The sequence below is a fragment of the Manis javanica genome, chromosome 8 (assembly GCF_040802235.1).
Source record: "Manis javanica isolate MJ-LG chromosome 8, MJ_LKY, whole genome shotgun sequence".
Taxonomy (NCBI): domain Eukaryota; kingdom Metazoa; phylum Chordata; class Mammalia; order Pholidota; family Manidae; genus Manis; species Manis javanica.
This window is the reverse complement of record NC_133163.1, coordinates 38,692,366-38,980,723: the sequence shown is the minus strand read 5'-3', so window position 1 is coordinate 38,980,723 and position 288,358 is coordinate 38,692,366. Positions and strand designations below refer to the sequence as shown.

The 288,358-nt window shown below is 42.0% G+C and overlaps 2 protein-coding genes across 4 annotated transcripts; one reads left to right on the top strand and one right to left on the bottom strand.

Moving 5' to 3' along the window:
- Positions 1 to 31,625: 31,625 nt before the first annotated feature.
- Positions 31,626 to 35,241, bottom strand: TMEM30B (transmembrane protein 30B). Its single transcript, XM_017642355.3, has one exon. It carries the CDS (start codon positions 34,922 to 34,924, stop codon positions 33,863 to 33,865), a length of 1,062 nt encoding a protein of 353 aa, XP_017497844.3. The 5' UTR covers positions 34,925 to 35,241; the 3' UTR covers positions 31,626 to 33,862.
- A 23,928-nt stretch (positions 35,242 to 59,169) lies between these two features.
- On the top strand, positions 59,170 to 264,043 carry PRKCH (protein kinase C eta). 3 transcript variants are annotated; one of them, XM_037006698.2, is made up of 14 exons: positions 59,175 to 60,514; positions 120,062 to 120,125; positions 165,883 to 166,033; positions 168,422 to 168,456; positions 171,606 to 171,694; positions 173,132 to 173,261; positions 175,451 to 175,578; positions 178,454 to 178,594; positions 178,778 to 178,951; positions 200,831 to 200,985; positions 240,840 to 240,978; positions 241,612 to 241,800; positions 260,902 to 261,045; positions 262,438 to 264,043. In XM_037006698.2, the coding sequence occupies exons 1-14, from the start codon at positions 60,152 to 60,154 to the stop codon at positions 262,582 to 262,584; spliced, it is 2,049 nt and encodes a 682-aa protein (XP_036862593.1). In that variant the 5' UTR covers positions 59,175 to 60,151; the 3' UTR covers positions 262,585 to 264,043. The 3 variants fall into 3 exon arrangements, with proteins under 3 accessions (XP_073098390.1, XP_036862593.1, XP_036862582.1); XM_037006687.2 differs by having other exon boundaries at positions 59,177 to 60,514; positions 178,451 to 178,594; XM_073242289.1 differs by lacking the exons at positions 260,902 to 261,045; positions 262,438 to 264,043 and adding an exon at positions 243,963 to 244,211 and having other exon boundaries at positions 59,170 to 60,514; positions 178,451 to 178,594.
- Positions 264,044 to 288,358: the final 24,315 nt, after the last annotated feature.

Here is a 288,358-nt window from a genome sequence, read left to right as displayed (position 1 = left end):
GGTACCAGCTATGTCAGTACTTTTGCTCATATCATTCGAGACCCAAGAGATTGTTTTCTGGGTGTTCTGTCCCCAATCGTTGACCTGCCTGCTTCTTACTGGTTATTTTGGGAAGCCACTCAGGAGTAAGACCTCCAGGCCAAGATGCAGACATGCTGCCCTCACCAACCCTCCTCCAGCACAGCACCCACACATCACACTGAAGTGTCCATCTCCTCACCAGCACTGGGGGCATGCAGAGATGACGCCCTGCTCATGAACTCATCCTCCCAATGCAGTACCTGGCAAGAGTTGCCATTAGAAAATATTTGCTAAACTAAGTGATGACTTGCCAAGAAGAAAGTGCCCTCATCCCAAAGCAAAGTTCCCTACGGCATTAGAGACTTTTTAACTCCACAGGAACACAACCTATAGAGGAAGGTTATCTGTGGCTTAGTAGATCTCTCTCGTATGTTCTATGTCCACCCTAGCCCATTGTGAATTGATTTAAATAAAAAGCCAAATAATTTTGAAAGCTGATTGATTAAAGGATGTTTCTGTAGAATGACTGGAAGGGACAGAAAGGTAAACCATACTGCCTCTGACTTTGGGAGGCCTTAAAATACTCAATGAAGAAGTAAAGATAGGCAGTGACATGAAGACAATAGTAGAGATCATTTACAAGTACCAGCATTGGTTTTCTGACTTCAGTGTTCCAGCGGGCCTTCCTTTTCTCTAATTCTAAAATGTCTTTCAAATACAGGCTACTTCATCAATTGCTTAGAGGAATGACATAGTCATTCAGTGTGATTTCACAATTGTGCAGCCACAGAACTAATCTGTAAAGTTAGGGGATCTGTTTCAAAGAATTGGGAATGCCAAATGCATAGGTCAAACATACCTCGGTTCTCAACAGCTATATCTGTTGACAACATTATTTATCACCTAAAACTAATAGCCTATAGATGTCTTTATCTTCTTGGTGTTCTCTAGCACTTCTGGAGTGGGGGGTTAGACCACATCTAGAGGGCAATTTCATCCATTCAACTGGAGCTCACCCACCTGGAGTTACCGGAAAACTTGCATTTTACATTCAGCATGTTACCTCAACCATCAAAATAATATGGAGTTGGTTTATTTTTTGGGAAAGTATTTGCTGTAAACAAGAAAATTACCAGTCAGAAAAAGTATGTTAATGAGAGAGAACACAGCAGTGTAAACAAATTAAAAATATTGTCTTGCGCCATGCAACCTACGGAAGTGCAAATGGAGGGCTGGTATCGTTGCCTAATAGCTCTCAAACTACATGGTAGTTTACGATGCCATAAGCACTGGCACCATCTGGGGGTGGGGGGAGTCTAAACACAAAAGGCCCATTTGGTCAAAAGGAGCAAGGACATACTTTAGAAAGTCTGGCTCCTTTTGACAAGTAGTCAATGGGGGGAATCAACATTGATGCTGAATTATTCAATAAAGCCCCTTTATATACACCACCACCACCACTACCACAATTGCAATGTCATATTTTCTCTTTTTTTTTCTTTTTTTTTTTTTTTTGAGAGGGCATCTCTCATATTTATTGATCAAATGGTTGTTAACAACAATAAAATTCAGTAGAGGGGGGTCAATGCTCAATGTACAATCATTAATCCATCTCAAGCCTAATTCTCGTCAGTCTCCAATCTTCTGAAGCATAACGAACAAGTTCTTACATGGTGAACGAATTCTTACGGAGTGAATAAATTCTTACATGGTGAACAGTACAAGGGCATTCATCACAGAAACTTTCGGTTTTGATCATGCAATATGACCTATAAACCATCAGGTCAAATATGAATATTCATTTGATTTTTGTACTTGATTTATATGTTGATCCCACATTTCTCCTATTATTATTATTATTTTTATTTTTAATAAAATGCTGAAGTGGTAGGTAGATGCAAGATAAAGGTAGAAAACATAGTTTAGTGCTGTAAGAAGGCAAATATAGATGATCAGATGATCAGGTGTGTGCCTATGGACTAAGTATTAATCCAGGCTAGACAAGGGCAGCAAGACATCCACGGATGCAGAAGATTTCTCTCAAAGCAGGGGGGGTGAGGTTCTGAGCCTCACCTCTGTTGATCCCCAAATTCTCACCTGATGGCCCCCCTGCGACTGTGCCTGTCTTAGGTTGTTCCTCCCTTGAGGAATCTTACCCGTCTCTGGCTAACCAGTCATCTTCCGGGGCCATACAGGGAAATGTAAAGTTGGTAAGTGAGAGAGAAGCCATATTGTTTGCAAAGGTTAGCTTTTTACTTCTTTGCAGATTTATGCCCTGTGGCTTCTATGCCCAGCACTTGTCTCGAGGTATCTTTACCACCTGGAGGAATTATGATACTCGGTAAATTCGATATGAGGCACGAATTCTATTTAAGGTTTGTAATTAGGAAGGAAGAAGAAAAGCTATAGATGTAGCATATGAAGGAAACTTGGGAGGATTGATTATTTCTTTGACATATCTTCTTGTATAGTACCTTAAGTATGTATAGGTTTTAAACTACTAACTAATTTGCACACACATATTAACATAATAGGAATACGGTGACATAAACAAAGCAAATCTATAATTACCAGCCATCTCCAGTGAAGCCAAGAAAACCATTTAGGCACCCTAGGCATTTGTGAAAATTTATCTATGATATGATGGATATTGTCCAACTGTACTTGAACCATCAGACAAATTAAAGCAGCCCATTTCTGGGATCTGTTCACATCCCATATGTTCTTTTAACCATAGATAGTCTATAGTCATGAGATTTTGGGGTGCTACAACTTGCACCCCTCCCAACTCCTGGTTGAGTTCCAACAGTACAGATCCGGTCAAATTCGTTGTCTCACTGTATGCACATGCCAGCCTAGACATCTCCCTCCTCCTTCTTATGGCAAGTCCAGGAGACGGTGGGCTGGATGCAGCCACAACCGCAGCATCGTCCGGATCCCTGTGGAGGCTTTTTGATGATCATCCCCCGGCACCATATTTTCTCTTTTCTTTTCCTCCAAGAATGTGAAGTTGTAATTAATTGAATTCAATGGCCCAATTTATACAAGCAATAGTCAATTAGAAATTCCAGCATTTCAGCAGTATTTTTAATTGTATATTGTTTAGTCTAATTCTGATAAACCACTCATAAAGCCATCTAGCCCCACATATGTCTTCAGCAGAAGAGGCATCAACAGCAGCTGTGTCTCCTCCACGCAGCTGCTTCTCTGATAATTCCTGCTCAGACACAGGACCCTTTGCTTGAAGTAGGTGCTAGAGTCTGGGAGCAGAGGGAGCAGTCACCCACCCCAAAGCAAGTCCCAAAGTGGAGAAAACGTCTGCTCGGTAATTCTGAAGGTAGAATGTTGACATAATAATTGTGAAGATGGTGATAAAAAGGTATTGAGGTTACCACGGAATCCTGCAAACACTGTACTTGGTACCTACTCAAATGAGTTGTCCACACAAGATCCTGCACACAGATGTCTGTAGCTGCTTTATTCATAATTGCCTGAAGCAGTGAAGATGTCCCTCAGTAGGTGGATGGATAAATAAGCAGTGGTAAATCCAGACAAGGGAATATTACTTAGCACTAAAAAGAAATGAGCTATCAGGCCAAGAAAAGATAGAGAGAAAACCTCAGTGCACATTACCAAGTGAAAAAAGCTAATTTGAAAAGGCTACATACATACTCTATGATTCCAACTATGTGACAATCTGGAAAAGGCAAAACTATGGAGACAGTAAAAAGGTCAGTGATTGTCAGGGGACAGGGAGAAGAGAGGGGTGAATAGGCAGAACACAGAGAATTTTTAGGGCAGTGAAACTATTCTGTATGAAACCTGTCATTAAATATTTGTCAAAACCCACAGGATGTACAACACCAAGAGTGAACCTTAATGTAAACTATGCACTTTGGGTGATTATGATGTGTCAGTGTAGGTTCACTGACAGAAGCAGAAGTCCAGCTCTGGTGGGGGTGTTGCCAGTGGTGGAAGCTGTGTGGGGGGTGGGGAGGCTTGGGGAGGAAGGGGCATGAGAACTCTGTACTTCCTGTTCAACTGTGCTGTGAACCTAAAACTGTTTGAAAAAATAAGGTTATTTTTAAATCTAGATTATTAAAAAGAAAAAGATACAGAGGAAGCAGAATAAAAGTGAGTTCCTCCAAATATTTTATTTCAGTATCAGTGTTTAGCCCCTGCCAGGCTTAGAGCAATTGGTCATTCGTACCAAGGTTTGAGTGAACCCTGAGGCCTGGCTGAACCCTGATGAAATATCTGGCTGAGAATGGCCTGGACAGATGGAAATACATGCAGCTCAACTCCCCTTTCCCTATTTGCCCAGCTTGATAATGACACAAAGAAAAGAGACACACTCTGTGCTTTGACTTAACAGCTAGAAAGGAACCAAACTAAAAATCTTGCAAAAGAAACCGACCAATTTATCAGATAAATTGCTAAGTTTAGAGCACAGACTTGAAGCCAACTGTTCTTGCACTAAGTGGTTATTGAAGTTTCCATTTCCCCCGTATTGCAATCCCACCTCCCAAACCACAGGTTCTTTTCTCCTCAAGCTCTCGGGCCTGATGCCCTTGCCCATATTTTTTCATTGCTGTGTCAGAATAAAGCCCCTGGTAGGGAATGTAAACAAGCCAGAGAACCTTGAAGGCATATGGCGGGCAAGAGTGACCCCTGCTGGATGAACGAACCAGCACGACCCTGGACTAACAAAATGGTTCAAGTAATGCTTCTGGAGGAGGAGAGAAATGTTTTGATTTTTAATCACCCTTTTAACTTTATTAAACCAAACCCGTAAGACTTCTAACTTTTTATGTTTCTAGAAACAAACTCTGCTGACTGTTTGCCACTTCTACAATGCGTTGATACTTACGTTAAGTGATCTTTTAAGAGCTCCGTGTATTCTGCGCATGCGCATGGGTTCTAAAAGCAGCTTAACTGCCTAATAGCTGAACTGTTTCTTTTCTGTCTAATTGCCTGCCAGAGCTCCAAGTTATTTGTGCACAGTCAGGAATGCATCTGCTTCATGATCAGTAGTAATTCTGATCAACCTGAAAGCATATGCTGGGCTTCAAGACTGATTTTTCAGAACCACCTGGGGGAAAAAAGGATGTGTTTGTGTTTGAGATAGGTCAATGGGTCAAAAAAATTCAGACACAACTTGACTCATCTTGCCAAACGTTTTCCCTTGGCTGCAGTGGAATTTGAATATTTTCAGAATCCTTAGGTCCTTAATTTGTGGAGGGGAGGGGAGGAGCGGGACTGCTTTGTAAAAAGATTCAGTTTCCTTGGACATAGCATGTATGCTGATGCATTAAAATATGCTCTGCTTTGCAGTGTCTTCTTTACACACTGTTTTGGGGGCATGAAGAAGACAGAGTTTTGTGGCTCAGTTCCCTGACTCTCACGTCAAAGTGCTTCATTTCCCTGGTTTCTAATCTGACTCTGCCGCCTCCTTGTTAGGACACTTCGGACAAGTTTTCTAAGCTTCCTGAGCCTCAAATTCTTCTTCTGTAAAATGGGGTTGCTCATAGTGACCACTTTAAAGGGTTATTGGGAGGATTCCTTGAGATAAATGTATGCTCAGCGCTTAGACAGTAATTGGCCCACAGTAAAATGTTCAGTGAATACAGGTTATAATTATTGAAAGTAAGCTGTAACCCTGGACACAAACAGGCTCCTTCTTCCCTCCCTTCCTTCCCTCCTTCCCTCTTCATTCAAGAAGTATTTATGGAATCTCTACTATGTGCAAAACTCTTAGGCTAGACACTGAAGAGCATAACCAGAAAAAGATACTTTTCCTTCCCTCAGGCAGTTTTCGGTCTCTCTGATGTTTTATCAGCTGGATGTAGGTTAGTGATTCTAAAATCTGTTTCCTAACATCCCAGAATAATCCCAATTAGCTTTAGATGAAACTGTCTAATCTTAGAGGTGAAAACACAAAAATCACGATTAAAAGAAAACATTAAAAATTGAAATCGACATGCCAATTTTTTGAGAGGGAAGTCACTGAAGGTAGGCAAGCCTTTAATTCTGGGCAAGAATAAAAAGGAGTCGATTTTGAGGTTTCTCTGGCTGTATGAACATCTCTATGGAAGAACAGGGCTGGAAACCTCCAGGGAATTCTAAGCCACTTTTCTAGAGGAAACGTGGTCTTTGTGGTGTCGAGAGGCACCCAGCCCATCACCAGAGCAGTATGGCCCCCTCCTTCACCAGCTCTGTACCCTGCGTGTGCCCGGAGAGATGCTGATGACTAAGACCCATCCCCGCCCCCCAGAGGTGCGCTGTCCATAGGGGGCGTGGGAGAAGCGTCGAGTTCCTCCAGCTCTTGAGATTTGACCGGCTCCCCCTTCACTCCCAGATGGGTCCGACTAGAGCCATGGAAGCCTTTCTCACTTTACTGACTGGGATTAAAATTAAGAGTTGAAGACCCAGAGCAGAGCCAAATCAGTTCCTCTCAAACAATTTAGCCAACTGGTTTAGCCAAACCAATTTCTCAACGTCCTGTACCTCTGGGCAGAACTAAGGGTGAATCTTTCTCTTCAGTAAGAGACTGTGGACGTCTAGCAGTAGAGAGGTTAACTGAAAGAGTTTGGGTTATTTATATGCCACGTAAATACCCAACTGGCCCTGGCCTTTATATTTGGCCACGTCTCCACAGGGATTATGGATGAACCTGACACGCTTGGGACTCCTGGGGGAGAGGTCTTGGGAGTTGGGAATACATACTTTTGAAGTTTTCTGTCAGCTTCCACCTATTCTTTATGCCAAATCCAAATAAGCACACTTGTCTTCCTTACAAGGGTTTGACTGTGATGAGGCAATTTTGCCTTTTCTCCCTAGAGATCTTTATCTCAAAAAAAGAAAAAAAGAGAGACTGTCTTATAAGAGGCAAGTCCAAATGCAGATGAAAATTACAATACTACTTAGCATTCCCACCCTACCTTTCATCTACAGAGCTCAAACATCTACATACCTCAAAACACCCTTGTGAGGTAAGTAAGGGTATTATCTTCATAATATATAAATACTGGCTGTTTCATGAAAGCAGCCACTTAAAAGGGACATTCTAAAGGATCAGTTTCAAAAACAACCTTCTCACCTGGTGTAGGCTTAGTCCTTTTGGGGAATGCATTTGTGAGTGCCAAATTTGCTAAAAACATGATATCCTAGAGTGAGCATATCCACACTTTTAAAATGATTTCTTTAGTTTTCGACAGTCTTACCTATTTTGAGGAAATTTTTCATGTTCAAAAAAATACTAACCGTGGCATATTCAATCTAAATGATGTCAGTCTCTACACATAAAAGAATTCCGAAGTGTCCTACCGCATAAGGTTTAATGGTGAGAATTTGAGATCCTATTTCAAGTGCACGTGGATTTGAAGGGGTGGTGATAATTTCAGGGTTTTGTAATGTTTCTATCATCTTACATTTTGAATGTATTGCAAACCATAGTTCCATGACTTGTCAAAATGGGTACCGGCCAGAACTTCCAGATGAGAGACACTGACAGCCGGTAAAAACTGGCCAGGAGCAAATTAAATTGGCTCCCATGCCCCACTTTCCTCTCTTCATGAGATTCACGCTCAATGTTTCCTACCAAAAGGTGGTCTATTTTTATTTTGTATCCTTTCCGTCCTCGGTCTCCTTTGGCAAATAGAGTAGCATTCCGTTTCCCAGTTGCCAGTGAAGCTGGGCCTGATCAGCTGCTCTCAGAGGCAGTTTCAGTCTCCCGCAGCGCCCTGCCATCCAGCCTACTTTGGTTCCCTCTGTGTTTGCTCTTCCCAGTGACGAGGCTCGTCCCTGTGAAGGTGGACCAGCTTTTTGATCCTGGAAAGTTAGTTCTTTAGGTTCATAGAAATTATGATTTTCTATGTCTTTACATTTGCTCCACATCAGGAACTATGCATCTGGGAAGTACTCTGTAAACATTAATTCAGGGTTTTACTTTGTTCTGTTGAAATGGAAAAATGTCCCCAGACTCTGAGTAACACCTTTGTTTATAGTCTTGGTTGGGTAAATCCTCTACACTAAAATTTTATATATATCGCTCTGAATTTTCTGTTTGTTGATCCTAATAAGTGAATTGTTCCACTAAAACCATGTAAGTAACTATGTACCACTGAATTGTGCAATATTGACCCACTAAGCCCATCTGGTTGCCTCTGTCAATGGCTTCACTCAGCAGCCTCAAGAGAGAAAACCTGGTTTTGGTCTCATAACTTTGGTTGAGCTGATGGTCTCCAATCTCCAAAGTGGGATAAACCAGATTCCTTCACTGTGTTTATCTTGGCCCGCCATGTCTCTTTATGGAGAAAATGGTCCAAATAAAGTGCTTCCTCTGTGTATTTTGACAGGAAACACTACTAATATGCTTTCCTTTTGTTGTGTGCCTTGCTCTTTTCTCCCAGTGTTGTTTAAATATTTTCAGTACAATGACATATTTATTAATCCACTACTCTCTGCATGGGGCATGAAATGATTGGTCCCTCTGTAAAGCCCTCTTAGAAAAGGTGGTTTCTCCAGTGAGAGTTAATAATATTACCACTATTCATGTAAAAAATGCTGAGACAATCTCTTAAAAATGGAACACATTTATCTAAAACAGCTGGTAAAGAAAGCACACAGGCCCAGCCAGAGGCGGTGAGGCCAGAGGTCAGGGTTAACACTGATCTCGGTGGAACTTTGAAGCTGACATTTTACAGATTATATGTGTCTCAGTGCACAGTGGGCATGGCATATAAATTGGACTTAGAGGCCCCTATTTGTTCTCTGCATTTTTATGAGCCCACAGAGCTCTTCTTTGAAGCAGCATACATAGAAAATAAAAACTCATTTTAATGTTGTAGAACTATTTACAATAAATCACATTTACATCCTGGCTTTTCCTAAGTATAAGAGCTCTCTTCTCTCTCTCTCACTCACACACACACACATACACTCACACTCTTAGAGTCCATTTTCCAAACTGGGTAGCTTATTTTTTATCTTTACATATTGTAAACTGTGTTTTCCTCTTTCTCCTTGCTTTGACTTAGGAATCTGATTGTAGATGCAGCTATATTTAGTGCCACAAGGACAGCTTTTGTAAGTCATGTGAGGTGATTCAGCCAGAATGAGCCACTCTTTACCCCCAGGAAAATCCCCTGATACCATAAAATGCTTGCTATAGCATGGCCCTTCAGCGCTAGAAGAAAGCATCTGATTTCAAAGAGATTGAGTTCCACTCTGGAACTAATTATATCATTCGTTTCATGGATTTTTTAAGTTGCTAGGTGTTTTAACTGGGGAAGGCTGGCGACCCAGAGAGAAACATGTACTGGCGGAGTCTGCCGTGGGCACTTTAGCCACCTAATTAATTTTCAATAAAAGCTCACAATAGTTAATTTGCTCTAGACCCAATGTAAATCAAATGGAGACAAATAGGTTAAAATTAGAAATGTGTGATGGAAACCATGTTTATGGTCAAAATTACCTTTCACCCTGGAAATAGCACAGATTGACAGAGAAAGAAAATGAGACCACACAGGCTTTTGTTCAAATTGATTCTTAAGTGAATTCAAGATTTGATGAAGGAGAAGTCTGGACACTCCCTTCCCCCCAAGAAAGTTCCAAGATCAATGAAATAATGTTACTTTATAAAAAGTATAGTTTAGAAAATGTACCTGAAATGTCACAGAATTAAGACATTGTTCCCATTATACCAAGTTACCTGGCGCACTCTCATTTTTTCCCAGGCTTAATGCAGTAGAGGCTATAACAGTAAAAACACTATAAAGTTGTTAACGTTCCTGGTCTCAGTTGGCAGACGTGCCTACCCAGCACGGCATTCCTTTAGCTCCTACGTTTCAAAACACTTATTTTAACATCAAACGAACATTTTTGCTTTTATGAGAACACAGACATAGATTTCTTATGATTTTATAATGATGCTTCAGGCCTCCAATTAAAATACCTAGACAATATAGATATCTTTGGCCCAGTCCATTGGACAAATATTATTATTAAGCTTCTCTCCAGGATTTTATATTTCAAAAATATTTGGTGGGCTTTAATCATTTCAGATTGCCCTAACTTTGCCCATTTTCTCCATGCCTCTCTGTTACTCCCCAGGCAGCCATTCCTTTTTAACCCACAAATGACTCAGGTGATGCAAGGTGAAATAAGCTCATTTTTGTAACACCTTAGAATAGTCTCAGCTTTTTCCTTGTTCTTTGGTGAGCATGGCCATTTAAACCACCCTGAATTCTATTTTTAGTTCACTTTTGCCCAGTTCATGAAGTAAATTCCCTCTTTTCCACTCAGTCTGGATTTTCTTACTGCCCTGAAGGAATGATGTCACTGTAATGTTTTCTAATGCACTACAAAGGCCATGATGGATTGGAAGCGGCTGGCTTCTTCTGAGCAGGAGTCCATTATCCTGTCACCGTGTTCCTTTCCTGTAACTTAATTTTTATTGTAACAAATGACTAAGTACCAAAAAATGGAATGATGTGATGGGCCAATCTAAAGTGGCCTGACCAGTGGTGAGTGCAACCAGTGACAACGGCTATGGCTGCCTCCCGGGAAAGCTCTCTCTGATGGAATCCACTCTCCAAACTGAAGTTATCAAAACCGTTTTCTAATATTTATAGAAGATCTTCATTCACACTGACTAATGATACTAATATAAACAAAGTGCTTTGCAAAAGGTATGTGAATAAGAATGCAGGTGACGGAGAATCAGACCTAACTCCACAGGAAATACATGGAGATTCGTTAAACTGAAATGAATGCAGGGTCCTACCTCCCATTGAAGATGCCTATTTAGTTGGCTAGGCTTGGGGCCTAGGAATATGCATTTAAACATACATCTCTGCTTAATTCTGTTGAGAGTCTTGTAGGTTATATTGTGAGAAACACTTGCCCAGAACTTCTTGTCAATGTCTCTTTTCAATAAATGTCTACTGCACACTTGACCCTTATTTCATAACAAGGCACCTTTTCTTTTTTTTTCTTGGATATCTAAGATAGTTCTCTCAAATCATAGCTCCAATTTGAAAATGATCTTTTCACAGATGGCCCATTTTCCCTTCATTTGTTTTACAGATTATCATCAACATGTCTGGAAAACTAAAATCATCCCTATGTTACCAATGATAAGAAAATATTAATCTGGAATCTATAAATCCCTGGAAATCCAATCAATTTGGTATATAAGTGAGTACAGCCCTTTTAAATTTTGGGACAAATTTAGTAATGTTGGCCTCGTTAATATGAAATTTCCACATCAAATAATGGTTGAAATGTCTAAACAGCACAAGTGATTACACATCTAAATAGTACAACTGATATCAAGATTATAGCTTTATAGATGATTAACGTTTATAATCATAATCTTATTTCAAACTTCTTAAATATTAGAATCTTATCTGATATTTACATTTTACTGTGTAGCATAATTGGATTGTCCCAGGAGCACTGAAACTTCTTTCCTAAGAAATATTTAGGGACAATGATAGAACCATTGGGGTTTGCCTTTGGTGGTAAAAATGATATCTATTTTTGAGGCAGGGTGAAACTCGATGAATTCTGGGAGACTGTGGAATCTTAGCATCAGTTCATCTATCTATTAAGCATTTATTTGAGGACCCATCAAGAAAAATTAGAAATAGCATATGTTTATTGTAGCCTGAGGCTAACAGATTTGTGAAATATTCCAGATTCATCTAAACGTACACATACGCATGGATTCTCACAGTGAAATTCTCCAGTCATTAAACTCCCAATAGGAGTGATTTCAGTAAAAATCACAGTTAACTTTATCAATCTATATAATTTATAAGAACAAAGGGGCTGACTTAAAAGACTTGAGCATCTCTTAGTTAAAAAGGCTGAATGAGAATGGGAGATTGTTGGGGAAAGAAGCAAAATAAAAGGTTTCTGAGTAAAAGCACAAATCCTTAATCCATTAATTGCCACAGAATAATGATAACCTTTTTGGATAATCATTACTGACAGTTACAAAATAATGGAAGACATAGTCTAGAAATATTAAATATTCTACCCATACCTACACAACTGCTGGTAGTAAGACAAGATGTCCTTTAAACGATCTCCACGTATTTCATTTTAATCATAAACCATGAGGTGTTAAAGGAGTTAATGAGGTCTTAAGTCATTGTCAACTAATTATCTTTAAGTTGTTGTCATCACATTCTAATTGGCATGCTTCTTCCCATGCCACCACTGGGGTGCACAGTCCTCGAGTAGCTGGTGAAAAACCAAGACAAAAACAAACCCCCAAATCGAATGGCTCACCTAACTGCTGCTTCACTTGTTAACCTAAACCAGTGCGGTCACCAACACACACCATGTGCATGCATACAAACACACGTATTTGCATGAGAAAAGCTCTCAGGAACTTTCATCTTTTTAAAAGGGCAAAGGGAAAAATCAATAAAGTGGCAGCCTGTCCAGCAGTTGGAGATGGTTGAAGCCGCCTGGGTGGTGAGCCATATGAAAAACAGATGTAAGCTCTTTGGGGCTGGGGCACATCTTCTCTTTACAGCCAAATCAACCAGCCAATGGAAGATAGTTAATGTCCCTGCCATCGGTCACCCACTCCCTCCCCAAAAAGATAATTCAGTCTGTCTGTTGAAGTCAAGAGCAGAAAGGGGCATCCACCCAGCTGGGGAACCTATGATTTAGCCTCACACTTCACCCAAGCAATATTCTTAAAAATGTTTCATTTCATGATCTGAATCAGCAGGGAAGTGCTTACTTGCTGTTCTGATTTTGTACATTGTACCATCAGACAAGTCTAAATTCATCTGTTGCCACTTATATCTTAAAAAAATTTTTTTTTCTTGTCCTGTGAATCCTTTTGTAGTTGACAGAAGGCATGGACCTAACACAAACAGGTCATTGTTGGTGTGGTTACTTAATCAGCTTTTGATGGAATTAATTACAAACTTAAGAATTTAGAATAATTCAACTGCTTTGGAAAGCTAGCAGTTTCTCAAGAAGATAAGAAGGCATCTACCCTACAACTCAGCTACTCCACTCCTAAGAGAAATCAAAAGATATGTCTACAAAAATAATGATACAAGAAGGTTCGTAACAGCATTACTCATAACACCTCCAAATTGGAAACAACCTGTATGTTCATCAACAGGAGCAGAGAGAATCAATTGCATTATGTCCATACAACAGAATACTATTTAGCCATAAAAAATAATGAACTACAGATACACAACAATATGGACTATCTAAAAACATTAGGTTGATCAAAAGAAACTGAATATGGAAGAGTAAATACTGTATGATTTATTTTTATTCAGTCAATGCAAGGGCAAGACTGATCTACAAAAACAGAAGTCATAAGTAAAACAGAGGTTGCCTGTAGCAGGAAGGTAATTGACTGGAAAGGGTCACAAAGGAACTTTTAGAGGGTGATGGAACTAGTCTATAGCTTATTTTGAATGACAGTTATGTTTGTGAATACAATGAAAAAACACATTGAACTTAACACCTAGGATCTGTACCTGCTATTGTATATAAATTTTACCTCAAGGTTTTTTAAATTGAAAAGCTAAGGATTTTGGAAGTACAGATGATGCAACAGGAAAAAATAAATGGATGAGGAAATCAGGAAATAGGTAAAATGAAAGGAAATTGATGATGCTGGGGGAAGGTAAACTCATTGAAGATGAGGATGTATATGGATATATGTAGAAATACCAAGCCGACTGCTTAAAATTTTGAGTGCTTTCTAAGGGCTAATCACTTTATTATGTATTATCTCATTTAATTGCCTCTTCTTTTTTGAGCCTCTACTGCACAGAATTGGATTAGTCATGTTCCTTGGTTCACAACCTTGTCATTACTGGTTCATGCATGGCTACTTTTATTTTGTTAGTTAGTTATTCATAATAGGCACCTGGCAATCCTACCAGCCAAACACAAGCTAGAACCTGATGATACCCTGTCACTTAGCTCTGTGATTTCTCCTTCCCCCAACTCAAAGTAATCATCATCCTGAACCTTATGTTTATCATCCTAACATCCCTTTTCTTCTTTTTACATACCATTTTATTGATATGTGAATTCTTAAACATATAGATTTACATGTTACTTAGTGTTAATTTTATGAAAAATTACAAAATCTTTTGGGATTTGCTTTTTCTTGATATTATGTTGCTAATATTATCTACATCCTTATATGTCTCTGCACCATGTAATCTTTATTACAACTCTATGAAATAGGTATAACTATCCACAGTTATTGAAGATAAAGTTGGGCCTCAGAGAAGTTAACTAACATGCCCAAGAACACACAGCTAGGAAGTGGTAGAGGCAAGATTCAACGCTGAAGCTTTTATCCAATATGCTACACTGCCTTCTCCATTCTATATTGCCTGTTATCTATAGCATATTTCTGTTTACCCTTATCCATAGCTTCAGCTATACATTTGTACATATAAACACAAATGTCAGCAGGGAACCCAGAATCAGTCAAGACCAATAATTAATGGGTCCTTATACTCTGGCAGAGAAATGTAAACATACTCATATGACTGTAAGAGTTTTAGTCCTTAAAGTACAGAACATACAAGCAGGTACTGTCTTAGGAAAAGTGTCTGGAGATACAGCGGCGTGTGTGTGCATGGACACACACGTGCCTATGTGCTTTCTGGAATGTGTCTTAGACCAACATCCTTATTTAATTTCATATATTAAAAGGGCAAATGCATAGGCATTGTTTAACCAAGTCCTTGCTCTGCACCTTATAACTGTATACCAGAGGCCATGGAAACTGGATCACTCTCTCAGGATGCCATTATAGCCAAGCAGAATCTCATTAAAAATCAATTCCTCAGGTCCATAAAGCCAGTTTATTTTATCTTCCTGGAGTGCCTGCTGCTAGCAGTTACACAGTTCCATTGTGTGGCAGTCTTGTCTGTTAAGAACATTGCACAAAACAGCTATTTAAAGATTTTCCATTTTTATGTAAGCTTTATAATTTTGCAGTAGTTTACAGGGTTTACTTCTCAAGCTCAGGGTATCTTGTTACATGTGTTAAAAGTAGGATTGCCAGTCCTAGGGTCCCACTAATTAATTATTTGCCTTTATAAACTAGATGTTGTCTGATGTGAATGTGCAGATTTAATTGGGTAGTAGGGGCTCCAGAGCTAAGAAAGCCTGATTTGCCCAGTTTCTGCAATTTCTCATCCATTGCTGCTTTCGGACTGTTGAGTTGTACCTGTGGCCTTCACTGGTAATAACCGGAAAATCAGGCAGGGAATTTGTTCTTTGCAGTGACTTTAATTCAAGTATCTCTAAACATCCTAGAAATCAACAGTATTGGCCAAATTTTATAAATGGGGAGTTGAAAGCACATAGAGATTTAGTGACCTGTACAGGTCACACCCTGAATGAGCAACAGAGGTGGAAGAAATTGGAGAGGCTGCTCTGGCCCCATCTGGAATCTTTTAACTCTCTTGACCCCCTTGAGCGGGTTTAGGAACTGGCTGATTTCAAAGATCAGTGAACTTTTTGGAAGAGTGCTTGGCAGTGAAACATAGAGGCTTGGATTCCTTAGATTTTAGCTGTTCCATGATGCAAGGTCAGTTTGAATTTTATGAGTCTGTGTCATTAGTGAGGAGAATAAGGAGGGACAGGGAAGGATGGGTTAGGCTGGGGTTGGAGAAAGAGAAAGGGCAAGATCACCACAGAATCCCAGTACAGCTTCTCCCCACACACTGGGGACTAAATAAGCATATCGTTGAAAAGAAGGTTACCAGTTGACATTGGAAGGAAGCAAGTCCAAAAGAAACCTCAATATAATCTAAAACAATTTTAGTGGAAAATAACAGGATTCCTATCTTATGAACTCTTGCAATTTTGATAGTTGCATTTCTTTCCCAGAAGCCATCATTGTGGCACCATTCTCCAAGATGCCTTATGTGGAACCCTATGTCTGCAGGATGGCCACTGGTGTTTGAACAAAAAAGAAGTACTTGTTCAGATATGTTTGCATAGTTTCATGACAATTGATCTTCTACCTACAGATTCATAAGCAAATTAACATGTTAGAGGCTCTGAAAAGTCCTGCAGGGAAGAAATCTTATTTCACTTGTTTGACCGTGGACTTTTCCCACACTACAGTGAAACAACTACATATAGAAACTCATGAAAATAAAAGTAATCTACAGAAGACATTTCAGGGAAATGACCAGTCCTTCAACCTTAAAACAAAAAGTTAGTCCTATGCCCAGACCTTTATACAAAATTTCCATCTAAATCCCAAGTCACAAATTCTGTCACTGGAAAGGAATACAATGGTTAAGTCCAACAGCTTTGTTTTATGAAGGAAAAGGCACAGAATATTAGTTTATCCAAGTCATGCTCAGAGAAAATGACAATATCCATGACATCCATCTCCCAGGCCAGTGATTATCTATGTTACTAGTTTGTTCCTCAAAGCACCTGTAATCCTCCCCCACCCCAAATCATCTGTGAATTTAGAATAATTTTAATCTGGACTTGAAAACACAAAACTGAAATGTTGGTATATCAGTGTTCTATGCTAATGTTTGCATACGGTGAGACTAGGCTAGGAGAATAGGATCAAGAGAGCTCCAAGAACTTGAAAAGGGGTGCCCCAGAATGGGTGAAGAGTTTTAAAGACTACTAAAGTTTTAGAAAAATTACAGACCCAGAGAGCATGCAGTGCTGGACAGACCCTGAAGCTGCATAAAGCAAGCAGGTGGGAAAGTTTTCAAACTCAAGGAAATTTTGAGGGTGCAGAGAAGGTGGAGTTCATTGCAGGGAAATGCTATAAGGAAAATTGTTTGCAAGTCTCCAGAGACAGTGGCTTGACTCAGCACTAAAATGGATCCAGAGTGAAGGCAGATGGGAGTGGACCTTCCAAAGGGCCAGAAGAGGAATTGTCTCATAAAAATATATAACAAAAAGTCTTTATACATCCGAGTCATCTGTAAACCTGCTGATTCCCATATTTGTGTACATTTTATACCCCCAAACTGGTGTGATATTCTGTGTATATACAAAAAAAAAATCTGACTCTGTGAGCTTTGGTGAAATGAAGCCCACAGAGGGAGGGAAGGAGGTGGGAAAGGGTGGTAGAGAACAAGAAACACAATTTTTGAAGGAAAAATAAAAACCTGATTCCCTGGGTGGGGTGGTAGAGGGTGGGGTAGAAGAAGTGAGTCTTTAAAAGCTAAGTCTAAACTGGCGTGGGAGGATTTTATTTGGAACGTCTCCCTTGGCAATGTTTTATCACAGTATGGTTTCCATTCTTGGCCAGGGAAAGATTTGAGGTGGAATGGAATTGGCTCAGTTTTAGATCTGACAAGATAGTCACAATAATGGAAGACATCTTTTCCCTGTAACTTTGAAAAACATGAAAGCAGATATTGGCTCTGAGTATGTCTGATGGTCCAACTTTATTTCCTGTCAACAGAAATAACTCTGATTTATATTTGGTCATCAACCTCACACACTCAACACATACAACTCATACTGAGAGAGCACAGAGAGGTGTAATGTACAGAGCTGTGATGTATGCCTATCCAGCAGAGCTTCCTGGTCCAAAGGAGACCTCAGGGACTGGGAAAGACTCATCAGTATTCTCACTCTTCTGACACTCTACCCGCCCTGTGCATCCTTCCAATGAGGCATATTATTACATGGGCTTCAGATGAGCTACACGTTAACTTTGATCTCTGAGCCCTTCACCTACGCAATTCGTGATTCAGAAGGTTGGTTGGCCTGTATCCAGTAATTATAGTGAGATGCTGAGGGCTGAGGGGCTGATCTATGCTGGCAGTTGGCACATTGTTTTATAGTTCTAATATCTGGGTATTTCAGAGGAGTGAGAGAATTTTTAAAATGTAATTTCCTCCTCAAAATTTATCAGTGGTGCAGACATGGAATGAATATGCCTTTTCAGTTCCTGCCATTCAGTTAATGTCATCTGGTTTTGAATTCAGAGCGTTCTTCTCACAGCGTTTTATACACTGAATTTAAGGTGCCATCACTCATAACATGTACCATTATTTTATGTGTACTACTAAGAAAAAAAGCCAGTTAAAATAGGACCAATATTGCTTACATTAAAATTTTTATATTTTATTCTTATTAAAATAATTGCTTTAGACCTATTTGGGTAGATTTTTATTATGTATCCCACTTGTGCAGTCATAGAAAGGAAAATATATGGAAAATAAATTGGCTGAAGTTCTCCTAAAACTTCTTCATATTCAGAGTCCAACTCTTCCAAATCCCTCTAGAGACAGAACTTTCAGCATCTATGTTATTGTACACAATGCAGTGTTTTGCCCCAAACTGTGACAATGCAGCACAATGACAGCTACATCATGACTGTCGCCTGGCTGACAGTGAGCCCAAGTGATAGCAGGTGAACCATGCCCTGGATAGTGAGAAGCCAGGAATTTGAAGCACATGCCAGTTTTAGAAATGTTAAAATGTGAGGTGCATCTTAGAATGGAAGACATATAATAGGTTTCAGTGTTAAGGCATGATAGAGATCTACATATGCAAAACTTTAAAAGAGGCTACCAAAATTTCTATTTCTTAGGTTCAATAATAACTCAGAAAAGTATGCAAAGTTTAGAATCCTCTACACCTGAGTTACAGTCACAGTATAAACAATTCGTAGGCTCCTAAGTGAGCAGACTTTTTTTGCTTTTAGAGAGCCTAGAGACTTCCTGAAAGATGTGGCTATTGACAAGGTTTATCTGTCAGTCTATTAAGCCTGTGAGGGAATTGTTTATATAGTTCCTGGGAAAGGTGCCTGCCAATATTTATCACCCTTTCTTTTAAAAAACCTCACAATTTCTAATATATAGCCTAATATTATAATATTCATGCCTCTTGGCCAAAGTTATTTGGCAAAAAGAATAGTAGTAGTCTTTTTCATTTGGGGGGTCTAAACTTACAATAAAGTAGATGACATACTTTCCCGACATTAGTGTCAAGAATTTCTCTTTTATGACATAGTTCTAAAATAAACACAGGTTTTTAAGAGAAAAAAATTTTAAGTTGGTAGTCACCACTAGACTTATATTTGAAGAAAATATTCTATATTACTTGAATAAAAATTAAGATAAAATGCCAATTTCTTTTTCAATAGATTACTTGGAATGCATTAAAACTCAGAATTCTTATTGAAATGTACGAGTACCCACATTTTATTTTATTTGTTATCAGGAACTTAATTTTTGAAATTAATATTGCACGCGAGCATACACAGTCACATAAAAGAAGGTATTTTTTCTTTCCCACTTTAATTAATCCCAGAGGCAGTTAAACGCTGGTGATTCTGTCTCCGTCCGGCGGAGGGCAGTAATGCGCGTCATTAGAAGCAGGATTCCCATTTCGCCCTGGACAGGCGTCCACCTGAGAAATCGCGCACCAAGTCCTGTGTCTCTGGAGTCGGACTCCGGTCACAGTCTTTGGCAGGATTAGCAAGGCCACGATGAGGTGACTTCAGGGGGCCAGGTAGCAGAGTTGAAGGCTCCTCTTCCCAGTCTGTGGAACGTCCTCCCCCAGCCCTGGGGTATGCAAGGCAGGAAGAACGGGAGGCTTTAGGACATACAAAGGGTCTGGGACTCAGCCCCACTGCCTGGCTGCTTGAGTTCACTTTTGGCAACAAATTTAAGGGAATGTGGTTAAAACACGACGCATTCCCTTCTCTCCCAAGATTTCTGCACTTAGATTGCATATCCTCCTGTTTTCTGCTTTGTTAAAAGACAGTGAGAAGATGTGGAGGGTTTGGTCCTGTAGGGCTGTCTTTGAATCCGAAATTGCCTCCCCATCCCACCACTGCTAGGAGCTTTGTTTCCTTCACACAGACTTTGGACAAACTGGGAATGTCAGACCTATCAGCATTCCCAGGGGACAGACTGCAGGCACACTTCTTTTCCTTTAAACTTACTATTAAAATGGAGGGCTTTAGGGACTAGTCCATCTAATGTCGTTTTTATTATTCAATTTATTTAAAACTATTTTAGAAATTGAGGTACATACATTAAATGCACAAATGTAAGGGTATAGCTTGATGCATTTTGATGTGTGTATATATCACATAACCATCATCCAGATCAAAGTATCAAACATTCTCATTGATTTTTCCCCCTTACCTATTTCACCTATTTCATTTTTATTACTCAGTTTAAAGAAAATGTTAAATTTTGCCCAAGTTCCTTAATGAGGTAATAAATGCTTAAGAATGATTTACTCTAACCTTGTATATTGAATCGATAGAAGCACTGCAAATACCACAGAAAGCAATGGAATCAGAAGTTGTCATGAAAGTATAGCCCAAGAACCCCTAACACAGCTTTTCATCAGCACAGGGTAAATTGTCCAGGCTGCCATTATTTTTGTCAATACTATACTATATGTACAATTTCAGAAATAGGAGCAAAATGAACACCACTCTGTTGACCTCCTGGCTTAGGAAATAGAACATAGGATTACCTTTAATGCCCCTATTTGCCTCTGCTCACTTTCATTCACCTCCTTCTCTCTTAGGGCTAATCAGTCTCCTAAATTGTAGTCATTTCTGTGCTTTTCTTCATAGTATGAGTAGCTCTCTTCCATTGGTTTATTGTCTGTCCCTGCACGAAAATTGTCTAAATTACTGAATTTTTAGTCAATCTTCCTTTCTGGTGAGTCAAGTGGTATTCCCCTTCCACCTCCCACTCCCCAAACCACTGTTCTTCATTTTCATGGGTGTCATGACTATTCTTGTTCCTTCAGAAGATTAGTGTTAATATTCATAATTAATTATTATTAACACAAAAATGAAAAGAAAGTGGACTAGGAGAAATTGAGTGTCTTAGCCTGCAGCATCTTTGGGGAGCTGGTTTGAATCCTGGCTCTCCATTAATTTCTGTGCTGCCTTAGGCTAGTTACTTAACCTCTCTGAGCTTAAGTGTCCTCATCTGTGACATGCAGAAAATATTATGCATATTTCATAGGATGGTTGTGAGCGTTACAATGCGATAATATAGGTAAAGTGCTTAGAACATTACCTGGAAAGCATCTCTACTGACTTTGAATAGCTAGGGAGCTTCTGAAGTCACACTGACCTTAGCAAGAATCCTAGCTGTCTTCCACCATCTCTGTAGCCTTGAACCCCTTTTTTATTTTTCCAAACCTCTGTGTTGCATTTGGCAGGTAGGGATAATCTTAGGGTTGTTGTAAAGATTGAATGAGAACACCAAGGGAAATCGCTTAGCATGTTGCCTGGCACATTGCACCTGCTTAACAATTTCATTGAAATGTTTTAACTAGACTTCATTTATTATTTCCTTCTTTTTAATTTTGGTATAATTAATCTACAATTACATGAGGAACATTATGTTTACTAGACTCCCCCCCATCACCAAGTCCTCCCCACAAGCCCCCTTACAGTCACTGTCCATCAGCGTAGTAAGATGCTGTAGAATCACTACTTGTCTTCTCTCTGTGTTGCACAGCCCTCCCCACGCGTCCCCTCCCATTATACATGCTATTTGTAATGCCCCCTTTCTTTCCCCCCTTTATCCCTACCTTCCCACCCATCCTCCCCAGTCCCTTTCCCTTTGGTAACTGTTAGTCCATTCTTGGGTTCTGTGTTTCTGCTGTTGTTTTGTTCCTTCAGTTTTTTCTTTGTTCTTCTTATACTCCACATAAGAGTGAAATCATTTGGTATTTGTCTTTCTTTGCCTGGCTCATTTCACTGAGCATAATACCCTCTAGCTCCATCCATGTTGTTGCAAATGGTAGTATTTGTTTTCTTCTTATGGCTGAATAATATTCCATTGTGTATATGTACCACATCTTCTTTATCCATTCATCTACTGATGGACACTTAGGTTGCTTCCATTTCTTGGCTATTCTAAATAGTAGTGCAATAAACATAGGGGTGAATATGTCTTTTTCAAACTGGGCTGCTGCATTCTTAGGGTAAATTCATAGGAGTGGAATTCCTGGGTCAAATGGTATTTCTATTTTGACCTTTTTGAGGAACATCTATACTGATTTCCACAATGGTTAAACTAGTTTACATTCCCACCAGCAGTGTAGGAGGGCTCCTGTATCTCCACAACCTCACCAACATTTCTTGTTGTTTGTCTTTTGGATGGTGGTGATTCTTACTGGTATGAAGTGATATCTCATTGTGGTTTTAATTTTCATTTCTCTGATGACTAGCGATGTGCAGCATCTTTTTATGTGTCTGTTGGCCATCTGAATTCATCTTTGGAGAACTGTCTGTTCAGCTCCTCTGTCCATTTTTTAATTGGATTTTTTGCTTTTTGTTTGTTGAGGTGCGTGAACTCTTTATATATTTTGGATGTCAACCCTTTATTGGATCTGTCATTTATGAATATATTCTCCCATATTGTAGGATGCCTTTTTGTTCTCTTGGTGGTGTCCTTTGCTGTATAGAAGCTTTTCAGCTTGATATAGTCCTACTTATTCATTTTTCCTTTTGTTTCCCTTGCCCAGGAGATATGTTCATGAAGAAGTCACTCATGTATCTGTCCAAGAGATTTTTACCTATGTTTTTTTCTAGGAGTTTTATAATTTCATGACTTACATTCAGGTCTTTGATCCTTTTTGAATTTAACTTTGTGTATTGGGTTAGACAATGATCCAGTTTCATTCTCTTACATGTAGCTGTCTAGTTTTGCCAACACCAGCTGTTGAAAAGGCTGTCATTTCCCCATTGTATGTCTATGGCTCCTTTATCATATATTAATTGACTGTATATGTTTGGGTTAATATCTGGACTCTCTATTCTGTTCCACTGGTCTGTGGCTCTGTTCTTGTACCAGTACCAAATTGTGTTGATTACTGGGGCTTTGTAGTACAGCTTGAAGTTGGGAAGCCAGATGCCCCCTGCTTTATTCTTCCTTCTCAGGATTGCGTTGGCTATTCAGGGTCTTTTGTGGTTCCATATGAATTTTAGAACTGTTTGTTCCAGTTCACTGAAGAATGCTGTTGGTAATTTGATAGGCATTGCATTGAATCTGTAGATTGCTTTAGGCAGGATGGCCATTTTGACAATATTAATTCTTCCAGGCCAAGAGCATGGAATGAGTTTCCATTTGTTAGTGTCCTCTTTAATTTCTCTTAAGAGTGTCTTGTAGTTTTCAGGGTATAGGTCTTTCACTTCCTTGGTTAGGTTTATTCCTAGGTATTTTATTCTTTTTGATGCAATTGTGAATGGAATTGTTTTCCTGATTTCTCTTTCTGTTAGTTCATCATTAGTGTATAGGAAAGCAACAGATTTCTGTGTATTAATTTTGTATCCTGCAACTTTGCTGAATTCAGATATTAGTTCTAGTAGTTTTGGAATGGAGTCTTTAGGAATTTTTATGTACAATATCATGTCATCTGGAAATAGTGGCAGTTTGACTTCATCTTTACCAGTCTGGATGCCTTGTATTTCTTTGTTTTGTCTGATTGCTGTGGCTAGGACCTCCAGTACTATGTTGAATAACAGTGGGGAGAGTGGGCATCCCTGTCTTGTTCTGATCTTAGAGGAAAAGCTTTCAGCTTCTCGCTGTTAAGTATGATGTTGTCTGTGGGTTTGTCATATATGGCCTTTATTATGTTTGCCCTGTATACCCATTTCGTTGAGAGTTTTTATCATGAATGGATGTTGTATTTTGTTGAATGCTTTTTCAGCATCTAAGGAAATGATCATGTGGTTTTTGTCCTTCTTTTTGTTGATGTGGTGGATGATGTTGATGGATTTTCAAATGTTGTACCATCCTTGCATCCCTGAGATGAATCCCACTTGATCATGGTGTATGATCCTCTTGATGTATTTTTGAATTCGGTTTGCTAATATTTTGTTGAGTATTTTTGCATCTACATTGATCAGGGATATTGGTCTGTAATTTTCTTTTTTGGTGGGATCTTTGCCTGGTTTTGGTATTAGAGTGATGCTGGCTTCATAGAATGAGTTTGGAAGTATTCCTTCCTCTCTATTTTTTGGAAAACTTTAAGGAGAGTGGCTATTATGTCTTCTCTATATGTCTGATAAAATTCAGTGGTGAATCCATCTGACCCAGGGGTTATGTTCTTCGGTAGTGCTTTTATTACTGATTCAATTTCTTTGCTGGATTTTGGTCTGTTTATATTTTCTGTTTCTTCCTTGGTCAGTCTTGGAAGGTTGTATTTTTCTAGGAAGTTGTCCATTTCTTCTAGGTTTTGCAGCTTGTTAGCATATAGATTTTCGTAGTACTCTAATAATTTTTTGTATTTCTGTGGGGTCCGTCGTGATTTTTCCTTTCTCATTTCTGATTCTGTTGATGTGTGTAGATTCTCTTTTTCTCTTAATAAGTCTTGCCAGGGGTTTGTCTATTTTTATTTTTACAAAGTACCAGCTCTTGACTTCATTGATCTTTTTCTATTATTTTATTTTTCTCAATTTTATTTATTTCTTCCTTGATCTTTATTATGTCCCTCCTTCTGCTGACTTTGGGCCTCATTTGTTCTTCTTTTTCCAGTTTCAATAATTGTGACTTTACACTATTCATTTGGGAATGTTCTTCCTTCTTAGATAGGCCTGGATTGCTATATACTTTCCTCTTAAGACTGCTTTCGCTGCATCCCACAGAAGTTGGGGCTTTATGCTCTCGGTGTCATTTATCTCCATATATTGCTTGATCTCTGTTTTAATTTGGTCATTGATACATTGATTATTTAGGAGCATGTTGTTAAGCCTCCATGTGTTTATGAGCCTTTTTCTTTTCTTTGTACAATTTATTTCTAGTTTTATACCTTTGTGGTCTGAGAGGTTGGTTGGTAGAATTTCAATCTTTTTGAATTTACTGAGGCTCTTTTTGTGGCCTAGTATGTGGTCTATTCTGGAAAATGTTCCATGTGCACTTGAGAAGAATGTGTATTCTGCTGCTTTTGGGTGTAGAGTTCTGTAGATGTCTGTTAAGTCCATGTGTTCTAGTGTGTTGTTCAGTGCCTCTGTGTCCTTACTTATTTTCTGTCTGGTGGATCTGTCCTTTGGAGTGAGTGGTGTGTTGAAGTCTCCTAAAATGAATGCATTGCATTCTATTTCCTTCTTTAATTCCGTTAGAATTTGTTTCACATATGTTGGTGCTCCTGTATTGGGTGCATATATATTTATAATGGTTATATCCTCTTGTTGGGCTGACACCTTTATCATTATGTAATGTCCTTCTTTATCTCTTGTTACTTTCTTTGTTTTGAAATCTATTTTGTCTGATACCAGTACTGCAACACCTGCTTTTTTCTCCCTATTGTTTGCATGAGATATCTTTTTCCATATCTTGACTTTTAGTCTCTTTATGTCTTTGGGTTTGAGGTGAGTCTCTTGTAAGCAGCATATAGATGGGTCTTGATTTTTTATCCCTCCTGTTACTTTGTGTCTTTTGATTGTTACATTCAGTCCACTTACATTTAGGATGATTATTGAAAGATATGTACTTATTGCCATTGCAGGCTTTAGATTTGTGGTTACCAAAGGTTCAAGGTTAGCTTCTTTACTATCTAACTGTCTAACTTAACTCGCTTATTAAACTATTATAAGCACAGTCTGATGATTCTTTATTTCTCTCTTTTCTTATTCCTCCTCCTCCATTCTTTATATGTTAGGTGTTTTATTCTGTGTTCTTTTGTGTTCCCTTTGACTGCTTTTGTGAGTAGTAGTTGATTTTATTTTTTGCCTTTAGTTGGTATTTGATTGGTCTGCTCTCTTTGCTGTGATTTTATTTTCTCTGTTGACATCTATTTAGTCTTAAGAGTGTTTCCATCTAGAGCATTCCCTCTAAAATACCCTGTAGAGGTGGTTTGTGGGAGGCAAATTCCCTCATCTTTTGCTTCTCTGGGAATTGTTTAATCCCTCCTTCATATTTAAATGATAATCATGCTGGATATAGTATTCTTGGTTCAAGGCCCTTCTGTTTCATTGCATTAAATGTATCATGCCATTCTCTTCTGGCCTGTAAGGTTTCTGCTGAGGAGTCTGATAGCCTGATGGGTTTTCCTTTGTAGGTGACCTTTTTTCTCTCTCTGGCTGCCTTTAATACTCTGTCCTTGTCCTTGATCTTTGCAATTTTAATTACTATGTGTCTTGGTGTTGTCCTCCTTGGGTCCCTTCTGTTGGGAGTTCTGTGGGCTTCCATGGTCTGAGTGACTATTTCCTCCCCCAGTTTGGGGACGTTTTCAGCAATTATTTCTTCAAATACACTTTCTAATTCTTTTTCTCTTTCTTCTTCTACTGGTACCCCTATAATGCAGATATTGTTCTGTTTGGATTGGTCACACAGTTTTCTTAATGTTGTTTCATTCCTGGAGATCCTTTTATCTCTCTCTGCCTCAGCTTCTCTGTGTTCCTGTTTTCTGATTTCTATTCCATTAATGGCCTCTTTCACCTCATCCAGTCTGCTCTTAAGTCCTTCCAGAGATTGTTTTATTTCTGTATTCTTCCTTCCAACTTTATCCTTTAACTCTTGCATATTTCTCTGTAGATCCATCAGCATGGTTATGACCTTTATTTTGAATTCTTTTTCTGGGAGATTTGTCAAGTCTATCTTCCCAGGTCCTCTCTTGGGGGTTGTCTGGGTAATTCTGGACTGGACCAAATTCTTCTGCCTTTTCATGGTGATAGAGGTAGCTGCAGGCAGGTAGTGCATGTCAGCTGGGAGAACAAAGTCCTTTCCTGATTGCTGGTCACCTTGCCCTTCTCTGCTGCCTGTGTCAGTTACCCACAGTCCTGGAGCAGCCTCTGGGTTAATCCCCTAAGCTTCTGTGGGCGGGGTCTCCATCAGGGTAGCTCAGAGCCCTGCAGGGAGTGGCAGGTGGGCCGGGTGGGCTCTCTTGCGAGAGCGGCGCCCCCGCTGGGCAGCTGTGCACTGGCGGTGGCCTTTGAGTCTGGCCTGTGCAGCTGTGCGCTGGGAGGAGATGCTGGGTGGCTGATGGGTGCATGGCTGTTCCCAGGCCTCCTGGCTGCTGCAGGCTTGCGCCGGCCACTGCTGGGCTGCTTGGCCATAGACTTCATTTTAAAAGTGAATTACACCTTCATGCTAAAAACTCTCTGTACCCCCACTTCTGAGCATCTACAAAACATTTGCCTGGAAGTTACTGTTAGGGCATGCTGCTAGTGAAGGGACTGCAAATAGTGAAGGGGCTTGTCAGACCATCTCTTATGCTCTTAAACAGCTTTTCTTTGTTATTATCTTTTTTTTTGAGGTGTGGGCAGCAGAGGAGGAGAAACCATTCCTGATTCAGGGCCAAACTCACCTTCCTAGGCCCTCTCTCTGGTTCTACAGCGTGCTTTCCTGGCTTAGAGATGAAAATGCCAAGCTGCCTCTTAACTTGTTTTCCAGAATCAGAGGAAAGTTTATAATAACGAAATTTTATAGCTCCTGCCCAGCAACATATATTACTTTAAAAAATAAAAATAACCTTCCCTTATGCATTATTCTTTTACATGTACAATTCTCCTGATGTATTGCAGTAATATTCCATGGTTTGCTATGACTTGGAGGTTTATGGCCCTTCTGTGGCAGATCAGACTAAACATAATTCATTCGTAGCTACTTAGTGCTCAGGGAAATAAACCCCTAAACTTAAATAACTATGGTGTGACCTCTGTAAAATATTATTTATGCTTTTAAACTACTATTATGTAGATATCAAGATATGCCAAATGTTATAAGCCAAACACCAGCCAGCAAATGGGACAACTACTATTCCATTTATTTTTGCTTTCCTTTCTGGATATTTCTCTACAAATGCTATTTTCATTTAAATTGATTCTGGGGTAATTACCTGGCAGGGGGAAGCAATGTTCATTTATACTTTATTACAGAATATTACAGTAAGTAAAAAATTCTCAAAGCACCATAAAAATGTAAACATTTCACTAACTTACTGCAGTTTAATAAGAAAGACATTGATTATGTTTGGTATAAAATAACTGTCCTTGTTGTTAATGGATGAATGTACTGTCCTTGTTGTTAATGGATGAATGTACCCTGTTTGTATTCATTTCTGCAAATTAGTTTATGGAGGGAACCTGATTGCACATGTAAGGTTTGCAAATGGGAAAGCTAAGCTTAGCAAGTTTATGCCGGTGAGAATATATGTGCATTCCCAGTGCTTCTCATTCTAAGATTTTCAAATGTTTAGGGTGTCATCTCCACATCTCATTTGTTTCCTCAATTATTTTCTCTGCATTCAACTATATTGTATGAAATAATATGTTCAGTGGTAGTAAAGTAATGGAATTACTGGTTTCTTAATAATTCAACATATCTTTGAGGACCCACTGTGTACTGGTCAGTCAACTTGGCACTGGCAGTAATAAAGATGAATGAGAAAAACATTCTCAGCCCTCAAAGTACTAACAGTCTGGATGTGGAGATAGGTAAGCAAATAGTGGACTTCTGGCCATGCAGCAAGCACTCTGAGAGAGGAATAAACACAAAGGGAAGACTAGGCTAAGGACAGGGAGTGGAGGAGGCCAGGAGGGCTTGTGGAGGACTTCACAGAGGACAGATGACACAGACACTGAGCAGCATAGTCTTGAATGGGCAGATCTGGATGGTCAGGTGGAGGAGCAAAACTAGCACAAAGACATGAGGGGATGTTGAGTTCAGGCTTCTTCAAATCATTCAGTGTGGCTGGAATTTGGTGGGACCTTGGAGGAAAAGGGGATAAATATTTAGAATGAGGCTGACCATGAAGGTCTTGTAGATCCTGCTGAGGAACTTACACTTCCTCCTGTGGGCTGTGCATAGACACAAGAGATGAGATTATAAACTGAGGGTAGTGTGATGAGATTTGTGCTTTGGCTTGTTCATTGCGGCTAGGATGTGGGGAATAAACTGGAGCTCATTAGCAGTCTCCCCCGACTTCCAAATGAGAAACGACTAAGACATTTTGGGCAGTGACCAAGAGAGGCCCGACTGAATGTGTGCTTGGGATATAGAAGCAACAGGATCTCATAACCATTCAGATGTGCAAAGGAACAAGGGATGAGTCAAGGAGGCAGCTCAGCATTTGGCTTGAGTGATTGACAGGCATGCAGGAGTCATTTTCTGCTCCTGGTCTGTTCTTGGAAGAAAGGGTTTGGAGAAGAGGCCAATGAGTTTAGTGCTGACTACCTGGAGCTTATACTATGTGTACAGCACTGAGGTATGTCCCAGAGACAACGGAATTGTGAGCTTGCAGAGAAGTTAGGGTTGAAGATAGAGATTAGGCCATATATATATGTGATGTTCAATAATGTTTGAAAAGATTCATGAAAGTGAGTATGTGAGCTAATTTGCTCCTCTAGGTGAAATTTGAAATACCATAACTTAGTTAATTGCAAATTATGTTAATAAAACAGAAAAGTCTTAACCCCTAAATCCCTTTAGGAAAAAACTAAAATGTATTTTACATTCTATCACTTATGATGAATAGGACATGTTGCCTCTTCCATTTTGAATTCCTTACCCAAAATGGGAAATGTCTTTTACTTATTAAAATCATAACAGGAATTAATTCTTCCTTTGAAAATACTTAAGTGGTCCATTTAAAAGACTATCATTGCCTCATCCAGAAGTTATGCTTTTGTGTAAATTTAGAGGGTTCTGAAAAAAAAACTGAGCAAAATAGAAAGGAATATATTTCTACCTTGTCAGTCTTGATGACTTTCTAAAAGCTCATGCATTTTGGAGGATAAAATGAGACCACATAGTGTTAAGCACCTTGGACTTTCAGAACAAAGGCCTTTTAGAAGAACAAAGTATCATTATTAATGACACATCATTTACAGTTTTCATCAGTAATGTAAGGTTTCAGCCACTTTAATGGGAACTTAGTTAAGAGCTTGATGTAGAGGGCAAGGCTATTAGCAAAGGTTCTTGACAGTAATACCTTTTGCTTCTAAGGAAAAAGATAAATCACACTCAAACTGATCAAAAAGACAAGCTGAGGGGTTCAGAAGGAGGTGAACTACCACTTACTGGATTTCTCAAAGGCCTTGTCATCTGTGAGTCTGCTGGTGAACTCCCCACTCTGCGGTGGGCTCCCTTCGCTGCCAGCTCCCTCCCTGCCTTCTGGACATGTTCCTGACCCAGAAAAATGTCTTGTGCTCCAAACCTCGTCTTTCCCTTTTACCCCATCTCTTCTTTCTCTCTGTACCCCCAAGCAATCTCTGCTGGGGTCCACCACCTCAGGATTTTTCTCTGGCCTCTGGGGTGAGCACCACTAGTGGTGGGAATCATAACGCCAGGTAACAAACCAGTGGGGAAGTATTTTTTCCTGAATACATGTTGTCTTATCAGAGCAATTATCGAGGAGGGCTGTGTTCATAGTCAATGATGTTAGCATTTTTGCAAATTCTTTATTACAAAATGCTTCTCTCCTGTAAGATCTCTTCAGGACCTTAATGTGTTTCAGTCAGATTCACCAAGGCCTTTTTAATGATGCTTTTTAAATGACATAGTTTTTGTTGAAAGGGAATTAAGAGAAATTCCTTCCTCTTTTTTCCTGGGGAAAAAAATTGAAGTTAAAAAAAAAATTGTCATCTTAAGGCAGCAAAGTCTTAGCTACAAAAATAAAATAAAATAAAATAAAAAATCTGGGATGCAAAGAAATGCCCGAAAATAATAAAAAAGGGAATTTACAGTATTATCCGTGACTGATGACTTATATCCAAGGGTGTATAAGGAACTGATTGCATTGCAACTACCAATAACTGAGAACTTACTCAAGAGTTGTTGAGATCTCCAATAACAGAAAGAGAGCAGCAGCCTTAAAGGGAGGCAGACAGGTTGTGATTATACATTTAGTGCTACTTGTTACTAGCAGAAATCCCAGACTATTGTTCTGTCTCCAATCTTTGAGGATTGCAAAGACAATAAATTGTTTGTTTAGCTGATTTGATTCTGGAGATACCTGGAAAGCCTTTCTTGTCATATTATTTCTGTTTTGGAAGTTCCCACTGACTATATTAGTTTCTTTTGTTTGTGATTTATTTTACAAGGTAGATCAAAGCACATTTCCTGCCCAACTGTTGAGGTTTTCTCTTTTCTCATTTTCAGCTCTAGCTAGGAAGCATTTACTGGACAACATGGGAATTCAAACCCGGTAGAGTCTTGAGATACCAAATAAAATGCTACAGCACAGGGATCATCACAGGAAAATGTTTTACATCTTTGTTTTTAAAGTTTCTGATGCTTTGTAGTTCAAAATACCTGGCAAATAATTGCAATTTGGAATTTCAGTAAAATTCTGCCATGGAAGAGACTGGTATGATAACATTCTTTAATAACTTTTAATACTAAATATATTTTTTAATTGACCACATTTTATCAAATTCAAATGATAGTTGAAGATCGTCTAATTCATAGTACATGTTGATGGTAAGTTGAAGTTCTGTTTTAGGAAGTTCACACTAAAAGATTGAGTTCATTATGAGCCTTATTCTGACAGATGATTTTCTTGTTGCAATAGAAGTCTGCTGATAACAAGTGAGCAAAGTGGTTGGTACTGTTTGCGCCTTTAAGACCATAGTTCAAAAGAATTAAACAAACATGATAACAAAGTTAAGACAAACATAACCTTTATTCTCTTTCAAAAACCCGGAGAATAGAGTTGGAACCATATCCATTGATTTAATCAGAATACCTTAAATTTTATAACACTGGACTGAATATTATAAAAATGATAGCAAAACACGTAGTTGCTTTCAACTACATGGTAAAAAAAATGCGGTAAATCCCCTTATCCAACACAAAGAAGGGCTAGGCTAGTAAACTGCCTGATTAAACACTCTTAATAAATAAAAATTACTCTACACACATATAATATTTTCATTGCCTAAAATCACAGTATGTTAACTGACAGTACAATTGTGTCACATCCAGGAGTGAGGAAGCCAACACACTGGAATGACTAACTTTTTTTGGTTTACTTAAATAGTGGGACACATAACTGTTAAATCACAATTGTTCCAGAAGAACTGAGACAGATGTCAGTAAAAATGCATGCTGTCTGTTGATTATTCATTTCCAAAGCACTAAAGTAAAATGTTGATTATTCAATACATTTCAATATTTCTTTGACTACTAAAAAAAACATACTTAAAGGTCTTTCACTGCCTTACTGGCACCAGCAAAAACAGTAGTAACTGGAAAGTAGCTGTAATAGGAGCAAGCACTGGACAATTCTGACAGAATACCGAACAGCTGTTTGCTTTGAGCAAATAAACTGGTTAAGTGATATCACTAAAGGTTTTTTTCTTTTTAAGTTCTTTTGCCATGAAAGGACGTCTTACTGTGTAAGAATCTCTTGGGATGGTGCCTCCTAACGGATTTACACCTTTGACAAGCATGTTCTCCCCTATCCCTCCATGCCTTTATACGGGTTATCTTGGGCTTCACTTTTTACTCTAACCTACTTCTCCCACCAAAATTTTCAAATTTTTAAAAAATTGTTTCTTAGAATAATTTTACACATATTAGGATGATTTTAGGGTAGTAAGAGTTTAACATTATCTCAAAAGTTCAAATAATACTTAAAATTCTAGTTTACATATGACTATATTCCTTAGTGTTCATTTGAAACAAATATGCGTCATTTGAGAACATAAATTAAAAAGTTTTTTCTTAGACCTGAGGGAAAAGGTAGGAATGAAGGAAGCCTTTTTCTCTCTAAGCATAAAAAATAATTTAGATGACAAAAAGGATGGAGTCAGCAGTCAGGAGACACAGATAGGACTTTGGGGAAATCACTTTCCCTCTAAGATCCCTTCTAGCTATCTGACTGTAAGGCCAAAACTTTCCCTCTGAGCTGTACAAACTGACCTGACATTTTCAAGTTTCTACACAGTACCTGGCAACCTGTGTTTTTTTTCCCTCTTATCCTGGAGTATTAAACGAACTGATACAAACTGTGCCCTGCAAATACATATGCCAGCTAGTTTTCTAGAAATAGCAAGGTTTTATTCATTCATTCCACATTATGGAAAGTTTCCTATGTTCAAGGCAAACTGCTGGACCAAACCTGCAACATTATGATTGGTACTGTCCCTGGGAACAAATATCTGCCTGAAAAGCTGGACTCATATGACTGCTTCAGGCCCAACCTCGGACACAGGAAACAGTTTCAGTATTCTGATTACTCCCTGGTTCAGGGCAGTGATTCTCAAATTTAAGGGAATACAGGAGAAACCTCCAGAAGGGCTTGTTAAACACAGCTTAAGGGGTCTCACCCCAGTCTTACTGTGTCAGAATCTCTAGGGTATGGTGCCTCCTAATCTATTCACACCTTTAACAAGTATGTTCTCCCCTATCCCTCCATGCCTTTGTATGGGTTATCTGTGGGCTTCAGTCTTTGCCCCAACCCACTATCCCCAAAAAGAAAAGGGAACCACCATACTATAGTGGTAAAAGCTCTGAAGTCAGAGTCAGGGACCAATGAGTAGCCGCCTGATCTTGAAAGTCATTCAACATCTCTAGGTCTCAGTCTCTTCATCAGATAGTTTTGAATAAGAGTCTCTACCTCCCTTTTGCTCTCAAATGCTACTTTCAAAACCTCACATCAACTTGGTAAATCGTAAAGGGGATGGAAGAAAATTTGCAAGGATGTTTCACTCTGCAAACACCCCAGCGAGAGTCTGGTAGACCCCAACTGGGTGTAATTCCTCTCTCTGGTCTCATCCAGAAGGGGAGGAAAAATGAGGCGAGGCTGGAACTGGATGAGGGGCAAAAGGGAGAAGACAAAAAAGCAGCTTGCAGGAGAGTTTCTGCAAGCGGCAAGAATGGTGCTTTGAAAGCAGGAGTCACTCCTCGTCCTCGTCCTCGTCGTTCTGGTCCTGGTAGCGAATGTAGACGACCAACATGACAAAGCCCGTGAGGATGCAAAGGGAGCCGACGACCAGGTAGGCGATGCCCAGGAAGGGGTTCTTGCCGCCCATCCACGAGATGCTGCTTAAAATGATGCTTTTGTGGCCGCCGAAGGCACGCACCGGGTAGTTGTAGGTGATGTTGACGCGGTAGGCGCCCCGCGGCAGGCCGGCCGAGTAGTTGCCATAGCGGATGCGCGCGTACAGCTTGCGGAAGGTGGGCAGCGCCGCCGTGCGCATCCACACCACGAAGTCCTGGTTGACGAAGCCGGTGTTGTTGGGGTCTGGGCTGAGCTCGTAGACCGGCCGGTGCCAGTTGGGCGGGGGCGCGGTGCCGTGGAAGGCCAGCGCCAGGCTGCCGTTCACTGGCGGAGGGTTGCGGAACTTGACGTGGTAGTCGGTCCACCAGGCGATGCCGGTGCGGTCGAGCGGCACCTCGATGTAGGGCCCGCCAGCCCGGCGCTGGTGCCACAGCGAGAAGGAGTCGTTGAAGAGGCTGTTGGCGATGGCGCCGCAGGGCGCGATGGGCAGGCCGGCCGCGTTGCGCTGGTAGGGGGCGCACTCGTTGGCCGGGTGGCGCAGCGCGCTCGGCAGCCCGCTCAGCTGCGCATCGTCGCGGGACACGCCGTAGCGCCGGTTGTTCTGGTAGAAGTTGGTCAGCTCGTAGTAGAGGTACACGGGGCCCTGGAAGAGCTCGGGCAGCGAGAAGTACCAGGCGCACGAGCAGCTGGGCGGCGACGCGCGGCCCTCCTCGACCGCGGCGCACACCGAGCAGTTGCCGGTGCCCGGGCTGCCGGTGTAGTCGTACTCGATCTCCTTGATGCCGTTGGAGGAGTAGAAGAGGCCCAGGCCGAGGCCGATGAAGGCCAGGCCCACGCAGAAGAAGAGCGGCAGCGTGATGCCGGCTGACAGCAGCGGCTGCCAGGCGGGGAGGCGCTGCTGCGTGAACGCGGTGTTGTCGGGCTGGTGCGCGCCCCGGACCGTGGCGCTCCAGGTCATGGCGGCCGCGCCGGGACGGGCGCACCGACGACGGAGAGTCGCTCAGGTCCCTCTGCGCGGGGCGAGCCCGGGGACCCCTCCCGGGACAGATTTCAGCCGCCTCAGGTGAGTTTTTGCCCCGGCCCCACCTCTGGCCCCCGCCCAGGTGAGTCTTAGTTCCAGGGTCTTCGCGCAGGGACCAGACCCCTCAGTTCCGCCTCGGCCCAGGTGATCTGGGCCGGCTCCGCCCCTGCGGGTCACCGGGAGCCGCGCCCCGCCTGCCCGGAGGTGTGCCGGGCTGGCGTCCTTTCCCCACCTGGCGGGCTCGCGTTTCCTCCGGACGCCAGCTCCTCCTCCCCGAGGTGAGTGGCGGCCCCAGGCGGCCTCTGAGCGGCCCGCCCCTCACTCAGGTAGCCCTTCCCTTTGCTGTACAAGTTTCTAGAGTGCCTGGGCCAGTCATTCCGAAATCACAGAAGCTGCCACGTACAGCACAAAATTCCACAGAGGGATTGCTCCGTGGGCCCTGGAGACTTGAAGATTTCAGATTATTACTGTTTTCTGGCGAGTGGGGGAAAGTGACTACAGACTCTCTTGTCTATTTGCGATCAATTATGGGCCCGCTTTAAGTCAGTTTACGGTCACAATTTGTAAGCCCAGAGGATTACACTGTGGTAAATCTGTTACTGATTCAATACCTGCATCCAAATTCTAGCATAATTTTTTAAAGGGAAATTAATTTCTGGCCAGCTGCCCCAATCTGGCTGTATAACTAAGAAAGGGGAGCATTCCCCTAAAAATAAAATGACTCTGAAAGAAGAATAAAAAACTGCAAGAGATTCAGAGCCTATAAATATCTCTCTAGCTGGTGGAGAACCCACACAAGAAGAAAAATGCACTGGACTACATGTGATTTCTTTTTCTTTTCAGATTATTTACCTGACTGGAGAAAGGCTTTATTCAAGGTCTCGAAAGTCCCTAGCTGCTACCCACAGTCAAGCATCTGGGAAATGTTTGTCCTAAGAGGTTGTACAACAAGGATTCATAGAACTTACGTAAAGAGAACCCAAATTATCTCTCAACATTGTTTGGGATTCTGGATCTTTTTTTTTTTTTTTTATCTAGGTTGGTATAATCAACACAAAAGGATACTGGGCCATTTCAGCTTTGTGCTAAATCTTCCTAGTTATTGAGGTGTTCCTGCCTCTCCTCTAGTTCATAAAATGCAGGTAAGTTAAATACTTTCCATATTACATATCTGCACCTAAAAAATATATTGCATTCAGGAGTTACTCAAAACCCACTGAAACTTGGAAAGTTAAAATACTTACTAAATCAAACAACAGGAATTTTTGTTAGCATCTTCAGAGTGTTCAGCCCTGTGCCGAGCAATGTAGAAGACAGAAAGAATTAGACTAAAAAGAACCCTTCAACACAAGGCATTTGCAGTCTGATAGGGGACATATTACTTAGGAATAAGAAAGAATCAAAATAGCCAATAGACAGCATATAATCAAGCCCCAAACTATACAAGAATGATACTAAAATTAAAAACTAGTATTTCAATAATGACAAATTGGTTCTATCTTATTGAATGGAATCATTGCAAGTTGGAAACTTTAGCCCTTAGAGAATACCATGGGAGACCCAGATGACTTGAATTCCACTTCTCATTTCTAATCATACCCCAAAAGAGGAAATGCCAACACTGTCAAAATTTCCTGTTGTTTGATCCAGTCTCCACTACACCTTTTTACAGTAAGATAAAATAATAAATGGTTTTCTGTATCACTAAGGTTGAGCTCCACTCACACCTCTATCATTGAATCATCAGTCAATTTGATTATAAAGTCCACAAAATTAGCCTCTGGGAAGGAATTTCCTTTTCAAAAGTTAATATAGTAGCTCCTAAGTCTTAACAACTGCCATGGCACCACTCTGCTAAAAGTGTGAACCCTTCTGGTGAGCTGAGAACCTTTCCATCTCTCCCCTCCCTGGATGACCTGAGGTACATCAGTTTATTTGTTCTGCGAACTAAGGTAACACCAGAGTGTTCCGGAAGCCATAAGAAGAGAATATTTCAAGACAGGAAATGGTCAACAGGGTGATACACAGCTGAGGGTTCAAGTGAGATAAGAAATGATGAGGAGCCATTGGATTTGACTTCTGTGGGAACAATTGGGGTGTTGGGATGGGAAAAGCCAAGCTATATCAGGTGAGGGAAAGGGATAGGATAACTTTTTGTAGGGATATGTGAGGGAGGAGAAAGGCAAGTGCTATCACTTAGAAGGGTATGTATCCTAAAGGGAAGGTTTCTTTATAGTTGGCTGACAAGTGTTTATTCAGAGGGAAAAAGATAATAGTACAGTCAAGGTTGGAGACAGGTGACAAATTCAAGGAAGGTACAAAGCGGGCAGGCAGGAGACACAGGGTCTAGCAAACGGGTCTAACTGCGTCTCTGAAACTAGAGGGCAGAGAGTAAGGAGGGATGCAGATTGCAACTGGTCCTTGGGCTCAGCTCAGGGAGAGAAAGTTCTCATTTGATAATTTCTGTGCAGTAAAAGGTAAGGTTGTCTCCACAGGGAAGAGGACGAGGAGAGGGAATTGCCCAGGGACCCCTGAAGGGATATTAGGTGGCTTTGTCTAGGGGAGTCCTGCAACCCGAGCTGAGAGATGGCAAATAACTGAACATGTCCAGTGGGTGGGGGTTTTCAAGGCAGGTGAATTGGAAAGATAAAGGTTCAAGATACTGTGGTTCTGATGGAGGGGGTGGCTCAAGTGATAGGCCTTGTATTTAAGCTGAATGGCAAAGAAAATTAAGCTGGTAGATCACAAAAATGTAGGAACCAGTAGACTGGCAGTCCAAATGCTGTTAATGAGCAGGTGGCATTAAAGCTGGGAGGGAAAAAACACTGGTATAAGATGGGATGTTAAAGATTTTGGAGGTAGAGAAGTGCTGACATCTGTGCATATGTCATATTTCCTCTACCAGCTCATAGACTCTGAGAGGTCAAGGACTGATTGACATCATTGTGTCCATTCTGAGTTCATTGTGTAGCAGGAGTTCTCACCTCATGTCTTTCCTTTGGTCATACTTAAAGGACATGTAAACTCTTCTCAGTACCAATAAAGAAACAAATTTATTCTAAATAATTCTTTATTGCATCTCTTTATTATAAAGATAAGTCAAAGTGGAAAAAAAGGCATTCTAATCCCAATACTCCTAAAATCACTTCACTTTTCCATTTTATCTTGTGGGTTTTATCCATATATTTAATTTCTAATTGGTTGTACTTTTATAGAAATACAGTTACTATTGTTCTACTTGTTAAGTACCTCCTTTCAGAATGAAATAAATAAAATTTTTTTGTGGTCTTCATAGATATTTAATGGTTCTAAAATTCACTGGTTTTCCATATTCTATTATTGGATTACTATCTACAATGATGTAGATATTTCCAGTTTTTTTGGTATTTCATAGAATATACTAATGGACATTTTATTGCATACAACCATTTATGCTGTCTCCCTAGGATAAATTTCTAAAAAGATAGGGGCTTAAAAGTCAAATTATCTAGATTCTTTGACATTGCTACAACGATGTGTACTTTGCTATGATCACCAAAACTTTGTCAACAAAATCAATTGTTATCCACAGAATATATTTAGTCTATGCTAATAAATTAGCAGATACTAGGAGAAGCAGTCTAGGATAGGGCAAAGAATGCCACTTGACATTGAGGAAGTCCAAGTTCTAGTCAGGAAATAACCATGTGGCTTTTGGGTCGACTTTTTTTAACTACTCTGGTCTCCTGATTGCTTGTCTGTATGAGTGTGTTTACGAAAATGAGTGAAGATCCCAATGCAAAGATTTCTGTTCCTAGGCATCTCAGAGGTGTGCCTTACCCTGACTTATTGAATAAATGGTTTGAATGTTTGGAGTACCTGCTGTGGATCAGTCACTCTGTAAGCACTTTATATACACCATCTCATCTAATTCGCACAACAAACTTAGGCAGTAGGTACTATTATGCCCAATGAGCTGATGCAGAACTAAGACTTAGGCTAAGGAAATGGGAGGCTGGCCAAGTTCTTATACAGGTAAGTGGAAGATCAGAGTCAAAGGTCTGCTTAATTCCAACTGCATTTTCAGTCACACTAGAATGCCTGGGCATACTTAGCTCTTCAAAGAATCTAAAAGACTTCAACCTTGAACTTATTTTTAGTGTTTCAAGTCTTCTCTTATATCCCAAAGACGAGAATTTTGTTCCAGTTATGCAAAGTTCTAGAACATCTGAGTTGCCTTTTTGTGTGTGTGTGTAACAAAAGCTGCTGTTTTAAAGTCAGCTTTTGTTTAGCATGCCTATTTCTCTTGCTAAAGTAAAAATAATGGCCCTTGAACTTATTTTTAGTGTTTCAAGTCTTCTCTTATATCCCAAAGATGAGAATTTTGTTCCAGTTATGCAAAGTTCTAGAACATCTGAGTTGCCTTTTTGTGTGTGTGTGTAACAAAAGCTGCTGTTTTAAAGTCAGCTTTTGTTTAGCATGCCTATTTCTCTTGCTAAAGTAAAAATAATGGCACTTGTCTAGCTGTACTAAGTTTTTGCATTTATTTCATTTAATTGATGACTATTTATCTTACCATCGTAGAGCCAGGGTTTTTAATTGGTGCTCCCTTACATAAGTTTATACTGCTTAGGATTGTTGCCTATTACTCTGCCCATGGGGCAGCTTTTATTTAAAAGGAATCAAATTAAATTGCTTCATAAAATTACAGCATGTGCTCAGAAAAGTTTAAAAAAAATTCACTGTGCCCAGACTTCATTTTTCATTAAGAGCTGTATTCCCCAGACTTCCTGTTACAAAAATTATGGGGTGGTACCCCCTAGTGGAAGATACAGAGAAATTTCAGTTAACTAGTACTAAAAGCACTGGAGGTGCAAAAGACAGACAGCAAGGCCCTCTGCTCTTTGCTTCTGTGTGTTCGTTCTTTTGTCACTAACTTACTATAAAATAGTGGGGGTCAACTGTGAGCAGAGTTGGGTGAGTTGAGCTGCAGGTTGGGAGCAAAAGAAAAATGGGACTCAGCTAGGTCTTAAGTGGCATTGACATTGGGTATGTATGGGATGGCTGCATTAAGAGACAGTGGCTGAGCTAGCAAGGATGGGCCTGCACTTGAACTGCATGGCTGGAGTTTGGTTGTAGAGGTGGTGTTTGTTGAGTTGGCAAGAGAAAGACCCAAGATCTAAAGATGACAAGTTGGGTGAAAGAACTGAGAGGGGGTGGGAAGAAGAGCTCTGTAACTGAAAATAGTTACATCGAAACTGAAATGGACTATCCAGTGTGAAAGATGAGAAGGGCTATATCCCAGTGTGAGGTCTGGACGAGGTAGGGGACAGCAACGCAGAGCAGTGTCTATGGAACTGGCAGATCTGTTGAACCTAGAGGCCACCCTCTGCCATCCTCCTGTCCCCAAGTGAGTGAAACTCACTCGTTTGGGGATGGCCTCTCTGAAGACTGGAATATACACGATGGCTTTCTTTTTCACACAGTAACAGTATCTATTTGAAACTTTAGGAATTCCTCACTTATGTATCAGGAGCAAACAGTTAAACGTTTACTAATTTCAAAAAGTTATCAGTTTGTGAAATGGAATAAAATAAATGTCTGTTGACAGGCACAGTCGCAGGGGGGCCATCAGGTGAAAAATTGGGGATCAACAGAGGTGAGGCTTAGAACCTCACCCCCCCTGTTTTGAGAGAAATCTTCTGCATCCGTGGATGTTTTGTTGGCCTTGTCTAGCTTGGATTAATACTTAGCCTATAGGCACATACCTGATCATCTACATTTGCTTTCTTACATCACTAAACTATGTTTTCTACCTTTATCTTGCATCTACCTACCATTTCAGCATTTTATTAAAAAAATAATCATAATAATAATAAGGGAGAAATGTGGGATTCACATATAAATCAAGTATAAAAATCAAATGAATATTCATATTTGACCTGATTGTTTATAGTTCATAATGCGAGATCAAAACTGAAAGTTTCTGTGATGACTGACCTTGCACTGTTCACAATGTAAGAACTTATTCACAATGTAAGAATTTGTTCACCATGTAAGAACTTGTTCGTTGTGCTTCAGAAGATCGGAGACTGATGAGAATTCGACTTGGGGTAGATTAATGATTGTGCATTGAGTCCCCTGTACAGAATTTTATTGTTGTTAACTGTTAACCATTTGATCAATAAATATGAGACATGCTCTCTCAAAAAAATAAAAAATAATAAATAAATAAATAAATAATTAAATAAATAAATGTCTGTTGCACATGAGGGCAAAGCTATATGTTCTAACATCCATGAACTGGGGAGGAAGGGCTGACATCTTAGGAAAATTGAGGTGCCTAACAAAGATGTCTTCAAATGCTCTTCCCTGCTAGATAGTGTCAATAACCTGAACAAACTTTTAATTCCATTCTCCAGATCACTGATTCAAATGTTTGGATACCTTGCCTCAGCGTCCTGGGAACCTGTCCTTGTCATGCATATTGACCAATATTGACTTGTTAATATTCAATCTAGAGACTGTATATCCACGGAGGGTTGTAAGGGCCCCTGACCTTTCTGTCTGAATAGTAAATTTGAATTTGTGGTAGTTGTGTTTAAAACTTTAGTTTTCTTTCCGTAGGAAGAGTGCTGTGAGGAAGCCTGCGTTGTGTCAAATTCTAAGCCAGAGTTTGGGAATCTAAAGGAGCCCAAGACCTTGTATGATACTCTCATCAGTGATTCTCAAACTGCTCAAGTAGCAAAACCTTTGGGGAGGCAGAATGTTTAAAAATACGCATTCCCTGGAGCCTGCCTCTTGCCACTAAACCACAATCTCCGGAGGCTGGCACCTAGGAAGCTTACTCAGAGCTTATCTGAGGATTGCCCTGCTTTGGGAGAAGCCAACCTGCTCCTTAAAATCCATCTGAGGAATATTCTCCTTGATATTGGGATTTCTGTGACACAAGGAACAGAAACATACTCAAGCCAGCTTTAGTAAAGGAGTGACTCTCATTTAGAGGTGAGGAATGTTGCAGAAGGAAGGAACTGAAAAAGTCTATGTGGTTCTCACAGGAGTAGAATTCGTCATGCAGCGTCCGGCCCCACCGCCCTGCGGCATTATTTCCTGTGGCCACTTCTCTCTGCGCTTTGGCAGGGCTCTTGATTTGCTCCTCCAATTCCTGCGCTTTGCATGGCTTTCAGTGGCTGCAGATCTGACTTGGGCACCGGTGCCGAATCACCTTACGGCTCCTCCTGACTCTGGCAGTCATTCTTTAGTTCAAAAGAGACCCCAGCTTGGGTCAGGGGTCCAGGCCTGTTCTGATCTATTGTGGCAGGGGTGGGGGAAGGTCCCACAACACACACGTGGCTGCCTATGTCACCTCTTCAGTACAAGCTGAAGTGACTCTTCTAAAGGAGGGGGTGTAGTTTTGCTAAGCAATCAAAGGGTCTTGGTCATACCTTTGTAACTTCCCCTCCTTTGGGCTTCGCTGGAACTCTTCTTATAACAAGGAATTCCAATTTTGTGAGGTCCATTTCTTGTCCAGTTCTACGTATCCCACAGCTTCTTTGGTAACGACCATCATATATTCTAAGCTCATTTTCTGGAGTAACACAGAATAAACTTACTCCTTGCTCTTTAACAACTCCAAAGATGGCTATCGTAGTCACCTCAAGTTCTCTATGTCCAGACCACACGTGGTTAGTTCCCTGACCTAGTTCTCTGTGTATCTAGACTCTCATCATTCTGGACTCTTTCCTTTGCACATGGCTTAAGTTGTTGGTTGTTCTTATTAAAGAATTTGCTTACTTATATACATTAATGCTTTTTGAAGGATTGAGAGTGGCTTTAAAATATGCAATAGAAGAGCATACAAAAATTACTTCAAAGCAAAAGAATGAAGGCAAAGGGAATACGTTTTGTAAAATAAGCTGGGGCTGAGTGAGAAGTTGGTTCATGAAGCATCTGCCACGGAATCCTGTGGCTTACTTAGGGTAGTCTGAAGTCTTGCTTCTTGAGCTTAGGGGTCAGTCCAAAGAGGGAAGGATAAATCAATGAATCTGTGAAAGAAAAATAAACTGTTTTATTTCAGAAGAATTTAAATGATTTCTAGTGCAAAGAATAGGAAACATTTTCTCCTTAGGGGTTCTCCCAGAGAAGATGCTATGAAACCAAGTAAACAACATTCCTAACAATATATTTGCAGTAAATACTGCAGTCATTTCCTAGGACTGTTACTTATAACATCTGCAAGAATGAGAGAGGATGGTGCTTGGTGAAAGCACAATCTGTGAAGCCATTCTAGGGAGGCTCTGTGATCCAGCTGGGGTGTGCCACCCTGTGGTTCTCTGCCCCAGTGACTGTGGATGGGTGTTAGAGGATCTAGCATTGGTTTTCAAGCTTTGCTCTGGGGGTCCCATCAGTGCTGGGACTTCGAGCTCTCCAGCCCTTCCTTGCTTCCCATTCTCTGACTCTGGGCTTCTAGAAAGACTTGGTTTGAACAAAGATTCTATGGTTAAAAAAAGAAGTTTGAAAACTACTGATATAGAAGAATGGATGCACTGCCATCCTTCAGATAATCTTCCATAAATATTGCTTATTTCCCAAAGTTTTCAACAGTCAAGGAGCAACAGTGAGTTCTAAGACTAAACACCCTGTAAATTCCTAGAGCACAGAGCTTCCATGTTGCCAGTTCAACTCAGAGCCATATGTTTTAATAAGCAAGCAAGCTAGGGAGAGATTGACAACTTCTTATTAAATCTGAGGTACCTACCAGGGACATATGGTGGCCAGAAGGCCACTGCATGTTCACTTGGAGGTGGGCTAAGAAAGGACCGTCTGTTGGTGCTCAGATTCTCCATAAGAAATAATTCGGTGTTTGCTCTAATAAGACGATACACAAGTACAGCCTCAATGATTTTAGCCTGGAAGAAATGTAAACCTCTTATAACCAAATACCCATTTTATCTATAAGCAAATATCAGTAAATAACTCATAGAACATCTAGCTTTTTATACTAAGAAAGGTATATATAAATTAAAAAATTTAACATATATTAATTAAAGAAGTTGATGGTTTGGGAGTTAGAGCAACTGCCTGTTCTTTGTGAGTATGATAGGACAAGCAGTCTATTAATACCCTTCTGGTTCTCGATACTAAAATCATAGCATTGATGTACCAGAGGAAACCCAATGCTCCCATCCTTGTAACTGGAGTAAACACCGAATCAGATCCATTGATGGACTATTGTTCCTGACTTTGAAATGCTGTGGTATTAAGTGCAGGTTCCCTGTAAGCCTGTGGCTCCCGGTGGGAATGGGCCTGGGGTATCAATGCTGAGCTAGTGTGTCTCAGCCTATAACTGATTTCAGTTCTCAGAGTCAAAGATTATGGAAAGATCCATGGAAGTGGCAGACACTGTTAGGTTTTCCTTATCAGATTGGACCAAAAGGTTGACAAAAGGTTCAATAAAGATCAGTGGTGGACTAGCTGTGCATATAGCTCACTTTGTATAGAATATTGGCCCAGGAGTCCCAGAACTCACAATTCGTCAAGGAGGAAAATGACATGCATTTTGGATAGACCACCTAGTAAATTAGGAGAGTAAATGATAGCCTTTAGAAAAACGTGATAGACTAAAATCCCATTAAAATACCACCAATTGTAACTTCCCCATCTATTCACAAAACCATGTGCTAACTCAACCCCCTACCCCCTTGTTTAAGATGTCTGTGGGAATAGTGTATATGTATGAGGATTTCTATGTATTACTGTTGAAGACAATTGAAGAATGAAATTGAGAAGCTGTAAAATTAATCAAATGTAAACTAATCTTTATTAATTTCCCAAGATTGCAACAAAATCTGTTGGGGCAAAACCCTAAAATGTCTGACTGACCAGAGCTCCATGGACTGATAGAACCCCACCTTCTGAGGGTCTGGCAGCTGGTGCCAAAAGCAGAAGCATCTGACTACCCACAGGCGCTTTTGACCTCATCTCAAATGACCATGGCATGGACAGCACCCCAGAGGCCAGAAGCCTGGCAGGCTGGGGAGCAAGGACAGCAGTGAGACTGGTCCCAGGCTTCCCCAGAAGCAGGAGAAAGACTGCTCCCCCACCCTCATTATGCCCTCCCTCACACTTTCATGCAACCCACTCGGGCTGTCGTTACATTGGTTTGGGAAATGACAGGAGACCCTAACACTGGAATGGCAGAGCTTCTCCTGCCCAGCTTGTACAAACATCCATCATTCACCAAGGAGACCAGATCTCTTGGTCCTCAAAATGGCTGGAGGTCTTTATTTAGCAAATAAATTAACTAAAATCAGAGCTCTCTTTTAGGAGTGATCTGTGGGTGATCAATCTTCTCCAAGAGGTTTATTTAGCTTGATTTTTAAAATGTGCTAAATGATAGGAGAGAATCTTGTTAGGTCCCAGGGTCTGACCTGTCTACACACTTAGAGCAGTGAGCCTCTGCCCATGAACTGCGAAAAGTTGGCCTATCAGGCAGGAGCCAGAGGCAAGCGTAAGACTTCTCTCCGGAACATCTTATCAGGGAACCTGGCTCAGAACCTGCCTATCAACAGAGAGGATGGCCAAACTCTCCTGAGGTAGTGATATGTTCTTATTGAGTTTTACATTTCACATGTTCCTAGGTGGCCATTTACAATTCTCATCAATTATGTTGTGTCACTGATCTTGCTAAACTTTGTTTGATTGTCAATGCCTGACTGAGATGGTTGGATCAGTCAATCTGCCTGCCTTGTCTTCACCCCCATTCAGAGTCCTTCTGCTCTCTGCTCCCAGAAATATGGATTTTGACAGAGACACTAGATGGATATTGTTTGAAATTTTATGTTTGCTATTAAGTTCTATATCAATTTAGGGTTAAAATTCCCATTTATTAAGATGATTTACTTTCTGATTCTTTAAATCTAGTACATCAGCCATCTCTCCCAGTTTTGTGTCATCCAACTATTTGATCACCATACCCCTTCATCAAAGGCACTAATAAAAATGTGAAGTATTTGACTAAATGTTGATTTGTTGATGAGTTGGTGGATTTATTTGATGGAATATAAAGCGAGCATTCAATGTCTTGTTGCAGATCTGTTTATTGTCATGGAAAGATATCCATAGTGCAAAAAAATCATTGACTATCATGTTTTTGGTTCTATTGTGAAAATACGTGTGGGTGTGTGCATAAATGTGGAAAAGGGCTGGAAAGAGATGCACCAATAAAGCCAGTGTTTATTTGGGTGGCCAAGCTACTAATAATTTTTCATTTTCTGTTTAATGCTTGGATGTATCATCTGAAAAATAACTTAATGAGCATGGATTCTTTTATAACTAGAGGAAACAACAAAGAATTTTATATTAAAAAAAATAAAAATAAATAAGGAGAAAGATCAAAGAGAATCTATGGCGTATCTCTAAAGATTCTTCTCAAGGTCTGATAAAGTGACTCTCAGACTGTTATACTGAACAAAATTATTGGAAGAGATTTTTAAAAACATCTCCCTTGGGAGAATCACCAGATGATTCTTTAGTTGCCAGTCTCTGCACCAGCCAGAGGACAAAGTCCCTTAATTAGCTATGAACACATCAAACTTCTCTGCCTCTTATTATCTGTAGGGTCTCAGGTAACTAACCTAAGCTTCAAAAAAATATTTGTTTCTGAGCTTCAGAATGGGATGTTAACATCTATCTTGAAGGATGATGGTGAGGCTTAAATGGAGTAATGCATGTAAGACACTGAATCCAGGGCCTGGCACAGAATAAAGCCCAGTAAATGATGTGTTAGTCTCCAGAGCATCTAGGTCATGGTTCTCAACCTTACACACAAGTCATTCCTTATCACACCTCTCACCTCTTCTTCCTTTCCAACACAATTTAGGATCTTATCTGAGAAGAAAGCAAAGAAAGTAATGGCTTAGTATTGAAGTTGCTGCCAGTTTGCAAAAATCACCATTTTTTATGATCTCCATTTAAAGTAATAAACCCTTGATAAATAAATTATGTCTTAATCCTTTTGTTTAAATCTTTTGCTTCCTTTTTGTGGGTTTTGCATTACTGAAATGCCTCTTGCATTCTGGTATGCCTGCAAGAAATATTTGTAATTGTGCATAAAGCATGTGATCTTCATTCCCCAAAGGACTTAAAAGCAGGTGGAAAAGCCTAACCAGTAAAATATCAGTTTTGCACATTATAAGATTTTAGTGGAATTTCTGTCATTTTAATAGCCTGCTTGATAAGGAAAGACTGAAGCAACATAAATTTTTTAAATCCCTTTTTCAATTAGAGCAGGATATTTTAAAAGCCATTATTATGGAAAGTTATCAGTTTCTATAGCATATAGTTCAAACCACCTCAGAACGGCTGCAGTCAAAGAGATCCGGTCTTGAAGAGGCCACTGAGCTGGCCGGGAATATTAGTGTAATTATAAATCTGGTCCTTTTCCTTCCTCTTTGCATTATTGTTGGTGGCCATTAGATGGCACTGTGCATTTCAATTACGAAAAGCGTGTGAGGTTCTAATGCTGGGCTGTGCAGAAGGAAGTAATATTCATTAGATAACATTGTCGTTTTCTTGTTGCAGTGAGGGTAGAAACATTTTATTTTTCACATGAAAGTTTCCAGTAATATAATTTATTCAATAGAAATCTAGAACATAATCCCAGAGTCCCATATGAAACTTCCCTTGCATGAAGAAAATGTTCCTTTCTATGTGATACGAGAATAAAGTCACTCAGATTTCGGTGTGGGGCTCCTGAGTCAAATGAGATAAATAATATAGCTCCTTCACCTCCCCTCAGAGCATGTGCTGCTGATTTTCAAATGATGTTGATGAACTTGTACTAGTGCAGCCCTATTCTTTCACTTGGAGATCTTCATCACTAGAAGGCATTTGCTTACAAATAGGATGCACATCTATTTACAGATTATCTGAAGGGCTAGACAGCTCTGGACAAGAATTAAATTAATTGTCTTTCTTAGAATTGATAGATCAATCCCAGGAGCTAGCTTTATGGCTTTCATCATTCACTAGCCAATGGAAGATGATGTCAGTGTAGTTTCATCGCCAGACTTCACCTCCTGCATCCGCAGCTCCAGCTCTGCCAACAGTCTCCTTGTTCCCTCATCTCCTGCTTCCCTCCTGCTGTCTGCCCCGTCACTCCGGAGCCCCACCGAGGCCTCCTGGCCTCAGCTCACACAACGCTCCCCCGAAGGCTCACCTTACCCAGGATTTCAGGGACGTTTCTGGTGGTGATGTTTCCTAGTCTCTCTCTTCAGCCCATGTGTCCTCTTCTTCCACTTGGATATCTTCAGGCACTTTTCAACTTAAAACAACAACTTTTTAACAACTGTAAAAAACCTCGTCTGAAATAGCACTCACCAGGCCCACCTCCATACCTCCATCCGGACGGTTGCCCATGCAGAGTATCTGAGAGTCAGGCATCACCTTTCCTTGCTCCCCTTTCCACAGCCAAAATGATGCCATGCCTGCCAGTCCCTAACATTCACTCTGCCACTTTCCTGGGCACAGGTTGGATCGCCTCTCATTTGGATGGTGATCAGTTAACCTTCCCCTCATTTTGGTTCCTTTCAACCCATTTTTTACATTATAGCCAGAGTGACCCTTGTGGACATCATCATGTCTAGCTACCCCTTGAAATCCTCAATAGTCTCTCTTCTTTCTCAAGACAGATCCAAACTCCTGAACATGAACATAAGGCCCCAGGCCCTTCCTCTTTTTCTGGTTTTCTCTCCTCTGCCTCAGACTTTATACTCTGTCCTTAGATACATCTTTCAGCAAATCAAATAGTGGGTGTTTTCTCCAGCCTCCAGCCTCCAGCCTCCAGCCTCTGCACACTGCCCCCTCTATTTGAAGTTCTTCTCTCTCCACCCTGTCACCTGGGTAATTCCTACTGGTATAGCTTAGATGTCACTGCCTATGGGAAGGGACCTCTCCCCACTGTTTCTCCAAATAAGATGGCTCCCCTGCTTACCACAGCACTTATCACACTATGGGTAATGTCTGTTAATCTGTCTACCCCTCAGACTGTAAAACACAAGTTTATCTTACCTTCCATCATATCTTCACCATCTAGCACACTGCTTAACACATAGTAGGTGCTCAATAAATATCTTTTGAATGAATGAATGAAGACCTGGTCATTTCTATTCATTCTTTATACCTCAGGTCAGTTGTCTTCCTCCCAATGTGATAGTAGTTGTAGAAGGAACAGATTTTTCTGCTTCTAAGATCATGCAGCAAATTAAGACAAAATAAGGTTTTCATCTGATTTGGGGGGTTAGGCCTGGTTTTGTTTTTATGGCTATTGCCTTCAATTTTAGTTTTTAGTTTTTAAAAAATGTTACTTAAAAGTATGTTACTTAAAACTCTAAGGTTTGAAAACCTCAAACATTTGCTTGGTGAAAATTAGTCATGCAATAATTTAAGGGTGTTAAGCCCCATAATGTTTGAATGAGGATGTGAGCATTTTGGATGTGCGTAAAGAATGTGTGTGTGTCCTGACTCCTGTTTCCCTCCTCTTACCACACTCTATGTACTCACTTCCTTCAGAGGAAGAGGTGGTTTATTTCTTATGTTCATAGTGATACAGAATATTTCTTGAGCAGTACTATGTATTAAACACTGTTGTAAACATTTTACATACCATTAACTCATTTAATCCTCAAAGTAAACATCAAGTGTTATCATTCCTATTTTAGAGAGAAGACTGAGGCACAGAGAGGTTTAATAACTTGCTCAGGGATGAGCAGAGGAGCCAGGATTTGGACCCAGGCAGTTTTGCTCCATATCTTGACCTCTTATTTACTCTTATTATGGAGAAAGCTAGACAGTGAAATACACTTTTTATTAATTTGAAGATCCTAGCAGCCACTTAATAAAACATTGTTATGTGAACCTCTTTCAACTTGTAGATATTTGTTAGTAAAAGGGCCCTTTGACACCAAAACCTCCGTTCTCTTCTGCCTCAGTCTGCAGCATTCCTGCCCCAAACCTCTGCCTTTCCGGTTTCCAATCCTACTTTTCCTCTCATCTACTGTGACACCTTTTCTGAGACAAGCAAAGCCTTGCTACTGAGGGCCTCCTTTCTTACTTTGCTTAATCTTGTATCTTTAACTGCTAAGTTATTTTTCCTTCCATCCTACTGATGCTAATATAGAGACTTGTTAAGTTTTACAAGATCTCTTGCTAAACATTATTTATTGCATATAATCATACACCGCAAGTCTTGTTCTTAGAAGTTCATGTGTTACTGAGTACACCCCACCTAACCTAAAATCAGACTTGAGCTCTGCAATCACAACACAGCTACAGAAGTTAACAAACTGCATTGTTTGATATCACAAAGTATGATCATGATGTATACATTATTAGAAAAGTTATATGCAAATAAATGTTTCAAAGAATAAATAACATTTTTCACGTGTGTTTGGGTGTGGTGTGTACACCTGTGTGTTTGGGTGTGGTGTGTACACCTTAATAAAGCACTAATGCAAAAAAATCACTTTTTTAATTTAAAGATCTTTGTTTCATTTCTATGCCAGACACTGTTCTTGATAATTGTTATGGATTCTTAATCTAATCCCAATAATTGTTGGTTTTTTGAAGCTCATTTAAATTATTATAATTAATATTTCTGAATCACAGTGATTAATAACATCTGTAAGGCTCATTACAGTGTTTATTAGACATTGAAAAGACATTTTTAAAGAGTTTAAAACATAATTTGGGTAAATAAAGTGTATTCTAATATCCTTCTATTTTAAGAAGTGGGATACAGTAAAATTGTAAGATAGTGAAATGTTCTATACAAACCTTGCTGTTCACTGGTACAAAATTTCTGAATTTTCTTACAAACAACAAAAATAACTTTTTTTCACTGGTTATAATTTAACTAGTGCATCAAAGGAAAATGTGAGGCAAAAATTCTCCTGACATTGCATTTCTAAGAAAACTGATATAAATCATTGATTGCACCATAATTTACATGTTTTCCTTTATTGTTTATTGAAACATATCAAAGCAATATGTGGCACTGCTATTTATATGAACTGATTAGAGATAAGGCATGTTGAGTTAGTGGTTTATAGAGACTAGAACCTGCCTTGGGGAGCTTTAGCACCATATTCTGAAGACCCAGGGAATATGTAACAAACTACCTGGAAAATATTCTACTCTGGCTCCTCATCTGTAAAAGGTTTCATCCAGAGTTCTCTTCTAGATCAAAGGGCCTGTCCTTTTTGTGTTCTTTCTTTTACTTTCTGACCTATCTTAATACATGCTTTATTTTTGTCTTTCATTTTAAAACACTTATTCCATACATTTATTGTCACCTCAAAGTAATGACAGCCATAATTCTATGTGGTTAGAACAATCATCAGATAATTATAAGTGGGAACAAAAAACAAACATGTTACTCAGTGCCAGGTAATTTTAAAACTTAAAAAAACAACAATTAACCCATAAATATAATGCACTGAGTCTCTGATTGCTATTACAAAAATGAACCCAAACTAAGAGAAATAGCTTGTGCATTTACATGGAAATATACACTCTGGAATGATATCACTGCCTGCCATCAGCTATCTCAAACTGAGTCCAAGTTTTTAAAGTCATTTCCTAACTAATGTTAACAAGCACAGGTGTTTCCTGATTTCAGTTGTTCGAAACTAAAAAAAAATGAGTAAGTCAGGGAAATGTGTAAAATTCCTTTGCTGGCTTCCTTCTCCTGTATCAAGCCCAGGTTTCATCTTTGTGCTCTATGTAGTTTTGATATTTCCACACCCATTTAGCCCATGAGATAATTTTCTCCCTTTCTACTTGTTACACTTACCAGATCTCTTGTTTTCTTATTACTGGTCTTAATTTTTCAAGTTTATTTGCATCTTTAGAATCTCAGTTTGAATGATTATATTTGAACTAAGAGAATGTGCCAGCTATTTATCTCTGATGTGAATGGTCTCTGTGGCTAGCAGGGTTGAGCCCCTGCATGACTGTGGAGCAGTGCCTGGTCTTGAGCACCAGTTCCTCACCCCTGAGAGGCACATGGAATTGAATGTGAGGCAGCAAGAATGGTAACGGGGAGGGAAGGAGAATTAAGCAGCAGGGTGAGACAGAACTGATAACATTCATGTAACACTGGAGGACTTTGCAATGTGCTTTAAAGTCAGTTTTTCATTTAGTTCTGTGCAATTGTGTGACTTGTCTGAGGTCATCTAACAATTTTGGAAGTTGCAAACCTAAGTCTTCGAATGCTATTGCCTCTTACTCCCAGGGTTCTTAAACTTACATACAGAAGAATCACCTGGGCTTGTTAATCTTTGTAAAAAATGCCAATTCTTGGGTCATCCAACTCCCCACTCCACTGCAAAGGTCATGGCCAGATTGTCTGAATTGCCCTGCTCTCGCTTGTTAGCTTTTAGGGCCAAAATCATGTTGACTGCATAGTGGGACTTCATTAAATTAGTATTGAAAATAAATAATATCTTGATTTACCACAAAGTATTTTCTTAGCTTGCTCTTCTAGTATCTAGAAAAAACATTTGTTAACTTTCTGTATTCAAAACAAATGCCTCATTTCAGAGTTCTAAAAAAGGGAGAAGGTGAAGGAATTTGAGGGAGTTTAATGTAGGAATATATCTTGACAGTTTTGTGGAAAGTTCCATTTTTGTCCCTGCATGAGAAAGATGTCTGGAGATGACATGAGAATTTTACCATTTCATTACCAGGAGGAGTTCAGGGACAAAAGGTCTTTTTTTATTCCTCCTTATTATGTCCTATATACAGGGGCCAAACTGCTTTTTCATTTCCAAGAACAATAAAAACTCAAGTTTCACCAGAAAGACAACAGGAAATGATTACAATTTGAAAGGGTTAAAATCAACCTTATCTATGATTTGGTGCAGTTTTTAAATCTTAGCTAAAAGGGCTTTTAATGAGCTTCTACAAATTTCATTATAGAAAAATCACATAGTACGTAAATGAAAAGAAGAAAAGCCACCCTTAATAATAAACATTTATAAAGTTGCTTACTATGTGCCAAGCACTGTTTCAAGTGCTTTGCAAATAATAACTTCTATAAGGCTCACAGTAACCCTCCTTACAGATGAGGAAACGGAGGCACAGTAAGGGCAGGTAGAACCTACAGTCATGCAGCTAGAGGAGATAGGATTCAGGTGGAGGCACTTTCACTCCAGAGTCCCTTTTTTCAACCTCTGTATGAGCTGGACTTCGCACTGTAGTCTGTGATCTGTGATAACCACTGTTCACATTTGGGGGTTACCCCACCAAATTTGCACATGAGACAATGTACATTGTGCACATTTTATACCAAATAGGATCCTGCTATTAGATCCAAAAATTACTGTTTGATTAATTGGCTCTTTTCACTAACAATATATTGTGAAAATCTATAATGGCTATCATAATAAATAGTTATGACTACATCTTGGTAAAATATTCTGTTGAATATCAAGCTCTCCACCTTCTCCCCCCGACCCTGTACACAGCTTTGAAAAAACATAACCAAGAAGGCCTGAGTGATCTTATTACTAAAATCACTGAATTGGCAAAAACCATTTTGTGTTTTAAATTGTACCACTATAGAACTACTCAATTCAAAGGCTGAACGACTTTACAAATGACCTAAAGGCAATTCCAGAGGACTTTGATCTGTCTGAGTATGATGTCCAGTGACCAGAATGGAATTAATGATTAGATTGTCACTGAATGAACCAGAGAATGCCATCAACAAGACATGGACAAACCTGGTAAAGGGTGAGAAAAAAACACAGTTAGAGCAAAATAATCATTTTCTTCTTACATGTTTCTTAGACAAGCCATAAAATCTAATAACTTGGTTCCTACTTGTAGCTAATAACCACCTGGCTTGTTGATGGACTAGAACAAAATGAGAAAAGTTAATGGAACAAACTGACCATTAGCTGTATTAATAATAGGTTTAGAGATAATTATTATTATTTTAAATCATATTCACTTGCTTCTATTACTAATGCTTTTATTTAAGTATAGTTGATATACAATCTTATATTGGTTTTAAGTATACAATATTCATGAATGCTTTTTAAAAATACTTAAATATTAAGAAAATATTAAAAATGAGTTGTAAGGTCTACATTCAGAATTTTTAATTATTTTAGTTTGAAAAGACTTTTTTCTTCATTTGGTGACATGCTACTTTATGGAGTTATCAAAAGTGGTTACAGAGAAATGTTTGAGGTGACTAAATGCAATTAGTCTTGGCTCCCCTAAATTATGTATCTCTTTTATTGTATGCTGTAAATGAGACACCGAATAGATCTTTTTTTTTCCATGAAATTGTAACGCAGGCTAAGGACATTTATGAATCTGTTTATTAATAGAATGCCTGTAAGGTTTTCCAGGGTTCCATGCTACTAAGAAAGGCACTTAGGTAATGTGAAAGATTTCATTTGAAAATATTCTGATATGAGTAGATTCAAGAAGGTGAGTTATGTCAAAAAGCAAAACAGCCATTGGAAAGTTTTGTGTTTGTTCTCTTCACACATAAAATATTTAAATTCACCAGATTTTCCTGTTTGAAAACAATGGCAGAAATGTTTTACAGAGTCATTGCTCTTGATCACCAGCTATGTCTGGGCAACTGTCAGTACAAAGTGTGACCAACTTGGCTGCTTTTTATGGGGGTATTACTTTCATGATTGTTCCTCGTTCTGATCTCAATCCCTAGAATCTGTCTTACTTAAGTGGAATTTTGAGGCAAGCAGTAATTTATGGCCCTTCTTTTGAGGAAGCTCTACCTGTCTACTCTCTCTACCTTTTGAGGGCTTTTCCCCTTCAGACTTCCTTTCCCTCATTCCTTCTCTCATGGTGAGTTGTTGATCCACTGACAACATTGGCTGGTGTGTCAGCAACCTTTACCTCACTGCAGACCTCAATCCTCTGATCACATCCCATAATCTCCCACCCTCCTTTGTCTCTTGTTTCTTCCTCTAAGTCATTGAAGATCTTCCCTTTATCCTGAAGTTCAGGAACTTCACAATAATACGTCTAGGCATGAGTCTCTTTTTACTCATTCGGCCTAATATACTGTGTTCTTTTCAAAATGAAGCTAGTGTTTTCCTTCCCTTCTGAGAAATGTTGTCACGTTTGTGAAATACCTTTTCCTGTTCTTTTTGGAGCACCTGTGAGTAGGACATGGTGGCCCCACTTATCTATATGTACTTTGCCTATTTAGAAATGGATAAGAAACAGTACTGCGCTAATTTCTGCCCTGCATACCACTCCTTCCTGCTGCTGAGAATCTCGATCTTCCTCCTTGTCCTCCATGTACAGCACTAGATTTCAATTCTACTGTGCATAGAACCACTCTAGGATGAGGCTTAGGCAGTCATTTAAAAAAATGGGTCAAATCTCAGCTCTTCTATGTAGTAACTATGTGATCCAATTCATTGAGCCTTTCTGCCCATAGGTTTCCTTATTCGTAAAATAGAGATAGCAACACTTATCTCACGGTTGTCATGAGGATTGAATGCAATAATATTTATCAAGTGCCTTGTTACAATACTGGTGCGTGGCAGCCAGGGTAACAGCTGAAATGTACCATGTGCTTGGCAATGTATCAAATGGTTTATGTGAATTATTTTATCTTTAGAGACCTTTTAGATAAGTATGTTTATTATTTACTTGCAGTCGAAGAATTGTTTTCATATCCCTGTATTGCACTTAATCTTTGTCTTTTGGTATACCTATTTTATGTACTCAAAGTATATTTATATTTCTTACTTAGATTTTTTAATATTACTTACCATCCTTTTTTTCATGTTATTTATTATATGTCATTTTAATAACTGCCTACTATTCCCCTGAGTTGCAATTTTGTAATCTACTTTGCCATTTCACTATTTCTGGAGTTCTTCAGGCAAATAACTGATTTCTTACTTTGAGTCTTTTGACATACGTTGTCAAACTGTCCTCCAAGGCTGTGCTGTTTCACAGTAACATGGGATAGCTTTTGACTTGGCTGTGTTATTCTCTAAATTCTCTAATTCTATTTCAAAGTAGATTGGGGGTTGTGTGAAATGTTCCTTAAGAAATTAGAAAAATGGCAGTGCTTCAGGCTGTCAATCAGTCGATCAAAAAAGCATTTAGATAATGTACTAGGAATTCTATGTGGAGAAGTCTAAAGTTACAGTGTGACTAAGACAAGAAACAGTAATAGCAGTAAGGGAAAAAAAGCAAACCTTTAGTCTATAAAAGGACCTATAATACAGATTTTTAAAGCAGTCAATAAAGATATGCAAGTTGCCATATTGCATTACCTACAAGCCATCAGTGAGCTATGTGGGATGCATAGAAGGGAGTTTTTGCTCCCCTTCCTTCCTTAAAAGTCAGGACCAGTTCTGGATAAAAGCTGCCACAGGTCTGTATTGGCAGACAGTCCCTTTCTACAGAGACATTATACTATGGGCTGTCTACTGCCTGTCCAGGGTTCCCCAGGAGCCATCTAATGACATATGACATAGGCTGAAAACTGAGTCTTCTTCCAGATTGATTTAAAGATGCAGGTAGAAAAAAAATCTTCATTCCACTGGGGCTCTGAAGGTAGAAATGTGTTAAGTTGGGGCTGCTGTTGACTCTCTCTCCTGGCTGTACAGAGGCAATTTTGGACAGCAGGCTGAGAGTCACATAGATGCTTCTTTCTAACCTAAGGCTCATATCTTTACCCGTGTCTTGGATGGCAGCCCCTCCTGCGGTCTCTGAACTGTATGATCTCTCTCCTCTCTTGCACTGCTTCCTTTATTAGAGAATCACGAGAATCCATCTAACAGCTCTCTCTTCTCAGCTCTCTTCCCCTTTCCAGCCAAACCTCTTGAAAGAGTGTACACAGTTTCTCTGTATACCTCCTTATTTTTCACTTTAACCTATTTCAAGCAGGCTTCAGACCCACTCCTCTACTGAAATGGCTCAAAGATTATTGAGCACCTGTCTATTGCCATCTCCGCATAGCCTTCATTAGTCTTTATTTACTCACTGTCTTAGCATCATTTGACCTAGCTGAACAATTTCTTCCTGCTTGAAACCTTTTTGGTTGGTTTCCACAAGACCTGGAAATCATACCTTCCTGGCTTTTCTCCCACCTACCTGGCTGCTGTTTTTCAACTCCCTTGCCTGCTCCTCCTCAGTCTATAGATGTTGGAGTTTCTGGAGCACTCTGTCCTAGGCCCCCTTCTTTTCTTATGCTAAACTCTGTTTTCACTTAACAGAGATCTTGTCCATTCTTCTAGCTTTGATTGCTACCTATATGATGTGACTCTTCATTTTGTGTCTGTAGCTCAGACTGCTCCTCTGAGCTTCACAACCACACCGCCGAGTGCGCATTTCAGATTTTCAGTTAAACGTATCAAAAATATATCAAACCTGACATGCTTCAAATTGAACTCTTCATCTCCCTCCACAAAGCTGTTCCTCCTCTAGTGTTCTCCAATCACTCAGGGCTTCCCAGTCCACACAGCTGCTCAAGCCAGATTCCTGCAAGTCATCCTTGATACTTTCCTCTTCCTCATTCCCTTTATTCAGTCTATCCCTGAGACCTGTCAATCTACCTCCTAAATGCTCTCACATCCGTCTACTTGTTTTCACCTCCATCACTGCCACCTCGGTCCCGGCCACCACCTCCTCTCCTCTGGACTTTGGCAACAGCTTCCTAACTGGTCTCCCTATACCCATGCTTGTGTCTTCTCCATTCTTTACACAACCCAGAGAGATATTTTAAAGCACAAATCTCATCCTGTCCTGGCCCTACTTAACAGTCTTCAGAAGCTTCTAGCTGCCCATAGATAATGGCCAAAAACTTTCCCAGGACCTACCAGTCTGGCAGTCTTGCACCCTGACCTACCTTTGCAGGCTCATTTCTGCCACTCTCCCCTCACCTTTCTTGGCTCAGGCCACATGGAGCTCACCCTGTTTTCTCAAGAACCCTGAATAAACTGCTCCTTCTGCTGTGTACTTCTTCTGGAGACCCTTCCCTGACCACTTCCTCCAGGTCCCATCATCCCATTGCATCCTAGGCCTCTCCATCACTGCATCTCCCAAGTGTGTGGTCTAGTTGTTTCTCCTTGCTGGGAGACTGTAAGTTCCAGGAGAGCAGACACCACTGCTGTCCCCCTCACTGCTCAGTCACCACTGCTCACCTGTGTCCGGCACTGATAGAGTGAAGATGGAGAGTCTGGTGTCTCCCACATCCCAACCCCAGGGCAGCAGTGCAGCTGCCCATCGTTTGGGAACTGTCTTCTTTAAGTGCCAAAGCCTCTCAGCAGCAAATCCTTCAGTGGGTTTTAAAGCTAGAGCCCTGCTCTTTGGAGGAGAGGGTGAATAGTTGACCCAAATGTTCCCCTGACCTCTTCCCCTCCAGCAGCAGGGCCAGACAGGAGCTCCCTGGATGTTTGGGAGCTTGCTGTACAAGCCCTGCCTAAAAGCTAAGGTGTCATTAGGGTGATATGCTGCCTGCCTGCCCTGTTCTGTTAAGGAAGCTTTGGTATTAAGACAGGCCCTCCCCCACCGATCCATTGTTCTTACCTGTTTTCACTCTTCCCTATGCCTCCATTCATTCGTGTGAAATGGTTGAGAACCTACTTGGTTTGAGAGTGCCAAACAGGGCACTGGGGGGAAGGGGCTAGAAAGACCTGCTCCCAAGGAAGCCAGGATAGCCAGGCAGAATGTAATTAAGTATCTTAAAAATGGCCTAGGCTTTATGGGATACACATGGGTGTGGCTGGCCCTCAGGGAGCAAGCTTTGTGTAGAGCAGAGTAGATGAAAAGGTTCTCCCAGAGGACAAAACTGCCGGTGCCACTGGTGCTCAGGAACAAAAGGCTGCCCACTCTGGCAAGCCCCGGAACCTCCCAGAGTGTTCCTAGAAGACGGCAATCTCTTTGCGCACATGTATGGGTGAAGTGTGTGTGTGGGCAACAGCTGCCCTTGCCATGCAGGGCTGCGTGGACCAGGAACCACACTCCGCGCAGAGGAAGAAACTGGGGACACCTCAGCCACGTCTGTCTTCAGAACCGACCTTTCCTGCTCTTTGTGCAACAAGACACACCTCTCTGGGGAAGGAGGCAGACAGGATTTCCATCATTACTACTGCCTTATTAAATCGAAAAAAAAAAAAAAGAAAACAAAACACACAACTATGTAATTACTCTCTGCAAGAAAGGCGCACAAACAGGATGGGCCCGAGCTGAACCCGGGATGAGCCATCCCAGTAAAGATTAGGGAAAGGAAGCTCCCCGCCGTGAGCCCGCCTCCGGCCAGGGCCTCTTGGAGACGGCCGGGTAGGGTCACCAGTCCACCTCGCCGCGCGGGCTCTCTGCTCCACCCCCTCCTGGCCTTCCAGCCTCCCGGGACCTGTCCGCCGTGCCTCAGGTGTTTTTGCCCGGGCTAGCCAGGAGCCCTTGCCTTTTCGGCCTGCACCTGGCGTAGCCTCTGACCCACAGCACACCGCCGGGCCCCGGGCAGCAGGGCGCGCGCAGAGGTGGGCTCCCCGGCAGCGCGCGCCTCGCCACTGACAGACCGCAGGGCCGGGCCGGGCTGGGCGCCACGCCCCCGGAGTTCGAACGGCGCGGGAGCCCGCGCGGGGTTTCGGTGAACTGGAGCCTGGCTGCGCGAGCCTACCGCCTGGGATGCGGCGGCAGCTGCTTCCTGGTTCGAAGCTCGCCGACGGGGGGAGAGCGTGAGCCCGCGGAGGCGGGGGCAGGAGGAGAAGCAGGAGGAGGCGGGGGCAAGAGACGCTCGGGGCTGGAGCTGGCCGGACGGGTCGCTCCGGCTCTCCGCGGAGAGGAGCTTCCCGGCCCTGGAGAAGGGGCGAGTCCCGGGCGAGCCCTCGAGAAACGCCGCGCGCTCCAGAGGGGCGGTCGGGCTACCCCAGCCCGCTGAGGGCTCGGCGCCGGGCTCCCCTCCTTTCCACCTCGCGAGGGAGGGAGGGAGGGAAGGAGGGGAGGGGAGGTCCCGCAGAGGGGGCAGAATGGCCGGTCGTGGGGGGCTCGGGCCCTACGTTTCCCAGGAGCTTCCTCCACTCCTGCGGCTGCCGCGAGGGCTGGCCTGAGCAGGGGCTCCAGGCTCCCCCGCCGCGAGCCAGCGCGGGCCCCCGGGGCCGGGGCAGCGGCGCCGGCATGTCGTCTGGCACCATGAAGTTCAACGGCTACTTGAGGGTCCGCATCGGCGAGGCCGTGGGGCTGCAGCCCACCCGTTGGTCCCTGCGCCACTCGCTCTTCAAGAAGGGCTACCAGCTGCTGGACCCATACCTGACGGTGAGCGTGGACCAGGTGCGCGTGGGCCAGACCAGCACCAAGCAGAAGACCAACAAACCCACCTACAATGAGGAGTTCTGCGCCAACGTCACCGACGGAGGCCACCTCGAGCTGGCCGTCTTCCACGAGACGCCCCTGGGCTACGACCACTTCGTGGCCAACTGCACCCTTCAATTCCAGGAGCTGCTGCGCACGGCGGGCGCCTCGGACACCTTCGAGGGCTGGGTGAGTAGCCGTGACCCCTCCGGCTGTGTCCTCTAAAATCCCTTCTCCCCTTTCCACTTCTCAAAACTCGCGTGGGTCCCACTTTCCCATCGTCTCCCGGAGCTCCATGGAGGAGGGAATTCCCTGCAGATGGTGGTCCTCGCTCGGGTGGCCGCGGCCCTGGTGACGCGACCGCAGTGGGTGTGTGAGGGTGCAGGTGTGTCTCCAGGAAGCTAGCATGGACACGGTCCCCTTTAGTGATGGCAACTTGGGCTAACGGGAAGTTGGGGCGGGGATGGACACCCTCCCCCTCCCCAACACCGCGCAGACTTTGGGTAAGGCTCCCCAACTCTCACCATGCGGGTAATACGCAGGAGAGGCAAGGCAGGTGTGATGTGAGAGTGACTTGATTTGGTAAAAAGTACTTAAAGCTCTTCTTAGGGGAAAGCCGTACATTCTCGCAAGTATTATTCATAATGTTTATGGATACATGTTGGTTCAGCCGCTCAGACCTGCACACGTGTTTCGGCATGCATACCCATTACATCCCATAGGTACATAACCTACACTGGCAGGGATCGGAGTTCCTGGGTCTGCACGTTGGCAAGGTTTTATTGCTTAGCAGTTTTCCTAGGAGCTGAGGTTTAGCCACGTGTTTGTAGTAACCTTGGTAGTTCAGTCTCTGCCTGAGAAGTGCGGAGTCCGGCAGTGTGCGGTTCTGCTGCTATTGACCTGAGGGGTTCCGGAGCTGCTGTGTAGTTTGCGGCCCGCCCACAGCCCTTCTCTGTGCCTCACCTGCTGATGTTTCCATGTACTGACAAGTAGTTACCCACAACTTCCTTCTTGCCTCCACTTTTTCACATAGCTCCCACGAAGCAAAGTTTCTGCTGCAAATAAATTAAAATGTCTACAACACTACATAGTGCTAAAATGCTATTGCTTCTTAGTCCTCACACTGATAAGCATGTTCTCACTTTTACATGATGAAAGAGAATTATAATGAAGTGATTTGGTTTGGCAAAAGGGAGTAAGCTGTTTGAAAACCCTCTGGAGTTTAAAGGTTTAAGTCCCAGAGGATGTCAGTTTTGAGCCCAGAATGTGAATCAGTGTTTGAAACTTGTTTGAAATTAGTAAGTAGTGGAATCAGATGGATAACAATGAAGACTTATTTATATATTTATGTTTTACTTTGAGGAAATTGATAATTTTACCAGTTATTCTGCCAAACTACAGATGGCTTGTGGAGCTTTCTCCCTTCAGCTGAACTTCATGAAATTATATTTACAAATGTACTCGGGAGGAATGTTTAAAATAAAGTCACATTTTATCCCATGAATTTGTGAATATGAGAGAGAGGTGAGCTTAGGAATCTGAATGGAATTACTGAGTTGTGTCTGATTTGGAGTTAGATGGGCAAAGCCCCAGAGGAAACTGGATTCTGAAGTATGGCCAATGGCTATTAGAAGCATGCCGTCCTGGAAAGAGCCTAGAATGGTCCTTCTTACCCCTCATCTGCGCACTTTAATCATATGGGGAGCTTGAAAAAATTCTCACTTTTAAGTACTCTAGAGCAGAATCTCTGGCTGTAGTACCTTAGCATCAGTACTTTCAGACTCCCCAGTATTCAGTCAAGGTCGTGAACCCATGTCCTAAAAGTAAGACGGAGAGATGAGGACTGGAAGAAGAAGCATAGGAAGATCCAGGATACCTGACATGGTGTGCGGAGCTGCGTCTTGCCCCACTGGATGAACAAATTGAAATGTAAAGTTAACTTCTGTATCTATTATTGTCTGAATTAATTATATGTAGGTGTTTGATATAACCCACTAGTGGTGTTTTGGAAAACATGAGTATTTGGTAGGATAGGTCAGAATTTAAATGAGATTGAAACCAGTGATTGTCATGCATTTACATTCAGTTGAGGAGGGCAGAGCATTTTTTTTCCCCCTTAAGTTCTGGGTATTTTGAAACTGAGGATAGAATAGATAGAATAGATAGTGCTTGCTTTAACTTTTAAGACCCATCTTAAGAAAATATTTGGAAATATATGGAATGCTCGCTTTAAACTTTATAGATCTAAAGGTTGTTTTGAAGTTTAGAATTACAGAAATATTTATTTATCTTTAGCATATTAAATTGAAATGTGTAGTTTATTCAGTTACAAATGGAGTAATTGAACTTATTCCACCATAAATTTATGTGTTGTGATACCTAGCAACTTACTTTTTGCTAGATCATGAGTAGAGAGACAAAAATTTAAGATAATTTGATCAATAGAATAAAACAAAAATGTTATGCTTTCTGGCTTAATATACTTTCTAACTATCAAGAAGATAATCATTATTACATTGATTCTGTACCAATTTTGTCAATATGTATTACCTTCTAAGTTTAAAGAGAGAAGTGGTTCCATCTAGCTTCTGCAGTATGTTCCTAGTATCAAGCATGGTGCCTGACCTGGATTAGGCAATCAATTTCTTTCCTGGCTGACTGTAAATATTTCATTTAATCTAAATAAAACCCAAGGGAAGTGGTGGGATGTACTTAAAGCAGTCATAAGCTGAAATTCACAGTGTTGAACACTTAAATTGGAAGAGATCTAAAAGATCTAAGTTGCCACTTGAAACTAGAAAAGAAGAGCAAGTTCAACCCAAAATACACAGAAAGGAGGAAATTCTAAAGATAGCAGAAATCAGTGAAAAACAAAACAATGGAGAAAAATGAATGAAACAAAAACCTAGTCTTTTGGAAAAAATTAAATGAAATTGATAAACCTCAAGCCAGAATGATCAAGAAAAAAAAAAAGAGCAGACAAAACTACCAATACTAGGAATGAGAGAACATTACTATAGAATAAAAAAAAAAAAGGAGTGTTATGAATAATTTCATGCCAGTACATTCCACAATTTAGGTTAAATAAACAAATTCCTTGAAAGATACAAACTACCAAAACTCACTCAAATACTTGATAGCTTTATGTCTATTGAGGCAATTGAATTGTAGTTAAAGACCTTCCACAATGCACATTCAAGGTTCCAGATGGCTTTACTAGTGAATTCTACCATTTTTTAAGGAAGAAATAAGTGTCATCTCTACACAAACTATTTCAAGAAATAGAAGGATATAAGAAATGAAGAATACAAATCCCAACTCATTCCATGAGGCCAATATTACACTTATGCCAAAACCTGATGAAAAATTGCAAAAAATAAACAGACCAGTGCTTCCTGTGAATATAGATATAAAAATTCTAAAATTTTAGCAAATCAAATCCAAAACTTAGCAAATAGAATATTGTGATCAAATGGGGTTTATAACCAGGAATGCAAGGTTGATTAAATATTTAAAAATCAAACACTGCAATTATTCATATTAACAGAATAAAGGAGACCCATATGATCATCGCAATAGATTCAGAAAAAGCATTTGACAAAATTCGATATCCATTCATGATAAAAATCTCTCAACAAATTAGTAATAGAACCTCTTCAACCTGATGAAGGACATCTGTAAAAAAACCTACAGGTAACATCCAAATGGTGAAAGAATGAATGATATTCTCTTAAGATTAGGAGTGGCAAGATATCTACTCTTACCACCTTTGTTCAACAGCGTATTGGAGGTCCCAGTCTGTGCAATAGGCAAATATAAGCAGATTACAAAGGAAGAAGTAAAACTGTCTTTATTTGCAGACAAATGATTGTAGAAAATTCTAAGGCATCTACAAAAGGGCTACTAGATCCAACAAATTAGTTTAGCTAGGTTGCAGGATCCAAACTAGTAACACAAAATCAATGATATTTCTTAATACAATCAGTGGACAATTGAATACTGGAGTAGAAGAATACCATTGCGACTGGATAAATCTGACAAAAGATATGCAAGGCTTGTTCACTGAAAATGACAAAACATTGTCAAAATAAATAAAAAATCTAAGTAGAAGAGATACTGTGGTTATGAATGGGAAGATAAAAAGTAGTTAAACCCTCATTTCTTCCCAAATTGCAAACCTAGTCAAAATGTCAGCAAGCTTTGTTATAGAATTTGAGAGACTGATTCTAAAATTTTATCAACATGTGAAAGAACTAGACTTACCTAAGAATAATTTTGAAAAAGATAAAGTTGGAGGATTTACACTGTCTAATTTTAAGACTTATTATAATGTTGTTATAATGAAGAGAATGTGGTGTTGGTGTAGAGGGACTCAGATCAGTGGAATAGAAGAGAGTCTAGACATAGAATCACACACATAAAATCAGTTGCACTTTTCTTTTTTTGACAAAGATACCAAGGCAAGTCAATGGGAGAATGATAATATTTTCAAGTGGTGTTTGAACAATTGGATAAGCAAATGCAGAAATATGAGTATTGACCCTTACCTCACACAATACACAAAAATTAACTCAAAATGGATCACAGACCTAAATGTAAGAGTTTAACTGTAAAGCTCCTATAAAAAAATTGAAGAAAATATTAGTGATCTTGAGTTCAGCAAGTATTTTTTAGATAGGATACAAAAAGTACCAACTATAAAAAAATAAATTGAACTTTATCAAAATTAAGAACTATCTCTTGTCAAAAAGACATTTAAGGTGAACACACCACAGTCTGGGAGAAAATATTTGCAACATGTAAATCAGATGAAGGACTTGTAACATGAGTATATAAAAGAACTCTTACAATACAATGAGAAAAATAACCAATTTAAAAATGGGACAGAGATTTGAGTAGGAATCTTCATGGAAAATAGCAACTAAAGGATACCCCAAATCATTAGTAATGAAGGAAGTGTAAATTAAAACCAAAACCTGAGGGGCTAAAATTAAAAAGACCATATTAAGTAAACATTAGTGATAAGGTGGAGCCACTGGAACTCTCATAAAATGGTATAGTCATGTTGGAAAACAGTTTGGCAGTTTCTTAAAGTGTTAAATATGCCTACCAATAAACCTAGCTACTCTTAAGTATTTACCAAGAGAAATGAAACTGTTTATACAGAGACTTGTATGTGAATGTTCATATCTGCTTTGTTTGTAATAGCCCCCAAACTGGAAACAATTTAAGTGTCAGGCAACAGGTGAATATTTTAAACAAATTGCATATACATACAATATAATACTTCTCAGCATAAAAAGTAACCAACTATTGAAACATGTAACAACGTGGATGAATCTCAAGATAATTTATAGAGTGAAGGAAGCCAAACAAACAAAGAAAAAGAACATATACTGTATGATTCCATTTATGCAAAATTCTAGAAAATGAAAACTAGTGTTTAGTTGCTTGGGACTGGAGGTTATATACTTATGTCCAAGCTCATGAAATAGTTCACTTTTAATGTGCATGTTACTGTATGACAATTATTCCTCAATAAAGCTGTAGGAAAAAAACAATGAGGATTTATTATCCCTATTATACCCAAGAAGATGTTAAGTGACTGAATTAAATTTGAGCCAAGGCTAACTCTTGTAAACTACATTGCTTCTTCAGTGCAGAAAACATTTATAAGAGTACGGGCATTTAAAAAAAAACAAAAAGAAATCAAATTCATTAAATATAGTTTCTGATTTTTGGACAGTCTCATTTTATAAATTATCACTGTTTTTCTGTTTCTTCTAGAACAGGTCTATTTTGCCTAATAAACCTTGGACATTGGAAAACTGAAAGTTTGTCTAAATTAAAACCGTATTTCCTTCTCTCATGTATTTTCTCCTTATTTCTTGGCTTTCCAGATGGGGATGGGCATCTAATACTTAATGCAGAGCATGGGGATGTGGGGGGAGGCAGGAGGAGCTGGAGGCTGCGTCATGGAAAGATCTTGGCATACTTTCAGGAAGGAAGGACTTGCTTGGTGGGATCCCAGGCTGTTTTCCTGCTTCAACCCCTCCTGAAGACATTGTGTTCCCTGTAGCACCGGAGGCTGCTTTCTCTAGTTTCTCAGTGAGGAGCCTGTTTGGTAGTCCTGTCAGGTAAAGCAGCCAGGTTACCACTTCTGTTTATCTTTTTCCTTTATTCCTGGATCCATGTCTTCCAGATTCATTATCTAGTGGTTCATTCTGTTTTGTACTTTGGAGTGGTGTTATTAATTCTCACAATTAATTTATTTTCCTGAGCCAAATGATTAACTCACAGTGTTGATGGGAGAAAACGTATGTTAGCATCTTTAGGGAGGTCTGCTCCAGCATACAGGAATTGTATTGGATATATTGCACCTTCAGTTTCATTGTAAGGATTTTGCTACAGTGGTACTGGCTGCTTCTTGTGCAGGTTGTGGCTGAGATGTTTCCCCCTTACAGAGCATTCTCCTGACCACGTAATTATCCTATCACCCTTCATTGTACTCATCACTCTGAGATCATTTGTGAATTTATTTACTTTTTATACTTCACTACCTTAGAGTATAAACACCTTGAGAGCAGGGACTCTCACCTCTGTTGCCCATTATTCTAACTCCAGCACCTTGAGCAGTGTCTGGTGTACAGCAGGCAATAAATATTTGTCAAAAGAATAATTTTTTTTTAGATGATTTGGGGGCAAGAAAAGTATAAGTACTTTGAGAACTTCTGTCCTTAAACGTTTTATTCATCTTTCTAAAAGAAGTAAATGGAAGTAACTGGGGAGTGACCATATATTACAGAGTCCCCTTTTAAAATCAATTAATGTATACCAATATGTGCTTCAAAGATTGGGCCAAGATTTTTATGCCCTTTGAGTTTGTTAATGGATTGAAAGCTCTGTGTATGGAAAATTTCTTGCTTTTGTTTCATTTTAGAAGACTATGATTTTTTAGCCTGTTAATATGTTCTAACTTCTTTCATTAGTAACTTGTAATTCCAACATACTAAATTTGGGGCCGAAGCAAGAAATAAACATTCATTGGAGAACTAATGAGGCTGGTGGGCAGAGCATGAATCATTTTAGCTTATACAACTTTATTAGTAGAGTTTTGGTATCTAATGGTTAGATGGTGATTAGTTTTGATAGTAAAAGTACAGTACATTTTTTTTCCAAGCCAAACTGTATCCAGCTTTATTAAAGATACCTTTCATAAACAATCATATTTCAGGCAGGACATGGGCAGACAATCGTTAACAGTATACAACAACTTTCGAACTTCCTTCTTCAATGATTGGACTACCAAAATCAGAAAGCCACTATAAAAACCCAATGAAGTCTTCATTTGATACTCTCAATAGGGAAAGTTTAGAGTGAGGGTTGACGTTTCACATTTAGCATGTTGTTTAACAACTTTTCACAAGCCAACCCTGACTTTCAGGAAATGAAATGAAAATGGCAGAATTATCAATCTCAAGAGTCATGATCTAAAGGAACTGCTACTCTTTTGATGGATGCCATCTCAATGGTGGCACCAGAAAGTCCAGATTACCTGACAAACTGGTAACCAAATTTTGGGGTCAGGTTCCTGGGTTTAAGGGAGTCAAGTCTATGTTGAAGGCAGAGAGGGAGAAGAGGACATAAAAACGAATTTTAGTACAATACATTTTTAAGAGATGGGTAGCATTTACTTAGGATAAGAGAGGTGCTTTGGATTTTCTGTGGTCTCTTTTATTTCATGAAACAATGGACTAGATCAGGTTCTCCTTCTGCATTAACTGTTTAGCTCTATTTTACTAGAAATATGATAAAAATGAGGTCTGAGTGGACACTCAGTGCCTGGATCCTCTTTTCCACTCTTACCATTGCTGTATCCAAAATGATCTTCCTCAATTGCCAAACTGATAGTCATTCTTTTACTCTCAACCCTTCAGTGGTTCTCCACTGCTCTTAAAGCACAGATGGTTAAGATGGTACGGAATGTTCTGCATGATCTGGCCCCTGAGCTCCTCTGGAGCCTTACCACTCACCTCCCCACTCTGTGCTTTAGTCACAATGAACATCTTTCAATTCCTCCAAGGCCACCTTGCTATTTCCTACCTGTGTGTCAGGTCTCATTGTAGACATCATTTACCCAGAAAACTTTGCTTGACATACCAAGTCTGGGCTTGGTTTTCTTTCCTAGTGTTCCCTCAGCATCCTGAGACCTCCATTGCCAACCCTCCCCTCCATCTTGAAAGAATGAACTGGGTTCCCTTGGAAGTGTGTGATATGGTCAGAGGGAGCTCAGGGTATGATAGCCTGGGTGACTGATGAGGATTCATCCCCTCTGCTCGTGGGATAGCTACATAGACTATACACATTTCTGTACGAAATACTGAGCCCTAGGTGAGCAGCACTTGTTCACTGCTGAGCATGTCCTATATATCAGGCACTGTGTTCTACCCTGGACAAGATAGACTTGGCCCTTCCTTCATAGGCCTTGTAGTTCCAAAGGGGGGAGAGGTTAAGGGAGAAAACCAACAACCAGGAAATTGTAGACCAGAAGCTAAATACTAAGATGCTGGTCAACACCTGGCTGGAAAAGATGAGAAACATTTTCCTGGAGGGAAAACAGAGAGCAGATTTTTAAGGCCCCAGCACAGACAGCCACAGCCTGCTTCAGTTACATGACTGTGAAAATCATTTCTCCAAAGAAGAAAAGGAACTACTGACCTGATACTACTTTCGCAGAGAGACATCACAGATTCCCTGTTGAAGGGTAAATGTTCCTGACCCATAGAAATGTTTCCATCTTTGGAAACTTTGGGAGGGGACCAAGATGAGATATCTGTGAACAGGTAACCTGAAAGAACATTTGACTCCCAAGGGTAGAAAAAAATAACACCTTGTTTGAACCACCAAATTCCCTAAGCTTTGTATAGATCACAAAGGAATCGTAGAAGGCCAAGTAGTAAGGTCATTTAGTTCACAATAACAACAAAAAGTCCTGATAGCTCTTAGGCCCATGGAAATCTGCATATGTATTTATTTGGCAGAGATGTTTTTAACATTGAATCTGAAGGTATTTAGTTCTGTGGTGCTTCAGTTTGCCACAGACCCCACTACTCCCTATTAAAACCAGTCCTCTTAACTCATTATCTGGTTGGTTCTGGGAAGGTTTTGAGTTTTTGACATCTACTGTAGCTCTAGCCTTTGTTTTCATAGTATGGGAACCAAAGTTCCAGCCAAAGAATTACTGTGACCTAAGCTCACATGATGTGTTATAAACAGGTACACATACATACATACTCTTAACATCTACATATGTATGTAGATAAATTTATTTCAATTTATTTAGATATGCATTAATCTACAAATACATTAGATGTATATTTATTTAGGTATTTACATACAGACACATGTATTTATGTCCTAAAATTTTAGAGGAAACTGGCTTATTAGTAAATATATGAGGAGTTAGCTTCAACTGCAAATTAGTATTGTATTAAGTAACCAATTAAAACAATTACCTTTGTATTTCATTATACAACTTCTGGCAATATCTAAGTGCTGTGCTATATGGGAGTCAGGACAGCCGGGTTCAAGGTGTGACTTTGTCACCTATTGGCTGTGACCTTAGGCAGGCCTCAACTTATCAGGGTCTCAGTTTCCTGGTTAGTATCATGTGGGAGTTGCACTAGAATATCTCTAAAGACCCGTCTCTAAAGCCTGTGCCTCCATGTGTTAGGCAATTATGTCATTTCTTCACTTTTGGAGTAAATGGTTTGGTTTTAAGCAGTCAAAATGAATTAGGCCTTAACAAAGTTAGTGACTCCTAAGAATTAAATTGATCCATATCTAAATTGCTCAGGCTTGCAGAGGATTTAGCTCATGTCTAAATGACATTTAGTGTTGGTGTTATTTCCTTGGCTTAGAATCAGCCTTAAGGATTTACAGTGGGTCCTCATTTCAAGTCGTGCTGTTATCTTTCTTAGTTTGCACGAATGGGCTCCTGGTTCTATGGGGTGGTTGTAAGTCATGTCCTGGTTACCTTGTGTTGGAGACTGAGAATTGCACTGTTTGAGCTTTTGCTAGAAGCAATTCTCACTAGTGTGGTAATTAATGCTTTATAGTAACCAAGTATCTGTAGCCACCAGTCTATATATCCACCCCAGGTGATGACAAATACTATAAATCATTTGTAGGATAGGCATTTTAATTAGATGGAGGAATGAGCCCAAGGGTATTGGCTATCACAGTGTTTAAGTGCTATGCTATAGAATTTTATGAAATGGGAGATTTTTGTTGAGAATCATGGTACTATCCAGAGAGATTTATCAAGCTTCGTATGTTAGCTTCTGTAGCTACAATTATAGTAGCACCATTGTCAAAGCACATAGGAGTTTTTAGTAGAAAGAGCATGTCATAGAAGACCAACTAGCAGTGCTTTTATTATGAGCTGCCTTTTAGAAAGTTCCTTCAATTTTACACAAGTTTAACCCTTGCACCTTACAGAGAGAGAAATGCTTCAAAGGTAACCAAAGATGTTTGTGCTTCTGGTAAAAAAAAAATTAAGAGATTTGTCAGAGGATGGAACCATGGCTAATATGAGGCCTTCATAATTATATTAATAACATAAGTCATATGGGGCCAGAGTGAGCATGTTCTAGATCTAGCCCCTCTTCTAGCCCCCAGTGCTTAAGCCAGAACCACAAAGCTGCATTTTCATTTGTAAGTCACATTTATCCCTTGTACTTGCATAACAGTTTCCACCTCTCTCTCATAGCACTTAAATATGATGTGCCTCCATCCTCACTCTCTCTGTGACCTCGGAGGGCTGGGCAACCTGAGCTCTGCGGCCCCTTTCAGCATCAGAGTTATGTGGTTCTACTTATAGCTCCATTGGACAATGAAGATTCTGCTCCCTTCTGAAATATCTTGACTGTTCTACTGATACTCAGATTTGTTCTAGGCTCTGAACTTACTTTTGGAAGCGTACACACTACAGTCGTGAATATATAAGCATAATGCCCTAAACAGAGTGCATTTATTCATTTGTGAGCTGTGGACCTCTTCTGTGCTTTATTATATATTTCTGTGGTTCCCTCATAGTGCAGAAGAATTGAGCACAGATTCTCAGCAGAAGCAGTGCTTCTGAAATGGTTTTTGAGCCTTTTAGTGATGATGAAAGCTATGAATCCTGTTTTTAGGAAAATGCACATATGTGAATATTGACAATATGCTGGGAATCAGGTCATCATATTAGTGGTCCTCTGGAGCCTGACTGGGGACACAGGGCCTCAGGTTAAGGAACTCAAATTGAAAGGTGTCAAAAATAAGGCTTTTATTAATTCCTAATTCCCAAGGCATATTTCTAATATTTTCCCCTTTATTTAAGGACATTCTCACTTTAATCATAGGAGACAGCTAACTAGCAGAAAAAAGGAGCTATAAATTTTAAAGAAAAATATGTACTTAAAAAATGTATTCTTGCTTCTAGCTCCTGGTGAAATATACTAGATGATGACGCATTTTAGGACATATTTGGTTGTGTTATTTAGGTATTTTCAAAAGTCTCTATTTTTGAAAGGGTTTGTTTGAGGTTTGCAGTAGCTGAAAGGTGAAAAAAATAAATCTAAAAAACTAGGACAGTTTGAGTGACTTTGCAAGTGAATATAAACTTTTCCCCTATAAAAAGAGGAAGGCTTTATCTATATACTTAAAACATTCACCCTCTTTTTGAGTTATCCTGGGCAATGTGGTGAACCACTGTGTTAGTCCAAGACAAAATGATGAAATCAGTCATGCTTGTCTGCAACTCCTGCCCTGTGACCCCTGGTCTCCTATGACCCAGGTCCCTCTGACCCAATAAGATTCTCTGATCTTCTCAAATTTCAGCTCACCTTGCTGACATCTTGGAAAACAGCCTGATGGTGGGGAGGTGAATGGAGGTTGTCCTCAGCAGAGCCCTATCTAGTTAGAGGTGAAGCTAGAATCTAGCTCTTCTGGACTTGAACCCAAGATTCTTTAATAATGCCACTTCAGCATGTGGTAGAGGCAGCAGGACAGCCATTCAATCATTGATAGATCTTCACTGAGCACCTGCTGTGTGTCCAACTCTGTTCTAGGTGTTACAGATAGGATGGAGAACACAGCACCCAGAATCTTGGCTCTCACAGAGCTCCTGCCCTAGCATGGAGAGGTGGGTAATAAGCAAACAGCTGATTACAAAAATAACAAACGGTGGTTAGGTGCTAAGTGGAGAATTAAACCAGGGTAATGTGATGGAGTATGACAGGGTGACTGCTCTACCTAGAGGAGAAAGAGAAGGACTCGAAGAGGGGGTAACATTTCGCCTGAGATTTGAGTGTCAGGAAATGACCAGCCACATGAAACTGGAGGATTTTCACAGACAGAGGGAACTGCTCAGGCAAAAGCCCACAGGTGGGAACAAGCTTGACACGTGGAGGAATAAACAGAAGGTATTGGAAGGAGGGTAGACTTGGGGTTATCAGGTTGGGTGTGTTCCCCTAGCTCTGCTACAATGAGCAAGTTCCTCAATTTCTGTTTTGTCCTCTGGAAAATGGTGCTAATGTTAGCTACCTTTTAGGATTGGTGTGAATTAGATTTAATACATTGAATAAGCCCAGTGCAAAACAGGCCCTCAAGAAGCTTTGGTGACTTTTAATCTCCCAAGGAGTTAATATTTTGACGAGGGCCTTCTGCAAATAATATTGGCCAAGGAAATATACTCAGATAGTTTCATTTTAGACAATGGGGGTGGTGATGAAAAAGTTCCCTGAGATAGGATAGATATAGTCTTGTTGGTGCCCCCAAATAACATAGAAGCCTATGCTTATCCCTTACCTTCTTCAGGACCATACTTTCTAAAGAGAAAATAAGGGAAACGAAACAAAGACTGAAGTTTGTCCCAGGTTTTTAAATTTTTGAGTGATGTATTTCTTTTTTATGGGCTCATCAGTATTAATAGTTTCAATACTTGGATAAGAAAATTATCCTCCTAATAGTGATATAATTGGTAGGGCCCCAGAATGTGTTTATTTTTTTTACAAAATGTAAATTTATGAATGAGAATTAATAAACATGGTGCTAATAATCATAAAGAAAACCTCAAAAATTATGAATAACCAGATACATTTGATTCATGCTTACTGAAAGCTCATTTACTTTATTTACCATAATTTTGAGGATTAAATCTAGATGATTTTGCCTATTTTGAATAATTTTGGATAATGACTGTTTCAGCATCTCCCTGATCTCTAGAATATTTCTGACCTACCCTTCAATATCCATTTGGCCTGTATTTAATATAAAAAGGTCCATTAGCATTTGCCTAAGCCACATAAATTAGGATGCAGAATATACAATTACAGAGTAATAATACAAAATAGAGGCTTTGAGAAATATTTATTGGACAAGTAGCATAATTATCAGTGCACGTGAGGGTTATGTGAGGACTTACGTAAGCCATCTAGCACAGCCTTTGACACGTTCACTGCAGAAAAACTATCACTGTTACCACCACTCTTACACAGGAAGTCACAGAGTACTTAAACATAAAGTCATGGGCATAGCCTTTTCTGAAATTAACTCTGAAAACAATAAGACATTGATTTACATGGAATTTGAATTTTTAATTTGAGAGAATTTATAGTTTTGAGAATTTTAGAAGGGATATTTGAGTCCAGCTTTCTGATTACTTTTGCTTTTTTATTTAAGATTCTGGAGTGTAAATCGATAGGATATTTACAGGTGGAAGAGGAGATGGTTCCCTTTATCCTGGAACCAGAGGGATTTGGGGTAAATTCTGCACATGTGTCCACTCAAAAAGATCTTGCAAGGAATATGGGGAGAGGAAGCTGAAATACTACAGTTACAATGTCGGCCAAAGTTAGTTTATGGAAAAGACCTCGGAACTGAGTCTTGGTTTGCTCATTTGCTATTGGATAAATAGAAGGTTCTGAGTTAGTGTGAATAACAAACCAGAAAGAAGTAAAGTTGCAATACTGACTTGCAAGGGGCTGAAGGGAACCCTTTCAAAAACTGAAGTGAGCACTTTTATTACTACAGTTAAGGGAACTGGTGGTAAATAGTCTCTTTCAATTGGCCTTAAAAGATGTTTCTTTGGTTTAAGTTTGAACATAGAATGCTAGTCATGGGATGTGAATTGTTCTTTCATGCTTTCAAGGAGAAAAACTGCAATTTTGAAAGTACATCCTTTGAACTTGTGGATTCATGGATGAAATTAAGGGCATCAATGATTTTGATTTGGTTTTCAGAAAATGTCAGGTTTTTTCCCCCCACTATATTGACTCATTCTGAAGGTGATTACTTCTAGTTTTATCTGTTGACTGGATACTTGTTTTGGGTCCTAGTTCTTTCACAATTGATTTTAAATTAGAGGTTTTCTGAAGTGTCCATATTTAATTTTTCAGAACAAAAGTTTCATTTGCTCCATAGCAAGGCCCCACAGTGTTTGCACTGATGTTTAGCACAGCCTCAGTTTTGGTTGTTGAGAGGCTTCAGTTAGTTCTTCAGTTATGTAGAGAATATATTGTTTTTGAGTTTCCCTGCTGGGCCTCCTCGCCTTCTCATCATGTACATCCTGTACCTGGGTTGTGGTTATATTGATTTGCTGGGGCTCTACTGTTGCAAATGTCTGGGGATAAATAAGAATGTGTTTGTGGGTGTCTGACCTGTGATCTTCAGCCCAGTAGTACCTCTATCTGTGTGGGTACTAGGGACCCTCAGCCTCCCCCAGCCCCTGGCAAAGGGCCCTGCATACATTAGGGATTCAGGAAGCATTTGTAGATTGAAGAAATTCCTCATTCTTCTCATGTGAGTCTGATTCAGGATTCAAACACTGTCATCCACTTTTGCTACAAGATTTTCTCTTTAAAAAATTTCACGTTTCAGGTATAGACATTAATTATGTTTTGTGTGTGTGAATTTAAGAGCAGCCTAAGGACTAGTTCAGAGAGAATGCATATGCCAGTGTGAATTTTATTCCCTTGATTATTTAGATAAATGTGAAAGGTGTGTGAAAGGCTGGATTCCAGGGTCCCCAAATAAAATGTTAACTTTTGTTTGGATAATAAGAGATGGTTTCCAAAATAGGAAAAACTGAGAGACTTAAACCATCTTCTGGCACACGAGATGTCAGGAATATATTAATGACCCCCTGCCCGTGGTAAGAACAGGACACCAGCAAGAAACATAAACGAGATCATGGTTTAACTGTGACCCTGAAGTGACAGTTGCCATTTCAGCTTATTTTTCTTAAAATATCCTGTTCTGCCAAAATAAACGACTCCTGAAGTTGCCTCATTAGGACACCAGTGTGTATTTTCCTCTCTGATCTGAATTTCTGATGGCTCATTGTCAACTCCTGCTGGTGTAATTTGGTCCTATTGAACTTGTGTATGTAGAATTGTATGTTAAAATAGGAAAAATAATGATTCTGAAAAATTATTCCCATCAAGATATTAAATGAATCTTTCCACTAATATTTTGAAATCAAATTACTCAGCGACAGCTCTACTGCAATGAAGCTTACATTAAAAGAAACACTAGAGAATTGGAAGGAAAAAATAATTAAGGCTCATCCTCTCCTCTAGCCCCTGCCCCTTGGGCTCCCCATACCTTACTCTTAGCAGGACCCTTACTTCCTTACGTGGCTTCTCCTCTGGTCATTATTTAGAAGAGCTCAGGTTAAGTCAGTTACAATCCACAAGAACTTGTTTTCTAGAGCCCAAGGATTCTCTGCAGGCAAGTGGTCTAGTGCTCCAAAAAAGCAAAAGCTGACAGGTGGAGCATCCTGTCCCACTGTGGTTTATCCCCTCTGGCATCCTGCTCTCTGCCGCAGGCCCTGTTGGGATGAGGGGAACTCCCTGTTCAGGCCCATGCCACCCCCTGCTCTGTTTGGGTCCTTTCCCTGTCCTCCCTGGGCCAGGGGTTCCTTTCCTGTACCTTCATCCTGTCCCTTCCTCCTGACATCTTCTCTTTAGAAACAGACCCAGCTCTGTAAACACTCAGCCTCCCCAACCCGTACAGAAACAAACCACCCAGCCTTCTCCTGGTTTGCCTGCTTCCCTTTTGAGGTGGGGCTCAGTGTCTCCCCTTCCCTTCTCAGCTGCTTCCCCAAAGAGCTGCCTGCCTGTGCCCTCCCCCACTGCATTCACTCCTCTTCCCCAGAGGCGTCCACCCCTCGCTGTGTGGCCAGCCTCAACCCACCAAAGCCGAGGAAGGAGCAGCAGTCATGTCACTCCTAGTACCTGTCTGCTGGCTGCTCCCTTCTCCTTGAGGCCCTTTGCTCCCCTGCTTCTTTTTCTCTCCACCTTCTGGGATTTTATTTTTAATTCAGTTTCTCTTTGTATCTTTATCCTCATCCTTCAATCTCTTTAAATATTGGTGTTTCCTGGGGTTTTTGTCATCTTATACTGTCTTTCTTACTCCACATGGTCTCATCTGCTTTTGCCAAGGACTTTAAATTCTGTCTCTTATCTTTGTCCCTGAGCTTCTGGGACTGGAGCAAGCTCAGGACAAAGGGCTTTATACTCTGTCTCCTTGAATCCTCACAACAGCCTGGGTGGAATGAGTTCCTGGTATCTGCATTTCCTACCTGGAGAAACTGTGGCTTAGGGAAGTCCAAGAACAGGGCCAAGATCTTGTCTAATACACTTGCTGGGCAGACCTACTTGGATGTCCTTTAGGCCTCACCAAGTCAGCAATGTCCACAATTAAGTATCCCATCTCTCCCTTTCACCAGCTTCTCTGTCCATTTCTACCACTGTTCAGTCACCTAGCCATCACTGAGTGATTTTCTCTCACTTCTTCACTTCTTTCCCTGTGCTAGTCAATTGCTAAGTCTGGCTGAATGGGCTTGCTAACTACTTCTTGAGTTGATTTCTTCTTTTCCATTAGCACCACACGTGTTTGGGCCCTTATCATACAGATGGATTACTACAATAGCCTTGGAACTTTCTCCATGAATAGAGTCTTATGTTCTCAAATCCATCCTCCACAGAGCTGCTTGGATGAGCTGTCTAAAACTCAGCCCTAACCTCTCTCCTGCTAGAAATCTTTTAAAGGCTTCCCATCGCTCATAAAGTCCAGGCTCCTTGGGAAGATTCCCAGTAGTCTGGCCCTCACCTGTCTCCCACCTCTCCTTGTCTCCAGCTTATGTTCTAGGTACAAATGGGCAAGTTAGGCTTTCTTGCTTCTGCTTACGTCTAATTCCCTTCATTTTTAATATGTACTGGGGGGAAGAGAACAGATAGTCCTTTGTAACTTGCACAGAGGACTTGTTACATGACATTAGAAAAGATAGGAGGGGGGAAGGAGGTTATATAGAAAGAATGTCACTCTCCATGTCATTACAGACACACCCACAAACAGGCCTGAGCACACGTATGCACATACCAACACATGCTTCCACGTGTCAGCTTGCAGCATTCACTGAGTACCTGCTATGGCCAGAGACCATGTTAGGTGCCAGTGGTACAAAGTTCAGGCTGCTCACTTTGTAGTGGAGAAGACAGCACAAGCCTAGTGTTTCACTGAGAGCAGTTGAGTTCAGAAATAGAAATGTATGCAGTAATAGAAATGGATATCAGGGGATTATAAGCCTGGGGATTCAGGGGGAACTTCCTGGAGGGGGTGATATCTGAGTTCAGTCTTCAGGGAAACTCAGCATTTACCAGGTTTAAGGCAGTGCACATGCCTTTTTGTATGTTTTCCATGGAACTTTATTTTCATGTTTTTTCCATGGAATTTTACTTGTGTGGGTCATGTTACACAGGGCAAACAACACTTAAGTGCCTTTTAAAAGCAAACTGTACCTGGTTCATACCATTGGTGGGAACTTGTTTTATGAGGGCAGAGGGATTGTCCCTGTTTATTCTCAGTGCAGGGGCCCCTAGTAGGTGCTGAATAAGTGGTTGAATTGGACACCTTGAGGTAAGGGTAGGGAAAGGGTTCTCTACACCCCCAGGGTGGTAAAAGTCAGCATGATAGCTGAGGTTCATGTTGGGATGGCCCTGTGAGGTCTGAAGCCCAATGGCCTGCCTCTGTAGTGTAGCTGAGCTGCCTCATGGGAGGGGCAGAGTGTCATTTAGATGTCCAGTGCTGTTCTGAGCAAGAGTGCCAAACTCATTTCAAGTGAAGGGAGTGCCCTTTTAAAGGCTACACTAGTAATTAGATTCAAGCTGAAGGATGGTGAAGGTGGAGCTAACTCATTTATTAGCATATCATATAAGCAGCCTAACTCACATGAAGGTAGATCACTGCAGTTTGTGCTTTCCTAACTGCAGAAGAGCCTTGGAGAGATACACTTGATTATGAGTTAGTCAATGAGCGGCTGCTTGATGACCTGAACATACCAGAGTATGTCTATCTGTAGGCTTTATCCTTTAATTAATTATAGATTTTTATCTCCATGTATGTGAAATTGATGGTTATCTGCATTATCTGCCCCAGACCGGCTGTGCCACTGGGCTTCGTCACCATGCACCGTTGGCTTGGAGCCTTTGTTTTCAGAGGCCCATTTCCACCAGAAGACTCGCACCGTCAGTGTTTCCACAGGAACTCTGCCCCCTGCTAGTGTCATTGTTGTGGCTGTATGGCAGAACCACAGGGCGGAGGGGTTTTAGCCCTCACTGAAAGCACAACAGATCTTTTCCACCTTTCGCTGTAAATTTTCCAGTGTGTTCTAGTCCACCATGGCGTCTTAAGACCAGGTTTACTGATTATCACATAAGAACTGATAATTAGATGTCTAAAATAATTTGAAGACTAGCATCCAGAAAGGTCACTTAGCATTTCTCTACCAGCTAACAGGAGGCACTGCCATGTAAAAGCTGCCATTGAAATCCAGGAACTGCAGAGCATCACTGTCAAGACAGCCAGGGCAGGCTTTACTTCTGGCTAAGGCAAAAGGCTCGCCATGGATCAACAGGTCCTGTTCCAGATGTATTGGTCATTTCAGTGATTCCTCTCACACAGACTTCTTGCCTTTACTTTTTCCTGAGTGTTTACAGAGTGGCCTGGAGCACTTGCCTGTTAACCACACTTCACAGTTGCTGCTTGGCTGGCATTTATGGGGGCGCAGTTGCCAAAGTGATCCAGTTATTTGGATTGGTGAGTCAAAGGAATGGCTCGGCAGCTGGTGTACTGTATGGAGAAAGGGTTAATATAACTCCAACTGAGAAATTAATGAATCTCAATTAAAATGACCCAAGTGAGAGACGCTCCAAGAGAACAGCCTTTCGGGGAAATAGTAACCAGCTCACTGAAAAGTCAGACACTAGACTGGATAGAGGAGATCTGCATACTCAGACCGGCTGATCTCTCTTATAAGACTAGAACAGGACTTCAGTCTGTAAGGAAAGAGGGTCTTAAATTTTGTGGGTGAGATTTTCATTCATTCTGGAGCTATGATAGAACAAGGACTGGATAGATGTCTTTAGACTTTTATCTTAAACACACAACACATATCTAACATACAAAAGTAAGACTGGTTTCTGTAAACAATATTTTGAATAGTCATTGTGTAACAGCATGTGACACAGCAAAAGTATAAAAATTGATTTAAAAAAGACCTAAGTTAGAAGATGTTTAAAAAGAGTTTTGTCTGTTAACTTTGTTAAGCTGGAGTGGGGGGAATTATATTTGGCACCAGGAAATTGATCTGGTTTATTTAGAATGGGTGTTTTGCAAGTTCTCATCTTCTGTATGAAGCACAGCCTGACCCATTGTCCTTCTCTAGAGTCTAGGATCCTGAGAATCAGCTCTTACGTATAAGCCTCTACCTCCAGAATCCTGTCACCTTTATGCTGCATCGGGCCTGTCCTTTGTCATGGTGGCTCCTTTGGATAGTGACTTCCTACTTCTAGCTCTCTTTCATTGTCCTGAAATGGTGTTGACATACCTTTAGAACCCCGTGAAGCTTGCCATCTGAGGGACATGGCTTGCTTGTGGGCTTGGGAAAGAAGAGTTACAGCCTTGATTCAGGCCACTGATGAAATGTGTGCTCTCCGAAAGTTCCCTCATCCCTAAGAAATCTGATGTCATCACATCCCTTGCCAGGGTTGCTGCTTCATGACACTAGATGCTTAAGAAGAAAGGGAATTAAATATGAGAGACCCAGTTCCATGGAACCCATGAGAAGTGAGTCAGGACTCAAGTGACATGGTACCTGGCACTTCCCAGCCACATCAGTACAAAAGTGTCCTGTGATACAAATGGGGACAGGCTAAAGTGTCCACTGCACGCCTGGTGTTCCCTATGGAAGTGTGCTGTTCGTGTAGCATGCCACCAGAGGGATTTGAGTGATAAATTTAATCTTTTTTTTCCCCTTTGATTTGTTGGATGAAGTGCTTAATGTTTGTAGGTAATTTAGTTGAGAGAAAAAGAGCCGATGGCTGGTTGCTGGGTGACCAGACCTGTTTTCCTCAGGGCTACAGAGCCAATTGTGAGACAGTTAAACAGCTGCAGGTCCAGCTCGGGGCAGCATTTGGGTCTATAATCAACAGATATGCTTGTGAATGAGATTGGCGGAGTGGTCACTCGCAGATCTGCTTAGGGCACTTATTGACTGCTGATCTTTTGGTAATTTTTATTTTTCACTTGTGTGTGACTTAGAAGTTCCTCCCATGGGACCCTCTGTTTCCACCAGATCCAGGCTGCTAGCTCCTTAAAGCTAAAGGAACCAAGGAACACTAGAGATTATCTAGGACTAAAGGTGTTTTGTTTTTATCCTAGTGACCTTCCTGAACATCCAGTTGAGTGACTGAGGCCAGACTCGAATTGCCTACCAAGTATCCTACTTCACATGATATGTTTTTTGGTTTCCAGTTTGAGAGAATGACTTCTCAGGACTGCTAAGGGCTCATTTCTGTTCCTGTCACAATACAGGGCTGCATACTCATTCTCTCTCAGTTCCCTTTTCTAATATATTTCCTCACAAATCATTTTCCTCTTTCCACTATTTTTAGGGTAGCCTGTTCAGAGCTATTCACATAGAGATGATCTACCCTTTCACCACCTTTTTTTTTAGTGAGCACAGTTATGGAGGACAGTGTCTGTCTAGGGTCAACTGTCACTTTTTGTCCCTTTAGGCTAGCATGAGCAGGGTGTTTTCAAGTCTTTCATAAGAGTTTCCACTTAATGCTTAATTTTCCCAGACTATATAGGTTTTTAGACCTCGAGGAAAAAGAGAGGAACCTATTTTAGGTATTTTACCACCCCCGGCCTCTGGTTAACATTGATCACTACATAGAGGTTAGTCTGTCATTTGTATCCTTTCCCTGTTACAGTTATTTGTATATGGAGTATTACAGTATTTACATATGTATTTATATATGGAGACCAGATTGACAGAGCTTCAAATAGTAATTTGAGGGTGGTAGAAATCAAAGTTGTGCTGTGTATTGAAGAGGTAAATAATCCCCCACCATGAGTCTCAACCTGTTCTTTCTGTCTTTAGGGTTCTGCTGCAGTGTCCAGAGGGAACATCTGACTAATATTTATCAAGTACTACATGTACTAATGCTGTGGATGTAATAATAAGGATGGGATAATGCCCAATGATAGTAGGTACTCAATAAGGGTTAATTAGATGTCAGATTGACTGCCTCACGTGCATTAACTCATGCAATTCTCAGCATACACAATGCAGGATAAAGATTCTCATATTATCCCCTCTTTCTGGGTCAACTGAGGCCCAGAGCTGGTAAGATAATTTGGCTCAGGTAAGTGGTGGAGTTAGAGTTTGAACACCTGCATGGAGCCATCAGTCTGCATTACACCTGTTTTAGGTGACTGATAGGAGACAAGACTAAAAACTTTGAGATGGATTTCATACTTGCCTTATAAGGGTGTATGTCTCTTAATTCTGATAAAGTGGTAGAGAAATTATTGAGTTTATAGGGCTCTGGATAGGGAGGGCATCTTCCATGTGCAGCGTGTGTTTCTGCAGCAGATGACAGGTCCTCAGCACAGGACTTCTCCAAACTCACAAGCCTGTCTTAGTAATTTAATGAGTGGTGGACTAGATTATCATGTGCCACAGATTTGATAGACTTTCTCTGGGATTTGCCTCCCCTCAAACACGTGGTTGCTGCCCCATACATTTCTTCTGCCTTAAAGTTTATGTACTCTTACTAGAACAGTGGATTATTAGGTAAAGTCACCATAGAGTTTATCAGCATAAGCATGCTGCCTTAAGGGTTGAATATGTTCTACAACCAGTGGAATTTCTCATGTTTAAGACTGTAGTCTGTACCAATTTTTCCCCCATTCTGAGACATTTTAAAATTAACTATTGCTTTGACAACAGGCTCAACACTTTATTGGGACAACTGTTGTATGTCGGAGGTTATGTTAGACATGGAATGTGCAGAAATTAAAAGATAAGTTTTCTGCCTTCAAGAAGTTTTTCTTGAAAGGGGAACAGATGCATGAATATTTTTAGGGACCACAAATTTTATTTTGTGGGTCTGATATGGGCTTGAGGCAGAACTCTGTAAAGGAATAAAACTTTTCATGAGCTTAGCAAATATGAGGAAACATTTCACATCTTTCTGCCTGTGTTTGTGAACCATTCTGGTAATGCGGGCTTGCTTTAAAACCCTTAGTCCGGGACTTCAACCAAACAGCCATTCTAGGAATAAAGTTTAAGTGAGTTCCTTTTCCTAAGCATTACAGTTTTCCTCATTCGTCTTTTCCTTCCATCATTGGCTAATGACACTGACATTCTCTCAAGTCATTTGAAAGCATAGTTTAGGGATGGCTTAGGAATTTTACCATATTTACTTGGACTTGTCGGCTACCTCTTGCTTTGTAAGTTAAGTCTGTTGTTTCTTTGACTGCCTTTGAAGTTGGACGGGGAGGTGTGGAGCCTGGTGGGGAGATGAACCAATGGCAGGCATTCCTAAAATAATGAAGGGATTTTGGTGAAAATTCAGGAGAGACTCTAATATTGCTGTTTTTGTGGTGTGTTTTGTGCCAAGCTAAAAGAGTGAATACTGATTTAGTTGGTTCTAAAAAATGCAACGACTTTTTACTTAATTAGCTTCCTTGGAGTCATGGGGCTGGGTGTCACGGTTTAAAGTGATTTTGTTGTGCTAGTGATACTTTTCTGATTATCTTTGAGGCTGCATGGAAAGTGTCGGCACAGGCGTCCCCACGGCCCCTCCCCCTGCAGCTGCCTCATCTGCCTTCCCAGGCTTTCATTTCCACACTCAGGTGGTTTGTTGGCCAGAGTACCTCTTGCCTGCTGGGCTAAACACAGTGGCATTTCTGGGCCTAATGCAGTTGGAGCATCTGCAGTTTGTTCTGAAATCTCAGTTTTCTGGGGGTGTGTGCCCTTAGTTCAGATTTAATTACTCCTAAGTAGTGGTCAAGGTTAACTAGAGGTCCTGGGACACACCTAATGTAGGCCCCTCAGAAAAGAGGTATTGGATCCTTTTTTGTCAGAATTTGGTTAATAATGCTCCTATCTGTTCTATGCACCAGAAGCCTAATATAACTAGTCGTGAACCTCACTAGTAATTTGTACTGGCAGATCTGAAGTACACCAGAGATTAAAACTGTTTTAGACCAGGAGCATTAACTTCATTCAGTCTGTGAAGTGTCCTGGGATGGGCAGGGGATGCAACCACCTTTCACCAAAATAAAAAGGAGAGGGGCCCTAGGTGTTTTAGGAAACAAGATGAAATACTTTAATGAGCGTGGCTGGGGCCATGGGGTGAGCAGAGGGTTAATGGGCCTGGGGAAGAGGGAGTATGCCACTGGTTTCCCACAGCTGATTCATCCAGGTGCCAAGAAGGTTGTAGGAGCCCACAGGGGAATTTCCTGGTCCCTTTCCATTCCTCTTTCTGATATAACCTTGGGCCACTTTATTTGGTGGCTAGCCTTCTAGCTCTGGCAGCCCTTGTCTGTGTACACCCTCCCGAAATGGCAGACTAGGCAGTTGGTGTTTTTGGGGGCGGGGGTCACAGCCAGAGCAGGGTGCCAGAGAGAGGACTGATTGTGTCTACATTTAGGGCGAATTGTCGTGGACTCACCCTGCTTTAGAATGCTCTGGAGGTGTGTGGTCAGAAAGTGGATTTTGAATGAATAGAAGGAAAGGGCTGGGTGAATGAAAACATGAGGCCATTTGAACCATGTGCGGCCTCCAGAGAGGTGGGAGGGAGAACAAGGTTGGCAGCAGATGGAGGGAACAAAAGCTTTGCCTCTAACTCTAATGCATGGGCTTGGGGTAAAGTCAGCCAGTTCTCTACTTTGATTGTATTAGGATGGAGAGAAGCTTCTTTAGTTCTTTATTAGGTCCAATAAAAGGCAAGAACTTTTATTACTTGTGTTCATGATTGTAGTAAGCTATGCCAAGCTGGTTTGTATACCAGCCTTGGTATATAATGTCCATGGTTGACGTTTTTCTCTTCTTTCTCTCCTGTCACGGTCTCAGAAAGGCACTTTCAGTAGCCCTTGGTTAATGTGACCTTTCCTGTGAGTCCTCCACGTTCAGTTAGGTTTACCACCCCCCGTTTTATGCTTCTGTTGCAACTGGCACCTTTGCCTTGCAGCACGTTGCCCATCATTTCATGACTCCCCACTAGACTGTAAGCCTCATGAAGGCAGGGTCCACAGCCCCTCAGCATTCTCAGCTCCCAGCACTTGCTTGGCACTTAGTTGGTGACCAGTTAGTACTGGTTGATCGGCAGACCAGCAACTGACAGACTGACACAGAGGCAGCCTTTCGACATGTCAAATGGAATCATTCTGGGAATTTGATAAGATGACGAAAGGTGTCAGCTAACGGTCTTAGGACTCGGTACTTGAGACCTCTAAGCAGCAGTGTGTTTGCTGAGCCCTCTGCAGGTGTCAGTGTTTTCTCTGCTTCTTCCATGTTCGTGTCCTACTTTGACCCTCAGAGTGATTCTCTGAGGCAGGTAGATCATCATTTCCATTTTGAAGTGGTTAGACAGCCCATAACTTAAGAGGTGTGGCTTGATGACAGACCTTCTGGCTCCAGATCCAGTGCTCTTCCTGCTAACTCTGACTCCTACTATGTACCAGTCTTTAACATTTGTTATCTTTTTAATCTCCCATCAGTCCTATGAAGCAGATATATTATCCCCATTTTACAGATGAAGAAATGGAGGCTCCAAGAGGTTAGGTAACTTTTGGAGGGACACACAGCCAGTAAAAGGGAAAGGAAAAACCCAAGTTTAAACACAGTTCTTCAGTGCCGGAGGGCACAACTGTTGCCTGCAGGGAGTGCCAACTGAAACCTTCCTGTTCTCCTGGTGGGGGGTGAGAGCAATGCTTGTCACTTCAGAATTCCGGGGGATGCCTGCACGATCGTTTTTATGTTCACAAATACTGTAGTGAGCATCTGTCAATGTGTGTGCCAGGACTGTGCTTGGAACACAGAGATGAGCAAGGTACCTGCACAGAGCACTATGACAAAGCAATGTTACACATACCCCCAGAAGGGCCTACATAAAGTGCTGTATGAATGTAGAGCTGGAAAGGTACCTGGCATTTGTATGTGCTTTCTATGTTGTCTCTTGCTTCCACGCTCACTCCTATTTGTATTGTGTCTCTCTTCCCCTTCCCCCCGCATTCTCATTCCTCTACATTTAGGGCTGAGATGGAGACAGTACCCTATCCCAAGGCCACCTGTCAGTCACTGGGGCCCAGAACACCAGCACATGCATTTGCCTGGCCTGTTTTATACACAAACAGTATAAAAGAGAGAACAGAACTGACATTTACATTTGTGGGCTTTTACAGAAAATAAGAACTTGCTTTTGTTTGGACAGTGTTTATGACCTGTCTGCTGGCTCCATATTCCTCTAGAGGCTAAGAGCATCTCATTACCTCTCAGAATCCTATCTGAAGTAGAGACTAGAAACTGTGGCAGGGTCTCTTTCCTCACCTCTCCCTCAGAGTCCTATACCACACTGCTCAAAGCATTTTACAACACCTTCCTCAGCATTCTGGGGAGGGAGTGGGGGGAATATTGTCAGTGCACTTTGTCAGGTAAATATGTCAACTGTGCCAATCCTTTCAAAGCCCTTCTCTTAGCTACCCTCATGTAATTTCAAAATAACCTGGCTGGCTTCAATCCCACAATGCGCAGAGGATCATTCCCCCCATGTTCGCGATGGCAAACCTTAACTGTTGCAAGATTTGGGGTTATTTTTCTCCTGAAATGATCCAGTCTGTCTCACGTAGCCTCAGTCAAGGAAGTGGTAGGTTCTGGTGCAGCTTCTTCACACCACGCCTTTGAAGAAGCACCACTTTGCTTTACATGTTAGGTCCCATGGTGCGCAGGTACATTACACGTGTTTTCAGTCTCTTAACAATTTGCATACTTTCTGCCATGCTCATTTAGGACATTGCAGAGATTGCAAGGAATGGTACCTTATTAAAAAAGCTTTAAGGTACCTACTCATTCCCCCAAATAACTGACTGGGCTCTAGCATCAGGTGGGTTGAGAGAGGGCTACATTGCTGTATTTTATTTCCACTTTCTTTGTGGGGTGGAGGCTCCTTTGAAGGGCCACAAGATTCTGGAAGAATGTATTTGTAAATCTTTATTCTCCCAGATGGTGCTTCTAGCTGAAGTCCTGTAGGGCTGCATCCTGCCACACTTCCTGCTCTGAGCATGAAAGACTTGGGGAGTGGGGTGTGGAAGTGGTGGTGGTTGGAGGTGTGCTGGGGAGAAGACGAGGGAAAGGCAGACCGACATTCCACAGTGTTAGTCTTTCTTTTCCCCTTCTCTGCTTTCCTGTTTCAGAATGTCAGGGTTTAGACGCATATGCATGTTTAAGATTTGCGCTACACAAGCGAAAGCATGCTTGCCTGTTGGGGGTGGGGCATGTTTATGTGAACTGCGTGGTATTTAGGAGTACAGTGAAGGGTGGGAGATTCTGGGGGAGACTCATTTGATGCTGGTTTCCTAGTTGGTAGAATCATGCCAGCATTCTCTTCTGATACAGGGTTAGCTTTTTTGGGCCCCCAAAGGCAGATCCAAATTAGTAAAGAAAATGACATGCTCTTGGCATGTTGTAGCTTGTGTTGAGAAAAAAAGTGATGCGATTTGAACATCCAACTTGAATGCCTAGGAATTGGAGATGGCCTCTCATATCCCTTTCTGTTTAGCTGTAAAACTATAAAATGCATGCAGGTAAGTTTGGACAGCTACTGCTCACAATGGCAGGTGGACATACTTCTGCATGAACTCTTGGCCTAACCCTGGGAGCAGTCTGTGCTCCCTTGCGCAGCAAGTTGCTTTCACATTTTCCACAGTCGACTGTTGGGGGATCTCACTTGGGGGACACAGAGGCTTAGAATAGTAGCACCGAGTGTGGTAGAAAGAGTGGGGGATTTGGACTGGGGTTCCAGTCTCAGGTTAGCTGCTAAATCATGAAACTCAAGGAAGTCATCACATCTGTCTACTCTGAGATTATTTTCTCAACAGAAGAATCAGGCTGTTATCTCTAAGAACTTTTCTGGCTCTAAATTCTGTGATATCTGCTCTTCACTTGAAGACTTTTTCCAGAACCATTTTTATGGGTCTGAGTTTTAAATTATTTACCCTTGAAATCAGGCTTCTTCTCCTCATTCTTCTTGTCCTTTTACCTCCTCACTCCTGTTCACATGGCTATTAAGGGGTACAACTAATTGATGTGGAAAGATGTCTCAGATATATTCATGAGTAAAGAAAAAAATACTACCTGCAGAGAAATATGTATTGTATAATCCTTTTCTGAAATAATGACAGTAATTTTAGTACAAGTCCACATCTTTTATTTGAATATTGGTGCCAGATGTGTTTCTGAGTTCAGAATTTTTCAATTTTACATAGGGACATGTGTCAACTGTTAAATAACACCTCCACTGGGGGCTGGGATGGCATTAATCAAAAACATTAATGCTTCTGCAGTGAAACATGAATAGTCACACTAAGTGAGATAAATAAAGATTACAAACTGCTTTATGTCTGTTCAGGTCAGATTTTTGACAACAAATGTCATACAAGTTTTTTGGGTTTTAGAGCTTTGTGAACATCAGGACTGTAGATCAGGGACTGTGGACCTGCAGAAGCAAAGGGAACAAACCTGGAAGATTATTTCCCAAGCCCTTAGCAATGGTTTCTTGGGTGGAGAAATGGGGTGGAGTTACAGAGACTTTCATTTTCTAAATAACATCTTTTTTTCTAGTAAGCACATATAATTTATAACCAGAAAAAAATGACTAAAGATATGCATACAAATAGCTAGAGACACGTTTAACAAATCTATAGCAGTGTTTGTGTTAGGACATTAAGATTTGAGTGACTTTTCTCTCAGGTTTGCAATCTTCTGATTTGTGATTACATTTTATATAAACTTTGATATTTTTTCTAGGTAATAGTATTTAGAAAAACAATTTTTTTAAGGAATATATGATAGTAATTAAAAAGTCAGTGGAGAAAAACAAGTTTCTTGGAGCCCCAGGTGGGAAATCAGGAGCCACTTCTTCTTTGTACAGCACGTTATACTAACCTACTGACCAATATATATCATATGGAAGAAGCAGATGATGGTAGCCAAAATATAATACATGGGGGGGGGAAGCCTTCTGGAAGTATAAGGTGTTATTGAAGTAACATTGCAGTAGTTTGGGGGCTGGAATGAATGGAGTTTGTGGGAATGGGCTCTGTCTGAGAAGTGACTAAAAGAATTCTTTCAAAATAGAAGGAACTTGCAGTTTCATATATGGTGTAAATGGGATGGTTGCTACTTGTTTAGTTTTATCAGTCAATACCTAAGGACTGTATTATTAATTTTCCCACTTTTCCTTATTTCTAATGAAAATACAGTCATTTGTTACCTTTTCCCATTTAGTTGTATGATTAGTTTTGTGTGTTGCTGCGTAATAGCTGCATGATGCTTCAGTCACTGCTTTACAGAATTTGCTGTCTCCCTGTTGTCATTTCTAATTTTTTTTGTTACAAATACCACTCTGCCTGTAGCTTCTCCCCACTCCCCTGCCCTCATATCTAGAGGTTGTTTGCTTAGGAAAGATTTTCTGAATGCAATTTAAGAATTTAAAGTTTATTCCATAGCATTCATCAAGTACATACTATATGTGAGGCTCTGGAGCTACAAAGACAAATTTTTAAGACCTGTGCATGAGCTGCTACCATTTCCTGGAGCTCTCTCCCCATTACCTGGTTAATTCTTCATTTAAATTCCATTTCACCAGGAGGCCTTCTGTGAGTCCTCCAAAGTAGTTTGGGTTTTTCTCTACTTCTCCTTCTCATTTAATCACAGTTGTAAATATACAATCATTCTGGGATTATTCCTTTCATTTCTGCCTTCCTCATTATATACTGTTAACTTTGAGAATAGCTTCTATGTCTGATTTGTTCTTCCAGGGCCCTCAATACCTAGTACTTTATGCCTGGCATATACCAGGTACTCAAATATCTCTAATAAAGAAGAGCTTGAATTAAATGAACAAATGTTTGAATGTGTTCTCTGCTTTGAGAAACTTATAATAAAGGTGAACAATGGATTGGATTGATAATTTCAATGGTGTATAATAGAAGTGCTTTATAGAAAATAAACTTTTTTCCCTTTTGCAACAAAGTCCCTGGCGAAGTCAATACCAACGTCTTACTATCTGGCAATCTGACTTGTGCCCATACTTTGCAGCTGGAGTGGGCTCATTTTAAGTTCTTTTCTGCTAAGGCTATCACTTTTCTGTACAAATCTTTGTTTATGTGTCACTGCCGTGTACACTATTAATGTTGACTTTTTAAACTTCTTTTGATATCTTTGTTTTCTTATTTTAAACAATCTGCTTTGGAACCTCTTTTACTGGTCTTAACTGACAGCTACTATTTTGGTCTTTGTGCCCTTTTAAAACCTGTTAGTTCCTTGAGGGGAGGGATGGTTTTAATGCCAACAGTATGTACTAAAGATTCATGTGGAAGAGGGTTGGCAGTATAACTTTGCTGGGGTACTTTAGAAGGTCCATTTTCTTATGTTTGCTATAATGTGTTCCTTGGATCAAATGGAAGATTTTTCTTTTAAAGTGTGATCACCAAATAAGTGTGGGACCAAAATTTATCTTCTTAACTTTTTACTAAAAACATACATTAAGTAGTTGTAAAGGAAGATTTTGTGTATCATGTTGCCTTGACTTAGCCTTTGCTTCGTAGGTGGCTTCTGAATTCCTTTCTTGGGATGCTGCTGCTCGGCGGACAGTGTTGTTATTGCTACATTATGATTTTATTTGTTGCCACTTCCATATTATAGTTGATCTGGAATCTAGAAGATCTTGAACCAAAACACCTGCATAATCCAGTCTGCATTTAAAGTGTCCCTTGTGAGAGAGACAACCTCAGGCCCATGAGACTCAGATGTAGTCTCCTTTAATCATAGAGTTCCTTGTACATGATAGAAACTGGCAGGTGACTCACTAGGGGCGGAAGCCTGGAAAACAGCCTGCCAAAGAGGGTAGTCTTTCCGGTAGCACACCACCACCCTTTTGAAGCATCCAGAGAACCTGAAGAGCAGGAACTGCCAGTCAGACTGACTGAACGTTTGGCATTCTTTCATGGAAAGATGACAAGTCATCCCGGGTAAAAGAGGAAGTGGAGGGGGGCACAGAACAGGAGGGTGACCTGACGTTCCCATTGCTTAGTACTCTGCCAGCTCTACCGCAGTGGTTGTTTGCAGGAGGGGAGAAGTTGGAATCATGTACTGTGCCATTTTTATCAAGGCAGGAAACCTGTACCCATCTTATCCTTCCATTGCTTCAGCATCCAGATTGCTTGTGACCCCTGCTCTTCTCCTCACACTGAGCCCAGGACTCTACTGATTATGATTCTGGCATCATTTTAAGAACTGGGATTCTCCTATGCCAAGTTTTCTGTGAATGGAGAGCTGAAAGAGTCTTTACAGGCTACTTCTGGCTTTGCCACCAACATGTTTTGAGTGTCACTTAGTTTTTGTTTCAGTTTATGGGTTCACATAGTATGAGTCACGTGGTTTAAGTGCAGCAGTTGTGTTATTTTGATAATTCATTAACTGTTGTCTTGGGAGATCTTTGGGGGAGAAGAGAATTACCTTTCTCAGTTCATTGTTACTATGGCCAAAACCCACTCGAAAGTAGAATGGAGACGTCAGTGAATAATCAGCGGTGAGAAGGCTTTCTAGAGAACAGTGGTTCATCTGAGCTCTGGTCAGTCTCCCCATCTATGGCATACCTGAGTTCTTGCATCTTTGGCCAGCAGCACTCAGGCCCAGTCCACAGCAAGAGCCACCTTCTCCCTGCCTGTGCCTGGACCACCAAGTCCTGCAGGAAGACTCGCAGCTGAGGCTGCCCATTTCTTCCCCTTCCATTGCACAATTACTCCAGGCAACTGTCACTGTTCTCCAGAAGGTCTCCCCACCTGTCCTCATTCAGATGACCTTGCACCTGACTTCATTTAGAAACCTGAGACTTCCTGGGATGCTCTACAATTTCCTGTCCCGATGCCTGCAAATGTAGGTGTAGTCACAGTTCTCACCCGCTCTTCTCCAGGTTTCTTCCATCCCCTCCTGCCACCTCAGAGCCTCACTCTGTTAGTCATTGTGCCTTCCTCCTTCTTTTTCTAATGGACAACCTTTGCATCTTTACTGTCTCTTTCCTCTTGGCTGTGAAATGTGGTTTCCCATTTTTGCATTTTTCATACTTGCTAATGATGGATCTTTTTGTCAAATCTATTGGATGTGCTACGCTGGACCTCCTTATCCACTCTTCTCTCCTGAAGAGTCCTTGGCTTATGGGATGGGCCCTGCCTCTGGTTTTCCAGAAGCTTCTCTGTCTTATAAAATAAGGAAATATGACTTCTGTTCCTTTACTCACACCTTGCTGTTGGAGTTCAATTCTGGGAGTATCGCTTCTCTTCTCTTATCACTTGGGATTTAGGGCTTCATCTGCTTACTGGGTTCTCATCACTGTCTGTGTGCCCGTGACCCCCACCCCTTTACCTTGCCCTGCAGCCTGGTGTCCAGCCATCTGCTGGTTGTCTATATCCAAAGGCTCCTCAGACTTACAGGGGCTCAATCCACCACCTGTCCCCTAAACCTCCCCTTTGTCCTGTCTGTAGAAACTATTACATAGTAGTGAAGATTTGGGCTCTGGAATCAGACCTGGATTGAATTGTAGCTCTGACACTTCCTTGATGTTTGATCTTGAACATTTAATTTATATTAATTTCCAAACCTTAGTGTCTTCCTTTTTAAAATGGAGATGAAAACAGTACCTATCTCAGAAGATTCTTAGGAGGTGTAGACCCTAGAGTATCCACATAGTGCCTGGATCAGAATAGGAGTGAAATAAAAGCTGCTTCTGGGGGTGATCCCTTCTAATTACCCTCATCCGTTGAGTCATCCTGAATGCCTGTTTTTCTTAATGCCTATATCCAGCTGGTCACCCAGTGTGGCTGATTTCTAATTACTGTTTATTATTTACTAGGTCTGGAAGTTTCTGAGTTTCCTCTTGTCTTGATTCTCACTACCTCTGCCTACATGCAGGCCTTCATTTTTGCTCTCCAAGTCTCCTGCCTTCCTTTGTTCTTGCAAATCCAGTGTGCTACCAGGTGGCCTCTCTCTAACAGGACCTCTCCCCTGGTGGGAGTCCTCTGGTGACTTCCGTGATGTGCAAATCAAAGACCAAGCTTCCTAATTTAGCACCCTTGGCTTTTCCCTGGCCCTCAGTGGTATGTTAGCCTCTGTTCTCACTTTTACCTGACTACAGCTTTATCCTTGAACAACAGGATGTGCTATGTTACCTGCACATGCCATGCCATTTAGGCTTTTTCTCACCTTTATTACCCACACTTCTTGGAATGCTCCCTTCCCTGCTTTTACCTTACTAATTGTTTCTCACTCTGAGGACTCAGCTCAGGTGTCACCTCCTCTGAGAAGGCTTCCCTGACCCTCCCAGGATAGGTTAGGTGATCTGTGATAGAGTCCTATTATCCTCTGTGTGTGTAATGCACTCACCATGTAGGATCCTGATCTGTTTATGTGCCTTTCCTTCCAACATAAGTCCTGAAGGGCAGAAACTCAGCTTTGTTTTTTATGCCTAGCCTGTTGTTTGGCATGTAATTGTGCTCATGAGATATTTGTTAAGTGAATGAATTCAAGAAGGAGCGAACCTCCAGATGACCTTGGCTTCCTGTTTGTGTGGACCATAGTGTTCTGGGGCAGTGCTGGGCATCAGCAGTTCAAGCCATAGCTGGACAGCCAGAATGGAAGTAGACATCCTACTGTGCTTTCCTCTGGGTCCCCTCCTACTTCCTGGAGGGAGACTATCAACTCAGGAGTGTCAGATCTTAATTCTTATGTTTTTTTTTCAGAGAACAGCTTCATATTTGAAAACCTATGGTAGTGTTAACACTTTCTGTTGACATGAGAGTTTCCCAAATGGGAGATACAGCAGGTGTAGTTTTGTAGCACAGTGTGGTGGAACTGTGATTCATTAACACAGAGATAGAGAACATGTATACTCTGAGACAGAATTTCTATAAAGATGCAAAGTAGACTGACATATTTTAGAGGCTGCCTGTATCCTAGTTTTCTATTTTAAAATAATAATGGCAAACATTGAAAAGCTTAGGATGTTTTAGAACTGCGATGCTCAATATAGTGGCCATGAGCCACATGTGGCTAATTAGGTTTTAAACTGAATTAAAATAAAAAAATTCAGACCTTCATCACATTAGCCACATGCATGTTCTCAATAGCCATATGTGGCTAATGACTGCCATTCTGGGCATCTCAGATATAGAACATTTCCATCATTGCAGAAAGTTCTTTTGGACAGTGCTGGTTTTGAATATAAGAGTCTTGATGGATAATATCAAAGCCACCTTACCACAGAGTTTTACAAAGCTATGAAATAAGAACTCGTGCTAGGAACACCTGTATTTGCTGTATCATATTCTATAGTGGATATAGCATTATGTCAACTTATCATTTGAGCATGTCACTGTCCTTAGGGACAATGACCTTTTGACACCAAATGATGTTATGTTGTCTGTCTGCAAATGTTTTCATATACAACTCAAAGGGGCAAGGCAAGGAAGAATGTGGGTTGAGTACATGGAAATATTTTTCTTTGCTTCACATTATCAGAAAAACTCAGAGGCTAAAACGTATCCTGAAACTAAATATTTACTTTTCTTAAAGCTGCATATGTGTCTGTGTATATGTTTTGGATGCGAGGGAAACATGGGGTTTGTATTGTTGGATAATATAAAAACACTTTAACAATTAAAAGCCGAAGAAAGGCAAGATCTCCTAGTTTCTTTTATTTTCCTCCTCAGTTGCCGTATCCAGTTGGCTTCCAGTGGCCTGAGAAATTTAAGGAGTCAACATAAATTTAGTTCAGCTGGAACCATGCTAGGAAACTCTAGCTGTCTTATAATACCATGGAACTCACTAGAGAATTAGAAACTGATTTCATGGTCAAGCAGCAACTTTTCGCCCTGAGTACCTTGGATACTGGTGCCATAGAGGGATGGGAGTGATCATTCAGAAATGACAAGGGACAGACCTTGCGGCCCATCGCACACGCGGACCATCCACGTTTGCCGCGCTCAGGGAAGTATGGTATGGGTCATTCCCTGATTAGAGACCATAGGGGACTCCCTCCTGGTGGCTTCTGAGACCCAGTTCAGAGGCTGCAGCAGGTGGGAGATTTCTAGGATTATGGAATGCTGTTTGGTTTCCTAACAGTTCCTTCCCCACCATCTGTTGAAAACAGTGCCTGGGGAGTTTTATGTTTAACTTTTTTTGAGAGGAGGGAAGAGAGCTAGAGGGTAAAAGGGACTAAATTCCTTCTTTTACCTTCCTGTGCCTTTTTCTCCTGAGGGTGCTCATTACTGAAGAGAGTAGAGGACCTGTAGGTCAGAGCATGGTGTGGGAAAGCTTGTGAGACTGTGAAGAGTGAAGAGTGTCTGTCCTAGAGGGTGATTTCAGTGGTTGTGACAGGGCAGCAGAGTGGGCTCCTGACTGATGCTACAAGTTCATCTTACCAATGAAACCTTTTACTTACCAGGGAAGCATTAGAATTTCAGGTAGTTTATTATTTGCGGACTTAGTTCATGGTTTTTCTAAAACTCTGTCTTCTTTAATCCTAATGAGGTTCATCTTGTGCTCTTTATGTCTTCTTTTGAAAGGAGGCAGTATAGCTTAGTGTTGTGAACTTGGGCTTTGGAGCAAATAGACTGGCGATGGAAGTCCAAGGTCACTGCCTCGACAAGTTATTTAAATTTTTGAACCTTATTTTATAACCTGTAAAATGGGAATAATAATGCTTACCTCACAGGCAAGAGGACATTTCCATGTGTGGAATGAAAACTAATCAAGTTGGCTTATTCTCAGAAAGACCTTTAAAAATTAATGAACATGCCATACTCCTTGGTCATTGTTATGATTACATCGGGCACATTTAAGTTTTACCACATGTATCCACTCAGTGTTATAAATGATGAGAAAGAGCTCGTGGTGCAACCTGAGACAGTCTTAGAATCTGTGCTACTATTAGGGAATTAATCAGAAATGAAAATGGAAGTTGATCAAAAGGATCTGTTTTAACAGCAAATTCCTTTTTAAGACAACTCACTGTATTTATTTAATAGAAAACAAGGGGGTCAAGGGAAATGAAACTAGGAAATTCAAAGGATGTTCATTAGGAAAAAAAACCAGCAAAACCTTTCATTGTTTGAACTTTTCACTGTTTTGACTAATATCATTGTTTACTTATTTCAGTCCAGCCTAGGAGCAATAATGATTCTAACTTATCTTCCAGAGAGTTTTTGAGGACAGACTCTCAGTTTTGACTGATCACATACATTATTACAGATTCGTAAAAGTCAGGTTTCATGTGACTCTGACACAGAGGAGGTGGAATAATTAAGTGTTCCTCCCTGGAACACTATGCAGTATTCATCACAGAAGGAAATGAAGTTCCCTTTTCCTTAATGCCTGGGCTGCTCAGGCCAGCATTACTGGAGATGTGTGTTCTGTTGAAACCACAGCAAATGCTGGTGACCCTCTTTGCCTCTGATACTGGGTGAATCCCCAGTGGTACAAAGGTGGGTAGGGTCCCAGCCTTGGAAATAGGTGCCATGTAAAGGGGACATGGGCATGAGCACAAGAGATGCCAGTGTCAGATGATGTGTGCCATGACAGGAAGCTGGGCAATCGTAGAGAAGAGCCTCTTGCTGCCCGTGGGAAGAAGGGAGGTCAAGACAAGCCTTCCTGGAGAAGTCACCTCCACTGTGTTGAGTGATGAGTAGGACATATATGATGAATGGGCAAGAGAGAGAGAGAAAAGGGCATTGTAGGCAAGGGGAGTAGCGTGAGTATTATGATTTAAGCAGCCTGTCTATGTTTGTAAGTGCAAACCTTTCAGTGTATATTAGTTATATATACACAATATATATGATGTAAATTGAGTGTAAAGCACAGGTTGGGAGTCAAGGGCTATCAGTGGACTGCTGTAGTTGGAGGATAGGCCATGAAGAGCCAGGTACATACTACGTGAGGACTTAGAATAAATGCTCTAGGTGATGGGGAGCCACTGAAGAATTGGAACCAGGGCTGCAAATGTTCGGATTTGCCTTTTGGTCTGGTTGTCATGGCAGCTTGGTGGCTTGTAGATTGAGGCTGGATGGCAGGAAGCTATCATGGCAGGTCTGATGAGAGTGGATCAGACATGCAAGAAAGCAGTGAAAACCAGGCTGGTGAGAAGATAGGTTTCAGAAGTGCCCACAATGTGAAGTTTATATGATATTGATCAACTGGCTAAGGGAAATGGATGAGATGGAAGAGATCAGAATGACTCAAAGTTCTGCTGTCATTATGGATCTAGGCAACTGGCATAGGGGCCAAGGTGATATATTGATTTTAAAGTGACCACTGGGTAACTAAATGTGAGTCTGAAGCTCTGGGAAGATGAGTGGCTGAAGCTGTGGATCTGGGAGTCATCTGTAAAGAGGTGGAGTTAGAACCATATGAGCAGTGTGATGCCCAAGGAGAATGCAGAAGGAAGAAGGCAGTGGACAGAGGATGGAGTCCTAGGGGACATCAGACAGAAACAGAGGGACGGATGAAAGAAGACATTCCTCAAGAAGACTCAGAAGAATGGGTCTGAAGCTGGAGTCTGTGGTTGTCATAGAAACTGGGAGGAGACACTTTTACGAGGTTTATAGATGAGATAGCTAATTCTAAGTTGCCTAGAATTTAAAGTAGGAGAAGTAGAATGGGCTGGGAGCTTGAAGAGAATGGAAATTATTTTGAATATTCCAGTCCCCAGAGTAAATGGGAGATGAGCTGATTGAGGAAAAGTGACAGAAACCTGAAGAGGTGCTGAGGCCCAGCTGAGATTAGAAACTGAATTTACAATGGCCCTAGTGTACATGGCTCCCCAGCCTGTATGCAGGAGCAGAGAGCAGGTCAATGAGACTGGTCGAGGCTGGGGGGGAGGGTGGATGTTGCCAATCAAATGTGGCTGAAAAGTGAGATGTGAGAATGTTGGGGGTGCTGGTAAGGGGGGAAGGAAATGTGTGCCTGAAAGAGCCTAAGGGGTAGAAGGAAGCAGTTCTGGCCCTGGAGGGCTCTGTATAGTTAGAGAACAGGCGTAGTAGGAGAAAGGCAAGAGGCTGTCAGGAGGGATGGATTTCAGGACAGAGCAGTTCCAGGGTGTAGCCATGGGGTGGGTGGCAGAAGTGGCCTAGCAGGGGAGAAGGGCCTGCAGGGGAAACTGTAGAAAGTGGGATTTTGATTCCCCTTGGACAAACCTGTAGGAGTCACACTGAATTACAAGACTGAATATACAGAATAAAATCTGTATTTGGATATTTACGAACACAATAGATAAGGGCACCTCACTTTAGTATCTCTGAAGACTTCTATTGTGATTCTGTTGTATTTATTTGAGTTGTGGAAAAAAAATCTAAATTTGTATCTCTTTAAGGAGGAAAATGAGAAAAAGCCTTTACCGTGAATATAATTTATGATAATACTTTATATATTTATACTTTTCAAAGTTATTTCATTGTTTGCTATTCAGTTAAGTTTGGTGGTTCTGGGTGATCTGTTAAAAGTCAGTTTTTAGTTTGTTACTTTCTATAGAGAGGGTAGGGGGAAATACATAACAGCCGTATTTCTCTGGGTAAGAGGATGGATTATTAACCAAAGAACTGAAAGTTCTAAAGTAAATTTAAGTATTTTTTAGTGCTAAGGAAGGCAGTAGACTGATGCTAAATTATATGCGCTTCTATGCAAACCCACCTAAAATTTTATTTTCAACTTTGTTATTTGTATATTTGATTTTTTTAAGAACAGCTATGTCTTCTGAGGTTCAAACAGTTCAAAACAAATCACATTAGCATGTATTTTCTGGTATCCTATAGTGTTGAGTGGTGTGAGGACATGAAGATGCGTAAGACTTAATTCTTGCCCCCAAAGAAGTTCAAATTTGGTTGAAGAAACAAGACATACACACAGGAAAAGTTGGATAATTATGCAGGATTTAAATAGCAAGGCCTTACATGGCTAGTGGACAGATTCATTGTTCAGGCAGCAATTCCTCCAGAAGAAAGGTCGTTTCAGGCTGTGGGATGGCGAAGGATATAGATACTTAAAAAACGAAGGAAAGGAGAAAAAGGTAAAGTCAAGGGACTGAAAGTTGGGAATTACTAAAGCCTTGCTCTATGACTTCTGCCTTACCTTTTGCCTCAGTTTCCCAATTTGGAAGGGAATGAGGATGTGTTGCCTCCCAGACTGTCAGAGGTGAGACAGTGATGGCAAAGCTCTTTGCACGGAAGGCCTGGCCCTTCCATAACATGTAGGAGGCACACACGGCACACCTTTGGAAGGTATGTGAAGTTTTAAGTTACAAGGGTATCATCTCTGTTGTTTACATTTACGAAGTGAGATGGGAAGAATCAGCATACTGCCAAAAGTTTGGCCTCTTCTTATCCTCCCTAGCAAGGAAAGTCTCACAAAACTCTGAAGACATTTTAAGCAAACTATTGGACAAATCACTCCTTTGGGAAAATTGTTTCCATGACCATACATCCTTTTTAATTTTTTTAATTTCCTTGAGAAAAGATAATGACTTATACAGAATCAAAACAGGAGATGAGCCGGATGTTAAATTAGGAGGAAAAGGTTTTGGAACCCACCTGTTCACCTGGCTGTGTTGAGGAAGGTCAGTGGAAGCTGCAGGTTGGCTGGTGGCCACTTCCAGTGGATGCAGCCTTGCCTGGGCATTTTGGAGATGAGAGCCTTAGAGGCCATGGATTTCCTGAATATAAGGACATAGCTGTCAGTCATTTCAACTTTGTTGTTAATTGTTTTGGGAATCTGAGAGGTTTTCATTCTGCAAGGAAGCTTGTACTCAGACTGTAACTTAATGTAGACCCTTCTTACACAACAAGCAATCCTTCAAACATCTCTATATTTCATGTTTATGTGTATGTTTATAGTTGCCACAACTGCTGAAGACTTTGAGGCATTTAGGGCTTCTGGGCTCTTGGTATAATGGTGATGAAATTGGACCCTAGACATTTAAGCCTTAAGTCTACTGAGAGCACCTGTCTGTCTAGGCAGGTGGTTCCTTCTGCTGTGGTCTTTCCTCCTCTATAGGATACATTCAACATGAAATTTCTGAAACACATATTTGCATAGGGAACTCTATTTTCCTGAATATATCCACTTTCCCACATTATCCAGTGCTACACCCCTTCACTGCTTTTGGAACTGGTGACCCAAGGGTCATAAGCAGTACTTTTCCCTATGTTGGCAGATTGGGGACCTAGAGCTAAGAGAAGGCAGAGCTGTGACAGAAAGGTGTGACAGATAACACGAGGAAAAGAGAGAGGTACAGGAAGATGAAGAAAGCATGCGACAACCACAGGACAGAGTAGTATCAGCTAGTAATTCGCAGAGTGACGTCTGTCCCTACCCAGTCTGAGCGTCCATGTCTGACTCAGCGTCCTTCAAGGACACACACCCTGGGGAACTGATGAGGTGATGTGGCTTAGGTATTACAGGTATGTGTGTCAGAGGTCAGCCCTGATATAACGGCCACCCCGGTAGCCCTGGGGGAGGTCACACACAAGGGGTGCAGTGTGCCTGAGCTGCCCCATGGTGCTGCTCTCTTCCTATGGTGTCCTTATATTCAGCACCCAGCTTGGTGCCTGGTATGCAGTACGTGCTCAATAATGTTTCCTGGCTAACTGGATGAGTGGGTGCTAACTCTGACCGCTGCTGGAAGTTTTGTGACCTAGAGTCATTCTAAAGCACTGTCCTGCTGACTTTGTAACAACTGCAATTCAAGCGTTACCCCTAGGTAGACTACAGGCTCTTAACCTGGGGTCCTTGGAGGAGCCTCCGGATGTCTGAGAGCCTCATGAAATGGGGTGCAAAGTTAGGATTTCCGAGGAAGAGGGGCAGAGGAGTCAGTGATCTGACCAGGCTGAGGGCAGCACTTTAATCCTCCCGTGGGCATCCCAGTACACTTAGTTCCAGCATCTGCTGGAGGTTCCTGGCACTCACTGCCCACCCTTCGCTCTTCCCGGGCTGTTATCAGCATTCCCTCCATTGTGCCCCCTCCTTATGAAGAAAAGAGAAACTGTTTTCAGGATGATTTTGTCCTCCGTCTAATGTCCAAGATCAGGCAGCTTCTCCGCGCCCATTTGTAAGGAAAGCCTTTAAAGGCAGACCCAACTTTATGGAGTCACTGCTCAGCAGACACAGTTGTTTATGAAATAGTAAAGGAGGAGCAAGTAGGCCAGAGGTCAGAGGACTTAATGCTGATGTGCCCTTTGGCAACTCATGTGACTCTCCTGTAGGCACTCTGCTATAACTAAGGCTAGTACTAATTACCTTCTGACTGGCGCTCACATGGCTCATTAACTGGACTGGACTGTGGAGGTTTGAATGTCTTTGCAATTGAAAAAGATTTTGAAATAGTAAGATGTTTGATCATAAGTGGTGATTTTCCCTCCTAAAATAAATTCATGAAAAAATTTTGCAGCATTTGAAAAATGATATATTTGATAGAGGCCTCCAAACAATTGATACTTATGGGGAAATGTGGGAAGGATATTCAATAATGCATACATTCAATATATGCATGTATTTATTCATTACTCACTTATTCAAAAAATGTGTAGAAGTAATCTAATATGCACCAGGCCCTGGGAAACATACTTCTTCAGTCCACGCTTTCTTTTGACACCCAAACTGTGTGCCTGGACACATGGTTTCGGGGTTTGTAAATGTGCTTTACTCTGAGGGCTACTACTAGAATTTGCTGGGAAAAATAAATCTTGACTTATTGTTGGGATATATCTGAGCAAGTTTCTAACCTTTAATGCGCCCTATCTGAAAGCAGTGGTTCTCAAACTTCAGCCTGCATCAAGATTATCTGCAGGGCTTGTTAAAACACACACGGCTGGGCCCCACCCCCAGAGTTTCTGTTCACTAGGTTTTTAATGGGGGACTGCATTTCTAAGAAATTCCCAGGCCATTTGGATGCTGCTGGTCTGGGACCCACACTTTGAAAACCACTGCATTAGAGACATTTTTCCAGACCTAAGAAAGGGCCTTTGAAGTAGTGCTTCTCCAGAGAACTCTGTGGTTTCGTTACAGTTAATGTGAATCATGTTTGTGATGATGTTTCCCTTTTTGCTTTGCTTCAGAAATTCAGAATTAATTTGTAGTTCAGCTTTAATTCAAGTTAAACTTGGCCCCAGCCTTGAAGTCTTATTTCATTTTCCCCATTCTGGTTTTTTAACCTTGTTTATATTTTGCAATTTTATAATATAACTTCCTGTACACTGACTCTGTCTTGTGGACTCTAGTATATGTTGATAAATATGATTGCAGTCAGTGCTCCTTTCTTGGGCATTTGGCTTTCAAATCAACTACAATATTATGTTTTAATTGTTTAATGCATTATATGGGAGTAGTCTTTCCAGAAGACTTGGATTATTAATAGCAACTAACCAAAGTGGATTGAAAAAAAAAATTGGATAAGAAGGTGAAGGATAAAGTTCTCAGTAAAAAACATAGTTTTTTAAAAAAATAACTGGTGCATAGACACTGTGATATAATATGCATGAAAAACATTTGTGTTTTTTATTGAGAACCTACTTCATAAAAGCAAATTGTGCAGTTTCTTAGGTTGTTGGATGGATAGAGGGGAAGGGAGTGGTGAGAAGATGGAAGGAAGAAGTAATTATAGTTCTTGCCAGATTGAGTGGGCATCAGCGTCAGTCACCTGAGGAGTCTGTTAAATGGGATGCTGGGCATGGGGCCTGTGATTGTACTAAGCATATCAGAAGATTCTGGGTCAGAGTGGGTCTGGGAGAAGTTCTTGCAGCTCCTACTCCCTTGGCATTGGGGAGAAAAATGAAAGGCTGGACTGTCTTGAGAACCTCCTCAGAGTCTCTGCATTTTTTGCACGAGAAGTTCCTGTGTAGATTTTCTGCAACTCCTTGTGAAATCAGATAGTGTAATGGGCATGATGTCATTGGCATTACACAGCCTTAGCCCCCAAAAATTACTCATTATGTAGGATGGTAGCTGGAAGCAGTTTGTAGCTGATCCCTGTCTCTCCCCCTTTCCTCCACCTGCCTCCCTCTCTCCTCTCTTTGTCTCTCTCTTCTTGTACTTCTACTTTTAGCTTAAGGTTAGATACCTCACTAACAGCTTGTCTGAAAACAACTCCAGGAAAGGCTACAAGCCTTCGGGTTCTCACTGTGGGCTTTCTCCAGGAGGGTGGAGCAACACTAAACCTGCTGTGTGCAAACTGGTTCAGGCTGGGCTGTGCTATTACCCGCCAGATGGGGAAAGTGGGGACCAGGGACAGTTTAGCATTCATATGGTAATGTCACATACAGAATCTGAAAAGGTCAGGTATTCTTTTGCACTGCTGCTTCTGGCGTTCTTTTCATCCATTTAGTGAAAGAATCAAATTTATCATCCATAGTATGTTAGTAATTCAGATTTTAATTTCTCTAAGAGTTAACTGGCTTTAGGGCTCAATGGAGGCAGTTTTTATTTGAAAGTAATTTTTTTTCAACAGACATTTTGTCTTAGAATAGATTCAGATTTACAGAAAAATTGTGAAGATGGTATACAGAATCCCCACACACCCTATACCCAGTTTCCTCTATTATTAATATCTTACATTAGTAAAGCACACTTGTCACAGGTAATGAAGTAATAGCCATATATTACTAACTGATCACCATCATTTATTCAGATTTCTTTCATCCCTTTTCCATGTCAGGATGCTGCATTATATTTAGTTGTCCTGTCTCCTGAGGCTCCTTGAAATGGTTATTATTTCTCAGACTTCCCTTGTGTTTGGAGAGCTTCAACACTTGAGAAGTACTAGTCAGGTATTTTGTAGAATATTCTTCAATTTGGCTTTGTCTGATATTCCACCTGTGGTTAGACATGGGTTATGAGGTTTTGGGAGGAAGGCCACAGAGCTAAAGTAGCATTACCTCACATTAATTACATCATTACCCATTACTTACATACATACTATTAACATGGCTTATCACTGTTGATGTAAAACTTGATTGTATGGCTAAGCTAGTGTTTGTCAGGTTTCTCCCATAAAGTCACTTCTTTTTTTCCCCTTTCTGTACTGTTCGCTTTGGAAGGAAGGTGCCGAGTGTTATACTCCACCTCCTGGAGGGAAGCAGTATGTACATAGGTTATTTGATGTTCTTCAGCTTGGAAGATTTGCCTCCCCACCCCACTCCTCTCCTCCCCTTCCCTACTGCCCTCCATTTATTTATTCAATCATTTATTTAGGTCAGTGTGGACTTGTGGATATTTATTTTGTATTTCAGGTTATAATCCACTTCTACATTATTTTGTTGCTCAAAGGGTTCCAGTTTTGCCTTTTGGGAGTTCTTTCAGTTGAATCCTATATCCCATTGTGACACACCCTTGTCATCGTGGGGGTTTTTGAACACTTCCTTATTCTTTCTGGCACTACAAGATGCTCCAGGCTCATTTTGTATATTCCCTTGGCCCCATTTTTGGAATTGACCATTTTTCTAGGGAGCCCTGGTTCCTTTCATTAGAGAATGGTATTAGAAACCCTAGTCTGGGCTCTGGGTATTCTTGTTGATACTGGGGTGTCATTGCTTCTAGGTCCTCTCAGCTGACAAAGCAAGGAAATAGACATGTGTATACCAACTTTTGTATGTACACATATCTGAAGTATTTCTGTGTATATCCATCTATACCTCGATTAAGTAAACATGAGTTCAACTAATGTCTTCAACTCAAGTGCAGTACTACACGGATCGTCCTAGTCTTTCTCCCTTGCATGTCTGCAAACTCCCACTCCAGCTGGGAAGGACTGCCTCCCACCACCCACCATCCATTCTTTACGTGGCTATTGGTTTCAGAATGGTTAACTGGGACCACCCCCCAACACTTAACTTCTCCAGCTAGCATTCAGTGCTTATGTGAAGGTCCTTTTGCCTAGAGGCTCCACTCATTTCCAAAGTTACTTAGATCAGCATCTTTTCCCTCACTCCCTTGGGTGAGTTTATTTCATACATCTTAATACAGTTGATTCTCATGTTGTAGTCTGTATTCCATACTGAGATCTCTTAACTCCCTAAATACTTATTGTTTTTTTTATTTGCATGCATCACTGTGCTCTAAAGTTCTGAGGGTTTTGATAAAAGCTTGGTGACCTGCATCTACCATTAAAGTATCGTACAGAATAGTTTTGCTGCCCTAAAAAGTCTTCTGGACTGATGAAGGCATTTTAAAGGTTTGAAAGGTAGAAGAAATTGGGATAAGTATTAGCAGACTGCTTCTTAACAGGAAAGCAAGCACCAGTGAGGCCTTGCCACATGCTGCTTTAGGAGAAGGCAGGGCCTGGGGGCCAGAGGACATGTTTAGGTTAGAAGTGGCATGACTGAGGAAATAGTGTGGGGTGGGTTTTCCCTTCTAATGAAAACCTCCCAGAGTCCCAGTTCAAGATGTGTTAGCCTCCCTGATTTCAGTCAGGGTAGGAGACGGGTGGTGGATGTTCCCCTCCTACTTCGCAAGCCCCAAAATGGCCTCAACTCACCATTTTAACTTCCTGCTGAGAGTCCTACCAACCAGTTGCCTCTGAAAGCAGTTGGATTTTTAATTTCAACTGATATTCAGAAATTGGTTTGCTGTCCAACTGTCCCCTATGTGCTGCCCTAGTTGAGTTGTAGCTGTGAATGGAAACTAGTTCCTAAGAGCAGGCAAAAGTTGATTTAAGAAGTGAGAGATTGGGACAGGTGAACTTTATGAGACCTTCCTGTGTGAAAAATATTAATCAGGTTTATCAAAAAGCCATAAATAGGATTGTGTCATGTATAGGATTCTATCCACAGGGTGGTGGGAATGGTACTTGAGGCCCTGAGATCCAAATCTAGTTTGACTTGCTACCACTTTAGTGATTCATTTACTCTGGTGACTGTGCAATATTGTAAGGATAATGGTACTACAGGTTTCTTTACTCAGAAGGTGGTTGTGAAGATAAACAGAAAAAAGCACATGAAACTGCTCCGGGTACCCAAGATGGGCATAGTGCCTTTCTGCTGCCTCTTCTCTCTCCTTAACTGGTTCTGCTTTCTCCCATTCTCTAAACTTGGCATAGGTGCTTGACCCTTTGCTCTTTGAACCATAACCTCTGTTGTTGGGGCCAACTGTGTTGTGATTCCCTTGTCCTTTTCCTGTGGACGATTCTTACAACTCTGCCTAACACTTTGTTTTAAGTTTCAGGCCCCATCTATCATTTGCCAAACATTTCTACCTGAATGTATGCCTATAAAAACAGTATGTTTAAAAATAAAAGTGATCCTAAACCAACTGACTTACTAGATTATTCTTCCCCTTCTAGGAAAAGCGGTATATAGGCTTTCAGATATTGGAATCCTTTTAGGCTTTTCTTCATCCCTAACCCTTAGCCCCCAAGTCATACTGAGTCATACGAGCTCCTTTTGAAATGCTTTCCTCCTGTCTCCTCTACTGCAGAGTGTACCACTGGAACAGACCTTAACTGTGCCCACTAGCCCCTGGCCAGTCTAGCCCCCCTCTAGCTTATCTTCCAGCCTGTCCTTTGCTATTGCTAGCCTAATATTTTGAACTTAAATTTACACTCTCAACTTGGCAGCAAAGCCCAACTTATATTTCTAGCTTTACCTTCCAACTCAATGAAAGTACATATAATTTAATTTAAAATACATATTCTTCTGTGCGTCTCCCGCCCCCCTTCCCTATCTTGGCAGGGTAAATTTTAGAGGTGTAATTAATCTTGCAGAGGAAGATAAAGGGGTATGGATGGACTATAGCTTAGTTTGAGGAGTACCTTTGCAACAGAGCTGATAAAGATGGGGTGGGTGTCATGAAAGAAGTCCATCTGTTACCTCCCAGATCCCAGCTGGGACCCCATTGAAGCCCTTATCTTCCTTACCTCTGCAGCCTGTGGCTTCTCCTCTTTTTTGAAGCTGCTTCCCCCATGCCCCATGACACTGCACTTGGGTAAGTACTCACACCTCTTAGACCACATCTCTGAAGGTTCTTTCATCTGCCTCTTAAATGAATTTGCTTTTACCTTTCTCCCTTTTCTGTGCCTTTTCTCAAAATGCTTCTTGGCTCTTAGTGATAGCATTTAGAGATGGATTCCCAAATAAGAATCCCAGTGCTATATTCAGTTTGTCTTTATTTCTAAGTTCTTGCCAAATGTTTCTATTTGGGTACCTTTGTGTTCAAATTTGAACTCATTTCCTTCCTTCTAAAACATGTTCCTTCCCTCTGAGTTCCTGGTTGATTAATGGAAACAGGTTGACAGACTTTTTCTGTAAAGGGCCCGTCAGTAAGTATTTTTGGCTTTGTGGACCATAAAGTCTTAGTCATAACCACTCACCTCTGCCTTTGTAACACAAGAGCAGTCATAGATAATATGTAAGCAAAGAGAGGTGTGGCAGTGTTTCAATAAAACTTTACTTACAAAAACAGATAGTGGGGTGAAATTGACTCATGGATCTTAATTTGCTGACTCCTGATCTAGGTTGCCCAGATCTAAAATGCAATACTCCTTTGACTTTTCTACTACTTTTGTTTTCTCTCTTCATATGATTTTTAATTTTCACTGATTCCTTTCATATTTATGACAACTTTCATATTTCATAGCTCTCCCCCACTCATTGGTCTAATAGACCATATGCCCTTTATACATGTTACTCTCCACCAATTTACATAATCTAAAACCTCTAGTGATTTTCCTTGGTCTGCGTGATAAGGTTAAAATTCTCTCAGTGCAGCTCTTTCTCCAGTTTGCCCCCAACCATTTCTCATTCCTCTGTATGGACACTCCTCCATCTACACTGGTCTAATTTGTGTTCTGATACTGGTTCTGTCTCTGCTCATGATGTGCACTGACTCACAATGACCTCCTTTTCTGCTCATTGAAATTTACCTTCATGCCTCAACTCAGGTCTCATTCCCAGGTAAAGCTCTGCCCCAGCCCAGCAATTGCTCCTTCTCTTGATCTGACTAGTGCTTTGATGCCCCTACCTGTCCAGATGAGACTGCACTGAGCTTTTTTTTTTAATATTGCAAACATTTATTCAAAAAATACTACAGAGGAGAGATGTGGATTCAAAAGACAGTCATATACAGAAACAAAATGTAATGGACCAAAAAAGACCCTGAAGAAACAAAAAAACCTGACACCATAGGCATTGGAGAAGGGAGAACAGTGGGACTATTTACATGTCATTTATAAAAGAGCAAGTCTATAAAAGAATGTAATACCAACGTATAAATGCAAAATATAGTGGCATATCATGTGAACAAAAATGAGACCAGTCCCTCATAGAAACAGGCAGCAAGGGGAACTGGGTGGGTCTGACCCTTTGTTTCCAAGGCCACGAGTGGTGTTCTAGCACCTCCCTCCTTCTGTGACACGGCAGTCCCAGGGGCAAAAAGGTGATGCGCTGTGAGAACAGCACACAAAAGAGCAAGTCTATAAAAGAATGTAATACCAACGTATAAATGCAAAATATAGTGGCATATCATGTGAACAAAAATGAGACCAGTCCCTCATAGAAACAGGCAGCAAGGGGAACTGGGTGGGTCTGACCCTTTGTTTCCAAGGCCACGAGTGGTGTTCTAGCACCTCCCTCCTTCTGTGACACGGCAGTCCCAGGGGCAAAAAGGTGATGAGCTGTGAGAACAGCACACAACGATCCAGAGGAAACCATCTCTGCTGGAGAAATAAAGTACAAGTTCATAAGATTAGTGTAAAAATCTTCGTAGTGTTCCTACTTCTCCATCTGAACTTCAAGAAGCTGTTAAGGGCAGCCCAGCAGATGCTCAGTCGAATGGGTAATGGTCACACATTGAATCCTTATCTTTCGTCCAGATCTGCTCTGCTCATCCCTCTGGATCATCCCTGGCCCCAGAGACTCTCTGTAACTGCCTGTCTTTCACCCTCTGCCATACCTCCGATTTCAAGGTCCAGCTGCTTCTCTCCCACCTCTGTCTTCCCCATCTGCTCCCTCCTCTTCATCCCCTCTGCTGCTGGCCTGTTCAGGTCTTCTCCATCCTTCACTAAGACCATTGAACAGTCTTTGAATGTGTATCCCCACCACCAGCTTCTCTCTCCTTATAAGCCCAATGCCCATTGGTAGGGGTTTGTTGGGATCTGATGTGTAGGTGTGATAATGTAACTCTGCTGACTGAACCCCTTCAGTGGCTCCTCATTGCCCTGGGATAGGGGCTAGCCTCCCAGCATGCCATGAGGCTATGCTTGATCTGACACCCTTTCTTCTCCAGCCTTGTTTCTGACCTGTCTCATTTATACAGCCTACATTCAATCACATATAACCCCTACTAATGGGTCCTCTGTGCATTTGCATGTACTTCCTCTCTGGATTCCTCCTCCTGTCTGTCCATCTGCAAAACTGCTACCCGAATTTCTAAGAAGAGCACAAATGTCCCTTCTGCTGCAGAGCTTTCATCTCCTTCCCTCCAGAAGACCACAAGGAGTAAATGTGTCCTAAGATAACATTTGGGAGAGGGCTTGATGTATTTTCTAATGACCCTTTAGATTCACAGAGTCTTCTAAAGTTGATCTGGAGCTTGACAATTAAGTAGACAAGTTTATAAAACATCTTGAATTATTAAGTTTGGTAAGTGTGTAGTTTTGATTTATTCCTTGCCTTGGTTTTGCTGTAGCTTTTGTTTTCTTCCTCCATTATGATGGATGATGAGTGTCAACAATGTAAAATAATTCTGGATTTATTTATATCCTTTTTTTTAATACCTGACATCTTCAGTTTAAAATGTTAGGATGGGGGTAGAGCAGGAGGCAATAATTATTTCATTGACAATATCAGAGAGACCTGTTTACTTTAGAAAGGTAACTTAGCATCTGTGACAAAACTAGACTCTCTACCTCCTAAAATTTCTGCTTTCTTGTGTGAGCTCCTTCTCAGAGGAGGTGGCTCCCTGCAGGGCTGAACGCTCTCCCCATGGGGCTGAACGCTCCCCCCAGGCAGCCCACAGAGGTGATAGAAAAGGAAAGGAGGCCATGGGGCTGCTGAGCAGGAGGTCAAGTATGGACAGCATTCCTCACTTCCAACTGTCAAACAGCCACCTGTTGCTTTCGTTTAATACCTCATCCTAGCAAGGACAGAGCATGTTCTCTTTCTGGAAGGATGTACAGAGTGGAAAAGAGAAGGATTGAGGTCATGTAGAAAGTACCCCTTTAAAGTGTCCTTTAAGGTGGAGGACCCACAGAGTGGGCCATTGAAATAGCCTTCCAGTGGTGGTTCCTCTGTCCTTTCAGTGTCTGCTCTGGCCTGAGGTCCTTGGGGACACCTGGCTGGAGAAGGAAAGAGCCTTCTCATTCTGAAGGGTGCTGTTCTGAGAGGCCTTTGCTGGTTTCCAGGGCAGCCGTTTGATGTCTCCAGAACTCAGCCCACCGTTTTTGGTTCATCAGGGTCACCTGCTGGACCCTCTGATGGGTGGGACAGGTCCTCAAAGCCTCTGTCCTCATTCACAGAGGAGGTGCCAAGTAGGCCTTGCAGCACAGAATTAAACTCCCTGGGGGGTGGGGGGCGGGAATCATAGCAGAATGTTTTAAAGATCTAAGACATCCTTCACTTAATTTACACTTTCAATCCCTCGTTATTGGAATCAAAGATTGAGAGAGACATACACAACACTTACAACATACAGTAGACCATTTCTATCCTTAGCCATCTCTTTGGCACAGGAAAAATATTTTTGTCATCAGAGATATCAAAACTTGACTATTCCTGATTTTTCATTATGGGCAGGGAATCTTTGGAAAAATTAGTTTTAATGCAAAAGAGTTTTACTTTTGACACAAGATACAATTTTTATGCTAGAACATAGCAATAATAGGCTCTGAGTTGAAATTATTCTAAATTTAAATTTACAGTCTTTTGTGGGGATCTTAGCTGGGGACGAGGGAAGTTATCATGAGCCTTAAGTGTGAATTTTAGAGGAAGATTCTTTAGTAGACCTCAAATGTCTTAACTTGCTCTGTGGAGTTGGAAACTGTTTCTGACTTGGAATTGTAAAATATTAGAGCTGAAAAGGACTTAAAAGCTAGTCTGCCCTCCTTTTCTGTGTGTGGAAAGCAGATGACCTGCTCCAGAGCTGGGGTTGTGTGGCCTGGCACTCTTACTGCCCTGCTTCTCTGACCACATGGAAGATGCCCATTTAGCAAGATGAGGATTTAATCACTAAAATAGGGTATTTTCCTTCACTTTCAACTTCAGTCAGATTTGATAAGACTCACTTTTCAGTTTTCCCATCTTCTTCTGAAAGTTTTAAATCTGTGGTACTTCATAATGGCTTTTAATACATAAACCTTGTCTGATTGTCAAAGAGATGAAAATAGAAAATCAGCCAGGATGTAGGATTTGCCTCATTCAGCCTCTATGCCTATAAACTTCCCACAGCAGGGGGATGTGCTGTGCGTCTGCAGCACCTGCTGCTAATTGACTGAGGAGACCTGAGCTGCCCTCTGTCTTTCCCCAGCCCCAGTGCAGATGTGCTGCACTGAGCAGCTCTGGCCTGATGCTCCCACTGAGAACCATCCAGTGACACCATCAGGCTGGTGCCATTCCCATTGGCCTTGGCACTGTGGAGGCAAGCCTGGAACTGGGGATGGCATTGGCAGGAACACCCTCAGGTGCTGATGGCATGAGTCTTCCTAGAGTTCCCCAGGGAGACAGGCGATGCAATGACCTAATGCACTGGAAGCACAGGCTGGCTTCTGGTGAAGCAGAAGGCCGCAGACAGACCTGCCAAAACCCCTGGGCAGCTGTGGGCACAGCAACCTGGGGGTGCGGGGTGGGAGGCTATGTGCAACCAGTGTGGGCTCTTCCCTGAATATGGATCTTGGCTTGGCCTTCACTGCTGGTGACTTTGGGCAATTTTATAACCCCACAGAGCCTCCATTTTCCCTGTCTGTCTAATGGTAGTGGAGATACTTTGCAGGTGGTGAAGGTGAAGAATAATGTAGTTCAGGCATCTAGCCAGGCTCCTGCATGTTGATGAGTGCAAGACATAGGAGCTGTAATTTCTGTTGTTAAAGAGCACAGCTACATGCTGCCTTCTTGGTTATTGGTACAATCCTGTAAGATTCTTTCTTCCTCTAGGAATTTGAGCTCTCATTTTTGAGCCTGATGGTTTCAGCTGTAAGAGGATTGTGAAATGCTTTACCGTGAGTTTAGGTTCTTTTGTTACTTATCCCTAGAGTCAGGCATAGAAATGAGCTATCTAGCCAAAATGGGAATCTCATAGATGTCTGGCTCAAGACCCATAGAGTCTAGGTGAACAAACCTTCTACTTTTGCCCAAATAAAGGATTGTTTTTCCTTTTAATATGCTAGGTCCCTCTGCTTATCTCAGGCTGACATGAGTATTAAGTAGCCAGAAGTTTCCTGTCTGTGATCAATTCTAATGCCTTTTGTGAAGGGAAATGGTTGTAAATTATTACCAGTTAATTCAATGAGTGTTTCCGTTGAGTCCAGTGTGCAGGCTTTTTATCCAAGCCTGTTTAGAATCATGTAACATCAGAGCTAGAGAGGTTTTTAGAAAACCTTCTCATTTCATGGACAAGAAGACTGAGTCAGTATAAGTGAGTTGCTCAACTTCTGCAAAGTGATGCCAAGGAATGCAAACATTGGCTAGTGGGTGTGAGCAGGCAGGGAAGGGTGCTGGGGATCTGAGGATGATTCCTAAGCAGTAGGCCTGTATATGCCATAAGCTACTGGTCTGCTTTGGAGCCATCTTGGTGTGCTTTTATAGTTTATGAAATGTTGTCATGTAGTATTTATTACAGGATAAAATACTATCATTCCTATTTTACAAGTGATGAAATTGAGGTGGTCAGATTCCAAGTCAGTGCATCAGGCCAAATCAACAGATATTTGTTGAGTGTTTACTTAGTTTGAGGAACTCCCTTTGGGGAATATAAAAGTGTCAGACCCTGCTGAAATGGAGCTTGCTGACTTACTGAGAGTGAGGAGATATAAGTATATGAAATTTTATCTAATTGTTCAAGGGTGTAGATAGATAAGTATTAAGATAATAATGGAGATATGCAAGTCAGATGGAGCAGAGTGAGTTTTATTTTGAAGGCACTGGGAAGTTGCCAAAGCTTTGATAGGGAAAGTCAATGAGAGAAGCCCTTTGGAAAAGGTATTTGGGCAGTGAGGTGTGCACATTTTTTTGTTTACCACACAACTTTTAAATGTGGTGTAGTCCAATTTATCAATTTCTTTTTTTTTTCTGCTGTACTTTTAATATAATATCTGTCTTGCCAATGGGTTTCAGCCCCAGGCAAGTTCACTATGGATTCAGAGAGACCAAAAAATGACAATGGAATGTTATGGGGTGAAAGGGTTTATACCCAACTTTATTCCCATGGTGGCAGGTCAATCACTAGAATCCCATCCACTCAGAGTCTGCATGCAGCAAACAGGTCTCTGCCTCTGGGCCTCTCTGCCCCTGCAGCTGTCTCTGTCCTTGGCGCTGCCCCCTCTCCAATCTCTGCTCTCCTACACCCGTGCAGCCGTACGGCCATGACACCATGTCGCCAACAGCACTGGGCCAAGCTCTTTATATAGAGTCAAAAGCAATGTATTGCCCACAAGTGTGTAGTGAGCTAACATACAAGGGCCAGGAGAGAATCCTGGCCATAGGAACCTTCACTTTATCCACAATATCTATGAAACCCAAGGTCAGAAAAATTTACCCCTATGTTTTCTTCTATGAGTTTTATAGTTTTAGCTTTTACATTGAGGTCTATGACTCATTTTGAGTTCATGCTTACGTGTGGTATAAGGTAGGGGCCCACCTTCATTCTTTTGCATGTGGATATCTGGTTGTCCTAGCACCATTAGTGAAAAAGATATTCTTCCATTTAATTGTTGTGGTACTCCCATGCCATTTTTATTCCCTCCCTACCACTTGTCCTATTTTCCTTACCCCTGTCCCCAGGCAACCACTGCTGTGTTTTCTGCCACTATAGTTTGCCTTTTCTAGACAGAATATACACTTTTTGTTTGGTTTCTGTCATTCAGTATTCTTCCATGTTACAGCATGCATCAACAGTTATTTCTTTGTTGTTGAATACTATTTAATTGTATGGCTCTACCACATTAAAAAAAAGTTGTAAGCATTTGTGTACATATCTTTGTATGGACATATGCTTTCTTTGTTCTTGGGTAAATACCTAGAAGGGGAATGGCTGGATCAAATGGGAGATATATGTGCAACTTCTTAAGAAAATGTCAAACCATTTCCAAATTGACTTTTTATCCCATCAACAATGATTGAGAATTCCATTTGCTCCATTCTTACAAACACTTGGTCAGACTTTTTAATGTCAGTCATTCTAATAGGTGTTATTCTAATATATTGTTATTGCATTGAAGTTTAATTTGCATTTCTCTAATGATTAATGATGATGAACTTTTCTTTGTTCTTATTTGCCATTGTATATCTTCTTTGGTAAAATGAAGTGAGAAAACACATTTTTTAAAAGTTGGATTGTTTGTTTTCTTATTATTGAGGTTTGTAAGTTCTTGTTTACAAATATTTTCTCCTGATCTGTGGCTTGACTTTCAAACTCTTGGCTGTGTCTTTCAAAGAGAAGATATTTTAATTTTGACCAATTCCAATTTATCATTTGCTTCTTTCATGGATTGTGTTTTTTTCTGGTTTTGCATCTACAAAAATTTGCTTAAGCCAAGACCCTAAGGATTTTCTCTTATATATTTTTCTTGAAATATTAAAGCTTTAGGCTTTACATTTAGGTTTATGATCCACTTTGAGTTAATTTTTGTATAATTTACATTGTCTTAGTTGAAGCTCACTATTTTGCATATGGATACGTAATGGTTACAGCAGCATTTGTTGACACTCAGTTTTTAGTCATTTATCTCTTTGTGCATAAGAATGTCATTTTTAAAAAGTGCACTGATTTCTGAGTATTGACCAGAGCCCAGGTATTGCCCTTCTGACCAACAGATATGGTCCATAGGAGACAGGAGTTGGTATATTCATTCCCCCTCGAATGACTGCTATAGAACGAATACAAAATGCATCGCCTTCTCTTCTACAATCCTGCCTAGCACTCTGGCCTTAGCCCTGTTCTGCCGGACACTCTGTCAGTGCTTTACATGATGACTTAGCTACTCTAGGCCCTGATGCAGGAGGCGTTAAAGCTGAGAAGTAAGGTGATTAAACTGACTGGACTTGGGATCTAGTGAGCCTTGGGGCCTCAAACAACAAGCTAAAGTTGTACAGGAAAAAAGAAGTCTTAGGATTTGGGGCCTAGTGACTGCACAGGACATGGAAAGCAGAGCCTTACAGCACACAGAGAAGATGCCAAGGTTTTAGCTGATGTAAACTCCACCTGGGTCCCTGGAGCTTCTCAAAGTGCCGAGTCTAGCTGCATCAGTAAAAGACACTGTCACTGTCAAGATCAAGAGTGGTGATAATCTTGCTCTCCCCTGTGTAAGTCAGGTTACACCCTCAGGCTGGTTCACTCTTTAATGGGGGTATGGAGAAATTGGGGCTTATCTAGATGAAACCGATGAGAGTGCCGAAAGAAGAGAAAACCGTGTCCTGTATGAAGCTGCTAAAGGAGCTTGGGGATTCCCATGTTTCTTAGTTTATTTCCTCATTTATTTCACAGCCATTTTGGTCCTCTATGTTCTCAGTAAGGTCCTAAGGGACAGTGCATAAGGACTACGACATGATGTGGGTTCCAGTGATAGTCTCTCTAACTGTAAATTGCCCAACTGTCTAAAAGAAGTCTGGAAAGATCTCCCTGGGAAGGTGATTTTTGACTTGAGTACTGATGGACAAATAGGAGTTTGAGAAAAAAGACACCAGAAAGATTGCATGCCCTGAATCACTAGGCAATAAGTTTCAGATACATAATGTGTACACTGCACAATTTTTACTACATTCCCCAGTACAGTGTCTGAACTATAACATGTTTTCTTGATCTCTCAAACGAAATTAATTTGGAGAGTCTATAGGCAATTAAAAGAGGCTGGGAAACACGTATGTATTTGGGATGGTGGGGAATGTAGGACTATGTGCCATACTAAGGAGTTTGGACCTTATTAATGGAAAGGAGAAGAAACACTGAAGGATATTAAGTTAGGAAGTCACATGGTCAGATTTTCATTTTTGTGATATGTCACGGCAGCAGCTCAGGGATGGTGAGTCTGGAGACAGATCAGCTGATAGGCCATTGCAAGAGGCCAGGTGGGGCATGGTGGTTAGGAGTGGGGAGGAGGGGCAGCTTTAGGAGAGGCTCAGAAAGTGGGCTTGATGGGACCTGGTGGAACCATGTGTACGTGCTGAGGAACCTGGGCTGTTGGGTAAATAGTGGAGTCAGGAATGCAGGGTGTCAGTCAGGATGAGAATTTGGATTCCAGACATGTTGGCATGTTGAATTAAAGGAATTTTTCTCAGTGGGACACAGATGGAGACTTTTAGAAAGGTGGATATATAGATTTGGGAATGAAGTCTTTGCTTGAGACACTTAAGAAATGAAATCTGACACTGACACTTACCCTCAGCCAGCACCCTCTAGGAAGTTCTGATATGTTCATTTCTTTTTTCTACCCCCACCCCAAAGAATCTCAGGTGGGTTTTGAAATCATGAGTCTGAATCTTTCAATGGAAGGAAAAGAGGACTTAGCAGAAGCAAGATTTAAAGGCAGGCAGAGACATAGAGGTGCTAGAAATGAGCCTGAGAGAGAAAGTTAAAAATGAGTAAGAGGAGGACCAAGAAAGGGGAGCTCTGGGAGCAAGGAGTGAGTGAAGGAGACTCATGGTGAAGTAGGCTGTCAAGAGGATCAGATGCTGCAGAGAGAATAACTGAGATGAAGACAGACATCTTTGGATTTGACAGTGGGACATTATGAAGGTTGCAGGACCTGTTTCAAATCCAAGGAAAGCAGAGAATCAGATCACAGGGGGTAGCATGGATGTTAAAGGGTAAATAAGGGAGGTGATAACTGTTTTCAAATATGGGATTTACTGTCTTTTGCTGCCAATTTGAGTAAGTTTTTGGGTGCAGGAGACAAAAAATGCTATTCAAATTAGCCAAAGCAAAAGGAATTTGCAGACTCAAGTTACAGAAGTCCAGAAGAATCAAGCAAGGCTTGATCTAAGTGTTTAAATGATATCCAACCATAGTCTCTTCATCCCCCACCTCTCCTTCTGTGCTGGCTTTTTTCTTCAGCCCAATGTAACAAGAAGGGTGCCAGCCAGTTCCAAGTTTGTGTTCTCCCAGACTGAAGTTCAGTAGAAGTGGGATCTCATCTCTTCCTTGTAGATTGGGATTTCTTATTGGACCTACTTGAATCTTGTGCCCAAACCTGAACCATTTAATGAGGGTAGGGAGTAGCAATTACTCAGATGGCCAGACAGGGCCAGGGTCAGCTTCAGGCCAGATGTCGTGGCTGGAGGAATTCAGTGCTCTGACTGATGAGTCCCAGACTGCGTGTCCACTCTGGAACTAGGGATAGAACCCTAGCTGAACCATTTGGACTACTGTAAGAAAGAGGTAGTTGTTGAATATAGCTGAAGTGCAGTTCCCAGAAACTGTTCAGCTAGAGTGAAAATCAGCTATAGGGGACAAAACTAGGGTCAATGAGTGGAAACTATTGGTTGCTGCATTTCAGCCCTTTCTGTGCATTACAGGAATGAAAAAGGTTAGCTGTGAAGGTAGCAAGTTGGCTGTCACTGGGATGATCAACAACCACTATGAATAGATGCCAACAGGCTGTCAGCACTATGTAAAATGAAGTATAACTTCTAAGGCCATCTTTTTCAAAATGTTTTTCTTGATACAGTAAGGAATACATTTTACACTAAAACCCAGTTAGCATACCCTATACATGCATATGAAACTGCCAACAGAAGCTTCATGGCTTAGTACTTTTCCATACTACTAGGCGTGTTCCTATTTACTGTTCCATTATATTCTACTTAAAAGTCCCTGTTGTGTGTAACCTACTCCATTGTTCTCATGTCCAACTAAACTGCTGAGCACTTGCTGTTTGCAAAACCCTGTTCAGAAGTCAGAGGTCCTAAATGGACTGGGCTTGAAGATGGCATTTGAGTCTGGCTTCTCCATGATGGTGGCATGGGCTAAAAATAGGGAAGTGAATCTGTTCTATTTGTGAGAACTCCTGATTCTAGGTGGTGGAATCTCCTGGTGTCTGTCAGAGCAGCTCCTTACCCGCTGGGGTGGAGTGGCCTTCTCTGTGGTCCCATGGGGCAGTGTTGGAGAGAGTTTACGGGCTGATCATGGGCTGGAGGACTGCGGAGGCGGTCCCAGCATTCTGTCTGTCTGGAGGCTGGGAGCAGCTCCTTCTGTGCCAGCAGCAGTTACGTTGTGAGGTCTCTCTGCCAGGTCTTTATATTGAAGATGAAGGTGTGGCTTTTAAAAATAACATTTTTTACTTGAAACAAGTCAAGGCAGAGAGTGAAGACAATTAGAGACTGACATCCTGTTTAGTCATATCTCCAGAGAGCTCTATTTTCAGAACTGTTCTATAAAGGTTCACAAGTGGTATTAAGATAGTTAAGGGGATATTGTTAACTTAGCAGTATTTGTGATACAAGTAGCTGACTTGAACACTGGGGTGGTTTACAGTGTGGTAATCACAGTGATAACAGAAATGATGCAGAGAAAGGGAGGTTTTAAGAAAATAGGCTATAATACAGATAAAGCTTTCTGAGTCAGTACAAATTCAAGCATCTTCTATTTTGAAAAAGTGTCTGATCAAGGTGTGGTTAAAAAATATATGGTGCTGAACAACAGTAAGATCAATTCATTTTTTTCAGTCTTTGTCCCCATAGGTGCAATATAAATAGTGAATACTTCTGATAAGGCTCTTGGATATCATCTGACAGAAGCCATGCCAGAAATGCTGAATAACGACATCGTAGACTTTCAAATAACAAAGTGAAGCTCGGGGTAGTTCAGGACCTTGCCCAGAGTCCGGAGCCAGCTGTGGCTGTCAGGCTGGAGGCCATGTACTGGTCTAGTTCTGACACTGAACCACATGATTTACAGCTTGTTTAAATTTAATATTCTACCAAAAATAACCATCCATAGCTATACTCAGCTTCTCTGGACTTCTCTCTCCTTGAAGAAAGGTCAAAGGCAGAAATGGAGCCATGAGCTGAATCTGACAAAATTTTATTTAAGGACAATGGTAAATTCATGTATTTGGGTTCAAAAGAACCTCACAATTCAAGGCTTAGAGGTGTTCATGGCTAGTTCAAGGTTAGCATGCTGCATAAGGAGGGCAGAGCCTGCTAGCTGGGCTAGTGTGATCAGAGCCGATGGAGAGGGCTCTGCCCTGTTCTGGAGCCATGCTGTGAGGGTCTTTGGGAAGCCAGAGTGTGTAGAGGACGGGACCTAGTGAGAGACGTGGGGGCTGCCTCGGCTGCAGAATGTATGTCTTGTTATTTCAGTGCACATGATAACTTTAAGGGACACTGAAACACGCATGAACAGCGTAGTGAATGCCAAGCTTCTGAACTACCTTCCTTAGCATTTCCTGCAGATTATCTACACTTAGGTGAAAATGGTATAAATGGAGACAGCCCTCCTCTCTCTGTACTTCTTATTTCCTAAAACTAAAGGTTTGCAGTTGTTCACTACCTTGTATGCTGACATTATTTATCTATTTCATACACTTGCCACATGGTTTAATAAAATGATGCTCTTACAAATGGTGTGCATAAGATAGGGATGTCTCAAAAACAGTGACCAAGTGCGTGGGTGCCTCTCAGAATCATGAAGAGTCTAAATGGGAGAGACTAAAAATTCAAAAGAGGGAAATTGTTGGAAGCACTGTTTCTTTTAGGTTTGCATCTCAGCCTTTGCAGTTTCTTGCACTTTCACTCGTTTCTTGCCCCTCCACTGTTTAATGAGACTTAGATCTGATGTATGGCTGTGATTTGTATAATTAAGACTCTGTAATTAATTATTTGAGGCTCACATGAAGTACTTTAAAATTAGAATGTAACAAACAATTTTTTTTTCTCTCTTTATAGGTGGATCTGGAGCCAGAAGGGAAAGTCTTTGTGGTGATAACCTTGACAGGCAGCTTCACTGAAGGTGAGAATGAGTTTTGGGTTATTTCTCATATATGTGTAATCTTAGTTCAAACTCCGTAGGAATTTTTATCATGGAAATTACAAAAAGAGCATTTTGTAAAAGAAGCTTTTAAAAAAAACTGTTTTAAGTTAAACTGGCTAGTATTTTGTTGCTTAATGGTCTATTGGCTGGATTATCCTGTAAATATATTTGCAAAACCTGAAAATCTCATGTTGTGTTTAACATACTCACTGATTTTTTTTTATTAATTCATCACCATCTTAGATGAGTTGGTTCTTGCCTCTTTTGGTTTTTGTCTCTTAAACTGTACTTTAGATTTTTGGTTTTTGGGCCAACCTTTTAGTTTTGCTCCTGAATGTGTTAAAAATTAAAGGATCTAAAGGATCACATTCTCTTCCTTTTAATCTCTATCTTATTCTGTCAGTTAAAGGATTGTGTTCTTTTCCCCCTGGCATCAACTGTACTTCCCACTCCTCAGTTCTTAAAATGTTGAGAAATTTATATACAGTGAAATGAACAGATCAGAAATGAAGAATCTGAGTTTTGACAAATGCATATATAATCCTGTAAGCAGCACCCCAATCAAAGATATGTAGGACATTGCCATCACTCTGAAAGTTCTCTTGTGTCCCTTCCCAGGCCACCACCTGCTGTCACAGGCAATAAATGTAATCTTTTGTTTTGTTTTTCACCATAGATTAGTATTGTCTGTTCTGGTAGTTCATATAAAAGGAACCACGTTGTGCATTTTGTGTCTGATTTCTGTCACTCAGCATAATTTCTGTGATATCCATTCACGTCATTGTGTATATAAGTATCCTATTCCTTTGGTGGTTGAGTTCTCCATTTTATAAGTGTACCACAATTAGTTTACCCATTCTCCTCTTGATGGACATTTGGAGGTTCCCCTGTTTGGTTATTATGAGTAATGCTTCTATAAACATTCTTGTACATAAGCTTTTGTGGACATATTCTTTCATTTCTCTTGGGTGAATACTTAGCTGGGGCCTTGCTGGGTAATTGAGTAGATATATATTTAACTTCATAAGAAACTCTCAATGGTTTTCCAAAGTGGTTGTATTGTTATACTCCCACCAGCAATGTATGAGAGATCCAATTATTCTATATCTTCATCAATGCTTGATATGGCCATTCTTTTTAATTTTAGACATTCTAGTGGGTATGAAATGATATCTTGTGGTTTTAATTTGCATTGCCTTGATTTGAACAATTTTTCCTGTGCTTATTGGTTCTTTTATATATTTTTGTGCCAAGTGCCAGTTCAAGTCTTTTTGCCTTATTTTCTAAAATCGGGTTTTTATCTTTTTATTATCGATACAGGACTTCTTTATGTTTTCTGAATATGCATCTTTTCTGAGGAGTATGTATTGTAAATACTTTCTCCCTTTTGTGGCTTGCCTTTTTATTTCTTTAATGGTGTATTTGAGCTGAAGTTTTAAATTTCTGTGAAAACCAGTTTATCAATTCTTACATAGTTTATACATTTTTTGTCCTAAGAAATCTATCATAGGGTCACAAGGTTAGTCTTCTGTTTTCTTTCAAAACCTCATAGGTTTAGCTTTAATGTTTAGGTCTATCTTGTGGTATGTTTAGGTATTTGCTCACTTGTACATCAGTATTTTTGTGTGAAGGAGTTGAGATTGCTTTTCTTTATATTGTAATCCACTTGTTTTAGCAACATTTGATGAAGAGACTGTTTTTCCCATTGGTTCACCTTGGAATCTTTGTCAAGAATTCAACTGACAGTGTAAGTGGATAAATTTATGGTTTGTCTGTTCTGTTGATCCCTTTGTGTCTCTTTATGTCAATACCATATTATCTTTATTACTGTTGCTTTATATTAAGTTTTAAGGTTAAAGCAGTGTGAGTCCTCTAACTTTATTCTTTTTGTTTGTTTTAAGGTTATTTTAGTTATTCTCAGTGTTTTGAAGTTTGATGTAAGTTGTAGAGTCAGCTTATCAATTTCCACACAAATGCCTGCTGCATATTGAATTAAAATTGCATTAAATTTATAGATCAATTTAAGGAAAACTGACATCCTATCAGTTATGAAGTCAAATTCAAATCCATGAACATGGTATTTCTCTCCATTTTCTGATGGTCTTTAATGTCCCTCATAAATATCATCAATATTAGCAATATTATGTAATTTTCAATGTAGAGCTCTTGTACATGTTTTAAAAAATGTATTCCTAAGTATTTTGAACTTTTTGATGCTGTTATAAATGGTATTTTTAAAATTTCATTATGAAATTGTTACCAGTATATACAAATGAATTTTTTTTGTATATTGATTTATATTCTATATGTCATGATCTTAATAAATTCATTTATTTGTTCTAGTAAGGATTTTTTGCTTTGTTTTGTTTTTTGTAGCTACCTCAGGAATTTTTCCTGTAAACAATCATATTGTCTATGATAAAGGTGGTTTTCTTTTTTTCTTGCTAATATTTATGGCTTTCCCTTTCATGCCTTACATTGCCTAGAGCCTTTAGGACCTCCTAACTTCATAACAAATCTTAGGAGGAAGGAATTTAGTCTTCCCTCATTAATTATGATATGCATTTTGAATTTGCCTTTTTTCACAGTTGAGGATATTCCTTTTTTAGTCCTAGGTTTCTAATGGTTTTTTTTTAAATCAAGAGTGACTTATATTTTAGCAAATGCTTCTTATTTGTCTATTGAAATGATCATATAGTTTTACTCCTTTATTCTTTTTTATTTTCTAGCACGAGGCAGGTAAATTACTGGTTATTACCTTAAATTTGTGATGGCTTTTTAGAAAGGAATTTAAAATTTTTTTGCCCTTAGTTCTTGGGCAAACACCATAGTTTTGGGACATAGCCTTTGCTCATAAGGCACAGTCCATCTGGGATTTCAATGAAAAGCCCAAGGTGTGTTAAATCCTTTTAACTTTGTGGAACTTGTGCTTCAACCTCTCTCCTGCAACTGAAATCTCAATTTATTTCTTTCAATGTTCTGGCTCTTGTTTTTTTCTAGACCTCTTGGACTGAGCCTCCTTTGCACATGCACACTTTAGGAGGATCATGGATTTGGGAGTTTATGAATTTGGACATTCGTCTTCCTGAAACCCCATCCTTTCCAGGATTTCTCTGTTCAATTTCCACTCATCTGGTAGACCTGAATCTTGTCTTTTTACTCTTGGAGCTAATGCAAATGTGCTTTCTCTTTGAGTTCTATTCACCCAACCTATGCAGCTCAAGGAATAATCTTGGGAAATAGCCTGCAAATGTGGATCTTGCCCAAGGCCATTGCCTACTTTCAAGGGTGAAATTTCCTCTAATTTCTGCCTTTTTTCCTTTTTTTGGATTGCTGTACAGTGTTTTCAACTAACTGTTTAGAAATAGATTTTCTAGAGCTTTTGTTTTTGGTGCAAGGGTTAGTCCATTACAAGGTGCTTCACCATTACTAAAGTTTTTGTAAAGATTTTTAAACATGTGGCTTAATAGTTTGTCTGTTTGGTATTGGCATTTTACAAATTGTGAACCCTTCTTTAAGAAATGGTTTTCTCTCCTTTCAGCCAACCGTTCTTATTTATGTGGGTGAAATGTTTTAAAGTTAACATTTTTCAAACTGTTGTCTCAATTGCTGCATCTTATTATTATTATTATTTTTTGCTCTGATATTGAAATTAGCAGATACCTAAGCATGAAAAGACTGGATTACAGTGTGGGGGTCTTCTGCCTGCTAAAGGTCTTTTTGTTTTGCTTGGTATCTTGTACATATAGGATTTGTAAGAAAAATGAATCTGCTCATAACTCAGTCAAATAAAATGTAATGTAGTATTACAGAATACTGTTGGTAAGCACATTCTCATAGCACATGGAACATGGGTACAACCATGGTACAGACAAACCCAGACCTGAGAAAAGAGGCAAGAGTGAGGGGGGTGAGGGTGAGATTCTGAATGTGCTGCCCCAGCTTTCGGCGTTAAGTTACAAGGGACCAGCAGTAGAAGGCCATGCACCTTAGACCAGGTCTGATTGTGTTTAGTCATTGCATGGTTTCCTTTTTCAGAGTTACACCAGCTCTCTAGGACTAAATCTTATGGTTCTATGTTCCTTAATTGTACACTAGAAACATCAGAATTCTGGCACTGTCATATTTCTGGATATCCTCATTATATTAATTTATTAGTTTTAGTGATAAGAAAGGAATCTCAGATACTACTACAAATGAGTTCTTACCAGGGCATTGCAATTGTGTTCCTTTCAGAGGTGTCCCTGGGTAAAACTGTAAGGAAGGCCGAGTTCATGTTTGGTCATTCCACCTCCCCTTATAGTTAGGCCTTCTTGCTCTCTGCCTTCAGCTGTCTCTTCTTCCAGTAAGATGCTCAGTAATCTCTCTCCAGGAACAGTTGCTAAGAAGAAAGATAGTGAATTCATAGATTAATTCATACTAAAGTGATGGTGGTCAACATCTTAGTCCTCTATCCCTCTTAGGTATGTCTGTATATGTTAAAAGATGTCAAAAGAGTTTTACCCACGAAAAATAGATTTTTGATGTTGAAGTTTCAGGAGCTATGTCATCTACGTGTGGGATGTATTTAAGAACCTCACATCTGTTCTCTCTCTCTCTTTGTGGGAGCCTTGTTTTGTCAGTGTGGCTCCTAGACTGGTTCTCAGCTTGAGCTTGCACGTTGCTGCTGCCTTAGAGCACAGCTCCCTGTCAAATATAGAGGAAGTGATGGCTGCCTCTCTGTGTGTTACAGGAGGAGAGCATGGAGCCCCTCCCTGCCAGGTGCCTGCCACAGCTGTGGCAGCGGCCTGTGGGAATGTCCCTGGCTCTGCTTCATTTCTGTTGGCCACCCTAGATTAGCCTGGGCTGTAACACGGCAGGTGGGCTGAGAGGACATGTGGAACTCAGCTTTACAGTGTGCAGAGAAGCAGTATGAGGCCAGGTCTGCCCAGTGCACCATGGGCTGTGAGAAGGAGCATTGGCCTGGGATCCTGGAGGGATGGTCAAAGCTTGAGAAACGTGGGTTGTGCCTCAGGGTGCATCTAAACTGTCTCACAGGCTTGTTTTGATACAATGTGTAGGGATCTGCTTTGCAAACTGTAGAGTGCTGTATGGAGGTAGCCAGTGGGATCTCATCTCCATGTTCCTATTGTCACAGCAGCAAGATCCTCCCTCTCATTCTCTCCATCCATGCCTGGGACCCCATGGATACTCAGGTTTTTTTCATTTTGACACTGGCTTTATTTTATATTGGAAGCCTCAAGAATTTAATTGATGGTTACTAATATAATGTTGGCTTATCTCTATGTCTGTGTTCCTTTCAGGGCTCCTATGGGGAGTTCTGCCAGCAGTTCAGATTCTAAAATCCCAAAGCTCTCCTTTAAAAAGAAATCGCTGAAATAGGGCTGTGGTTTGTGATATAAAACTGGGATCAGGAGCTACTGACTACTCCTTATTTCATCCTCTCTTATTTTCTTATCTTTCATTAATTATGCTGAATGAACAGCTAAGCAAACCATTGTTTTATCAAATGTAAAACATGATAGAGAAATGACCTGAGAGGTACCTTCTGGGTGCAGAGCTGTGATCATCATAGATGCTGGAAAAATAAAGACAAGCAAGACACACACACTTCCCTGAAGAAGCTCACAGGAGGGAGGGCAGATATATTCTGTGTGTGCTGTGTAGGGCCTGGGTCCCACTGCAGGAATTAGTCCAAGGTGTGGTGGTGGCACATGGAAATCAGGTCAGCCAGAAGCTTTTAGAGATAGCTTCACAGGGGAGATGATGATGTCTAAAGCCTCTTTGAATGATAAACAGAAATGTGCCAGGAGGGGAAGATAGTTAAAGAGGGAAAAATAGTTTGTACAAAGACACAGAGGTGAGACAGTAATGACAGATTCTAGAAACTGAAAGTAGTGGGGAGGTACTGGGGTTAGGGAGGGTGGTGGGAGATGTGGTCAGAGACCTGGGAGGGCCTTCTGTGAAGGTTTGCCTGGGACAGGCGACCTTGTTTGTCTGCTGTACCAATGTAATTATTAACAGTGCCACCTTTCACTCTCAGCAGGGTTCTGGGTTAGATGATGAATTGTGTGGTCACACTACCTCTAGGCTAATAGAAGTAATGGGTGTCAGTGAAGGGTTTTAAGTAGAAGCAAGATCTAATTTGGTAGCAGTAGGTTCAAGGGGTTGGGCTGAGGAGCAGTTATTAGAGCATACGAGGAGACAGGATGTAGAGAACCATTAGGAGACTATTAAAGTTGTTAAGAAATTACCAGAGCCTGACTTAGGTTGGAATATGGATGGATGGAGAGGAGGAGACAGCTATGAGAGATATGGAGGTAGGGAGATAAATAGGAATTAACCATTCATTGGATGTACGTTGAAGGAAGATGAATCTCAGGTGCTGCTGTGGAGTCAAGTATCAAGAGTAGAAACATAGGAAATGATGAATTTGAACAAGTGGAGCCTGAGGTACTTGTGGGGAAACCTAAGCAAAGATGCCTGGGAGGAACTGTAAGAGCCTGGAGTTTGGCAAGCAATGTAGGCCTCATACAGCTCCAGGTGTCAGTGGGAGACAAACACATGGATGGAGAGGCCCAGTAAGAAGATCTAGAGAGAAAACCAGGCTGACCAACAGCAGAACTCTTTAGCACAGGTATTTGAGGACTCTGGCTTATTGATTATGACTTGTCAAACTCATTCAAGGTATGCTGAAATTTCATTTAATGAATTCCCATTTTGTTAACATATTCATTATTATATAATATTTGAGTGTTTACTGTATGCCAGGGGCTTAGCCAGGTAGTATAACATCTTCCAAATTGGCATCAAAATGTTTGACAGTGAAGTTTGAAGAAAGAACAAAAGTTTTTGATAAATAGTGTTTGATTTGGTGTCAACCTGGAGCAGCTTCAAAGTTTGGCGATAGAGTGCTGTGTGCAGGCTTATGCTTAATGCTAGGGGAAGAGGAACGGACGGACCTGCTTGAAACCCACAGTGAAGGCTCTTCATTGAACTAAGAGGAAATAAGAAAAACACTTTGTGGAAGCCTCTCATAGAGCCAAAGGCACATTATTAACCAGATCAGAGACCCATACCATGGTTCATCTTAAGAAAGGTGGTGTCACTCTATCGGATGCAGAATTCCCCTAAACTCTGCTGCTGAGTAGACACAGTTGAAGTGATTTATTATTTGAAAAAGCCGTCTCATGTCACTACTTAATTCTGGCTAAGCCTTTCTGGAGCTACCAACTGTATCTGCAGCCTAATCAAGCTGAAATTTATTTCGGCAATGAGACAGACCTGGAGTTAATGCAAGCTCTAGATGCTGGCAAAACGTTAGAATCTGGCCGTGTTTCGATTGTCACTGTGTTGGACTAGTTCATACCTGGAATAGCAGTGGCAAAAAAAAGGGGTTAAGTAAAAGAAACTGATGAAAATCCATCAAACCAAATTTACAGATGCTATAATTGGAATAGAAACAATAGAAAGAAATTAAGTTATGATACCCCCTCATGTGAAAACAAATAAAAATAAATGCTGCTGCATTGATATGCTAACAAGAAATATGATGTAAGATGTTAAGATTTGAAGAGAATGTAGGGTTGCATAAGGGAAGTTTGCATGCACTCAGGGTACCTCAAATTCAGATGGTTGGCCCACAGAGAGAAAAGCAGACATTATGTGCCTCCTATAGTAGAAACATACCACACCACAGTGAGGCAGACAGGCCAGGAAGTCGAGCCTGAGTCTGCTCAGATTCCAGATCTAAAAACCAGCTTAGAAGAGATACAGGGGACATGGGAACATTTTAAATGATACCATGGGATGTAATCTGCAAAATCCAGATTTACCATGGGAAAAATTTAAAGGACAAGAGACGTGGTTTCTTTCACCAAAAGCTAAAAGACAAAAAGAAGTGGGAAACCAAAATAACAGGAGAGAGACATGTTAACTAGTTTTGATCAATAGACCATATTTTACCCCAATTCAAACACAGATTGTAAAACAGTAGCTCCCAGGAGACAAGTGAGGAAATGGGAAGTGACCGTGACACATGATGATATTAGTAATTATTAATGTATTTAGGTGTGATTGTGGTGGTGTTGTGGATGATTAAAATAAAAAGAGCATCTAGGTAGAGATACATTTAAAAATATTTACTGATGAAATGTGATGCTATTTGAGATTTAAGAGTAATCCCGGGCAAGGAGGAGGGGTGGGAGTACAGGTAACACCAGATGAGCTATGAGCTGACTGCTCAGTCTGGGTGATGGGCATATGTGGGTTTATTATACTGTTCTGCCTACTTCTGCATGTGTTTGAAATTGTCTTTAATAAGTTAAAATTAAAATGACACATTTAAAAGATATGTTTTCTAGACAAGAACAAGAATCTGGGTTGCCTCTATGACATCAAGCTGATGATTTAACTTTGAATGTGTGTTACCTATTCTGTTTTATAAATTAAAGTTGGTGTGTTTGGTCTGTAATATATTTTATCCTTAATTCCCAATTTTTATGTATTATGAAGAGGCCAGTTAAAAATTTTAAATGGCTAAAGTACTTAAGAAAGATTTTTTAAAGTTTTAAATAAATACTAAGCTGTGAGTCAAACACGGCAGGTAGGATGAGATGAGTAAGATAAATTCCCTTCATTCCTTTGTCAAGTTCTCATTTAAAATGAATGACAAGTAAGTCATCTCCTACTAACAATTACGTAACATTTTGTACTTGCAAAGTCTAAGTTTAAGATAGTTTTCAAAAAGAATAAAGTAAATCAAAAGAATTAATGGTAGAAGTGTCTTTACGGAGACAGACAGAAGTTCTGCATGCACATGTTCTTCCCCAAGTTCTCAAAGCACCCTTGAAAGTGTTCTTGCTACTTTTGGGGGGAAAATTACTTCTTAAAGAACAAACATGCAACCTGACAAAGTGCCTGCCATTTATGGGTTGGAAGCTTGTCTAGAAAACTGCTGAAACTTTGAATTGCCTCCTTCTTTCAGGCTTTTACTACCTTCCTTGAAACCAAAACACTTTTCTCCCAGGGAGAATATGGAAAGTACACTTGAATTTTGGTGGCTGCTTAATCTTTCTACCAACGTAGTGCATCCCAGGGCAAAGTAAGATTCTGATCTTTTCTTTGGTATGATTGCCTCAGTTTTTAGTTCAAATTTCCTGTGTCAAACCCTTGGTTACAAATAATTATATTCTCTGCTACATCATTGTAGCCACATGCAGCAAGGCCGATGAAACCTCCGTGACTGTTTGAAGGCGGCAGCCCACAGGTTCTCGCTGTTTCCAGCACTCACAATGCATGCCATTGTTAAAGGGAAGTACTTGTCCTGATGGCAGCTGACGTTCAGTGTTCCTTTCTCATGTTTCAAGCCCAGTGATAGCTTGCTGATGTAATTTTTTTAAAGTAGCATTAAAATTTTTTTTATTCCTTCAGTATATTTGGCCTGAAGAATGAGTTACCCCTTCAGTTTCCCTGCTGGTTCAAGCAGTAATGTAGCTACCAGAAGGAACGGTTGCCAGGCTGAAGACAGGGCGGGAAAGAAAGAAAGAGTTGTTGAGGGAATGGAAAGACAAGAAATGACATTTTTAAAGGATCGAGACTTTTGTCCCATGTCATAGTTGTTTGCTTCTCTTCTCCTTAATAGCCAGCTCATTTATGGATGCCTTCTGAGGCACAGATACTGCTTGAGGCCGTACTTGGGCAAATAGCAACAGCAGCCCTCATTATATTTACTTTGTGGCCTCTTACTCTAGTTAATTGATTATATGTTTATGTCGTCCCCTGTATTATTTCATCTGCTTCACACAGCAAACTCCTGAGGTTAATGTGATGCTCATATGTAAATGGGAATCCAGCACAGAGACAATTTGGTTTGGTCTCCTGGATACTAAGTGCCAGAGCACAGACACAAGCTCTGACTGGGATGCTGAGGTCCAAAATCTTTCTAGGCCATCAGCTATCTGGGAGGTATTTTCATGTTTTCTCTTTATTCTACCTTGGAAGAAAACTGCCTTCTGGGTGGTATGATCTCACTCTCCTCAGTTTTGTCATCTTTTGGGATGATGTCTTTTTGCAAGTCTTTCCATGAGTTCCTCCCTCTTAAACCTGGTGATTGATATTCACCTGGGAAAGGTGCCACCTTCTCAATGGCAGGCATGGATCAGAGAGCTCTGGGAAGACTGAGCTTGAGATCTGCTCTGGTTTTACTGTGACCATCAGTAGATTCTCTTGATACAGACCTTAAACTAGAACTTATAAGAAATTAAAAATTAAATGAGTTCAGCTTAGGGTATGATACCTATATTTACCTAGTTTTACCCCAGGCATCATTGGCTTCATCCTGACTACTACTTCTCTTACTTTCACTCACTATTGATGAAAAACTCTTTTAAGTAGTGGTTTTGAGTGAATTTTTCAATTGGTTCCCAAAGTGTGGTCCTGCAGACTTGTGAGGGTTCCAGAGACATTTTTAGGAAGTCTGTAGTTCAAAACTATTTTCCTTTTAATGATAAGATGTTATTTACCTTTTTAAATATGTTGACATTTAATGTGTTAAGCGGAAAAGAAATGGTGGGTTAAACTACCGTCACCTTACAGAAAACAGATCAAGGCAGCAAACAGCACAGCTGTCACTGTGGTCAATGTAGTCTTCACTGCCTCATGATTGCAGGGGGAAAAATTAGTTTCACTTAAGAATATCTTGGATGAAGTAGTAAACATCATTAATGTTACTAAACTCAACCCATGACAATATATCTTTATAATGTTCTGCATGACAAGTTGGGAAGTCTTGATAAACCACCTCTGCCACATTCTGAAATACTATGGTGTCTCAAGGAAGAACATTGTAGGATTGAGTTGTTAACTGAGCTAGCCACTTTTTTTCATGGAATACCACTTTTCCTTGAAAGAATGACAGACAAACTATTGTTATGGAGCCTTGGGAATATGTCAACTATTTTCTTAAAAATGAATGGGTGAGCCTGTTACTTCAAGGAAAACAACTGTGAACATTTGATGCCAATGATAAAATTGGATCCTCTGAGCTTGAATTAGAATTTTAGAAAATTTATATTTACATTATGACCATGTCAGCCTGTAATACTTAAAAGAGACTTTTCTTATGAGTTTGTTGGTATCTGTTAACAATTGCAATTTTTAAAATACTGTATAGTAAAACATTTGGAAGAAGATCTGTGTAACCCAGTGAACTCATATATTCAGCATGATCAATACAAGATGTTACAAAACTATGCATGGGTCAAGGATTCATAGAAAACATAAGATAGACTAATGGATTTACTGTAACAGCATATGAAAAGGTCATCAATTATGGTTTTAGATTCCACATGGCAACTAACTTTTAAGAAACTACCACTTGTAGAATTTTGATGCATCAAAGAATATTCACAATTATCTGAAGAAGCTATAAAACATTCTTTTCAACTTCTCTCTGAGGTTGGATTTTATTCATACACTTCAGTTAAAACAGTGTTGCAACAGACTGAATACCGAAGCAGATATAAGAATCCAGCTGGCCTCTAAATCAGACATTAAAGAGATTTGCAAAGCAAATTGTAAAACACTGCTACTCTTCTATTAATTTATTTTTTGTTTTGGAAAATATAATTACCTTTCTACAATGTTATTTATGCTAACATGCAATGGATTTGTTATTTTTAATGAATTAATATTTTTTAATGTTTAGTTTTAATAGAATCCACATAAACCAAAACTCTGAGGCCTTAATTTTTAAGATTATAAAATGGCCTTGAGACCAAATAATTATTTTTAGAATATCCAGGTTAATTTTTCCCTTTATCTATCTTTCAGAAGTCCAGCACTTTTAATTTGACTCACCACAGAAAAGGAACTGACAAATATTTGTGTATGTTATGTTAGGGCCTGATGTTAGGTGTCAATTAGGTGATACAGGCAACAGAATAATTCACTCATTTTTTGAAGCTGTGATCCTATTTTTCTGATTATTTTCATTGTGCAATGTACTTTTTTCAGCAGTATTTTATTATAAGCTGCTTCTCATAAAAATAGGGAGGTCAGGAAGTGACACTTGAACAACCCAGAAGCCTATGGTGGTTTCTAACTTTAGAGATACCTGTTACGGGTAGCTTTATGCTAACTCTTTGCTTGATTTGAGCAGAGCCAGGCACTTACAATACTTCTGAGCAAGTGGTCAGAGCTGTAAGCACTAAGGGCTGAACCTCAAAAAAGTTCAAAGACCTATGGATGGAAAAGCCCCTGCAGATACACTGCAGTGGCGCCCGCTGATAAGCCAGCGTGCACCTTTGAAATCAAGGTTCTTGCAAAACAGGGTCTGACTAGCTTCTTAATTTTCTCAAACTTCGTACATTTTTTTGCTGAAATTACACTAATGTGGTATTCTCTTAGTGGAACTGAGGTTTGGGTAAAACAGAAATGATACAATGTTCTGACAGAAAAATTAATTTTTCCAAGTTTTCATCGTGCTTCAGTCTCATTTCCAGCAGCCCCTGATCTCTCTGTGCTTTTTGTTTCAAATGAATGAGGCAGCAGAGGTTCTGTTGTTCAGGCTACCAGGCCAGTCATCCTGACATTCTGTTCTTAGATTTTGCCCAATAACGCCCTGTGTCAGTGGTCAGGTGGAGAGGTGGGGAGACCTGCTGCTTCTCTTCTCCCTTTTGAAACTTGTTTCCAGCATCTGATTTCATCCTGGTGTCTGAGATATCTGTTCTGGGTCAAGTCCGTGTTGATTACTTTCTGCAGGCAGTTGAGAACCTGTGGGGGGCACAGTGGTGTTGGGTTGCAGGCACATTCTTCGTGTTTGTCAGGGATGACCTTAGATTTTGTAAGTGACAGCTTAGTTTTCACATTATTTTGGAGAAAACCAGTTACTACTTCTAGGAATTTACATTTGGTTGCAAAATGTCCTTGGTTTGGCAATACTGCTAAATTATTACCTTGTAGGTCCAGTGGATCAAGAGAACTATCTATATATATACATACAGTATTTATGTAAAACATTATGTGATATATGTAGGCACATGTGAATATGCATGTACATGCCAACACTGGTTTATTTTCACAGAACTTAAAATTTGGTGTGTGGGTGGAGGCACAGACAATTAGACAATTAATATAACTTGTCAAGAGAAAATGCTCTGGAAAAATTAAGGCAGAGTAAGGGGACAGTGATGAGGGCTGTGTGTGCTGTCCTGTTCAAATAAGGTGGCATTTGAGCCAGAAATCTGGAGGGAGGTGGGAGTGGGCTATGGGGCTGTTTCTGGGGGAGGAGTACAGGCAGTACAGAGACCCTAAGGGGGTGGGTATGGTCAGTGAGGGTGGGTTGCAGCTGGGAGAGGAACATGGCTGAGCCCTGAGGTCCAGGGAAAGTGCCCAGTATTGTTGGCAGAAGATCAGCACCCTATTCGTGGCACCTCCCTTCTCAGGAGCATACTGTGTTACATAAGTGAAGTTCACCATATTTGATCTGGCGTACCATTTAGCTGGTTGAACATAATCTTTTCCCCTTTGATGAGAGGCCTGAAGAGCACCATATTACATCCATTTACATTGATTTAATGTTAGTTGCTAAAGCTTTAAGTTCATTTTATGAAGACTTTCCCAAGTTTTGTGAATTCCATTACGGTTTCTTATTGTTGTAAGCTAAATTAGGATCCATTACACAGCTTAATAAGCATTAGAAGTTCAAATCGTCTGAGATACATAACAAGTCCATGCACTGCTAAATCTAATTAACTATAATTCAATTCTATTATGAGTTATTAAGAAATTACTCTTATTTGTGCACCTCATCCAGCTAAAACACAGACAGGGTTCTTCTGTTCTTGAACTTGGTGAGAACTTCGTTTGTTGTGAAGTTTTAATAAATGTTAGCAACACATCCACTAAACATCTGGAGAGGTAAACAGATTGGTGCTCAGTCTGGACACATTGTAGGGACTTAGTATATACCTTCTGGAAGGCTATTGTTATTGAATTTGATGATACCTCCTGTTCTGTGTAAATGAGGATACTTCTATAATCTGAGTCCTTTGATTGGGATTTACCAAGGACGGCCTTCAAAACATATGAGATGGCAAAAGAGAATCTGTTCTAGAGCAACGGAATCACTTGAGAATTTTAAGAAATACAGATTCTTAGTCCCTAGACTGAATTAGAATCTCCGGGGAAGAGGCCAGCGAAACAGATTTCTAAAAAGCACCTACGCTGGTTCTAATGGTTGACCAAGTTTGGACACCCTTGTTGAATCCTAAATTATATCTGATTTGCTTAATGGAAACTTCTGGTGATTGGGAACTGTGCTAGCTGGAAAAAACACCTAGAAAAAAATTCATAGGAGAGTATATTTGGCATTGCCTTTTAAGAGTTGACAAAACCCCAAAAGCTTTCTTTTAAGAGCCTTTAAAAATGCTAAGACATAGGTCAGGTTACAGTTTTTGCACTCATAGGAGGAGAAAAGAGACTCAGAGGGTAAGGGCCTTGCTAACATCTACAAACACTCAGTGCTAATGCTGGACTCAAACCAGCCTTGAAAGTGTTATAAAATCATGATGGGAATGTTGGGTTTACTGCCTATCAGCAGTTGAATTGGAGACAAGTTATAGGCATTTCTCTTCTCTTAAAGTAACTGGGACCTGGAAAAGTCAATTTAAAGTGATTCCAGTTGCAGTGGGAGCCAAATTTTTTTAATAGTATATGTATATGTTTTAAAAGGTTTGATTGATACTCTGTCTTTAAAAATTACCACAAAAATTATGAAAATTATTTTTCTTTCATCTTTTATTTTCAGGGTTTGGGTTACAAAGGCACTTGTATGCTAATTCTTAGAACCAAGAACAGATCAAATAACTCTGTGTATTTTTCTGACTGATTTGAAGGCATGATAACATTTTCCACTTCATGGTGACTTTCTCAGCACTGTTGTGAAAAGGGTTATATGCAGAAATAGTTGAAGACATTGTCTTGCCAATGCATTTCAGCCCCGGGCAAGTTCACTATGGATTCAGTGTGACCAAAGAAATTGACAGCAAAACATTCTTTGGGGTGAAAGGGTTTATTACCTGGCTTGTTCTCTGGCAGTAGGTCGAGCACTAGCATCTTGGCCTCTGCCCAGAGCACTGGGCAGAGCTCTCTATATAGCACAATAATAGCTTATTGCCTAAATAAGAGCTTATTGCTGTGGAAGCGGCAGCCAGCAACAGGCCAGTTACATCATCAGGTGGTTTAAGTTCAGTGAGGATCCTGGCCATAGGAACCCCAACTTCCCCACAACATCATCAAGTTTTCCAAGGACTGGGCATGGCTCTGCCAGTGCTGATCTCTTCTGCATTGGTGATGGACACGACACCCACATTTACTTTGTCAGGGCCTGTGCTGTGATTGGAGCAGCTTGTCAGTCCATTCATGACCTGCGTCAGCTGCTAGATCTCGCTTTTATGCTGCAGCTGATTTTTATTGTGCAAGTTGTGTCGTGGGGTGTATTTGATACTCGGAAAGCAAGAAGAGCCAGGTAGGAACGGGTAGGTCAAAGCAGAGGATGTCAGAGAAGGGGCTAATTTAAAAGTAGTCAGTCTGTTCCTTGGTGACTATTTTATGCTTTGAACATTTAGTTTACCTACATCCATCTCACTATTACAGGAATTTGGGTGATGAAAACTCAGATGATGAGTTTCGGTGTCTCATTAAAATGAAATATCTTATTATTTATTAGAAAGATAGACTTACTCCTATAGAAACCAGTAGGGTTAAGATACCATTCTTTAGAAGGGAACGCATATCTGGACATTGCCACCTTATCTAATGGTTCCTTACAGTCCACCCAGGTGAAGGAGTGCCTAATGATACCTGGATATGTTCTTTCTAACAGACTTTAGGAAGGTTTCATTGACAAAGTCTGAGGCTTAACTCTAGGAGAGAACTATCAATTTTGTTAAACATATTAGTAAGCGATGATTGAGTAGGACTCTGATATCTCCTGCTAGCCCCTCAGTGAAGACCCTGTGGGAACACTCAGCCAGGATGCGGAAGGAGCAGTTTCAGAGTCCCTCTCAAGCGTACCTGTGGCCGGTCACATCTTGTTCCCTGCCTCTGCCTCAGGTGTTGCATGTCCTCCCTGGGGACCCCTAATTCCTATGTTCTTGACCTTTGCCTCTGCTGATACTTGAAAGTCACTCAAAGTCCAGGCTTTGTGGGATTTCTAATATGCAGAATACTAACAATGTGCTGGCTGTGTCTGGTCCCCCCACCCCTCACCAGGGATTCGGAACTACTCATGGGGTGAAATTGGCCACATACCGGTTTTGTTTTGTATGTGATATTGTACAGTGATTTTGAAGTTTTTCAACTTGAACTCTTTAGATTGGGCAGGGTTCTCCAGGGCACCACATGCCCTAGCACTTCCTGTTGTCTGAATTTCCTGACTTCATACCTCCATGCCTCCATCTCTCAGTTTGTAATCCTGAATCTGAGCATTTGTTCATGTGTTAACTTGGCAGTGTGCAGTAGCCAGGGGGCACTTTTATTTGTTTTTTAAGGGGAAGGATCACTTCTTTGCTGGAGGCAGCACTTTTCCTTCCTTGAGTACCGTAAAGGTTCCTCTCTTACACCATTCAACATTCCAACTGACCCCAGCTGTGCTCCCACTTCTGGTTTTGGGTCATGCAGAGTCTCACCGTTCAGGAAGCAGGAAGCTTTTGTGGGGAGAGTAGGGAGATAAATCTCTCTTCATTTTTTTTTTAAATCCAGGAAACAAGTCAGTCTTTCAGATAGTAGGTCACTTTAGTGATGCCACCAGCTTCCCAAATGCCCCCCAAAGTTAATTTCTGGTGTTAGCATTAATCCTTTCTTTAATAGAACCTCACAGACAAACTTCCCTGGGAATTGCTGCTGGGGATCTCCTACTGTTCTAGAGGGGTGGATGGTAAAGGGGCAGCAGCTTTGGAAGGGATGGACCTGGCCCTGCTTCCTGTACTTCCTAGCCATGTGACCTTGAGTGACACTTGTTTTATGAGTAAAACATGGGTCTAGCAGTGCCTAGCCCGAGGATTGTTGTGAAGGTTACATGAGATTATACACACATTCACCTACCCACAAAGTGTTGTGTGAGGGCCTGCTACAGATTATGTACCCTCCCATTTTGGAAGGAAGTCCATACCCAATTTATTTCTGTGTACTTTGTAGTGAATGAACTGAAAAGCTATAAGAAAAGATGTGATGAGATAAGCTCCCCTTTCTCAGCCATAGTTTCAAATTATAGATAGCAATTGAACTTTGTATGTATGTCATATTTTGGGTGGGTGCAAGGCACATCCCAGTCTAGGTATATGATTGCTTGTGGCAGGAGCTACCAGTAGTGAAGCCGTGGAGGGAGAGAAGGTGTGAAAAGACTTCACTATCTGATAGGAAGCACTACTTTACCAGTTTTTGTTTGTTGAGCCCCAGGGAACACACTTTTTCCCCTGTTCTTAAATCTGCCAGCCAGAGCGAATGCTATACGTTTTCCAAAGTCACTCCTTGAGGATTTAGCTAATACCTGGACTGACGCTGCTGGCACTGCCTCTCTTTGTGAAGACTGATTGTGCCACGGATCGTGTACTGTGTGTGTGTGCAGAACAGCCCCCCTGCATGGGCCTTCCATAGGAGGGTTAGGAGAACATCAGAACAGAGATTAGGGGGTCTGTACCCCTGTGTAGCATGACCCAAAGAGCAGTAGGTTCAGGGAATTGATCTTTGGAATCATACTGAAAACCAACCCCCATGGTTGGCAGGTTCTTTTGGCAGAGATGTAAGGTCCCAGAAAGGTGGTGTGTTTTTAAAAGTAGATTGTGTGTGCTGCTTGCTGTTTATTTCTTATCTCCAGAGGATTAGATTTTAAGCACTGGTGTGGACATTGGGAATTGTCTGACAGCATGGACCTCTGTCCCCTACCTTTTCCCTGTACTGGGATTTTGTTAGCTTTGGTCACCAGCCTGATGGCCTAAGTTCTGCCCATCAACTTGGAGTGGCCGGGGTTATTTGTAATTTATTTGCAAATTACCATTGGTTCATTCCATGTGGATACTATTATGCCTTTGGTCTTTTCCCAAATATTTGCCTTAGTTTGTTATATTAGTTTTTCATTTGTAAGTTAAAGTGTGTGTTGACTTTCATGGCTTTAATTTTGTGGTTGCCTTTGCATTACCAGCTGGTGTCTCATGTTTGAGTCCAGAAGCAGGGTTTGTTAGCTTGCTGGCTTGTTTTGTTATGGCTTAACCACGACCCAGTTCCCTAAGTTAAAGATGGTGTTATGTTCAGTGAAAATGCATTTTAAACCTAGAACGTAATTACTAATTAAAATATCTTTGTGTATTTTGGAGGCAACATTATCATTTTGTTGCATATGAAGGAGGAATATGAGCTGAAAAACAATTAACTTTTGTGCAGATTTGGATTAGTCTCTTTGCTGTGCTCTATGGTACCTACAGGTAGGGTAATATGGAGCTGAAGGGCTGAGGGTAGGCTCAGTGGCTTCTGGGAAGCCTGACAGCTATCATCAAGGTGTGCTACAGGCTCTTTTCCTCTAAGGGTTTTGGGGAAGTGCTGCTACCTGTAGGGTAAACAGAGTCTAGATCCGGTGTCTGCAGCACCATTTCTGACCCGTGGAGTGTGACTGTAGAGACTATTGTGGCTAAGTCTCTCCTTCTGCAGGCCCTACCATATTCTTGGATGGTCTTGCTCTCCTTTCTCTCACATGAAGCCCCATGGACTTCCCTGAATTGAGGAAATAGATTTAAGAGTCCAGGGAGACTAAGGCAGCTGGCGATCATAGGAGAGAGTACCAGAGAGGAAACAGCTGCCCAGAAAGAGAACTCCAGAGATATGTAAAGTGTTCCCCTTGAGTAGTCAACTGGGGACTGATCAGTATGAGGAAGCTACCTGAGGCCAGGGAAGAGCCCTCCAAAAGGGTTGACGAGAACTGTGCCTTGTGCCTTTACAGGGCCAGGAATAGTGTCTGTTCGTACCTGCCAAACAAGAAAACCTCAAGATTCATGGAGCATTGGGTTGAGTACACAGAAGGGCCTTGCCTCCCTAGTGGGGAATGACTAACCCTAGAGTAAGCACTGTTCTGGCTTACCTAACAAATCTAAAAAGCAAGATCTAATAGGATCAGACTATTTCCAAGTAACTTAAGTGTGTCCCCAAAGTTTGAGAATATTTATAGGAATACAAAGCTATCTAGTACTCAACAGGTAAAATTTGCAATGTTTGACATCCAGTCAAAAATTACCAGACATGCAAAGAAACAAAAACTACAGAAACAACTATAATGGGAGATAAATCAACTCATTTAAATTGGCCCAGAACCAACACAGATGTTAAGATTAGCAAACAAGACATTAAAACAGTTATAATAACTATTCAGTGTGTTTAAAAATTTAATTACAGAGAGAAAAGATTTTAAAAAGGACAAGCATGGTGTGCCTTTCAATCAATCCTTATGTTGTTACTTCCAGTCCTTATGTTTTCCAGTCCTTATGTTACTCCCACAAAGTGCACATGACCTGAATCCAGCTCCTACCAACTTATCTGATCTCTAAGCCCCTCCTGGTCCACTCAGTGTTCTTTCAAGCTCAGATGCTAACTCAGTGATGGCCAGGAGTTTGACCTTTTAACCTTCCTTCATGCCTGTCATTGTCAGTGTCAGTCATACCCCAGCACTTCTCCTGGGACAAAGAATGCTGCTGGGTCTGGCCTCACATGACTTCTTGGTGCACAACAAGTGCTCAGCTAAAACCCAAGTGTGCTTCTTGTTGGTTTTCAGGGACTCCAAAACCTTCACACTTGCAAGCTCTTCTTTTTTTTTTTTTTATTTCCCAAATTCTGGTTCTAATACTCTGTGGAGAAAAATCCTGAATGACAGTGGGATAACACCCACTGCCCTTCAGTATGGCCACCTCCTTCCTTCCGTTCTGCTGGCTGCCAAGGAAACCTCTCTTTTCACAGAGTCTTCCCTTTTTCTTGGCAGATCTGCCCTGTCTGGCTTCTTAATGTATTCTTGCTGGCTCACTTGTGTGGTCTGCCTGCTTTGTGCAGTTCCTGACTTTCTCATGGTTTTCTCCTTTGGTGTTTGATGGAAGAACATTGTTCACCTTATCTTCATCTACCATCCTATTTCTCTCCTGCTTTTATGCCAACTATCTTGACAAACATTCTTTATCTGCTCCTTACCACCCACTTTCTCCAGTCTCTGAGTCTCTCTTGTTCAGACATCTCCAATCTTCTGCTGTGATGACCTTGCTGCTGTATTTGATTCTCTTTACTCTTCTTCTTTTGAGATCCTCTATTGACCCCTACAAATCTGTGCCCTCTACTCTGAGTGGTGGTGTTCAGCTTCTCCAACTCCTTCTCAAGATCCTCATTTATCCTAGCCCTTCATTGTAAACAGGTGGCCTTGCCTCCTGCTTGATCACGAGAGTTGCATCAGGTGTGACCTTCCTCGACTACATCCTGCTGCTGACTTTCTGTACAGTCCCACCCATCCTCCTTCCTTAGTCTCTGTCCCAGGGGATAGCCATCCTTGCATTTGCAGAAGACCTGTGCTTCCTCAAGGACTTTGCTTCCCCACCTCTAACCATTTCCCTCTCTCTTGGTTTCTTTCCCCAGTCAGTAAATATGGCTAAGCCTCCTCATCTTTACAGCACCTCCTTGGTACTGTCCAGATTGTTTCCTTTTTTTTTCATCCAAATGTGTTGAGAACAGTCTTTGTATATTCTCTCCCTTTCTTTGCTTTCTGTTTCCTCCTCTTGTCACTGCTGAAGCTCTCTGGCTTTGTTCACTACCATTTTGCTCAATAACTCTTGATAGTCCACCAGGGACACCTGTGTTGCCAAATCCAGTCAGCAGTTTTCAGCCCTCATCTTACTGGGCATTGCTGTTGCATTTGATAATGCTCATCACTCTCTCTACCTCAGGGCGATATGCTTGTTTACTTCCACAGCTCTCCAGTCTGCTATCATCCTTGTACCTCCCTGGCCCTTCCTTCTTTGTGTCTTTGGGCTTCTATTCCTCCCCATCTAGTTTGAATTCTCCAGGGATCAGTGTTCAGCCTGCTACTCTTATCACTCACATCCCTGGGGATCTGTGTTAGACTGGGGATTTCACTCTGCCTGTTGCTTTCTGCCCCTGCATCTGTGTCTACAGTACAGACCTCTCTCGTTCTGTGTCAAGTCACATGCTTGGCACTCCTGCTTCAGCATTCATTCATTCTTTCAATTATTAAACATGCGTCTTCTATCCCCATGTCCTGTTCAGTATGAAATGTTGACTATGAAGAAAGAAAGCATCCTCCTTCTTCTAGGTGCTATACCATTCTGTTCCTGCTTCCATCTCTTTGTCCTTTGTTTCCTTCATTGGCCTCTATTCCTCCTTCTATATCTTAAAAGTGGGCAACCATCCTCATAAGCTCTTTCATCTTTAGGGAGACTTTCAGTTGTTACATCCAGTCTCAGTTCTTCCCACAAGCCCTGGTGCTGTGATATCTCACAGACACCTCAGACTCAGACCCCAGTCATCATTTCCCTCCCCTATCACTCCATCTGCTTCCTCCAGTGCTGTCATTGCTACCTCTCTTCCCCTGGACACTCAAGCTTGAACCCACATACTTTCCCCACCTACATTTTGTCTCTCCAACTAAAGCAAAAGCAATTTGAAAGCAGCATTCTGTTGTGTACCTCTGTACCCCCCACCCCCACAGACACAACATACTGATATATGAAGGTGTAGAATGTGGCAGAGAGGAGCGTTTCCTACCATTTCCCATTTTACAAGCATCAGCAGCACTTCCACCCCCTTCCAATTTTGACATTGTGATCACATCAGAAATGATATTTTTGGAAGATGTTTTATCCAGACTTCCATTTCCAGCTAGGAGGAGAGCTTGGAAAGGGAATCAGCCATTGAAAGATGAGGATATGGAGTCAATTTAATAAGGATTCTCACTGGACATATTTACAGGAATTATTATAACAACACTTACTTTGTGGAATGTTACTTACAAATGTGAAATCTTCTTTCCCTTTAGGTTCAGGATTCCTTAGCATCATTTTGAGCTGATTTCATACTTTTCCTGTTCTATCTGGTTTTCTTTTCAGCTTTTTCAGGTACAATTGATAAAATTTTAATATGTCTAAAATACACATCATGGTGATTTGATATTCATTGTCAAAGGTTTCCCACCACCTGGTTAGTGAACACATCTATTACTACCTTCAGTTTTTAAAAAAGTTATTTTTAATTGTGGTAAAATACATGTAACATAAAAATATATGTAACATAAAATACATACAAGAAAAATCTTAACCCTTTTAAGTGTACAGTTTAGTGGTATTACACTTGCATTGTGGTGCCATCAGCACCACTCATCGCTAGAACTCTTTTCCAAACCAAACAGAACTCTTGTAAAACTGAAACTCTGTCCATTAAATAATAAATAATAAGTCCCCGTTCCCCTTCCTCCAGCCACTGACCACCACCATTCTTCCTGTCAAATTCAGAAATTTGACTACTATTGGTATCTTATGAGTGGAATCATACAGCATTTGTCCTTTTGTGATGGGTTTATTTTGCTTAGCATAATGTCCTCAAGGTTCATCCACATTGTAGCCTGTTGCAGGATTTCCTTCCTTTATTTTATTTTATTTTGTTATTTTGTTATCATTAATCTACAATTACATGAAGAACATTATGTTTACTAGGCTCCCCCCTTCACCAAGTCCCCCCCACATACCCCATTACAGTCACTGTCCATCAGGTAGTAAGATGCTGTAGAATCACTACTTGTCTTCACTGTGTTGCGCAGCCCTCCCCATGTCCCGCCCACATGCTAATTATACATGCTGATTTCCTTCCTTTTTAAGGCTGAATAATATTCTGTTGTATGTAAATGCCACATATTGTTTATCCATTCATCTCTTGATGGACACTTGGGTTACTCACCTTCAGTTTTAAAAACAATCTCATATTAGTACGTTAGGCCAAATCCCGTTCATTTGAAAACTTCAGTCTTACACTCTGTTGAGACCTCCCTGGCTCACCTCCTGCAACTGGGGCCAGCTGCTTGGACTGAAGAAGATCATGGAACTTTGTTGTTTTTTTAGGTATAGCCTAAAGAGCCTTATTTCTAGGGCTATTAGTACAATACAGCAGAGGAAACTCTTTAAAGGGACCAGCTTAGAGGTTTCTATCCCTGTTGATTATCAAGGCCTTTACTAGATTTTCCAGAGTCTTCAATAAGTGTAGTTAGTTGGGCTCCATGTCTCTTTGGACTAATAATATGCAAATAATTGCAAAATTCAATCAATTCAGTAAAGTCTTTAATTAGATGTTTTAAAATGTACAGAAGTATGTAAATACTAGTTGTATATATGTAAGACATGTCTTACAGTCTGAGGCAGTACCTGTGGGTTCATCTTCCCTTCTGAGGAGGTCACCCCAGCAGTGCTGGACCCACAGTTTGGGAATGGTCCTAGGATCTAGTTCGTATTGAGTGAGAGAGAGAGATAGAGGCAGAGAGGGAGAGAGGAAGAGAGAGGGAGAGAGAGGGAGAAAAGGAGAAAGAAGCCTATAGTGTAAATGAATCTTTATCTTACAAAGTGTGATAGTCTAAATGAAAGCAGTGAGGTTGAAAGTGTATATTCAGTTTGTGTATGAAGGTTTTTTTTGTGTCTGCTTCTAAGGACTGATGAGGAAGCCACACCACAGTTGTTTCTCTGCTGAGAGGGTAGAGAGGCAAGTTCATCTGACCCGCTGATTACACTTGAAAAGGGAGAGTGGTCTTTTGCCACCTCAAAGGGCAGCTGCTTATTGAATTTCTCCACCCTGCAATTGTTTTACATATGCAGTGGTTCCTGCAGAAAGATCTAACATCTGCACAGGTCCATCCTGTTCCTTGGCGGTGTTTACTGAAGTGAGTTTGGGACTTATGTACACACACTGCAAACTGCACGTCCGGTGTGAGGGAGGATTTGGCCTGCCAGGTAGAGTTTTGGTAGGTCATACTTCAGAGAATGTTGCATGCTTGACAAGTCAATCTCCTTCGTTCGTTCATTCATTAAATATGAAGTCCCTCATGTGCCAGGCACTAGCCTGTGTGTCCTAGTGTTAAAAAGGAGAAGGTGACATATCCCTGCTTTCAAAAAACTCACAGGCTGGAGAGGAAGGTGCTCATCTAAACAGAGTTCACCATGAGGTGTGAAGATTTAATGCACACAAGGCCTGGAGCACTTCCTTGGAAGAAGACTTTATAGCCTTAGGAGAGAGAGGATGGGGGAGGAAAGTGAAGAATGGCTTAAAGGAGAGCAATGTGGGATGTGTTATGTGGATCCTGTCTTTATTCTAGGAGGATTTGCCTAAGGATGGGGTTTCGGTTTTCTTTGCTGAGAGATGTCTCAGAGACCCTCAGAGTAAGAGGAAGCCTTTTGTGATAGAACGGGCAGCTTGTATTTATTCCTTTGATCGAGAATCAGAGTTATTCCTTTGCTTGGTTTCAAAAGATGGCACTTAGCCACTGGGTTTTGCATTGGAGTTAGTAAATAGAGTTCATCAGCAATGATTGAAAATCTCTTGAAGGCTGTCCCACAAGAGCAAGGACATTAATGCTGAAGCCCGGACCATTTTCTATCCTGGGAATTATGCTCCGCCCCTTCCTAAATTCCCATTGTGGTTTCAAATGGAGAGGCCATTGTTCACTTTCCTTCCTAAAAGAAGCAATATATTTAACTTCTGGCCCTCTGCCTGACTGATGGAGAGCTGATCTCTATGAAGCCAACACCCATGGCTTCCCATCAGGACAAACCCTCAGACTCCATCTGATCTTCCCCCTTCTGGTTGAAGTTATTTAGATTCTACACCAGCTCAGTAGGAGGCTTGTGTCTTGTCCTACTAGGTGGCTGTAGGGCCTTCATTCTAACCCTGTGTTTAACAGAAAAAAAGACAAGGTCTTAGCTCTTTATAGAAGCTAGAGATTCTCCGAAAAGACCTATTATGGGAATTTAAAAGCAAATATCTGGTGTGAAAATCTGTATTATCTGAGGACTTTGAAGCTCAATACAAAAGAGTCTTTATCGTGTTATTGAATAGGTCCAGGTAGGTATTCTAGCACAGAGGATGGCAAGGTTATTTTCAAGCAACAAAGTACTTTTTTTCCCCCAGATAAAATCTACAGAATCCAGATGCTACAGAGTTTCCCAGTCTCAGCATGACTGGCATTTGGGATTGGAGAATTTTTGTCCTTGGGGCTGTTTGTGTACTGTAGAGTGTTTAGCAGCATCCCTGGCCTCTGTCTTTCAGATGCCAGTCACCACACACACCCCATCCCTGTCCCAGTTGTGACAACCGAAAATGTCCCCAGACACTGCCAGATGTCCCCAGCAGGGCAAAATCACACCTATTTGAGAATGAACGCAGTATACCCTAAAACAAATTTTTTTAAAACAAAGGAACTGATGCTTTTGAAGTGGGATTTAACTCCTTCAGAACTCAGCGTAGACTTCCTGCCCTTACTGGTGGTATTAGAGGAATCGATGCGGAGCTCTGAGGTACACAGACGCACCAGCTGAGAGGGGTAGGTTAGGTAAAATCTGGGACATGGGGAGCTGGTTATAATAAAGCAAAAAAGGTAAAGTCAGACAAAGCCGTAGATACGTTGAATCAGCATGAACACCGAGCAGTTCTGTGTATGTAGGAAGGTATACTGGACTCTGACTATAAGGGAACGGAGGTGATTTGGTGATGTCCACCTAACTCCTTACCCACTGAGGTTGGCTACTGCAGTTCGTGCTGTTTTGCCGGAGACACCAGCCCAGCGACAGCTCGTCTCAGCCGCGTGAAGCCCAGCTTCCATGAGATGCCGCAGAACTGACCGTGCTCACGGGAGGCTGGGCGGCGGGCTAGTGCTGCCTCCTGCGGCCAGACTCCTGCTGGACCCCAGTTTGAACTACAGTCATTTCAAAACCATGGGATGGATTTTTACATTTCTGCTTTTCGTATTTAGGGAGTAAAATGTGTTTCTGTGTACATGCATATGAGTGACCACACCTGCCCTTGGGGAAGTCTGATGCTGTCACCTCTCTCTGCGGCTCTGAGCTTTGAACAGGGCTGTGCAGAGGAAGGGGAGGGCTCTGGGAACTTGGCACATGCCACTGCCACATTTTACTCCCAACCCCAGGCTGATGAAAGTGTTGTGGAAGCCTGTCCCACAGGCAGACACTGTACTCCAGGTATGTGGGCGTCAGTATAAAGAACAGTCCAACTGAGTGAGACTCTCACTTGTGGGAAGATGCATGGGCTCAGGAAAGGAGGGAGGGAATTGGCTGCCTGGAGAGCTCAGCTCCCGTCTGTCCGGCAAACTCACTCTAGCCCCGTTCCAGATCTGGAGTCCTCATCAAATCGCTGGAGAGCCTGCACCCTGGTTTTGAGGACCTGCCCCCTGTTCTAATGGTCTGTTAGGCTGCTGCGAAGGTCTCTTGGCACCTACAGCAATTTTCATTTTCCCCAGGTACCACGTGACTACTACAGTTAGCCTTGGGAACAAAGCAGCCAACAGAACACATTTTATCTTTATGTCCATCTGTGGATCCCCAGCCCTTCTGAGAAGCCCACTCCCAGAAATGCTTCAGGAGTCTTGCAGGGGCCTGCTTACAATTCCTGGAGGAGGCTGATGAGAGCCAGTTGAAAGGCTCTTCTGTCACCCTCTCTCCTGTCGCCACCTGCACGGGCTGGAGGAGGGGAGCTGGGGAGGTAGCTTGGGTTGAAAATTGGGGAAAGGACTTGAGACCCCCACTCACCCCATCCACTCTGGTCTGTGGTGGGGAAACTTGCTGTAAGAACATTTGGACAGAAGGTTTCTACTCTTTGTTTAAGGTTTTGAAATCAGTTTGATTTACTTAAATCTCTGGGGTGGATTACTGCTTCAGATAAGTGCACAAAGCCTTGAGCTACAAACAGAGGCTCAGCAAAGGTTACCACTGATGTATCAATGTTTAGCTGACCTTAGCTAGTGGGTGGTTTTATGAGTGACCCAGGTATATAACTGGTTTGTTTTGAAAGGGGACTTCAGTTCCCAGGATGCTCTGTCCCCACAGTGCCTTAATAAGTGGCTACATTCCCTGACCTCTGCTCTTCTATCACCTTTTATCATCAATATATTCAACCAGTGTTAGGGATATGACAACTGAACGATGAAATGGGTTTAAAAGCCATGAGTTGCCGAAAATATTTTTACACTTATATATAGCTTTACAAGTATATGTTGTTCTAACTTATATTTTCTTGTTTAATAATCACAAACCAGCCCTGTGACCTAGGTTTCTCCTAGTCCTATCTAAGAGAATTTAGGGAAACTGATAACCTTGCTCCTGTATATGAAACCTCACAGTGCCTTCCTATGATCTGTGAAAGTTCACGTTCCTTCTTCCCAGCCAGGTCACGACTGACCTTCTTTTTAAATTTCATCTCACTGTGGTTCTAGCAGTAGTAAACTACAAGTAAACTTTACTTACAGTAAAACTACTAGAGTGTAGCAAGTTCTTTTATACTTTTCTTTATTTATTCATGCAATATGAATTCATTCACAGCTACTTATACGCTGGGCACTGGAGACAAAACTCCTGCCCCCATCAGCACACACACCTCTATTTCATAGTCTAAACAGGTGAATGTGATAAGAGCTTTGGTGTTGGAACTGACTTGAATGAGGTCCAATAGGAAGCTCTGAAGTAAGTCATTTTAGTGGGAGGTGGGGTGAGAGAGTAAGGAAGAGCAGAGGAAGGCAGAAGTTAGGGCAGGCAGGGACCCCAGGGCCAGGCAGGGATGGATGAGTGAGCGGGTCTGGGTGGGGGCAGGGTCAGCTGAGGTGTGCTGATTTAAGGACTTTGCCCTGAGGCCTACAGGCAGCCGCTGTTTGGTTTTTAGGTAGGAGCATATCAGGGTGCAAGAATGGCTCAAAAAGACCCTTCTTGGATATCTCCAGTTCCTTCTGCTCTTCTGGCTGGTACACTGCAGCTCAGGCTGTTGATTCTACTCAGGCACAAATAACCTCATCGAAGGTGCTTGTGCTCCAGATTCCCTGGCTCCACGCAGGCTCCCTCCTCTGGTCCTGTGGCATCCTGGACATGCACACTAGAGATGAGGCAATGATTGCTTTTGTATTTTAACGATCTATTTACTTGTGTGTCCTCCTTGCTAAACCACTTGTTTTCAGAGTTTGAAATGGAAATTCTTGGTCCCCACTCCAGAAATTCTGATTTAGTTTGAAATAGAATCTGGGAGTCTTCACTTTTTAATAAGCAGAAATACTGCAGTAGACTGTGAGCTTAATGAGGGACCAAGTATCACATATGTGTGTGCACACACCTGCACGCGCGCGCGCACACACACACACACACACACACACACACACACACTTTCTCCTTTTCATACTTACATCCATATTTCTTAACAATGCCTGGTACAGATTTGCTATGCTGTAAATATCTGATTTCATGAATACATGAAGTTGCCCAAATTTATGTATGTACATGGTGTTGGAGCCTAAATTTAAGTTCACAGATGATTCCAAGGCCAGGGCCTTTTCCAGATCACACATCACAGCGGCCACAGTGAGATGGCCTTTAAGAGGCAGGCAGTCCCATTGAACTACAATATCCTAGAGACCTCAAAATTGGAACAAGGGATCTTTAACTTGCGTTTTATCACTTTATTTGCATGTCAGTATAATCTGCAAGGACACCACTAATATGTATTAGACACTCATTATGACAGATCTTGGTAGGATTCAAAACTGTAATATCTAGCTCCTGAAGAAATTTTTTGTCTACTTGAGATAAAAGGCAAGAATATACAGGCAATTGCATGAGTATGCACGATGGGGAAGGCTAAGTGGGATGCCTGGCAGGGAAGAGCACAAGTACTGTGCAGGGGACTGAGAAAGAGATGGAGAGTGCCCCTACCTGGAGAGGTCTGCAGATACTTCTGTGTGAGGAAGCACTTTTTTGAGGACTAACTTTGGAAGGTGAGAAGCCATTCCTGGTGAGGGGAGTGGCCTGGCAGAAGGAAGGACTCTGAATGGCAAGGATACCAGTTTGACTGGAGCACAGGTTCCTGTGGGTGGTGGTGGTTAATCTGGGAAGGGATGTAGGTCCTGGCCTGGGAGGGCCTTCAGGAAAAGTCTGGGGATATAGTGAGGTTGGGAATATGTGGCAGTGTGGTGCTTTTCAGTTTCAGGCAAATTCAGCTCTTTAAACATCCACTGTCCTTGTTCCCAGCTCTAATCACCTTAGTAACCCAAATCATGTGTTTCTGCATCTAAGACAATAACCATGTCCTCCTCTTTTTGGAAAGCCTTTGCCACACTTGAATTCCAAGTCAATGGAAAACAAACCAAGGTCCTCCTAAAAGAGTTTCCTTTGGCCTTTGCAGAGGGAGAAATGTTTTCATGTGTCTGCCTGTTCCGTGTGCCCATGCCCTGCACACACTGCCAAGCTGTCACATTCCCTCTTGTGCGATGCATTTGCCAGTGCCCTCAGTGAAAACATTAAAAAAAACACTCAGAGCTGTGATTTCTTTGGTTATTAATCCAAAACACAGTGATCAAGCCACCAGACACCTGATCTAGACTAAAGTTTTGGGTTCACACTGGCCCTGTCACTACCGAAGCAAGATTCTTAGCTCTTTCACAAGTTTGGACAAACATTCTTGCTAAGAATGTTTTCATCAGAGGTGTCACATCTTAACCATTTGACCCAGGATAATTTATTTATCATCTTAGATGGTAATTTTGCTCCCAAAGAAGTCCAGAAGGCCTCCTCTGAAGACTCTTGTTTTGTTTAGAGTTTGCCACAAATACGGAAAGAAGAAAGTCTTCTCTTTCTATTATTTTAAGTGGAAGGCTGTAGCTTATTTAAAAATAGTTTCTGTACAGAGTCTTACCTGCAATTAGAGTATGAAGCTAAAGTACTCTTGTCCTTGTGTTCACAGAGGAATTTTCTCATACAAGAAAATGCAGTTAGTTATGTTTGAGGAAATTTGACTCTTTCATCTCTCATCTCTTATTGCTTCAGGAATGCAGTTTACCAAAGTGGATTAGAGGCAGTTTGTAATGGGGAAATACATGCGCTCACAAAAGCAGTGACACGGCTGTCCATCTAAATCCCCACCTTACCAGTCTATACCAGATACTGAGAATCACTGAGTCTGTTTATTCTCTGATTTGAGGCCGAAACTGTTGTAGACACCTACCTAAATAGGCTGTTTGAGAATTGATTCACTTTATTTCTATGAGAAGAGCTTTAACCTGCAGTTAAACACCAAACATGCTTCATTTATGTTAGTGGGAGCTCTTATTTTGGGAAAGTGAAAATTTTGTTTATCATTCATAAAAAATGTTCCCTACTGGTTTGATTCTGAGATGCAATCATTGCCTAAAAAAATTTTTTTCTAGCTAGCCTTTCCTCTAAATGTCTCTTTAAAATACCCCTTCTTTTGGAGGGGAGGTGGAAATCAATCGAACTTTCATTCTTAATGGTTTTTCCTTTTTTGCATAGATAGCTTAAAGAATTTTAAATTCCACAATTCACAGTCCACCCTTATCCCCATGTCCCATGTTCAAGGACAAAGGTTAAAAATAAGTTCTTAAAGGAAGCAAAATTAAAGCAAAAAGGAATTATCTCCTAACTACTATAGAGAACACCTATGGTTTTATACTGAGTTTCCAGGGATGGAAACATGGAAGTCTTCATTCCTTACAAATCAGGTGAAACTGGCTCCTATCTTCTCCTTCCATACAAATACAAAACAGAAAGAGTACCTGTGAAGGCCAGAAAGGGCACAGAGGTTTTTTAGGCCTCTTTCATCAGATTACTATGTCACGTTAGAAACCAGTGTGTAAGCTTTGGGCAATAGCTCAAAGAGAAACCTGTAGAACTGAATCAACACTCTCTTTCTCAAGGGCAAATGGTAAATGTTTATAAATGCTTTGTAGTTAGAGGGCCCACTCTCATCCACTGTGTTTGATCTTTGTGATCAAAGATGGATTTGAGGAATTTTTTTTTTTGATCAGTCCATACAATAGCTAAGGATGCTACTTCCACATGAGTAAGGTGAGTGGTTCTACCTGTTGTTGGTGCTTGAGAGCCTCGGGGAACCCTGGAATCTGTCCTACAGATTGTGTACCTCGTAGTTGACTAAGTGCAGTGGCAGTTGCTAAAACCAAATGTATTTCAATTAATAAAGAACTTGGCAACAGTGTTAACAAGAGCCATTCTAAAGAGGCCAGAAAACAACTCTGTGTATGCTAGGAATTGCCAATGGAGATGAAGTAGAATCAATGTAATTTGGATTATTTTATTAATATTTAGAAGTATTTAAATTTAACTGAATTATCTTACTCAGCTAGAGATTAGATATGCAAAAACTTGGCAAAAGTGTGATTTTTCTCTCCTTCTTAGCCAGAATAATATTGTATATGTGGAATTTTAAAACATCTAGATTTTTCTCTCCCTGTCTACCAGTATGGATGTATGAAGAGTAAAGAGGAGCCCTAACCTCTCTGAAACCTTTCTTTTTCAGCCTGGATGCAATCTTAGGCAGAGGGGTCTCAGTTGAATTCCATGGAATTGATGACAGAGGCCTCGTTTCTTTTCTCAGCAGGCATATGTTTCTTTCCTCTAACTTCTCCCCCCCCCCAAAAATAAATAGCTGTATGAAAAAGTCATGGTACAAATGGAAGACAACTGAATTTTTTTTAAAATGGGCTAAAGATTTGAACAGACATTTTCTCAAGATAAGTATCAGTGGCCAATAAGCACATGAAAACATGCTCAACATTTTTAGGAGGGAAATGCAAATTAAAGCCACAATAACATACCACTAAAATGGCTAAAAGATCAACCACACTAGACGGCTATGAGACACGGAGCACTAGAACTTCCTACTCTTGGTGGTAATGGAAAATGGAAAAACCATTTTGAAAAATGGTCTAAGATTCTAAGGAACAAATAGAGGAATCCAAGAATGCTTTAATTTTATTCACCTTCCCCTGGCTTATGTGCATTAGCTTAGTATTTTAGGTGTCCTTTTATTTACTTATTTTTGAAGCTGCACTAACTAGATATTATTACTTACTTATTCCATCATTTGTTTATATTTACCTACAGTTTATAATTATTTTACTCACCATTTCTTCTGCAGCTCAGACCTTCCTTTGGGGATCATTTTCTTCCTCCTTGAGGTATATCCTTTACAAGTTTATTTAGTGAAGGTACTTGGTCATAAACTGTCTCAGTTTCCTGAAATATCTTTCTTTTGCCTCCATTCTCGAGAGCTAGTTTCACTAGCTCACTGGTAACATGGACTCTTAAGAGTTAGAAGGAGCTGTACAGACCACTGCGCTCAGCTCTTTCCATTTCCACAGAAAGCCTGCCCCTGAGCACCAAAAAATGTGGGACTTCTCCAGGTTCCCTTCTGCCAGCAGGACAAAGTATGATTTCTTATCCTGAAACTGAAGACGCTCCCATTTGTCCCTAGCGCAGGATCCCCATCATCTGTCCTGCTGCTCCGTGGGAACTCTTTGTATTAGAGAAGGTGGTTTTCTCATTGTTCCCCAACACCTGTGTACCTGAGCTTATGTCATCTTTCCCAGATAGAAGGTGCTCTCCTAACCTCTGTACTTGGTCTAAATTCTGCTCTTCCATGAAGGCCTAAGTTCAGTGCCATCTCTGCCACAGAGCCTTTCCCGCCCACCCCAGCCTGCGGTACCTTTCCCTGCCCCTTACTCCTCTAACACCTGTAAGAGAGTTCGTTGCCTTGGTGTTTGGGGCTTTTCATCTCTTTATAGCTTGTTTCTCCAACTATAATGTAAGCCAGTGGATCAGTGGCCATGCGGGTATCAGTGAACAATAGTTGAGAATGTTCCCCAAATATATGTTTATTCTATTACAAATTTTATGTATATGTAGCCCTGTGTATGTTAAAAACACTACAAAGTATCACAGAATTGAAATGAAGAATGTGAGAAACAAATGGAAGGCCTGATCGTCTGGAAACAAACAATGAAAGTACCCAAGGCTGGGCACATTTCTCCTGTGCCCCAGCGTAGTGACCTGAGAGCTGTCCTGGACTCCTTTCCACCCTGCTGCTTAGAGCTCTTGGCCCTGGTTCACAGCAGGCAGTCGGTCAGTATGTGATGGTGGGCAGCTCAGAAGGTGGTAGTTGGAGTTCCTTGAACCTTATATTCTCTTAACTCTGCACATTGGTGCCTACTGTTTTCTCTTTTTGCAGCATTCCTTCCCATTTTTCCGGCTTCACCTCTCCTTCACTTGTTCTGAAAGTCATAGATTTATTGTCCTTAAGAGAAGCCACGCTGATTCCCCCACATCTGGGTGAGGCTCCTGCCCTTCCCCGTGCCCGTGAAACTGTGTACTGCACATAGTAAAAGCTGTTTACAGTCTTTCTGCCACGGTAGACTTTCGGTTGCTGAAGGCATTACTATGTCTTGTTCATCACATGCTCCGTGTACCATTGCAGTGCCCAGCACTTCACAAGTGCTCAGAACCTCTTGGTTGAGTAAATGCCTGGTGCAGAGGGAAGAAATATTGGGTGATCTTAGAGCCTGTATGGGGACCAAGGTCATAGCAAGAGGTGGTCAGCTATTTAGCATCCAAAATCGGGTGAAATACCTCCTTGAACCAAAAGTAATTTGTGAATTGAATAATAGCTGAGGGTTGAGAGGGCTATTGCTCTTCATTCCTCGGTGGGAACCCTAGCAGTTTATTGAACTGTTGTCTAGACTGTATGATTACTACATTATGATACACTTCTGAGTTAAACTGAAATATCCAGACTTCTGTTAATGTTGTATGTTAAACTGGTACTAAATACTCCAGAAGATGGAGGTATTTGTCACACTTTATCCAGCTATTTGGAATATTCTAATACACAGCCCTGGTTTTCCTGGGAAAGTATGAACTCTTATTCAAGGATATAGACCAGGTGATTCATGGCAATACAGAAAGAACCTATTGAATAGATTTTAAAAGAGAACTCCCTTGTCTTTGACTAGGTGAAAGGATAACAACCCTGGATCATAAAGGAGGGAATTCATTGCTAATCCAAAAACCTACTTTCATCAGAGATTTCAGTGTGTCAGTACCAAACCTCTGTTTACACTGTTTTGAAAAAAATTAATTTCTTCATCTCTTTTAAATTATATTTTGCTCTTGTTTAAGGTATAATGAAATTGTCAAAAAAAAAAAAAAAAGCTGACCTAGTAGCCAAGACATACACTTCTAAATTGTTAGCCTCTGACAGAAAGGAACCATATGGTAGTAGTGACATTTAATTAAAACAGCTGTTTTCTGTTTTTTTTTTTAAAGTAATGATTTAAAAAAAAAACCTGGCTTAGGTTCAAAGCCCTCACGTTAGTGTCACAAGAGATTTGGTTATGTGATAAAGGTATTTTACCTTCAGTGCTAGGTTTTGCATTCATCTGCTTACAATGAGCAATGGTGCAGGAGTTTCAAAAATCATGCTGAATCCGCAGCGTGAGAGAGGCAGCACAGCTTTCAGCCATGTAGCTGGAAAAGGAAATGATCAGGCGTCATATTCCTCAGGGCTAATATCTTGTAAGGTTTTCCTAAAATCATGAAATCAGAACCTGAGAGCTTAGAAGGGACCTCAGAAATCTACTAGTGGAAAAAGAAAAAAAAAACTTTGAAAGGGAAATGGAATAAGCCAAACTAAAGGACAGGATTCTGTTAGCTCTCAGCAGGAAACACATGTTTATCTGGAAAAGATTTTGGTTGGACAGGTTGTTTGTGTAGGAATCTTTTTTTTTTTTTTTTTTGTGAGGAAGGAAGACCAATCTGAGCTTGGAGGCTGAGGTGGGGGTGGAGGGAGCAGTCCCTAAACTTTAAGTGAATGAGAAACAAAATACAGAGATTTCAAAAAGGAAAACCCTGTTTCACAGGGATGATCTGCTAGTGCTATTAGTTTGCTCTTAAGTTAGTCATGAGGTATATTCATTTTTTTACTTGCCTGTTTTTATTTATGCGTATTCTTTTTTATAAGGTATGATTAAATGGTAACTATTAATTGCTGTAAAAATGGAAATAGCAACTTTAAAAAATTATGGGACACTTATGTCTGCGCTAAAAACTGGACATGGATGTTTTTAGCAGCTTTGTTTATAATTGTCAAAACTTGGAAGCAACCAAGATGTCCTTTAGCAGGTGAGAGGATAAATAAACTGTAATACATCCAGATAATGGAATATGAATGACTACTAAAAAGATGTGAGCTATCACACCATGAAAAGACATGGAGAAACTTCAAATGCATATTACTAAGTGAAAGAGGCCAGTCCGAGAGGGCTATATACTGTATGATGCCAACTGTATTAAACTCTGGAAAAGGCAAAAGTACGGAGACAGTAGACAGATCAGTAGTTGCCAGAGGTGGTGTTGGAGAGCAGGGGAGGAAGAGATAAATAAAGCACAGCGGATGTGTAGGACAGTGAAAATACTCTGCACAATACGTAATGATGGATATATGTCATTATGTATTTGTCTATGCTTATAGAATATACAACATGAAGAGCAAACCCTCAGGTAAACTGTGGACTTTGGGTGATAATGATTTGTCAATGTAGGTTCACCCTTGGGAAAAAAATGTATCATTCTGGTGAGTGATGTTGAAAATGGGGAAGCTGTGTGTGGGGGTGGGTACAGCATATGAGAAACCTGTGTATCTTCCCCTCAATTTTATTGTAAACCTCAAACTGCTTTATAAGAAAAGTCATTAAAAAAATAAGATATGGAAAGATGTTTGGGGTGAAATGTAGTTGGCAAAATAGCACAGAGTATAATATTGTTTATGTGAGATTATATTAAGATGTATGAATTTGGCATGTCCACCAAAATACTGATGGTGATTATTTGTACACTAAGATTTAAGATGAAGTTTTAAAAAGAAACCTTTTTCTTTATAGTTTTCTGTTCATTTGCATTTTCTGTAGCAAACAGAAAATTGTGTATTATCTTTATAAACACCAACAGAAGAGCAAAGAGAGATATTTTACATGTTGCTTTTGCTCTGACCGCTGAAACCACATTCCAGCTTGATTGTCCTCTCATGTTAAGTTTAAAAGGTTGTTAGGGAGACAGGAGATACTATGAGTGGGACATTTGCTCCTCAGCTAAATTTAGCAATAAAGGACAAAGAAAAATTGCCAGATAACAGTTGCCAGGTGCTTACTTTTTAAGCATATAAGACCAAGATAATTACTCTAACTTAAACTTGGAGTTGAAGACAATACCCTCTTGAGATATTTTCCAGATAGTCAGGATGACAGTGAGAGTAATGGTGGGGACATACCTTCAAGTGATCCAGTCCAAATTTGATGGAACAGAAACATGTCTCCTCATCCTGAAGCATTGGTGATTCACTAAGCAATGCTTAATTTTCACTTCAAAAAACTGAAGAAGGAAGAAGGCAGCTGGAAGTGTATTTATTGATGTAATCAGTGGGTGAAATGAAATATTTGTAGAAATTTGTAGAATTTGTAGAATCAGCCACAGAATAGAAATTCTTATTTTGCAGAAGGGAATTATAGGATTCTTGCATTTGACAATAGGGAGCAAGAGGGAATTGCTGTCATTAAATTATGTGTGCAGAAAGGAGTAGGTGCAGTAATAGTCAACATGATTATTGTAAGGATTTTCTATTTATACTTCATTCCACAAAGAGTTTTATGTGGCTTGTTAGGAAGTATATATGGCAGGAAAATATAAAAAAGAAATCAGGCCTAAAGTATTAACTTATTCTATGGCAGATACGAAGGGTGCCCTGTCCATGTTTTCTCTCAGCCCACAAAGGAAGGCTAGAAATGCTGGAGAATGAGTACCCCCTTTCCCGGAAGTAGCTGTCAGCCAGTGACAGATGGGAGCTGGAGGATGGCTGTCCCAGTGTTCTTGCCCCTTGAGGATGTTCTACTGACTCCTTGAGATCTCTGAAGGAGCCCAGTCATGTGGCAGGATGAAGAGGAGGAGGAGGAAGAGATGGTTCCCAGTGCCTTAAGTATTGGGCAGGAAGGTTGGGCTTAGTAACTACTGAACAGGCTAAGTAGACAAATGTAAGATCTGCTGGCTTTTTAGGAAAAGAAACCTGGGCCTCCAACGTTTGCAGCAGGAAGATCTGCCACCTGGGAGATGTAGTGAGACCTTGTATCCTCAGGTTTTATGCCCCAGGACTCCCCTTGCTCTTAGGATTCTCACTTTCCACTCGCACCCTCTGTCTATCTACATTGCTCTTCTCTCCTTGATCTATAGCAGAGTGTGGGCCTGGCGGACCAGGTAAACCAAGGTCAATGGCAGAAACTGAAATGTACACAGAATAACATGCACCAGATCGTCTCTCTTACAAGGAATAGTTAACCCATTTTCTGTGCACCATCACTACCAGGCTTACTCCTAGCCTACCTCACTCTGCCCTTACCGAGCCTTCTGGATACCCCGTTCCCGGGGCCTCAGGTCCAGACCCCAGAGAGCGAGGACCAGGGGGAAAGACTAGTCTCCCATCTGATGAAGGCCCCTGGCTGAGGCCTTGACTTTCTCTCAGATGCTGGACATGGAAAAAATGGTGTGCAAAGAGCTGTGGGCCACATGCACGTTTAAAATTGGGGTGGAAGAGAAAAGCTGGTGAAGGAGACAAGGAGGGAAAACTGTAGAGAGAGAGGCTCAAGATGTTGGAACCAAGGTCCTTTTCTTCATTGCTGAGGAGGGGAGGGTTTGTACTTTGGGAGACACGAGAGGCAAAGAAGGTGAGGAGGAGACTAGGGGCAGTAGGAGGTCAGGACCCTCTTCTTGTAGCAGTGGGAGGCGAGAGGCCCTTCCCGTGGCTCTTGTGTCCCAGTCACCCTTCTGCTGGCAGAGGAGCTAGAGCATTGGTGAGCGTGGGCTTTGCTCTCATGGTGCTGTGGGCCACATCCCCTACTCAGCAGGGTCCGGCTAGTAGCCAGTTGTTTTTCTCCCTCTGGTGCATGGTAGCCATCCCCTCGGTTTGCATGGTGGTAGGTGTTCACACAGGCTGAGCTTTCCCCGCAGGAGCCAGATCCCTGGGAAGCACCTAGCATGGCTTCTGTAGAGTCAGGCTTCATAATACACTGCGTCTAACCACTCTCTCTCAATTGGAAGTAGCTCTGAGTCACATGGGTAAGCTCATTTCGAAAAAGAGAAGATGTTGTGTTGTTCACTGCCAGCTGGGGGCGCTGTGCTGGCCATTTTAAATCTCAACACACTTTTTTCCAGCCTTTGTCACTGGTGCAATTCCAGGAACCCTCTCCTTATCCTAGTTCACCAAGTTTTCCTTCCTCTTTTCCAAACAACTGCTTATCTCAGCCCATTTAGGAAGTCTTCCTTAATTAATCAGAGGACTAGAGACACAACTCCTGTGATTCTGTGTTCACTCAACACCACTAACTGCTCTCACCCACTGGTGGTGTGTATGCGTTATAAAGACTCATTTAAGTTATGTGTTTGCTTAATACATGTCCTGGTCTTTCTCTGTTTATACCAATGTTGTCTCCGACAGGGATCATCTCAGTTTAAACTCTTCTGCATCATTTGTTATGCACCCAGTTCTGTGATCAGATGGTTGCTTATTTGGTACATTTGACACTAAGAATGCTCTCAGTACTTGAACTCAGTACCTTTCAGGGATATATTTTGGAGACATAAACAACATAATACTTTCTGATTCTTCTTTGACTAGTGATGTTTGGTTAACTCTAGTGTTTTCCTGTTTATTTTTCTCACAGGTACTTCCTCCCACGTACACAAATGATAAAACAAATATCTCAGGAAGAAGAAAAAAAGACATTTGATAACATTACTCGATAGTCAACAATTTAACAGAGTCTGATGTCCCTACTTCTATCATCGGCTGCTTGACCTCACTTAACCTTCCCGTTAGTTTCTGTTTCCTCACCAGAAAATTTATAACTTTCCAGGGATTCCAGGAGACCCAAAGTTAATAAAGGACACTGCTCAGTGTAGTGTCACCCTTAAAGCCCAGAAATGAAAGCAAGAGTGGAGGATTCTGGAGTAGTTGGGGCACAGTTAGCTAGGTGAGTCTTGGGTACATTGTTTAAGGTAAAGGTTTCCGAGGTCCTGATTCCTCTTCTAGGAGGTTAAGTGATTGAATTAAAAATCCTTTTTATTCCTTAAACTCTGCCAGTAGTGTGAAGTAAGGGTTTTAACAATAACTATAATATGTAACTCTTAGTTGCTACCTGCCAGGTACTCTTCTAACTTTGTTATACTTATTAACTCAGTAAGTCATCAAAATGGCTCTTTGAAGAGAAAAAAATAGACTGTTTGCTATCTTGATCTGAGTGATAGTTACATAGTGTATACACATGTCAAAGTTCTTCAACCTGTACAGTTAGGTTTGAGCATATTATTGTATGTACCTTAATTTTGAAAAAGGCCCTTTGAGGAAGATTCTTGTCCTTCATATTGTACAAATGAGGACACTGAGGCATAGGAGGTTAAAAAGTTTGACCAAGGTCACCTGGCTTATGCGGGGGGCAAAGCAGGATGCATGCCTGGCACCAGATCTCACACCCTCAGCCCCCCAGCTCCCTGGCCCATCATGTAGAAAGGCTGCACTACCACCTCAGCACAACAGCCCTTAGAGCTGAGCCTCAGTCTTAGTAACCACAGTGTCTTTGCTGTTAGGCAAATTCAACTAGAGTTAAGTTGCATTTTACATTGAATCAAAGTTATTTCCTTTATGCATTTTGTATCAGTAATTCTGGAGATGAAAAGATGCCATGCAATAAATTTGCTATCAAATTTGCTTGCAATCATATGAAAATTAGGAGCTATATTCTGTACTTTTGAGTCATATTGAGATGTTTCAGAAGTACTTGCATATCTAGACTTCTGCAGCTGGAATATAAAACTTCAGGAAAGTAGGGTAAAAAACTAAAGAGACTGAAGTATTTACTATTTTTGAGATAAAGTCAAGGTGGCTATACAGAGATTTCAGAGGGATGCTCTTGCCCTGCAAGGCCCCATGTTAGCAGCACAAGTTTCAGGCCAGCCCAACTTTTTGCAATGAAAACTCACGCTGGGGTGGTTTGGTGGCTCCTAGTCACTGGTGCCTTCCCAAGTTCTGAAAAAAAGTGTGTGGGACAACAATCAGAGTTTATGGAATAGAATTTTAATTCAAAATAGTTAATTTTCCTTATATGTGACATAACTTTTTCTACCCTGTCACTGGGGTGGCTTGTCCAAACTGACTCGCTGTAAGACAGATCAGGGCTCCAGGCCTGCCTGCCTCTGGAGACAGGAATGTGAATTTCCCTGCTGGGGCAGGGAGCCAGCTTCCTATTTACTTAAGGCATTGAGCACCTCAGGAGCAAAACAGAAGTTGTGATGCAAGTTTTGGCTGCATAGAATGTTAAGGTTGCCTGACATGTTCAATAAACATGTGAGCTGAAAGGTTTCTCAAAGCTGGGATTGGTTTAAGGCACAACAGGATTAAATAGTCTTTTTTAGTCCTTTTAACTCATTCCTAAGGCAACAGAAGGCCATGCAAACAATGAGGAAGCCCCTTCTGCCCTCTGATTGTAAAGTAAAGTGGGGGTTGAGTCTGTACTCGGGAGGACAGAGTGCAGCCTGAGAGCCCTTTCTTCCTGTCCATGGCATCCATCAAAAGAACAGAGGCAGTGAGAGCCATCTGAAGCCATGGCGGTCCTGTTTTCTTACATGATCAAACGTCTTGCAAAGGTGTGCGAGTGTGTGCAAGAGTGTATGTGTTTGCTTTTTATACAAAAAGAGGCACATGTACAAAGGGATACAGAAGAGGGAAATTTAGTTACAAGGACCACATATGAGGCACTTCTGAGGTTTCTGGAGACAGGTGAAAAAGACACAGCTCTAAGTATTGTGGGATAAGGGAAAAGACTGAGGTTACTCCCAGATTACTGAGGGAACAGGAGGAGCATTTCACCTTGATTCAGGATTTAGGGGAGGCCACTTAGGCTCTGAGGCAGATAGGGAAAGCCTAAGTTAACTAATTGAAAAAAAGGAGGGAAAGTGTTCTGGGAGGAGTGGAAGGCATTCAGGGATGACCAAGTGGTGGACCACTACAAGCAGTTTCTTGGAAGAAAGTCTGTCATCTGGAAAATTCACAGGTTGTGTTCCTGCTGTGGTAATGGCTGTGGAGGTGGGGGGAGATTCAATGCATGAAGTATGAAAAATGCAAGTGAACTGACCTTTTAACCAATCTTCAGAGTATGAAGGGATTAAATAAGTTAGTTCCTGATTATTAGACCCCCAAGGAAAATTTAATTTGCATCTACATGTGATAAGTGTTTAGTAATTCAATACAAATTTTGCACTAGCCAGATCTGAGCAGGTTGGTGATGATGTGCTAAGAGATGGGGTGCTACCATTAGGTCAGATTTTATCATGGGTCAGTAAAGGAACATTAAAATCTGTTCACTTTGTCATTACTAAATGGCTTCTGGAATATTGTGGAAGAGAGCACTACAGTAGTGATTTCCATTCTCACGTGACCCTTATCCAAATTGTAAGAACCTCTCAGAGATGCTGATTATGACACTGTCCCCACTGGGCTGAGGACAGGGGTGTATTTATCTTCTTCAGACAGATGGGAAACCTGAGAACGAACTTAATTAGAATGCCTGCCAAAGATTTTACACACAGAGACACCCAAAACAAAAGCTGAATCGGGTATAATTTTAATTGTGCTAGAGCCTCTGAAGGCATTGGTGTCTTAGCCAAATTTATTTTGGCTATTTCTGCATTTCATTCTTTCAAATTTCTTGTGTAGATCCTGATTTTTAGTGTGAAATGTAATAATTGATATCTATATAGCATATATCCTTTCTGGTATTAGAAAGAAATCTTACACATTGAATTATTGAATGAATAGAATACACATTTGAAACTTTGACAGATATTGTTATATTGGCTTCCAGAAAAAATATTCTTGAGATAGCTACATGTGTCAACTGCTACCATGGGCCTACCTCTGGGCTAAACACTTTGAATGCATTACCTCATTCAGCCCTTGGAAAAACCTATGAGGTTAGCTCTACCTGGTTTACAGATTGGAACACAGAGGCTGAGCAGGATAAACCCAGCCAGCAGGTGGTGGGGCTGGGACTGGAGCCAGTTGATACTCCTACCAGTTATTTCTTGTTAGTGAGGTTTTTGTAAGAATGGAATATTTTAAATTATGTATTCTAATTAGTTCTTTTGATATACTAAAGACATGTTGACTTTTTTTTTTTAGAGAAGGTGAACCAGACTCAATTAAAGTAAATTTGGCACCTTAGTTCTGGATTTATGGTTTCTGGTATTCTCATTTTAATGGTGATTTTTCAGTCATTATTTGGAAGTTCTCAATTGTTTTGAGGTCTGGACATATGTCAGAGCATTTTTTTTTATTGAAGTACTGTTGATATACAATCGTATATTGGTTTCAAATGTACAACACAGTGGTTCAACACTTCCCTATATTGTTAAATTCTCACTCTCTCTAGTGCAGTTACTATCTATCAATGTAGAAAGATGTTACAGAATCATTGACTGTATTCTCCATGTTGTACTACTATCCCTGTGACTAACTTATATTGTGATTGCAAATTATTGTGCCCATTTATCCCCCTCGTCTCCCCAACCACCTATCCCTCCCTCTCAACCTTGGTAACCATTAGTCACCGCTCAGTGTCTGTGAGTCTATTGCTATTTTCTTCCTTCTGTTCTGCTTCCTTTTTATGTTTCACAAATAAGTGAAATCATATGGTATTTGTCTCTCTCTACTTGGCAAGACCTGTTGACTTTTAATGATTTGTTTTTGTCCATCTTACTAAACTCTGTTTTTACTAGATTAAGCTGAATTTTCCTAGTCATGCATCAAACAACTCCAAATCATGGTGTCTTTGCCTCTTTTTTCCAATAGTTTTATCTTTTATTTTCATTTCTAACATCTGTAGCAAGTATTTTCAGAATAATACTAAGTAATAGTGGTGATAATGGTCTTACTGTTAACTTTCTTGGTAATTTTTTTAAACTTACCATTCAGAATGGCCTTTGACCCATGAGTCTAATGCTTTAGTCATGTTAAGGAGACAATTCTCTAGTCTGTTCAAAAGGTTTTTATTGGACAAGTTAAACTTTCTCAAGTGCCTTTCCAACATCCATTGAAATGATCATACTTACTTTTTTTCCCCTATCAATACAATAATAATATACCTGTTGTATGTTCCTGGGAAAATTCCCACTTGGTCACAGTGGATTTTTCTTTTAAGGTAATGCTGAATAGTATAGAAATTCATGGTTATCTGAGTGTAATTGTTGCATGGAAAAGTTAACATGAAATGAATCCTTCAAAATGACTAGATTTTGTTGAGAGTTAAAAAGTGGGGGAATGAGTTTGAAAAGCAAAACTGAAAATATAAAAATCTTAATTTAATGAAAAAATTTTGTCAATTTGCTAGAGGCACTAATTTTTAGAACAAATAGTTTTTCAGACAAAATTTTTAGCAGAATACTACATATTTTGTTTTCTATTATTATAGTACAGTTTGAAATAGGACATTTTGAATAAGTGTTTGAGGCCTCACAAGTTTCCTAGGGACCTCTCCTTATATGTTGATACTCAAATTGTTCTCTCTTCAAATGTCATGTCATTTTCTTGTTAACTGACCTAATTCTGCAAGGGTCTTATCTGCCATGACTTTGGGTGTGAATCAAGCCATTCTCAAACATCACTTTCCTTAGACTCCATGAAAATTCTTCAAGTTTTGCAAGGTTTTCAGTTTTACTTTGTAGTTAGTTTATTTTGCATATTAAGATGTTCACAACATACATTAAATACCACATCCAAGAAACTGAGAAGGCAATGTGATGGGCAAGAATGGATGCTGTTATTAAGTGGGAAGGATTATTTGTGTTGGGGACTGATTGTAAGATAGGAAAGCAAAGACCCTATCACGTGAAAATATTTAGTATTTTCTGATACTGCTTTCCTATTCACTTTGTAAGGACATAGACTTAAGTAACGAAAACCCCTGTATCCATATTTATGACTGAACTCAGTGTATAAGCAGGCGGGGGTACTTTTCCTGAAGTCCATAATGAGAAGTTAGATGGTCCCGAAGTTTGATGGGAGAAAAAATTTTCATCTTTATTTTCACTAATGTGTAATGTAAATGTAGCATTTTCTTCCACTATTAACCAAACCACAGCCGTATTAGTAATACTTATAATGTCACAGTAGAAATCACAGGTCTTTTCATATTACATTACAGGTTTTTACAAATGTCTTAAAATGCTAATTACTCTGATCACTACTTCAAAATAATCGTAATGACTAGGTGTGCTACTAAGTAATTAATTTATAAAAGAAGCATATGTATTCTTCTATCTCACTTAAAATATATTTTGATACTTTATTTCCTTTGTAATCTTATGTATTTTATTTTTTCAGATTATATAGCTTTATTCTGAGAAAGGATCTATAGGCTTCACCAGACTATCTCATGTGTCCATGACATAAAAAGAATTACTAACCACTGACTTTTTTTTTTTTGGTTATATATCTGTTACATCGTGTAGTTTTAAGACTGCATCACATAGTTCCTTTAAAAATGCAGCATTTCTTTCTTTCTGTATTCTGGAACAGGTTTAAGCACTAGCATCATCTTGTCATTAGGGGCTTAAAATAATTCACCCATGACACCAGCTGGGCCTGGATGATTTTTGACAGTCAGTCCTTAGACCATTTTGATAATTTCTTCTAAAAAATTAGTCTACTCAGTTTGTGTGGCTCTCCTTCAGTTAACTTTGGTCATTGTGTTTAACAGAAATCTTCTATTTCTTCCAGGTTTTAAAATTTATTAGCAAACTATTCTTGAATGATTCCTCAGATTTTCTTTGCACCTCTGATGAATTGAAAAGCATTATTGAAAAAGGAATCTTTATTAGTCACAATTCTCTGCATACATTGGAAAAGTTCTAGTATAATTACATGGAAAACATAATTTACTGTCTTTAGATGGTACAGAATTTTCAGAGTCTTAAGATTGGGAGCCACTAATTTCAAAATGTGAGGTTCGGAAGGGAACTTTTACTGAGTCCAGCCGACTTTTTCCTCATTCTAGGTTGCAGAGGTGGTGCTGGGACTGATGCTTTGGAGCAGGGCTCCCCCTGTCTGCCGCGGCACTTCCCTCATTGGCTTTGCTAGGATGCCAGAATGAAGAGGGAATAATGAGATACCCTGTTTCACCAGCCAATCATTACAGCCTGTCCCTGGACCTGAGGCCCTAGATGGCTGGATGGGGATTGGGAGGCCATGCTGATGTCACATACTAGAGCATCGGAACTCTGAGAAACCCATGGTCTGTGCTGGAATGACTGGCCCAAGACAGCTAGTTATAATCAGGCAATGGGCATTTTGGAGCTCACTTAGGCCTGACCTTAAAATTAAGAGTCCTAAGGTCACTAGAAAAGCATGATGATATTCTGGGGTGTTTCATATCTTGAAGAAAAAAAAATATTTGAGTTGTATTTGAGCTGTTAGACCTTCTCATACATTAGCTGCAGCTAGATTCATTACATATCATTCTCTTTTCCTTTCTTTTACTATATAGCTACTCTCCAGAGAGACCGAATCTTCAAACACTTTACCAGGAAGCGCCAGAGGGCTATGCGAAGGCGAGTCCACCAGATCAATGGACACAAGTTTATGGCCACCTACCTGAGACAACCCACCTACTGTTCTCACTGCAGGGAGTTTATCTGGTAAGAGGTTCTCCGGCTTTTCACCTCCTTAGAGCTTCTTTCTTCCTAAGAATCTTCTTAGGAAGGCTTCCTCTGGTTGTGTGTGACTTCAGGAGGAAGCATGATTCTTAAGAATTGTTTTGGGACCTGATTTTTGCCTTCTATTCTAATATGTTGACCTGGCAATTTTAATCCCCAGTGAAAAAGAAAATCTAAACAATTTACAGATCCAAATTTCAGGTACAATTTCTTTTTTCAACCATTTTTGTTAATCATGAATTGGTTAAGACGCTCTAGTCAGAAAGGCTGATCCATCAAACAATAGAAAAGCAATTGGATAATCAGCCCCTGAGGAAGAGAGAAAAAGCAACAGTGTTACTTTGAAAAGGCATGAGTCACATCATGACTCATGGAAATTGACTGTAAAGTTAAACTGTAAAGTCAGCACACAGTAGCAGTATGGCATGTAGCTGAAGGGAATAGCTTTCAGTGATCATTTCTTGGCAGTAGGAATTAAAATGATTAGCAGTTGAGAAATTCTAGATGAATTAGGGCAATATCTTACTATACATGTACTTTAAGCTTAAGTCTCAGCGGCAAGTTATAATGTAAAATAAATTTAAGTAATAGTTATCTTCAATTAGAGGCAACATTAAATGTATTTATTTGGAAGAGAAGAAATACCCCGTTGTACATACCCGAAGTTATGCACATACCAGCCCATATCAGAAGGAGAAAACACAGTTTGGTATCTGCAGCACGAAAGGAGGTCAAAACTTCAGTCATTTGTTTAAGACAGAAGCACTTGGTTCAGTGTAATTTCTGATTATTGATCAGTTACTTTGTTTGTATGATCACTTTGGATTTTATCATTTTTAGCAGTCAGAATCCAGGGTTCGTTAGTGTTTTTGGCATTGTTAACCAAGAAGAATCTGGTCTAAACCAAAGGCCCTCAAATAGCTGTTGATAGGAAGCCTGCAAGTATGCTGTCACAACCAGAGTCTTTAGGAACAAATTCCATTAAGTTTTCTTTGGATTTGCATTTTTTATTGAAAAAAAACAGAGACTCTGGCATCTTCAAGTCTTTTCCCTTCTTTGTAGCCATCTGCACTAGATCTAGTTAGCCAGAGGCCACCTTTCTCTTGGGTTTGCCTGACCTGAAAAGTGACTATCTGTTGCTATTTTTCATGTCACACCATTCTGCTTCCCTCCATTATGTGACCTGCCTGCTCTGATAGGCCTTTGTGGTGACAACCTGTGACCTTGACTAATGTTCTTAACAGAAACTTATTTGATCATTTCACTAAATTTTTCCACCAAGGAAACATTAACTCCTACCTAACCAGCCTTGACATACACACATACGCATATTGGTATACGTGTTACATATATAAGAGTATGGACTCTGGCATTCCGTCTCTCACCAACTAGACATATGAACCTAGATAAGTTATATAACCCACCAGTGTCTCCTGTTTTGCAAAATAGAGATAATATACTTTGCTTATATAATAAACTTTCATAGCACTTAAAGTGCCAGGCACTATTCTAAACATTTCACATTATCAACTTTTTATCTTCATTGTAACCCTCCCTACAAAGTACATACTGGGGTCATTATCCCTCTGTATAGATGAGGAAATTATCATTCAAAGAAGTTGGCAACTTGCCCCAAATCACATGTAACCTATCTTGGCCTCAACGTCTGTGCTCTTAGCCATCCTATTATGTGTGCTACCTCACATGGCTTTTGTGAGGAGTAAGTGAGATGGTGTATGTCACCTGCCTGACTCGGTACCTGGCACATCCTAAGGGCTTAGTTAAATGTGGAGTTTCTTAATGAGAGTGAGAATAATATCATCATTACCCAGAGAGTGTATTAGAGAGATGGTAGCTGCGGGTATGATGGGCATACTGTGGCAGCGTTTCTGCAGCCCCTTGGATTCCAGAGCTGATGTGGGCACAGACAGCGGGGATGGTGCCTCGGGTCAGGCAGCTGCGATGGGTTCATCTGTTTACGTCTGTGTGTGTATCTGTATGCTTCTTAATCTGTGTGTGAATGAAAGTGAGGTGATGAAGTGACTGAGGCTGAGGCTCAGTCACAGGTACAGATGAGGCCTTATTTTCATTGAGGACATGGGCGCGTGCCCCAGAGTTGGGTGGAATGAGAATTGCTGATATCACCCTTTTATGTAGTATGGAGCATTCTAATCCATCAGCTGACTTCCTCTCTGTCTGTGGTAATAAACAAGGGCTCAAAAAGCACACCATCTTTGTTTCTTCACTGAAAGTGTGTTTTCATGAAGGCCAGAGGGTGAAATTTGTTTTCCTTAAGTGCTATGATTATAGGAGCATTGTTACTGAAATATTTGACTGATGGGAACTTTTTTTCTCTGTTGTCTTGAACAGGGGTGTATTTGGGAAACAGGGTTATCAATGCCAAGGTAAGAAAACATTCTAAAAGCTATTTTGAATCTTGCTCCTATGTTAAAAACTGATTATACCAAAAGGAAACAGGGCACATCCCATTAATACTGTGATAAATAACTCTCTATAGGCCAAATGAGACCACCATAGAATTCCAACTCTTTAGTTTTGGTTAAATGTTGGCTATGTTTTCGAGAGCATAGAGGGGACCTTTTATTTCTACAGCCAGGATACCTAATAAAGTTTGATTGTTCAAAGGTTTTATCTCTGCAATAACATGAAGGTACTAAAAAAGTAATGCCATTTTGTGAGCAGGACCCTTAAATCTTGAAGATACATTTTTGTATTTTACAATCCCCTTGTCAATAGGGATGAAAAGTGGTACAAGGATATTTTCTCTTTTCCTGCATAGAATAGAAGCTATCATCCAGGTTGGTTTTTGATTTTCTAATATTTTTTAAAATATGAGAAATGTTCAAAGTTAAGCTGTTTTAAGTTATTACACATTAAATTTATTTTGATTTTCACAATTCTAAGATAAAACTAATTTACTAGTGTTCTGGCAGTAGCAGAATGAAATTGAATGTGAGGAGTGAAAGAAGGCTCCTTCCTCAGGAGATTTAGCCAGGCTACATCTCCTAGTCTTTTATTTGGGCCTCCCTTACTCTTGGCCTGAGCATCATCACACAGTTTGTACTTATGGTACCTGTCTTCTTGATTTACACTCTACAGATAATTGGTAAAATAGCACTACATATTCTAGAGAGGTAGCCTATGTGTGAATAAGGAAATGCTGCCTTCTCTTCATGAGGGGGTAAGGTAAAACATTATTTCCCTTAGAACAGAATAAGACATACTCTTGGATGTAATTTTGATTTTACTATGTATGCACAATTCTATTGAGTTCCTGATCTTAGAAAACATGGAATGTATAACCAGTATGACAACAATAATTGACTTTTTGCTATTAATTTTAGCCCCAAATGAGAACATAGTTCACAGGTCAGAATCCATGTCAGTTTTTGGCCTGGGTCTCTCCCGCACAGGGATATGCCCTGCAGTCAACTCCAGGCTGTCTTATGCATAGTGTCAAGATATTTGATAGGCTGATTTTCAGTGGGCCACTTGCTGCTAAAAGAGCAAGAAGGAACATTGATCAGGAGGTGTGAGGACACCAGATTTGCCCACATCTTGCTAAGGGATATAAAACCAAAAACCTTGCTGGAGAAAAGTTTAGCATGCTAACGCTAATCAAAAATGAATACGCAAAGCAGACTTCGGAGCAAGGAAAACTATCAGGGATGAGGAGAGGCATTATTTAATGATAAAATAGTCAGTTATTTAAGAAGACATAATAATCCTTAACATGTATGCACCTAATAACATGGCACCAAGGTATGTAAAGCAAAAACTGACAGAACTGCAAGTATATATAGACAAATTGACTATTGTGTTGGAGACCTCAATATCTCAGTAACTGACATATCCAGTAGGCAGAAAAATCAGTAAGAATGTTACAACCTGATCAAATTGACATTTATAAAATATTCCATCTAACAACGGCAGAATACGCATTATCTCAAGCTCACAAAGAACATTTATCAACTTAGACCACTTTCTGGTCCATAGCACATACCTTAACAAATTTAAAAGAATAGAAATTATAAGAAGTATCTTTTTAGGCCATAGTGGAATTAACCTCAAATGACATACTTGGAGATTTAAAAACACATTCTAAATAACACATGGGTAAAAGAAGACTCAAGAGAAAAAAAAATATCTTGAACCAAAGGAGATGCAGTGAAAGAAGTACCCAGAGGTTGATTTATAGCATGAAATGCATATCTTAGAAAAGAAGAGAATTCTAAAATCAATCATCTAAGTTTTCATCTTAGGAAACAAAAAAAGGAGAGAAACTTAAGTTAAAAGTAAGCAGAAGGAAAGAAATAATAAAGTTAGAGCAGAAATCAGTAAAATTGGAAGCAAGAAAACAATAGAACAAATCCACTAAATCAAAAGTTGGTTCTTTGAAAAGATCAAGAAATTGATAAACCTCTAGCCAGTCTAACTGAAAAAAACCCAAATGCCTCAGAATTTAACATTTTTTTCTGTCTGAAAGATGGCTTTTGAGATCCCCTCATGTAAAAAGACCAGTTCTCTGGGAACTTTAAATTTGATTCTCCTGAGCATTCAATGTGATGAAAGCTAGATTGGTTTTAAAATATAGTACTACTTGCTGACATGTCATCTGTCTTTATGTATTTAGTCCTAAAAACTTCCCCCTCTTAAAAGATCTTAAACATGATGTGTATTTTCATTCTGCTTCATTGCACTTGTTCATCCTTTAGTGGCAAAATGGGCTCTCTCTGCACTGTGTCAGTTATCTAGATGGAAACACATGTTATCAGAAAGTTCTAGGTATTCAAACAATTGATTGAGTCATTCTGCAAATATTTGATGAATGCCTACTTTGTTCAAGGCATTATGCTATGTGGGAATTCTGAGGGCATTAGAGGCTATATGTGGAAGATTTGACATGAGAGAGGCAGGCTAAGGGGCTGTAAGCGATCCGAGGGGAGTGAGATGGCTTCAGTCGAGGAGAGGAGCCAGAGGCAGTGTATTTATATGTAAGAGACGTTTTCAAGGCAATAAGCAAAGAGGATATTCTAGGACTGGAAAGGACATGTACAGTGTGCAGGAGAGGGTGAAGAATTGCTCTCGGAAGAGCATCAGGTCTAGCTTTTACTGGGACAATGAGCTCCCATGGAAGAAAGATAACAGGTAAGTTTGGGATAGCCTGTGGAGGGCAGGAATCCTAGCTGGGAAATTTGAACTCTGTTGCTTGGCAGTGAGATGCCGCTGAAGGTTTAGATTACCGGGTGAGGCGACCAAAATCATACTGTGAGAAAATCCCTCTAGAGGGGCTACAGGAAGAATTAAAGCCAGGAAGGATAAATTAAGCTCAGGACTTGAGTAGGAATAGTTTAAGCATGAGCAAAGGCTTGCCTTAGGATGATAAAGAGCACAGGAAGGACGAGGTCTGGCTCCAGACATCCAAATCAAGTCACCTTGGCATGCAAGGCGTAGCCCTTGTTGACTCTACTGTAACTGACTAACTAGACTGTGAGCCTCTGATAAATGTATAATCATGGATTTAATTTCCTAGTGTGCACCTGTGTTGTCCATAAGCGCTGCCATCATCTAATTGTTACAGCCTGCACTTGCCAAAACAATAATAACAAAGTGGATTCAAAGGTAAGAGGATAGCAGTTTGCTAAGTAAGTGCCTGCAGGAGCTCATGTGTGTGCTTGCATGTGAGCTCGCTCTGTCTTGCTCTCTCTCTCTCTTCTCCCACCTCCCCATTCCCTTCCACATTCCTTGAAGCCCATGGTGGTATCAGAAGGGAAATTTCTCCCCTTTTTATAGTATGGCATTTGTATTTCTATACTTGGGGAGCATGACATTTCCTTGAGGTGGCCTAATTAGTGATAAGCAGGATATAAGCTAGAAGGATCAGTTCCAATAATATGGTAAGAGCTTTGGAGAAGCAAAAAGATCACTGAGTTTGGCATCAGATGACCAGGATACGAATGCAGATTCCAGCTTTTGCCAGCTAGCTTCTCTCTCAGCCTCAGTCTCAAAATGGGGTCTATACTCGCCTCACTTAATTTTTGTGAGGGTTAAACAAGACAGAATTGATATGACAGATATGTTGCTGAGAACTGTAAATAGTGCTTTCTAAATAAAGTGACCATTAACCTCCTCCAGCTTCTTGAAAAATTTCAGGGAGGCCTTATATCTGCACATAAATGCTTACACCTCACTGTTGCTACTTCCACAGCATTCAGCTGGGGTAGCAATACATTCTAAATTACCAAGTAGAAAGCACATGAAGTACTGCTGACAATTAGTGGATTTACAGATGCACCGGGAAGTCTTGGGACTCAGTGGCTTCTTGGAGTACACATATGGGGTTGCTGAAGAGTACGTGTAGACCGATGAACCACTGCTTTATGAGAAATAGGCCAGAGAAGTTTCAAGAGGAGAAGTAATTGCCCTACTCCTTGTCATGTGTTGATCAGCTATTGTTGCTTCGAATTGTGTAGACTGTTAAGCATGTGTCTAGTCTAATTATTTGCTGGAAACAATTTGTGAGATTAAAACGGGACCTTTGCACGCAGATAATCAGAACTGCAAATGCCAGGCAATTTGGAAGGGCTGAGTAAGATAGTCACTTGAATGTCACTTTGGGTTAATTCCTTCTGTGGTTCTATGCTATCTGGATGCCACCTTCTTTATCTTTCCCCCCCATGACACAATTTCTGGAGGAACTTGTGGTCATAGCAAGTATAGATCGTCTATAAAAAATTGTTTAATCCTGAAGGTAAAAGGAAATAGACATAGGTGTGAGGAAGCTGACAGGGAGAGGAACACAGGCTTAACATAAAAAATGAAATACAAATGGTGAGCAGTCTAATGCACACCACACCCTTTCTCTCCAGTCTTGTTCATAAGAAAACGGGCTTAGCCTGGTCAGTCAGGCCTGAGTAATTCATCATGGCTGAGTACAGTAAAATGATAACCCAGCTCAGGTGCCATAGTACCTTTGTGTTTGGTGGGCTCCCATTACAGGTTTTACAAAAGATGTTGGTTTGGAAGTTGAGCTCCTGTCCTCCTGTTTCCTTTACACAGATTGCTGAACAGAGGTTTGGAATCAACATCCCGCACAAGTTCAACATCCACAACTACAAAGTGCCGACATTCTGTGATCACTGCGGCTCCCTGCTCTGGGGGATAATGCGGCAAGGACTTCAGTGTAAAAGTGAGATGCTGGGGTGCTGGGTAGCCACTTCATGAGAACAACACACTGCAAGCTTTTAGAGTTCTAGAGGTTCAGAATCTGACCTGAGACTGATGGTTTTACATACTTTGTAAATAACATTTTAGTAGTTCTCTACTTGTGTGTCCCTTGTCAGGCGTGTAAAGAGAGCTATATTGGATCCAAAGATTGCCTAGCCACAGGTTTAGTCTGTTGTTAAATTCATTGTTCTACCTAGCTGGCTGGCGTCTATTTAGTGTTGAGTACAGACTAGGCATTTTGTATTTTAATGGACTTTTGAAAGAGGGAAAAACAGTATCTTGGTCAGAAACAGAAGGTGGTAGGAGGTGAGGTGGCCAAAAGGAAAGCTTGGGTTATGAGCCAGCATTGGCAGGAGGGTAAGTCTAATGACCTCTCCAGAAATAAGCATGAGATGAATAAAAGCATAACTAGAGATGCCCTGGGTCTTCTTAAAGAGATTGGTGGAAATAGGATGGACTAAAGGACAATTATGCTTTGCCCATTGGCTTCCCTTTGCTATTTGTGCCCAGTGGAGCCTGAGTCTGGAGCTTTTATCTCAGCAAGGGTCTGGGCTCATTCCTGTCGGGTTTGGAGCTGGGGAGCTGTTGGCCTTGACTCATCTCCCGTTGATTGCCCCCGGACCACTGTGACTATCAGGCTGTCATGGGGTGCACTGCCCCCTGCTGAAGTACATGTGAATTGCAGCCCAAAACATGAGACACCTTCCGAATCACCAGAGGAGCTGGAGTTGGTATCAGCGCAGCTGGACAGCTTCTGCTGCCTGCCTGCACTTATCAAGCTTGTATCTGTCAACAACAAGGGACTAGTCACTTGTCTTTAAGAAGGGCAAAGTCTTTGATCTCTCCAGAACATCATTTAATAATTTTTATTCACAGATACATGAACTAATTCTTTTCCAACCAGAACAGCAGCCAGCTCATATACAGCTTTGGTTCAGGCACTGATGGATCTTCAGCAGGGTGGTCTCACGTAGATGTGGGTTTCCAGTGTGAAGGCCACTTTCTGCTTTTGTACAATGGTTGAGCCATTCTTGGGGTTTATCTGCATTGCTCTCGTCCCTGGTGGCCTGAGGACAGCACAGCTGCAATGATTGTGTATAAGCTTTGCTTTTACTGCCCCACGGTGCTTTAGAAAGGCCCCGCAGGCTTGTGTGTGTCTGTCCCAGCCTTCCCTGGAGGGGCGGATTTCCCATGGAGTACACTTAGCTAGCGCCTTAGGGCCCCTCCCTTGCAGGGCTCTTCCTGATTGGGTATTCTTTTTCTTAAAGTGGACACCCTAAATTACATAAACCCAGACCACACAAAACCTGGATCTGTGCATGTTTCCAAAGATGGATTGACACTCCAGAAACAGGAATTTGTTGCTGACTACTTCAGTTCTACCTCCCATCAGCAGGGCCCGGGTAAAGAAACTGTTATCAGAACTTAATTTCTCCCGATTAGACCTCCGTCCTTCATCGCCCCAAGTCAGCTTCCTGTGCACCAGAAGCTGAACTTGCTTCTCTCTCCTTTTCCAACTGCCATTTACTCTGACCTTTTAAAAAGTTGCTTTTCTCCCCCATGAAGTAGTTAGAACCACTGCCTGTGAGCCATGAGAACCACAGCCCCACAGGATACCACACGCTCTGCTATGAGGGCCACCAACCACAGCAGTACTCAGAAAGAAAGCTTTACTTGGAGGATTTTCTTTCAGAAGTGCCATCTCCATCCTGTTTGAACACTCGTCTGTATAAGGCATTTAGATTGTTCCCTTTTATTGAAAAACAAAAGGGGAAGCATGAAGTCCATTGGCATGATTCCTTGTTTAATTGACGTTTTGTGATGAACGTTTTGATCTCTGTACTGAATTAGGCTGTTAAATGGGCGACTGTTACATATGATTAGATGACTATCTTTCATCAAATCATGGTGAAAAAAATGTATTTGCGATTTGTTATTCTTCTGTATGCCAGGCTTTCTGCTTCTACGCAAAACAGAAACAGAGAAAATGTTAGGGAAGGTTGAGTGGAAGTTGAATGTTATGAGAAGGTGGCATTGTTTCCCCGTGTGATTCCTCTGTCACGATCTTTTAGGTTATTGAAGTTCTTTTTTGCAGCACATGTTGACTTGGTTTCTCTCTGAATGTGGATCCCCTTCTTCCCTTCCTTCTAGTCTGTAAGATGAATGTACACATTCGATGTCAGGCAAACGTGGCCCCTAATTGTGGGGTAAATGCAGCGGAGCTAGCCAAGACTCTGGCAGGGATGGGCCTCCAGCCTGGAAATATTTCTCCAACTTCGGTGAGACTCTGCTTTTTTCATGTATTACAGTTTAGAAGCTGTTCAAATATGGTAAGTCTGGGTGAGCACATGTGCCATAAAGTTGCTAATGTCAGCACATGCAGTAAACAGATTACACGTTTTAAGAGCATTCTGTTTCACAAATAACATTCTTTATACAATTATTTGACAAGAAATTATATGAGCATGCACATATCTCAGGAAACAGAAATAGGACTATGTTTTTAAAGATCAGCTTCTTGTGAGGGTGGTGTGGTGAAACCCTGCAGTTCAGGGCCCCGGGTTACACATTTGGCCAGGACCCTGGCAGTACAGTGGACCAGTAGCTATGGGCCTCGGCTTCCCCCTTTCTAGAAGATCTTTGAGCTTCCCCACAGCCCTGGAAGCCTGCAATCCTGCCGTTCTTGTTTATGGATTGTGACGTTATCTCTGGAGTTCAGCAGCAGACAGGAGTTCCTTCCTCTCAGTTCTCAGGAGTGGGTGGGGTTGCCATGGACATGTTTTGTTTCGCAACCTCCTTAAGTGACCCCCACCTGCTGTCGGCCATTAGCACCTCAGCCACTTCCCAGGCCCATGTCCTAGTGCTGCCTTCCTGGCCAGAGCCTGCAAAGAGCTGGAAAACAGCCATGGCTATGGCTGTGACTTCTGAAAGGTGTAGCTTGATATCTGGTTTAGGAAACTCTAAATGTAACAGTTGAATGTCTCTGGGTACTTAGGAAGGGAGTTGCAGTCACTGTCAGGTTCTTGTTTCTTCAGAAAATGTCAGCACTCACTACCCCATTTCCTTTTTACTGAGAAGCCCCTCCCTGGTAGATCAGGGACATGGGTTGACATTGTCTTTATTTCAGGAAGGCATTAGCAAAGTCCTTCAAGTTTGTCTGCCTTATGGATAGAGGCAGGATGCTAATATCCTGACGGGGAGATTTCTAAAGCACAGGATGGCTATTCCTGAACAGCTGTTCCTGAATACCCTGGCCCAGAGAATTCCAAGATTAAGGATTTCAGCCTACACTGGGTCTTCTAAAGTGAGAGAGACCATGTGGCACAGCCTCTAGGAATGGGCAGTGCCACTTGTCATCTGAACCAAGTATCTTTAACACTATGATATTTAATAGCGAGAAAAACCAAGTTCATCTGTTACCTGACAGAGCAACATCAGAAAGAGAATCTTAAGGCTGTCAAGAGATGAATGGATGAAAAAAAATTTTGAGAAATACTAGAATTTTCTAGCCAGCACCAGTCCAACCAGGGGGGATGAATTTAAGTGGAGGAAGTGGAATTCAAGCTGGTAAAATTTTGCTATCTTTGACAAATTTATGACCAGAGACCTGGAGGAGAAGCTATTACTACAGTTGGATTTTAAAGAGGATCCACCTACTTTGTATCTGCAATCATGGTGTTATTAGGTTAAGTAAAACCCTTGTAGTTTCAGGCTGTTGCACAGTTATTGTGAACATTGCTTAGAACTTGCCCCAGATAGACCTTTTTTCTTAGCTAAAGAGGTCAAAATCTCCAGGATGTTACACTTTTGATCTGTTGTCTAGTGGCAGCTTGTCTTACAAGTGTCCCAAGGCAGGCATCTGTCAGTCTCCTTGCCCTTAGGGAGCCCCCTCACTGTGATGGGGCTTTTCCCAGGGGCCAGGGTGAGGGAACCCGCTGCGGAGGCCACACCTCCTTCTGGTTGGGTGTAGTGAGATGACCTCTCATGGCACTGGCAGTCAGTCTCTCTGGATAGCAAGCTGGCCATGTATCAGTAGCCTTCACAATGAACACTTAGGCCCAAAGAATTACATTTCCAGAAAGTTATCTTAACAATAGATGATGATAATGATAATGACAACACAGCTCATGGTTATTGAATGTGCCAGGCACCCACTTGAGTGCTTTGCACCCATTTTTTTCATCCCTCGTGATAACTCACGGGGCAGGTGCTGTAATAACTCCTTTGTTGGTAGAAGAGATGGAGGCACAGAGACACAGTCACAAGGTTAGGTTATAAAGCTGGTGATTTGAATCCAGGCAGTTCACTTGAAAACCTAGACTCCTAATCACCCTGCTTTGAAGATTTGCATGCAAGTATGTTCACTGTGGTGCTAGTTATATTACTGAAAAAACGGAGATAACCTATACTTACAATAGCCAGGGAATTAGTGAATAAATTGTGATATATCCATAAAATAAAATATTGGACATCCCTTAAAAGTCATATTCCTGAAGGATACTTATAGATATGAAAAATACACATGGCAAAATTTTAAATAAAATGGTATGAAACAATAATTTTCTTATGTTTTTAAAAATTAAGTGTAAAGATGTATATTTGTGTAATATTTTTTATTGAAGCAGTTTGATGGAATTACAAGCATTTAAAATTGTATCCTTCATGCAGTTTTTGCGTTAATTTTTATTTCTCTAATATTACTTGAAATATTATATAAAAAATGTTGCTTCATTCATTCATGCCCTGGTGTGTGGAGTGGTACTTGATCCCTTGAGCAAAGGTGAAAACCCATCTTGAATCAAGTGGACACCAGGTGGCGCTCCTGGACTCTGACTACCCTGGTAAAGCCACCTCAAGATTCAGGACAGTCCAGACGAAAACGTTTGTGTGTTTGTACACTCTCATTTGAACACAAAGTGAAACTTGTGGCTTAGATATATTTTAAACCAATTCTTTCGCAAATGCAGTAAGCACAGATCAGGAGCTTGTGTGAGGTAGTTTTGAAGGACAGTGCCTGATCACACATCAAATGGAACTGATCTTTCCCTGAGTGTTAATTGAAGGGTGAGGCTGCCTGTGAGGACTTTTTCATCTATAAATGCTTCAGGCGCACTCTGATTTCTGACTCGATATATTCCTACTCTGTGTTAGAAGCTTGTTTCCAGATCAACGCTAAGACGACAGGCAAAGGACAGCACCAAAGAAGGCAACGGGGTCGGGGTTAATTCTTCCAACCGACTTGGTATCGACAACTTTGAGTTCATCCGAGTGCTGGGGAAGGGGAGCTTCGGGAAGGTGAGTCCTGGCTTTAACTGTGTGGGTGAAAGCATGCATGTCGCATGCATGCTGTGGGGTGCGGGCGCATACATGTTCAGGCTCACACTTCCCATGCGCCAGTCCCTTCGTGCCGGTGCATGCTCACGCCCGAAGAACCTCGCGTTCTCAGGCCCGGTGCTCCCCACTTCTGCTTTGCCCTAGGTGATGCTTGCGAGAATAAAAGAAACAGGAGACCTCTATGCCGTGAAGGTGCTAAAGAAGGATGTGATCCTGCAGGACGACGACGTGGAGTGCACGATGACGGAGAAGAGGATCCTGTCCTTGGCCCGCAATCACCCCTTCCTCACACAGTTGTTCTGCTGCTTTCAGACCCCGGTAAGTAAGGCTCACATTTGCCACCTCAACGACCTCCTTCCTTAAAGAATCGAGATGATAAGATGTTGAAGATTTCGTAACGTAGAACCTCAGAAACTTTTGGGGGCTGAGCCCCCATGACAGGGTCATATGAAGGTACCCAGTGACACTGATGGCCTCTGGGAGGAAGTTGAAACCAATGAACTGTTTCCAGCAATGCTGTCCTGTGGAAGGATCATTCTGAGGGTTCTTTGTCCTAAGGTTGAAAGGGTCTTCAAGCATAAGTCTTCTATAGCAGAGTGAAGGTTTGACAGAAGTCAAAAAATAGAGTAAATGTCTTGGCTTGGGCCCCACTCCGAAATGCTGAATTGGTTCTGACCTGGGCAGAGGAGTTACAGCCAGGATAGATCCAGAGACTGCACCCTGATTTGTAATATCCCAAGGCAGTGCTCCTGGCCTCAGTCTGGGACCCTTTGCTTGATTCTCTGGACTGATCCAGGGGTTTGAGTCTGTCTACACTACAATGTGCCACTAAAGATGTGTTCTTCTGCAGTTAACAGAATACCCCGCCAACAGTGCTTTACACATTACACATCATGAATTTGGGTCACTACTACCAACTTGTTTACTTGAGAACTCTAGCAGAGCAATGTTAGGGTTGGATTAATTGCTCAGTGACATCAGACTTCTCTTTCCCTTGGGGTCTCAAGTTATTTTGCATAGTCCTAAATGTTACAACCCATATGATAGCATCGAGGCAGGACACATGGGGACAGAGGCACGAGAGCTTCATGGGCCCCTTTCCTCTTTTCAGGGAGAAAAACTCTTTCTGGCTTGAGTCCTCTGCTCACTCTTAGCTACAGGGAGGCCGGAAGAACAAATGTCTACCCAAGACAAACTGGTTAACCATGACTGGCTCCCACCAGCTTTGACTCATCCCCTGGGACCAGGCCCTCTGCTGCCCATTCAGCTCTGGGCTTAGAACTGGGCTTCTGTTGTCTTGAACATTCTGTGGAAAAGCATTTGGGGCATGTCCTTCCCTGTTATCATCAGGGCCCTAGAGGATGTGGTAGGAGCCCGCTGGGCTTAGGGATGCAGCAAGGCCTTTCTAGGGAGACTACCAGCTAAGCTGGGGCAACATAGATAAAACCATATCCTTTCTCTTTGAAAGAAACAATTATTACTAATTTTATGTGTAGCCTTTGAATGAAGTTTTTGCATGTGAAAGCATCCACCGATGCACACATATATGCAGCCATATTTGTTTTTAAAAAAAACAAAAATGATAGTATATTTTGCTTATCATTCTATACCTTACTTTTCTATAAAAATGTAGTAATATATCTTGGAGGTTGTTTCATATTTGTACATGCCTAGCTGCCTTATTTTTTAATGGCTGCAAAGAATTCCATTTTAAGGACATGATGCAATTTCTTTGTTTCCTCTTTCTAAATATTTAAGTTGTACCTAGACTCTTACTTTGATCAGTGTTGCAGAGTCCCCTTGTACTGTTATCTTTACATATTGTGCTGTTATTTCTATATGACACACTATCAGAAGCAGTATGGTTTGGTCAGAAGTGTATGTATTTAAAGTTTTGACTGGGTCCAACTGGCATTCTCCCCCATAGTGGCTGAAGACAGCTACACAGCTTATCACCGAGTACCAGGCACTGTTCTAAGTGCTTTAAAAGTGTAGCATCTCATTTAATTCTCTCAGGAACCTTATGAAGTAAGTTGTGTTGGTATTACTCCCATTTTCCAGATGAGGAAAGTGAGGCACAAAGCATTTTAGCTCCACATGGCAAAAGTTTTGACAGTAGGTGATCTGACTACAGAGCCCAGACTCTTACCACTTGCTGACTCTATTTCTAAACTCATTCTCCCAAACCATGTGTGAAGATGTGTATTTCCCCTACCCTCCCATTACACCACCCTAGCTATCATTTTGTTGATTGGAGAAATTTAAAAATGTTTTCTTTGGAGTTCTGATTTGCATTTCTCTGACTGTGAGTGAGGCAGATCATTCACACATATGTAAGGGTCACTTAATGTTCAAATCTGTGTTGGAAAGGACACATGTGTGGCCTGGAGAACGGGTGAGGCAGAGAAGACTGGAAGCGAGGTGACAGGAGGGTACTTCAGGGGGTACACAGCGTGCACTTGCATACTGTCCAAGCACATCAGAGGAGCTGGGAATCAGCAATAGCTTCTTAGGCCACGATTCCTCCGGCACTCCTTCCTCCTTCCCCTCATTGTCTGGGCTCCCTGAGGCCACATCCACCTCACCTCAGGGTCTGTGGCTTCTGCAGACAGCTCTGGAGCCCGAGCTGCCCCTCCCATGTGCCCCTGACTCTCTGTTTCCACCTCGGGGGCCCATGGCCTAGTGAGAGCTCCAGTTCTGCCAGTCTAGCATGGCTGCCTGAGTATCCTCTGCAGGCTGTATCCTGTGTTCGGAGCTTGGCCTACAAAACCCTTCCTTGCCCTGAGGCCCCTCATCCATATGTTTTCTTGGACAAGAGTGGGTGACGGATCAAGCTTGAAAACTCCCTTGTGGGGAAGGATGGTACCAGTCATCTACTACATTTCAATCTCGAACCTTCTGTTTACAGCATGAATCAAACAGCTGAGCAGAGCTACACTCATCATCTTCCCAGGGCCTGAGCCAAAGAGCAGATGGTTCTCTGTGATGTTAAGTCAGCTGATGTTAACCAGCGATAACCTTTGAGTCAGACCATTGACAAGCACTTAGGGAACCTAGGCTGGTCATGCAGCGGCTGTCGTTCAGGCTATTCTAGTGAGCAAATAAAGAAGTGCCTCACACCCACCTCCAGGGGACTTTCACCTACAGAAGGAAATCACTGTGGTTCTGTAGAAGCAGTCTGTGGTCTCACCAACAATTAGACTGTTAAGGTAAACTAGAACAAGAAAGTATCCTGGAGCAGATTGGGAGTCAAGTGAAAATAGTATACACAGCAAAGAAATTTCCAAGAAAATATGTATTATACAATATGCTAAAATATTAGTGAACATATAGGATTACCAGCGTGATGCAGAGGAAGCCTTTACTATTTTATTAGCCTTGGCAGGCTTTTTTTCTAGTGATAGTTTCATGTGTACAGCCACAAGGTGGCAGTCATTCCTGCAAGGTGATTTTCATTTCTCCAGCAGAGAAGAAACTGACGCTGGGGTTCAGAATTGGCTTTGCAGTAGATGTCACCAGAGCAAAGGATAAAGCAGATTTTCCCCTGCCTCAAGCTTAGATGATAAACAAAGTGGTGGGAACCAACTTTAAAGAATCAGGTCTTTCTCATGCTAAAACAGAGAGATGTAATTTTCATTTTGCTGTAATTTATGCCTTCTCTCAGGTGTGCAAGGTGTCAGACTCCATCACGTGTATGGCATTTACTGTGCATCTGTAAGAAATCCTCTGCGACTATCCCCATTCACTTCACTATAAAGAATAGAAAGTGTTAGTTACTATGAGAAATTATATCAGGTAGGTTACTGATTTGTAGCTACTCAGTTTGGCGGGCCGTGGCCTCTGAGATGATCAGTGTGTTACACTGCACTGTAACAGCTGACATTTAGCAGTGCGCATGGGTGAGGTGTCAGAGTCGCTCTGCAGCTATCTGCAAAGTATCATTTCATTGTGAAGACCCTTGTCAAATCAGCACTGTTCTCATGGGCAGCCCTGTGCAGTGAGTTGTCTCTGAAGCCCAGAGACAGGGAGTAAGTAATTTGCTGAGTGTTCCTTAGACTGTAAGTGAGGAAGCCAGGGTTCATCTCTGGGTCAGCATGACCCTGGAACCTGGGCTCTGTGCCATGACACCTCAGCCCCCATGTCGTTTACCACAGTTAGGTTGTCGATTCAGCATCCACTCAAATGCCTCCTATCTGCCCCACTCCCCTCCAACCTGCCAATGGGGAAACAGCATTTCCCTTGGGAGCAGAAGACCTGAGTTCTTCCAGCTCTGTTTTCCTCTGTCTAAAGAGCCTACCTTAAAATTCCTTGAGTTTTAAAGTTCTCTTGGTTAAAATGAAAGCAGGATTGATATGCAGACTGCAGGAGAGAATGCAGAAATGCTTTTTATACATGCTCCACAACTCAGAAGTGAATAGTTTCACTGATGTGATGACCACCTCCTTCGTCACACCAAAGAAAAATATCCTGGGGCCTCCCAGTGGCCAGCATAGACCCATACAGAACACAGAGGGTATAGTGAACAGCCAAAAAGCAGGAATTTGGGGCCCCTTTTGTTTCTGGCAAAAATAAAAAGATAAGCAAATTTCAAATATTAGATAATTTATCAGTTGTCACATAGGATCATGAGCTCATAAATTATTTTCATAATAATACATGTTACTTGCTAGTATGTAATTGACATCCCCATACATTTCTCAAAGCATTGTAAATCCTGATGCTTTGTGATAGAATGTGATAGTCTGGATCAAGACTCATAAAAATGTTTCTATTCTTGGATCTCTTGATCTTATTTCTAATAATCTAGCCTAAGAAAATAACATAGAGAATAAAATAAATATTATACATAAAGATGTTTAATTTTCAGCATATTATAATAAGAAAATATTGAAAACGACTTGAACATTCAGCACTACAAATTTACTTAATATATGATTTGATGAAGATTCTCAACCAGTGGAGAGATAACTGAAGATCGAGCAGTGACATGATTATGTATCAGACACTGCCATAAGCACCTAACATGTGTTATTTATGGCGTGCAATTCTTAAAACAGCCTGTAAGATGAGTCTGATCATTATCTTCATTTTGTCAAGCGCTGAGGAGTTAAGTCATTGCCCAAAATCCAGTGCAGTAAATGGTGGAACTAGGAGGTTAGAGCCCAGGAAATAATACAGAATTTGTGATGATTCAGTGGCATCAGGTTTGGCCCAAGACAGTGAATTGGCAAACCCAGCCCGTCCTCCATTAAGAGACTAGAAGGAAGTTACATAAGCTACCAGTGCCAGTGTGAAAGTAGTGAAATTATGGACACATTTTTTTACTTTTTTCTATTATTTTATTTTGGTAATGGCACTGTATTTAACAGCAGTTGGAGAAGCTAGGCGGTGTTAAGCAGGGGAGGCCCAGGTGGGGGGTGCAGGCCCCGTGAGCACTGCCTTCCCCACCCTGTCAGGTTAGATTCGCTCCACATGCCTTTCTTAATCAGTGACTGTGTGTCAGCAGCTGAGGCTCCTGGCACTCGTGGCCTGGGTCCAGGTCTCCCCACAGCTCCCAGGGCCTCTCCACACTGGCTCTCCTCCTGGAGCCCGCAGCTGAGTGCCTGGCAGAGGGAAGAACAAAGCTGGAGCAGTAGCAGGAGGGGGCGTGGCAAAGTAAATACCGGTCAGATGCTTGAGTCTTTGTTCAGAGACCCAGTTTATTGAAGCAAAAGTTTCCATTTGGAAAATATAAAACACGCTGTGCCTGGTGCCCCAGAACTTCCTGTTGTCTGCAGGCCCCCAGCCCAAGGCAGGGATGAGCTGTGGCTAGGGATGGACCATTCTTTGGTGAATGCTCGAGTCTGTGTTTGCAACCTGCTGCACGCAGGTGGGCCACAGAAGGCACAGAGCCTCCCTTTACAGGGATAGAGCCCCTGTTCTCACCTCCCACCCACTCTTCTGTGGGTTGTTTCCTCAGGACATCTGGGCTACTAATGGGGTGTCCTTGGGGTGTCAGACTGCAAGGGTCCTCTGCAAAGCATTGTGTCTGGAATCCTGGCAGGGGTGTAGCTTTCTATAAGGAGTCACTCCTCAAATGTTGGCCAGCAAAGCAGAAATCCTATTTTCAAAGGTTAAGATATCTGGGAATCTTTCAAACTAAATGCTGTCAGCTTATACCACTGATGCAAAATGATTTCAGTTTACTTAAATCACACTTAAAATGTATTATGAAAATTACCTGGCTGTCTGAGTGCAAGAGAACATTTTCTCTGTATTATTTTCTTCATTGCTGTTATATTAAATATTAGCAAAGGAGTGTGTGAGGGGTAGGTGTGAGAGAGGGAGAGATAGACAGACAGACAGACAGCAAGACAGTCATGGGGCCTTGGAATGAATATTTAAGAACTCCATCAGGCAGGTGACTACACTCCCACCTTCAGTATGAGAGCTCCAAGTTCTCCTTTGGGCTTAGCTAATGGCCCCCTTGTCTTTAGAAGGTCCTCTTCCTATAATTTTTTCCAGGTAAGCACCTCCAGCTAAATCTGTGTTCCTCCTTCACAGACTTGGTGGTGGAAACACCTGCAAAGAGTGGCTCTCTGGCTGGGTTTGTGTTGGGGGCAGGTGGGCACCTTGCAGCCCTGGCCAGCCTCACTGGTCCAGCCCTGCCACTCTCTGTCCCTTTCCTGAGTGTTTGGTGAGTAGCTGGCAGGGGCTGCTGGCCCCAAGTGTCAGCTGAGCTGCTGCCAGCAGCTGACCTAGGGCAGGAGAAGGCAAACCTGAGCCCTGGAGTGGCATTACCCTTTGTGGCCTGAATCACGGTGACATCCCAGACAAGGGGAAGAGGCCCTGTGACAGTGGGCAAGGTGGACAGAGGGGGATGTGCAGCCAAAGAAGTGGGGAGGGATGAGGCTTTTGCCGAGACCTCCGTTAATAGTTTAGGACAGCTGGTCAACTCCTGGAGCCGAAATGGTCCAGCCTTGCAGAAGGGCTGGGTGAAGAATGAAGTCACAGCAGCAGCTACTGTCCATCAAGACCTTAGTGTGTGGACCGGGTGCTTCTGTTCACTACCTAAGTCTATGTAAATGTACATGTTGATTCCATAAATATCTGCAGAGTGAATAGCTCACTGAATACCCAAAACAATCCAGGATGGTGTAGGTACATTATCCTCATTTTAAATCGGAAACCGAGTCCACAGAGATTAAATAACTCGTCCCAGATCACAAAGCAAGGAAGAATCAGACCATGGACTGTTAACCAGGTCACCCAGCTCAGCGATCTGTGCCATTTCCTTTGGATCATGAATAGAAATGTCTGCTCTCTGGAATGTGTACAGCCAAGAATAGTGTCATTAGGCAGGAATAAAGGCAATTTTTCACAATATATAGTATTGTGGCCTTTAATGAAGTATCTAAGGATATTTCCTCATCTGTTTGGAACTAGGTTTCTTCCTTTCCCTGAGCAATGACTGCCACAAATACAATTTGCTCATGGGTCACTTGTTGTAGTTTGCCTTTGGCTGAGACCAAAATAGAAAATGAGCCAGAACGTGGTGTTTCCCAGTCAGGCGTGTTCCCAACTTATTAATAGTGTTCCAGCTGGGGACAAAACACACATAGGCCTGCTCTGGGCGCTGGATATCTGAGGGGCAGTTAATTGGGACCTTTGCTTCTGTCCTCCCTGGCTTCCAGGCTTTTGGACTTTCTGTGGCTAAACGCTTAGGGCCATGAAAATGAATGGGGTGTAGGAGACCCTGGAGCTCACGTGTTCCTTTGGTGCATTCTGTTTGGGTAGCACTGCCAGGCCACTTGACATGACAAAGGGGTTTGAGAGTGTTGGTGTGTTTCTCAATTTGAGGTGGTTCAGTTGTAACTGGCCTTGTCAATAACCACCATCATCGTTGATGACCTAAAGGATTGTGTAGACCCGCTACCTCTGCATTTGGTAAGAGGGCTCAAGGATTGTGCATAAATTCCTTGTATGTATCCAAGACTTGTCTGGGTCAGACATGGCCCTGTGTCCCCGGTGACCAGTGAAGCTTTGAGGTCATGAGTGCTTAGTTGCAGTTTTCCCTGACTTTGACTGGGACCCTGGGGAATCAGCTAAACTGTAGGTACTCCGGCCTCAACAGGGCCCTGCATTGAGGCCCGGGGCTTGAGGTGCCAGTCCTGGCTCCAGGGATGAGACTGTGATGGGCTTTCTGCCAGACTGTTTAGTGGAAAGTCCATCAATCTGGGATCACACTGACAGCGTGCTAACAAAAGAAATATTCTTTTTACTCCTCAGTTTAGTTAGGAAGTAGTTAATACACATGAACATCAGTGTACGGTAGGTAGCAGGGAGCAAATGCAGTTATTAAACCACAAAAGGAAAGACAGTTGAAAATGAACACTGAATTCTGGGTAAAAACCTTACCAATGTGCTAGGGCACCAGAGGTGCAGCCAGAATGGCTCCAAGACCAACAAGTCACCTCCCATCTGAGCTTTAAGGAGCACCACGGGATAGCCCGCAACCTTTTTCCCAGGAGGTTGGGCTGACTCTTGCTGGGACTGGGATGTTCGAGCCAGGGCCTGAGGCCGCTCCTGTGCATGGTGGCATGGGTCCATTCCACTCTGAAGACAGAGTCGTGCCATGTAAAATCTGACTGCTCTGGTGGAAACTATAGGCTGTAATATAGTCCAGTACTGAAATACTTGAGTTTTCCATAATTACTCCATCACTGGTAAGAGTCCAGCTGTGTCCAACTCGTCTAGGCCCAGAATTATCTGGTGCCTCTCACTGCAGAACCAGCCCTGCCTCTCAGCATAAACATAGCCCTTGGGGAGGTAGAGAATTGCCCACTGGGCAGGTGAAGTTAGAAGGTGTTCATTCATTCAGCAAATGAACACAGAGTGCCTTCGAGGTGTCAGGCTAGGCTCTAAGCCCTGAGGATGCAGCAGGGGACAAAACAGAGAGGACTCCCTACCCTCATGGAGCTGGTATTGTCCTGGGGTGTTCACTGGCCTGAACAGGCTGTTCCTAATGCAGGATCAGCTGTTGACCCTCCATGGTGGACTGGCCATGGAAGCAGTTCTGGGATTTCCATGTACGACAGGCTCAGAGTAGCCACTGACTTAGAGGAGAGGCTAGGAGACTCGTCTAGAAGCTACATTTGTATGTGAAGCACACCCTTATTTTTCCATGGGGTGCAGTGAATTAGGACCTGATGGAGATTCCTGGGTGAGGAATAGCTCAAGCCACTGGAACTGCCTCTTCTTAGTGATGGGATCTGTAGCACTGCTAGACTTAAGGGTCCAAAGCAGGAGGCATAATAAGAAGTGCATCAGCCCAGCTTGCTTCCCTTGCTCACCATTGCTATTTGTACAGTTTTTCTTTCTCATCCTGTCAGGCCAGTCTCTTTGCTGACAGCCCCATAGAAGGCTGCAGAGACACCATTCCCCCCACCCACCCCACCCATATTAACCTATGTGCCATCAAGATTCACCACTCTTCTGTAGGGTTCCCCTTCCTGCCTTCTGTTGTCTTCTAATACCCTGGCATGGACGCATCAGCAGACCCTCCCAGCTCTACTCGAGAGCTTTGGCATGCTCTGTCTTCCCTTCGGGGCCACCCAGGGGCTTCCTGTGTCCTTTCTGTGCAAGGCATCCAGCTTTGAGTTTATTTGTACAGCAAAAGAACCCACTGTATTTCAAGCTCACTCCTACTCACTTTAGGACAGTCTGTAATGATTTATCACTTAGGTGTTATGAAGGGAGTCTTAGAATGCTTCCCAGAGTCTTTTAATTCCATTCTTACGTTGTATGATATTTTAAACATTAAAATGATGTCATATATAATTCCCAACCAAAACAAAAGAAGAACTTCCAGTTCAGTGCCTCCTCTGCCTCCCATACATGGTTCTTTCTGTGCAGCAGACCACAGGAAGGGCCTTTGCAGGCTTCCTTGTGCTTCCTCCCCCCCCCCCCTCACGTCCTCACTCCAGGGAGCACTGAGCTGCGGTCTCCTTGTAAAGCAGGAACTAGGTGCCTTGTAGCCGGTGCCTACAGCATGCCCAGGACTTCAGTTAGACTCCCTCTCCCAGTGGTGAGAGGCAGCCTGCAGTGAGCTACACTGAGCCCACAGAGTAGGAAACAAGTATGGTAGACCTGATCAAGCGGCTGGTTACTTTCACTTCTGGAACCTGTAGCACTGAGGACCTGCTAATCAGTTTGACCTGTCTCTCCATGCTTGGGCTTCAGGACAGATCTGAGGCAGGAATTCCCCTTCCACCTTACTCGGAACTTTATCCTCACCACCTTGATCTGCACCAATAGGTCAAATCATTTTAATAATCAGATGGCTGACAAATTTTCAACTTCTCCAGTAAAAAATTCACTTACTGGCACAGTGTGTGTCATTTTCCCACTACTCACATTTTGGGCAGGGTAACTCCTTGTTATGGAGGCCCATCCCATGCATTGTAGGTTTAGCAGCACACCCGGCCTCCACTAACTGCGTGCCAGAGCGCCTCCCAAGCTGTGACAACCAAAAATGTCTCCAGGCATTGTCAGATGTCCTGTTGAGACCACTGTCGTACCTGAATGTCAGGTGGTCTGACCTAGATATGAGAAGGTAAGTAGGCTACTAGATCATTGTACTTTGTACAGGGCCCAAAGCAAAAACTGTGTCAAATATTCCTTATAAAATTATGAGCTTTGTTTTCTTTCTGAGTTTGTAGACAAAGTTCTCATCTGGGAGTGCCTAATAGCCATCAGTGGCTTCACTGAGGCATTTGTAGGGACTGGAGTCCTGGGCTGGGAGGAGACTGGGAGTGTACAGGAGCTGCTGCATGTGAGCAAGGGTTAGCTTGTGGCCAGCAGGTCTGAACGGTGAAGCCTACTGCAATAAGGCAGACTTACCAGGGCCGGACCGTGTAAGGGGCCAAAGGGTAGCTCAGTGAGCATGTATTTAAAATGGGTGATGTTTAAAAGCAAGCAACTAGAATAGTGTAGCTTCCCTCATTTTGGCATTTAATGATGGTAATTCTACTTTACCATCAAGGTGTTGAATCAGTGGCAATTTTATGAAACTCATGATCTCCGCCCTGAACTTAAAGGGGTGCCTGTCTGTGAGTCAGATTCCCAACCCATGTGTGATAGGCATGACTGGATTCTACAAATAGAGGTAATCAAAGCTTTAAGAAACATTTCTCAGCCAGCATGAAAAAATGGTGGTAGCAATATAAGGGTGCTTTGGGGAAAGCAAACTTGATATTTTCATTCTTTTGATTTTTCTACATGGAATGTCATTTCAACTTAAAAATGCAGAAACCTTGGATGCTATCATCAAAACTGAGTGGTCTCTGAGTATTGAAAGTAGGTCCTAGCCACTAGAGATACTGGCTTTTTCTATGTTAAATGATAATATTGTTTCTGTCTTGATTTTTTCAGTCAATTCAGTAGATGTTTACTGAGCACACAGTAAGTGCCAGGGACTCAAGACATGGAAGAACAAAATGTGGACCTGCCCTCTAGTTGATCTCAGTCAAGGATCATCCTAAACACAGTGATAACATGTGTGATAGAAGAAAGCCATACTTGGGAATTTGGAAAGGTTTCCAGAAGAGGGGCTGTCTGAGCTGTGTTTTGAGGATGAATGGGAGCATCCCAGATGGAGGTAACAGCAGTGCAAAGGCACAAAGGATTCAAATGCATGATGTGCCCAGAAATCCTCAATTAACTTTATGTAGCAGGATTGTAGGAGAGGAAAGGTAGCTAGTGATGAAGAAGCAGTCACAGTGGGGCTGATGTTCTTTGCTAAGGAGCTTAGACTCCACTGTGGAGGCAGAAGGAGCTGGCCAAGGATTATAAGTCAGGGTGCAGCATGCGTTTTGCACTTGAGGCAGCGTTATCTGGGGCTGTCTGCAGAAGGAGACGGGGTGGTGGGAGGGGTGGAGGCGCGGTAGCAGGCCTGGGAAGGATGCTGAACCAGTGGCCTCTTGGACTGCCTGCCCCAAGGCAGCAGTCACAGGAGTTGAGTCAAGGAAACCCTAGGAACCCATAGGTCTTTTAGGGTAAGAATGGCAAGGCATGGCCAGATGGGAGCCTGAGGAATGGAATATGATTAATTCACTTTACAGGAAATTTGGTGGTAAGATGTTTGTTGCTCAGAAACATAGTTCTGGTGGGAGAGTAGAGTTCAGTGTCATCATTGTCCTCTTGGCTTAGTAAAAACTGTAATTACAATTTTTTCAGTAGGTGTTTATAAGGAGAAGGGAAGAGACTAAAAAGAGGATTTCTAAGACAGAATGGAGAAGGGTAGAAAAAAGTCAGAAAGAAGTATCAAAAGGAAGTGGTTATATAGGAAGAGAACTCATAGATGAAGTCCATTCACCAAAGGACTCAGAGCTTCCTGCTGTGGCTGGGGTGAGCTGAGGCTGTCGGGGTCACCACCTGAGTCCCTGCTCTCATTCTTGGTGTTTAAAGGATGGGGTTTAATAAAGCTACTCTTATCTGAACGTTAATCCAACTGAAGTTTCCCTATAAGGTTAACACAATGTTCTCTTCTCTGGAAAAACCTTTTAACCTATTTCTGATTGCTTTGTCCCTCATCCTATTAGACTGTGCCCCTTTACTTTGGTTTCCCTACCTTTGGAATAAGCTCTGCATCTCTTGTCCCACATTGCATTTCTTCCAATGGACAGTGGAGATCAGTATTTCACCCATAATGTAGGAAGGGTTTGGGAAGAGATGGTGGAAGAGTCGTTTACTTGAACACGTCTCGTTCACCAGCCAGAGGGCCAGAGAAGAACATGTTGTGGCTGCACTGGAAGAATCGAACTCAAAATAGCATGTGGAATGCACATTCCAGGTGGAAACTTCAAGTGCAGTGACACTGTAAAGCAGAGGAAGGGACGGACTCTTGGCCCGTGGATTCCCAGGCATCATCTCAAGGCAGATATGGAATATTCTTCACTAGATTTGTACTTCTCTAACTGGGAAAAATGTTAACTCAGGCAACTGTAACCCAGAATCTCCACCCGTGAGGTAGAAATGTCTAGTTCGTTCATTAATTAGAGGGAGAGATGAAATCTTGCAAAGTTTAGGAACTCGTCATGAAAAGTGATTGAAAGAAGTGAAATGGCATTTTTCCTCTTTATTCTATAGCCCTATACAAACTAAATCCATAAATATACCTTCACTAGGTCTACTCCTATTTGGTGCTTAAACCATATTTACAAAGAGGATTTTACCATGTGAAGTAATGATTTAAAGGAATCCTATTGTACACACTTTTAAGTGACTAAATCTTTGTAAAAAAGTGAATAATCACCTACATATCTTATTTGTGAATCTAAATTTTGAATCAAAACACCATGCCAACTTAGCAGTAATGTGCTCTGAGATGCCTGTTTTTCTGGGCGAATAAAAATGGTCTTTATCATAGTATAGTGACTAGATTATTAATACCATGTCCTCTTATTTCCGTTAGCTTGATCAGAACTCCAGCTCATTGAAGGACTTCATAGAAATGGCATTCAGAGTAGTATGCAACTGTTTAAAAAAAATCATGGTTTTAATGACTAAGCATATCAGAAATGTTCTGTAATATAAGTGAAAAAGGGCATGTTTTTAATTTTCTCTTTTTCTCCTATTTAACCATGCTATAGAGTGTTTAGTGTAAGTAGGACATAAGGCAAAAATAAATTCTAGTTAAAACTATCTTGTAAATTTCTTAGTTGCCTTGAAATCTCCAGTCTTTGGATGCTTCAAGCCATTAATAATTTTATTTCTCCCAGCATTTGGACTTCTATCTCTGGGTGTCAGAATTATAAGAAATTTTATTTTCATTTTATTTTTTTCCTCAATTTTTCATGTATTTCCTTTATATCACATTTGAACTATGAACATGTAATTACTTCTATAAACAGAGAAAACCCAGAGCTTTATAAGTACAGGGAAGTGATATGGCACCAAGTAGATCTGCTACTCTTCTTGAACTCTTCCAAAACTATTTTAACTATAGGCAAGGTGCTTCACTTCTTTGCACTTTCCTCATATGAAATGGATGGATAGGATTAATCCAAGCAGTTTGTTCCAGATTTTCCAATGTTCTAGTTTAAATGGTAGCAGGAAACACAAATGGTCTCCTGCAGCACTAGTTCCCCAGGGTTTATTAACCTCTACCAGGGTCCAAACACTGTACCTGATGGTATTAGAGATGCACCACTTAGCATCTGCGCTCTGCTTTCAGAGGTGTCAGGTTGTCTGTAGAAAACAAGACCAAGCACACAAAGCCAGCACAGCCCAGGATTCTGGGCAAGGTGTGTGTGGACCAGAGATGTCCACGGCAGCGCCACCAGGAAGGGAGGACCTGTGTTCTGCCTTTGCTATATCCCTACTCATGTGTTCACTGCTTATTTATGCTTTAAGAACATTCTGGCCCAGATGCTTCATGGTGTGTTGAACCGCAAGTTAAATGGCCGCGTTGTTTCCCTTATCTGATATATATGCCAGTAAGCTCTGTCGAGTTTCATTATAAGAGATAGCAATAGCACATGCAGTTTATCAGGAAAACACTTGGTCTTTGAAAAGAGCTGTGTCCATTACATTGGAAATGCGAGTTCCTAAGGACTTGTTGTATTGAGGACATCGTCCTCTTCCCCAAGACTAATCTCTGAGCTCAGACAAGATGCCTCATACTGTTGGGCTTGACCCAGGGCTGCTAGATGATTGGATTAGCTTCTGATTATCTTTTGCACAAAATGACAAGTCAAAAAAAAAAAAAAGTGAAGCCTTTAGATCCCATCACTGTTTCTTCCTTGAAGACTTTGTAATCATACTTAATGTGGTTCAATTCAGGTTGTTTCCAGTTCAGGCATGGTGCAATCAGATTTCCTCACAAGGGTGTTTTTCCACTGTGACCTCTTTGACGTCAGTAACTGTTTCCTGTTGATTTGAACTCCCTCTTCACCCTGTAGATGATTTCGCTGTAGAAAAATCATAAGCAAGGGGCCCCTATGAGAAATTCAACACGATGCTGTCTGTTCCCAGGGATTTTCCCTCCCTTGCCCACAGCCGATCAACAGTAATCTGTGGCTTTTGATACAGGGTTGATGTGTTATTCATTTAGAAATAACTCCAAAGTAATTCTCAGAATTTGGGTAAGTCGAGATATGTTTCTTAGCCTTAAAGGAAAAGGTAATTAGTCATTAGCTTTAAATGTTTCTAGTTTTTGAATTATTTCCAAAAGGTAATTTTCATCTTCACTGTAATACATCTTCCCCTGAGATTTATGTCTGTAGATTGTAGGGACAATGGATTCTTGCTTTAAACAAAAATCTTTCTCAATCTGTTGATAAGAATGAGTCAACTTTATAGAAGAAAAGAGCTACTATAAAAAGTCTCACTTGCTATAATATGTTTGCTTTGCAATAATAATAATGATGATTATCAAGCTCTTAAAATAGAAAATATGAATTACATCGATATGAGAACATTAGAAAACTTATTGGAACTGAAACTTTGGTTAACATGTTTTGGTTATCAAATCCTGTTGTGTAACCCCTTGCTTAGTAATCACTTCCCAGGAAGAAGTCTTCCTAACTAGATCAAGTCCATAATCACATGGTATCAGGAAATGCCCTTGTACCCCAGAGGCTGGCCTAGGAGTCTTGCTGACTCCTTGAGCCCTCTAGATCCCCGTCTGGCGCCAAGGGTTGGGGGACTGTGGTCTCATTCCTGTTTACTCATCAGTCTGAGAGCTCTGTGAACAAGGCACCATGTGTGCATCCACGGCAGGCAGCTCCCTGCCTGGGTCGCTGCTGCCCCATGAGCTGCCCAAGCCCCAGAAGCAGAGTGTCGTGGCAGCTGGAGTGGCAGTGGGGATGGTAATGATGAGGAAGATAGTAATAATAATAGTTGCTAACACTCACTGAACGCTGCCTGTGTGCCAGGCACTGTTCAAAATTCTTAGCTTAAATCATTTAATGCTTACACATCTGTGAACTCTGTTGTCTTATTACCCCTAGTTTTCACATGACAGTTTTGAGAGAGAGAAAATAAATACAACACTAAGGGAGCTGCTTTTGCATCTCAGGCATCCTGGCTCCAGAGCCCCCGGCCTTCACCAGAGACTTGAATCCTGGGCCCAAGGGTCGTGGAGTTAGGGTTACCCCTGAGTGGGGGATGCTGATAACAGTAGCTTCTGTTTGTTGAGCTCTTTTCTGGGACTGGTGCTGTGCAAGATGCTCTGCTTCTGGTTTAATCCTCACATGATCACTGTACGTTATAGCTGTTTTTAATCCAGATTTATAAATAAGGATACCTCCTACCCCTTAAGAATTGGTGTGTATTTCAGTTAAAATTCTCCTGGTAGCAATTAACAAAAAAACAACTTAACCAAGGTTAGACAAAAAAAGGGAGAAGTGAAAATAAAGATTCAGGGGGTGTCTTATGGAACCAAGGGGCAGGAATTGGCCTGGTCTCTCCGGAGATCTGAAACTGGAGAGGCCTGGGGAACCCAGTAGTTTGATTCTCAGCTCACTTGAGCTCCCCGCTGTCTTGTCTCTGCTTCACTCATGGTCTGCTTCCTTCTTGGCCATGCATCCAGCCACGCTTTCACTGCTCCATTACACTAATGCATTCCACGTGCTCACACCGCAGAGGCAGCTTCAGCTCCCTCAGTCGTGTGCCCTCTGTTCCTGCACACAGTCTGGCCTGATTCACAGCCTCTCCATCTCAGGCCCAGTTTTCTGGGAAAGTGAATTGGGTGCAGGGCAGCTTGGTCCACCTGGCTGTTTGTAGGATGCCACCATGTACCCATGTGACCACATCAGGGCAGTTCTCTAAGAAAGAGGTCAGTGAGCTGAGCAGACTCCTGCAAAGATGTCTACCACAGTGCCCACGAGGGCTCCCATCCCTGGGTCCTACTCTCTCTACAGCCACCCTCCTCAGGCGATGGCCTCTTGTCACAGGCACCATCTTGGTGTATTGGTTTCCTTGACCTGGGTGCTCTGTCTTGAACTTTCCTTCATGCAATTTCCCACCAGGTTTAAATCCCAAAAGAGCAGTCCTTATGAGGGGCTTTAGGGAATGTGCACTGCTGTTATGAATGGCCACTATCAGTTCAGGTGATATTGTTATCCCCTTTGGTCTGGAGCAGGAACAGCCCTGAGCAGACTTGGGCCAGGTCGCAGCGGGTCACGGGAGCCAAGCAGGCAGGTGACACAGGAACTCTGTTATTAGGTGAGCACCAGCTCCCTGACCTCCTATAATTCACGCTGGGCAGGCAGGTATGGGACAAAGGGATTTCCGAGTCACTTTTACTTCCCCAGGTGTTCCTCGTCCTGCATTAATGACATGCATTTGTGGTTGGTGGGATCTGGAGCAAAAGCGAGGAGCAAGGGACAGAGGGCTGGGCCACCTGGCTTCAGAACTGACATTATACCTGTCTCCATGACGTTACATTCCTCCCATGCAGCTCAGGGCAGAATTTGCATTAGAGGATTGAGGCCTCAGGGAAAGCTGTGCAGGTGTTCAGGCTCAGTGTCTGGGAAACTGGACTTCAAAGAAACTGGAATGCTAACCAGGCTTAACTACAGAAAGAGTTGTCTTTGCAGTCACTGCCCAGGATGGGATGGGGAAACTCTTCCTGGACCCCAAAGTGACTCAGGGCAACCTTAATCCACTGGGCAGCACCCGTCTAAATGCAGGGGCCATCAGTGAGACTAGCTGTTGAACAGCACAGCTGAGAATGGAGTTGTAGGAGGGGATTGTCTTTAGCTTCCTTTCAGAAATTCAAATACAGATCCTTGCTTTGTATAGGGGATTCACTAAATGTGGAAGGTTTCCTCTGGTTGATGAAATTCATTCCATAGGGGAAAAATTTAGCTGGAGTGATTCACTTTTGTAGCTGATGTTTCATTGTATGTGACAGGTTCCAGCACTTTCTGGAGTCTTTTTTTCAAGCCAAGCCCCATAGCTGCCACCTGTTTCAGCCCGGACACTGGGCCTGTAATTATGGTAGACACCAGTTGGTGAGTGACTATGTGTATTAATAAGACTGAAGCCCTGCAGGTCTCTGTTGTGGGTGACCTGGGGGTGAGGTGAGAGAAAACACCCTAACTAGCCTTCTGCTTTCCCTGCCAGCTCTGGATTGTGGAAGCAGCCATAGGTGTTACAGTGATGGCGCACCCTCAGCAGCCTCAGCACTTGGAACTGTCTCCCATTGCCATAGCTACACCCTGCCTCACACCTGACACACCAGCTATTCATGCACTTTGATCCCCACCCCACCCACCCCCACCCCCATCCCCATCCCCATTCCAGGCTGACTACTGCTTCCTCATCCATCAAGGCCAGGGAGCCGGCTCCTTTTAGAATCTTTCCCCAGATGCTGCCCCAGCCCTCAGGCTGCTCAGGTGCCCCTGCTTAGTCCCAGTGACACGCACTGTGCCCCTCCCCTGCACTTAGCACACCGGTGTTATGGACTGTATCTACATGTCTTTGAGCTTCCTGGTAGCAGACATGGGGTCTCAGTCATTTTATGGCACTAGGTCCCTACCCAGGGCCTGGTGTAGTGTGTGCTTGGTAAACATTCCCTCTTGTTGAGCACCTTAAAGGAAGTGTAACAGATTCTGAAAGCGTCAGTAGATAGTAAAGAGCCTGCATACCAGACCCTTAACTCCCAGGGAAGCTGGGACCCAAACCAGAGCCGAATGAGTCTCATTTTGGATATCATTCCACCCAAAGTAAACAGGCCCCATGGCCTGCTCACAACAGGCTTCAGAAAGGCCATTAAGGGGAAAGGTGGTTAATAGTGTCCCTTAATAATGGGCATCAAAGGATGTGAAGGTCCCTCTTACTGTAGCTGCCTCCTTATTTCCTCTGCCTATAAAAGTAGGACAGTCTCAACACGGTGCCTTCTATTGTCCTATTATCTTTCAAATGTGAATTAGAAAAATATGGAGAAAGCATATGTGACTTTGGTTTGTTTTTAATTAGAAAAGTGATACACACTCATCATAGAAACCTTCAGCAAAACTGAAAAGTATAAAGAAGAAATAGTGTTTTCCCAGACTCCACAACCAAGAGTGAACTTCTGTCATTCTGTGGTATTTTTTGTCCTTTCTTCTGCATATCTACATTTCGGCTATAGTTGAAATCATTCACATTTATGATCTTTGTTTTTTTAACTGAGAATATCCTCACCATCACAGCCACCAGCAGCAGCAGCTGCTATGCATTGCACAGTTTCTAGAAGCCTCACCTGAGGACATGCTTAATGAAATTTTATTGTTGATGATGGCTGCTCCCTCACCACCCCCTTCCCCACTACCACCTAATGGTGGTGTGGATCTTCTTTGCTAAAAACTGCACATTTTTGACATTTGTCTCCTCTACAAAGGAAATCTTTGAGAAATTGCTGCCAAATTTTAGCCACCTCTGCAGCAAACATTTTAAAATAGGGTGAAAAGAAGTGCAAATGAACAGGGGTTTCCTTAAGCAAAAGTGCTTTGCTATAAACATATTTTTATTTTTCCACCTTGTGATATTATTTTAGGCCTTTGATAGGATGGACATTATTTTCCGCTAAATCGTCGATGTATCTGCAAGTATCCCAATGGGTGTGAGTTGTACCCACTGTTCTAGGTGGTGCCAGATTTGTTAGAAATGAAACTCTGAATGGAAAGAAACCCTTTTTTTTTTTTGGCATTTTTGTAGCTTGTGACCTCCTTGCTGTGCATGGTAGGTATGGGTGCCCCCCGCAGCCACCACCACCGCCAGCTGCATTATCTGGGAAATCTGCCTCCCGAGATGGAGGTGGGGCTGAGAAAGGGCTTGAGCAGTACTAGAAGGCTGTGTTTCCTTCCCCCAGACTTGGAATGTAGTCCATAGTCTGCCTACTCAGACTTGAGATAGGAGAATGATTTGAGGGGGAGCTAGAAATAGATGACATTTCCCTTATAATACCCTCACCGTGTTGATAACTACTGCTATAGAAACTCTTGCCAAGGACGCTGACTTCCAGCAGTCTAAGGAAGAGTCACTTACCTACTGACCCAGTTCCAATAATCAGGTATTTCAAGCTATTGGAAACTGTGTGACTGCTGTCATAGCCAAAAAGAAGGTGAACAGGCCAGTTAACAAAAAATGTGTAACACTGCCCTACCTGCTGAGAGGTGGTTTGGGGTAGCGTTCATCCATCCCCCTCAGCCACCCCTCGAAATGAACCCAGCATCCACATCAGGAAGTGGCCCCCGACACGTCTCCATCCATGCTTACCCTCTACCCCACCCCACTGCTAACCTGTTCATCCCACCTGAGACCTTCACAGACAAGAATCATGGAGTGCTGTTGCTCACTGAAGCTTGTGCTCCCAGCTCTGCCTGGTCACTTGTCAGTCCCGCTCAGTGACAGCTGCTGGCCTACATGGCTCATGGGTGCTTACTTCTCTGTTGGCTCAGAGTGGCCAACTTGGAGAGCTGTCTTGATGTTGTTGTTTGGTTTGGTTTTGTGTGTGTGTGAATTATGCAATTCCATCTCTACTCTTATATCCATAGCTGAGAGATCTCATAGATTCGCAGAGATACCACATTCATGAAGAGGTGACATTCGGAGTGATACCATAGATTCAGGGGGCTTTTTCATCCTAATGCAGGCCTTATTTAAAATTGGAATACGTGTCACAAGTTGTGGTGTTTTCTGACCCAAATGGGCCTGATTAAAGCAGTGATGTACCTGCAGATGAAAAGCAGCTCAGAGTATCCAGTGTTCAGCTGTGAATGTGTGGTGACACCATCAGCAAAGCCAGTCATGCTCTGGGCAAAGCTGACAGCCTTGCAACCTTAACAGAAGATGGGGTTCTGCATCTGCACGTCCTCTGTGAGCTGATAAAATACCTCCCGCCCTCCTCCCCACAGAGGGCCGATTGCTGGCCCGGGGCTCACCCTGCAGGCCTCAGCTTATGGTTCACTTGCGAGATGCCTCCACAGACTCCCCAGCAGATGACCAGATGTCATTGTTTCCTCTGCTTTTCCTGAATAGGATGTGCCAGAATTTGCAATTACTTATTTATGTGACTTTTTTTTTAAGTAATGTGTATCTCCCACAGAAGCCTCTGTAAGGGGAGAGACTGTCTCTGTTTTGTGCCTTTTCTGCTCTCTGTTGGGTCCCCAGAACCTAGCTAATCAGGGACTTAGTAAATGTTGTGGGAACCAGTAAGGGAATCCACTGATCTTAGAGGTTCCTGACACAAAGCTTTCACACTGTCAGTCTTGGATACATCACTTTTCTTTTTTTATTAAGGTATCATTGACATACAATTTTATGACAGTTTCACATGAGCAACATTGTGGTTATCAAGTCCCCACCACATACCCCATTGCAGTTACTGTCCGTCAGCATAGTAAGATGCTATAGAGTCACCACTTGTTTTATCTGTGCTAATCTGTGGAGACATCACTGTTTAACTGAGACTTAACATTGCTTTCATTAAGCAGTCTTCGTTTCTATAGCCCATTCACACCTCTTGCACAATACATAGGGCACTGCATCTTTTTTAAGACCCCATTTTACCGGCAGAGTTGAGAGTTCCTTTCAGGTAGAGACAGCACCATGCCCGTCTGTGTGTTCCCACTCCTGACTCAGGAATCTTCTGGTGGGCTGAGTGGACTCTCTAATGCTGAGCCTACTCTGAGGCTGTCATGAAACTGCTGTTTGGCTGGTTGCTAAAGCATTTTCCTTTTCCTGTGATTGTTCTCTGCCCAGTGTGAGGACCTGTTAGATGTCCCTTACTTTCTGTGTTTAACCCTGTGCATTCCAGAAGAAGGGCACGCACGTTTAGATTTATGTTGTTCTCTTCCAGTTTATAAAACTATGACTGGGTCGGGGTAGCATCATTGTTCTCACTTTACTAATGTTGAACTTTGGGAAAAAAAAAAGCTCAAGGGTACATGGTGTTTAAGATGCAGAGCTAAAACTAGGGCCAAAGGATTCTGTGGCCTTCTCTACTTCTTATTTAATGAAGAAATTCAAGGTTGTGTGGAATTACCTAAGGGGATCCTCACTGTCCCAGGGGTCTATTCCCACCAGACCCTCTGGTGCTGATCCGCTGTCAGGGCATTTCACTGAGGGCCTCCCTTTGACACACGGCTCCGCCCAGGCAGTGTGATGCTGGCTGAACCCAGGCTAATGGCCACACCACACTGGAGTCTCTCTTGTGTTTGTGTCCAGGACCGACTGTTTTTCGTGATGGAGTTTGTGAATGGGGGCGACTTGATGTTTCACATTCAGAAGTCTCGTCGTTTTGATGAAGCACGAGCTCGTTTCTATGCTGCAGAAATCATTTCAGCGCTCATGTTCCTACACGAGAAAGGAATCATCTACAGGTGAGTTTCGGTTGCTGATAACCTCTTTCAGGATATATCTCTTGTTCACTTTCCTGGCTTAATCCATCCTTCCATCTCTCATATAATCAAAAGAAATCTGCTTGGAATTAAATCTGCAAAGGTTTGAGTGTCCAGTAGAATATATGAGTGACACTGCTCAGCAGTGCCTGCAAGCTAACACTTGCCTCCATGTGGTATTCATAAAACGGGCTGAGAGGCTTGGAAGCGTCTTGTGAATCCATCCACCCCAGGCTGGCTAAGGGCTTGTTATATCCAGACTTGGCAAGGTGCTGAACACATTGTTGCTCTCTTTTTTGTTTTAACATTGGAAGTGATACATTCCATTTTATGAATCCATGATTAAATTGAAGAGTGTAGATAGCTTAAACATTGCCCCAGGTTGGTACAATAATAATGTCGGTCAGATGCGCTTGCAGCTCTCCAGATGAGGAGCTAAGAGGTGAACTGTCAAGCTGCTTGATGGTTTTTATCAAATTGTAGCCCCCTCTCACATATTGTTTGATTCCATTTTGTGGCACACACCTTTTGATCATAATATATAGTACTCTGAATGGACTTAAAATCTGATTGACATTGTTAGATCGCAGAGCCCAAGGGGTATCAGATGAAACTTCAGTCAGACACAGGTTGGGTAAAGTGGGAAATGGTGTCAGACACTCTTTATTCTTAAATTTTCCTTTTTTCTATTGTGAATGTCCTCCTACTCTTTAAATAGCATAACGTAGTTGCCACATACACTCTTTTTTCTCTTGAGATAGAATTGTTTCTTTCCTTTGAGAAAAATTCTCTTTTGTATTAGGAGCATGGATGTCAAATGATTTTCCTGATTGAAATTTGCTATGTATCAGCCTTTCTAAATGCTATTCCTTCTGTGAGCTCGTGACAGTATTGACATCATCATTAAAGTGTGAAAGAGCTTTAAAAGTGGACTATTCTTAAATACCCTGGGACTCCAAATAAGAAGAGAGGAATGAGTCTGGTAAAGACTGTAGCAGAACTGGTCGACAAAGCCAGAGAGAAGTGGGAAAGCAAAGTGGGTGGAACAGGCACCACACAGAAAGGTCCACGTTAATCTTCCAAGTGGAGCCCGAAACACACTAGGCTGTCGCCCTTCTGCCGCAGCCCCAGATGTGAGGTGCAGAAGGGGGTGCAGAGCAAGGAGCTGGACTTGACAGCCAGCAGTGGAGTTGCCCGCTTGAAAGTGATCAGAAATCTCCACTCATTGTGAAGTCATGGAGCTGCCCAGGCTGCTTTAGACAGCCTGTGTATTGAGCTTCTTGACCAGGCTAGGACGTGCCCCTGGCCGCTCCCGTGTGGAGTTTTTGTGTCTCAGCATTCTGCCCAGCACATGGCTGGCTGTGGTCCCTGACGTGGCCTGGTGAGGGGAGTTCAGCGGTCTTCCTCGTGGTGACATCAGACTCTGGGCCATGAGCTCCACTTCCATTCTTCTATGGCTCGTCCGTCTGTTTCTCCTGTTTACCCCAGAGAAAGCCTTCCCCACATTTAACTTCTAAAAATAATGACTTCCCTACTTGACAGGGACTTCTGCTGTAAATCAAAACACCAATCTTAACAATGGCAATAGAGCTGAACTGAGCGCTTGTTACAGGCCCGGCGCTTTACCTGCGTTTCTCTTTTCATCCTCCTAATGGTATTATTGTAGAGCTATCATTCTTGTCATTTAGATGAATAAATGAGTCTTAAAAAGGCTTAATAACCACATTATTAGCTGGTAGTAAAGCCAGAGTTCAAATTACATTTTTAACACTGGGCTACACTGTCTCCTCAGGAGAGACTGTAGGTTAGAGCTCCCCCAGAGAGTGGGCTTCTTATCCCTCTTCTGGTGAGAAGGAATTTAACTCATGAAAATGAGGCAGAGTCTTAGTCCTTCTGGGCTGCGATAACCAAACACCACAGGCTTGGGTAGCTTACAAACAACAGAAATGTTTAATGATCAACAGAATTTAATTTACTCTTTGACTTGAATCCCATGTGAAGGCTTTAACTGATGTGCTGGGCATCAAGGGAACATATTTAATTAGGATAGATTAGAGTACTATTTTTATCAGGTAGATTTATTTCATGGGATAATGTAATCCCATTCAGTGTACTGGCCTGAGAGCAGTCTTAAGGCTAAGCCTTTGAGAGCCCAGTCCTTGGAATTCATACACAGTAAAGGGCATATTTGGGTCATAGAAGAGTGTGATTTTGATCCAGAGAGCACAGTGAGAAACAGGGGAGCATCAAACAGTCTCATTTATCATACATGTCCCAGGATGGCCTTTATCAGAACTAAAATAATCTCCCTGGATGATGCTTCTGACCCCCCCACAACAGCACACCAAATTTTATTGCATTTCACTTTATTGAGCTTTGCAGAGACTGTGTTTTTTACAAATTAAAGGTTTGTGGCAACCCTGTGTCAAAACTCTATTGGTGCCATTTTTCTAATAGTATTTGCACACTTCGTGTCTCTGTGTCATGTTTTGGTAATTCTGGCAATGTTTCAAACTTCTTCATTATTATATTTGTTATGGTGGTCTATGATCAGTGATCTTTGAGGTTACAGTTGTAATTGTTTTGGAACACTGCAAATCATGCCCATATAAGATAGTGAACTTAATAGATAAATATTGTTTGTGTTCTGACTGGTCCACCAACAGGCCTTTCCCCCATCTGTCTCCCTCTTATCAGTATCCTTATTCTCAGAGACACAACAGTATTGAAATTAGGCCAAGAAATAACTGTCCAATGGCCTCCAAGTGGTCAAGTGAAAGCAAGAGTCACACATCTCTCACTTGAAATCAAAAGCTAGAAGTGATTAAGCTTAGGAAGGCCGTTGAAAGCTAAGATAGGCCGAAACTGGGCCTCTTGTGCCAAACAGCCAGGTTGCAAATGCAAAGGAAAAATTTGTGAAGGAAATTAAAAGTGCTGTTCCAGTGAACACATGAGTGATAAGAAAGCCAAACAGCCTTGTTCCTGATATGGAGAAAGTTTTAATGATCTGGAGAGAAGATCATGCCTTTAAATTAAAGCCAGTGCTCATTGACCATTTTGAAAGTCATTGGGCCCTTAATAATTATGCTAAATCGATACTTCATGTGCTCTATAAATGATACAGCAAAGCCTGGATGACAGCATATCTACTTATAATATAATTAATGGAATATTTTAAGCCCACTATTGAGTCTGACTGCTCAGAAAACAAAGATTCCTCTCAAAATATTACTGCTCAGTGACAATGCACCTGGTCACCCAAGAGGTCTGAAGGAGATGGACAATGAGATGAATGTTGTTTTCATGCCTGCTAGCAGAATGTCCATTCTGCAGCCCATCAGAGATCAAGGAGTGATTTAAATTTTCAAGTCTTAGTATTTAAGAAACATATTTGATAAGGCTATACCTGCTATAGATAGTGATTCCTCTGAAGGATCTGGGCAAAGTAAATTGAGAACTTTCTGGAAAGGATTCACCATTCCAGGTGCCATGAGAACATTTGTGATTCATGGGAAGAGGTCAAACTACCAACATTAACAGGAGTTTGGAAGAAGTTGACTCTAACTCTCGTGGATGACTTTGAGGGGTTCAGGACTTCAGTGGAGGACGTAGCTATAGTTGTGGTGGAAAAAAGCAGGAGAACTAGAATTAGAAGTAGAGCCTGAAGATGTCTGAATCACTGCAATTCAATGATAAAACTCTAACAGATGAGGAGTTGCTTCTTCTGGATGAGCAAAGGAACTGGTTTCCTGAGATGGAACCTGCTCCTGGTGAAGATGCTGTGAAGACTGTGGAAATGACCACAAAGGGTTGAGAATATTGCATACACTTAGTTGGTAAAGCAGCGGCAGGGTTTGGGAGGATCGACTTCAGTCTTGAAAGAAGTTCTACTGTAGGTAAAAGGCTATTAAACAACATCACATGCTACAGAGAAATCATTTGTGAAAGGAAGAGCCAATGGATGTGGCAAGCTTCACTGTTGTCTTATTTTAAGAAATTGCCCCAGCCACCCCAGCCCTCAGCAACTACCACCCTGATCAGTCAGCAGCCATCAACACTGAGGCAGGACCCGCCACCAACAAAAAGATTATGACTAGCTGAAAGCTCAGATGATGGTTAGCATTTTTTAGCAGTAAGTATTTTTTAATTAAAGTATGTACATTGTTTTTGAGACATAATGTTGCACACTTAATAGGCTACAGTATAGTGTAACTTGTATATGCAATGAAAAATTTCATTTGACTCGCTTTATTATGATACTCACTTTATTGTGGTGGTCTGGAACCGAATCTGCAATATCTCCAAGGTATGTCTCCAAGGTATGTGGAGTTTATGGTGTTGTTTGTTTGGACTTATTTTTTTTTCCCCCGAGGAAGTGTTTATTTTCTAGCAAATTACAAAGATGATCCCATTCACAAGGCATTGACCAGTGGGACTTTAGAAGGTAGGGCCTTAGGCTCCCTCTTGCATGACTTTTTTCTCTCTCTTAGCTGGCTGTGCCTTATGTGAGAGGAGACAGGCCAGGTACATTTATGTGCTTTTCTGCTTGTGTTCTGACCCTGATTCTCAGAAGTGTTCACTTGCATTTCATGGTGGAACAGAAACCCAGTTCCCGGGAGATACAGCAAAAGAAGATTCTGCCCCTTTGCCTTTGGCTGGAAGGTCTGGAGCCTGCCAGAAACCAAGAATTGAGGCCCAGAATTCTACCCAGAATTGAGGGCTAGGAAGTAAGCAGTCAATGAGTCACTCTGCTAAAGGAAAAAAACACTATTCATTCTACTGTCCTAGGCTCATTGGCTGATTGGGAGCCCAGATAGTGCTCATAAATAATTTACATGGTAGTTGACTTTCTTGGAGTCAAGCCCTACAGAAAAGCTAGGAAGACAAAGAAAGGGGCCTGCATCCCATTTACCTGCCCTCCAGCATTCTGGGTACCATTTTCTATCATGTTTCATATTAAAGGGGAATTCAGCTATCATTGACATTTCAACCCCAAACTCCTAAACCCAGCCAGCATCCATTGGATTTGCTGTTTTTGACAAAAACATGGAATGTTTCTAAAATATGTTGAATGAGGAAGAATTTATAGAAGCGTGCAGTGTAAATTTTAATTCCTTGAGTGCAAACATGTTATACTTAAACACAGCATATTTTAACACACACTTTCAACTTGTGACCACTTTGAGCCCTATGATTAGTATGCTGGTTGCATAATAATTACTGTTTACCCCTAAAGCTCCAAGTGCTTAGTGTGGTAATTTGCTTTCCCACTGTCCAGATGTAGAACTGTCAACAGAGCTTGACTGTCAGACCTGACATATTGTTTTGTACTCATATAATTATGTAGCACATTAACTTTTAAAGAAAATCACCCCGATTTCTCCACAAATTGTGAAAACAATCTCTATCCAATTTGACTTTTTCTAAATTCAGAATTTGGGAAGATTTATTATCTTCCTCCATGGTAAAATCTGTTAAACTAGTCTCTGAACACAGCCATTGGATCTGTATTAATACACCAATCTCTAATATCATCTGACTCTTGGTTCTCAGGGGTATCATAAAGGGCCATCAGGTGCCTCTGACTCCCGATACCTGTGTGATCTGAAGTTGGCTGAGCATAGCTTTGCTCAGAGAGCCCATGGTGAGGCCACCTTTTCGAGCATTGCTTCTGTGTCTAAGAACAAGTCATCTGTTTCCAAATCAATTTGCGTTTCTGTTCAGTGATGAATACCACAAACTTAAGTCATTGCTCTCTGATATCTTCCTTTCCCCTTCTTGAAAATTTTGGCAAAATCAATCTGATTCCCATCTCTGGAATCCATCTAACTCCTAATTTTCTAATCAGCAGACTTTCAGAGGCCTATAATTTTGGACTGTTACTGTTATCTCACCTATATTGGAATTTTATTCCATCCTTATATTTATTATACTCAGTCTAGTGAGAAAAATCTTCTGAGATAAAGATGAAAGTCAAATTTAGGAGTTCTATTTTCCCTTTGCTATCTGATAACATCATTCCTTCTACTCCAAGAAAAAGGTCTACTCTTTCTTGATCTGCTTGCTGCAAAGACAGCTACAAATTGTCATTTGTTATTTTCGTATAGTCCTTGTTTCTTCTGAAGGTGCTAGCGATGGGACCCACAATGCGTTAGTAACTTCCACATTGGTTTCTGACTATGAGCCCTTACCCAGATTGCTACTGGAACTCCCAACTTTATAGTAATATGTCTGCCTCCTTTCTTAGCTTATCTTTCTGTTCTGCCAAATAGTGGCCTCATTCAGTGCCTGTTCTTTCACTGTTACCAGAAAGTAACTTGAATCCCTAACTTTTTTCCAAGATGGGATAGAGAACTCAGAGGATTTCCAGTTTATTAGAATAGCTTGACACTTCCCTCAAATAAAACTCATCAGCCAGTTTTCTCCCTCCTCATACAACCTTTGGAGATATTTAATAAGTATTCCCTGAGCATCAACTCTCTGCCAAGAATATGGATACAACAATGAGAAAAACAAAAATACACCCTTGTGGAGAATATGGTCTAGTGAGAGAAAAAGACATCAATCAAATGATCATAGTAATAGAAAATCACAACTGTGACCAGTGCTATGAAGAAGAGGAATGCACTGCAATGAAGGAGAATCTCTGAAAGGGTGGTTCAGTCGGGTCAGGGAAAGATGGAAGATTTTCCGAAGGAAGTGACTGTTGAGCTGAGGTAACTAGTGAAGAGAGACAGAAAGAGCATTCAAGACAGAAGGAATAGCAAGTGCTCGTTGCCAGTATCAGGAAGGAGGATGGCAAGTTCAAGGGCTCTTAAACCAGGTCAGTATGGTTGTAGTCTAGGAGGCCTATCACCCCGCAACTGGCATTTCATGATACTAGAGTTCTCTGTCATCTGATGACTCTGAGATTTTATTAGGTACTCCTTGTAAATAATTTATTTAAAAAGTTAGGTAAGACTGGTTGCATTGCCAATCCTTGGAGGAGCCATCCCTTCACAGTGAGTTTCTTGTGTCCAGTTCTGTGTTTATATTCCACAATGGAATTATAAAATGTTAGAGCCAGGTGAGACCTCCAAGATGACTGAGGGCCAAGTTCTCTTTTCAGATGAGGGAATTCAAGTCTGAAACACCCAAACAGTAAATTGCTTCTCAAAATGGGTGTTTTCTTAGGATGGCTCACTTGCAATTTGTTTTCCATCTCCAGAAAAAAAAAAAAATTCACCATTAGAAAATTTCATTTCAGTTTTCAACTTATTGCTGGCCTGAAGAGCTAATTGTACATTTGGAGGCCTTCGAGATTGTTTACTGCATTTCAATGAGGAACATGCATTTATGCTCAGAACCTATTTGCTGAGCTCCACTTGTGTTAGGAGATATAGATAAAAAAGATTAGTGGATGTGATGTCTGCTCTTTGAGGCTCTTTCTGTAGAGTGGGAGAAATGGCCCATAAATTAGTGGCAGATGGATTCCAAAACTGGAGTATGCCCAGGTTATTCTGGAAGCACAAAAAATGTCATTTAGCCTAAAGTGGAGGTTTAGGAAAACCTATAGGAGGTGACACCTGAGCTGAGTGTGGAAAGTGAAAAGCAGAACAAAGATAAAGAGGGCATTTGGGCAGGAGTAAGCTCAAACACAAGCTGGGAAGTATGAATGTTCAAGGTCAATATGTGGGTGAGGTAGAAAAACAACACAAATTTTGGTAGTACTGGAATCTAAAGTTGGAGCTATGATGTGAGATAAGGCTAGAAGGGTTGGCGTAAGTGAAGCTGCAAAAGGGTTAATGTTCTTGAGATATCTGCATTCTGTATCACCTAGGATTTGGCACCATTGCCCCTCACGGGAAATGGAAAGTCCTGTGGCTTAAACAAGATAGAAATGCATTTTCCTTTCCTGTAAAAAGTCCAACTCTTCCATAAATACTCTCTGGAGGTATCTGGGACCCAGATTATTATCTTTTCTGTTCTGCCACCTTCAAGGTTACCTCATGGTCTAACATGTTTGCTGAAGCTCCAGGAGCATCTCAGCATTCCAGTTCCAGGCAGCAAGAAGGGTGAAGGGCATTCTTCCCAGCTGAGCCAGTTTCCTTTAAGGAGACTTCTTGAAATTCCACTCAGCATTTACCAGGGGGTTGGTCAGAACTTAGTCACATGGCTGCACCTTGCTGCAGTGAAAACTAGGAAATTATTACATGGCCATGTTCCAGCTAAAATATCAGGGTTCTCTTATTTTTTAAAAAAAGAGGGAGAGAATGTCATTTGATAGGAAACTTGCAGTGTCAGACACAAATTCCATGCCAGGGAGTTTGGTCTTACGTAGCAAGTAAAAGAGGGTCTTTGAAGAATTTTCAGCAGGTTGTGTGACATGAAGGGATTTATATTTTACACTTACTTGAGGGAGGGTACATGTGGACATGTGAACATGGAGGAGGTTCAGTTTGTGGCTTTTGTGGTGTTCCAGCTAAGGAGACAAGGAGCACCTGAACTGAGACAGTAATGGTAGAAGAGGAGAAGGGCATTGGTTTAAGGGATACCATCAAGTAGAAAAGACAGGACTTAGTGACTAGGTAAATCCAGGGAGTGAAGAGGAAACCTAGGGTCATTCCTAGGTGTTTAGCTAGAAGGTTGAATGGATGATGGTGCCATTAACTAGGAAAGATCATGAACCCAGGAAGAGATCTAGGCAGAAAAGAAGGTAGAAAGACTTAGAAACAGTATGTCAGATATGCAAGACACATTCCAGTGAAGATGCTCAGCAGACTGGGTGATATGGTCTCAAGCCCAGTGAAGAAGATGGGATGGAACTAAGTAATTGGAAGTCATCAGAACAAAGCTCTTAGTTGAGATCATGGGACTGGATGAGATTACTCAACAAGAATGTCTTAAATGCAACAGTGAGCCAAGGTCAAAACCCTGGGAAACAGACCCATTCAAAATCTGCCTCAATTTGGCTCCAGGTTTTTTTTTAATTGTTAATACTTTATCATTTAGCATAAGCATCCCCACAGTACAGTTCCACTTAAAATATAATGCTATAAAAGAATAGAAAAAAATAACTTATTTTAAAATAACTTTGAGGGGCAGCATATATTCTTTCAACTGAAGGAATGCTGGGCATGGTTTTCAGAAGACTTGGGTGCTAGACCCAGCCCCGCTTCATGCTGGTCCTGGGAATGTGGGAAGGTTGCAGAATTCTTGAGTCTGTTTGCCTATCTGTGCAACAGGAATACCATTGATGGCTTCCCTGTGGCACCATCTCAAATAAAATGAAAGTGAACATGTGAAAGCTCTTTGAAACATGCCATGTCAATATGAGAAATAATTCTTTGCATACGTGCTATCAGCTGTTTTGGGTTTTCTTCGTAGCATAGGCTGGAGCTGAAATTATCCTCAAGATGCTTCCTCAAAAATAGTGAATTCTTTAGAGAAATTGGAGTTTGAGCTTGTAAAAATCAGCCCTCTGAAGGCCAGTCTTTTACAGAAAACTAAATCTGAAATGCTTTTCTTTCCAACCAAATCATTTCCTTTGCATTTTAGCAATATTTTGAAATTGTGTATAGTTAATATATTTACCATGTACTTATAAATCCTTAAGACAGTTTCCTTATGAAGCCCTGAAGCATATGGGACAGCTTATAAAACTCAAAGACTGTACTCTTACATTTTGTTTTAAATCTCAGTCGTCTCTTTAACCTATGGGGCAAGCAGTTAAACTCATTTTGAGTTTAATTTCTCCAGTATTGAAGCAAATTTTCATTTGTTTATTTGAGGGGATATTCAAGAACATTTTTGGGCCATTACTGGAGTGACTATCCTGGCAGCTTAGTCCCATTAATGCAGTTTCTCAAAGGATCCAGATTAATGGCTGAAAGAAATTTCAGCCCTGAAACACCCTGTTTCTGTACTTATTAAATCAGAATACTGATCCTGGCATACTTCATCAGTGTTTGACCTTTTGTATCAACAAAGGCTGTGGTTATTTGGAACTAATTGATAAATGTGTTAATAGATTCCACAGGCTAATGAAATCAGACCATCTGTTTTGCTCTTATCCCCACTGAATTGATCAAGCAACCACTGCTTCACTGTAATTAAATGCAATGTTGGATTTATTTGCTAAGCAATGACAATACAGTCAGTTGATCTTTAGGTACCATGTGAATACCGCCATTTGGAAAAAGTGATTTAATTGCTCAGCAAATGCTTAGGAAATGCCTAGTCAATGCAAAGTCTTATGCCAGGTCCTTAAGCTTAGGGTATTTGGTTCATTTTTTTAACATGTATGTGTTGAACACATACTATGTACAAGGCACTGTTCTAAATTCTGGAAATAAAGCAGACAAAAACTACTCTCAGGGAGCTTAAGTTTCAGCTCAGTTAGTCAGACAAACAAAAAGTAAATATAGTGAATGTTGGGATGATAAATTCTATGGAGAAAAATCTGCCTAATGGGGAGATCAAGTTCAGGGAGAATGGGGCACTTGAGCAGAAAAGCAGAAACCTTAGAATGTGAGGAGGCTCTATGTGGTATCTGGGACAAGAGCATTCCAGGCAGAATGAATGGTAAGGATGCCAAGCTTTGGGGAGGAAGGGGAGTCCTCTACAAGGTCAAGCACTGGCAAAGAGAACAGAAGGCTGGAGCAGGATGCAGAGTGGAGGGAGAGGATCCTAGCTCTCTCACCTTGATTCTGCAATACAGAATAATAGCCTCATGTACTGAGCATTTATCTTGTAAGCATAAATGCCTCTGTAAGGAGCTTTTACCTATTTACATTTAACTTCTTAAGACATCTATCCAAAGTAAATGGCATCATCCCTATTTTACAGATGAGGAAACAAGGCTCTGGGGAATAAAATAACCTATTCAAGGTCACAGCATGTGATGGAACTCTGTACTCCCACCTCAGTTTTGACTCCAGGAGGTGCTGAGTTCTCTCAAACTCCAGGCTTTTGCCCAAGCAGTTCTCTTTGCCTAGATCTTTTCCCCGCCCTTTGCCAAGCAGATACTTGCTGACCTGTGCAGTCTCAGCTTAGCTGTCATTGTCACCTCCTCTAGGAAGCCTCCTAGACTCAATCTAGGAGAGGCACCTGTCCTCTCTACTCCTGTGGCACCCTTCCCTTAGCACTTTCCCTGGCCTCTGCCTCTGCATGTGGGCCGCTCTGAGGGCAGGGAGCATGGCTGTCTAACCCACTGTCTATCTGCTGTGTTTTACTGGTCCAAACCCATGATTTGCTCAGAATTCCAGGTAGTGATTTTTTTAGTAAGTGAAAGCCTTTTGAGAATTTCTCTGCTCTAACTGAAAAGAATATTTGATCCTCCATATGAGTAATTTTCAAATGAGAGTTCTAATTCTTCAAGAATTTCTAAATTTCGGATTTTCATTTCGATGGTAGTATAAACCTTCCACCTGTTACAAGGACACAGTTTCTTCCAGTGACTGTAATTCTCAAGTGAAAGGAATTTCATAGAGACAGACTTGTCTGTTGGTGTTTCCGCAAGTGTTCTTTAAAAAGGAGCCCTGTAGTACATGGGCTGGAGAGACACTGGTGGTCTCTGCCCTGCTTCATCTGCCACATTTCTGCACACAATGACTTAGGACCATGGCATTTGCAGCAAATGTCAGTTGTATACTTTTTTGCTTAAGGTGATGCTGATTGGGCTCAGAGTTACTTTAATTCTGCTTGCTATATTCAGAGTACTTCAATAGTAATCTATTCCATTTTTTATGCCTTTCTGCTGAAAGCTAAGATAATAAGTTTATCAAGATCATTTTATAAACTGAACATTGCTTTGTAAGTTCTTTAAACCTACCATGTGTGTTTTACACATATGACTATGGTAGAAAGCCTGGTGATTTCACTTCTCTATGGTTATTTGTAAGTTACTGAATAACAATAACACCCAAAAGTTATTAAAGGAATGTATCTTCAAACTAGGCTGTACAAAAAATTCTTCATAAAAATGTATATATAATCTTCATGGAATATATATTCATTAGTGAAAACAATGATTTTTCCCGTGTCTTTTATTTTTTAAATAAAATTTATTCTTGCCTCTCTAGTTACAAAAGTAACACATAGCAATTATTGAAAATTTTAAATATAAAAAGTAAAAATGAAATAAACCTATAATCCTACCAGTGAAAGGTAATTCTTTTCATTTTGCTCTATTTCCTAAAAGTTTTAAAATGTGTTTATTTTTTTAAAAAGAAACAAAATACAAGTCACACTATACATACATTTTTAACCTTTTTTTTTTACTTGCTATGTCACGACCATTTTCCCCTACCATGAAAGTCATTTGCATTCTCTTTTCAAACTAATATTAAGTGATAGTGATTTATCATATGGACCTACTTAAATATCATTAATAATGATAAGCTTATATCCTGTATACATGTATTTGAATCTGTCTTTGGTTGTTTCCTGAGAACAGATTCCTTGAGGTACTACTGAGTCAAAAGCCGTGCATGTTGCTAAAGCTTTATTTGCAGGGCTGGAGGGACTTGGGTCCCAGTTTTGCCCTGCTACTTCTCAGCTGTGGAATTTTAAATAAATTACTTAACCCCACTAAACCTCAGTTTCTTCACTGGTAAAATAGAGATTCTAGAAGTGCACCTCCGAGGGCAGTTGCCAGAATTAAATAGAGGAGCTCATGAAGCCGTTAGCCTAGGGTGTGGTATTGAGTACATAATGTTTACTCTTAAAGCATTCTTTGGAAAATGTGTCAAAGCACATGTTCTAATAATGGGTATTGGCATTATCTTTCCTGGCCACTTCTCTCCATAGATCTCAAGTGTCAATTTGATGTGTTTTGATAAATGTACACAAATATGTAGTCAATACTCCAAATAATATAGAGAGTGTTTCCATTATCCCAGAAAGTTTCCTGGTGCCCCTTGCAGTTAATCCCTAACTGCCACCGCAGGCAACCAGTTCTGATCTATCTATGGATGTTACAGGATGTGACTATCCACCCTGAGATCCTGAAAGGAAAATCACTTCTCAATAATGCCCCCATGAGGGTAAGAGGATGGGTTTCTTTAAGGTGACAGTAGAACTGTAGTGGTTGTCACGGTCAGAGGAAACCCTCCCACAAGCCCTGTGGTCTCAGTCAAGTTAACTCTCTGGAGGGAAAATAGTTCCAGGAAGATAAACATCATGTCAAACGGTGATTGTCTGAGCAGCTGAGAAAATGCAGGTGTTTTTCATTCTCTTGTTAATGTTCTTAATGCTTTTCAAATGTTCTATATTGAACTAATATTGCCTTTCCAAAAATAATTAAAGATGTTATTTTCAAAGGGACCTGATATGTGATATTGAATACATCCTCATATGAGTTTTCCAACATGATAGTGTAAAAAAATAGGTAACCTGCTGCTGTACTAGTTAGGTTCTGTCCAGCCTTGACCTCCAAGCTGTGACCACTCCTCGTCTGTAAATCCCAGTTCTGCAGAAGGCCCGGAGTCATTGTCTCAGTCTGCTTCAGCCGCCACAGCAAATACTGCAGACTGGGTGGCTTAACAGAACCTTAAGCTGGAAGGTTCAAGATCAAGGTGGCCAGTTTCATTTCTGGTGAGGGCTTTCCTCTTGGTTGCAGACAACTGTCTTCTCACTGTGCCCTCAGGTGGAGAGAGGGAGAGGAATGGGGAGAGTGGGGAGAGGGCAAGGGAGGGAGGGGGAGAGAGGGAGAGAGGGAGGGCACTAATCCCATCATGGGGCTCCATCCTCATGACCTCCTCTAACTAGAACTACTTCCCAAAGGTCCCACTTTCAAATGCCATCACACTGAAGGGGTTAGGTCTTTAACACATGACTTTGGAGATACTGATATACAAATGACTGTGATGGACATACAGTCCATCACAGTCATTCATTCACACATATATTTAATTTTTTTTAATGTTTTCGATTCCATTAAGCAAGGTACTCTGCAACACTTGGCTTGGTAGTACAAAATCTATTTGGAAAGGATTTGAACCTGAGAAAAATAGCACTGGCTGGAGTTAAACACACTGTGGACTGACACGAGAGAGCAGCTGAGGATTAAATGAAAGCGTTGTCATTCTTTTGGCTCACTGAACCATGTATGTTAGTCTTGGAGCTATGTTTTTAGGATTTGAGACCAAATCCTTCTCCTGGATTCCATACTAAGCCTGGCAAGAGAAACAGCTGAGCAGAACATGGTGTTATAGTTGCCTTTTAATATGTAGTCTGCAGCATGCTCCTGAAGGTGGGATTTTTTCCCCCATGTCTTGGAAATGTCAAATTTTACTCATCAGCAAACTTGATAAGAAGAAATATAACTTGGTTCAAGTGCCCTGTTACTGTTTAGCAAAAATACTCAGACGCTGATGACTTTCTGGGTTCCACTGCAAAGACAAGTAAGTGAAAATTGATGGGCAAGTTGCCCCACAGCCCGGAGAATGACATCACTGAGGGATCCAGTTCCAAGATGCATGTGCTGTGCACAAAATGGGAAAGTAGCAGTTTGACTGCATGGCCTTTCATTTCTCCTCCTTCCTTTGGCACTGTTCCTCCAGCCTCCAGAATACCCATCCAAGCCTGTTCTTTCACTTTCACAATCACTGTTTTAGACCATTCTTGATATCTGCATCAAAACCTACCTGTCTTGTGTCCCACTGATAAAATTCTAGAGTCTTTTTAGAAGGGAGTTACAAGTTATATATCCTTCTCTTTCAGAGCATGAAACCTGACAACCTGCTGAATGGTCATATTTTTCTATACTTAAACATTCCAAACAGAACTTGTTTCCTCCACTTTTAGGCATCTGTGACTATTGGTAATTTCACTTTTGTATTGACTCAAACAGTGTTTCATAGTATCTTCTATTTACTTGTTCTGGACCACCCTTATGGAATAGACTGAATAAATGCAAATAATCTACAAGAAAGCCTTTGAGAGATTTAAAGGCAATCTGGATCTTCCAACCTAGTTTACCTGTCAGAGAAGGAGATATCAGTGTAGCATTATTTGTTCTGGTTCTCTTTTTATAGTCATTGGCTTCTAAACAGTCATCAGCCATCCACATAATTTTTCATTCTAGATTCTTGACTCGATATCCAGTTGACTTGTTACATCCTTCTTCTCTTATAAAATCAGAAGTATCTTAACTTGTAATTGGTAACTAAACTGATATGAATTGCAGTGTTGGTAGTTCATGTTACCTCTCCCAGATAAGAGTTGGGCTTTAATTGAATTTTGTTGCTGCTGAATATATGGGCAGCGAACATAGCAGGAAGTTAATTGTTGGTATGATCTTAAGAATAGGGTGTTCAAAGTTTCCTTTTGTGTGGATTTTGGAGAACTTTAATCACCACCTATAACTGTGAGTATAGATTCAGCTTCTATGTGCACATGTGAACAGGAAAGGAAGTTGTAAACCCCAGAACTAGGGATCTCTATCCACAGCCCACTTCAACAAGATGAGTGCTTTTCACTTAAGTCCGTCAGTGCCTGGCTCCAGGGAGAATTGCCGAAGAAGAGGCATGGAATGAGCACAGGTGTAGGTGATGGGGAGATAAAAGAGCAAACACTGCTAGTTACAGAGGTACCTGTGGAACTCCTAGCCAAATCATCCATCTCAGAGTCATAAATACCAGGCTAATCTTTAAGACAGTGGTCATAGACTTTAGGTTGCCTGGCAACAGTGCGACTATGAGGCAGTATTGGCTTAGAGTTAAGAGCAAGGCTTTGGAATCAAACCTGGGTTGGAAACCTACCTCTACAATGTTCTAACTCTGTGATACTGGATACTTTAATTTCTCTCAGTCTTGGTTTCCTAATATACAACACGGGGATAACGGTAACTACCGTGGAATTATCCTGAGAATCCATTCATGTGACTTCTTTATCCCAGTGTGTCTGGTATTAGCTAATGCTCAATATCCATTATCATTATAAAAAAGAAGAGTGATTTAAGGAAGAAACTTGAACAGTGAATCCATTTAGGAGGTAGACAGATTCAATAAGGAAATGGTTGAATAAATGATGGTATGCCCATCTTGTGGGATATTATGCAACTATAAAAAGAAAGAATGAGTTAAATGTACATTTATTGACTTGGGTGGTTTGTCCCTGATAAATAAATAAGTAGGGGTGGGGGAGAAGTTAAAGAGTAGTATGTATGAAGTATCATTGAAGTCACTTTTTTTGTAAAAAAACAAACAAACCATCTGTACTCAGATATGATGAAACAGTTTGGGATAGGGTTGAGTGTAGACAGGTATTGGTTTTTCATAATGTATCTTCATATTGTATCACTGACTGTGGTGAGAACATTACTTTTATGATTTTTGAGAACAAATCTTTTAAAAAGAAATAAGCCAAAGGGGTGGGAAATGGACAGAGGAAGTAGAAATCAGTCAGTAAGGCATGAGAGGAAATTATCAGATAGGGAAGAGATGGTACCCAGAGGGGTGCAGAATGGAAAGCCATGGGAGTCATCTTTTTCTCTCGTTGTTGTGTTAGGACTTCACATCTGGAGCTTTGTTTTCCTTATTCATTTTCATTTAGTGTTTCTCAGCTGTGGCACAAGGCAGAGCAATTTTCCTTATTTCTTCATTTCTGTTTCATTTCTAACAACTGATTTATTTCTTATCTGAGGGAATACATTGGGAGAGAAAGTGATATGAAGATGGGTATAAACATGGATTGTATTGACTAAAGAGCAATGTCAGTGTAATTAATTTCATGAGTGACTGCTTCTATATGATAAAAAAGAAATGTTTAGCTGTTCTGAAAAGATTACTGAAAGGTAAATCCAGGCCTCCAAATTCCTCTTTTTCAAGGCAACCAGTTAACTCATTTCTTGCGTATCCTTCCAGAAATTGCCCATACATACTCAAGCTCTGTGTGCAAATGTTGTCTCCTATTGAAAGGCCACTGGTGCTATGGGATAGATACACTGACAAATGGAGGTTCTTCCTAAGCCCTGGAAAGACCAGCTGTAAACGTCTATGGAAAGGTGGCCATTGAGCCTCCTTTTCGTCCCTGAGAATGGTCTGTGGTGAGGGTTCAAACCTAAAAACTCTGCTCTTGTTGGAGAAACTGTGCAGGTTTGTTCAGATCATGGAACAGGCTTATAAAAGTTTACTGCAATTACAGGGCCACAAAGAGAAGTTTATTTCCAGCCCTACACGTAGAGCATTGCATCAGTTGTTATTTATAACTGGATTAAGAGCAGCAGTGCAGATTTGTGGGATGGAGCCTGCTTTTGTGTAGTGGCCCCTTCCTCATTTCCCAGGAGCTTCTCAATCCCCTTGCCCTGCAGGCGCTGGAGCAAGTGCCCTCAAGGGGATAAAAATCAGAGGGGAATCCCCTTCCTCTGAGAGCATGAGGAATGGGTAGGTGCACCCAAATCTTGCAAAAGAAGCAATAGAGGATATTCAGTCTGAGTTTAATCCAAGCAATGAGAAGCTTGCCCCTCCCAAGTTGGCCTGCTGAGGATTTTAACACTCCTTTGACAAAGAAATGGGACTATGAGCAATAGAGGAAGGCAGGTGACAGTGAGTCATGCAGCTCACCCTTTAGAAGAACAGGTCCTGTCACCAGGAGCCTTTTCTGACATACCTGGATCTTATGTTAATTCTCGAAGGGAGAGAGGAAGGAAGGTGTGTGCTTTTGTTTGTTTGATTGGTTGGTTTGACTCCTACACAAAACATGGAATTGAAAAAAATACACTGTGGCAGTGAACTTCGTTTACAATTTAATTTACAGCCAGGAAGGAAAATTTTGACAAAGCAAACCTGAAATCTGAACGCTGTCGGGCTGGCCACTTCACTGCCTCGCTAAGGGAGGGAGTATAATTTGGCCTAAAGAACAGTGGAGTTTTGTTTCCTCCTCTGTGAACAGACAGGTTCAAACCTGTCCGAGGTGGTAGCCAAGTTTCCTTATGACTGACTTATATGTGTGGTAGTGGTTTTTTTTTTACCCCCTGTAAGGATCTGGTTGAGTAATTCAGAAAGTTTAAAAAATAACAAAAAAGAAGTAAATGAGAAAAGTTAACCAGGGTCTGCCACAAATGCCAGGAAGGTACACACAGACTGGAAGAATCTGTGAGGTCTTTGTTTGTTTCTGCCCTGCAAATACTCAGCCATGCTCCACAGAGCTAGAGTGTGGTATCTGTGCAGGGGCCCTGGAAGAAACAGGACTCTGTTCTCCGCAGCTTATTCCTTGGGGTTTCAGAATATAAAATATGAAGTGTATATAATCACAGTTCCCAGCATTTCTTGGCATTCCAGCTTTGGCAATAAGAATGGGAAAAACTGAAGCTTTTATGGCCAGGAAGGCTGAGTGTAATCTTTGTGCCACAGGAAGCCTCTTCTCTCTGCTGTCCCTCTGAGAGGCTGCTGTGCTTGGTTTAATTTGCTGCAGCTATTGTATATTTTTATACCCTGTTTTCATTAAAGAAAGAGGCAGAGTTGAGGGCTGACACCGCAGAGCATCTGCACAGTGTCTACTTGATATATATAACCCAGGCGTTGCACGTTGTGCTGAGAGAGTTAACTCTAGAACTGACAGCGTTACCAGAGCAGCTCAAGATACTGTTCTTCCTAAGAATTAGTGCTCAGGACAGAATCTCATCGAGGAGTTCAGGATAAGAAGAATGCAGTAAAGAACAAGCACTCTCAACAAAAGAGAGCTTCAAGAAATTGCTTTAACTTGGAGAAGGCTTGGGTTAATTTAAATGGTGAAGAGGCAGGTCAGCCTCCATGTCTTAGTCTGCCCAGAAAAGCCTCCGTTTGCTCTGTGACCCCCCCCCCCCCCATAAAAGGGCCTTTTACCTGAGATTCCCATTTTGGACAGTGAACTGCAGTCACCCTGCAAAGAAATGTTTTCATTCTACAATTTTTTTTTCTGTGAGAAGGTAGGACCAAAGGGAAAAGGGTATTTTTATAAATTGAGAGGGGTCCCCTTCGGTAGGAGGGGAATTCTCCCAGCCTTTTCCTTTCAGAGACTATTTACCCCTAGTCCATGAATTGGAAATTTGGTTACTAACCATATTAAAGTACCTTTTGTTAGTATTAGTCACTCTCTCAGTTTCAAGGCCACTTTAGGGAAAATTGAGTCCCATATTTTATTTCCTTTGTATAATATTTTAATACAGTTATGTGAGATATAACTGTGTCTATAATCATAACTTTAGAGGTCCACATTCACTTATTTATACATGGCCATTCAGTCATTCATTTATTCATGCAACAGACATCTGTGGAGACTTGTTTTGTGTGTGAAGATATCATAATGACCTAGAATGAGCCAGGACCCTGCCTCCAGGAAGCATGTATTCTAGCGTAAACATATAAAGAGGTAAAAGTATTGACCAGTGTGAAAAATGACGTGGGAAGAAATAAGTGAGTTTTTCCTTTTTTTAAATTTTACTCCATAGAGCTAAAGAAAGGAGAGATGAGAGACACACGGACAGTTACCTCCCTCTCCACTACTTGCATTGTTGAATGTCTAAAGTATTTTACCTAGCATGGCAAACTCAAATAGCTTCAGAATACAGACCCATCACACAGTTCTAACCAAACAATTCATATGTCTATACAACTAAAGTTCAATATTCAGTTTAAAAAAGAAAAACAAGGAGCCCAAGACAGACCAGAGGAAGTGTACACACTCCATTCAGCCCTGCCCGCTGATTCACCTCCTCCAAAGCCCCAGGTTCCTTAGCCCCAAGTCAGAGCCCGCCAAGACCTGGTCCAGCCTTCCACTTCAGTAGCCCCCTAGTGGTCTCGCGGAGAAGACGAGGGCAGCCTGAGAACCTTACAGTCAGCTTTTCCGCCTCACTTTGGAACCTTTGAGCCGTCATCCCTCTGCAGTTTGGAAGACAGAAAGACTTTGCCCAAGAATTCTCTGGAAAATCTGAGTGCTGGAAGAAATGTCAGGAATATCGGCTTTCATCATGGAATTTCTGCTCACTGCTGTGGTCTTCCATGAGTCAGCAGGAGGAGCGACGCCACACTGAGGCCTCAGCCTCACCCCAGTGGGTCTGTGGCAGTGTCCCAGAAGCCCGCAGGGGTGTGTGTGGGGAAAGGGGTGTCACTGCCCGTGCCAGCCCATGGATGCAGGCTCCTTCGGGCGTGCACTGGCAGCCCTCCCAGCCAAGCTTGAACTCCCTGGGTTCTTGGGTGGGATCTCTCTGGAAACTCATCCTCCTTTGTTTCTTTATCCAACACCCATTCCCTGTCACTCTCCCAGAGATTCTTTTCACTGCCAAGAGAGAGTCTCTTAGAAAAGTGGACACTACCCTTATCCAAGACTTCCATGGGCCTGGCTATCAGCTTTCCACCCAGTGGCTCCCAGAGCAGGAAAGAAAGGAGAATAGAAACCCTAGGAAGAGGAGACCTGACCGACTCTTCTTCCTGTGTGGGCTCTTAAGCATGCAGTGACTCCTCCTGAACAGAATTTTCATGAAACAGTTTTGTCCTAACCGAAGTCTTCCTGCAGGCCGCAGCCTTCCATGAAGCCTCTTAGGAGGCACCAGCATCTTCAAAGGAAGTTACCCAGACACTGTTTTCTTTGAAGGTGAATCTAGATGCTAAACTCTAAATTTCCCTGTCTGCTTTGGTCCCCAGCCCTTAACACAGCAGTTGGTAAGAGGGTTGCATACTTATAACCACTTCATTTCCTTGATTCCAAGAAACCACACATCACAAAATGCTGTGTAGTTTCTGATCTCATGAAAATGAGAGTATTGACAGCTGGCAAGTTTTGTGGTCATTGGTTTTAAGGAACTTCCCTCTTTCAGAAGCATGAGAGGGGAGGGAGCAGGCACAGATGTTAGAGTCAAGGCAGTACAAGGTCGGAGTTTCACTCTTCTCTAGTTAGATAGAGGAGTTTTTCCTCTCTGGGCTTAGTAACAGAGATATTAAGGCCATCCTAGCAACAGCAGAAGGCAAACAGAAGCCCCTATGGTCAGAAGAATGTATGATTAGCTGGCCTTGAGAGTGCTTCTTTTCTTTATGTGCTAGTGAAGCTTCTGCATCAGGAGAGTAAACAAAAAGCAGTCTGTGCAGACACCCATATTTTCCACTCTGTCAGAAAAGCAAAGTCGGGCTACACCTACCCAGATTCCATCTTAGTAGATTTGTGCTCCTGGTCATTTCTTTCACAGAAGCTGGGGAATCTAGTCTCAAGTAAGAGTAGGCTTGAATATCCCAGTATTTAAAGATAAAGAAAGCAGGCAAGGTGGTTGAGTTTCTCTTACAAATGAGGCCCTGTGTTGTAAATGGTCAGTCATGGCTGAATTTCTCCTTTCCTTATCTTGAAGAGTGGAGCTTGAAGACACTATTCCACTCAGTCCGAACCTACAGTCAGGTTTTCTGCTATCTTATCATGACAGGTCTACTAACTGGGTTCGTCTGTGTCCTGCTTACCATCACTTCACTCCCATCCAGGTTCTTCCCTTCCCAAAGTCAGCACTGTTCTGACTAACGTTCAGATTCCTGTAATGCATTATTTGTATGAGTGGTGGGGTTGGGCCAGTCCTGGGTCTGGAGCGCTGTGCAGAGGCAGAAGGGCATTCCAGAAAGAGGCCCTCGGGCCTGCCAACCCTCCTCCAAGGTGCTGAGCCTCAGATGCCTGCCAAAGCGTGTGCTTTGCAGGGATTGCATGTGATGCAGGTTGTGAGCTGTAGCATAAATGTGTGTTTGTTTTGAACGGACTTTTTCATTTGGAAAGTGCCATTCGTCCCTCCCTGACATACCACAGTGAACTCATTTGCCCTTGTTTGGCTGATACTTTGAAATATGCAGGCTCTGAGTAGACCGTTGTTGAGTCATCCCTGGGTAGCGCTTGACCATGAAAGGAGACTTTTCCACCATTCAGCTGCTCATGTAGCATGTCTTCCATGTCTGCTTTGTATGGGCTTTAGCTCTGAAGAACAAAAGATAAATAAAACAGGATCCTTGCCCTTAAGGATTTAGTTGACTGGGGGCTCCAAACACATATATAAATAGACAATTACATATAGACATGGTACTATAAATACTCAAAGTAAAATATAAATGTAATGTAATGAAAGCACAGAAAGGAAGCTCTTAATCCTCATGGATAGGGTCAGTGGAGGCATTGGAGATGTCACTGGTGCCATAGGTTTTCAGTTAACAGTGAAATACAGAACTACATGCCAGGTAGATGGGAAAATAGGGATAGAGACCTGGAGGCAGGAACATGTCCAGTGCTAAGGAATCATGGGGACTCTGTGTGACTGGGGCATCAAAGCAGGGGGAGGTGGTAGTTGATGTAGGGGTGAGAACATGGAAATTCAGTGCTGGGCCAGGAACTTCAGGCTCCATTTGCCTGTCAATAGAAGCCATCAGAGATTTTTGGGAAAAGAGACTAACAGGAAATAAATGTAGTCTGGTAAACAGAGTGCAGAGGAGCAAGCCTGAAAGCCAGGAGTTCAGGTAGGGGACCTTGGAATAAGCCAAGCAAGAAACAGTCATGGCTTGAAACAAGCCAGTGACAGTGGGAAGGGCAAGGAGAAGAGGAATGTGAGCAGTAGAGTGGAGGAAAAGCTGAGAGGAGTGATGAGTTGGAACTGGGGACCAAGGAGTAGGCTTTAAATACAACACTGAGATCTCCAGCAGGGAACTCTAATACTTTTAACTGTGTGGCAGCAGCAGCTGGATGAACTCCAGTTTTCATCCTTTTGTGGCTGAGGGGTTGAAATATCCCTGGTAGCTGTGCCACCACATGAATTCATTTCTGATTTTTTGAGCAGGTCTGGATCTCTGGAGAGGGGGGTCAGGGAAGAGATTTAGATATAGGAGCTGTCTGTCTTGGGTAGTGTTGGCATCCATGGGATTTGACTACACAAGGCAACTGTACAACTGGGCAGATCTCGTGCTGGACAACTCTGGGGAGTGACTCTCCTTCATAGTCACTGAGCATTTGTATAATGACTATGAATTTTGTAGGAGTTGGTGGTAACATGTTTTGAGAAAGGGGTGCCCTTTTCTAATTTGCACAAAAGCACCATATGGTCTAGCCATTGTGCTAGAAATACACCCAGGCAAGAGCCAGAAGAGAACCCTCAGGAGCCACCTGCCCTTGAAGGGGGGTGGGAGGAGAGGAGCCCAAGAAGGAGATGCCTGGGCACAGTCAGAGACGTCAGCAGGGTCACACTGGCTGCCTTGGAACTTACCTGGAAATGTTGTCACCACTCTGTGGACTCTCAGCATATTTTGGTTTAATGACTCAGGGAGACTCTGCTAATAATATCTCTCAGTTTTCTCTTTGCACACATCTGATGGGATTCCTTGACCTCAACAGATGGGACGCTTAGCAGTCTCCATCTGGGTGGGGCTGAATGATCAAACCTGTGGCTCTGCTTCTGAGAGCTGACACTGGGTAGGTGAGCACCATCCAGGGTGAGTAGCTGCCTCCAGAATGCCCACTCCAGAGCCTTCCCTGGGGGCTTCTGGGGGCCAAGCCATGCTCATCATCCCTAGGAAGGGGCACTCCCTCTGGCTGCTCACTCTGTCACGTTTGGCTTCAGCTGAGCAGTAGTCAGCAGCTGCTAGGGCAGCTCCTGGCCCAGTGTGGCAGAGCCTCTTGGATGCCCTGAGTCCTAACCTCAGAGGGCCTGCTGGGGCAGAGGGAGCTCCTTGCCTCCCAAACCACACAAGAAAGAAAAGGCTTCCCCAGAACAATGGCTTGGAGGCTTTCTTGGCTTCTTTGTGACACAAACTACAAAGCTCACAACCTCCCCAACCTGTGCCAACAGGATGGTATAAATGCTTCTTGTGGAGAGAAAGCATGTGCCCTGCCTTGGCCCATGAGACCTGTCCCAGCTGCCTCCTGGCATGGTGGCCTCATTGGCATCAGTAGAAAGTTGTAGGAGGAGAGAGAACACCACCTTCCCAGCCAGGAATGTGTCATGGACCAGACCACAGATTCCAAGTTCACATCTGTGTCAACGGGATCCAGGCTCTAGAAGCAGATTAAACATTGTCTGGAATGGCCACAAAACTCAGAGTGAAACAGGAGTTTATCTGAGTGAGTGGAACTCAGTTGTTTGTACGTTACCTAGATTAGTCAGTTAGAATGTTCTATTTTCAAAATAATTCGCTCTTTTTCAGATCTTAAATTTGAGTAATTTTGTTTTACCAACTGATTCTCTGCTTCTTAGTTTGGATGAGGAATAAATTCCCTTTTCCAGTGGGGATAATGTTACTTGTCCTATCTCTGAGGCTGGCTTGTTTTTTTCCTAACTATAAATGAGCCTGGGTTCCCTGGCTCCATCATCAGAAGTCTTGGGAAGCTCTTGGGACACTACATCCTATAAATGGGCAGGTGATGATGTTACCACTTTTAAAGAAAGGATGGGCAGCAGAAAGGAAGGAAGAGAATTTTACCATGACTTTGTGGAAGAAAATCTGCGAGTAGAACCCACGAGGCTGAGGTTCAGGAAATGTGCTCCCAAACTGCCTTCTCTGAAAACGCAAGGAACCTGCCCATTCCCAGTGAAAACTTTAATTTATCAGCTTTCAAGAAGAAATTAGTTCCACATGATGGGAATCATGTTCTTTGATTTGGGTTTAAAGGATTTTCTGAGCTTTTAAGTTGTGTTTTATGTCATATTCCATCCCTTCTGGCTTTGGAGTTTTCCACAAACTGTCTTAAAAAAGAAAAAAAGTCAAATGAGCTCTCAACTTGATAAAGGACTTTAGAAATCTTATTATTCCTTTTCTTCTTGGACTGGCCTTTTAATTGTATACAAGTTATACAGGGGTGATTTGTCTTGTCTGGTTGTAATACTACTGTTGTAAGGATGCTTAATCACTAGGCGCACACATTAGTCACCGGTTGTTGTACCTACAAGCCCAGCTCTCTTATATTCATTTGGGGGCAGATAAGAGCTAGAGAAGGAATAGTACAACTGCATCGGTGGGGTAAAGAATTCATGCCAGATAGAGAAAGCAGTTCTTAACATCTCTTCCTCATTTCCTCAGCACCCCTTATGTACAGAACACCAACTAGGCTTTAGAGGGAGATACACAGGCCAGAAGGATTTTACACTCAAAGGGTGTGAATGCAACTGGAATTTAGGGTAAGAAACTTAGGGCTTGTTCAGTCAATCAGCACTTAATTGCCCACTCAGCCCCAGGCCAGGCATCTTGTTCTGAGGTTAGCTGAAGTAGGCATGGGAGGGACCTGCAGGGAAACCAACAATTACAGTCAGTGCAATAAATGCTATAATTAGAAGTAGGCATGAAATCCCACCTGAGCGTGGAGGAGAGACACCAAGCATTGTCCTAGGAAGGGATGCCGAGGCTCCAGTGAGACTGAAGTAGTCAGCCCGGGAGACAGGGAGGAAGAAAGGCATTGGCCAAAGTTCCCAGACTCTCCGTGGTGATAAACCAGTGGGTCTGTTCCTTTTTTCAATCCATTTAGGACCAATGCTTTCATAAAATGTAATAAAAGTCAATTACTAGAGAAATGAAATTTAGAAAAGATATAAAATTGAAGCCCACATTTTTATTATTAGATTCAACAGATGTAACATTACTGTCAAATAGTTAACAAGAGTTTCAGACCAATCTCAGTTTTTCTACTTCATTCATTCATTTTCATTCATTCATTTTCTGCTTCGCTCATTGCATGCCGGTGTGTTTGCAGGTGAATACAAACCAAGTACCACACCGTGAGTAGCGCTGCCCTGGGCGCAGGAGAACATCTGTGAGGACAGAGAGGCCCCGAGAGAAGCGCAGTGCTCAGCTGGGGGTCTGAAGCAGACACAGAGCAGTGGGGAAGGAAGGAAGACTGGAAGGACAGTAGAGACCCCATAGTGGAGGGTCATGGGTACTGAAGCCAGGCAGAAGCCTCTTGAAAGTTCAACCATTAATTCAGGAATTGAATTTCAGAAGAACAACTGGTCCAGCATGAAGAATGGAGAAAAAGATAGACCAGTTAGAAAATGCAGTGGTCCAGGTGGGAAATGATGGGGCTGGATAGAGGCCATGGCAGTGCAGTGGAGAGAAGGTGTCTGCTTCTAGGTACAGCCAGGAGGAGGAGCTGTCAGTTCTTAGTGACTGACTGACTGTGAGAGGAGAGGAGGGGGTATCACCAGTCCTGTCCAGGTGAGGAAACAGACGCCATAAGGCGACAGCATTGAGCCTCTAGCAGCTCTGTTTCTGGCTCAGAACAAGTATTCTTACTGCTTGTCTATGTGACCAGACAAAACCAGCATTCCAGTTTGTCTATACGATCACCTCTGAAGAGAGGCAGGATGTGTCTATCAGGAGGTTCTAGGTACACACTGACACCCCAACACTCCCCCTACCACCACCACTGCCCAGCTGCACTTAGTCCGCCTGCCTGACCTGTGCTCTCTGCTCTTGGCCATTCTCTTAATGACAGAAGCCACTCTAAGATTCACTGTGTCCTGTAGTAGCCAGTTAAATTCACATAAATCTTGTTTAGGCAAGCTACAGAATTTTTAATATCCTTGCCTTACAGGAGCAAAGGTGATGTTCAAACAGGCATTCACCAAGCAGGGCAGATTTTCTTTTCTGGCATCTCTTGGGATTGGTTTAGTTCTAGACTGGTCTTGAAGGATCAATGTCTGGAGTTGGGTGGACTTAAGAGTGTGTTCAGAGCTACGAGTTCCAGGGGAGCTCTCCTGGTCCTAAGTCATCCCCAAGATGGGGCTCCAGCAGGCAGAGCCACTTCATATTGGCTCCAGAGGACCCCAGATGGGTGCCAGGCTCACAAGACAAACCAGAATCCACCCAGCTTCCTACTAGCTACCTACGCCCTCTCTAATCCAGCCTCACTCAGGTCTCAGAACCAAACCAATGCCAGATGGCAAAGAGGCGGCTTGCTGTTCAGACAAACAGCCATTTATTAGGTACCTATATGTGCAAAGCACTGTGTTAGGTACCTGGAAGGAACTCAAAATTTAGAAAAATGAAAACAATGAGGCATCTCTCCTTATGAAGGTCACTTTTTAGTTGAGCAAATAATCATAAAATAACAGCAACTTAAGGCAAGATTTTGGAATCTGTGCCCCTCCTTTGAACACTCCTGAGCTTTGTTGGTTCCTGTGGTAAAGAAAGGCAGACACCAGTGCAGTAACACTGATAGAAATTTTTAAATGTGAGCCTGGTTACAGAAGTTGACTGCTTATTTGTGAAAATACATGATAAAAAATATTAATAGGTTTGGACATGTCAGAAAGATACCTTCATTTATCACAGCATTGTTTATGACAGGGAAAAATTGGAAACATCTCCAAAAGTAGCCTTGCAGGATCTAAGTTTTATCAGATCACTGAATGTATGAGACCAGTAGCCTATACTGGGTTGATGTCCTAAATAATTGGCAGAGAGAGAGTGGAGCACACAGAGTGACTGCACCTGCTGTTTTATTTGGTTGCATTGTGAGGGGAAGGCATCATGTCACTTTTTCAGAATACTACATTTTATTCGGGAGAATTTCAGTTCTCTAGAATGGAAATGAATTTCTCCAGGTACAGTGGCAGTATAGACAGAAACAGGGCTTAGTCTTCTCTCATTTTCTTTCAGCTTATTTTGCTTAAGAGAATGGCTCCCTTTTGGTGAACTTACTGACAGTGAACGGACTGAGATGGAACCAGGTGAACCTCCACTTAAACCAATCTTTTCTCTCTGTACTGAGCAGGGCTGCTAATACTTAACAGGGATCTTAATTCCTATATCTTCAGAATTTGGTCTTAGCAGAGATGGGTGAAGGAGTCAAAGGTGTTGGGCCTGATGGAGTCTGACCAGCTCTTGAGATATTTTGCTCCTTGCTGGTGCCGGGCTATGGCCCTGTGACCAACCCATTTTGTCCTCTCACTCTATGACCCACAGAACAGTTCATAAGCCGAATTTGTGTCACTTCATAATATGATAGACCTCCCTGTGCAGAACTCAAAGCTCACACTGTTGTTTAGAATTTACAAAGTTTGTATACTCTCTAGAGATTTTGATTCTTATAAAAGTCATAAGCAACAGGCCATGTGGGCATTAACTGTTTTTTTGCTGTTGAGGAAATAACAGCTAAGACTTCTACAGCGCTTACTGCACCCAGACACTGTTCTAAGCAATTCACATCAAACAACTCATAATTCTCATGAGGTAGGAGTTGTTATTATCTGCATTTCATGATGAGGAAACAAGCAGGGGGTGAAGTCACTTACCCAAGATCACACAACTAGTGAATAGCAGGACCAAAACTCAAACCCAAGCACCTGGCTCCACAGTCTGTGACTTTAACCTCCCACTCTACTGCTTTTTGGGATCAGACAGAGGCTGGCTGAATAACCTCCCAAGGTCACAGAGAAGTTGGAGAAGGAAGTAGACTGAGGGAGGCAAATGGGAGCTGTGTTTCTCCAAAAAAGCATAGTTGAAAATTTGTCTCTGGCCTGTGTCTGTGTGTATGAGGATTCTGTTCTTGGCCATGAATTAGGACTTGCTCTGTCTCCAGAACTGGCCGCTCTGCATTTGTTAACAGATAAGATCATGAGCATAGACTCCAGTTCCCTAGGAAATATATTTTATGCCCCACTATTATTGTGGTATGAAACTTCATATTTGCTAAAGTCCTTTAATTGCCTCTGTAATGTACATATGTACATATATGTTGCTACACAGGATATTTACAAAGTGAAATCCAGGGTTTGTGACTATTTAGATTAAGATCTATCACCTTATGACCTCAAAGTTCTAACAGAGAAACTGAGGCACTGGAGAAATTGAATAAACTGAAGTAGCCATTACTTACTGTATCAAACTAAGTCCAGCATTTAGGCAAGAAGAGCATTAGTCTCTCAAAAGTTCTCATCACCTACTTTTGCTTACAGGTTTGATGATACTTTCTAAGCTAAAAATAAGACACAGACACATGGGCTAAAAAAATAATTTTCTCCTCAATTCATGAATTTTATTTACTTTTAAGATCTTAGGAAGTTATGATGACCCTTACTTATGCATTCAATAGGTCGCTTTTATTAAGAATACTACTACATAAAATTGGAAACAGTCTTTGGACAGTCTTCACATACAAATACTCAAAATATTTAAAGAATGAATAACTAAATGACTATCTTGGGAAACCTGGGCCCTCTGGTTGCAAAACCACTGGGAATAGAGGAGGTGGGTGCTCGGGAAATAGGAGTGAGTTCTCCCAAAGGGAATGTCTTAGGGGAAAATTTAATGTCTTTTGCGCATTTTGCTATGATATGCCTGCATTAGGAGGAAATCAGTAACATTCCCTGGAAAGGAATTCAAACGTGTGTTGGAAATGACCTCAGATATCCCAGGCCTCCCCTTGGAGTTTGTAATTCCAAGCAAGACATTATGGAAAACATAATTAGAGAACTAGGCAATACTGTCTATAACCCAGAACTAAAATATGAGGTTCATGTTTAATTCCAAGAGCCTAGGAGTGGCTCTGAACTACACCAGGAGCCGTGACCTCTTGGATTTTTCGGAGACTTCCGATGACTTAATCTTTGATGGGGATAGCAGGTAACCAGATGAGACCTGCCCATGTGACCAAAAGTTCTGGTTCAAGTTCAGAAGGCTGCCGCTCCTCCCCTCCCATCCCCTCCCCTCTGACATTGCACAAGGCATTACTAATGCTGGCAAAGATTTGTGTTTAGCCAGTTGCCAAAAGCAGCTTGCATAGCCTTTCCTGAGGTTGGTGCTATAAACTGCATGCCCTCCTGTCGTGCATTCCTCATCACCCCCTCCCAGCAGTACCCATATCCCCTCTCCGCGCTATTTCCTCTCAACAGAATGTCTGCAGGGCACCAGCCTCAGTGCTGACAGGGTCCGGTGCCCCTAGTCAGAAGAGCCCTGGATTTTCTTACGGGAAACTGCCATAGCTAGACAGCCCGAGATGTCTCACTGTCTCTCCCTTTGTTGCTCTGTGTATTTGCAGGGATAGCTCACTTGTCTTTCTGAGGCTGAGAGCCACATATATCCCCTAATGAACAATAACGGCAGCAATGGCTGCAGCTTACCTACAGTGCTGTGGGCGCTCTAGTATTTCACAGGGCTTTGCTCCGTGAACCTGTTTGGTCTTTGTTGATATCGATGTGTGTGCAACGTAAACTGAGTATGTTGGAGATCCATCTGCCCTGCCCATTCCCACTCCACAGCTGCCCCAATTTTCAGTAATATCTTGTTGCTTAAGAGGGAAGTGTATTTTGATTCCTCCTCACTGGAAATAATTCCGTCCTTAACTTTCATGCACATGCCCTGCAAGCATCCAGCAAGGGGTTCCTGCATGCCTATCCTGCCGCTAGCTTGCAAGCTCTCAGAATCCCTGTGACTGATCCTGTACAAGAACCTCCATTTCCTTGTTGGATTCCTCTGGCTGGGAAGCAAAGCTGCCCTGGAAGGTGGTTTGCCATGGATGAGCTGCACTCAGCCCCCTGCCTTGGGAAGCCAAGGAGTTAAGCAGGATTCAACATGTCAACCTCTTTATCCCTCTTGGACTGTCAGGTCCAAGTGTACTGTTGGCCCCAGCATGTTTTCTGTGTTGTCAGAGCTAGGCCCAATGGTCAGGAGGCCCCTAGCCAAGTCTGAAGCCCTCCATTGTGCTTCCCTGCTCTCCCTAGCCAAGTGTGCCTCTAGGCTGAACACTGCCAGGTATCATGTAGGAAGCGTTTTTGGCAAGGAGAGTTAGTGAGAGGATTTCTTGGCAACTCTAAAATAAAAGTACTGCAAGAAGCTACTAAATAAATTTGTGCCACCTCAACTAGGGAATTTCAGCCCTCCTAGGAGTAGGGGCACATGGATGAAAAAATGTCTATAGAAGGCTCAACCGTCAGCTTGATGGCTCATTTATTTGATGGTCCCAAGAAGATGTATGATCAGCACACTGTGGAGTTAATCAAGCTCATTGCCTCATGCATGTGTTCCAAGAATCAATGAATGAATGCTTTCTGTTTTCTTTGTACATATTTTCCTACCATGAGACAAGGCAAGGGGAAATCTCTCGATCCCTTTGCTCAAGTTAAGTTGGTCTTGTTTATACACAGTGGTGAAGGTGGAAACTTGCTGCCTGCATATCAAATGCATCAAACACCAGAACTGGATGGAAACCAACACCTGGCCTTTTGTGTTTGTGAGTCCCTGGGGATTAGCTTGTGAGTCCCTGGCCCTGTTTTAAAGGTGTAATAGCCAGACTTGCACAGTCATTTTTATGATCACTTCACATCTCATGTAAATGTTGGGAAGAAATATGAAAGAGTAGGGGGGAAAGAGCCTCAGCAGAGATTTGGTAACACTTTCTGGGTTAGAAACTGTCTTACTGACTTTCTTCATTCATTATAAAATAAGTTATTTTACATTCACCCTCATAATGATAAATATTCATGTTCATGCATTTGTTTGTGAGCAGATATTCCAGTAGATCAGCCTCACAACACCAGACAAAATGTCACTTCATGAGGAGAAAAGGCATGAAGACCTCATTTAGTAGTTAGAAATGTTGCTTCTTTTAGCAGGAGCCTCATTTTTGGGTTTAAGTTGGTTAAGACTAACAGGGACACACCATGGGTCTGTTGAAAATATCAGTGCCATCCATGGCAATTATATATATGGTAGACACTTTAGGTACTAAAGAGGCGAATAATGAGCTTGTGTCAACAGGCTCAGAATTCTGAGTCTACAAACATTCAGGTTCCATTAGCAAATAAGGTGATTTTTTTCAACGTGTCCTTACAACCTAGATTCCAAAAGAAAACCTTTACATCCCTACCAGTGGACTATTTTCCCTTCACATAGCCCTTGGGAATTATAGTGAAATGGTATAGAAACCAAGAAAAGGATAAAGCCAAAATACATAAACATGTATTTTAATGACTTCTTTCTAGTTGTCAAAGTAATGAATAATTCATAAGAAATTTAGCAAATATAAAAAAGAAAAAGAAAATATAACCTTATCACCCAGAAATAGACTTTTAACCTTTTCCTATCTCTCCTTTTTCCCTCTTGTCTTTCTCCCTCCCACGCCTTCCCCACCACCACTTGTAACACAATTAAGAGAACACTGAAAATACAATTTGGTATCCTGCTTTTTCATATAGAATTGTATCAGCCTGTAAGTAAAACATGAAACCCAGCAAGCATGTATCAAGGAAAGATTGATAGACTATATAAAATATCAAAGTTACCATAAACAATACTAAAAAAAAGGGCAATAATCTCTGCCACAAATATAACAAATTACCACTATCCATAATATGTAATGAGCTTCTAAATATAATTTTTAAAAATCCTCAAATTTTAAAATGAGTAAAATGTGAATAGGCACCGGACAGAAGAAATACAAATGGCTATTAGATGTATTTGTAAAAGCTTAATCTCATTATTAATCAAGAAATGTAGTTAAAACAATTGAGATCATTTTTCCCTAGCAAGTTGGCAAGGATATAAGGATGATCACCTCTAACCTGAGTAAGGAAGCCAGCGGACATGCTACTACACTATTGGAGGGAGGATAAATTGGTGCAACATTTTTGGAGGCAGTTGCTCAACATCTATTTAAATGTTAAACATTTAAACCCTTTGACATAGCATTTCTACTTCTAAAAATTTATCCTAAATAAACCACCTGCAAGTGTGCAAATAATGTTCATTATTCATTCCATTGTTTAGAGTTGCAAAAAATGAGGAACCATCTAAATGTTCTTGGAGTGGGGGCTAGTTAAATTATGATTCAATCTTTATCATAGAATTTTAGGTAACCATTACAGAGAATGAGGCAGCACTATGAGACACAGAAATCTGTCCAACATATTTGTCAAGTGAGAAAAGTAAGTTCATTTCATAATATATGTTAGTGTATAGCATTAAGAAGAAAAGAGTGGAAGACTATGAATCTGTCATTTTTTTCTCCATAATTTTTTCAGGAATGATTGAATTTTATATAATGAAAACATTACTTTTATAATCAACAAAGAAATCATTCTCATAAGACTAAAATTCTGGCATGTATCACCATATATTTATTTAGACATTCCCCTATTAATAATTTAGCTTTTTTCCAAATCTTGCTGTTATGTTTGATGCAGCAACAAATAGCTCTGTGAAATAAAATTCTTAAGTTTACACTCACAAAAACATCACATCATGTAGCAGAGGTTGAGAGTTTAACGTAGAAAGAATCATTAGATGATTTCAAACATGAAAGCTTACCATTTTCTTACCCTCTTAAACCTTAATAAGATGACAGATGGCCCACGTGGAACCAGAGAGCTCCTTCCTCAGGCTCTCAGCTATGTGACCCACTCCAGCTCTGATTTTAGCCCTGGTGTTTGTGGTCCTGCTGTGACAAAGACTGGGGATCTTATCCTCAGGGTATTCTTCCCAAGCCCTCTCCTCATGCCACTCCCTCTCCCCAGGTGAATTCACCCACACACAGCTAATGACTCTCCAGTTAATATGTGTTGTCCTGTCTTTCCTCTGAGCTCTAGCCATGTGTATTCAGCTGCTTACTAAAGGGCTCCACTTACATGTCTAAAAAATAGCTCAATATGTCCAAAATAATTTCTGTGAGCCAAAACATACTCATGCCATCTTCTCTTTTACTCTCCTTGATCTTCCATTACTAAATCCTATTACATTTTCCCCTTAATTGTTCTCAATCCATCTATTCTCTTTACCTTTCCACCCCACCGTATTCCAGGCCACCACCATTCCTTTTCTGATAACCCAACAGCCTCCCAATGGATCTGTTCAGGTTCTCTTGTCCCTCTGATCTACTATCCATGTTGTAGCTGGAAGCTTGTTTTAAAATCACAGTCAATGCCATCCCTTTCCTGTGTATGACTTTTCAGTGGTTTTCTTTCCTCTTAGTTCAGTCATTCAGCTAATGACTATAATTCTCCTAAGACCCTGCCTGACAGGCTCCTGCAGTATTCTGAGCCCTTTGCAAATTGCCTGATTCATGGATGGTACTCAGAGATTTTTTTGGTGGGTGAATGGATAAATTTCTTCTGTTAGATAGTACATGAATGGCACTGACTTGTGATAAAACCAAATTTTGGGTCTTTGCTATTTCAGTGACTTCAAAATTATTTTACCAATTTAACACAATTAGTCTTGATTTGAAAAAATTTGAGATTTATTTAAACCCGGACACTCAAAGCACAAGTCATCCCTAACTGGTTTTGTCTTAAAATTAAGACTATAATCCACATGCAGTCTTTTAGCAAATGCCACCTCTTAATCCTTACTCACATGCCAGCCTCTCCTCCTGAGAAGATGGTAGTGAATTATCTTCTGAATACTTGACCACTAGAGAGATTTTCTATGCACTCCCCTCCTTCTGTACCTTCAAGGATTATGTAAAATGCATTGAACTTCATGCACAAGCTAAAAACCAAAGCAAAAAAAAAAAATTTAACAGAACGTTGATTATGCATTTCATAGTGATATGCACAAAATTGTCCCTTCATCATAGTTCAATCTCAGGATATTTATTGATTCTCAGATGGTTCTTGCTTCAACTGGTGAAGTCCTCTCAGGAAACAGTCTATTAGGAGGATTAGCCAGCAACATGACACCACTACATGGGAAAGGGTGCCTAACCTGAGTGGCTTGTGAGCCCAGGCCTTAGAGGGAGTTGAGCAGAACTGAGTTCAAGTCCTGGATTTATTCCAAGTTAACTAAGTGATATGGTGTAGATCCCAGTTCAGTTCACATGGTTGTTCTGAGAATAAAATAAGATAGATAAAGCACTTAGCATTTGGTGAACATTCAGTGTAGGTTAGCTACTAATGGTACTGTTATTATTTCCCACAGAAGCTTTTCTCAGGTTCTCTGCAAATACACACATACACACACACACACACACACACACACACAGTGTCTCTCTCAAATGAACAGACAAAAAGCAATATGCAGATATTTTTAGATAAGATGATTTTGTGTCTTGTACTTCCTTCAAAATCTGAAAAAAAGGTGGATTAATAAGGGAGCAAATGTACACATGAAATAAGATTGGGCATGCCTTGATAGTTGCTTATGCTATGTGGTCACTAGAGGATTTTTTATATTATTCTCTAGATTCTTTTGTATATACTTGGAATTTTCCTTGATAACAAGTTTTAAAAATAAATTAAAAATAGTTACTGAGTAGCCCCTTAGAATCACTCTTGTTCAAGGAGTCTGTTCTCAACTCACTTTCCTTTATTTCTTTTGGAAGAGTCACTGATTCTTCCAGTGACCTAAGCAGTAAAACTCGTGTCATTCTGTTTTATGACTCTCGGAATAGCTCATGGTGGGAACAAAATAAATACATTTTCTGTATTTCCTTTGTCTTCAGCCACTTGGGAATAGTCTCTGAAACCACTGTGGGCATTTCAGGTAACCCTGATTACCCAGTAACAACAATGTACCTTTCAGACAACCAGGGAGGATAAAGTCAGTCTGTCTGCCATTCTGTGCTGGCATGACAAAAGCTATACACAACGAGCTAATGAATGATGAGCCCATAATTGTGTCTTTGGCATTTTGGGACCTGAGCCTCTGCCTTGTATGAACTTGTAATCTTCATTGTATAGCTTTGTTAAGTTTGGCTGTTGAGTTACGTGCTGGCATGGGAGGCTGAGAAACTCTAAAGCTCAAAACTGACCTCTGCATATTTCTAAGTCAGGAATCATAAGGTGGCTTTTTTTGCTTTTTTTTTTTAATGAAGATAACAATGTGCCCTTAGAGTGTAAGCACCATAAATGGCTCTGTAACCTTTGGATCTGTTTGAGTAACCTTCTCAATGTCCTACCCCTCCACCTGGAGGCGAGCCAAGGGACAGTATCCTGCTTGGCTCCTCCCTGTTTTATAACCACCTCCCCTAAAGCTGTTTCCCTTCTCCAGCTTCACTAAAGCAGAGAATTTGAACTTATATTTCAGTATTCTTCTTTTCTCTCTGCAATCTGTCTCCAAGGGAAAAGCACACAGCTTTTTATAAGTTTAAAGCAAGGGTCCCTGTGAGGTTTATGAGGCTTCCTTCTTTCCCTAAAAATAAGAGACTCCGAGTTGGCCAGGGCAGCTCCCTAATGTCTGTCCGAAATGCTCCTGTTCCTCTCTGGTCAGCACTTTCTGCCAGGACCACGCTGGAGCTAGGGAGGGGTGAGGCGCAGCCCCAGCTAGGGAAGGAGGTGGACAGGGGCACAGACAGAGCCTTCTGGAATACAGCGTGGGGTGCACCGTCACAGAGGTGTGAACTGGACACTCTAGGGGCAGAGCTGACTATCTGGGGACATCAAGACAGACCTCACAGTGGAGGTGTGAGTTATTTGGGCTGAAGGAAGAACTGATAGCTTGGGAATATATTACGCTCTTAATAGAACCCCCCTGGGATCCCAGCTGGATAGCTGTATCCTATTAGATAGTACCTGGTACTAAACCAGCAATGGATTTCCCTCAGGGCTTGTACAGTTCTGAGAAGACCTAAGACCAGACTGAAAAGCTGAGACTGAGGTGTATAACCTGCTTCTGTGCCCTCAGGGATCCCATGACTGGGATGAGTCACACCCCGGTGCTGCTCAGTTCTATCTCCTGAACAGTGAGGCTGTGTTCCAAGACTTCTCTGTGCAGAGGGCATTGTGAGGGGTGACTTACGAAATTGATTGCAAGCACTTTTCTCCTCCTGAATAATTCCTGCTAGCAGTGACAGCAACTAAGTAATAAGCAATCAAACCTCTTACCTGGGGTGTTAGTCATAAGCTCTCTTGAGCAATCACAGGTCAGCTCTTTAGACCACTGTGGGGTTCTGTTAGCACTTGTTTCTGTTACCCAAGCATAATCCTTTCCGAGCCCTTAGCAGGCATAATGGCTTTGAGAGAATTCAGAAACTCAGTAACCTTGTTTGGCGCTGTGAGATTCAGAGTGCTCTGGGCACAGGTCCGCACGGGCTGGCCCGCTGGACTAGAGCATAGCACTGATAGAGGCAGCTTGCAGCACAGATCCCCTGCGGCCTCATGCTCTCCTGGGGCTGCAGACTGTAATCCCTGACTCTGGAGGGCCTTCAGTCCCAGAGGTGCCAGACGACCTGATGCTCACAGGGCCTCAAATCTGAAGCCACTCCTGGAAGAACAGCTGAGAGAGACTGTGCTCCTGGCCATGGCCTTGCCCCCATGTACATGACCACAGCCACCCTCTTCCCACACCCTGTGCTCCTGTGATCCCATCTTCATGTGGGGTAAATCAGTCTTGCTCGTGGTGTGTGTGTGTGTGTAGTGGGGTCAGGGAGGTAGGCAAAAGTCTCCACAGCTCACAGCCCACTGAAAACAGTTGTTTCCATGGGAAGTAGGATTCTTCATGGAGAAGTGGGCAGAGGCTGTCTTGGGGACCAAGGGCAGGTTGGGTTTAGAGGTGGAGGAGGCTTGCTCTTCTGAGCCGGGCACAGGCATCAGGCACATGCTCCGCTTACACCCGGGAGGCCGCTGTGGGGGCATAGGAGCAGAGAGCAGGTCCAGTCTAGGTTCACATTGATCTGTGCCGAGAAACTGCTGCTTTCACCTCACTTATCAGGGATTCCTGGAAAACAGGACTTTGTACGCATTCCTGGGTGTTTTCCAGTGACTGCTCTAAGACCTGCGTGGTTGGACTGTATCACCTCCTAAGGTTCAGTATGGAAACTAGTCATGCCAGTTCTGTCACCACCTACCTCCTCTGAACCACAATATGATCCTGGGCTGGACAGAGACCAGCCTTTTCCCCTGGGCCAGGCAGGCCAATAGAACTTTATTCTGAGAGAAGGAATCATGAAACAACTCTGAGTGCCCTGACAGCACACTGTGGATGCTCAGAAGAGCAGTCAGCTCTAGCCACTGTGAAGCTGCCCCCGTGAGGAGCCACCATCCCTCCCAGCAGCATAGCCCAGGAGGCCACACCAGGGCAGCCTCACCTCCTGATGGCTGACTGCAAGTCCTCCAGGTCAGGAACGTCACCTAGCATCTGCAGCTGATTGCACAGCTGCCTCCTCACTGATAAGCCCATGTGGCTTACCTCTGAGCAGTTGTTCTTTAGAAAAGGAAAGCACGAAGGTACGACCCAGTAGGCAAGACTGCTGCTCCCATCCTCTCTGCACTGAGCCCAGCAGGCTAGCAACTGTGTTGGTGTGTAGGGCTCCTTCCCAGCCTGCCATGGTGACAGGCCGCCCTCTGTAACAGCACCTGGCTATGCATGGCCTTGAGAGGACCAGGTTCTGGCTGCCTCTGCCGGGGCAGGGAGGATTTAGGAGGGTACTGCTTTCCATTTGCAGACAGGTTTATCAGTATCTGACCACGTTCCTGCCTACGTTGAGGCCATTTGCCAAACAGTTCTGCTGCTGGAAATTCACTTCCTTTAGGTGGACTCTGCTTCTATGGTTAGGGGAAGCAGGGAAAGTGCCTTGTCCTGGGCTCACCATAATCTCCTAGGCTTCCTTGGGCTCCTAGGTACCTGGGGTACACACCAACGAGCCCTGTTCTCATTCCAGTTTTCCCTTTTCCTGGCTGTTTATGTCCCCACTAACCCACTACATCTAAGACAGAAAGCCAGGAGCCATCATCCCCAACTACCTCGAAATGCTCATCAAGCCTTGTTATTGTTTTCACTAAAGCGCTGCTGGCAGACCCCTTGCTTTCCATCCATTTGTCACTGTCCTAGTTCAGGTCTTAACACATCTTCCTTGGACGGTTTCATTGGCCTCTAGCTGATCTTTTCTGTTCAGAGGGGATCCTGTCACTCCCTTAAGTAGAGACCTTCAGTGGATCCCTTTTGCCTAATAGCCAAACATCAAAGTTCCTTAGCATGGCATTCAGGGCTCTTCATAGTTGAGCCTAACCTTCCTCTCCAGCCCTGGCATTTTTGATGGCTCTGCTGTTCCCATGCTGATCTCCCTCTAGCCTGAGACAGCACATGGGGCTACTGAGCCTGCCTCTACACCTGCCTCCCAGCACTAGCCCCATCCATCTGCCCACAGTGACTGTCTCATGCTCCTTCCCTGTCCAGAGACTGACTCATGCTTTAGACTTGACTCAATCTCCACTTTACTGTACCTCTCTCCTCCCACTGGAAGGAATTGTTCCCTCTTGTGCATCTTTCATACATGGTTCATACATCCATCATGCCTTTTGTATTAAATGACAGCTGGTTCTCTCCCTCTGCCCCTCGTGCTCCATCTCTCCCTCCCCTCTTATATATATGCAGACATACATGTGTATATGCACCCATATGTATGTATATCACACAAGTATTTATTGAGTGCACCATGCTAGGTACAATGAGAAACCAAAATCAATCTGAGCCCTCCTTTACAGAGCTTGTAGTCTAGCAAATATTGTAATGTCCCCATTACACTGTGAGTTTCTTAGGGATAAAGATCATCTGTACCCTTGCTGCCCACCACTGTCCCTGGCACACAGTGGCTACTTGCTCCATGAATGTTCACAAGGTGAACTCCAGTGGGCAGAGAAAGATGCCAATGTAGAGAACAGGTGACAGGGTAGATGGATGTCTTCTGGGTAGAAGGTAAGTGGGCAATCTGGAAAAGTCATGTTCTGCTATCAGTTCCTAAAGGGCAGCCTGTGTTTTAAATATGTAGTTAGCCCATTCATATGGAACCATCATCTAGGAACCAGGAGGCAAATTTTGGGGGTCAATCTAAATTTTTATGCAGATAACCCAAAGAAGTTTGTTCCTTTTGAAGTGTGTGCAGAAAGCTCTCCCAGCCGCACCTGACCCCTCCATGGGCCCATCCCCCATGCCATGAACCGGCTCGGTTGGGGAGACGGTTTGGGGCCCGGCCGCCCTACCACATGCTGCCCTTTGTTTCTTCAGAGATCTGAAACTGGACAATGTACTGTTGGATCATGAGGGTCACTGTAAACTGGCTGACTTTGGAATGTGCAAGGAGGGGATCTGTAACGGAGTCACCACAGCCACCTTCTGTGGCACGCCCGACTATATTGCCCCAGAGGTGAGTGCGATGGCTTGAGCAGCTTTGGAAATCTGAGTTCTATAGTAACCCTAATCAGAAACGCCACAGACTGGTTTTGTGTGCTTCAGCTTTGTAGGGCTGAAAGCTGACGCCTCCAGGCTCCTTTATGGCTTATTGGGTGAATGATGGCTGAAAATGTTCTCAGTTTCCCTAGATAAGAATTTGACTGAAAAAAATGTTTGTAAAGCTTACAGTTGCTTTAGGCTTTAGCCTGAATGGGGACAAAGTGTGCTACACTCACAGCTATTTAATTTTCCTGTTTGTCTCCACTCAGTCCTCTGATCCCAGCCCCATTTAGTAGAAATAAAGAAAAGCTCTTGAGTCTTTCCCACATGAGTAAGTGACCCAATCTTCCCTTCCTTTCTGATTTGGATCTGCACATGCCATTACCTTGGCTTGCGCAAGCCACAAATGTTTGGTTAACTTAGTAAGAAGGCCTCTGAACTACCACAGGAAAAACAGATCATTCTCAAGAAATGGAATGAAACATACATACCAGCAGCCCAGGAAACACCTTTTTTTTTTACGTTGGTATTTCCTAATCCAAATTTTTCATAGTCACATTTGTTAATCAGATGCACATGCACATCTCACCTTGTTCCCTTTATACAGATCCTCCAGGAAATGCTCTATGGCCCTGCCGTAGACTGGTGGGCAATGGGTGTGTTGCTATACGAGATGCTGTGTGGTCACGCGCCCTTCGAAGCAGAGAATGAAGATGACCTCTTTGAGGCCATACTGAATGATGAAGTGGTCTACCCCACCTGGCTCCATGAAGATGCCACAGGGATCCTGAAATCTGTAAGTTTGGCTTAGCCAGCTTTCCGCCTCCTGCAAAGCAGCTTACCATATATGCTTCTTGTGTTTTTTAATACCTTCCACCACTAAGCTACCAGCTCTAACTGAAATATGTGTTTTAATCTGTAGAACCAAAGAACCAGAGTTCTCTCAAGGTTTCCTCACTTATGCAATAGTTATTTCTGGCCCAACTGTAATAGCGGTTGATAGCGCTGTCTGTCAAACATCAAGTATTTCTAGCAGTGTGGCATTAGGTGAAGTGATGTGTCCCTTCAATCAGGACACCCAGGTATTGGGTCACATGAATGCCATTCTAGTTTGTGATGATATTGTGTTTCTGTCAGTAATGTCCAGGCAGCAGGACAAAGGGGCCTTTCCCTTATTGCTGGAAGAGAAGAAAGGTTTTCCAAACCTCTGCAGATCTCTTTTGCTCCCATTTTATCCTTATGCCAGCCAGGTGCCAGGCCCGGGATTCAGATGCAATGAGGTAGTGCAGCATGTTGAAAAGTCTTTTTGCACTTAAAGTGTTGTGCTGGAAGCCTTATTTTGAAGTGAGGAAGAAACAAGGATTTGATGCTTTTATGTTGAAAATAAGAAAGCACATGTAATTTGGGTCAGAAAGTCATTTCTTCAAGTAGCGAAAAATTGGAACAATCCTTCTGTTAGATAGTTTCTATGGGATAAGAATTACTTTTCTCAAGTTATATCTTTTTCAGTAAGTTGAGACAAAAAAACAAAATTTGGGAAATATCTGCTGTCTTGTTGAAAGCCTTGTCTGTCTTTAGAAATCCCTAGTCATAATCAGCAGCATTTCAAGAACATTTTGTAGGGAGGTCACTGTGTACTGGAACTGAAGGCATGATTGTCCCTGAGAATTCTCCACATCACTAAAAGAGCAAAAAACAGAGAAATCCTCCTCAGGCAAATATTGCCAAAGTGAATCATAATTTATAACATTATTCTCAAGTTTAGCCACCAGTACTCTCCTGATGTTGAGGAGGCATGAATCTCATGTATAAATAAAAGTGAAGTACTTTCGGATTCTACTGGATGTCTCCTATCTAGCATATTTCCATAAGAACGCTTTACTTGTACAGTTAGTAGAAAATTTAGACTAAGGAAACCAAGTTATAATTTTATGAATAACCAAGGAGAATGATCTATCTTGGTGGACTTGTGCCCCAAAGTTTCTTAACTTCTGGAAGGGAAGTGTCCTCACCGAGGTTGGCCCAGCCAACTACAATGGCCCATGCTGTGATAACGTTACCTGATCATGCTATGGAGTCAAGCATATTTTGCATTATCACTTTCCCAGTTCCATGGTCTAGAATCTTGTTCTTTGTGATTCCCAAGGCACACTAACCCCCTATGCTTGCAGCAACCACTGTCATTATACTAATAGTTTTTCATGGTGTACATATTTAGTCCAATTACCATAGCCGATTAACATTTTTAATACTTAAAAGAAGGACCCCAGAGTTTATAATTCAAATGAAAATGCTAGTTGCATCCGTAAGGAAATGTTCATTGTTGGCCTTGGGGTATGAAGGTCATTATGCTTGCTGCCAGGGAGGGTAGGAAATAAAGGTCAGTCTGCCCCTCAAGGAACTTTAATGGTCTCTATTTAGAGATTAGATTAACAAGCCAGTTCAGTGTTTCTCTGATAAGTATACCATACCTTTGAATCTCAATCCATTAGAAATCCTAAGAAGTTGGACATACTAACATCTGCTGCTCTTGTGGGTTTTGTTTTTTTTTTCAAATATTTAGAAGTCTTCAACCTCATCCTCATATTTCAGAATCTTCATTAGAGAGATTTTTCCACCTAAATCTGGAACCTAGATCTCAGCCCCCTTACCAATTCTTATAAAACCTGCAATTTGTACTAAGCAAGGTTAAGGTCTATATGGAACTATGAGGACAGTTTATTCTTAACCAGATAAATCCAATAACTTTAAACTGTATTCTTGGTATCTGTAATAATACGTTATCCAGTAAAATCTTCCCTCCATAGTCTTCATTCTGGGAGAAAACAGAGTCTCTGGTGCCTAAAGAGAATCTAATCTTTAGTGGAGACTGAGTTTTCTCTCCTTGCCGATTCTACTCCTGGGAAGTGGTGGGCCTCTTCCCTTCCCTTCCCTCCCCTTCATTTCCCTTTCTAACAGCGGCTGCTCAGCTGGACAGAGCCGATAATGGAGCTCCGGGCGGCGCCACCACTGGCCTTGCTCTCCTCCTGCTGGTGCCCCACCCCCACCCCCGTGTGCTCGATGGGCATCTCCCGTAGGAGGGGCCGTGGGCCTCTCTCACAGCAGACTTACCTCAGCTCCGTCACGTTCTGGCTGAGTGACCTCAGTGAGCTACCCACACCTCTCCAAAACTTGTCCGTGCTTGTAAATTGAGGTTAACAGAATCAATGTCATAGTTATTGTCTGGATTAAGTGAATAAATGCATGTAAACCACCCAAGAACACAATAAGCCTTCTGTGTCTTCCTCCTTCAAGGAGTATGCCTTCAAAGTGGTTTTCTGAAAACTCCTGAAAAGTTGTCACATAAAATTACTAGAAAACATTCACTGAGAAGATTTCAGGGGCAGTTTTGTGTATTTCAGCCTGCCTGCCTACAAATAAAAAGCTTTAATGCTATAGCTGAGGAGATTGAGCTCTTCTTTGCAAAGGCCCCGAGGCATTTGAATGGAAGTGTGAGCAAAGAAAAGAAACAGAATCTGTTTGAGAACACAGAGGAGAAACACGGAGGAGGAGCGGCATCAGGACACTGGGCACAGAATGGGGCTCAGGATGTGGCCAGTGCGTCATCAGTGAGAGCTGGGCACGGGAAACGATTTTTAGACTCGTTGCCCTTTTCTCTGAAAAATGACTACTTTTATTTTACTAGGAAGAGGGTTTAAGACATCAAGTCACACTCGACAAACCATTCAGACAACTTTCTGGCTTGAATTGCAGGTTGGTTTAATTAGATCAATGTAGTTCTTTTATTATTAGAAGAAATCTTGGACTGTCCATTCCATCCCCCTCATTTTATAGATGAAGAAACTGAGGCCCAGAGAAATTGTGACTCACCAAAGGCATTCAGCACATTACTTAAAATAAATTAGAACTCCTGTGCATGGCTCTTGGGAGTGTACCATGGTACAGCCACTGTGGAAAACAGTATGGCAGACAGTTCAACAAAAAAATTAAACATAGAGTTACCATACGATCTAGCAATTCCATTTCTGGATGTATATCCAAAAGAATTGAAAGCAAGGACTGGAACAGATATTTCTATGCTAATGTCCACAGCCACATTATTCACAGTATCTAAAACATAGATGCAATTCAAGGGTCCATCAACAAATGAAGATAAAATGTGGTATATACATATAATGGATTATTATGCAGCATTGAAAGGGAAGGATATTCTGATGCATGTTATGACATGAATGAACCTTGAAGATATTATGGTTAATGAAACAAGCCAAATACCAAAGGACAAATATATGATTCCACTTCTATGAGGTACCTGGAGTCATCAAATGCAGAGACAAAAAGCAAAATGGTACTTGCCAGAGGCTGGGGAGGGAGGTGGGGAGTCAGTGTTTGGGGTATAGAGCCTCAGTTTTGGAAGATGAAAAAGGTTCTTGGAGATGGATGGTGATGATTGTTGTACAACAGTGTGAATATATTCGATTTCCCTGAACTGTACACTTAAAAATGTAGGAAGTTTCTGTATATTATACCACAATTAAAAAAAAATCCCTGGGCAAGAATCCAAATTTTCCTGACTCCCAGTCCAGGATTCTGAGTTAAGACTACATCTGGACATTCCCTATTTTTCTTCCACTTCCCATGAATATGTGTCTTTTCCCCTTGGAACCCCACATTTTTAGCACTCAAATGACTCCCTGGTGTGATTCTTTCCTATCATACTAGAAACATTAGCCCCTGGAGGAAACTACTAACCAGGGAGCTATGTACTTACTGCACACACAGCACGGATCTGTCACCTGTTTAACTTTTAACTAATGAAGTAAGATATGTTTATAGTAATGTTAATAGTGCTGTTTAAAGACTGTGCATTTGAATAATGCCACAATGCCAGAAATAATTATCATTCTATCGAAGTAAGATGAGTCTGTGACCCTGGAAGGAGAAATTGATATATTAAGAAATTGAGTCCCTGTTCAACTCGGCACATCCTTGTCAGATGCCTTCCCTTTGCTTGGCCTGTGCTAAGTGCTGGGAATGCCAAAATGAAAAGACATGGCCACTTATGTTGCTCGCAGTCCAGTAGGAATGAGAACATGTAAATGAATACTTAGCTCGCTGCCAAGGAGGAATGATCAGAACTCTCCCTGGGACAAGGACAAGAAAGGTGACATAAGGACAAGACAGAGGAAGTGCCATTTAAGCAGGGTGTTGAGGAACAAAGAGGGTTCTGTAGGGTTGACAGGAGTGGGAAGGGTATTTTAGGCAGAGGAAATAACTTGAGCAAGGCTTCAGAGGTGGGAAGTAGCATGCGTGTTCAAAGAACTGTAATTACCGTTCTACACTATTGGAGTGTTAGGTGCAGGGTGGGGGGCAGTGAAAGATGAGTTTACAAGTAAGAGCTTGAGGGGTCAGGAAGAATTCAGAAAATGTTATATACCTTGAAGTGGCTCACATGAGTCCAGAACTTGGGGGAGAGGTTGGAGATGATCATGGTAGCATGGTCATGAGAATGTGTAAGTAGACACTGATGAGGGGAGAGGGTGAAGAGTAAAAGGAGGGTGCAGGATGGGCTGAGGCACACCAGTGGCTAAAGGACAGCAGTGGAAGAGGATTCAGTGAGGGTGGTAAGAAGGAATGGCTTCAACATGTCTACTAGTTTTACTTGTAGTGAAGTAGGCCAGTGGTTTTACAATATGGTTTTCCCAGTAATTGATGCCTGCAGTAACCTTTGAGTAGTGCTAAATAGGTAGGAACAAATGGTTCTAGGCCAGATGACCAAGAGCTTGGGGAATGTGTCTATGTTAGGAGCTAAGGAAGTGGAGACATTTTTAAGGACTCTGAACAAGTTTTCATTTTTGTTTTTTGTACAATTCCACATCAAGGTAAGGTACGCTGCTTTCTTTAAAAAATATAGATCAGGCATTTTTCCAGGATTTTATGACCACCTGTGATTCTGGCCACTTGGCAACTTCAAGAGTTGCTAATGTTGAATGTCGACTCCCTTGGGGGATTTCCTGCATAGTCCTCAACACTGTCGGAAAGCCATTCGTGCTAAATTTTGGATTGTAATCACTTGTTTTCACCCTTAACTTTATAGAGCTTCTTATGTTAGAAACATAAACACAGAATTGCAGAAATGGAAGATCTTTGAAAAACACTTTGGCTAAATCACTGGTTGATAGATGAAGCTGAGGCCCAAAGAGGTGATCTGACTTCACATGGGAGAATGCAAGGAGCCGACACTAGTCTGGAGCTACTAGACCTCCTTGTACTTCCTCCCCTGCTTTTCAGTCTTCACCTCTGTAAAGCAGTAATAATGAGGCTTACAGCACCCACTTCAAGGGAGGTAGTATACATGAAAGCATTTTCAAAGTGGCACATACAATGCAGGCATAAGTTATTAATATTGTTAAGTTATAAGCAGTAATTTCACAACATGCTGAGAGGTGTCATTATCTTCATCCTCTCCTTGAACAATTCACCAATATCATCAAGGTTATTAAGTGCTTAATTGTATGTGAGGCTGTTAGGTTTTTATTCCAGGGAAAATTGTATTGCTGCTTTTTCTAGCAGCTTCCTGTTTAACCAAAGACATTTACGTGGGGTATAAATAGCCAAATAGATGTCAGTCTTCCTGTTCATTAAACAGGCATATATCAGTGCATAGCAGCCACAGGTCTGTAATGCTCAGGTGCTGGGCAAGGGACTGGGGGTGCAGAGATGAGCAAGGCAGACCTCATCACAGGCCTCATGGAACTTAGAGTCTGGGAGTGGGGTAGGGAGGAAGACAGTTGTTAAAAAAAGTGTGCAAATAGTTATATACAGTAGTCCCTCCCTTATCTGCAGGGGATACGTTCCAAAGCCCCCAGTAGATGCCTAAAATCACAGATGGTACCAAGCCATATATGTATATATACACTATGTTTTTCCTATACGTACATATCTATTATAAAGTTTAATTTATAAATTAGACACAGTAAGAGATTAAAAACAGTAATAAAACAATTATATTGTAATAAAAGTTACGTGAATGTGCTCTCTCTCAGTTGCTCAAAATATCTTACTGTACTGCACTCACCCTTCTCTTGATGATGTGAGATGCTGAAATGCCTACATGATGAGGGGAAGCAAGGTGAATGGCACAGGCATTGTGACATATTAGGCTGATAATACATGAGGAGGACTGACCGCGGTTGACACGGGTAACTGAAATCACAGAAAGCAAAACCACGGGTAAGCGCAGACTAGTTCATTTACAGTTTGACTGGGAAAAATGTCTAAAGGTGTTTTGAGAATATGTAACGACAGACCTAACCTAATCTAGGCCATTAAAGGAGGCCACCCTATGACAGTGACATTTCAGGTGACAGCAAGCCTGAAGAGAAGCTAGTCAGGCTTCGAAGTATCCAAAGATTTTTGAGAAAGGAGAAGTTCATCTGAGTAACTAACTCCGTGGCAGTGTGGCTAGAGCATAACAAGCAAAGGTGTGAGGCAGTGGGCGTTGTAGGAGATGAGACTGAAGAAACAGCTAGGGCCCTGAAGCCAGTAAAGGAGGTTAATTTTTATCTGAAGTGCCGAGATAAGTAATTGAGAGAGTTCAAGCAAGCATGAGTGACAGGATCGTTTTTTCATGTTTAAAAGATCACACTGGGTATTTATAGAGATATTATGGTTCAAACAGACTGAAGTATTTGCAGATGAAACATCTGAGGTTATTTTTCAAAATAATCCAGGGTGGCAGAGATGAAACAAGATTGGGCATGTCTCAGTGTTAAGGCTGGGTGATGGGTACATACTTGTATATGTTTAAAAATTTCCATTATAGTAAATTTTTTTTTGTTGATTAGGAAGAGTTGAGATCATAAAAATGTCAATCTTCCCAAAGTTACTTTATTTTCTTATTTTTTATTTTTATTAAGGTATCATTAATATACACTCTTATGAAGGTTTCACAAGAAAAACAATGTATTTACTACATTCACCCATATTATCCACCCCCATACCCCATTGCAGTCTCTATCCATCAGTTTAGTAAGATGCCACAGTCACTAACTACTTGTCCTCTCTGTGCTACAGTCTTCCCTGTGACCCTCCCCATAACACCATGTGTACTAATCATAATACCCTTAAATCCCCTTCTCCCTCCCTCGTCCCCCACCCTCCCCCACCCCGCCCCTTTGGTAATTACTAGTCCCTTCTTGTAGTTTGCGAGTCTACTGCTGTTTTGTTCCTTCAGTTTTGCTTCATTGTTATACTCCACAAATGAGGGCAATCGTTTGGTACTTGTCTTTCTCCACCTTGCTTATTTCACTGAGCATAATATACTCAAGTTCCAATGTTGTTGCAAATGGTAGGATTTGTTTCTTTCTTATGGCTGAATAATATTCCATTGTGTATATGTACCACATCTCTTTATCTATTCATCTACTGATGGATGCTTGGGTTGCCTCCATATTTTGGCTATTGTAAATAGTGCTGCAATAAACATAGGGGTTCATATGCCTTTTTGAATCTGAGAACCGTTTTCTTTGGATAAATTCCTAGGAGTGGAATTCCCAGGTCAAATAGTATTTCTATTTTTAGTTTTTTGAGGCACCTCCATATTGCTTTCCACAATGGTTGAACTAGTTTGCATTCCCAACAGCAGTGTAGGATGGTCCCCCTTTCTCTGCATCCTCACTAGCATTTGTTGTTCCTAGTTTTTTCGATGTTGGCCATCCTAACTGGTGTGGGGTGATATCTCATTGTGGATTTAATTTGCATTTCCCTGATGATTAGCAATGTGGAGCATCTTTTCATGTGTCTGTTGGCCATCTGAATTTCTTTTTTGGAGAACTGTCTGTTCAGTTCCTCTGCCCATTTTTTAATAGGGTTATTTATTTTTTGGGTGTTGAGGCATGTGAATTCTTTATGTATTTTGGATGTTAAACCCTTGTCGGAATATCATTTATAAACATATTCTTCCAAACTGTAGGATGCCTTTTTGTTCTGCTAATGGTGTCCTTTGCTGTACAGAAGCTTTTTAGCATGATGTAGTCCCATTTTTTATTTTTTATTTTGTTTCCCTCACCCAAGTTGATGCATTCAGGAAAAAGTTGCTCATGTTTATATTTAAGAGATTTTTGCCTATGTTTTCTTCCAAGAGTTTTATAGTTTCATGACTTACATTCAGGTCTCTGATCCATTTTGAGTTTACTATTGTGTATGTGGTTAGACAATAATCCAGTTTCATTTTCTTGCACGTAGCTGTCCAGTTTTGCCAACACCAGTTGTCAAAAAGGCTGTCATTTTCCTGTTGTATATCCATGGCTCCTTTATCATATATTAATTGACCATATATGCTTAGGTTTATATCTGGGCTCTCTAGTCTATTCCATTGGTCTATGGGTCTGTTCTTGTGCCAGTACCAAATTCTCTTGATTACTGTGGCTTTGTAGTAGAGTTTGCAGTTGAGGAGTGTAATCCTCCCAGCTTTATTCTTCCTTCTCATGATTGCTTTGGCTATTCGGGGTCTTTTGTGATTCCATATGAATTTTAGACTGTTTTCTATAGTTCACTGAAGAATGCTGTTGATACTTTGATAGGGATTGCATTGAATCTGTAGATTGTTTTAGTCAGGATGGCCATTTTGACTATATTAATTCTTCCTATCCATGAGCATGGAATGTGTTTCCATTTATTGGTATCTTCTTTAATTTCTCTCATGAGTGTCTTGTAGTTTTGAGGGTATAGGTCTTTCACTTCCATGGTTAGCTTTATTCCTAGGTATTTTATTCTTTTTGTTGCAATTGTGAATGTAATTGTTTTCCTGATTTCTCTTTCCGCTAGTTCATCATTGGTGTGTAGGAATGCAACAGATTTCTGTGTATTAATTTTGAATTCTTTAGCTTTACTGAATTCAGATATTAGACCCAGTAGTTTTTGAGTGGATTCTTTAGGGTTTTTTATGTATAATATCATGTCATCTGCAAACATGCATACTCTAGACTGTGTAGAAAGTGAAGTCAGTCTTCATAAATGAAGGGAAATGGCTTAATAACATAAATAGGCAGAAAGAAGAAATGATGTGAACCACATACTAGCTGTCTGGTGGATCCATCTACTTCTCTTCATTCCCACTAAGAGTCTCAGGGTCCTGGACTGGGAGTCTATGTCACCCTAGTCATTTTTATGCTATAGACAAAATTGATCAGTGGTTTTAGCCTACTCATTCTTCAGTATCCATGAACATTCTCCATACCTTCTCAAGAAGTGTCCATCAATTCCCAAATTGAATTCTAAATGCACCCCAAAGAAGGATTTTTAGCAAAGAAGGAAGAGGAAAGGAGAGAGCCTGCAGTGGTGAGCTCTGCCACAAGCTGCTGCTCTGACCATCCTTTTCTGCAGGCTGGGTCTGCCTTTTGCCACCAGAGAAGCAGGAAGGGCCAGGGTCTCCAAGCCAGCCCTTGACTTCCTCTCTCAAGCACCTCAGCACAATGGGTCATCCCTGCTTCGTTTCCTGAGATTTCCTGATGATCTTTTCTTTGGAACATAAGGTCAGCACTGTTCCTGGAATCGGTGTCTGCTGGAAATTTTGCTTGCTTTTTTTTTCTTTCAAAAGGAAATGCTTTCTGAATACCTTCTTACCTTTTCAAATGGAAGGTATTATTATCATCTGTAGAAACTGGATACTCATTTATATAACATACCATAGAGTCATAGATATTTAAGACCTCAGGGTTCATGTGGTCTAATAATGTCAGTGAGTCCCCTGAATTGAGGGTGAAGGGTGTTCTTTTCCAGCTTCCCACAGAAAGTGAGTGGTTGAACTAACCACTACCTAATGTAACTCCTAACCCAATATTGCTTTCCTCCCCCTGCCCTTCCCATCATCAAATTTACCACCAGCTCCAAAATTGTGGATTTTGAGTTCACTGTGTATGGATGTCTGAGCATTTTGTATAGACATGGGTAGAGAACTAGCTTGTGAGAGCACTTCCCATGGAGCGAGCCCAGATTCGATGAGAGGAAGGGTTGCTGGAGCACAGATTTTAGCCCAAGACTACTACTTGAAAAAATTCCTAAACCATTAACCAGGGATCCTTACAACTAAAAATAACCATAGTATACACTCCAAAAAATGCAACAGGAAGATTATTTTTGTTGCTTGCCCTTTTGTCTCTGATTTCTCCTCTTCCCTTTAAATGTATGTTAAATGTTTACATATGCATGCTTCAGAGGAAAACAATCTCACCCTCCACTTCAGAGAATAAGATACACATACTTGTATCTTTGGAATAGGCTTTCCTATTGCTGACCTGAAAGATGATTTTTCTTTTACTTAGTTTTGAAATAAATACATGTTTTCTGTGGGCCACCATGCTACCAAGTTTCCTAAACTTAGGACTCAGTTTCCCAAAATGCTAATAATCATGACACAGAATAAAATTGTTTGCTTAGAGCTTCTGTGGTGGCACTGAGTTTTGCCCTGGTCTAGCTCCGGAAAGACTTGGGGAACTCCTCAGCAGTCCAGAGCTTAGGAAGGTGATGGGCTCTCTCTGAGGTGAGTGTTCCTTTGTACCAAATCATCTCCTGTGAGAGATCACAGGGCTCAGTGCTGACTCAGGTGAAGTCAGTGCCTTGTCTCTGAGCTCACACAGGTGGCTGGGTGAAATAAGTGCTGAGAAGAGTCTAGTGCCTTCTCCTGAGTCACCTGTGTCAGTCGGAGAGGCACTGTAAACTTGGCATGGGAGGGAGATTATAGAGGGCTTTTGTTCCTACGCTTAATAGAAACTAAAGTGTGTGTGTGCGCCTGTGGGCTTATCTATCATCACACCTATCAGATTGCCATCACCTGCGCATTGTCTGCAGTAGTCCTGTTTGTGCACAAAGAGGGAACCACAATTCTAGGATCTTCTTTTGGCTATATCTCCCACATCTGTCACCAAGCAGTTGCTCAGAGCACCACTGAGTCTGATCCTCTCTGTTTCCTACTCCCTTCCTGGTAGGGGTTGGAATGCTCAAGGGAGCAGCCAAATGGTGGTCAGCCAGGAGGCAGTGAAGGAAGTGGAGGAAAAACTGGACCTGGAGTAATGCAGAGGACCCAACACAGGGTCATTGGAGCTGGTCTTTCAAACACTGTTAGGGGGAAAATCCAGAAGAAAGTTAGTAAAAGGTCCTTTAACAAGAGGATGGTCACCATGCAGCCTGGCAGCCCTTCACCCAGGACTGGAGTTCCCGTATGAGGAAACAGAGCTGCTCCACAAGCCTTGTAGTAATGAACACCTTTCGGAAATGGACCATTTACTCACGGATAGATGAAGGCTAGTGTTGGCAGAAAGCAGAAAAACACTATCACACTGACCTTCCCATCTACTTTGATTTTGACATTTTTTATCCCATTATTTTATTAAAGTTATTGTTCTCAGCTTCCCTCATTTTAGCTTGTAAGTTTCCTAAGAATAGAAGTCTTAATGTTTGATTTGTGACTAGTAGTGTGAAGGACGTTTTTTCTTTTTTAAAATGGAGTAGTAATGCCACATGCTTCTTTAATCTCCATAGCTCAGCCAAGAGCAGAAAGGGGTCAGAGGTTTTATAAAAAATAATTTTAAGAAATAAGCATGGAAACCTTTTCTATGTAGAGTTTTTCTAATCCCTATCTGTGGGTCAGAAGAGCTTTTTAAGTTGGAAAAACTTGTTAACTGAAGTAGTACACTTTCTTTTGTCCTTTCCAGCTATCAAAGATAGCTTTTAGCAGTTGATGGTTAGATTTGGTTTAGACACCAGAGATACTGCGTATCCCAGATAAAGAAGCACGTTGAGCTGGGTTTCATGGGGAAAACAGGATGTTGTGTCATGTGCCTCCAGAGGTGCCTTCTTTAGTATTTGCTTTAATAGCTACATTTTGGGGCTCACACCTGCAAAGGAGTAGTCTGTGCAGCTTGGCCCTGTTGGGTAGCAGCGGTGAGTGGAGCTTCCTTTTCCTTTGACACTGGGGGTTGTTGGAGCCCCAGAACGCCCTCACCCCCAACTGCCCCTATCAGTCAGAGCTGCTTGAGTCTGGTTTGCTGGGTATAAAACCCCGTTAGCTAACAAACATTGGCATTGGCACCAGTGCTGGACCTTGTCCTTCCATCTCTGAGACTTGTCTGTGACCTTTACCTTTTTTTTTTTAACCAACATCATCCCATGACTTGAATAAAGTTACCAAACTGGCAAGACATTCAGAGGAAGCTATAGTGATTATAAAACATAGGAAAGGCACTGTTAAGAGCATTGGACAGGAAGTCAGTGTATGCCCGTGAAGAGGCTACTGGATTCTAATCACAGGCCTGATTTGAAAGTAAGCCAGCAAACCCACTCCAGGTTTTGCCCCCTTCCTGCTCCACTGCAGGCAGAGGACAGTGCAGGGCATTCGCTGCGCTGGCTTCCATTAGGAGGAAACGAGTGCTCTGAATTCTGTGTCTCTGGAGATACTGCTCAGAATATTGTGATGGAGGTTAGTTACAACCCACAACCTGGCAGGTAAGACACTGATCCCCTGGCATTTTCAAGTATACTCCCACACCCACTCCTTCAGTAACTAGCCCAAGGGGATCAGCTTAGGCATGTTTTGTCTCATTTTTCATAAAGGCAGGTCCACTTCAGACCCAGGGAATATGTGGATTCTCATCTTCAAAATGTCACCTTTTATCTCCCCATACATACAAGAGTATGTAACATATGTAGTGGTAATCGCCGCCAGTTAATAAGCTGTAATGTTTACAAATACTGTACCATTCTTTTTCCCAGTTCTTCAACTGCCCCCCTATCCAAACCAGCCTAGATCTGGGTCCCTGTGTGCCGACAGAATGGCAAGGTGGTTGGCTTGTTGCTGTAGGTGTGCAGATGACCAGTTCCAGCCGCGCCTAGTAAATGTCATTCAGATCCCAGCAGAACAAGCTAGAACAACCCTCCTCCTCTCCGGCCCTCCAGTATTCCAAAGCAACACCATTCTCTGTGATAAACTGTAATCTTCTCACGTGCAGGTTATTTCCCAGAGCTGTGAAAAAGTCCATTATGTATCCTCCCACCTTCCTCCTAGCCCCACCTCCCACCCCCCAGTATCTGTCTGCCTTGTCCTGTGGAAAGGTGAGCTAACAGCAAACCAGAGCCCTGGGTCTCCCCACCCCTGCCATCCCAGCAGCTGACTCCCACGCCCACCCTCTTCTCTTTCCCCACTGCTCAGGGCAGGTTGGGGCTGTACCCACCACACAGCTGGCATGAAAGGCTGTGAAAGGAGGTGGCTGGTGACTGGTCTTCACAACCAGGTCAGACTTTGACAGGCATGCATCGTATCAGCCCTGGGTTGGCCAGCGGCTGTGTGCCCATCAGGGCCATGAACGCTGTTCTACTCTGTGTCCTGTGTTCTTTGCTGTCCTTCGCCAGGCCTCTGCAGAGCCGCAAAATGCCTACTTCCCATTTAGGAGAGTCTCCCTGGAATACTGCTGGGAATGTCCTGTGGTGTGGTTTCCTTCCCTTCCAGCTTGCCGGCATTACCTGCAAACTCCCCCTGCTCTTTGGTCTGAAATGGAATGAAAGGAGAAGATCATTTTGTTTGCCCAACAACCAAATCAAACTATTAGGTAGAAAGTACAGTGTTTTCTCTCTCCTGGAAAAACATTTTATGAGACTAATTGCTCTGTTTCTATAACTAGTCCTCTCCTCTGAAGTCAGACAGATTTTGAAAGAAGAAAAATACTTTTAGCTATCACCTACATTTTAATGAGTTTCAAAGTACATTTGGATCCTGTGGTTTCAAGATGCATTATTACACGGGGTTAGTTCAAACTCTGTCCTCTGGAGCACCCAGCAACTCAAAACAAAGCGCCTCACGTGTAGCAGCCCACGAGGCATGGGGGTGCTCTACCTGATGGCAGGTTTACAGACAAGGTACCCCATGGTGCCTTCACCCCCCATTCTGTACCTCCCTTCTGTTAAAGCAGATATAGCTGCATGTTTAAACCAGACTATTGCTTGTATTCTTGTTTTAAGATTGTCTCTAGAAATCTTTATTGTTGGAAAAATTGTTTTCTAGAGACCATGGCTACCACCCCACTGCCGGAGCCTGGGGTTGTGAAAGCACCGACTGACTTTGTTCTCCTTCCTGGCTGCAAAGTAGAGTAGCAGGCAGAGGCAGGTGAGCCTCAGGGTCAAGGATGACCTCAGATGTTCATCTCTTAGAGGCTGTCAGGCCATGTCTCTGCCTGGAAGTAAAACAGAATGGGCCTACAAGAGGTTTATAATACTAACACATATTGAGGGCTTCCTTTGTGCCAGGCACTTTACATTGATTATCTCACTTATTTTAATCACCTTATGATATACAGGAAAATCACCATTTTACACTTGAGGACTCTGAGGCCCAGAGAAGTTAAGAAATATTTGAGCATGGTCACACAGCTCACTGGTGGTAGAACTGGTTCACAAACACTGGTAGTCGACCTGCTGAGCCTAACCAGTTTGCCTCTGCCCTCCCTCTCAGAGGAGCTCTTTTATCCTTTGTATGTCCATCCCCGGTTGGCAAGAAGCTTCCCAGGACGTTCTTGTCCAAACCGGGCCTAAATCTCCCGCCTCTCCTCACGCGGTGCCTTCAGCGCTCTGCATGGCGGACTGCACTCCCCTGTAGTCCTGCCTGCTCTGCATCCTTGAAAGAACTGTGAAGCTTCTCATGCGCAGGGCAGGGGTGCTGAGTCCTTCAGAACCCTCTGCTCAGTTCCACTTCAGGAGGCTCGCGGAGGGAAGAGGAGTGCGGGGTGGGTCCCCGCCTCCCTGACCCCTCTCCTGCCCCTGCTCTCCGGCTGGCTCCATGCTTCCCTTTGAGGTGGAACCAGATTGTCCATCCTGGCCTTCTCATTCAGTCTTTGTCACTTAGAAAGTTCTTTTATTGACCCTAAAAAACATTCTGCTTCCTTTAGTAAATGTGTCCAGAATCTTTCACAAAGTCACTCCATTTTCCTCCTTGGCTTTCTCATTTGAACCACAGTCAGAGAGAAGGTCAGTTGAGGTGAGGTACGTTTTAAAGATGACCTTAGACATGGATGAATTACTGCTCTAAACAACATCGTTGCTCATTTGTTTGGCATACGGGTCCCATCAGGGACATAAGCAAACAGAGGAAGTTTTCTGCAAAAGGATTATGTCATCACTGTTCCCAGCAGCAGGCACATGGTATTTAGGCAGAGTCCTGTGTCCCCTTCACACGCCAACCAGTGTGCACTGCGAAAGCCTCCAGGCCTGGGACTGATGCTGAATGTGCCCTTAACTCCCCATCTCTGCATCTTTGGAGGGGAGCAGCCATAGAGGGGCCGTAACCTCCTCCTCGGAACAGTCCCCGTCCTAGCTTCTGTGTCACGGTGGTCATCCTCCTCTGGCTTCTTCATCAACTCCTCCTGCTGCCACTGTAGCTTCTTACTCTGTGCCCAGTGCAGGAGCCATGCAGAGTCAGTGAGGGAGGCCAGCCAGGTGTGAGGCAACAGGGAGTGGAGGGGCAGGTGGCTGACCAGGGACTCCATGCCCCATCTGAAGAGGCAGCCGCTACTCAACTCCAGGCCATTTGTATCAAGAAGGGCAGGTCAGGTGTTCCAGAGTGTCTCATTTTCCAAGAAAAACTGGAAAACTTGATTTTTGCATATTTGACAAGTAATGAAAATATTTTTAAAACATACCACGTCAGTTAAATGTCTGAGGCCTGGGGCTGGTCTCAGTTACATACTCTCACAACAGTCTTGCCTGCCCTCTCACCAAATGTTGATGTCTCTAAGAGTTAGATCTCCAAGCCTGGCCTGCACCCCAATTTACACACCTAGTCATCTCCTTCTGGATGTCTGCCTACCTCAAAGGCCAAGCTGTGCTCATCAACCTCCCTGGTCTGCAAGCTGTAGGTCTTGAGAAATGATAGATATTTTTTGTTTCATTTCTCTGACAAAAACACAATTATGACTGCTACTACTTCTACTTTAATACTAATATTAATACTCCAGCAACAATCTGTCATTCCTTGTTACCTGTCTCCATTGCCCAACACCGCTGCTCCCCCAGACAGCCTGTGCACACACTGTGACCTTGCATTCCCTTCTTCCTTCAGTGCAGCACCAGCCGGTGTAGAGTGTGTTCATTCTTCTGCAGGCCCATCAGAACCTGCTCCCAACTTTTCCTCGCCATTGACCAGAAATGCTCCTGGTTTCTGAACTTATCATGTCTTCTCAGTCACTGTCTCAACATTCTGGCTGTTCACCCACCATGAGTCTCTTACCTTTTTCATATTTATTCATCACACTGTGGCTAGAATCAGACCCTAAATTGCAGGGCAGCTCTCGTCACTCACCTCTCCATACACACTTTTGATGGAGCTTGCTGGCTGCCCCGACAGTTCCCCAACTATCCCCATGCGCCAGCCCCCCCACACTTTGTGCCCCTCTGCCAGTACACCAGGGGCTTACAGTCTGCATTTGTGCTGGCTGTGCTGACCATGATTGTCTTCTTCGTGCATGCCTAGAATAGTTCTTCTCATCCGCCTCATCTTCATTGAATACCATCTCTTCCATTAGGCTATCACTTGCCTTCTTACCACCAGTGCCAAACTGCTCTTTCCTTAGTCCCTCTTCAAAGCTCCCATGCACTTCGCTGTCTCTTTTCCTTTCATCCTATTGTGGGTTAGATAAAGCCTGCTTGCCTCTTCCCCGTCTCCATCAGCTCCTTCAGGGGGAGACACTATCCTTGTCATCTCTACCTGCATGAGGCTTAGCACCCTGCCTCACATACAATAGATAACCCTGCAAAGAAATTCTCAATTCAGATTACAAAGGTTTAAGTGGAGGATATCTGTATCTAAAGCACTCAAGACATTAAAATCCAAACAGATGTTTGGTTATTCAGAAATATTTAGCAGAACCTCAAGAGGAAGTATCAAGCTATGAAAGGGTCATTCTGCCCATCTCCTTGTCCAGGGATGCAGTTTTTAGAGGGGGAAGAGCTGCCATGTACTCTCCATTTCCTCCGGCAATGCCTTTCCACAGTGCCCTTCGGAAGCTTGGTACCCAAGCCAGGACCAGGGAAGAATGCCCAAGGTCTCTCAGACACTGGAGTTTCTGCCACCCTGGCATCAGGAGCCAAGTGCTGTTCCTTTTGCCCAGAAGAACAATTTGTACCCAGACATTCACAAGATGGTCTCTGCTCACACCATCCACACAAGCCATCTGGATCTGTTCCTTTTACCTGAAGTTTTTTGCAACATTGCTTGTTGTTAATTAGTTCCTAGAATAGACACTGGTAGTCCACTAGGGACTGCATCCCATTCACTTCCATAAAGAGAGAATTGACTGATTTCTCTTGTGCCCATACTTTCCCCTTCCTTTCTGAGTTACACAGGCTTATCCCAGGAGAGCCCAGGAAGTGGGAAATCCTAACTCTTATGTGTCATACAGAACTCAGGTCTAGATTTCCAAAGCCCACACTGATCACTGGACGTGCCTAGAGTGCTCACTGCCGCAACTGGCCCTGGGTGGCTCTGAAAGCTGCTTTTGCCTCCAGGTCCCACCTCTCTTGCAGCGCCACCTGTGGCCTTGCAAGCTGGTCCCTAGAAGAAAGACGCCATTACACCCCATCAGGTCTTCATTTTTTATTAGCTTCCCTTTGAAGCTTTTTTAGCATTTTATGAGGTTCCTCCTATCCCCTTTGCTAGGGACATCTGCAGCATCCTCCTTCCACCTGGTCATTTTCATCTGAAGCAACACTGGAGGCTTTGCGGCCTCGGACACCTGCCGTGGCAGAGATGGCCACCTCCTCACTGCCCTTTCATTTCTGCAAACCTCCAATATGTTGGCTTCTTGTTTACTCTGGAACTTACACTCCACAGCAGTTTCTGTGAGCCCAGTGTTACTTTTGCCTTGCGTTCATAAATTTGTTTAAAGATATCTTGATTTAAATTTAAAAACAAACATTTTATCCAAGGCAATTTTCCTTTGAAAATGGAAAATTAAATTAACTCAAGTATCTTTGAAGTTGAAAATCACATTCTGGCAATGAAAAGTGTATTATCCTGTACTAGTCCTTGGCCAGGACATGATCAGAACACCTTTACTGGCCATTTTGTGAAAGTCAATTTAGCCCAAAATGTCTTGATAGGAGCTAGCCCCGGAGAAGTTTCCCAATGATAGAAATACAAATGATTTATATACACACAATGCTTGGATGGGTGGTAATGCTTATTTTAGTTTTTGGTCCATGTAGCAAGATTCTCAGTCACTAAACATTTCAAAATGTAATGGTGAGGGAGAAGGGAGCATCTGGAAGAAAAAAGACTTTTCACTTGAAACTATGGTATCTTTGTTACATAAAGAGAAGTGGCCGACTTTGTTTACCTTAGAGCCAGAACACAGAACTTTTAAGTTTTTCAGCCTTGCAGCATCTTCACCCACATCTTCAAAAGAATGGCTCTCACTCTTCTCTCTGTGGTGTCATTAGAGAGAGGGAATCCTGGCCAGCTGGTCAGGTCTCTCAGAAAAATGGCACAGCTGTTCCTAAAAGTAGCTCCATTCATAAGATGTGGGCTGTCTACAACTGCAATGCTGGGAAAAGGCACACTATTTTATAAAGCATTTCTTTGCTTTAAAGGGGAAAGAAAAATACATGGTATTTACAGAAAACTGGACCCTTCAGCTTTATTTTAGTGGCCACGTCTGAAATGGAAGTGGGGAAGGCCATAAATACACACAAGCAATTGCACCTTTAAGGGGTGATTCATATTGGCTGTGCTGCTCATGATGGAAAATTCAGCTCGTTAAGCAAGATCAGCCAGAGCTGATGCCTGGCATCTTGTGACATACTTGTTGTATAGGATTGAATGACTGACTCTCTGTCTGCACCTCTTCTCTCTCAGTTCATGACCAAGAATCCCACCATGCGCCTGGGCAGCCTGACTCAGGGTGGTGAACATGCCATCTTGAGACATCCTTTCTTTAAGGAGATCGACTGGGCCCAGCTAAACCACCGCCAAGTAGAACCACCTTTCCGACCCAGAATCGTAAGTGTGTAAAACCATCCTAGCAGACGTTCCTCTGGAAATGTCCCAGTGTTCTTCCACAGCTTGTTGAGCATCGGGGTGGTCTCCTATGGAATAACCAGCCTGGATGTTCAGCCTGATACTTTCCTGGGCAGCTTTACCCAAAGAAAACTGGGCTCCTGTCCCCGAGGCAGCATCTGTGTGTCCAGGTCACTTCTCTCAAAGATTTTACCTCTTGCTTGCCCAGCCCCATCCTCCTTTAATCTAAGTTAAAGTTTCCTGGGGCCTAAGAGACCTGAAACTTTCCAGGTTTCCCACAAAAAAGTCTGGCTAAATGAGAAATACACTGTTCCTAGCCAGTTTCCTCATGCTCCTTAGGGTGCCGTCCTCAAGCCCCCAAAGGACTAAAGAGGGTGTGAAGTGCTACCCAGGTCACTGAGCCGGCACCTGGGCTCGGAGAGCCTGTGTCTGTAACAGCTACTGCAGCACCATGCTCAGGTCTAGTCCCTTTTGACTGGAGAAATACTGGGTGCACCATGGGTGCCTCCTCAAGCTAGGCAGCCAAGTGGGGCAGGAAGGCATTCCCAAGGGTGATTCAGCTCTTGGTCTGAGAGCTAAGCTCTTATCTGTAGGTCAAGAAATCCACAATGGGAAGGCAGAGAAGCTGGGCTAGCAGTTTATTGAAAGTTGGGGTGAGGGGCAGTCCAAAGGCAGAGAGAGAGTTATCATTGACTCAGGTGAGACAAGTGAAAGGTCTAAGAATGGTAGAAATGATCCTTTGTAAAGACATAAAATGATGTAGAATAGTCTGCTAGGTACCCAAGGCACCCAGAGGTAACAGCATCTCCTGTAATGGGCACCCCCCTGCCAGCTCCTCCGGAATGAGGGAAAGCTTTGCCAGCAAGTCATAATGCATCTAACTGGTGAGTAAAGCAAAAGGGCTGTTGTTTCCAAGAAATCTTTTGAGAAAATATCTTCAAGCATATAGACCTGTGTACAAACAATAGGTGGGGCTAGTATGAACTTACTCAACCTCTGTTGACAAATCTGAGCTGATGCGTTCCTCAGCAAGGTCTGTTGAAAAGTGGTGCTTTGGTGAAATGGAGAGTAAAGGGTGAGTGAACCGGTCGGTTCAGGTGACCACATTAATTCCTTAGCCTCACAGCCTAAGACTGGCCTGCTCAGCAAGATTTTCATGGGGTTAGTGAATTGGTGGTTACCAAATGCCCTAATGACATACAATGCAGTAGAATTACTATAAAGCACTGTTTAATCATAATTGTCATAACTGTAAATAATGCTGCTGAGAGACCTACAGAGCAGCCCTCTGAGCCCATTGGAATGAGCTAAGTCCCATAGAAGATGAGTAAGTCACAGTGCCTAAAACTCTGTCCCTTGTTTCCTTTTTGACAGAAATCTCGAGAAGATGTCAGTAATTTTGACCCCGACTTCATAAAGGAAGAGCCAGTTTTAACTCCCATTGATGAGGGACATCTTCCTATGATTAACCAGGATGAGTTTAGAAACTTTTCCTTTGTGTCTCCAGAATTGCAACCTTAGCCTCCTGGGGCATGAGAGAGATGGCATGGGAATCACAAGCGGATATGGATTTTCCAGAAATTTCCTTTGTGGGAAAGTCCCAGCATCAGCCTTAGAACAAGAACCTTACCTTCAGGGAGCTGGAGGAGAGCCCTGTGGAGGACACAGCTTCAAGGGATTAGCCATTTCAAGTAATCGCGGGAGCTACAGTACCAGAAATAGTTGATACCAACAACAAGATTTCAGGAAGAAATATACCACTCAACCTATGAGTTTCTGTGGCTGTCTCAGGCTTGGGTATTAACAGGAACCAAAAGGCGAGAACATGTGAAGAATAAACTAGATCCTAGAAATTCTGAGCCAAACAGGCTTTTACTCAACAGACAAATCAAGACTCTGTGTGGACCACTCCGTGCTCTGCTTTAAGTCAATGAGCCTCTAATACTGGCAGTCTGCAAGAAGTCGCTAAATGCTGATGAAAAATGTAAAGATAAGGAAATGGATGGCTCTCCAAAGAGGATGATTTACTCTGAAGGAACAAAAAAAATGACATCCCTAAAACGCATAACTTAGAGCCCAATTTGAAAACAGATGTCAGGGACCAAGGCAACTGTTCTGGCCTATTTTCTTATCCTTACTTTCATGGCTGTTCATTGAGTGCCCAGTGAAATGGTGCCACAATACCCAGTAATGTAAACAACAGGTTTGCATTCGCCAAGCTTTCACCCTCGAGCCCATTAATTTACCTGACTGATGTGTTGTGCCCTGTGAAATGCCTCTCCTGCTGCGTATGTCATACTACTGTATCTGCACATAACTCTCTTTTCACGGGAAGTGGCTCACTGCCACAGCACCAACTACCCACACAACCAGCAGGTAAGCTAGAAGTGCTGGCTGCCTGCCGGTTCATGGAATCTCATCGTGGGGCGACGTGTTGATAGCATTTAAGACTCGGTGACTCAGTGAAGAATCGTGCACCACTCATGTCAATAACCTGACTTACAGCTTATATATTAGCAGTTTATTTATATTTTAAGAGACAGATGTTTAGTATGCATTTTATGCATTTTAATAATTAGAAATTGCTCTTGTAAACAGGATATGTATCAAAGAGAGACCTTATACTATGTACTTAAATATGCAGTTGAAGAATTTTATCTGCCAGGAAATAAATGTGTTTTGTAGCAAAAGGAAACTTTTTGTCTAGAAGGATTTGTCCCATCCCCACTAGAAGAGTAGATAACTAATTAAAATAAAGACTTTGCACAGAATGGGTAGAACTTTGGACCTAAAGCAAATTCCTGAGAGGAAAGGTTGGCATAAACTTCTCTGTACCCCTTAAATGGATGTGGTCTGTGCCATACCAAAACTTCTGAATCAGGATGGTGACTGCTAAGTATTGTTGACCAGACTAACCCTGGAAATCTCAGTGCCTAGACATAACGTTTATTTCTCATTTGCATAAACCGTAACGCAAGTATAGTGACTTTCTTCTGTCTTGTAACTATGCCATCTAGAAAACAGAGCTTCCTAGGTTGCCGCAACAAGGGAGAGAGAGATGGAGGAGGGTTTTACTTACTGCTTAACTGTATTTCCTAGGACCATCACCATCAGCGCTGCACATCTAATTGACCAGAACCTGGTCTCCCTCCAACTGTAAATGGAATGGGGAATTGCAGAACGGCCAAGGGGTACTTAGTTAGTACTGACAGTCTCTGACCTGGGTTTTTCCCTTCCAGGTAGAAAATGACTTGTGAATGAATGAAGTAACTAGTAGTCTCCTTTATGTTTATTTAACACGTAGCAGTTCCTAGCCACCATCACCTACACAGTGTCACTGCAGCTTCCCGATATCCCTAAGGGAGGGCATTCCATCACTGTTCCCAGTGTGCATGCCATGGCACATTTTATACTGGAGGCTTAGAGAAGGCAAGTTAGTTGCTTGTCCAAAGGAGTAGCTAAGGAGTAGATCCAGTTTACAGTCTAAATATTCAAAGTTCTAATCCAGCAGAAAGGAAGGGATTGTTCTGATCTTGGGATTTGGGGCCATCACAGCTCTGTTGCAGCTGAGGGTCTTCTATTGTTCTGTGGGGCTGGGGACCAGTGTGAGGCAAACCCTGTCAAGTAAAGAGCCATGAGGAATAAAGCACACCTCCTGTGCTCACTTACAAAATCCATTATCCCATTGCTGCAAAGGACCCAAATGTCCTCTTTGATGAGTCTGTGATCACTCAGCAGCTTCCCTCTACACTGTCTTTTCTTAAGCCTGCTACCTGGGTTCCCCAATTGGGGGTAAATCCATTTTAAAATAGTGTATCATATTTAAGATAATCTGGTAGCAGCATCATTCGCCAGACCTGTGATAGAGTCCCCAGGGCTGCTACTCTGTCCCTCTTCCTATGTGTGGAGAGAGAGGAGGTTCAGGATCTTTACCTAAAGCTCAAGGGGCCCCCAGCTCCGGGGTCAGGCCTCCACTTCACATCTTGTATCAGTTCTCAGTCCCTTCTGAGAATCACGAGGCTGCCCGCCCTCACTTCCTGGGGCAGCCTGGCCACAAGCCAATCGATCAGCAGGAGTTGAGTCTGCTGGGGCTGCCTGGTGCCCTTAGCTCAGCTGGCAGGATGGGGGTCAAGATGAGGTCACACTTGCCCTTCCCTGCCTCAGGATCATCTTGCCTCTTAGAGAAGGAATCCCAGGAAATCCTTAGGCCTTATGACACTACCGTTCTCCCCAGATAGTCTTCATCCCCACACCCATTTGTCAACTGTCCCCTACGCCATGCTGAACTACACATGCAGCCTGGAATATCTGAGAGAAGACGAATCACACAGCATTTGCTTTGAGATGTTGCTCTGCCTTTGATTTCAGAAAATATTTTCACTAAACAATAATATACATTGTTTATTTATTAGTGTATAATAAACAATAGTATACTAAATAATATACACTAACTGTTCGCCATTATGTGATACACCCTGTTCCAAACACTTAATAAATCTGCTCATTCAGTACCCAGGAGGCGGGTGCTCTCAACTTCACTGTACAGATGGGGAAACTAAGGTACAGAGAGATTAAATTGTTTGTCCAAAGTCATACAGCTAAAGCAAGCAGGATCAGGATTTGGACCAGGCAGTTTCACTCCAGAGTCCCTTTTAGCCCAGTTTGTGAAGTTCTTCTATTAAGGCCAATTCTTGTTCCAGTTTTGTGGAGTTTTAAGAAGGGTGTACACCAGTTCAGCAAGGAGTGCTAGATAAGCTCAGGCAGGGAAGGACAGTATTAGTCATCCCATCAGCATGGCCATTTATCAGCAGTCAGACTGTAGGATTTGCATGTCAAGGCCTGGAGCTGCTAACCCCCTTGTAAAGGAACGGGGCAGACCCAAGTGACACAATCGGGGCCTGGCCTTCAGGAAAGAGGAAATAGTCTGGGTCATACGACCTTGTAAACCCCATCTGAACCCTGGGGAATCTCTGGCCCTCAGTGGGGTCTGCAGTCCTTTCCTCTCCCCTCCTTGAGGGGCCTCTGCATGTTTCAGTAACTCCTTGTCACCCACCCTGTGGCAGCATCAGGAAGAAGGCGTGTAGCCTCCGACCTCGCTTGCCAGCTGCATGTTTACAGCTACAAAGTTGATGTAACTTGATAGGGAAGAAAGGAACAAAAATAAAAGCACCACATTTATCACTTTTGATCTAAATTGGGTACATGTAGCCTTGAAAATGTTCCAGCCACAGATAGGGCCTTGACCTTATCATGGGCCAACATCATAGAGCTTCCGGTCTGTATTCCCAGGTTTGTTCATCCTGATTGCTTAATCTGGCTGTGTTGACTTCAAATGGCTAGACAGTCCCCTGTGACTGTCCCTGGCTCAGAGTCACACTGGGCCATATTACCTCCATGTTACATCATCCGAGGAGAAGACGTAGACGCAGCCTGAGACATTTTCAGCAGAGATGAGCTCTGAGGCCCTATGCTCCTCTGACCTGAGCTGCAGCTTGAACAGAGTAGAGCAAAGTGCAACTAGAAATGCGGCTTCGTAGCCTCCCTGCCTTCCTGCATCAAATCAGAACCAAAGCCAAGAGAGGCACCCTCGGATTCATCCTGTCCCAGCTGCCCCCCTTCCCCTCCACCCCTGCACCCTCACCCCAGTGTAATGTCAGTTCTGTACTCTCCCCCTTCCTGAACCATTTCATTTTCAGAGCTAAACCTGTCATATAGCCAGTTTTCCAACCACCAAGATTATGTAAAATCATATTGATTTTGCAGCTCTTTTAGACCCCAGAGATGGCAGCCACCATGTGATTCTCCTGTGTATTTCTGCATCTTTACCATCTCCCGTGTCAGCTCTTGCCCCTGCAGAGACTACCTAAGCAGCAACCCTGCCTGCAGCACCCACATGGGCCTGGGAAGCAAGATGTCACAAGGGTTCAGAGCGCTGACTGAAACAGGGAGCAGACTGCGCACTGAATCTGCCACTTACTGCCTATTCTTGGGGAAAGAGCGCCTTTCCCCAGATTTCAATGTTCTCATTTGGGAAATGGGAGTGGGAATATCACCTGCCCAGTCCATGCCATTACTGCAGGGATGGCTATGACATTCATTCTATACCAAGCATTCATTCTACACTCCAGGACAAGGACACAGAAAATGCTCGCTCAGTGTTAGCGGTAATTACTGTTAGCGATTCTAAAGGATCCAGGGAAGGTTGCACATGCTGCCCACCAGAAAATGGGCCAAACAGAATACTCATGTTCATGCTCCCATCTCAGTGATGGGGATGCTGTGCTGGCTCCAAGTTGTAGTGCTGGTTGGTTTTCTAACTAGTTGATCACAGAGATTTCTCAGAGTTTTAAAAAAAATTTCTGGGATGTTTTGAGTCCATCCTGCCCTGAATGATATGCAGGGCCTGTGTGAAGCTTAAAACTGTACTGCTCCCGCTTGAGATGGATTAATGATTGTGCATTGAGCATTGACCCCCCTATACAGAATTTTATTATTGTTAACAACCATTTGATCAATAAATATGAGAGATGCCCTCTCAAAAAAAGAAAAAAAAAGTTATAGGTTGTATAGATGTGTTCCTCATAGCACTGTGAACTCCTCATTCATAGTAGCTGTGAAATATCTCATTCATATTTTCATATCCACAGTTTTCATTAGACATTTGCTAATTAAATGAATAAAAGTTTGAAAAAGAGAAAAAAAAAACTGTACTGCTCCCCCTAAAAATGAGAAGCTAAGAAATATCCATGATTTTCCCTAAAATGGCTCTTCTCTCAAGCCTTTAGGGAATTGTTTTGCTCTGCCAGATTTAACCTGGAGGTACATTTAACTCACTTCTGACTAAATTAACCCAGAGACCACAGTCCAACACCAGTAACTGCTGGGCACCCTCTGGACATTCAACATGCCTGCAGACCAGTTAGAGGATGCGCTCACAATGTTTACCATGTCCTGGCATGCCTAAGGGTTTAATGCCAATAACAAAACCCAGGGAGTTTTCTTCCTGGATTAAGATATCTGAAGAAGTGTTCTAGTAAAACAGGAGACCCCATAGTCCTGTGTATTTGTATTGGAAACTGGGCTACACCCTTGTCCCTGTGCAACATCCTCCAGGCCACCCAGCACTGCCTGTCTCTTGCCCCCAAGGCAGCTCTTACCCCACAGAGGTTTCATTCTTCTAAGGGCTTGGACCGGAGCTAGAAGAATTTAGGCTAGACAAGGTGAAGATTGTGCAGGCATGGAGTACAGCCAAACATTCAAGTGGGCTGAAGAAGTTTAGACAGGAGTCTTCTTTGGAGATATTTCAAATTAGAAACCAGGGATAGTCTAGTAGTCATTTGACCTGACAATGTCAGAAATAACCTGGATAACCCCCGAAGTTCTTGCAGCCTTGTGCTCTCATGACTACAGTTAAGTGGGGGATACAGCTGATGAGCCACCACCGGTATTCCGTCAACTCCACACTTCCACCAGCTGTAAAATGTCCATCACTTGGATTGCCTTCCAGTCGACCTCTGTACAACATCTACACCCTAGCATGCCTGTGTAACCCTCTGCGTGTGCTCCCTCGGTCCCCAATTCTCCTTAGACTCATAGAGATCAACTTGCCCCTAAAATCATGTACCACTCTCTTTCACCTAGTTGCCTTCCCTATTTCTCTTGCTTGTTCACACACGGAAAGGAAAAACGCTTTCTAAAGTGAAGATCAGTACACAATCATGAGAAAGATAAGCCTTCCTCGAGCAACTGATAAGACAGCCCTTGTGAATGAGAGAGGGAGCAGCATTCCTCCACTCAGCTCCCTCTTTTTCCCCTGAGGAAAATAATTTTCAAGATGAGAAGTGATAAAATGATTTGTAGCTCAAGGTAGAAAGAGAGATTATATAAAACATTCAGGTAAGTACAGGCAAAACTGCAGGATAGAATTGGAAGCAGTAATTCATGAACACCGGAAAAGGTATTGGTCATTAGGACAACTCATCAGCACAAGTCTGGGAAGTCTAATTTTTTTTTCTTCTTATATGGCTTACTTAGATGGGTTGGTCATGAATAAAGGATAGATTTCACATAGCTGAGCTTCATCAACAGAATGACAGAGTCTTTGAACTTTGAACTTCCTTGGGGCCAAGCTGGATTCAATGAACAATGGTACCCGAAGTATAGTGATTAATAGATTAGTATCAATCTGGAATGGTATTCTGCAACCTTGCAGGGGGGGGGTAACCCTGTTCCTCTGGGAATAACAGATAAATTTTACTTCATTTTTTTTAAAACTTATTTTAGACTTCAAACAAGCAACATCATGACTAAACACAGCAATTAGACAATGGGACAAAGTACTACTATGTTTTCAAACTACACATGCCCTCCCAGAAGATTCTGATACCAAAGAACAAACTGAAGCTTAGAGATTCATTCACTCATGGAACCAATATTTATAGAACATCCACTAAATGCCAGGCATGTTTGTGTTGCTGGGAAAACTTGAGTGAGAAAACTACCAAAAATCCTTGCATTCATGGACTGTATATTCTAATCTAGAGATGTCATACTATTTGCCCAAACTAACCCATTCAGTGGAAAGGTGGCCTCATGGTTTTATTTTTCTCATAATTGTATAAGTGGCAGCTGGCACATTGTAGGTGCTCAAGAAATATATGCTGTTGGATGATGTAATCAGAGCTGGGGGTCAATCATACATTTTTTTGCTCCAAAGGTAATACTCCTTCACAGCTGTATGCTGGAACAAATGTAAAATAAATACAACCTGCAGTTGGATCTGAAAAAGATAATTTTATCAGGACAAGAGGGAGGTAATAGAACTTGACAGTATGAGTAAAAAAGATTAGGCAGAGGCAAGAAAGTAGATTTAATATGTGTATTTATTCAACAAATATTAAGATTTATCAGACCTTTTTCCAAGTGAAGAGGACACTGTAACAAGCAAGACTGTCACAGTCTCTGCCATCCTGGGGCTTACATTCCAGCAGTTAGACAGCAGCAGGGTGCTGTGGCTGCCAAAAAAAATTAAGATGCAATCTCAGGCTCCAGAGTTCCAACCATGGTGTCTCTACTGAAGGGAATGATGAGCCCCAGTGAGTCCTGCCATGAGCAGCTAGGCCTGGGAAACTGGACTTAGCTCTAGACACTGGCATGGAAAGGTACAAAACATGATGGAGTTCAGAAAAGTGAACCGACTGATGAAAGGAGCAAGAAGCATGTTACACAGCAGGTGAGCAGGTGCCTGGGGGTGAGCTGAGAACAGGCAAGGTGACATCCTAACCACCTTCAGATATATGAAAAATGACTGGGATAGTCATTAAGGCTGCTCCCCAAATAGTTCCAGCTCTCTGCCTCCTGGGCATGTAGCGAAAGCCCCTTTGTGGCCCATTACAGACAGGTAAGGCCACATGAACAGTTCTAGCCAATAAATTAAGAACAGAATGATGTACGATACTTGCAAGGTAGACTGCCTCAGTGCTGCTGAGAGCCTTTTCTCCCCTCCTGCAGACCAGACTCTTTTTCCTCCATTGAATGGCCATGTTGAGAGATGACCACTGGGCTCTGGATCTCTGACTGATTAACATGAGCCAAGCTCTCACCCAACCCTTGATGGACATTTTGCACAAGCAAGAAATAATTATCATTTTTATTACTGCTGTTTAGGGCTGCTGACATTATGGCATTTGTTCATCACTGCAGCATAACCGAGTCTATCCTGACTGATACACTTGGCATATGGAGAGACTAGTCTGATAATGTTAGCCCCCAGGCTTAGAACTGAGATCATGTCAGTCTGCAACAGGAATTACAGAATTTACTATAGCATAAAAATGGACTTTTTTCACAAAGGTATTCAAATGTGTAATCAAATTCCTCAGTAGAAAAAAAGTTCACCGTTATTATCGTCAAACAGTTTACAACCCTTGGTGGGATGACAGACAGGAGGTCCGACTGGTCAGTTACAGAGATGTTCCTTCTAACCTTGAGAGACTATCATGCCACAGTCTGGAATGGGCTTTAGCAAGCACACTGTAATTGAATTGTGCTGCTTCCCCTGGCCTCCTGGTAAGGCCTGGAGTTGGCTTACCATAAAGTTTCCACTGGCTACATGCCTAGGCCCCTGCTGCTATAACTGTACCACAGTCACGAATCTGCACTCAGCAATGCCAGACGGCTCAGCAAGTGTATACAAAATGCACAGCAGCTCAGATGACAGAGAGATAAAGCAAATGTTAAAGGCTCTCTTGGCTCGCCACCATGAAGAATGATAAAGAGTCCTCTGGGACTCCTGTCTGCATCATTAGCATCCTGGAGGCATTAGGAAACCTCCATAGCTCACCCCTATTGGTTTGTCCCTTATGGTTTTTATCTCCCTTCTACGAACAAGAGCGAAGCATCCTCCCTAATAAGGCAGAACTTCAGCATAAAGATATGCTCTGAGGAGACACATGTTGGGAGAAAGCTCTGTTTGGGAGCCTGGGGAGAAACAGGTTCTTAGCATCAGAGCCCGGGCTTGAGCACTTGCCGCCGGAGCTGACTCATACCGGCTCACAAGAACAGCTTGCACACGTCTCTGCCCGAGCTCGTGCTCAGTGAGCTCACAATGGTAGCTTACAGAATTGGACACAGTGAAAATATTTATACTGTGGAAATTGGCAATTGCTACAAATCAGGGTTTGGTTTTTGTTTTGGGGGTTTTTTTTGTTGTGGTTTTTGATAGCTTCCCAGTGCACCTCTGGTAATAGAGATAATGTCATGATTTTCAGAACCAGGCTGAGCTGGGTTCATTCTGGCTATGCTACTGCTAGCCGCTGTCATTAAGGAGAAAATATTGAGACTTCTGTGAACCTCATTTTCCTTGTCTGTAAAATGGGAGTAATAAAATCAAACTGACTACCTCAGAGAGCAGTACAGGATCCAATGAGATAATGTCCACTGAACACTTACTAAACAGAGGACCTTCACCCTGGGCCGCACACAGTCAACAACCTCCAGAACTGGGAAAACAAAAGCCCTGAAACATACTTTTTTTTTTTAATGTGGAAAACCCTTCCACAGTCTTCCCAGCTTCATATCCTCATATCCCATTGGCTATACCACATGGCCATACCTAAAACCAATTGCATGTGGAGGGAATGGGAAGCCAAACTATGGCTCCTGAGGGCACCCTGGAGCCACAGGTGGGATCAGTGGGATTTTTAAAGCTACACAGATGGTTTCAATGTGCAGTTAGTATACAGAACCAGTGGCCTAGACTCAAAGTCTTACACACATTATGACTTAACCTGCTGGAGTGAGAGGAGTTCATTCTCCCCTGGAGGACAAGGATGGATAACAAAATCATGGTTCTAGGAGCGTGGGAGGGACAAAAGAGGGAAAAGCTGTTTATCAGGTCCAGCAGTGTTGGCCCCAGTCTCCATGCCCCGCTAATGGACCTTTTTGGGGCAAAAGAGCTCAGCTGGGAAAAACAGATACATTAAGAAATGGTTCTTCTTAGATGAGAGACACAGCTGTTTGAAAGTGGAAATGAAGTCTTGGATTAAGATTTAAGAAAATAAGGGGTAGGAGAGAGAAGGTTAAGGGAGCTTTTTACAGTTCTAGTTCATGATGGCAATATAGGAGCCTTCTAAACTCCTCCCTTTCTAGGACACACCAAATCTACAGCTATATACAGAACAATTTCCTTTGAAAGAAATCCAGAAGCTAGCTGAGTGACTCCTACACATGAGGTGAACCAGAAAAAACTCGCATCAAAACAAGTAGGAAGGGCTGAGACACAATCTCACCCTAAACCCCCACCTCTGGCACAACGACACACAACTGGGAAGCAGCTCACAACTCCAAGCCTCTCCCTGAGAAGCACAGGGTTTGGAAACGTATGTGGTGCCCCAACTTTTAAGGCTTCCACCTGAGAGATGGTTCCCCAAAACATCTAGCTCTGAAAGCCAATGGGACCTGCGTCCATGAGACCTAAAAGCCTATAGCTTAACTAAAAAGCAGTCCTGAACTGACTCCCACAGATTCAGTACTACTGTCCCCCCAGGGCCCAGTGCAGCAGAATTAAATGTCCAGTCTTTCTGTAAAAGAGGCCTATTTGTGTATCTTAAAAGCTATGGCCTGAGAGGAAGGCTTCTAATTTAGGGGCCAACTGTAATACTCTTCAGAGACTGGGGAGGCCAGCAGGTACCATCTTCACACTCTGCCTGCCCCTCACTCAAGGTCACCAGTATCTCCCAGAAAGGAGCTTAGACACACATCTGGCACCCTGGATTTTATGGCTGCCACCCCAGGATGCACCCCTTGATTACCTAACTCTGCCGGTCAACAGGGCTTATGTTCATGGGTTCCACAGAATTACAACACACAGAGAAACAGTTGTTAACCAGCCATCCTCCCAAAGCACAGCACAGAGGCATCTGAAGTCTTACCATGAAAGAGGGCTGACTGCAGATCTTAAAAGCTGCAGTCTGAGGGCCAAACTTCAATTGAACACCTATCTAGAGGATAACTGCAATCCTGAACTTGGAGGCCAATGCATGCCATCCTTGTGCTCCTTTTGCTTCATCCCAGGTCACTGGTATCTGAGAAAGTTGCCTGTGTATACATATGGTACCTCAGCTTTTGTGGCTGCTGCCCAGAGAACATATCTCTGGGAATCTGGTACCCAGCAGGGCTGGTGTTCTGGGTTCAGTGTGACTACAGCAAATAAAGAGACAGTTCTTAACTGGCTATCCCTTCCAGGGAGGTGGGATGAGACAGAAATACCCATCTCCAGTCTTCCCCTGAAAGAGATATGTTGGCATACCTTAAAAGCTGCTGCCTGAGGGTCCAGCTTCCAGTCAACCTACATCTAGATGTTGATTGAGATTGACAGTCTTGGCCACTAAGAACAAAGATGGCTGCTTGGATGATTACAAAGATTTGAGAGAAACCAAGAGTTAGGTCAGGGTTGAACAATAAGGCTCATCACCCACACAAGTCCATTCCTTCAAGACTGGGAGAGGTGGCTCTTCTATCTAATGCATAGAAACCAACACAGAAAGTCAAAGATAATGAAAAATACAGAGAAACATGTTCCAAATGAAACAACAAGATAAAATCTCAGAAAAAGACCTTAATGAAATGAAGATAAGTGATGTACCTGATAAAGAGTTCAAAGTAATATTCAAAAAGCTCTCTGAGGTCAAGAGAACAATGTTTGAACAAAGAGATGGAAAATATAAATACCAAACAGAAATCACAGAGCTGAAGAATATAATAACCAAACTGGAAAATCCAATAAAGGGGTCCAATAGCAGACTATATGGAGGAGCAAAGGAATCAGTATATCTAAAAGCAAGGCAATGGAATGCATCTAATCAGAGGAGCAAAAAGAAAAGAGAATGAAAGTGTAAAGATAGCTTAAGGGACTTAAGGACAACATCAAGCAGACCAGTATTCACATTATAGGTATCCCAGAAGGAGAATAGAAAGAGAAAGGGGCAGAAAACTTATTTGAAGAAATAACGGCTAAAAAGTTCCCTAACCCAAGGATGGAAACTGACATCTACAATCAAGAAGCCCAGAGAATTCCAAAGAGACCCATACCAAGATGCATTATAATTAAATTGTCAAAAGTTTAAACAAGGAAAGAATCTTAAATCAGCAAGAGAACAAATTATTGTATACAGGGGAACTCCCACATGACTATCAGCAGATTTTTTCAGCAGAAACTTTGCATGCCAGAAGGGAGGGGCATGATATATTCAATATGCTGAAAGAAAAATAAAACTGCCAATCAAGAATACTCTACCCAGCAAATTTGTTCTGAATTGAAGGAGAGATAGTTTCCCAGACAAGCAAAAGCTGAAGGATTTCATCACCACAGACCAGCCTTTCAAGAAATGTTAAAGGGACTTCCTTAAGCTGAAACAAAAGGACATTAATTAGTAACAGGAAAACATATGAAAATGTAAATCTCACTTTTAGGTAAAGGTAAATATATAGTTAAATTCAGAATAATCTAATGTTCTAATAGTGTTGAGTTAATCACTTATAAATCTATTATGGAAGTTAAAAGACAAAAGTAGTAGAAATATAACTACAATGATTTGTTAAGGGATACATGATTTTAAAAGAAGTAAATTTTGTGACATCAAAAACATTAAACATGAAAAAGGGGGAGTAACATTAGAATGTGTTTGAACTTAAGTTGTTACCAATTTAAAATAGGTTGTTATAAATGTTTTTTGTAAGCTTCATGGTAACCACAATCAAAACCTTTAGTAGATACACAAAAGATGAAGGAATCTAAACATATCACTGTAGAAAGTCATCAAATCACAAAGAAAGGGAGCAAAAGAAGAAGGAACAGAGGAATTATAAAACAGTAAAAAGTAATTAACAAAATGGCATTAATAAGTCCATATCCATCAACAGTTACTTTAAATGTAAATGAACTGAACTATCCAGTTAAAAGACATAAAATCCACTTACGGATTTTTAAAAATGGATACATAATAAAACAAAAAACAAAATCCACCTATATCTGCTTACAAGAGACTCAATTTAGTTTTAAGGACACACAGACTGAAAATGAGGGGATATCGAAAGATATTCCATGCAAATGGAAACCTATAAAAAGCTGGGGCAGCTACACATAGAATGTAGACTTTAAGACAAAAATATAATCAGACAAAGATGATCACTATATAAAGGAGCCAATCCAAAAAGACAATAACATTTGTAAATATTTATATACCCAAAATAGGAGCATCTAAATATATAAAGCAAAGATTAACACACCTAAAGGGAGAAATACATGGTAATACAATAACAGCAGCAGACTTCTATACCCTATTTTCATCAATGTATAGATCACTGAGACAGAAAATCAATATGGAACATTGACCCTAAATGACTCATTAGATCACACTGACGTAACAGACATACAGAAAATTCCATCCAAGAGCAACAGAATACACATACTTCTCAAACTCACATGGAGCATTCTCCAGAAGAGGTCATATGCTAGGCTACAAAATGAGTCTTAATAAACTTAAGAGGACTGAAAACATATCAAGATCTTTTCTGACCAAAATGGTACGAAACTAGAAATCAATTATAAGAAGAAAACTGGAAAATCACAAGTGGAGATTGAACAACCAATGGGTCAAGGGAGAAATCAAAAAATACCTTGAAACAAATGAAAATGGAAACATACCAAAACTTATGAGATGCAAAAATAGCAGTTCTAAAAGGGAAGTTCTAAGTAATAAACCCCGACATTAACAAAGATTTCAAACAAGCAACCTAACTTTACACCTCAAGGAACTAGAAAAAGAACAAAAAATAAAGCCCAAAGGTAGAAGGAATAAAGATTAGAATTGAGATAGACTAAAGACAACAGGAAAAATCAATAAAACTAAGATTTGTTTTTTAAGAACTTAAAAAAAGAAACATTTAGCAAGACTCACCAAGGAAAAAAAAGAGGGCTCAAATACATAAAATCAGAAATGATAGAGGAGACTCTACAACTGATAACACAAAAATACAAAGGATCATAAGAAATAACATACACCAAGTTGGACAATGTAAATTCCTAGAAACATACAATCAAGACTGAATCATGAAGAAAATTGAATAGAGTGACTGCTAATAAGGAGATTGAATCAGTAATCAAAAAACTCCCAACAACACATTCCAGGACCAGATGGCATCACTGGTGAATTCTGGTGAACATTTGAAGAATAATTAATACCTATTCTTCTCAAACTCTTCCAAAAAAAGAAAAGGAAGGAATACTTCCAAACTCATTCATGAGGCTAACATTGCCCTGATACCAAAACCAGACAAGGACACAACAAGAAAATTACAGGCCAATATCCCTAATGAACATACACAGAAATATTGTCAAAAAATGTAAACTGAAGTCAACAACACATGAAAAGAATCAATACCGTGATCAAGTGGAATTTATTCCAGGGACGTGAGGATGGTTCGCACCCACAAAAATCAATGAGATACATATTAAAAAAATGAAAGATAAAAATAATATGATCATCTCAATAGATCCATAAAACACACTGACAAAATTCAACATTCTTTCATGATAAATATGCATAACATATTGGGGATAGATAGAATATACCTCAACATAATAAAGGACATAAATGTCAAGCCCAAGCTAACATTATACTCAGTGGTGGAAGACTGAAAGCTTTTCCTCTAAGATCAGGAACAAAACAAAGATGCTCACTCTCACCATTCCTATTCAACACAGAACTGGATATCCTGGTCAGTAACTGGGCAAGAAAACAAAAAGGCAGCAAATTGGAAAGGAAAACTGTTTCTATTTGCAGATGACATGATATAACATATAGAAAACTAAAATACAAAAAAAAAAGACTTTAGAATAAACAAATTGAGTGAAGTTATAGAATATAAAAATCAATTGCATTTCTATACACTGTCTGAAAAATAAACAATCCCATTTATAACTGCATCAAAATAATAATAATGTATACCAAGGAACAAATATAACCAAGGAGATAAAAGACCAGTGCACAAAACTGTAGGCATTGATGAAAGAAATTGAAGGCACAAATAAATGAAAGGATATTTCATGCTCACAGATTGGAAGAATATTGCTGAAATACTCAAACTACTCAAAACAATCTTCAGATTCAAAGCACTCCCTATCAAAACTCAAAATAGTTCAAGGACTTGAATGTAAGACCTAAAACCATAAAAAGCCAAGAAGGAGACATAGGGGGTAAGCACCTTGACATCAGTGTTGGCAATTATTTTTTTGGATTTGACACAAAAAGCAAAAACAAATAAATGGGATATGTCAAACTTAAAGCTTCTGCATAGCAAAGCTTTTCAACAAAATGAAAAGGCAACCCACAGAATGGAGAAAATATTTGCAAATCATAATCTGATGAGGAGTTAACAACCAAAATATATAAAGAACTCATAGAACCCAATAGAAAAAAAGAAAACAGTCTGATTTTTTTTTAAATGGGCAAAGTATTTGAATAGACACAATGAGATACCATCTCACATCTGTTAGAATGGCTATTATCAAAAAGACAAGAGAGAACAAGTGTTGTCAAGGATGTGGAGAAAACAGTGCTGTTGGGCACTGCTGGTGGGAATGTACATGGGTGCAGCCACTATGAAAAACAGTATGGAGGTTTCCCCCCAAATTAAAAATAGAACTACCATATGATCTAGCAATTCCATTTCTGGGTATTTATCTAAAGGAAAACAAAATCACTGTCTTGAAAAGATATATGCTCCCCTTGTTAGTTCATTATACCATTTTTTACAACAGCCAAGACATGGAAACAACCTAAGTGTCCATTGACAAATGAATGGCTAACAATGTGATACGCAGATACAGTGAAATACTATCAGCCATAAAAAAATAAAGAAATCGTGCCATTTGTGACAACAGGGATTGACCTAGAAGGCATTAAACTATGTGAAGTCAGAGAAAGACAAATACTGTATGACCTCACTTTTATGTAGACTAACAAAACTCAGCTCATAGAGAACAGATTGGTGGTTGTCAGAGGCAAGGGGCTTGGTCAGATGGGTGACGGTGGTCAAAGGTACAAACTTCAGTGCTAACTAAATCTTGGAGATATAATGTACAGCATGGTGATTACAGTTAACAATACTGTATTTGTGTATTTGAAAGTTACTAAGAGAGTAAATCTTAATTTCTCATCACAAGAACAAAAGTCTGTAACTATGTGACTTGATGAATGTTAACTGTGATAATCATGTTACAATATACTTATGTCAAAACATTGTGGTACACCTGAAATACAGTATCATGTCATTTGTATCTCAAAAAATAGCAAAATGATCAGATAATATTGCTAATTAACAAATACTTCTCAAATTAAAAAGAAATAATTTTTAAAAGAAGAAAAGAAAGCTTTTGCACCTTTTCCTGAGAGAGTAGGACCTGCTGCCCTGTGCAGTCTGCTGCATCTGTGTCACAGCACCAGGGGAAGCCCTGTGAATACCTCCAAGGCTCTGCTCACCAATCCCAACATCCGTGGGCATTTTCACACGCTCAGCAGTTCTGACTCCACCTGAATGTCTTACAATTAAATGCAATTCTGACACTATCTACTTCGAGACGGTACAATTAAATGCAATTCTGAAACTATCTACTTCAAGATGGTGTCAGATGCCACAGATTAAGTCCTATAAAACATGCTGTATGCTGATAGTAAATCCAGATTATCACCTGTACTTCTGACCAACTGGACATCTTCCTTGGGCTCAGTTAATTTGTTAGAGTGGCTCACAGACTTCCAAGAAACATTGACGTACTAGATCACTGCTTTATTTTAAAAGGCATCATTCAGGAGCAGCCAGATGGAAGAGATGCACAGAGCAAGATACAGGGAAAGGGCACAGAGCTTGCGTGCTTCTCAGAGCACACTGCTGTCCCCAGACCTCCAAGTGTTCGCCAACCTGGAAGCCCTCCGAACCCAATCGTTTCAGGATTTTATGGAGGTTTTCTTCCATAGGCGTGAGTGATTACATCACTGGCGGTGAGTGACTGAACTCATCTCCAGCCCTTCTCTCCCTGGATGGGGTGTGTGTGGCTGGAGAGGTGGCAGGGGGATGGGACGGGGAGCTCCAACCCTCTAGTCACATGGTCGGCTCCTCTGGCAATCAGCTCCCACCCTTAGGCACTTTTCAAAAGTCACCTTTATTTCTCTCATCACTGGAAATTCCCAGGGTTTTAAGATTTCAGTGCCAGGAATGGGGTCGAAGGCCAAATACATATTCCTAATCATAAATCACAATGACACAACCACCATGTGCTTATCAAAGACAAACCCTGCAACAGAGCCATGGGCACAGTCAACTTCTCCTTTTGGTCTGTGTTTTCTCAGAATGTTTTGTCTGCAATAAAGTTAATTCCTGTATCTGTGAGACCCACAAAATGGAGGCCAGTGGCCTGCCTTAAATCACAAATCTATATACCGAAGTCATCCTGCAATTAACAGGAAACACCTGTCAAGGAAACCGAACACCAGCCACAGTCCTCAGGCTCAGCGTCAGCTAGCTTGCCTGGCCTGAGAAAACAGAACCTCGTAGTCAATCACACTTTGCTTCTGATTTGCCTTTCCTAATGCTTATAATGCTTATAATAAAACTTGCTCTTGTCCAAAATCCCTCAGGAAGAGCGCTGCACATTCGTGAGGTGCTGTCCTGCCTGAGTCTATGGATTGTTTTCCCTGGAATAAAAGGGCAAACTTCTTACTAAATTGAGTTTTGTCATTGGAGAGGCCCTAGCTGTAATTCTAGGAACTCACTTTCTGAGACTCAGAACCATCTCCTGGATTCCAGATATTCAACAGTGGTCTGCTGAGAATATCCTGTAGACCTTGAAGAATGTGGACTTGGAGTCAGGAGACAATGGATTTGAAATTTGACTCTGCATTCACCCTGGTCCAACTGTTGAACCCTCCCAAACCTTGCTCTCTTCATTGATTAAATAGTAATAACAATACCTACTTCATAAGAGTGTGACAAGGATAAAAAAGGATAACTTATAAACTCTGAACTCTCAGTACAAATTGTGATATCTAGCATACCCAGCAGGCACCTCCAGCTCTGTCGGTATTTCCCAATCAGAGACTCCATAAGCCACCACTCAGCGAGGAGGGAGGAGGAAGCATATTGTGCATCATCTGGAGGAGGCAGAGCTCAGCCACTGTGGTTACAAGCAGGCCCCCAGTCCTCAGGTCCATCTGTTTTGTTCCTGACACCCCCACTCCCAGTAACTTCCATATTCTGGGGAAGGACAAGAAAGCAGGACCAGGAGTTTTATCATTTATTATCCACTGTAATCTGTCTCAGAAGCAGGACATGAGAAGTTCGGAATTTCTCCTCTCCCTCTCTGCACATCCCCATACCATAGCGATATCCATCCCACGAGAAAGCCGCTGCACTTCAAAAGCAGCAGAGAGACTTGAATTCTCCTTCACGTGTCCTTCATGTGAGAGAGAGAGGTGCAGACACCAGGCTCAGGCAGGGCGCTTGCAAACCAGTGCCTTAATTCTGAGAAAAAGCCAAGACTGATTCAGCATGAGACACGGTAGCTTTCTATTCAGACCAGCTGGAGAGCTGGGCTGGCCCCTCTCTCAGCTGACAGTCCTGTTAGGGGCCTCCAGCCAGTCCTGCACCTCCTGGATGCCTGGGAGCCACCCACTGGCTTCCAATACCAGCCAGACGACTGCATGGCCCTGCTGAGGAAGTCCAGAGGCTGTGCGGGTGACTGGAGCCAAGTCTCGAGAAGGACATTAAGGCATGTTGGAAACACTGCATCTAGAATCTCATGTGCTTGAGTGCTCAGGAATTTGTGGTTTGGGTACTTTCTGGTTTGACTTACAGGAAGGTCTGATGGGGACAGAGCAGGAATGTTGTAACGGCTCTGGACCACCTTGGAAAAACACCATTCGTTTGCCAATCCGGCACTGCAATTCCAGGAAGCATTGGTGAATCAGCAGCCTTCTCTTTCCCTGTGGCTTCAGGAACCACGTCCAGGGCCTCACCCATCTCCTCTCCAGGGAGAGCAGCCACCAGCCACATACAGGCTTTTCTGGAAGAGACTCGGAAGGGCTCCGTGGCAGCCCCTCCCCTGACCTGGGGCTGGCAAAAGAGGGATGAGATTGGAGCCTTTTCGGTTCCAGACTCTACTGAGGTCTTTCGGAAATAGTTTCCAGCTTTGGATACAGAAAATTCATTCACTGCTTCTAGTTACCTGCAGAGCCAGCCAGGGCCTGAGAAGCTCACAAAAGCCTGTCTGTTGGTTGCCCTTGGGTCACTAGGCAGTTGGAAAGGGCTTGGGAAAAGGCAGTGGTCCACAGTCCAGCTGTCCTGGCTCTGCCCGGGCCCCCCAGTCCCCCTAGGTGGAGGGTTCCTGCCCCCTGCCTTTGCATTGGCCAGTCTCTGGCCTCCTCCTGAGCTTTCTGCAGTCACTGGGACAACTTGGGGTCACTGGACCTGACACTGTGCCTTGGTTTTCCCACAGCCAAATGGAGCTAGTCAAACAGTGAGCAGATTTGGAGAAGGAGACTGACTCTTGGGTTTGCACACCCACTTGAAAGCTAAATTTTCTTTCCTGTGGGTGTGCATCCAGCTCCCCTCTATACTGTTACATTCAAACACCAGTTTAGACTTCAGTGACCCACATTCAGGCCTGATGACTATGAAAGTAAGTTCAGGTTCACTGATGATTCAGGAGAACTTGAAAAGTGAGCTGAGTCAATGTGAGCTGTGGAATTTTTGATCCTCCACCCATCTTATTGTAATGCACACCCCCTTACCTTTCTCTGAGTGTCAGCAGCCTTAGTCTTCCTAGGCTTGTGTCAGTGCATGGGGGAAGCCAGAGAGAGGTGAGTGAGTTGGCCACAACCATCCTCCAAGACTCCTTATCCTCATGGCCTTTGGGAGGTGAGTCCTTAGGCCTCATGGGCGGCAGGAGGCTGTGCAACCTGCAGTGATCTGAGTGTTGAGAGGAACCAGCCCTGGGCTTTTTCACACCAGCTCTAAGGAATCTAATCTAAGTGGAAATTTTGGCCTCACCTGTAGGCCAAAGCCCCTGGGGAAGGGGAGATCTAAAGGACACTGAATCTTCCAGAAAAGCCTGAGGTCAGGCGTGAGGTGGATGAGGGAGAGGGAAACCTCCCAAGCACTGGTCCCTGGAGTTCATTTCTTGCCCTAATGAACACTGCCACACCTGCTCCTTTCCTTCATCCTACCTCCCTTCACACAGTTTCCATTCCTTCTTTTGCTGGTGGTTTTGGTTCGTTTGCAGTGTACTCCAGTTTCTTGTCAGTCACACCTGGAAACTTGTTAGAAATGCAGATTATCAGGCCCTATCTGATACCTACTGAATCAGAAACTCGGGAGGCTGGCAGTCTGTTTTAACAGGCCCTCCAGGTGATTCTAAGCAAGCTCAACCGTGCAAATCCTGCTCTAGTCTGCTCCTCTGCAGTGAGGCTGCAGGCTCCCCAAGTACTGCTACAAAGGGCTCGGTGTGTCCAGGGCACAGCCCGGCACAGAACCTTGGGCAGCAAGTAGAAAGAAGGTCAAGGGGGCAATCTGGAAATAACCAGGGCCTGGGTGCTAGCTGGGTAACCCCGACCATGTCTCTCACCTCTTAGACTTTGGTTCCCCCTCTGCAGTGGAAACGGTGCAGTGGAAACGGGAAGAAGCCGGTCTGAGGCTGGGGAGTGCTCACAGTGTGTAAGTCTGCATCTGGCCAGGGCTGCTTCACTGGGCCTCGCCCTGCTGACGCCCTGCCTGGCCCCCACAGCAGCCCTGGGTTTCTTCTCGTCCTTGGTCAGTTACTATTTGTGTATGTGTGAGGGAGACAGAGAAATGGAATCCAGAGATGAAGTGGAAATACATGTAGGAGAAGCCATAGCCTCCAGCAGAAGTGGGGCCATGCTTTGAGTGTGTGCACCCAGCAGGCAGGGCCGAAGGAGCCCCTCCCATCAGGAGCTCGTGGGGAGAGACAGCAGACTGTGGACTAGCCAGTGGAGGTGATCCACCATTAGTCACTTGCTCATGTGGCATAAGCCATGTCTAAAACCAGAGAAGTCCCACCTCCCTGTTTCATTTCCCCATTGGAACTGCACACTGGCCCCGGGTCAGATCAGCATGGATGTGGGGTCCTCTCGCTCTGGAGGAAGCCCCTAGGAAAAGGCAGTTTTGTGGATCCTGAGGTTGGTGGGGAGGAGACAGAGGCGGGGCCAAGAGTGGAAAAGTACTGGGTACTGAGTCAGAGGGGGGAAAGCGTCTCACGGTTTCCTCCTCCCCCACCCTTCCGTGCATAATGAGGCCTCAGAAGAGACGCTGCCTGAAGACCTCTGCCCAAGGCCTCAAACAGAGACCCAGGAATGAAGGCATTCTGGGCAAGGAACGCACATATGCAAAGAGCATGACCAGTGAGGGGGCCTGAGAGCTTGACTGCATCTCCCGGAAGCCTGCTGAGAGATGCCGGGCTATGCCCCAAGGCGGCTGTAGGGGGGCCCTTTCTCCCCAGGTAAAGCCTTTGTAATTGCCTGGGGCTGGGCCTGAAAAATCACACAATCACCCATAGGTTTTTTAACCAGGAGTCAGACTGCTCACCTCCTCTCAGGGAGGCACTAAATGGCCTGTTCTCCCACCTGCCTTTTCTGAGCCAGCAACTCCAGCTTTCAGGCAAGGATCAGGGGAGCTGCACAGAGAGGCAGTACTTTTCTCCAGGTTGAAACCATTTTCACCCATTTTTCTAGGCTTGAAAAGGTGCCTGTCATTTTTAAATCACAGGTGTTTCTGGGAAATAACTGGCACATGTAAGACTCTGTTACTGTTAAGTGGCACTCTCCTTACCGCTTTTCTGGAAATGATCAGGTATTAATTGATTTTTCTCTTCTTTCACCCTCAGATCCATAATGACTCAGCTCCTGGTAAAAGAGATGGGTGTATAACTGAAATGGAGGGTATGCATAAGCATGAAGAGAGAAGTCAGAGCCAGCAACTGTGCTAGACCACGGACAGTGCTGACCAAAGAGGCTGTAGCATTGTGACCCCTAATTCCAATAAGATGAATCCCAAAGTGACCAGAACTGTCTTCTTGAAAGATATCCAGGGTGTGGGAAAAACTTGGATATTTCAGGACAAGCCCTACTGACATGGAATCACTCACTTACCCAGTCTATTGTTGGAGAGAAAGAAATGTCTTCTACCTCTCAATGTTCTTCTGGATGGCTTAAGCAGCAAACTGACAGATTAACAGGCGAAAAAACAAAGTTTAATTGCATATGTACAGGGAATCCATAGACATTGTTTCCCAAGACAGTCACGGACAATGAGGTGTATATGTCATCCTGAACCAAGGAGAAGGGGGTTTGGGGTCTGGAACTTCAAAGAAAAAAGAAAGCAATTCACAGGAATATGAAAGAGTAAATGTTTAGTAAAAAAAGAAAAACTTTGCTGGACTGCACAGAAAGAATGGGACATAGAGAAGAATTTTAACAGACTTTGCCACATTCTTCCCTGTCTGTCACCCTGAGGTCATATTATGGTGTAGTACCTGTGGTGATAGCTCTCTTTCTGGAGTGGGTCCGCTATCTAAATTTTTATGCATTTGGGGGTGAGAGAGGTCAAACTTTCTGAGTCTTTTGGTCCTTGATTGTTTTCAACTCTGAAATAATCTGCATGTCACAATATTCTTTTCTATTATGCTGTGTACCGATATGTCCTGTTTTGGCTATTGGATTGTAAGCTTCTTGAGGGCTAAGACTATGCCTTACACATCTGAGTACATTGTATTCAAATACGTGCTGTGTGGATAATGGTCAGGATACAGAACGTCAAACAGCTACAACACCAGTTCTTCTAGAGGGGTCTGGAAATATCTAAGTCTTATATTTACTTACTTTTACACACAACTGTGTCCTATCTTGTACATTTATTCATATTTGAGGCTTTGCAGTATTTGGCCCATACTTAGCTCACAACAAATACTTTACAACTAGATTTCTCAATAGTTTTCACCAGGAGACAAAGTGGAACTGGAAATTTAATCCTCTCAAACGCCACAAAGACCTATCCTCCAGGGTGTGAGATTGCAGGCATGATGGGACAGGATTGCCCCTTCCTGTATGCCCTCGAAGGATGGCTAGAAGCACATGCGAGATATTTCTGGGAACAGTGAGTCAACAGACCCCCCACTTTGCTTCAATTCACCCCAGAACTCAGAGTTCACTGGTGGAGATTTATGGGTTTGTGTATAGCACACTTGATTCTTTTTTTTTTTTTTTTATCATTTATTCATCACCGCCACCATTTGCAACTGGCTGGTGCAATCATCTCTAGCTCTTAACCATGACAATCATGATGGCACTGAAAGGAACATTTGTGTCAACAAGCCAGACAGCTGGTCTCATGCTTTTTAACTTGAACAATTTGTGTAATTTATATCGAGAAAAAGGCTGTTCCCTCTAGGCATCACCATCATCCCACAACATTCTGCTCTGCCCTTCCATCATCCACCCTGGTTGCCCCTCCTGCTTCTTTGAAGGCACATAAGCTGGTCCCGGGCTTAGAGTGCGGTTGGACTGAGCTTGTCCGTCTTTCTCTCTGGTGACTTCTGACTCTTAAAGGCAGGAGCCAGGCTCCAGGTCTGCTCTCCCCATTGACCATGCACAGGAACAGCCACCAGAATTCCAGGCAAGATCAGTGGTTCTGACTGCTCAGCAGAATTATCCAGAGGAAAGTTTTAATAATACAGCTCCCTGGAAAGTACTCCAAAGATTGCAATTATGTTAGTCAAGTTGATGTTCAATCAGCTGTATTTTTTAAAACTTTCCATATGAGTTGGATGCATAGGCAAATTGAGGGTGCACTGGACAAAATCTAAGCTCTTTGAGGCCAGAATACAAGTCAGTCTTTTCTTCTGTGTCCCCCAATGACTAGCATAACACCTGGCATATAGCAATCACTTATAATTACTTGTAGAGGCAATGAGTAAATGATGAATGAATCAGAGTGGTGGATTGGGAGTACTGTCAACCTAGCATCTTATGTAAAGGTTAGGCAACCTAGCATCTTATGTAAAGGTTAGGCAAGGGCCAGTGGGTGCAGAAGGTCAACCAGTCACAGTGGGGGATGGGGATCAGAAAAAAGCAATAAGGTGGGGGTGGGGGTGAAGTGAAGAAAACAAGGTAATTTGAGCCTCCACTGGGAGAACATGGACCCTGCCCTTGAAAACGATGTTTTCTTTAAGGATGTTGCTGCCCCTGAGTTGGGACTTCACAGGAGTTCTGCCTCCAGTCCCATGTAAGAAATCAAATATGACTGGTCACTTCTCTGTTAAAAAAAACCTCTAAAGCAAAAACAAAAACAGGTGAACTAGGTTAAGGGGGTAAAGAGGTACAAGCTTCCACTTATTGAATAAGTCATGGAGATGAAAAGTACAGCATAGGGAATATAGTCAGTAATATTGTAATAACTTGGAATGGTAACAGATGGCAACTACACTTACCGTGAGCATTTCATAATGTGTATAATTGTCGAATCACTATGTTGTACAGCTGAAACTAATACACTATTGTACAACTACACCTCAATAAAAAATAAAATTACATTCACTTGAGCACACACCTACACACAGCACCTCCAAAGCCCTGTCAGGATGAAGTCCGAACGCGTTTCTCTGGCTCACCGGGCCCTTACTGGCTCCTCCCACCACATCACATGCTACTTGCTCCGTTCTCTTTACGAGCACGGGGACCCTACCCTCTTCCTGCTCCTGCTCATTGCGTAGTTCTGCCTGCCATCCTATCCTCATCCCCCGCCCCCTCCCTATTTCCTCTGGCAAACTTATTTGCAACCATCAAACCACAGCTTAAAAACACCTTCTCTTCCCCCAGGAGACTGTCAGCTCCCTGAGGGTCAAGGTCAGTCTGCTGTGTCCCAAGCCTAGAGAGCAGGTGCTTCAGTATTTGTTCAGCGAAGGGAAGCCGGGCCAGGAAACCGAAAGTAGACACTCTGGACTGGTGTTTGCTAGTTTCCTATAAAGTCAATTCTTCAGGCACAAACAAGCTCATCGATTGGGATCTAGAGGGATGGGAGTTGTGTTGAGAAAGTAAGTGACAGTGGGAGATCCCAAAGAAGAGCAGAGAGAAGGCAGTGTTCTGCCCAATCCCTCGCTGGGATCAAAGGCCGTGGGAGACCGCCTTGCGTCCTCACACTCGGCCCAGGCAGGCTGCCAAGCCGCTCCGCACTCAGCACTCAGCACACCGGGGCGGCCGCACAGAGCGGATGCGGGGACTGCAGGGGGGCGCGGCCGACCGCCTGGGGCGCGGGGATCAGGCACGCGGGCCTGGCAGCGCGCGGACAAGGTCAGGTGCACCGCGCGGGCGGGGCAGGATCGGGCAGCGAGGCCGGTGCTGAAGGCGGCTCATTCGCCTGCTTGAAGCGAAGAGGCCTTGATTTGGTCTGACAAAAGGAGGCGGCCTGGATTTTTGACATTCAGCAAGCTAGAAATGACCAGCGGGGCTCCTGGCCTCTGTAACCACAGATATCTTGCCCTTCCCAAGCGACGGCCTGAGTCAAGGGGCTTTCCCCCCATTGCAAACTTGGGCTCTGTGTGTCAGGCCTGGGTTCTAATCCAGACTCAGCTTCTAGCTCTGGGGGTAAGGGGTGTCCCTTGGAATTGACCACAGTTCAGTTTTCCCTCTGTAAAATGGGGTTGTTGATAGTTGACCCTTTTACGCCTCTG

Bases quoted from the DNA above. Each gene is read 5' to 3' on its own strand.
- TMEM30B (XM_017642355.3), bottom strand. From the start codon at position 34,924: ATGACCTGGAGCGCCACGGTCCGGGGCGCGCACCAGCCCGACAACACC.
- PRKCH (XM_037006687.2), top strand. From the start codon at position 60,152: ATGTCGTCTGGCACCATGAAGTTCAACGGCTACTTGAGGGTCCGCATC. The intron at 178,595-178,777 runs GTGAGTCCTGGC...GCTTTGCCCTAG, and splicing joins GGAAGGGGAGCTTCGGGAAG to GTGATGCTTGCGAGAATAAA. The intron at 240,979-241,611 runs GTGAGTGCGATG...CCCTTTATACAG, and splicing joins CCGACTATATTGCCCCAGAG to ATCCTCCAGGAAATGCTCTA.